Below are 288,358 nucleotides of genomic sequence, written 5' to 3' on the forward strand. Positions count from 1 at the left end.
TGTAGGTACCTATTTCTAACCCCAAAGCTCCAAACAATTCATCCAAGTCACACATTTTAAATTTCTTGCTATTACAATAGTCGAAGTACGCTATTTTACCACCAGAGTAATCCTTAAAATGCTCAGTAAATTCTCCATCATAATTTACTTTGATGGTAAAGAAAACAGAGCCAACTGAAATAAAAAATAATTCAATTACTAAACTCCAGAATGGAGTAAAATATAATAACATGCAAATGACCCACCATACATGTGACTACAGTAAATAATTTTAAAGCAACAAAAACGTAAAAGATCACTACATTCTTTAATCGAACTCATGTTTACTACAACGTAAAGGGACCACCAACAACAGCAACAACCTTCTTCAAAGTAAAGCATAACATCCATAATAGACTATGACACATAATACATGCATAAAACGAATTGTCAGAACATATATACACACATATTGTGCTAAATTTAAGTTCGAACTACTAACCTTCATCTTCAGTTACTTCACCTTCAGGTACTACACTGTAATCGGGAGATTCATCGTCCACAAATCTTACTCTTCCCCTCATTTTACGCTTTCAATTGATGCCAATTTCGATTATCAGGTAATTAGGGTTTCATACTATAGGTAATTGGGGGTAAAAATGCCGGGTAAATGAGAGTGAGATTGGATGTAACTATGTTTCAGTTGTGCAAGTACTAAAATACCCCTGTTGACTAACGTTAACAGTCAATTTTCACGGAAAATGATGAAAGGGGTGTAATGTAAAACGGGTTTCAAAACTAAGGGATGCAACTTGCAATTTCTAAAAACAAGTATATAACTTTGAATTTTGGCCAAAGTTACGGGGTGCAATCTGCAATTCACTCTTAATTATATAAAAACTATGTAATACTTGCTACTAGGCGTCCTCTTTAAAAAAAGGACGGAAATTGAGATACTTGCTGCTCAAAATCAGACCGCTCATAAATCAAAGGGGTTGCTGGAGTCTCGGTAGAGCGGATCCTTCAGAAATATTAATATCATCACATAAATCGTAAATATCTCGCATCACTTTTTTGTAAAAAACTCTACCGGTGAGAAAAAATCTTTGACCAAAGCCAAAAAGCTTTCCGCGCTCAGGAAAGCAAACCAAGATCTACAAGAGTTTAAAGAGAGAGTTGCAGGAATACATCACAATTAATGCCCTACTATGAATGAACACCTTAAAATTTTAGAGCTTTTTAGTTTTGATCACGTTATTTTATTACTTTTAATCTAAATTAACATGTATTAAACCTAAATTGGTACGAATTGTGTGAAAGCCTGATCAGCTTTCCTAGACAAATTGTGTGATAGCCCGACCATCTATCCTAAATAAATTGTGTGGAGGCTTGATCAGCCGTCCCTAGATAACATCCAATATATATCTGATTGTGGTTCCAGTAACGGAACAAATGGTTTTGTGGTCCCTGTAATGGGACATATGGTTTTGTGGTTCCTGTAATGGAACCGATGATTTGAAAATGAAAATATCATGCTAAAATTTGACTCTGGTATTTACACAACACACAACTGATGTTATTGTTTTCAGAGCATGCTAGTGATTGATATCTAGTTTACCCATGTTTTGCTTGTTTTTGCACAAGTTCTGATTTATGTTCCTATAATTGTTTATCATTAACTGTTTTATTTATTATTCATATAGTGGTACTGCTGAGCGACTGATCGCTCACTCTTGCAAAATGTTTTGTATATTCATATATTGCAGATGCCTAGGAGACCCTTCTGTTATAGGCAGGGCCAGATTCCAGTTCCTCCTGTATCGGGCTCCTCTGAGATAGTTATGTCAGACCAGGAGTATTCTGTGAGTTGTTGTAAAAAGTTAGTTGTGTCTGGTTATTTTGAATAAGTTGGGTTGTATTAATTGTGTAACCTAAATCATACTTGAACCTGAAAAATATCCTGTTAAGGGGTTGTGTTTATAATGAAATAAGAATAAGCTGGGTTGTATTATATTTGTGGGTTGTGTAAGGCATATGTCATAGCCTATTTGTTTATTCGAGGATTTAACTCAACTCAAATAAGAATGTAATAAGTAAATAGTGGATCTACCGTCAAAGAGATATCGCAAAAGTAACATCCGTCAAAAGATTCAGAAACAAGGTTCATCTACAGACTTGAGGAGTTAATTCACTGGAAGAAGTTCAAGAAATTGATCAAGCCTCGGTGATATAAATCAAGGTTGTGGATTTAATCAAGTGACAGAGATCTCGTCAGGGTATCAAAGAATTACAAGGATTTAATCTGAAGAAAGTCAAGTTTTCAAAGTCAAGACATGAAGAAACGTCACGGAAGTTAGTCACTCATGAACCAGACAGTATATCGAGTGTCAACATTGAAGTGGTGGAATTGATTCATAATTTTCAGTGATTTTCAGAAGATTTGTAGAAGAATGGTTGTTGCTCAAGATTAGTATTAATTCTCTATTAATTAATTAAGTCATATAATTTAATTAAGAAAATAAATTATATCTGCAAAGATTAATTTATTGATTAATTGAATTTATTGGTTAATTAATTCTGAATTAATATTATGCATTTTTCAGAAATGATTTTGAATTAATATTCAAGATTAAATCAGCAAGACAAATATTTGAACTAGTATGACAATCCATTCCAAGCCATTGTCAATAGTCTCACCGAAAGTTACACTGGGAGGAGGATTGTCTTGCTAGTTCATTCTGATTGTCTTGCTAATTCAATCAATAGTCTCACCGAAAGTCTTGCTAGCTGTTGGGATTGTCTTGCTAGTTCAAAGAATAGTCTCACCGAAAGTCCTACCAGCTATGGGATTGTCATTCCAGTTCATTCCATTCTGTTGATTGTATTAAAAAAGAAAGAAGCAGCAGAGATCAAAAATACACACAGAACACAAGTCAAAAACAAGAACACAGCAGAAAAGAAAAAGAAGACAATATTTCATCCTTCATCTGCATACTTTAAGATCATAATTTCTAGTTTGTAAAGTTAAATCCAATCAACTAGAAATCATTCTCTTGTTCTTGTGTAACTATCTAGCAGATCAAAATCCCTAGAACTTAATCTCAAATTGCGTTTAGCATTTGAATCTTTTTATTGCAAAAATAGAAAAAGTTCATGTCGAATTTATTCTAGATTTGTGATAATTAATTTGAGATTAATTCCTTGTAATCGATACCGTTGTTGTAACACCCTTCAAGTTTAATAATATTCTTATTTCACTTGAATTTTGTTCAACATTTTTATTCCGCATTTAATTCGATTATTCGGTACTGTTTGTATTCAACCCCCCCTTCTACAAACACATTGGGACCTAACAGTTTGTTGTTGTTCGTGACGTCAACTCCTGACCCCGGGGTTGAGGCCGTCACATGATGCATGTGGTTCAGTGCCATCATCTCGAATCCACAACTCACGGTGTACACCTAATTCTTGACAATCTTTTTTTGACTTTGTGTTGTCTTTGGTCTTCTTTGCATCACCAAGAATTGTGTAGAAAATATTATCAATGACATTCTTTTTTGTGTGCATAATGTCAACATTATAACGAAGGCTGAGTGTCTCCCAATATGGAAGCTCAAAAAATGAAGAAAAATAAGTCCGGTTATGTTTCACCCCATAATCTCTTAATTTTTTCTTATGTGACTTTCCCGAAGGGGGAAATTGTATTTGCTCACACATCACCTTTGCACGGCCCCCTGAATGTCGAGCACAAACTGATCGTCTCTCTACACTTTCAAATTTAGTACTCCTTCTTAGGGGATCATCTACCTCTAAAAAATATCGAGCAGTGCCATAAAAACTTATTTTCCCACAATATCTGAGTTGTTTACCTTTTACTTCTCCCATACAAACTGGACACGATAACTTACCTTTGGTGGCAAGTCCAGGGAAGTCAATAATAGTCCACAAAAGTGACGCCTTCATGATAAAATTTGTACGTGAGAACATGTCATATGTTTCAACCCCGGTATTCCACAACACTTTCAATTCATATAACAATGGCCTAAGATAAACATGCAAGTCTTTTGTTGGATCTGTCGGCCCAGGAATAAGAAGAGGCATGAACATATATGGAGCATGTGTACACATAGAGGGAGGAAGGTTGTACACAACAACCACCATATGTCATACCGTATACTCCTTCACGTGCTTGTCGCGAAAAGGTCAAATTCATTTGTAGAGAGCCCGAGTCTTACATTTCGAATCTCTTTTGAAAATCTTTAAAATCTCCGATCAAATTGTTTTCATTCATCTCCATCCGATGGGTGACTTAATTCACCTTTAACTACAATTCTATCATGGTGTCATTTCATACATTTTGCAGTAGTCTCGGTCATGAATAGACGCTGCAATCTCATGGTGATAGGAAAGTAACGCAAGATTTTTGGTGGAATCTTCTGTTTTTAGGATCTTTCTGCATCTAGTATCTGTCTCCATTGCATATATCACACTTTGTCTTTTCACTATGTTCCTTGTAAAATAACATACAATCATTCTCGTAAGCATCAATTTTCTCATACTGCATATGCAATCCTTTAATCATCTCTCGCATAGTGTAGTACTTTTGGGGCAATTTATGATCATCAGGCAATATTAATCCAATAAGACGAAGCAAGTCATCAAAGCCATTATTACTGCAATTATGTTTGTTTTTCCACTGAAGTAACTTCATTGAGAACTCCAATATTGTAAAATTGATATTGTTTGGATAAATTGGTTCAGAAGCAGTATTCACCATCTTGTAAAATGTTTTTGCTGTTTCGTTTGGTTCTTCCTCGAAATTCCCGCAATCCTCAAAATCATTGTCATCATGTGCATCGTACATGTCGTCGTCTCTGTATCCAGAACTCGTTCCAACCTCGACTTGTGATATATCTTTCTCCCCATGACAATCCCATGTTGTATACCACTGCATGATACCATGTCGATACAATCTCGGCACGGATATTTTATAAGACCGTTATCTTCTTCTTCGCTATGTTCTATAGCAAATTTAATGAATCTATCCACACCGGCTTTACATTCTTCCGTTAAATATTTTGCCTCATTAAACTGGTTACGACCAACACAACTACGATCGGATGCCATCTACAAATCCGCACATACATGTAATTATTAACCACTAACAATATCAACATTTTACACTATTTATCATCCTATTGGAAAAATTAGTAAACAATAATTAATATTTATCAACAAATTTAAGTTATATGTATAAAAGTTATGCAATTATATCAAAGAAAAGATACAAACACAAAAATAAATGAAAATAGATAATTATACTTAATGGATAATTGTGGCTGGTAAGAGGAAAGAGACAACAGAGTTACCAAAATGGAGTTACTAAATTCAACCGAATTTAGAAGAAAATAGGAAGCGGCTAAATACAACGGAATACGGTCGTATTTGGAGCTACTAAATTCAACTGAATTCAGAATAAAATAGGAAGCAGCTAAATACAACTGAATACAATTATACTTCATTTTCTACAATATTCGGTCGTATATAATTTTTCACCACTGGCGGTCGTATTTAGGAGTGTATATTTTGCAATAGACCGGGAAAGTTCCACCTGTTTTGACGCCGAAAATTGGAAAAATGCGAGAAGATTAAATTCGACCGAAATCTATTGTATTTAGGAGTGCCCAATAATTTAATAGACGGGAAAATTCCCTCTAATTTTTTGTCAAGTGTAAATTCAACCAACAATCGGTCGAATTTGCGAGCACGACTAAATTTAACTACCGGCGATCCAATTTATTATTAAATTCGACCGTGCTAAATACAACCGGACTTTTATACAACCGATTGCAGTCGTATTTAGCCGCATGTATTTACATAGTTGTATTTAACCTTATTTTCTTGTAGTGATTTTCGTGACAAAACGAACACAGAGTAATATGAGCTAAGTAAGCTAACCTTTTATTGTTGAAGAGAGGCTATGAATCCGACAAGACTCTCTGAATGTGGAACGATAGTGATCAATATTGAATATAGTTTTCATATCTCTAATTACAACTAGAGTATATATATAAATCTCGACAATTAATTTGTAATCTAGTAAAATTACATAATTTTAATCAAGTTGAGACGTATTTTTATTTCTTGGCGAATTGAAAATTTTAATAAGCTTGTAATCACTTATCAAGAAATTTGTGAAAATAACTACTTATTGAAAAAATAAACAAGTATACAATACAACTTTAATCTTCTGTTGGGAGTAAAAATAAAAATAATTAAATTAAAGAAACACACACATACATAATATGTATGTCTGTTAATGGATCGGGTTTGGAATGAATCGACCTAAATTTATATCCATATTCATTTATTATTTCGTATTCGAATTCAAACCAGACCGATCTGGATTTTTCTAAGGCCGATTCATATTCAGATCCGTTTAGATCACGAATTTCGGCTCGAATATTCTCTCCATTTATGTATATTTATTTTTTAACATAACTTATTACAAAAGTTTTTATAAATTGAAACATACCAAAAATTAACCATACTATTCAATTGTAAAATATTTGATTCTAAAAATGAAAAAAAAATTGATGTATCGAAGTGAAACTGTTATGTAAATTGAGATTGAGGTGATATGTAGTTCTGAAAAGTTAAAAGAATTAGAGTATAATATAAAAATGGACTGGACCGTAGAGATTAGATCGAATAAAGTAATGGACCTTGACTAAGGATAAGAATTCTAAATTAGAAATTGTAAAATTATTTTTATTATATATATATATATAATCTTATATAAATAAATGAATATATATGTGAACCGGATCAGGTGTTTAACGGATCAAATCTACCTATATCCATATTCGCTTCACTTATAATCGCATTTTTCCTATCAGATCGGATCTATATTCTGAATTCATATCCGCTAAAATGATCTAGGATCGGATTGAGTCGGATCGGATTTTCGCTCAATTCATAAGCCTACATGTACATATTTTTTAAACAACGATTTCTATGACGTGGATACATAATAAGAAATTATGTATCAAATTTTGGTTGGTTGTTGTTCAATAAATATGATGACTTCTATTTCTGAAAAATTTCAACTAATAAAAAATATCCAACTCATATAATATATTGTTAGAAGAATAATGCTAGATACACAAAAAATATTGCAAGAAATTGCAAACATAGACACTAAATTTTCGTGTCATTTCATGTCGTGTAAGTCGTATCTTGTCCAAAATTGACGGGTGTAGAGACAAGGTCCCTTTAACAAAAGTTAAGCTCAAATCTGAGTGATTTCTTCTTTGTGAAAACTATTCATGCTGTGTTCCACACCGATGATACTGTTCCTGTAAAAAAGATGAACACGGATCCCCAAGTTTAGGTGAAAATAAGAGACAGAAGATCTGACGAAGCATTTGAGCTGTCGTTTCTAAATCTTCCTTCTCAATCACTACTAGTAAATAAACTTTTGTTTTTCTACAGGGCTCCTTTGTTGTTTTGTTATCATCAAATCATGTGAGAAAAAGGTTAAAAGAAGGTCACATTTTCCCACTGTCCTCACCTCAGATAAGTAAGAGAGAGAAAATTTGAGAGAGTCAACCACCCTTTTCCTTCCTTCTTTTGTTCTTTTTTATATATATATAGCAAATTATCCCTCACTAGCTTGATTGGCATACACCATCCGTAATGTTTCATTGCAGACTTTTCGTAATGTTTTATTGAGGCAAGTGAGTACTATCGCAACAAACCATTGCGGCAGCTTTACATAATTATATATATATATATATATAATTATGTAAAGCTCAGTCTACTTCAAACATACTCCCTCCGTCACACTGAGATATTTACGTTACTATTCAGCACACATTTCGAGACTTTTATAAAGTATAGTTTTATAATGTTTTTTCAAAAAAAAAAAAATTTAAATAAAAGTTTAAACATAAAATTTTTATTCAAAAAAAATTAAAAAGAAATATTGTGAAACTATATTTTAAACGAGCATTGAAAAGCGTGCCGAAAAGTAACGTAAACAATCTAGTGAGACGGAGGGAGTATGTTATAACATATAGTAATTTATATTGACTGATTGTTATATTATTACACGATATATGTAAATTTTGATTTTCGTTGCAAATATGTAGGATATTAACATATATAATAATTTTATTATAGGATAGTTTTATTATTATAATAATTTTTTTGTTTGTTTGGTTGCTGGATATATAAGTCTCTATCAGTACTGTCTGTTCAATTATAATCGAGAATCTGTAATATTATAATAAAATTCTACTCTTTTTTCTCTTCTATTCGTACTGAAATTTTCATATTTTCGTATTATGATATATTGTAACATACGTTTAACTTAAGTCGGGATCATCCTACTGTGGAGTCCAGTAGTATATAATATGTGATGTGTGTATATATGTAAGGCTTTCAGGAGTCCACATATTTGTATATCTATATTATCTCTTCAATCTTTCTATGCTCACTTCAAAAATCAAGCCTTTTTTATTCCCCTCTTCATTTTGCTTCTCTTTCCTCCTTTTTATCTTTTTGTTTTATATTTCTTTCTACTTTTCTTGGTTCCTTTTCATGAACTCTGCCTTTTTGTTGGAAAGCATGTACAACAAGTCTCTACACTAGCTAGGGTTTCTTTTCTTGAGTAACTTTTTGAGTTTCTAATTAGAGAGGAAGTTTGAGACATTTGGATTAGTCCTTGTGTCTCCTCAGCCTCTCTCTATCTCCCTCTCCCCCAAGTTTTCTTGATTTGCTCCTTCAAATTTAACATTGTAATTACATATTTATAGTACTTGTTTTTGAAATCCATTTTGTAGGGCTCTTAAACAAGTTCAAGTTTAATTTTTAGAAAAAATTAGTTTTGTGATTAGTACATAAACTTATACTTCACTTGATTTAGCTAATAATTAGCTTTATATATATTTGATGAGTTTTGCGGGTTTTCTTGATAATAGTAATTCTAGTGGAGGGAGAATTGCAGGTGAAAATAATAATATAGGTTTTAGTAACAACATGCCCTCTGGTGCAATTTCTCAGCCAAGACTTGTTACTCAATCTTTTGTTAAGTCCATGATCAACCCTCCTGGCCTCTCTCTTGCCCTTGTATGTAATCTCTCTCTCTCTCCCCCCCCATCTCTCTCTCTCTCCCCCCATCTCTCTCTCTCTCTCTCTCTCTCTCTCTCGTTTTGACTGACAGTGTGGTTTTGGTGAAAGCAGCAAACGAGTATGGAGGGGCAAGGGGAGGTGACAAGAATGGGTGACAATAATTATGAGACAACTAATGTTGGTGGTAGGAGAAGTAGAGATGAAGAACATGAGAGTAGATCTGGTAGTGACAATATGGATGGAGGTTCAGGAGATGATCAAGATGCTGATGACGCGAAGCCACCAAGAAAAAAAAGATACCACCGACACACACCGCAACAAATTCAAGAACTTGAATCGTATGAATAAAATTAATCAAGTACTTCTTGCTTAAATTTGTAACTTTTTTCTGCTTTGTGTTTAATTTTTTTTTTTTTTGGAATTTTAGTCTTTTCAAAGAGTGTCCTCATCCAGACGAGAAGCAAAGGCTAGAGCTTAGCAGAAGGCTTTCTTTGGAGACTCGGCAAGTTAAGTTTTGGTTTCAAAATCGAAGAACTCAAATGAAGGTACGATAAATATATGATTCATATGAAGAATTTGCTGTACTTTTTGTTGCTGATTGATGTTTTTATTTGATTCAGACTCAACTCGAGCGGCATGAGAATTCATTGCTTAGGCAAGAGAATGATAAGCTGCGAGCCGAAAATATGTCGATAAGAGAGGCTATGAGAAATCCAATCTGCACAAGCTGTGGAGGTCCAGCCATGATTGGAGACATTTCTCTAGAAGAACAACATCTGCGGATGGAGAATGCGCGATTAAAAGATGAACTAGACAAAGTTTGTGCATTAACTGGGAAGTTTCTGGGACGCCCCATGTCATCTACAAGTTTGGAACTCGGTGTAGGGAATGGTTTTGGTGGTTTAAGTTCAGTTTCAACAGCTTTGCCTTTAGGCCATTCTGATTATGGTAATGGGATATCCAGTTCATTGTCTGTGATACCTCAGAGTAGATCGAATTCGGGTGCCACGGGGATCGAGAGATCGATGTACCTCGAGCTCGCGTTAGCTTCAATGGATGAGCTGGTGAAAATGGCACAGACTGATGAGCCTTTGTGGATAAGGAACTGGGAAGGTGGAAGAGAAATGCTGAATTATGATGAGTACTTGAGGATTTTTAACAGCCCTTGTAATGGTCCAAGGCCTAATGGCTTTGTTACGGAGGCTTCTCGAGAGAGCGGAATGGTCATCATCAATAGCTTAGCTCTTGTGGAGACGCTAATGGATTCGGTGAGTTTGCAAAATATTCTGGCTACGAAAGTAATCTTGTTGTATTCTGGTATATGAATGCGAGAAATGTGTGAATATACTTCTAATTTTGACATTTGATTTCATTTGAGTAGAACAAATGGGCAGAAATGTTTCCTTGTATGATTGCGAGAACTTCAACAACAGATGTTATTTCAAATGGTATGGGCGGTACTAGAAATGGTGCACTTCAATTGGTAAGAACCAAAGTTCTTAAATCTTCTCGTGACCCGTTTGGGAAACTGGATTTTATTTGAAATTCTAGATTTGAACAAATAAGTTGTTTGAGAATTTGGATTTGGATTTCATTTGAAATCCAGGACATTGAAATATCAGTATAAACATGAGAATTTGAAATGACAACTCAAACCCTGTCATTTGAAATGAAATGCAAGTTTTCAAACGCCCTCTTATTTACTTTTCTGACTTTAAAATTTACTGAAAATTATTATTTCCGTAGATGCACACGGAGCTACAAGTCCTATCACCGTTAGTTCCTGTCCGGGAAGTGCATTTTCTGAGATTCTGCAAGCAACTTGCAGAGGGAGTTTGGGCTGTAGCTGATGTCTCCGTCGACTCTATCCGAGAAAATGCCGGTGCACCTCCATTTTTCAGCTGCAGAAGGCAACCTTCAGGTTGTGTAGTGCAAGATATGCCTAATGGATACTCTAAGGTAATTACTCATACATAGAGATACCATGGGGTGTCACCAACTTTTTCCCCCTTTTTTTGATAAACTTCATCATATATAGTTTGGTATTGCCATCCCATAGACTTTAATATGTTTGTTGAAGCACCTACAACCTTAGAACTTAGTTGAAACATTTATTATAGGCTTAATAACCTTTTCGTCCTCAAAATTTGTACCAGTTTACTCATGAAACCCTGAAGTTTATACATTTCCAGGCCTCGGATATTCAAAATGTGTTTTTTTTAACCCTTGGACCGGGAAAAAAACCGGGTGAAAACCGACCGGTCTAAGGGTAAAATGTTACATTTTCAGTACCTGAGAGACAAAAATGTACGGTAATGAACTACCAGCTCTGATGAGTATATTGGTGCAAAGTTTGAGGTTTAAAAGTCCATTAAGCCTTTATTATATATTAAAACGGAGATGAAAATAACTCGTACTTAGATCATTTCATTCACTACAAGAAACAGAGTGAAAATTGACAGAACGGTCGATTTTCATTTAAAAATGGCCGGTTTTCCTACTCTCGATGTCTTATTTGCTAAATTTTCAATTCATGGTAGTACGTAAATAATTTGTCGAAAACAAGATGTCGAGTGTTTGAATCTGCCCTAATATTTAAGTTCCGCAAAGAAAATCACTAATAATCCGGAAGATTAGCAAGTAAATTAAGACTTCTTGTTGTCATTCTTGTCTACAAGAACCTTCCCAAGCATTATTTTATGACTGTAAATGCTTCATTTGGTACGGTTGATGTCAGATTAATCAACTGGGTTTTGCTTAAAACAAGCAAAAACTATGTTGATTAGCAAATCGAGGTCACTAAACTCGCTACCATACAATACAGAATAGTCCTCTATATGAATCAGAAGCATTGTCAATTTGTCATCAACAAACATTGGGTAAATAAAATATGAATATGATGTTTCTATTCCAATATTTGATGCTATCTCGAACAGTGCACAAAGGAGTATAAAAATTGTAAAAACTGTGCATTACCTTGTTGCAGACCCTTGTAGTCAAACTCTGGGACTGTCACAATTTTGTACTCACGTGAGAGTATCTTACTATCTTATCTTAATTAGGGTACAATTTACCTCGTTCCTACAAATCTTGCAAAACTTGTGCCTTGTTTGCCTATTTCTATTTTACATAGATCTAAGCTCTAGGGACATTGTAATGTCTTTCCTTGAGCCCAGTGTTATAGATTTCGGAAATTGGAACTATTCGGTTGAGGTACTTATTTACGATTTATCGGACGATTTTTAAAAAATCGGATGATTAATCGGCGATTTATCGGAAAACGGTCAAATCGGACAAATATTTTTGACCGATTTTTGAACGATTTATCGGCGATTTTTAAAAAATCGGCCGATTTATATAATAGAGCTTGGGCCTGATATCTATTTGACCATTTTTTAAAGTTCTTTTTTGTCCTCTGAGATTGTGATTATTAATAAAAAAATATTTGGTTTTTGTTTATATCGGATAATTAGGTAAATTTAAATCAATCTCGAACCACATTTTGTTACCAAATTTATGCAAAACATTATATATGTCATATATATAATTAGTCTAAGAATGTTGATTTGATTTGGTCGTCACAGATGTAGTAGTCATTTCGGAATTAGTATTATTAGTGAAAGAGATTAAGATTCAATTTCTAACGAGTACAACATTAACTTAATAATACTGCTATATAATGCTATGGCCCGTTTGTCAAACTGGATTTCATTTAAAATTCAAAATATTTAAATATTAGTATAATAATGAGAATTTGAAATGATAACTCAAATCATATAATTTGAAATGAAATATAAATTTACAAACACTTTCTTAATATGATTAGGTTATCATAAATATGTGCATTGCAGATGTTATAATAGCTACAAGTAATAAAGGCTCTTATTAGGTGATATCTACATATCACAACTCTGAATATTCTCATTTAATATCAATGGTTAACATATATCTGGTTATATATGAACTAAATGAAAATGCACACAGGTTACATGGGTAGAGCATGCAGAATATGAAGAAAATACAGTTCACCATCTCTACCGGCCTCTTATCGGCGCCGGGTTAGGCTTCGGCGCTCAACGATGGGTAGCAACCCTGCAACGCCAATGCGAATGTCTAGCCATCCTCATGTCCTCCACTGTCCCGTCTCGAGACCATACTGGTAACAATAATTCATCATATACCGCCTTAATACTGTTGATGCCAATTTTTGTCACGGACTGGACATTAACAAGTATAGTAATGTTAATGCAGCTATAACAGCTAGTGGTCGAAGAAGCATGCTAAAGCTGGCACAGAGAATGACCGATAATTTCTGCGCTGGAGTCTGCGCGTCCACCGTGCACAAGTGGAACAAGCTCTCAGCTGGAAATGTGGATGAAGATGTACGTGTGATGACACGTAAGAGTGTCGATGATCCCGGTGAGCCACCGGGGATTGTTCTGAGTGCAGCAACTTCCGTTTGGCTGCCGATATCTCCACAAAGACTGTTTGATTTTCTGAGAGATGAACGGTTGAGAAGTGAGTGGGACATTCTTTCTAATGGCGGTCCTATGCAAGAAATGGCTCATATTGCCAAAGGACAAGATCATGGCAACTGTGTTTCCCTCCTCCGTGCCAGTGTACTCCCCCTCTCCTTCATCAAATTTACTCCTTCTTCGATATTCATATTTACACATACATCTACACGAATTTTAGCATCACCATAAGCAGGGTCGGACTGAGATTAGAGGGCTCTAGCGGAAATCAGTTTATGGGACCCTAATTTACATCTATCATGAAAATTCATATATAATACTTAAATAAGGTAGAAATTTTTGTGTCTCTTGAGTGTCGCGGACCCTACGCGCAAGTCTTGCTCGTCTATAACCAGGGTCACCACTGACCATAAGGACGGAGCTCATAATTAATCTAAATTGCAGTCTCGACTGAACATCGAAATCTAAGTATCCTACATTTTCTCTCGAACCGTACTTCTAGTTAAATAATACCTCCGTCATATTGGATTGTTGACATTGTTCAAATTCCCCCTCACATAATTTGAATATCGTTAACAACTTATCGGGACAGAGAGAGTATTAGCTTAAATATGTCTTACATTCAAAAGTTATCGACAACTGTTTTCTACTTGAACTGTGTCGAAAATTTGATTTCCTTCACAACTTATACATGACGTAAAGTAATTAGTCATTCTAAAACCTTAACGCGTCGGTAATAAAGTTTCAGGATCATAATTGCATATGCATGGGCAATTGTATAGTATTGTGCTAGAGAAGGTAAACATGTAAACACATGCATGTAAAAATAGAGTGGTCTAGAAAAGAGAAAGATTTAGACTAGGACTACATCTAAGGTCCCCTACCCAAACAAACAGTAAGTGTCAAAAAGAGAGGGAAAATTGAAAAATGACAAAAATGTCACTGTATTTTACCTTGATTTACTTCAATTATTCATTTACAAAGTCAAAATCACAAGGACACAGATGCTACCTTTCTAGGTCAGACTCTGACATTACACACATTTATGCAGTTGAGTTGACTCTTTCAAAAAGCTTGTAATGGCATTTCCGTAAATATGATGACTTTGTGAAAATAATTTGGCAGGCAATGAACCCCAATCAGAGCAGCATGTTGATTTTACAAGAGACTTGCATAGACGCGGCTGGTTCGCTTGTGGTGTACGCGCCTGTTGACATACCAGCCATGCATGTTGTGATGAACGGTGGAGATTCTGCTTACGTGGCACTTCTGCCATCCGGGTTTGCTATTGTTCCGGATGGGCAGGGCTCTCGCGGTCGCGGGCCATCGGGTAATGGGGCGGTTAGTAATGGCGGGTCGGGTCATCGGACGGGCGGGTCGCTTTTAACGGTGGCGTTTCAAATATTGGTGAATAGTTTGCCTACCGCTAAGCTCACCGTTGAGTCCGTCGAAACCGTTAATAATCTTATTTCTTGCACCGTTCAAAAAATCAAAGCGGCTATTCAGTCCGAAAGTTCACTTTGATAACGTTACGTTACTACTGATGCGACTGATGCGGGAATTATGTGTACTGTGTTACGAATTTGTGTGAATTCAGGTATTGTATCGAAGAGTTAAGTGCAATGTAGTGGAGTTTTTTTGGAATTTTACTGATACGAGAGTTTTGTGCACGATGTAAAGACGTGGGAATACGAGTCAAGAACGAACCGCGGTTTGTAAATGTATCCTTGCTAATATGAGTGAAGGGGGGCTTAGGTGAAGAGCGAGTTGTGTATGTAATGATGCAGGGGTGGTGGTTCGGGTATTGACTCAAGTTAAACCCGTGAAATTTGTCACGACTGCAAAAGAAGCTAGCTGTGTATGATGTATTTAGTTCTCTTGAGTGATTGACTATGTATATTTTGAATTGTGTTGGATTTGTTTGAAGCTTAATTTCTAATCAATTAAATTTTAATTTCCATTGCACTCGTTACTTTTGTGAAGCGTGTAATTTTTTTTTGAAAAATGAAAATAATTTAATAATGAAAAGCCATACGGCATCTACATATATGATCGAAATTGAATAAACGCATAATTATATCGCTGTTGAATCCTTCCTTCTTGTATAGACAAACAAGCGATTTTTTGAAGTGATATCTACATGATTTAATCCTCCAATTGTTGTTTTGAGCAATCGGCCACAAATTATTCACCATAAAAACTTTTATCACCGAATTAACACCATGAAAATTCCGCAGATCTGTAATCTCGAACATGATGAACTGCAAACAAATCAAATAAAACCAAACTCTCACAAGGAGAGACAAACAAAACCCCAAATAAATTGAGAAATTATTGAAGATTAACAAGAGATGAACTAACAATAATAAAAAGAAAAAGAGATCGGGGCGTTCCACCGGTGAAAGCTGATGGAAGCAAGAGATGAACTAACAATAATAAAAAGAAGAAGAGATCGGGGTTTTCCACCGGTAAAAGCCGATGGAAGCCTCTCGGAGATGATAGGGAGGTTATTTCAAGATTGAGAGAATGTTAGGGTTTCGGGTTTACTTTCAAGGTTCGTAGGAGGAAAGTATTATGCTTCAACAAAATGGCGCAGGATTCTCCCCGCTAACCTATGTTTTTAACAAATTTGTTATTTTGTGAAGCATGTATTAGGAGTATAATTATTTTCTTAATAACATTATTTGATTTTTGTGAGCGAAATACTTTAATACGACTATTTTATTCACGCTAAGTTTTGAATTTTCGACATCACATAAAAAGAACGATATAGATTCGCGGGGAGCTTCGGAGTGCGGAGAAAAGTGGGGGCGGCTAGGTCTGTTAAGTATATAAGGAGGTGCATTTATTGAGTTTTGCAGTCTCTTTTGGAAGAGAGGCTCCCATTGCATTTAATGCTGCAACTCGTGAGAATTTGTTTCACAAAAATTTTGAAATTTTGAGTTATAAACTTATAATGTTGCATTTGAATCTTTTTAAAATAATAGAGTTAAATCAAAAAAATATATTTCTTGTTGGTATTATAAATTTATTGATTTCTACCTGTTATTTTTCTGTAAATTTGATTTTTCACTTGAAATATCCAGTATTAAGTAAAATGTAATGAATTGATTTCTGATTGAAAAATAAATTGTAGATTTGAAATTTTTGTTAAAAAAATATAATATGATTTTTTGAATCATGTAAAATGGAGTTAAAATGAGTGAGATATTTTTAAATTCATAACCAAACTTTGAGCATTAATATTCTACTCATATTGACTCCATTTTACATAATTTGAGAATATATTTTACATATTTTTTGCACAAAAAATTCAAATATATAACTGGTTTTCGGACTGGAAATCAATCATATAACGTTAACACGAGGATATCTAAAATGAAAAGTCATCAAATATACTGGATTATCAGCTGTATAAGCTAGAGCAGCCAATTTCGTACATAATACGATAACACGACACGAAAAATAACGTGTTGGGTTGATATTTTTGGTATATGAACCCGAAAATACACGGATGAATTTAATGTCGGTTTTGGATTTACCCTTAGGTACACGATACAAAACGAAAATACACGAAATAAATAAATATATTTATAATAATAATATAAATAAATATATCTTACAATAATATTTACATATACAGTTAAAACTCTTTAAAGTAATAGGGTCACGACTAAAAAATATATTACTTTAATGAGTTTATTATTTTATCGAAAGTAAATATACACTGTGTCTATTATGTTCAGACCGGAGAAAAGTATTATTTTAGCGAGATTATTATTTTATCGATGATTACTTCATCGAGATTTAACTGTAATTTTTACAAAAAATAGATCCAAAATAGGTTTAAATTTATATTTCACAAAACTTGAATGTACTTTAGTTTGTATGACACTAAAGACTCGAGTAGTAAAAGCAAAATATTTAGATTAAATTATATTTATTTTTAATTTATTATTAAATTTAAATTACACGAAACACGACACGAAATGTACACGAACATAAAATGAAACAAATCCTTAACGGTTCGGATTTGGGTTAAGTGTTCATGGCACAAAACACGAAAATATATGATATAAAAATACATAAAACAAATGAATCACAGATCTAGTAGTATAAGCCAACAGAAATAGATGATACAAGCGGAAAAAATTAATTTTAGGATGGTATGATAGAAAATATACCTTTATATTAAAACTGTGAACAGGTGTTAATGTACTGCAGCAGACAAAGAAATGCATGGGTATGTAATAAGTAGGTGTGAATAGAGCCGGCCAAAAGAGCGGTTTGGATCGGCCCGCTCGTTATTCGGCTCGCCGGAAATTCGTACAGTTCGCCTCGAAACGTGCCGAGTCACTATTCGGATCGAACCGTTAGTTAAAACGAACCGACCACGAGTTAATAATCTGAAAACCGGAACCGGACCGTAACCGGACCGGCCCGACCCGCTTTAACCGCCAACGACTTTGCAAGCACGAACCGGCACGGCTCGCCAAATACGTCTGAATTCGCCAAACTCGCCTGAATTCGCCTGAACTCGCCTGAATTCGCCTGAACGAACCGCTCGCATTCGCCTAACTCGGCTCGCATTCGCCTAACTCAGCTCGCATTCGTATAACTCGCCTAACTCGCCTAACTCGCCTAATTCACGAGTCGATCCCGGGTTATCACTTTATCAAACCGGCACGACTCGGCTCGGCTCGTTCACTTCTACGTGCCGTTCACGAGTTACTGGCTAATTGATTCGGCTCGCTTGAAACTCGGCACGGCCCGGACGGCCCGACCGTCTGGCCACCTCTAGGTGTGAAGCCTTGTGCATTGCTTTGTCTTTTGGAGTCCATCCATATGCATTGTCTGTATACACACAAAGTGGTCCTAATTTAGTCCCGAATATGAAACATTTCACATAATTCATTCAAAATATCAACCCCATACACACACTGACACACACACATGTATCACACACACTAATATGAATCCATTGAAATTATAGTCATTCGGGTCCATCAAAATCACCAACTTGGTTTTTTCAATCAAGCCATGGAATTTGGACTCGTGTGTCCACTTCAATCAGATGAATCTGGAATAAAATTCTTATTCCTTTCAAAATCTATCTAGAGATAAAAAAAATATGTGTGCATATGTAGTGTAGTGCGAAATAATGTTTCGTTTAGGTCAAATATTTTGGATGGTATTGACCTAGTATAATCAACGGAAGAACACGAAAAAGAACGTAGTAGGCTGAAATCCCGACCGAACTTGCGCATCACGCAAATTAAGATAAATGACCAAAAATGCTAATTTTTCTATTTTTTTTACGATTTTACTGTCCTGTGATATTTTTTTGTAAAAATATGAAATCAACCAATATCAAACAGACATGCAACTACTTAACTACTCAAATTGAGTTTTTTTATTGCATGAGCTTGCATGTACTTGCAGAAATTCGTCGAATATTGCATCTAGTTGAATCAAGTTGCAAAAAGTCGTATTTTGCCAAAAAAAATAAAAAAATTGAAAAATAGTATTTTTACAAATAAAAAAGTATTTTTCAAATATTTTTAAAAAATAATACTCCTTCCGTCCCTCCCAATTGTTATCGTTTCTAAGAGAATCGCCGAGCGCATTTTAAGATGAATAAAAAGTATGGTTTTATAATTTTTTTTAAAAAATTTCTTTTTTTGAATAAAGGTTTAAACATTCTATTTTATTCAGAAAAAGAAAATTTAAAAAAAATTTATAGAACTATATTTTATATTCATCTTAAAATGTGTGTCGGACACTCTCTCATAAATGATAACAATTGGCCGGAACTGAGGGAGTAATAATTTTGCAAAAAAAATAATTTAATCTTGGATATTTTTTTAAAAAACCGTAAAGTTTATTTATTTACAATCCCAACTGACTAAAACTTATTATATATGTAATTTTCTTTGATATGGATAAATGAGTATGGTTTATCCATGTTAGTAGTGAGAATGGTGCCAATTAAGTCCAAGAAAAGGATATGTTACCAACATAGGGCATAGGAAAAAAGGCACTTGGGGGCCTCAAGGTATTTGAATTTTTTTTTTCCTTGATATTTTTGAATTTTCTACATGTAATTAACCAAACAACTATTGTGATTGTGATCATTGGACATTAATGCAGTGATTATGATCACTAGTCAAAGTTCAAAATATGTACAGGAAGTCTTGTCAATAGTTTTTAAGAGGAGACTGACTGTTACATGTACTCGTTGGTTACTAAATGCGTAAGACCGGACTTTAGGAACTTATCATCGTAAATGACATTCGAATTTAAGCATGGATCATGACATTGGGTTCTAGGATTAGTCGAGGTGGCTGGACATGAGCCGGGAATTCATCATTATTAAAAAATAAAAGTAATTAAATGAAATTAAACATATCAAAGTTAGTAATTTTTTTTATCGTAAATAACCAGTAGCCATACTACCTTTGGTGTGCAATGGATAAACCCTACGGGTTCACGCAATAATTTACAAACCACGTGAATCAAGGTAAATCGCATTTAAGTGACAGACTCTGATTGAGGAGACATAATCATAAATTTTCCTCATGTGAAAATCGAACCTGTGACCAAGAAAAATAGTTATCCCTTCTTTAACCAACTGAGTCAACTACAAAATTCGATATATAACATACTCCCTCCATCCCAATTTATCTGTCTTATTTGACTTTTGATGGTCAAATTAACTCAACTTTGACTGTAAATAAAAAATTATTTTTTTATTATTTTGAAAAATTAAATATACATATTAAAGTAGATTAAACATACTTTCTAATGATATAATTTTTATAAATATTTTCGATAACGTACTATGTGAAATTTTTGGTAAAAATTTGGTCAATTTGATCGCAAAAAGTCAAATAAGACAGATAAATTGGGACAGGGGAAGTATAAATTTTGTCAAAATTGGAGTTCAATTTAGGTTTACATCCACTTGACCAACTTGTTAGATCAATACTAAATTTCTGGGGTTCAACAAACCCCAGCCAATTATGTAAAATTGACCCTCCATGCATGTCTAATTCAATGGACTGCTGATCTGCTAGTTACAAAAGTGAGACTTTGTCATACTGATAAAAGTATAAAAGTAATATGTTGAATTAGTGCCAGTCCTAAAGGCTGCATTACTCACAAGACATGCAAAAAGTTGATAAGTGCGAATGCTCAGCTTTTAAAATCTTTTTTAGTCCCGGCTATCATGACTGATTTTTATTCCATGATCAAACCAGAAAATCAAAAGTTAATAAATAGTACTCCCTCCGTCCCATCGAGAAGTATACATTTAATTTGGACACGGAGGTTAAAAAAAATGAAATGTTGAGAGAAAAAGTAAGAAAAGTGGGTAAAGTGGTGGAGTTAATCAATATTTAATGTATAAAGTTAGTATAGTGGAAGAAAATAGTGAATATGAGTGAGTGTAGTTAATTTTTATATTATAAAATTTTTACTATTTTTGGTAAATTTTGAAATTTAGAGAAATGAATGGGACACCCCAAAAAGGAAAGTGTAGAGAAATGAATGAGATAGAGGGAGTAAGGTTTTTTGAAAAATATCGAAGTCTAAAAATATTTTTGTAAAAAAATTATCGTTTTTTTAAAAAATTGCATACAATTTTTCAACTTTTTTGTTTGCAAAAATACGTTTTTTTGCAATTAGAATGAATTGGATGAAATTTTCGACGAGTTTCTGTAATCTCATGCTACCTCAAATACAATAAAAAAAACTCGATCCAGTAGTTGCAAATATTCTTATTTTTGGTTGATTCCGTATTTTTGTAAAAAAAAAAATCAGAAAATAGTAAAATTGCAAAAAATAGCTTAAAAAAGTTAGTATTTTTGTTAATTTTTCTAAATAATAATAATAATAAACACGGTTTTAATTTATATTTACTAAACAAGATATAATCTTGACTTGTGTGAATTGATGTTATTTTTTATTTAGTTAAACTTAAACAATTTGTTATTAATTAATTAAACAAGATATAAATTGATGTTATTTTTCATATAAACTAATAAGTTTGATTTCTAGATATCGCATATCGCTTGATTGTCTCCGTACGAAGACCGGCCATTTAATTTATTTTATAAGTTTTACAACTAGTCAGAACGGATTAACTCAAGATTCTGTAATAATTTTGGAGCATTTTTTTGTCAAGAATAATTTTGGAGTTTTTAACTAACTTATTATTTATTCATGAATTTTATTTAGATATAAGCTTTTGCTTACTCCAAATGTGATGCATGTGATTGGACCTTTACGAAGAAAGAGGCCCATATAGTGACTTGGACTGGTTATTTGTAAGCCCAACTTGTAGGTCTTGTCTTCACTTGGGCTCCTGGTGGGCTTGGACTTGAACAGAGGCCATATCACTAATTGTAATTTTTTTTTCTGGCAAAAAAAAACATTGAACAAACTAATCATGAATTGGATAATTATATATTAAAAGTCCAATTAAAGTCAAATTTATTCTAAATTTAGTAAAATAATATAATAAAATATTGATACTCATGGTTGATAGGATGTCTCTTTTTTAGTACTCGTACTTTATTGTTAATTTTGATTTTGATTGTTTGAATTTAAAATAAATATATATTTTGATAAATATGACTCATAATCTTATAAAAATATATATATTTTAAAAAAAATATCTAGTCATAGTACAAATGCATGACCTGAGACTACAGGTGATAAATATCACTTGAGCTATCATAAAGTCTAATTATCTAATTTTTTTAAGCATTCGTTTTCTCAAAATTTATCATCAATAAGTATGATTATAAATACGCTAAATGAGAACTAATTGCTTAAGGTATCAATTTATGATTTGTCGGACAATTTTTAAGAGTTGAATAATTTATTGGTGATTTATTTGCGATTAAAAATATCGGTCATATATTTTTGATCGATTTATCCAGAATTTTGAAAAATCTACCTATCTCTATAACAGAATTACTAACCTAATTATTATACAAATTTTTAATAACTAGAAAATGTATAACTATTTGTTTAAACAAGACATAGTATCATAAAAAAACAAGTCTCTGGTCTAGTTATTATACAATTTTTTTATAAACAGAACACATATAACTATTTGTTTAAACAAGTCTCTAATATTGGTAAAAAAACAAGTATGTGACACTTATTTCATGTGAAATATATTTAAACGAATTTAATTTATTTAAAAAGATTTCTATCTATATTATTATTATCATATTATAATAACCGGATTGTGATATAATTTGGTATGCCTTATTTTGATTGATTTGGTTATTCCTATTTATAACCGTCGAATCTTTTTAATCAAGTGATCAGGATCATTGAATTCCAATACTAAAAAAATATACCGTCCTCAAACTCTCATGTTCAAACCCTAATTACCCTAATTTTATTACCAAGTTTTGTTGCCGATTTTATTACCCTAATTTCCAAATCGATTCTATTTGTATTTGACAAGTAAAAATTGGAAACTGAATTTGCACCCAGAGCCTAAAACACAATGAAATCCAAACCCCAATAAATAAAACGAACCAAATAAAAAATCTCGCTAATATCATCATCTCGCTGGCGAGAGAGATAGAGAGAGAGAGATTGCTTGCTTTCTCTCTCCCCTTCTGTTATACTTCTTGTTCATCATCTGATTAAATTGAACAATTAGAGTCTCATTAATTGACAATCAACCTCAACAATAATGAATGTTATGCGCCGTATCAAAAGCATTGCTTCTGGCCGCTCCTCCGTCTCAGATCTTGTAATCTCTCTCTCTCTCTCTCTCCCGTTATCTCTCTCTCTCTCCCCCTCTCTCTCTCCCTCTCTCTCTCTCTCTCTCTCTCTCTCTCTCTCTATTTTCACTAGTTTTAATAGTTTAGATTGAATTTGAATTTATTGTAAATTATGTTTGATTGATTGTGTGTAAAGTGTAGTTGTTAATTAGTTTGGAGTGTGATCACAGTTTAGCTGAATTTAGCTGTATTTAACTTTCGAGACACGGTAGAGTTTGAATTTGATGACAATTTAGGTGGTGAGGAGAGAGTTGGTGATTGTAATTGTGGTTTTGTTGTGTTTGAAAAAAAGTTTGTATTTATGTGCGGTGTGGATATTGGTTTGTAGGATTGCGGGAATGGTGATTAGTTTTGTAGGGTTAGAAGGGGTTTCGCGCCAATGTGGTGTCAACGCGTGTTATTGTATATGTAAGTTTATGGAACCGGACAATAATGTAGGGGTTGTAAAAGTGGAAAAAATGAGAGCTTATTGGTTTTATTAGTATATGTCATGTACTCGTGTACAAATCTTACAATGATGATGCTTTCCTTGCTAACGTTGTCTTACGGTTGTCGCTATTCCCTACGTGTAATGAGGAGAAAATTGCAGTATTTTGTAGAAATTTTCACACTTGTTATGGAAAAGCCCTAGATTTTTAATATAAGCCACAGAACTACAGATTTATCCCTTACCTTATATTTGAAGAAACTGCTGCTCGGAGATTTTTTTTCCTTATTTCCCTGTCTGGAAATTAACATTCCGCATAAAGTGGCCCATAAATTACACTGCTGAGTATATCATTTAGAAACTCTGAATGATTATAGTCATTTAAACAAAAAGCTTGATTTGATTCAGCTTATCTTCGAGATAACAGAGCTGATATTTATTAATCTCATCCAACTTCATTGAATATTTGTTGATTTTTTTCTTGGAACGCTATTCTAGAGTAATGAAATATTGCAATACAACTTCCCTTACAAAGTTATAATGCTTGGTTCTTATTTATTTTTTTTTATAATTTTTTTTCTTTAGATCTTAAGTTTAAAAGATCTGAAGGGAGCACCCTATTTGCTACCCAGTATACTGTAACAAGGCAATCTATAGCCCATATGCTTATATATGTATAACAATTTTAGGGCGGAGATTCTACTGTAAAGAGGGTAAAAGCTGAGCAGGAAGGGAACTCTGCTGAATCTCAGACAAGTGAGACATTTACCACTTCAGTAGATCAACATATTGACTATGTAGCTACAGGAAGTTCAGCAAGCACATCCAATATGTATTCTATTGCTAGACCTGAGCAATCAGACCATGATCAACTTCCGAATAGGATGCGTGGAATGGAGATTACAGACAATAAATCTGACAATCATGATGAAAAGGTGAAAACTTCTTATGTTTATGTCTTAGAAGGTTTATTTATTTATTCTGGGCCCCTTCTGTTTTCTCAAGGAGAAAACTTCTTATGTTTGAAATAGTTTTGTTTATTTGATTTGTATTGCAGGATATTGAAGCCACAGTAGTTAGTGGTCATGGAACAGATACTGGTCAGACAATTGTAACTTTGATGGGAGATCCAAATGGGGAACATAAACAGGTGATTATGCGTAATGAGTTTTCCTAATTCAATGCTTATGCTGTTGCTTTCATTCTCGAGAGACCATCACTAACGTCAAAATGCTGGTTGTTCCTTTGCTTTCATGCTATTATGTTTTTTGATCAGTCATATTCTTTCATTTTAAGAATGGGATGATGTACAAGATTAACATATATTCTGCTTGTAACATTTTTCTGCTGAGGAAATTCGTGCTTATTTAACTACAGATAAACTATTTGGAAGATTGATTTAAATATTATCTGCTTGTTTCAGACCATGTCTTATATGGCGGAGCGTGTGGTTGGTACTGGTTCATTTGGTGTCGTATATCAGGTGCGTAGAATTGAAGACTTCGTTTCTTTTGAAGCCGAATAAGTGACATCGTTTGATTTGGATAATTAAGACCTGGTTAAAAAAACTTTCAATTGTCCCCATAAATTGTTTTCATGCAATCCCTCTTGTTCTTATGTTTAATTCTTTTAGGCCAAGTGCCTGGAAAATGGTGAAGCTGTTGCTATAAAGAAGGTGCTGCAGGATAGGAGATATAAGAACAGAGAACTTCAGATCATGCGCTTACTTCGACACCCAAATGTTGTTCAGCTTCTCAGCTATTTCTATTCAACTACTGAAATAGATGAAGTGTATCTAAATCTTGTGCTCGAGTATGTCCCTAAAACAGTGCACCGAATTTCAACACACTATAGCCGGCAAAACCAACGGGTGCCCGTTCTATATGTTCAATTGTACGCATACCAGGTATTACTAAGTTATGTTAAGAAGCTGATGATTTTGATGGCCGTGTACTTACAGCTTAGTATTGCTAAATTTACTATGAAATTGATTATACTCTTTTGCAGATTTGCCGTGCTCTTAACTATATGCATAATGTTGTCGGTGTATGTCATCGTGATATTAAACCACAAAATCTGTTGGTAATTTTTTCACCTCATGTTTCTATATTCCATAACCAAATTGCGTTATTGCTCATCATGTGGTGCAGAGTTTGTAAATTATGTCACATGTGTAGTGTGTTATGATGTGATTGTGACTATTATTTCTGCAGCAAATTTAGTTTCCTATTTTAAGGTTAACATTAACTGTTCAAGCCTGTGCTTAAGAAGTATGATTAACAGAGGAAGTTAAATCATTTTGTCCAGAATTGCATGAACATTCCTTTTGTTTGTTACTATGTTCAAGAATTATAGATAAAAAAGCTAGAAGTTGGTGGAAGTATAGTTATTTTGAGTTGTTTCATTTTTACTACATCCAAAGACACAAGACTTCTTGTTTACTGATTTTTTCGAATCTGATGGTAGTTTTTTGCCACAGGTCAATCCTCAGACTCATCAGCTGAAGCTGTGTGATTTTGGAAGTGCAAAGAAATTGGTAAGTTTATATGCAAAAGAGAATATAATTCTATTTTTTAGGGGCTATTGTGAATTTTTTGGTTTTATTGCAGATGCCAGGTGAACCAAATATATCATACATCTGCTCACGGTATTATAGAGCACCAGAATTGATCTTTGGGGCTACAGAATATACTACTGCAATTGATATGTGGTCTGCTGGTTGTGTTTTAGCAGAGCTTCTATTGGGTCGGGTAGGTGCACAATATTATATCATAAGTACACCTCAGTAAAATGTTAATTGAAATAGTTATCTAACCGAAAAAAATATTCGGTGCTTTAACTTTGTGCTTGATAGAGTAAACTAAGATTGTCAAATGGGGATACAATTCTAAATGTTCAATCCCTTTTTGGCCTTTGCAACACTTATTTGAGTAGGTGCTACTATTTGAGGTAGCACAAGTTCTGTAAGGCACTAAATAGATAGATAGCAAGGATTAGGGAGAAGCCAAAGTTGTTACGATTTATAAAACATGACTAGCCAATAGGGCTTATTTCTTGGTGGGTGATTTTTTAACATGTGGTGATGTTTGAAGCTATTTTAATTTGCATTCTTTTTTGCACGCCAGCCTCTTTTTCCTGGGGAAAGTGGAGCTGATCAGTTGGTTGAGATCATCAAGGTATTTATTAATTTTTTTTCACAGTTTTTTTTCCCTGCATATTAGTAATCTATCTGCATCTCTTTCTAATTGAACGTCTCCAATATACTAGATTTTAGGTACACCAACCAGAGAAGAAGTAAAATGTATGAACCCAAATTATACTGAATTCAGGTTGCCACAGATAAAAGCTCATCCATGGCATAAGGTTTGTGAATAATCTGTGAATTAATATGATCTTTAATTGTATCAAATCTTCCTGGCAGAGTTGTACATGGTTGGTGCATTATCTGTCTTTGTGCAAGTTGATACACAAAGAAGAAAACTGAACATAGCTATATAATTGTAGGTGTTTAACAAGCGATTGCCTGCTGACGCAGTTGATCTTATATCAAGAATGCTTCAGTATTCACCAAATTTACGATGTAATCCAGTAAGAACCTTTTCTTTTCTTCTTTTGTATCTATTATATGAGTTGTTTTTTATAATCAGTTCCCTGAATGTTTTCTTTTAGTATCTAATTCTTGGTCATCTTGGTGCATAAGTATATGTATGTATGTATGAGTTATCATAATCTGTTCATAATAGCCATTAGGTCTCTGGTCAAGCAATTGTGAATCGTGATTCTAACCCATAACTGTAATTCAGATGTTATTGTTTATCATTTAATTAGTGACACAGTCAAAATAGTCTTGTAGATGTTCAGTAGTAAGGAATGGAAGTCTGAACCATACGAGTGTCAAAGTTTTGAAAATGTCTAATTTCTCGATCTACTTGGACCCTGCATCCATGTTTACACTTGTGGCTTCGGTACTTCCCTCTAGAGACGAGTGCATGTAATACATGCAACATTAGTTAAAGGAGGGCCTACTTTATAGTAGACTTCTTTGAATTCTTCCAACAGATGGATCTTGTTAAAAGCAGTTTTACATTTACATCTTGAATTTCAGCTGGAGGCTTGTGCACACCCGTTCTTTGATGATTTAAGGAAAGCAGATGCATGCTTACTTAATGGCCATCCGTTGCCGCCTCTATTTGATTTCACACCTCAAGGTAAGCATTTTTCAATTGTCCTGCATTTGTCTTACAGGACTTATGCAACAAATTTTTTTTTTGCTAACTTGCAACATTGTTTTTAATTGTAAATAAAACCATGGTAAATTTTGTCAGAGTTGACAGCTGCATCTCCTGAACTATGCGAACGTCTCGTTCCCGACCATGGAAAGAAATGAAGTTGCAACCAATAATTATATCCGCAGGCATTGTAAATTTAGTTCTTCCATGTTTTATATGAGAGTGCTGCTTTGCAGCTGTAGAGGAGGCATCATTGTTTAGTCTTCCATGGATTCTTGACGATGAAATGATTGCTTCAACCCTTATAGCCGTGCGCTTATCCATATTGATGAAGAGAATGGTGCAGGTATTGGGGGTTACCTTAACTGCACATTCTTCGTCTTGAGGTTTAATATAGATGTAATTTGTACTTCTTTCTGCATGCCTCATCTGTTGTATATGAGTGTTTTTTCTTGTAATTTTTTTTTCTTTATAAGCACATAGATCACTCTTAGTTTTGTTTTAATTTTTTATTACCCTCTATTATTAGAGTGGATGCCCGAGAAAGAATGAGGATGTAATATCGATATTTACTTTTTATATATTTGCATAGATGTTTTTGTCGGAGATATTTCCATAGATGCTTAACAGAACCATACTCCACATGAATGGCTCATGTTATGTGAATGCAATTTTTGTAGTGTTTATGTGATACTAAATGGAATTTGATTATAAATTTTTGCTCTTGGCTCCCATATCTTAGTAAATAGTTTATTATGAAATACTGATGAAAGAATTAACAGTTAGTTATTTTTGTTTTAAGCATCATGTAAAGAAACTAGAATGTCACAAATCTAGTGTTTGCATGTTATGCTAATGCATCTTAAAAATGTGTGATTTTCAGATAGTTCGTTAGGCAATTGTTTTTAATCGGATAAATGAATAACTTTGAGATCATAAGATTGTATTTGTTATTTGTATTCATCTATGGAGTTCAAAAATATATTGTCTATTATATTGGGACTAGAAAATATTAGTTCATAACTTCGTTTATGGTAGTGCCTGGATATTTTTATTTTTTTTTTGTTTTTTTACAGGTAAGCGCTTTCAAATCACAGTACATGTTAACTATGAACCGCACACAATGTTAATGCAAAATATAAATAGTTAAAATTAAATAAACTCATTTTTCTGAAATTGGCATTATTAGGTAGCAACTTAACGGAAATTGTCATACTAGGCACCTACTTCTAAGTTCTAAATATAGTATATCATTCAATTTTTGAAATTTAAATGAAATAACGTTTTTGCTTAAATTTAATATCAACTATTTTTCCAAAAACATAGTGCTTTTTATTTAATTAAATTTTCTGAATCATTACAATATACCACTAGAAAATTCACAAAGATCTTGGATTTGATAAAAAAAATCTTAATAAATTGTATACTTTTTTGCTAAATACTAGTAACAAATTAATATTTTCATCAATATAAAATTGAATTGTACTTGATAATTGATTCTATTTTCAATGAAGGTGACTCAGATCACTTTTGTCTATTAAAAATAATTATGTTTTTTTGTGGCTAACATCATTTTTGTCAAGTGTAATTAGTGAATTTTACAAGTTTAATTTATCAATTTTTAGTAAAACTAAAATAATAACTAAACGAGCACGGTTGAATAGGCTCTGTTTGGGAGTGCCGTTGAAAACTGTTGTGCAGTGACAAAAAGTGCGGGTGTAAAAAGTACTATAAAAAAATAGATTAGTGTTTGATATTTTTTTTTAATTTATACATATTTTGAGATATAATATATAAAAATAATGTTTTTGAGAAGGTTTGATGGTGAAATTGACAGCTATTTTCTGCAAAAGCTGAAAACAGTTTTTTTTTCCGGTTTTTTCCAAATTTTGACAGCTTTTCAGCAAAAAACTCGCTGCTGTAGCTGTCTGCAACAGTAATATCATAAAAGGGCCTAAGTTAAATGGCTAAGAGTTTATCATCTGTCGACCCCCGGTTCTGGATTCGATCCTCGCTCACCCAAAAATTTATAAGAACGTACACTCATTTGTAAGGATATAATCAAATTTGTCAAAAAAATAATAACTAAATGTTATAATTGATTGTAATTTTTAAGTCAATGGTAAAATAGTAAAGCTAGTCTTAGAAGTAGAAATTTTGATAATGTATTTAATGTTTTTATTCTTCAACTTGGCTATAAATACATGGCTTTGGTTAATGAAAATTTGCACCAAGCATCTTAAAAATATGCCCTCTATCTCCCTCCGATTATCATTCTTTTCCTCTCAGATTTAGTAGCCCCTTCTAAAATTAAAGCTAGTATATTACAACACGTTATCAACACGAAGCCTTGCCGAAACTGAGAAGGTATAATTTTAATTTAAATATACATATATATGAGTAGACGTGGTTACACCCTCTACATATAATTCAAATATATATAATCGGAGTAGACGTGGTTACACCCTCTACTAATAATTTAAATATATATGGCCGGAGCACCGCCTATTAAAATTATTTTACGGTACCATTTAATTTTGGGTAATACCGAATTATAGTGGGAACCTTAATTTATAAATTGCATACTTATCGGATAATAATTTTTTTTTGCCCCTAACTAACTTATGCAGGATTGTCCACTTTAATTTATTATTGGTCGGAGATAACCTGCATACGTAGATGTCCGTATGACGGGTGAAAATTCATTTGTCATTTTATATATAGATTTATTTATAATATCAATGATAATAATGATATATACATTGATTATTGCGTACTTGTTAACACACCCGATTAACTAGGATTTTATGTAATATTTACATTGATGAATTAAAATTTAATAATTTTCATGTTAATTCAGATTTAGTATGACAAATATTACAAGCTTGTCGTTCGTTGCCTTGGACATTTCTGGCGATAATTATTTATCATGGGTACAAGATGTAAAGTTGCACTTGGGTTCAAAGAAATTAAGCGATATAATAAAGGCAGAAAATAAATCCACAGCCGAAGAAAACTTTACCTCTATAATTTTTCTCCGACACCACATGCATGAAGATTTAAAATCTGAGTACTTAGAAGTCGAGGATCCCTTTATTTTATGGGAAAATCTAAAGGATAAGTTCGATCACCAGAAACTAGTTTATCTACCTGCAGCTGAAAATGATTGGGCTAATTTAAGACTTCAGGATTTTAAGAGTGTCCGAGCATATAACTCTGCTTTGTTCAAAATAAGTTCCAGGCTTATTATGTGTGGTGAGAAAGTTACGGAAAAAAGAAAAATCGATAAAACACTATCAACTTTTCACCCCAACAATATCAACTTAGCAGAGATGTACATGGAGCGAAAATTTACTAAGTTCGGGGATCTTCTATCAACTCTCCTCGTTGCTAAATAGAATCATGAATTGGTGATTAAGAATCATCAATCCCGTCCAACAGGATCTGCCCCATTACCTGAAGTAAATAACATGTCATTCCAGCAATATGTACGTGGAAAAGGGTATAGAGGTGGACGGGGCCAAGGGCGGTACCGTGGACGAGGTCGGAGCCACGGACATTTTCGTCCATATAACAACTTTGGTCACCGGAAGTGGCAATCTGAATCACAGAGTAAAAGAAAGGCACCACGAGGAGGAAAAACTGAAAATATTTGCTATAGGTGCGGCATGGATGGGCACTGGACACATAATTGTCATGCCCCAGATCATCTTGTTAAGCTATACCAATCTTCACAAAAATCAAAAGAGAAAATGGTAGAAACAAATTTCGCCAACAATAACATAGATGATTTCCCGAGAATCACAACTGGAGGAATAAACATTAATGGTCCGAATGAACCTAACGAAACTCCCATATGGGAGGCTGAAGATTAGTTTCATATAATTACTATAGTAGTGTGTATTGTGTGCTTTATTTTGTTTGAACTATGTAGTGTGTTTTGTTCTTATCAAATAAATTATGTTTCTTAATTATATACAGAATGGATTCTGAAGATATATGCATTGCTGATTGTGGTACAACTCATACGATTCTACAGAACCGAAAATATTTTACCCAAATAACCAAAACCGAAACTCAAGTCGGAACGATTTCCGGCATATCTAATATAATCGAAGGTTTTGGAAAAGCTAGTTTTATCCTCCCTAATGGTACTCACATACACATTCCAAATGCATTATATTCTAGCAAGTCTACTAGAAATCTTCTTAGTTTTAAAGATATCCGACTCAATGATTTTCACATCGAAACTACCTCTGAGGCTGATAGAGAATATCTTCTTATTACTTCCGCTAATTCTACAAACAAGAAAATCTTAGAAAAGTTTCACTCACTTTTCTCAGGATTATATATGATGAAAATTAGAACTATTGAGTCACACAATGTCATTGCTTCCAAACTTATAGATCCAAAATCTTTTACACTTTGGTATGAAAGATTAGGCCATCCTGGCGTCTCTATGATGCGTCGTATTATAGAGAATTCTACTGGTCATCCTCTTAAAGATTTTAAAGTTCTTTCCAACAATGACCTTCCATGTTCAGCATGTTCTTTAGGAAAATTGATTACTCGACCATCCCCTACTAAAGTTCAGCTTGAAAACCCAACTTTTCTAGAAAGGATCCAAGAAGACATATGTGGACCTATACACCCATCATCTGGCCCATTTAGGTACTTCATGGTATTAATCGATGCCTCAACTAGATGGTCTCATGTTTGTCTTCTCTCAACTCGTAATGATGCTTTTGCAAAATTACTTGCCCAAATAATCAAATTACGAGCTCAATTCCCAGATCATTGCATTAAGTCAATTCGTTTAGATAATGCCGGCGAATTCACATATGCAACTTTTGTCGACTATTGCATGTCTGTAGGAATCTCAGTTGAACACCCAGTTCCTCATGTACATACACAAAATGGGTTAGCCGAGTCCTTTATCAAAAGACTCCAACTTATTGCAAGACCGCTGTTGTTGAAAGCAAAATTACCTACATCTATTTGGGGTCACGCAATACTTCATGCTGCTAATATTATTAGGATTAGACCAACTTCCTACAATCAACATTCTCCGCTACAACTGGTACTTGGTCAAGTTCCTAATATTTCTCACTTCAAAGTTTTCGGAAGTGCTGTATATGTACCGATTGCTCCACCACAAAGATCGAAGATGGGAGCTCAAAGAAGAGTGGGTATCTACGTTGGTTTTGATTCCACATCTATAATTAGATATCTAGAGCCTCTAACCGGAGACTTATTTACCGCAAGATATGCAGATTGTCATCTTGACGAGTCTATGTTTCCTCCCTTAGGGGGAGATAAACATTCAATAAAGTTAATCCTGACATAACATGAAATGCATCAGAATTATATTTTCTAGATCCACGTACCGGTCAATGCGAACTTGAAGTTAAAAGAATTATTCATATGCAAAATATCGCAAACCAAATGCCTGACGCATTTAACGATTCTAGAAATATAACTAAATCTCATATACCTGCAGTAAATACTCCAGCTAGAATAGATATACCAATTCAAAAATCAGATACAAAAGAATTGGTTACAGAATCAAAGCCACGCCTGAAGCGTGGTAGACCGGTCGGTGCAAAAGATGTTGCACCACGAAAAAGAAAAATAAAGAAAATTCCCCCTGAAGTGGCACATGCTCCAGAAGAAGCAAATACCCCTGAAGTGGTATTATCTCCTGAAGAGATTCCAGTCCCTGAAGATACGGGGTTAAACAATCACGAAATTTCAATAAATTATGTGTATGATATGAAATTATGGGATCGAAGTAAAGCCATAATCGATGATGTATTTGTGTATTCCGCAGCATTGGATGTAGACATAAATTTTGATCCTGAACCACAAAGTGTGGATGAATGTCGTCGAAGAAAAGATTGGCCAAAATGGAAAGACGCAATCAAAACATAATTAAATTCATTACGTAAAAGAGAAGTATTTGGACCTGTTGTCCAAACACCAATCGGTGTGAATCCTGTTGGGAATAAATGAGTATTCATAAGAAAACAAAATGAAAAGAATGAAATTATGAGATATAAAGCCCGACTTGTAGCACAGGGGTTTTCTCAAAGGCCTGGAATTGATTATCAAGAGACATACTCGCCAGTGATGGATGAAATTACTTTTCGTTTTATATTAGGTATGGCATCTAAAGAAAAATTGGAAACACGTCTTATGGACGTCGTTACTGCATAACTATATGGTTCACTTGATAGTGAAATTTTTATGAAAATCCCAGAAGGGTTAAAAATGGATGAGTTCAATAAACCTCGTCATATATACTCCATTAAACTTCAACGATCATTGTATGGGCTGAAACAATCTGGTCATATGTGGTATAACAGACTAAGTCGTTATTTACAAAAGAATGGGTATATTAGTAACCAAATTTCTCCACGTGTTTTTATCAAAAAATCACAATCTGGTTTTGTGATTATTGCTGTATATGTGGATGATTTAAATCTTGTAGGAACAACTACGGAGGTTAATAATGCTGTCATATACTTAAAAACAGAGTTTGAAATGAAAGATCTTGGAAGGACAAAATATTGTCTTGAGATACAAGTCGAGCACTTGTCAACATGAATTTTCCTCCACCAATCCACATATACAGAAAAGGTTTTGAACAGATTTTACATGGATAAATCTCATCCATTAACTACTCCAATGGTGGTTAGATCTTTAGAGCCTGATAAAGATCCATTTCGACCACGAGAAGACGATGAAGAGGTTCTTGGTCCTGAAATCCCATATCTAGGTGCAATTGGTGCACTTATGTATCTTACAAATAATACAAGGCCAGATATTGCATTTGCTGTGAATTTATTGGCTAGATTTAGCTCTACTCCGATGTACAGACATTGGAATGGGATCAAACATATATTTCGTTATCTTCGTGGAACAACAGACTTTGGATTATTCTTCCCGAAAAAATTAACATCTCAGTTGATTGGATATGCAGACGCTGGATATCTGTCAGATCCTCATTTTGGTAAATCACAAACTGGATATGTATTTACATATTGCGGTACAACCATTTCCTGGAAATCCACGAAGCAAACTACAGTGGCAACCTCAACAAATCACTCAGAACTCATTGCAATTCATGAAGCCAGTAGAGAATGTGTTTGGTTGCGATCTATCATCAAGAATATTCAGGAATCATGTGGATTACCAGACATCACTAGAAGTCCTACCATTATGTTTGAGGATAACACTGCATGCATTGATCAACTCAAGGAAGGATATATCAAAGGAGACAGGACAAAACACATTTCACCAAAATTCTTCTACACTCATGAGCTTCAAAAGAATGGTGAAATTGATGTTCAACAAATTCGGTCATGTGATAACCTTGCTGATTTATTCACGAAATCATTACCAAATTCAACATTTGGGAAGTTACGACATAACATTGGAATGCGTCGACTCAAGGATTTGTTACAACAAAATTCAGAGAATGATTAGTTTTCCAGGGGAGATTGTACTCTTTTTCCTTCGTCAAAGTTTTTATCCCACTGGGTTTTTCTTTGAACAAGGTTTTAACGAGGCAATCTATGATCCATGTTAAATGACAATCAAAGGGGAGTGTTATAATTGATTGTAATTTTTAAGTCAATGGTAAAATAGTAAAGCTAGTCTTAGGAGTAGAAATTTTGATAATGCATTTAATGTTTTTGTTCTTCAACTTGGCTATAATTAAATACATGGCCTTGGTTAATGAAAATTTGCACCAAGCATCTTAAAAATATGCTCTCTATCTCCCTCCGATTATCATTCTTTCCCTCTCAGATTTAGTAGCTCCTTCTAAAATTAAAGCTAGTATATTACGACACTAAAAAGTTTTTATACCTGTGATGTTTAGCATTGTTTGCTGAAAAGTGTTGCTGGATCATAACATATGTGTCATGTGACATCTTCTTGGTAACTTCTGAGTTCTAAATATAGTATAGTAAGTCCAAATAGTTTCAATACTAATCTTTAAAACTTGCTTCTATGATCTATCAACTTTTCACTTTCAAAATACAATACTAAATATCATTTCACATAGAAATGATGCCTGCAACTTCCACACACTCACTACCATTGCTGACCACTATGGTCACAAGCCACGGCTCCACTAACCGTCCATGGAATCTCGCAACCTTAACTCATTATCTCTGTCGTTCGAGCAGCCGACAATCTGGAGCAGTCATTGAAAATCTGGAGCAGTTGCAGACAGCTTGTTGGCCTGCAACTGTAATGTTCCTTCTCTTGTGTAAAATGGCGTTTATTGTTGCGTCGATATATGTTATGATTGCGAGTCATGTGAATGAAGATCCTGATCAAGTGCAATTCAGAGTTTGGGTTGTTGGATATGCAATAAAGTGTTGTGTGCATGGGGTTTGGATTGGCTTGGAGTGTAAGAAGAAGTGGGATCGTCTATGGATTTCGGATAGTGAGAGTTCTGAGGCGGCAAGGGAAGAAAATTTGGGTTCTGATGAAAGGGATGTTGTACTAAATATTGATCCTGTGGATGTTGTACAAAATGATCATGAGGAGGAGCAAACTAGGTAGATTTTCGTATGCATTTTCTTTTTGCTAATTCATTACACACGCACAGGTCAGTAATCGAAATATTGACCTCCCGTAAGAGATATAACCAACCCTTTGTTTTTTGTATTGCATTTCATTGATTGATTTAGTTTAATTTAGCTTGATGTCTTAAATTGGATTTCTATTTTAAAGTTTTTCTTTCATTTTTAGTTTTGATTTCAAAAATTTTAATTTGTGTTTCATGATGAAAAATAAATAAACAGGTAAATAAGAAAAATTAGGTCTAAAATTTATATTTTTTATTGAATCAAAGTAATCTAAAGAGATTCTTTTATGTAATTTTTCACAAATTTCAAGCATGTGTAAGCGTAATAGTTTAAATATTATTGAAATAGTAACGCAATGCGTTAGTATTTTGTATCTTGATCGTTCAATTGCATGTCTTGATGATGTTTTTAACTCAAGCATCATTGTAGTATGTTAATTGTAGTATGTTGCTTTGTATTAGTATATAACTTAAATATTATTGAAAAAATCGCGCAATGCGCTACTTTTGTGTATGTTGATCGTTTAGTTGAGAATCTTCATGATATTTTTAACTCATGTCATTATATTATGTCACTTTATATTAGTAGATAACTTAAATATTATTGAAAAAAATCGCACAATGCGCTTCAAATCTTGATCACCTAATATGTAACTATTTCAGCAGCGTTGCAATGCATCTGGATTTTGTAGATACAATGTTGTCTTTCATTTGGTGGATCATTGGATTTTATTGGATTTATATTGGTGGCCAGAGTTTGATTCATGATTCACTTCAACTCTACTGGTATGTTTGATATGCATCCTTTTTAAAAATTTTAATTTAAGTATTGAAGAATCCTTTTGCCTAATGCCAATACACTTTTTTCCCAGGCTATGTATAACATTCTTGCTATTTGATGCACTTATTGTTGTTATCCATATTGCTGTGGCATGTATTGTTGGACTTGCTGCTTGCTTCTCTCTACCATGTGTGCTTGCATTCCTATATTCCATGACAAATCAGGTAAAGATCTACCATATTAAATCACTTCCTTGCTAGTGTTGGTTTGTAAGGAGTACCTTTAATCAGCAAATCGATAATACAAATATCAAAAATTGTTCGAGTCACGTGAAAACCACACTCTCCTTAAAACAGATTAGCCCCTTCCGTATGGTGCTTGAAGGTGTTGTGCCTTCTGTCTCCCAGGATACAATGAACAAAGGTAGTTTTAAACATTTGAAGACTCGCCTTCTACGAACTGAAGCAACACTACTTTCTATCTCACAGAAACAAGAACCTAGAGCACTAAGAGGAATGCAAGAAAATGAACTTTTTATGATTTTTTGTGTGTGTAAAACCAAAGAGGCAAGACCTCTTTTTATAGGGGAAATGAACTTGTAACTTACAAAAATATTCAATTCTGTAACATCAAAATTAATGATCAAATTAAAATCATGACATTAATATAAGAGTTACAAAAATTCAAAATACATAAGTTACAAATCAAATAAAATAAATGCAAATAAATTTTTATTCAAGTATTTTCCAACAGGCGGAACCAGAAGGGGCGAGAGTGTGCTTGAGACCCCTAACCTCGGAAAATTAGTATAATTTTTTTTATTCAAACTTAATTACACATCAACAACTTGTGAAAAAATATAAAAAAGATGAATTCCGTAAAAGAATAAAAATTAAGCACTCTGTCAATTTTTGTCCTGGTTCCGCCACTGATTTCCCAGTCGTAGAGTAGGTTTGTTGGAGGTAAAATGCACGCAAACCTTACCATTACTTCTACAAATAAAAAGGCTATAACTATGTGAATGTTGTCTTAACCTCTTTTTTTTTTCTTCAACTTATGAATGAAACAGGAAGAAGAAATCGAAGATTGTATACAGAGATTGCCCAAATACAAGTTTCAAAAAACTGGTGTTTTTAGTGAGAGTCAAAATGAGGAGATTCAAGAATCTCCTTGCGGAAAAATGATAGAATACAACACTGATACGCCCAATGAGCATGTTCTTCCCCTCGAGGATGCTGTAAGTTCCTGCTATTTCCGAGGTCATTTATCCTTTGAATATTTTCCCCACTGCACAAAATTCATAAAATTTGAAAAAAAAATTGCTGCAACATAGCTAATAACCCTTCTTTCTCACCTAAAACTGTAAAGCTGGAAATTTCACCATCATATACCATGTTTTGATACATCACAAAACGAAAAGAAATGAACTTACAGTTTCATAATGTTGCTGTCACAGGTATGCTGCATTTGCCTCAGTGCCTATGAAGATGGAAAGGTGTTACGTCGACTCCCATGCCATCATCATTTCCATTCGGCTTGCATTGTCAGATGGTTATATCTCAACTCGACATGTCCACTATGCAAAACAACCAATATATTCAATTACAGTGACAGGGAACAAGTGTAAGAATAACTAGTATGCCATTTGTACTTACTTTTCTCTTTTGTGAGTTTTGCTTTCTCTTATCCTTTCTCTTATCCATGTTTTAGGTTTACTGCTTGAGGTACTCATGTTTTAGGTTTACTGCTTGAGGTACTCAGGGGGCGGAATCAATCGGGTGGAAACCTAGGCTCAAGCCCTGACTAAGCAAAAAAAATTAGTAGGTTTTTTTTCTTCAAATTATAGTTTTTAGTTAAAATTCAGTAGAAATTTTTTGTTAAGTCCCGATTAACATAAGAATATTGGCTACGGACTCTTTTGCAATACGGGTTCTGCAATACTGGTTTCGCCACTGGAAGTACTCGTGCAAGCCAACAACGATCGTTGATGCTAGAACTTGAATTTTGTTAATTAAAAATATGTGTGAAATTGTTAGACAAACTAAGAGTTGTAGAAAGAAGTAGCAATTTTCTCTCTATCTTTCCTAAAATGGTAAAAAAATAGAAAAATGTTCATATTCGATTTAAGTGATAAATTCAACTTGTACAAAGCCTATTTAAGTTATAGATGCACCACCAAAACCACAGAAGCCACAGCAAGCAAAGAGGGAAGTTTCCTGCATCATTCATAGTACAATGTATTCATCATCAATGAATCTGCATTATTTGTATCAGTAAGTGACACGAACTTATAAGTTACTTATAAGATATCTCAAACGAGCCATATTCAAATAGCTACTGTTAAGAATGTTGTTATCCTAAAGAGAATACCTTCTCTTTAAATCAACAAGGTCCCTTGTATTAATACCCAGGGGATGTGACGAATTTTGTACAAATCTGCACCTGGTGAGCCATCTGTTCCCTTAATCCTGTTAATGAATGTAGCAGGCATGTGATAAATGCTGAGGACTTGCAAGCCGCGGAGGTATCTCAATCCTTCAGGAATCATCTCCAACTCGTGGCATCCCCAAATGTGCAACTCGGAGAGATTTGGCATGGCACCTTGATCCACTTCCCACTTTCGCAAGTTTGGCAAGCCGAAGAGCCTTAAAATCTGAAGTCTCGGGAACCCTGTAGCTGAACATTTTATCTCTGTTTTCATCCAAACAGAGACAGCGTAGATTTGGAATTTTCTCCAGTAATGTCATCATTGGTTGTTCCTGCATCTTACAATTTTTTAACTTAAGCTTGGTGAGACGCTTAGAGAAATGAGTGTGGCTATAATCCTTTGGAAATAAGCTTATACCACCAGTATACATCTTCAAAACATCAATGTAACAACACTCTAAGAATGATGCCAGAGAACAGTCTGCTCCTCCTCGGATTGTAAGATTTAATTGGCGCATTTTCCTGGCATTAATAAAATTGATAATATTCACTGTCATAAGGTTGTCCTCAGCTAATATCCTTCCACGAAAAACCTTGAGCTTGCATAATCCAAAGAGATCATGTCCGACACATTTCTCAGTGTCGTAATTGCATAGCACTTCTAATTCATTCAACCCTTCTAAACTCAAATTTTCAACAATCTGAAAATATTTAGGAAGGTACAAGTGCTTTAACCGTTTTAGCTTCCATAAAACATTCGGGATTGTAGGATTATTCGATACTCTCAAATCAAGGGTTTCCAAATTCCTCAAGTTACCAATGGATGATGGCAACTTCTCTTCCAACTCACAATCAGGTAAACTCAAGTAAGTTAGGTATACTAGCTCAGATATCTTTCTTAAATTTTGCTTATTAATCTTGTAACCCCATATACCTAGAACTCGGAGCAATTTAAATTTCCCGAGATCAAAAAATGTATCCTGAAACCCATCCTGCAGACCTTTCATCACCAAAAGGGATCGAATACGTTGAATCACATTTTTATCATAGGCCTTCAGCATTGATTCATCACCATCCTTATAGGTACGAATGCACAATCTGCGTACTATTCTTGCTTTCGGCTTATAGTAAGGTTCCCGTTGTGGATGAATAATGTTGATGAATGTTTTCGACTTAACTTTGGACAAGCACATGTCTCTAATAAGATCATGAACACCACATGATCCGTACTTAGACCATGAAGATCCTTCAATTTTAATTGTTTCAACTTCGACAAGGCATCGATGGGCTAATTCATCCAGATAGTGTTCAGCTACATCCAATGTCATCTCGCCTTCTGCTTTATGTTCTAAGGATATCAGACCTTCTGCAATCCAAAGCATGTACAATTTCTCACTCTCAACTACTTCATCCTCCATGTAATTGGCAAAACAAAGAAAACAATGCTTCAGACGAGGAGGTAAACTATCATAACTCAACCCTAAAACTTGTCTCACTGTGTAGTATTCATCATCATTAGATCCTCCTTCACCCTTGGCCAAGTAAAAAGAAATATCTTCATTTACTTTATCCCACTCTCTCAACAAATATTTGCCTTTAAGAATTCCTCCAAGTGATGAAATAGCTAGCGGTAAACCTTTGCATCTTTGGACCATGTTCCTTCCTTTTTTTTCCATCTCAACAGCCACACTTTGATCTGCAAACACCAATTTTTTTAATCTATACGCGTATATGTAATATCAGTAACATTTAAGAACAAGGGAGTGGGTATTGCCAAGTGTTAGATATTTTAGTGTAATTGGATTAACTAGTTGACCAATGTGATTGTAATATTTCATCAAACAAGTTGGGAGAGTGCGGAGTGCATGCTTGTTTGAATTTATTATGATTTTCGGTATTGACGGGGTTGGTGTTAATGTGAAAAGACATGTCTTTTAGACACAACCGCATACCTCAAATGATGTGTCTTAGGATATGTCTTAGGACATGTCTTTTGGACATGTATGGACATAGACACCTATATAATACTTGCAACAGATTTGGTCATTAAGATAGAAAAAATAAAAGGTTGGTTGTTTAATTCACACAAAATACATCATTCTCTGTTCTTATATTCTGATTTTATCAGGTTGAAAAGTTTGGATAACCACCAAATTATTTCAATCTGAAATTGTTTGTCAAAAACTCAGAATAATCCAAATTATCCTCCATTTTTCTAGAACACCAGGGACTTAATAACCAACATATGGTTCTTATTCTCAACATTATTCTGCAACTACATTATGAAGTATCAAGCACTTAGATATAGTACTAATCACTTTTAACTACTTTATTTATCAGTTGAGTAGTCTTAAATAGAGCTGGCCAAACGAGCGGTTTGGCTCGACCCGCTCGTAATTCGGCTCGTCAAAATTCATATAATTCGGCTCGTAAACGAACGAATAGTTATTCGGCTCAAACCGTCTACTCTAACGAACCGAACACGAATAGCATGTTAGGAAATCGGAACCGGCTCGGCCCGGACCATATAATTCGTAACCGAACTAAAAAACTGGAAATAGGTGAACCGCGAATAATTCGTTCGGCCCGCGAATTATTCGTACGTCTGAATACACAGGCACGCGAATTATTCGTTCGTTCGGCACGCGTCCTCTTTTCCTTCTGTAACATACTAATTCATTTGCAAAAACTAACTTTATTTTTCAAAACTAACAAATTTGTTTTGCAAAAACTAACTTTTTAAAAATACGAGTAAAAATAAAATTTGTTTATTTTGATTAATTTATCAAAAATACGAGTAAATTGTTAAAAAGGTAAAATGTTAAAATGTGTTAAAAATAGAAAAACTTTTCCAATATAAAAAAGGTAAAATAAAAACAGAAATAAAAAAAAGTAAAATTGAAACAAAAATGCAAAGTCTCTGTACATACAAAGTAAAAACAAAATATAAAAAATTCAAACAGAAGTCTGTACAAACAAAGTAAAAACAAAATATAAAAAATTCAAACAAAAAATAAAGAGTCGTTAGCCAGATGGGTGTTATTCGCCTAATTCGTTCATTCGTTTATTCGTGGCCAATTCGCCGGACCGCCTGAGTCGTTTAATTCGCGAGCCGGTCCGGACTTCATTTTCCGTTAAATCGGTCCGGCGCGGCACGACACGTCTTTAACGGGCCGTTCACGAGCTACCTAATTCATGAACCGGACCGCCGAAAATTCGGCCCGGCACGCTCGGCCCGTTTGGCGGGCTCAGTCTTAAATGTAGTATATGTCATACTCATATTTGATCATACACTACACTAGCCAATCTACAAGTACACATTGAATAGCAAAATAAGAAAAATGAGTACTACAAAACTAACCTGGAAGGTCATTTATCCTTACTTTCTTAGAAAGTAGTAGCCAACCCTCATCTTCTGTCAAACTTGAGATTTTATACACAGAGCCTATCTCACCCACGGACACATTACGCGTTGTGAGCAAAATTTTGCTACCACTAGTTGACCCTCCAACTGGAAATGCAGACTCTAGGCTTCTCCATGAATCAACTGTCCAGATGTCATCAATAACTATTAAACAATTTTTTTCTTGTTGAACTTGGTAAAGTTCTTGGACCAGTTGTGGATCGTCCATTGCCGTGACTTCTTCTTTCCTATCAACAGGGAGAAGTTCTTTTAGAACTCCCTTAAGAACTTTTTCCCTTTCAAACTGTTGAGTGATACAGACCCAAGCAAATGCTTTGAAATGGTCTTTGATTTCGGCATGATTATAAAGTTTTTTGGCCAGGGTAGTCTTTCCCAGACCTCCCATTCCGCATATTGAAATAACTTCACAACCCTTGTCTTCCTTCTTTAAATGAGAAATTAGTTGTTTGATTTCCTTTTCCATACCGACAAAATCTTTTTCAACATCATGTGAATAGAAAATCCTTCGATTTTGATTGACTTGTGAAGTTGATGTTTCTCCTCCTTCTAGACCTGCTGTAATACCATATGATGGTAGACTTGCACTGAGATTTGTGATCTCAGCTTTTAAATCATTAATGTCTGTAGCAATGTTGTGACGGCTTAGTGCTTCTCTCAGGATGCAAGCACATCTTAGCAACTTATTCTTCAGGCCTGATTTTTGTGTCTTGGCTTCAACTTCCAGTGCATAATTTTCAATAACATCTTCAGCTTTAAAAGCAAGCTCTCTGAATTCTGCCACCCAATTTTGTACTCTTTTATCTGGATTTTGTTTCTTTTCAGCCTCTTCGAGAAAACAATCCATTCGTTTCAACTCACGTTGAATCTCCATAATTTTGTCCTTCACTTCATATAAAAGTATGGCTTCAGAGACTAACAATTCTTCAAGTCTTTTCGCAGCAAAAGAGACCACCTCCCCGGCCATTTCTACAATATTAGGAATAAATTTTCGTTAGAGAAGAAAGATAGGACAAATAGAAACAATTTCAGTAATCTGAATGTCTAATACTTTTTTGTAATCGTAGGGAACCCGAGCCGCTAGGCATAATCATAAATTCCCCACCCGTGGGATTCGAACCCGTGACCAAAAGGATAAGTATTCCCTCTTTAATCAACTAAGCCAACCCTTGTGGGCTGAATGTCTAATACTTGATCATTACCTAAACCGAATTTGCTATTACAACTTCAGAAATGTTCAGTTATGCGCAGGATCTTGTACTCGAGCTTTATTTTTAATTTTTATTGGTTATATACCAATAAACAAAATAATATGGATTAATATGTCCCGGAAACTGGAAACATTTGAATAGAAAAGCAATTATAAGACGTAAGCGCCATATAAATAAGCTTATAAAAGATGATAATTAATAGTTTGCTGTTTCTAATACTTTCACAGCACACTTGTGTTGGAATTGTGTAATTTTAACAACAAAGAACACAAGAAGGATTGTGTGAGTACCAGTTCTAGCAGTCTTTCAGAAGAAACAAAACAATGTAACCTGCCAGAAGACGAAGCCGAATGCCACTTAAATCAAATTCAAACTGTGCAGTAAAAACTTGATGACACGGGACCAACGTAAAATTAAGATTGTATTTTGGGACAGAGGGAGTAATATTTTTAATGATTCGGAAATTTTGGCACCTTTGATTGCCACCCCCCGTTGGAGATGCTATGCTATTAAAGCTCAACTATATTATTCTAGATTGCAGCTGTCAGTTTGATTCTTTAACAACCGACAGAAGCTTCAATAAATACAAGATTAGAGTATCAAAGCCAGAATATAGTGATTGCTTTATTCAATATGTTCGATTTACAAAGCATTATGTGTGGTGTGTATTTCCAGTAACTTTGACTCCACAAGAGGAATATATCTACAAGTCTGCAACTGCAACCCATTATGGGTAATGGGTATCTTACACAAAAGAGTGGCACAAGAGAGGTTCCTAATCGTAATTGGAAGAATAAATTTACTAGCAAACTTCTTCTTTATAATTGGGATATATTCCCCCGAAAGAGTGCAACTTGAGCAACTGGCTGGGTTTGCTGTATCTGGTAGGCAAACGATACATGGTCCAACTAGCCTTTGGTAACGCTTTTTATCAACAGGATCCCCTGACTCACTACACAATTTATGGTTTTGTTCGATTGGTGTTGGGGCTATTCGACAACCCAACATCCATGTTTTCGAAAGCAAATCAAGTACATACTTCATTTGAGAAAGTACAATCCCCTTACCAGATCGAGCAACCTCAATACCAAGAAAATATTTCAAGAGACCCAAATCTTTAACTTCAAACTCCATGCTGAGTCATTTTTTTAGTAGCACAATTTCTTCTGTATCATCCCCGTGATAATAATATCATCAACATAGACGACTAAAATAGTAACCCGACCCTTTGTATGCCTGTAGAAGATAGTGTGATCACCATTGCACTCCTTATATCCCATTTTAAGGAAAACATGCCGAAATTTATCAAACCATTCCCTTGGTGATTGTTTAAGCCCATACAGAGTTTTCTTCAACCTGCATACCATTCCAATCGTCTTCACAGTGCCAAAGCTGGGTGGAATCTCCAAATAGACTTCTTCTTGCAAGTCTCCATGTAAAAAAGCATTCTTAACATCTAGTTGATACAAGGGCCACCCAAAATTTGCAGCACATGAAATTAAAAATCTCACAGAGCTCATCTTAGCTACCGTTGCAAATGTTTAGTCATAGTCTATTCCATATATTTGACTATAACCTTTCGCGACCAACCTTACCTTATACCGTTCCACTTTACCTTCGGGGGTTTGCTTGACAGAAAAAATCCACTTGCATCCAACTACAGTTTTTCCTTTTGGACGACGAACAAGCTCTCAAGTTTTATTTTTTTCCAATGCACTAAGCTCCTCATGCATTGCTCCAAGCCATTTTGGATCCTGCTTTGCTTCCTGCCAATTTCTTGGTATAGACACTGATTGTAATGATGCAATAAATGTTTTATATGCAGGTGTGATGGATGTATATGATACATAATTAGATATATCATGCTCAAAGCCATACCTAACCGGAGGTTTTCCAGCGGTAGCTCTTGGCTCTCTATGAACAACAATAGGAAGAGATTCATTAATAATAGTAGATTCATTACCATTTGTTCCAGGAGACAACGCTAAAGGACTTCGAGAGGGACCATCCGAGACATTTGGGACATCATGTTTCCTGGACTGTGGTAGTTCTCTTTCTCTCGTGTCATCTTCGACTTGTGGTGTGGATTGTAATATTTCTCCTATCTCTCCATGTACTCCTGTTTTTTGTCTTCTGCTATACTCTTTCAAGTTTATATCAACAACCTTCTTTTTTCCTCCTCCTAGAACCTTCTCTCCTTCTCCTCCTAGCACATTTACTTCTTCCATTGGACATGGTATTATTCCGACAATAACTTCATTTGAATCTTGCATCATTCCATCTCCAACACTTTCAAGAGAGTTCTCCTCCTTTCTACTGATATTGCTAATAACAGGAGAATCTTTTAGCTGTGCAAAAGGTTGTGTCTTCTCTCCATAAAATGGTTCTTGCTCCCTAAATGTGACATCCATATTTACAAATACTCGCTTCTCGGATGGACACCAACATCGATAACCTTTCTGGGTACCTGAATATCCCACGAAGATACACTTTAGTGCTCGAAGATCAAGCTTGCTTACTGATGGCCGATGGTCCCGCACAAAGCAAACACATCCAAACACCTTAGAGGGAATTGCATACACATTTTCTCCCATCAACAACTCACAAGGATATTTGAAGCCTAGTACTTGTGAAGGCATCCTGTTAATAAGATAAGCTGCAGTCAACACAGCCTCGCTCCATAAAATTTTTGGAACATTTGTTGTAAATATTAGTGACCTGGCCACCTCCAATAAATGACAATTTTTTCGCTCAGCTGCACCATTTTGTGCTAGTGTATCCGGACATGTAGTTTGATGCACAATCCCTTGAGCAGATAAATATGATGCAAATTCCTTATTCAGATATTCGGTGTCGTTATCCGTCCTAAGAACACAAACTTTTGCATTAAACTGTTTAATAACATAAGCTAAAAAATTCTGGAAGCAGGCAATAACTTTAAATTTATTCTTCATTAAATAAACCCATGTAATTCGAGTATAACAATCAATAAAAGTAACAAACCACTTAAAACCGCTAATGGAAGTAACTGGACAAGGTCCCCCAACATCAGAATATATTAAATAAAAAGTTTTTACACTTCTCAATCCTGAACGGCTATAACTCATTCGTGTATGTTTTCCAAACTTACAAGCATCACAAATAACTTTATTACTACCTACTTTATTCAATAATTCAGGTCTTAATCTCCTAGGGCTTTCAAAAGGCACGTGGTCGAGACGAAAATGCTCTAACATCACTGTAGCTTTAACTTCCTCAGTAGTTGTAACGGTAAGAGCAACACCATCACTTTCCTTATTCATAAACCACAGTCCATCACGCCTGATGCCAGTCCCAAGCGTCCTCTTCGTGTCCCTCTCCTGGAAAGAACATGAATTCCGATCAAATATTACTTGACAATATAATTGATCAATGATGGAACTGACTCAAAGTAAATTAACTGAGAATGAGGGAACATGTAAAACAGATTCAAGTGCAAGGGATGGTGAGCATTTGATAGAACCAATTCCTTCTATAGGTTGCAAACTTCCGTCTTCTGTTTGGATAGTCTCTTTATGTGATGGTGGATATTTGAAATATGTATCAAACCCACTAGATGATCTTGTAACATTCTTAGATGCACCTGAATCTATTATCCAATCCAAAGAAGATGGTTTAAATGATGCCAGTGCTCGTGATGGAATACCCGAGCCAGCATGAGCATGCTACATTACCAAGAAAAGAATAAGTTGAACCTTGAGTGTTGAAACTCTCCATCCTCTGCTTATATGCCCGAAGTTCTTCCAATTCAGAATTTTTTGTTGATTCTCCAATATCACTCTTTTCTGCGACAACTAAGTTAGCTCGGCCAGCAAAACGCCCACGTCCTCGACCACGAGTACGTCCTCTGAAGGTTCCTCGGCTACTGCGATTACCTTCACCTCGTCCATTATCATGTGACAAAGGGCAATTCCAACTAATATGCCCTGTTTTCCTACAAATATAGCATTCTCTATCATTAGTGATAGGTGCCAACAGTGCAGAACAGACCAGAACTGATAAATTTCCACTCGAGGTCATCACCTTCATCCTAGACTCCTCCTGACTTAAAGCCGCTATGACTTCCTCCATACGAGGAAGAGGGGACTGATGGCAAATCATAGCTCTTCTAGTCTCAAATTCTGAATTCAAACCTTTCATGAGTTGAATCACACGCCTCCTTTCCACCCATGTATTAGCTATACTAGCACTATCAGTAATTGTCAACGGGTCATAATAGTCTAGTTCAAACCAGAATCGCTTTAACTCGGTGCTATATTCTGCAATACTTTTTTCTCCCTGCTTCATTGCATCTATTCTATCCTGAATATCCATCACAATCATCATATTCCCGGTTCCTGAAAATTGTTTAGATAAAATTTTTTAGATTTCAACAACACTTCGTATCCCTTCAACCATACCAGCAATTGTCAGATTAAGAGAACCTGTCATCTAGGCAACCATTAAAGAATTACTGGTCTTCCATGTCTTTCACGCTACACTAGTTTTATCTGTTGGCTCCTTACAAGTTTCTTCAATATAGTGTTCTAAGTCTTTAGCCTCCAATTAGGGATGACGATCGGGTCGGGTATTGCAGAATCCATATCCAAACCCGAAAATTTTATCCATACCCGAACCCGACCCGAACCCGACCCGAACCCGAAAAATACCCGAAAATGAATATCCGAACCCAATCCATCGAATTTCGGATCGGATTCGGGTATACCGAAAACCCGATTTTTTTTGAATTGGATATTCATACCCGAAACCCGAAACCCGAAACCCGAATCCGAACCCGAAATCTGAAAATTTGTATAATTATTGATATTGCATGTGCTTGAGATCGAACACGCGACTTGTAGAGAAAGAGTTTTAATGTGTCATCTTCAACCCCTACACCATATCATTAATTGTGTTATTATATATATAGCTAATATTTCAAAAATCAACTCAATTGATACCCAGTTTTTTAGATTTATTACTAAAAGATGTTTTCTTAACCTTATAAACCTTATCACTCATTTAAATGATTGAATAATTATATTTAATCAAACTTTATAGTTAGTTAATTTTTGACATAAATATAAAAATATATGTTCTAAAAATTATATAATAATATGTATAATGTATATTATTAAAATATATATACATATATTATAATGTGTAATATATAAAATTCTAATATTATATATATAATTAATATCTATAATTAATATATATATATATAATATATATATATAATAATAATTCGGGTTTTTTCGGGTTTTGGGTTCGGATCGGGTTCGGATAGAGTTTCGGATTTCGGATCGGGTTTCGGATCGGTATACTAATATCCAAATCCAAATATTTTCGGGTTTAAAAATTAAATCCATATCCATATCCAAATCCAAAAAATCGGGTTCGGTAAATCCAAAATTTCGGGTTTCGGATCGGGTATCCGTCGAATCAGATTATTTTTCCATCCCTACCTACAATATCAGCTTCACCCTTCGAGACCAACTCAAGTAATTCTTTACACCTTCAAGCTTGTGCTCTATCAGAAATAGTTCTAACCTCTGTGATTGCATACTCACAGTTCTCGCGCTGGCCTCTTGGAAAGATGTTCCCTCTTCTTTAGATGCCAACATCTTGGCCATGCCCTCCAAAATCTCCTTCAAATCGGCTGTAGTGATTGTTGTGCCCATTTTAATCACCACTTTATCACTCTAACAAAACTCGAGAGGTTGACTACTCCCGGATATCTTGCACGATAACGTCCCTACTCGAGAATTATCAAGTAAGACATTCAATATCCATGTACATAGCCAAACATCTTTCTCCCTAAATCTCTTTTTATATGCTACTGATCTTTAAAAAAAATGAAAAAGAGGTAAAAGTAAGAAACTGAGGTAGGGTTTGTTTTGTTTTATTTTTTTAATTATGGAAACAAAGTAACACCGCCAGCCACTGCCGACGGAACCACCGGTGAAATCGGCAACCGCCAAGGATAAAGGTGGGCTCTAAGTTGCATTTTACAACTAACATTGTTGCATAGCAAATTTAATTTAAGTATCAGAATTTTCTGAGCTGTCAAAGTATAGGTGCAACACGAATCATAGATAGTAACTGCATCTGACAGTCTAACCCCAGAAGCTGCACGAATCATAGCGAATCATAGATAGTAACTGCATCTGACAGTCTAAGTATCCGAATTTTCTGATTTGTCAATGTATAGGTGCAACACAAATCATAGATAGTAACTGCATCTGACAGTCTAATTGCAGAAGCTGCACGAATCATAGATAGTAACTGTATCCGACAGTTTAATCCCAGAAGTTGTAATGTAAATTGCCCGGACAAAGTGCCTGTTTATGTTGTTTTTTTGCTAATTGATTACACACGCACACACCAGAGATCGAACTCCTGATCTCCCGCAAGGGAGTACAAGAGTTCTACGGCAACACTTCGTTGGCGGTATTTCCACACGTTACTAGTTAAATATTTTGTTACAAGTTATCTGTCAGAAAGTAAATAAAATTGAGGAATTGTTAAAAAAAACCATGTATAATTGTAAAGATTCAGCAAATAAGAAGCTTCAAACGATATGATTACACACATATTATTACAAGCATTCACACAGTATTATTCGAGAGATTCTAATATCAAGATGAACATGTTACAACACGTTGAAGTAAGATGTTAATACTTGTCCTTTCGCTCTTCTCCTTTCTTGTGTTTTTAGCCTTAGCCTTAGCCTTGGAAGCGGCTTCTTTCTCTAACACTTTGCGGTTTTTAGCTTCTTCTTTCTCTCTGGTGGTCTTTTCTTGATTATCAGCTGGTTTTTTGTCCTTCCGAGCCGACAAACGCGGACCCATTTCTACAAACGATTGCACAATAGTACTTGGTTATCTGTATAAATTTGTGATGCAAATGTGAAGAGTGAAGTCCTATATATAGGACTTGGATACATAAACACACGCACACACATTATATTGCAGATTTGCAGTATCTTATATTGTATCCGTGTTACAAACGTGTTTCTGTGCCTCGACACTGACTTGTATTCAGTGTTAGTATCTCCAATCACATCCTTTACACCTTACTCCCGAGTTTTTAAAAGGATCGAAATTAAATGATCATGAATGTAAATTTTGCAGATTTTACCTCCAAACTTTTATCCAATTTTTGGGATGAAGTACTTTATCTCTCAATTACTTACTTCTTATCATTATAAGAAGGGTTAATTATCAAATAGATCACTTACTTACTACGTCCGGATGTGATGTATGTGACTCAAATGAGAAAACTTGTATAAAAAATATCAGTGGTTTGTCGAAATTCTTAAAATTATTATATATTGAGTTTCACACATTTTTTATGAATGAAATTACATTGAAATGAATGATTATGAGTTCTAGTATTTTAGATAATATTTTTAGATTTTTAAAAATTTATCTACTATTTAATTTTTATTTAAATCAACTAAAATAATCAAAAATTTAAAAATAAATAGTTGATAAAATTTTAAAAATCTAACAATATTATCTAAAATACTAGAACTCAGAACTTTTCATTTGGATATAATATCATTCATAAAAAATGTTCAAAACTCAATATATAATATTTTTAAGAATTTCGATTAAGGATGAAATGATATTTTTGATACAAAATTTATATTGAATCAGTTTTGTAAACATTAACTCACTTAATACATTTGGATGCAGTGACATATTTGATAATTAACCCATTATAAGAACTTGGAACAAGCCCTTAACATTGTTTTCTAAAAATAATATAATAATAATTCTCTAAATTATGGACGACAAAAAATGTGTTTAGCACCAATATTTTACAATTGAAAGTTAATATTTTTGTGAGGGGAAAGTCGATAGGCGGAGACCCTATAGATGAAATAAGACAAAAATGAAAATCAAAAATAAAAAAAATGGCATATTTGTGAATTGTGAGTGGAAACTCTAGGTGGAGAATAAGAATAAGAGAGATGCTCCAAGACATACACAATTCTCTAAAATTAGACTACTAAAAAAGTTACATTTCTAGATACATGTATATAATTTGGAGTTATTAACTATCAAAAAAACAAATTAAATTTCCGATTTATCAGTTTCTCTTTTTTTTTTCTTTTTTCAAATTCAATAGTCAGTGTTACAGATTTCGGAAATCGGACCTATTCGGTTGAGGCAGCGATTTGCGATTTATCGGGTGATTTTTAAAAAATTGGATAATTTATCGGCGATTTATCGGAAATTGGTCAAATCGGACAAATATTTTTTGACCGATTTTTGAGCGATTTATCGGTGATTTTTGAAAAATCGGCCGATTTCTATAACAGAGCCAGTAGTTCGAATATTTAACAACTTAAACAAAATAAAAAACCAGTTATGGTGCATCACTGAGAGAATATGAAATACTAATTAACAAAGCTTTTAACATGTTCCAAACATTTAGCATCCATCTTTTCTCTTCCATGCACCACCAAAACCACAGAAGCCACAGCAAGCAAAGAAGGAAATTTCCTGCATCATGCATAGTACAATGTATTCATCATCAGTGAATCTGCATTATTTGTATCAGTAAATGACACGAACTTATAAGTGTTCAGTAACACAGTAATACTACAATGTATTCATCATCAGTGAATCTGCATTATTTGGATAAGTAAATGACACGAACTTATAAGTGCTAAGTAACCGGTCACACTAAAAAGATATTAGAGGAAGGCCCGAACATGATTTTATACTCTTTAAGACTCCTCTCAATTGTACGATACTTTTCGCTACGATTGACAACAACAAATGCAACCATACCAATACAAATATCAATAAACAATATTTAAATTAATTAAATGGGGGTGGGAAAACTCGTACCCGAGTCCCTCCCTAAACTGCGCTCTGATTCCATGTTGAGTAATCAGTCGCACTAAAACCTTAAGGTAGTAGGGGAAGGCCCGAAAATGATCTTATACTCTTTCACAACAAGTTACTTATAAGATATGCCAAAGTAGCAATAATCATATAGCCAGTGTTGAGAATGTTGTTCTCTTAAAAGAGTATACCTTTTGCTTGGAAGGTTTTGCCAAGCCAAGCTCTTTGCGTTGTTCTTCATCTGGCTGTGAAATTACAAGTCCAGTTCCCATGTAATGCATTAATGCAGACACATTGCCAAAATTCCTAGAAACCGAAACGGATGTAGACATAAAAAGCTTCTGAGGCTCAGGTGATTTGTTTGTAAGTGCAGTGTCCAGCTCTGCAGCTCTTAGAAATCGCTCTGTAGCAGCCTCCCATGACAGTCTGTGCCTCTCTGCATCATGTAGCGGTGTTGGCTCCTCAGCTAGTGACTTGCGTGTGGCGTCTACAAATCCAATCTCGTCCTCGTACATTTGGCAATTTGGGAATCGCTTGAAAAATTCATTTGAGGGATGGTTGGCGCATACAACTAATTTGCCCATAGCCAGTGCTTCTGCTGTTGTTGTACAAACCACATCCGTCGTGCTTGGATTAAGAAAAACTTTATAGCTGTAATGCGAAGAGGATAACAGTATGAAGAGCTATTGATGAAACTCAGAAGTCAAGACTGATGCCTACACTTGTTAAATGAAAAAAAAAATGAAGACCTTATCTCTCTTGAGATTGACATTTGACAAAGCAATAACAAGTTAACGCAAATGATCAAAGTGTAATGACACCAAATTTTTATGCTGGTAGATGTATTCCGATGTCCAGCTAAGCTTGCTAGTGAGTACAGTATTATCCAATCATGACCCTAAATATTGGCTAAGAACATAAATTCCACATGACCTTCTTAGTGTCAGCACTAGGTGGTGGGCAAAAAACCGGGTGAAAACCGGCCGGTCCAAGGGTAAAAGATTACGTGTTCAATACCTGAGGGGCAAAAAGGTACGGTAATGAACTAAAGGGGGCTGATGGGTATATTGGTGCAAAGTTTGAGGTTTAAAAGGTCATTAAGCCAAACTTTTAATAGTAAAAACATAAGATGGGTGAAAATCTTACTCATGAAATACAGGATCAGCATGATCTCTCCCAGGATGTACTTGAACCTTTATATCCAGCTTTTGGAAAGCTTCCCGGACCTTATCAGAATCCTCACCACTACCATATAAATCAATTTCAAGTTCTTTGAGCTCCTTCTGATGAGAACGAAGAAGTTTAAGTAGCTCTTTGTAACCCTTGTTCCATACCATCTTCCCAATGTAGTAAGCGCCTTTCGTGAAAGCCTTGTTTCCAAGTTGTTCTTGTTGCTCTTTCTTTCTCCTGCCAATCTCAAGGAACTTTGGATTTACTCCATGAACATTGCAGATAACAGATCTTGCAAATTTTTGGGTGGCTGCAGATAAACGTATGACCTGCCATTTTCACGAGCTAAAACTAATTAGATAAGAGAACCAAGCCTCGCTTTGTTAATAAACCAATTTCAATCTTCATATTAACAACTCATTGTTAGAATATAAGATCCTGGAAAGGGTCATTCTCTAACACCTTGAGGCAATGAGGTTTTAGAGTAACTGGTTCCTTGACATGATATCAGAGTTCAGGCTAGCAGAGGACTGCCTCTTAGACCATTCTTTAATCTGAAACTCAGTTAACTATAACTTGTTTAGCTCAAAATAACCAAACTTACCTTGTGGCAGTAGATATTAACAACCCAGCTATTCATTTTTTTAACAAGGAATGCTTGTATCCATCCATTCTTTTCTCGTTTGACATACTCCACATAGTTTGTGTGAACAACTCCTACAACAAGAGAGAACTTCGCTTTCCATCCCCTTCCATGATGATACCATGTTAAGTGCTCCGGTTCCTCAAGGACAGCGATCTCTGCCTCTTCATCAGGGATGATTTCTGTAATATCTCCGACACCAAAAATGCTCCTCATCTTTCTGGAAAACTAATTAGAAAAACACAGTGTAGCTTACATAAATTAGGATCAAAAGATAACAGGTGCTTGCTCATTCAATTTCCAAGAAACAGTTGCTACTAGCTAGTATTGTGAAATACCTTTCCAGGATAAAACAATATTCGGAAAGTAGATTTAAACCCAATCCTTTCATCAAGCCACCCTCGTACATAGCTCTCCTGCTCCGAGGGCAAGTCAAATGTGATCTTATTCGGATATACGTACTCCTGATCTCTCTTAGTCAGCCAAGGAATCACCAAAGTAACATTCAATCTCTCATCTTTAGAAAGGTATGCTGCACGAAACAGAGGGTTAACAGCAGTTCCAGTCATCCATGGCAGGCTTGCAGTAGTATATATCGCGATATGCAGTTTCTTATCCATTCGATCATGTAGAAGTTTTTATTTGCTTTCGATCCACCACCTATGGATGATAATAACACCAAGAATTCATATAAACATGTCAAATTTCATTATTCAAGTCTCCTTCCGTTTAATCTTCTTTTAATTCCTCTTTAATTCTTTTACAAACACGAAATTGATCATATTTTACATTGTAAGCTCGCGCATCACCCCAACCCCCAAACACGAAGCTGGCAAGTCAGAACTAATAACTAATCCACTCTGCAACTACAGAACTGCCATTTAAACCTCACATGATCATATTTCACACTGAACTTTCCTGATGACTTTCGTATGTCGATGTTAAGTAACCAATCACACTAGAGGAAGACCCGAATATGAACTTATACTCTATAACACTCCCCCTCAATCGTACGATACTTTTTACTACGATTGACAACGATAAATGCAACCAATATCAACAAACAATATTTAAATTAAATGAATGGGGGTGGGAGGACTCGAACCCGAGTCTCATCCTAAACTGAGCTCTGATACCATTTAAAGTAACCAATCACACTAAAACCTTAATGTGATAGACCCGAACAAAATCTTATACTTTTTAATAGTCTCCTGAATTCTAATTAGCAGTAAAAGAGACTTGCTCAAAAACATATGATCCAAACTAAATCATAAGATTTCTGCACAACATTAACAGAAACATTGAATTTGCAACCAATCAGAAGTGGAGCTGTAGAACATACCTCAACTCTCCTCCTCGCGATCGATAAATTGCAAGGCTAGCTAGCTAGCAAGTAAAGAAGAGAAACTGAAGATGATGATCAGAACACATATATGTCAAAATATCACATGAAATATGCAACTACAAATGCAGAAAAATGATTTGACTAAACTAGCGGTTGGAAAGCATGCAGTATAAATTTACTTTAACTGTATTCATTTTATTCTTTTGTCTTTATTCCTTGCTTTGTACACTTATCCAACAACAATGGAAAACAAATCTAACTAAAGTACCAGAACAAATGATTGTGTTTTCAAGTCAAATGCAAACTTACACTAATACTAAAAAAATTGTAATCAGCTAAATGTTTGCTTTAATTATTTATTTCCTTTAATAATAAAATTTTTGAATGAAAGTTTGCAACTTCAGTTAACCAAATCGAGGTCATCCCGAGTTGTATCTACTGAGTGACTACAACCAGCGTTTAACCACGAGGCTCTAGCCAAACGGTGAGCAACACGATTAGCAGATCGTTTAGTAAAGCGTAAAGAAACATTATGTAGCTCCCGGCATTCTATTATATACAGAGACCAAACTCTGAATACATTCTCACAGAGCTTCTTAAGGCCTGAATTGTGACCAAACGATCGGTCTTGACATCTAAATTTGAAAATGTAAAATATCAGTTTCATGTATAAACTTTAAATGTTAAAATCAGAGGGGTTTTGGGGCCTAAAAAACAACGCAAAGCCTAGACAGAAGCTCAGAGTCACAAAGTCAGAGATTGGATACACTGGTGAAAGGGAGCGGGGTGAGCAAAATAAACCGAAAAATCGAAACCAAGCCGGAAAACCGAAAAACCAAACCGAAAAAATTGAAACCGACAATAACCGAAAAACCTGTTAGCGGACTGAACTGATATAATGGTTAGGTTACGGTTTCGGTTTCACGCGAAAAACCGGACCGAAAAACTGAAATGTTATAATATTCATTTATTTATATATTAATATTATTTATATATAAAATAGTACTAGTAAATATACATTATAAAATATTGACAGTACATGGTCTCTTAGTCAAAATAAACCACTGCCGCTTGCAACTTGCTATCTTCATGTATCCTGACTCCTGCCTATTCCTTTATTCATGTTTGTTAGGCTGAAAATTTTTGTGTTATTAATTTATTTTCTCATTTCTTAATTTCAGGATTATGAAGTTAATGAGTTTTATCTATATTATTATATTAAAAACGAAACATTAAAAGTTTGGTTGTTGGTGGTTGATCACGAGCCGTTAGATTTATTCTTAAAAATTATTATTATTTAAGAGTTATAAGGTTCGAATCCTGCCAGCTACATATTAAAATTATAAAAAAAATTAGTATTTTTTAAAAGATATAAGGTTTGAATCCTGCAAAAAATATATTAAAATTAGAATTTACAATGTATAATGATAAAAACAACCGTTAATCGCACGGATTTTATACTAGTATAATATTATTATGACAATAGATCTTTCTTATAATTATTTTGATTAGAAGTTTAGTTTTTAAAATAAAGAAAAGACCGAAACCGGCGTACGGTTAACCGAATCGAAAAAATGTTCTGTTGTTGCAGACTGTTCGGTTACGGTTAATAGGTAGAAATCAAATTGAACCGACATATACAGTTTGATAACGATTTTTTTGTAAAAACCGAGTCCAACCGATTTGTGCACACGCATAAAAGGGAGTGAGATCAGAAATCAGGATTAATTACACTAAAAACCGGACAATAAAGATAGGAAGTGTTTTAATATTAACATATTATTTAATATATTATTATGATTAGATTATTATTTTTTTTTGCTAAATATTATGATTAGATTATTTATTTATCAACAAACACTTTTCTATATCAAAAATTCTATAACTATTCTTATTATTTTTTTTTGATAAACAAAATGAAAAATTCATTAAAACATTCAACTCCAGCCGAGACAAATCCCCGAACTGTCAACTATAACCTGATTGTGAAACAAAAATCGAGCTAATTAAATAGCTGTTTTGTTTTCAGATTGTTTAACATATTGAATATTCAAATTCTTTAATCTAAAAAGTATTACAATGATATATCGAGTAATCCAACCTATATCAATTCCGAAACTAGTGATAACACAATTGACCTTCATATAAACACCATCTGCAGTCCAATGTTCGGAACTATCAATTATATTAATTGATATTAGAGCAACAAATGCCCCTAAAATATAAATATTTTTTTGTTGTGAAAGGTGAGTTTTTGCGATATCCACCAATGTCCTCGATCTGACACAAGTCTTACAGATTTCCAAAAATATCATATAAATCCTTCTCAGAGCGACTACCGAAACCGACAACAAAACACAGAAAAACATCACAACATAAAACACCAACATCCCAAAAAGATGAGCACGACTAACAACCTTGATAATAAGGTACTCGACAAAATCTCACCCGAAAAAGATTAGATATTGATTTTATTAAAAAAATGATAGATAAATAAAAGAGGAGATGGAAGAGCGAAAGGGGTTTGATCGATTGATGGATGAAAGTTGAAGAATGGAGAAGTGGTGGCTAGAACTCTAGTTTTGACGGTAGACTCTCAAAACCCTAACTATGTCGGAGAAGGATACATACTTAGATTGACTAGATAACTATTCTTATTTAAATGAACATAATTTTTCAGTTATAATAAATTATTACACTATATTCCCTTAACAAAACTTAAAAAGATAAATTTGAATTTCAAAAATCGAATCGGTCAAACATAATTAAGAAGATTACAGGAGGTTAATTGATTAAACGGGGAATATGTTTAGAACCCCAATTTAGCACAATACTAAACATGATCTAAATTATAATCCCATTTCAAACAGACACAAGAGTAACTACACCCAGCAAACATCTTACCGTTACCCATATTCGTAAATTTATTTTCACCTAAATTCATCCATTAACATTATTTCTAAACAGTAATTATTGTCTACATTATATTTTTATTTTTATTTTAATAAGGTGTGTTGTCTATCTTATGCATGGGTTTGAATTCTTTTTTCATACTTCATTTTAATTAATTTTAATTCATTTTAATATCTTATGCATGGTTTATATAATATACACTATTTATCCAACGAAAATAAAATTATACTGTCAGGCTAAAAGTTCAAAATTAAATATAACTAAATTGATTTTATTTGGTCAATTAAATAGTATCAAGTTAAAACAGAACTATCTGGAAAAAAGGGGCTGAAACAAAACTATCAATTAAGGACAATTAAGAAAAAATATGAGTAATTAAGTAAGGATAATTAAGTAATTTCAACATGTATCGACCAAAAAACTTCTAATATTTCGTATATTACAATATAATATAAATATATAGATAGATTTACATTATCCAATTGGCTTGAGTTAAGATCGAAGAAATACATTAATCAAATTGAGGATATTAGTAATTAATTTATGTGATATTTTTAATTGTGTTTTTAAAAAAAAAAATTAATGATAAGTTTTAAAAGTGCTAATTATATTCTTGTTACATAATATGCATAAGGGGGATCTCATCCAAATTTTTGGTAGTTATGGTTCACGTACTACCAAATTTGAATATGAATCATTAGATTTTTAAACAAATTGATCATAGCTGTTGAATCTAAAATAAAGAAATGTTCTATAACCAACTAGTGATAAGTACGTATTCTAAAATGAATAGAACATTTTACCCTTTCAATGATTTAAATCAAAAAATAAGTAGGTATACTCTAAACTAAATAGAATAATAATGCAAAATTTGTAAAAACATTTCTTCAAATTCTGGCTAATATTTTTTGAACAAAATTTTAAACCATCACTGAATTAAACATTTTTTCGTGAGTTCATGTGGGCTGAAAAATCGTCAAAATATGATTTATGGAACTCAAGATAGAGCGGAAATAAAATCAAACAAAATTCGGTACTTTTTTTGTTTATTTAAACCTTATTTGATTTTTTATAACTATTTAAATTTAATAAATATTTGTTAAATAAAATAAAACATTTGTGCATTACACGCTGAAATATTAAAAATTTGATAATCGGTATTATATTTAGGTTTTTCCAGTACTTGGGTTTATATGATATAATAAATTATTTTTGTATCTGTGTTATTCATGATACTTTTTTTAAAATTTAACTAGAGATAATTAGTTCGTCGGTGAAATGACTTTGAAATAAGATAAATTAATATACACTATTAATCTTGACTAAAACAAAATTATAATATTGGTCAAGGTTAAAATAAATTTAACATCAAATTAAGTATAATGAGTTGAATTTAGTTTGTGTAATGTATTTCGAGTTAAAACAAAATAATAACTATTATTGATTCGGCTAAAAAACAAAATTAAATATAATTAGTTCGATTTGGTCAGTATAATGAGTCTAATGATAAAAAAAAGTTAAGGTAAAATTTAATATGATTCGTATACTAATAATACTATATATTTCAATTAGTAATATTTTTTTTTTCAAATTCAAATACCTCTAAATAAAAATGTCAAGTTAGATTTTTATTATATATTATACATAATCTTATCCAAATTTTAGATAATTATTGCTCCTGTATTACCAATTTAATTTGAATAGTTAGATTTTTTTTAGAAATATATGTGCATATATATCACATAACTTTTTTGAATAAACTAGTTTCGCATCTTAAAAATTGCAATTTTATTTATAATTAAAATATTATATATTATTGAAAAAAAATCCGTGCTGGCTGAATTTCTAAACTACCATAATAACAAGAATATTTATTTTAGAATTTTTCTGCCGTAAAAGTTACTCCTGTCTAAGTACAGGAGTGCCCAGTCTTCTTCCACCAAGTCTTCTTCCACCCCTAGAAACCGCGTCCTATCTGCGACCCAACTCTAAAAATACACTTTTACATTATTTTAATTTTAAATTTCTTTTTAACTCAATTTTAAATTTACACCATTTTGGTGTCATACCAAAAATTACTCCAAATTTGATGTCACACTGAATTTTTAAGAATTTTTGTATATTTCCATTTTAATATTGTACTCCTTTACTAAAAACAAATTTGTTGCATTTGTATTTCACCATTTTATTACTTTTAACCTTATTTTTATATTTTAATAATAAAATAATCCTAATATCTTATAATTCAAGAATGAGAAAGTTTAGTGTTGAGTTTGAAAATTGTGTAGTACTCACTCTCTCCCTTAATACGTTTCCTATTTTGACTTTTTATACAGTAAGCGATTGACTATTAATTTACATCTAATTTATAAAAGCAAATAGAGTCATTAGTGATCTTGTTGGATTCATATTTATGAATACTTTAACACAGTGAAAATTTTATATTTAATACTACTACGAAATTAAAAATATTAACAATTAAAAGTGTGCATCGGCAAACGTGTCTAATACAAATAAGAAACATTTTTAGGAATAGAGGGAGATAGTTCTGACATGCTCTTAAATTCAATAATTCATGTTTGACTTTAATTATCGGGGACAGTAGTTGAGGAGTTCTAAGTCGCATGTCATTCATTAATGCAGCGTCTTTTTTATATTGTTTCCTTCCTTTCCAAAACAATACCACCGATTTAGGTCGGCCGAAAAATTGAATTAAAATTAAAACCGAGATAAAATTAAAAAAAATTGATGAGAATCGCCCTAAACAAATTAATCAAAAAATGGAAGGAAAAAATTAAAAATATAAATCGATTTAAATTACTAGTATATTATCTAGAGAATTAGAAAAATGACAATTATACCACATTTTAACAGTTCTGTTACTAAAATACCGCATCATGGATAAATGGTCAATAATACCCTTTTATTAAGCTAATATCATATGCTTATTATAATTTTTACGTGACCCACTGTAACAGCATCTCCAATACTACAAAATTTTAAATAATCTAGTTGACATTTAGGTGTCAAGGTGACATATTTAGATAATATGTAAAAAAATTACAGTTCAACCATGTATCCTCTTAGTAAAATTATAGACAATCATTTTAGTTAGCTATATTTGATCGACCAGAAAAACCCAGGATATAACTTTACATAATTATAATATAGATAATATCATTGGAGTGTATATCAAACTCCAATCATTTTGTATTTTACCATTAGAGATGCTCTAACCACCTGTACTAACAATTCGTTACCCACAGTAAATAACATATAGTAATTTGTGTTTGTGAAACGAGGGTATTAGATATTACTATAAATAATACTCACCGGAAAAATGCATATCACTTATTACCCTTCTTGAGAACGCGTAAAAGGCTGGTATATATGACCCATGATTGTGTTATACATGTCCAAAAAGCTATCCTTCACTCAGAGAATTACTTTATCATAATAATTATTCATTTTTACTTTACACATTGATAGCCTATATTAGTGCAGGCCTGACAACAGAAGCCCAGGGTCCAATAAGAAGAGCCCAAGAAGCACCCAGCATTAACCCTGGAGAGCCCAGGACGCGTGGCAACATCACCACCGTCCAGGTACCCCGGATCCAGAACATTCCTACGGTCCGGATTCCATAGTTTACCGGCTCATCTTGAGCGTCCACACGTCCTACAGTCCAAAAGGCACACCTACGGTCCAGATCAAAAGGTACAAACCCCCAAACCCTAGTGGGAGACCTATAAAAGGCAGAACAAAAGGAAGGCTACAGGTTACTTCATCTCTCATATACACACACATATATACACACACCATATCATAATTGTATAATTCCTTTTTGACCCTTTTCTCCTTCAAAACCCTTTCTCATTCTCACGCCGGAGGTGCCGCGGGGACGTTGCCCCCCTCCTTCTATATGTCGGAGGGTTGATGAAGGGTTTCTTCCGGTACCTCTTCCTTTCAGCAGTGCCGACATAGTTTTCAAAGAGCTCTTTCCGGCGAGTCTCCGGAGTGAAGCTGGTCAGCAGAGCCTTGAGGGTTTCTGGGGTGTCCGGAGCAAGTTCAGTAGCAATTTTCTTTGAAGCTCGATTCTCTGACCTCTCGTCTTCCTGGTCCCCGGACTTGGCAGGAGCACGATTCCTCTTCCGGGGAGCCTGTGCCCTCTCCACCTCCTTCTGCTGCACATCCTCAACCCGGGGTTCATTGATAATAATAGTGGACCTCCCCGCCCTGGTTGGTGCCGTCTTCCGGGCCGCCTCTTCGCCCTCACCAACCTTTTTCTTCCAAACATCCACACTTGTCAGGCCTTCAATCTTTCGGCACTTGGCAGCTAAGTCTTTGAGTTGTGTAGACATGTTTGAAGGGTAGGGGATGAGCTTCGGAATACCTGAGAACGAAACAGAAAGACGTCAGCCCCGAATACAAGCAAACAATAAAAAGTTAGAGCAACAAAATAAAGCTAAGACAAAAGACTTACAGCCGGCAGCATGCATATTTTCGTTGTTATTAAAGGTATCCCGGGTCCATTGCGTCCCGAGTGCCTCACAGAAGGCATAAACCATCGCGAGAGCTGCTTTCCCGAGTCGCTGGACCGGAAATTTATCTATTTTAATTTCGAGCTTATGGAGCGGCATGAACTCCAGATCCCCACCTTGAACGAAAATAAACTCCCGGTGCCACCCCTTAAGTGATGTCAGCATGCTAACAGGGAGTACCATCTTATCGGAAGGATACCCGCAATCCTCAATCCGAAACAAAAACTCATATATTGGTCGGGATGTGGATCTCTTGATTTTAAAAATGTGGTGAAAAAGTTTGAAGGTGGGAAAATAGTTTCTAGCATGGCAACAGGCTAAAAACCAACTTATCCACTTCACCGAATTCGGGGCTAGTTGGGTGAAGGGAATCCCGTACATATCTCGACACAAAGACTTTGTGAATTGGTGTAATCCGAGGCGCATGCCCGGAGATGTTCTAAAGGTATATCTACATAACCCCCCGCCGGTCTGTGGTACACCTTCTCATGTTCCTCGGGCCATCTCCACTCTTATTTGTCCTCAAGGTTAATGAAAAGCCAAAGGGCACTATCCACCTCGGCGTCTGTGTACCTATCTTGAATTTCCTTATGAACCGCCCCACACTCGTATCTGGTCCCCGGGGCGGTAAAAAACTTTCTATCCATGTCAGTCTGATTATATGGCTCTCTGCCGTCTAACCCTTCCGGGCCCCCGTACGCCTCAGACAAATCTCTATAATAAAAGCCCAAGGGCTTAGGGTTTACTCGGCATTGGACAAAATGTTGGTCTACGTCCTCCCAAGACCCATCCGGATGGGACAAGGTGCCCCCCGGGCCTAGGACTAAAGTCTGAGCCAGAACGTGCTGAGGCTGTTCAACTCGGGGAGGCATTTCTACAGAGCTACTACTGAAAGAGGAAGATGAAGGGTAGGCTGAAAACAGTTCACTTAAACCACTGGGTCGCTCGGGATACCGGATTCTAAGGTTAGCAGTATTCTTAAAATGACTACCTGGCATATACTATATATATATTTACATATAAGCGTACCACGGAGTCAATGCCAATCCCCGAACCCAAACACAAAAACAAGAAAAAATCAGAAATAGTTATACACTATTCATAAATAAAAAGCAAGATCTACGACACATGCATACACATACAACTGAGAACACATATCAAGAACATACCCCAGGATCAACAACTTTTTACACTACCAAAAAACCCACATTTTCGCATACTAAACTAGAAAAATCGATATTGCTTACACAAATCAAACACAAAATCACCACAAAGCCATACAAAGCTCACACAACTATGTAGATTCAGGGTTAAAACAACGAAACAATTGCAAAACTTAAACAAAAACTACACAGTAACGGAGTAAAACTCGAGCAAAAGCAGTGGCATGCATGGCATAAAAATGGAAGGATCAAAGAAGGAGGAACTTACAAGTGAGCAGGAGAAAAATGAGGGCTTCAAACTCGTAGAAACGATCCTTCGAAAGCTTCGATTTCTCAGTTTCTCTCTCAAGTCCTTTGTCGCGTAAAAGAAAAATGGAAGGGGAAAGGCTGGTATTTATAGAGGAAAAGTGAAGAGATGAAGGGTTTTGTGATTAAGGGAACCGTCAGGGCCACGTGGCACCCCCTGATTGGTGTCGATTTATTAACCGCAGCAGTTATTACCACTACTGCAATCATGTCACGGCACAACTTTTCAGGAGAAAAAGGGGGGGGGGGATTAAAAATTTGTAAACTCAAAAGATACATACATAAATGCACGTATCTTTGACCCCAGCTCGAATCCCAACAATCTCCTGACACTCCGAATTTTCAGCATCAGCTTTTCAGAGTCCGGTTAAATCAAATATCAGATTGCCCTTATCCACCAAATCTTATCCAAAATCCAAATTTCAAATCATATGACTAACCAAGTCAACCCCGGAGTCTAGTTCCCATTAGACCTCGGGATTAGGGGGCAACAAATCAAATTAACCCCCAAAATTTTCTAAGTACTCCAGGGAATCCCACATTGGACTCAAATCATATGGTTAACCAAGTCAACCCCAGAGTCTAGTTCCCATTAGACCCCGGGGTTAGGGGGCAACAAATCAAATTAACCCCAAAAATTTTCTAAGTACTCCAAGGAATCCCACCTTGAACTCAAATCATATGACTAACCAAGTCAACCCCGGAGTCTAATTCCCATTAGACCCCGGGGTTAGGGGCAACAAATCGAATAAATCTCCAAATTTTTTCCTAAGGCGTCGCGGCACAATAATAACTAATCTACTTCCCCATCCGGGTAAACCCGCATAAGGGAGGGGGGCAAATGATATCCTATATTAGTGCAGACCCGACAACAGAAGTCCAGGGCCCAATAAGAAGAGTCCAGGAAGCACCCAGCATTAACCTTGGAGAGCCCAGGACGCGTGGAAACATCACCACCGTTCAGGTACCCCGGATCTAGAACATTCCTACGGTCCGGACTCCATAGTACACCGGCTCATCCTGAGCGTCCACACTTCCTACAGTCCAAAAGGCACACCTACGGTCCAGATCAAAAGGTACAAACCCCTAAACCCTAGTGGGAGGCCTATAAAAGGCAGAATAAAAGGAAGGCTACAGGTTACTTCATCTCTCATATATACACACACCATATCATACTTGTATAATTCCTTTTTGACCCCTTTCTCCTTCAAAACCCTTTCTCATTCTCACGCCGGAGGTGCCGCGAGGACGCTACCCCCCTCCGGTTTTGTTTTGTAGGCTCCCACCCTACAACTACACATCTCGCCGCCGTCATTCCTGTCCAAACGGAGCTTGAGTCCGGGCCGATAAAGAGAGGACCCCGGGGTGAATTGGGATTATCACACATAATTTTTTAAATTTACTCCAAATTTTTAAATTTATCCTCTTATTTTTTTTCATCACACGCATGGTTCTAAAACTTCTCAATTTATCGGCTAATTCTCTACAAGATGGATAATCGATCTCATTTTTGAAATTTGATTAATCCTTACATATTCTTCGATATATTTCAAATGGATTTAAAATAAAATTTAAATTAAATTAAAATAACTATAAATTTTATGATATAATAAATATATATTAATTTATAAATTACTAATAAAATAAAGGTATTAAATTAAATATAATTAAAATATTAAAATGCATCCAATTTTAGTTCAACCTATTAATTAGTTCTCCGATTAATCCTAAATAGGTACTCCCTTTGTCCCTCCCATTTGTTTACACTTTCCTTTTTGGGATATAACTTCCAATTGTTTACATTTCAAAATTTTCTAGAAATAGTAAATTTTTTATAATTTTTAAAATAACTACATCAACTACTTATCTCCACTATATCCACTTTATACATATAATGTTAATCGGTCTCAGTACTTTACTAACTTTTTTAATTTTCCTCCATTATTTTATCATTTTTCTTAAATTCTGTGCCCCAACCATATGTAAACATTTGACACTAACGGAGAGAGTATTTTTGTTTCGATTACCGACTTTTATACTAACATCGAGGGCACATTATTTTTCAATTATTTTCGGCTTAATACACCTGGTCCACCCTTCCCCTAAAAAAACTTTTAAAATGCAGACCACTCATTTGTTACCCCGAAAACACTTTAATCTTCAGTTTTGTTATTGATTGAATTGGTCAAAAGCGTTGTTCATATCTTTTCTCTCTTTTTTGGTCAAAAACAAATTTGTTTTCTTGTAGATATGGTTGAGGTACTAGTTTCTTTTGCTGTAAAAAGACTCGGAGAGTTGTTAATCTCCGAAGCCAGACTTTTGTATGAAGTGAGGGACCAAATTATGGAGATCCAACGTGAGCTCGAACGGATGCACTGTTTCCTAGAAGAAGCTGATAAGAAGCAAATTCTGGATAAAAGAGTGAAAAAATGGGTGGCAGAAATAAGAGAACTTGCTTTTAGAGTACAAGATGTTATTGAGATTTTTGCTCTTGAAGTGCCAAGTCTTTCAACTAGGAAGCAAAAAATAGGCTTCAAAATGATGTTGAGAAGATGTTGTTGCATGTTGAGTGAAGCATTAAGCCGTCACAAGATTGATACTGATATTAATGGCATAAAATCTGAGCTTGCTAATCTCACAGAAAGGCTCCCAACATATGGTATTACAGAAGGTCTAGCAGAAGGAGAAACCTCAATTTCACTAGTCAACTTGAAAAGCCGGAGGAATTTTTATTCTCACGATGTCGAAAAGGATTTTGTTGGCATGCAAAAGGAAATAGGGCAACTTATCAGTCATTTGAAGAAGGAAGACAAGGGTTATGAAGTTATCTCTATTTGCGGAATGGGTGGTCTAGGTAAAACTACCCTAGCTAAAAAACTTTATAATCATGCTCAAGTGAGATCTTGTTTTAAAGCTTTTGCTTGGGTATGTATTACTCAACAATTTGAGAGGGAAAAGGTTCTCATGGGAGTTCTCAGAGAACTTGTACCTGCTGAAAGGAAGGAAGAAGTTTCAATGATGGACGATTCCAAACTGGTCAAAGAACTCTACAATCTTCAACAAGAAAAAAAATGCTTAATAGTCATTGATGATATATGGACAATTAATTCTTGGAGAAGCATCAGATCTGCATTTCCAGTTGGAAATACAAGTGGCAGCAAAATATTGCTCACAACCCGTAATGTAAAGGTGGCCAATATCGGTTCAGTTTATAAAATTGAGGGTTTGACGGAAGAGGAGGGATGGCAACTTCTAGCTAAGAAAGCGAAAATAAATTACATTCCAGGTTAGTTTACAAAAGAGCTTGGCTTTATTTAGTCATACTACATGATGCATACATATTAAGTATTAATTGAATGTGATTTGCAGAAAACAGGCAGGCCTCTGAGATGGAAAGGATAGGAAGGAACATGGTTAAAAGATGCAAAGGTTTACCGCTAGCTATTTCATCACTAGGAGGAATGCTTAAAGGCAAATTGTTGAGTGAGTGGAAGAAAGTACTCGGAGATATTTCTTTTTACTTGGACAAAGGTGAAGGTATAGCTAATGACAATGAATATAATACGGTGACACAAGTTTTAGGGTTGAGCTACGATAGTTTACCTCCTCGTTTGAGGCACTGTTTTCTTTGTTTTGCCAATCACAAGGAGGATGAAGAAATTAGGACCGAAGATCTGTACATGTTTTGGGTGGCAGAAGGTCTCATTTCAGCGGAAGATAAAGCAGAAAACGAGATGATGTTGGATGTAGCTGAACGCTATCTAGATGAATTAGCGAATAGAAGTCTTGTTCAAGTTGAAGCAAGTGAAAATGATGGAGCATCCTGGTCAAAGTACAGAACATGTCATGTTCATGATCTTATTCGAGACTTATGTTTGTCTAAAGTTAAGGAGGAAAATTTTATCAGTGTTATTTACTTGCCACATGATTATGTTGAAGATGTATCGAAAGGAAGTATAACACGCAGATTGTGTATTCGTTCCAATCATGAAAGGGATTATGAATCACTTTTTCCTAATGGTTTGAACGTGTCAATATTAGGATCCTATGATCACCATGTGATTTCACGTGTTCGATCCATTTCTATTTGGTATGATCGTAGCAAAGATACCGCTAGAGTGTTGTCGAATGCTACTTTTAGTCTCGAGAAATTCAAGCTGCTCCGAGTGTTGACAATGAGGAGATTAGTAGTTTCTACACAAAATGTAAGACAAATATCTGAGCTAGTCTACCTGAATTATCTGTCTTTAGCTGAGTGTAGGCTGGAAGAGCTGTCTTCTTCAATAGGTAACCTGCAAAATTTGGAAACACTTGATCTGAGGATGCGTGATACCATTAGAATCCCAAATGTTCTAAGTAAGTTAAAACAGTTAAAGCACTTGTACCTTCCTGAATACTTCGAAGAATATGGCATAGTTGAGAAGTTGAGATTTGAAGGGCTGAATGAATTAGAGCTGCTATACAATTACGACACAGTGCATTGTGATGAACATGATCTCATTCAATTACCCAAGCTCCAGGTTTTTCGTGGAATAATAGAAGTTAAGGACATCCTCACAAAGGATATCATTAATTTCATCAAGTCCAAGGAATTGCGCCACTCACATCTTGTTTTTCAAGGTGAAGGAGAACTCTCTTTACTATTGTTGTTGGAGTGCTGTTTCATAAATAATTTAGTGATAAGTACTCGTATCTGCTCATTTCCAGCGGAGTATGACCACACTCGATTTTCTGTGCAACTCACACAGCTACAGTTTTTGAGTTGTAAAATGGAGAAAGACCCAATGCTGTTACTGAAGAAACTTCCCAACCTGCGTACTCTCTATCTAGGTGAAGATGCATATTTGGGTGAAGAGTTGGTATGTTCTGCTACGGGGTTCCTACAACTTCAACAATTAGATCTCCAGAATTTGTCGGGCTTAAGAAGGTGGAGGGTGGATGAAGGTGTTATGCCAAATCTCTATTCGTTAAGGATTAATGGATGCCAACTGTTGGAGATGCTTCCCCGAGGATTGAGTTACCTCACTGCTCTAAAACACCTCCATATTACTTGTATGCCTACTGCATTCACAAATAGGGTTAAAGTAATAGACGGAGTAGAAGGTGAAGATTTTCACAAAGTTCGTTGCATTCCTAATGTATTAGTAATAGATTAGGAAAATAAAAGTTCTCTGCTGTTTGTTTTGCTTTACCCAAATTTGAATACATTCTTGTCTCTGTATGATTGTTACTGACTGAGTATCTGTTATAGTGATATTATACAACCCTTCAGCAACCATCTTAGTCTGCACAACGAAATTATTCAGATTCATTTTGATTTCTTGATCTTCAGGCAAATTAATGGTTTGGTCAGCGTCAGAAGAGTCGTTCTCTAACACCTGAGGTTTTAGAGTAACTGGTTCGACTCAGGTTCGATCTCTGCCACCCCCAATATTCTCACAATTTATCGTGGCACGAATGACAAATTAATGCTCCAAAGATGGGCGCCCGTGATCCATTCTTCGACCCATAAATGAGCTTTCGAGTGAGGGGGAGTGTTAGAATGATCATTCTCTAACAGCTTGAGATTTTAGAGTAACTGGTTCCTCGACAGTTCATGCATGAACACTCTGTGTTTGATGCAGCCAAAGAACTTGGCATCCCTCAGAAAAGTCCTTAGGCTGTAGGCAACTTGCAGCCAAGAACCCAACAGTAGGAACCACAAACGACATTTTAACTTCATGACTGTTTTAATTCTAGAACATTATTCTTCAAACTTCAGTGTGACATCTTCTCTATTGTAACTTAAAGATCAACCCTTCTTCTTCCCTACTACTTTTAAAATCAAAGTCACAGATAGAACTAGGGAAATTATATCAAGACTATACATAAAATGCACTACAACTAAAATCATACTCCCTCTGTTTCTTTTTAATAGTAGCTTGACTTTACTGCCCTCATTTATAAGTGTTTTGGCCGTATAGTTAAAATAATAATTTTTAAACTTTTTTTCTGAATAAAAATATATAATTTAAACTTTAATTTACAATAATAATAATAATAATAATTTTTACTATACGGTCAAGAAAATTAAGCCTCAAACTGGAAGCTAAACTTTGGAACATAAATATACCAGCATTGCTGATCCATCTCAAGTTGAGTATGAGAACACATTTTCTTTATTGCCAGGCAGAACCTGGAAGCAAATTTACAATAGCTATATTATGTAAGCTCCAACTGTCATTCAGGCATTGTCTGCAACCTTATATGAAGTGTGTTTTATTTATAAACAATAAATAAAAAATTTAGGAAAAAAAATAGGGGTGTTTTGAAAAATACCCAAGTCTAAAAACATTTTTGCAAAAATACTGTTATTTTTTAAAAAAATTTGCAAAAATACTTTTTAATTTGCAAATTAAAATACGGTTTTTTGGCAACTGGAATCAACTGCATGCAACTTTTGACGAGTTTGTGCAACTAAATGTAACCTCAAATCAATTAAAAAAACTTTATTCAACTAGTTGCATATGGTTGATTTTGGTTGATTCCGTATTTTTGCAAAAAAAAAATCAGAAGATAGTAAAATCACAAAAAAACTTAGAAAGGTTAGTATTTTTGGTAAATTCTCAAAAAAATAACAATTAGGATAATAAACATTTGTATTAAAAAAATAAGTAAATTTACGAATAATATAAAAATATACGTAAATAAAGGACCCCTACATCACACGGGTTTAAAATTAATCTCTGGTCTCTACTGTTTTATATGGGGAAGTGCAACATAATGGGAGTGGACCGTTCAAGTGTTCGGCCCAATTTTACTAGATCATCACGAAACTCTTATTATAGGATAAGAATCAAGATTTTGAATATAAAAAAGAGCAAATATTTTAATGTCATGTAATATCTAGAATTTCTCCTAACATCTAGAATTTTAAGCAAGTATATATTTTTTCTCTTGAGAAGATTGAGAGTGCTATTAATTTTGATAATGAAATTTTATGTATATTTTAGTTCTCTTACACAAAATACAGAAAATATGATATAATAAATGAAGTTAACAACTCTAAAATATTTTTTGTACACTTTTTTCAAAATAATAGGTGTATTTAAAAATTTGTTGTTATTATTTACATAATGTTAATACCGTAGATTAGAGAAAATTAATGGTATAATAATAATTCAGTATTTAAAAAAGGTTTTTGGAAAATTTTCTAAGAAATTCACCGTATATGTAAAAATACGAATGATTTAATAAAATTTTCTAAGAATTTCAGCGAATCTGTAAAATACGACTGGCTGAATTTAATTTTTGTAACAACCCACGCTTCCGGACGATTAATTCTAAACCAAAACTAAAATAAAATACAATTTACTAATACGAAAATCTATTACAAAGGTGTCTATTACAAAAGCGCAGCTAACGGAAACGGTCCAAAAGTCAATCTACTCCAAAACTAAGGTCCTCGAACTCCAATGCTATACAACTCGAATCTCGGACGAAACCTGAAATTGTAAGTAATGAGCTATACAGCCCAGCAAGAAAATAATCGATCCAACTAGTAGGCCAAGTAACACATACACATATTAAAAAAATACGATAATTAATATGATACGATATAAGAAACAAACACTTTTGATACATATTCTTATTCTTATTCGATACACATAGCACATAAACAACAATAATTCAAAATCCATAACCCATGTCACGACCACTACAACCCGGTGATAACGGTCCTAAATTTTCATAAAACTGTCACTACAATCCGGTGACTGCGGTCCTAAATTCTTATTCGATATTTTCACAAACCATGGCACAAATCAGAGATCTAAAATTATCGTCTACACACCACATATATACAACAATACGTATACTTGTAACACATAATACATTCAAAAATATCATCACTTAGCCCATATTTTGATAATCAAATATAAACGCATAACATACAATTTTGAAAACACTAGTAAGATCGATCGAAAACTTACCTTAAAATCTGACCAGATCTGAATATAGCCTTTTTGACCTACTAAACGACGTTATCTTGAAAAACACGAAACACGAAAGTTGAAGATAACGAAAAGACCTCTCTGAAAAGTCCAAAATCACTGAATTCTGACTTACTATGAATTTTCTACGAATTTTACAAGAGTGCTGATTTATGTGAATAAAACCCTACGAATTTTATTAATTAAGGTGAGGAAGACGAATAGGGTGTATTTATAACGAGACAAAACCCTATATCTTAACCTACAAGTTATCCATATTAGAATCTGATCCAAATTTTAGGCCCATTATTCTAATTCAATTTTAAATCCTAATCTTAATCAAATTTTAATACTTTTTATTCTATTATTCTATTATCAATCTAATTTTAAAAATTACGGGATATTACAATTTTGGACAAGATTTAATTTATACGCAATGATTGAATTAATTTTGGACAAAGATTTGATTTTTATCCAAATACTTATGGATTGTAAGATAATTGGCTTAGTTTATTCTAAAAGGAAAATGCTATATACCCCAAATTTTTACCCAAAAATTTCCCCAAATCCGATGTAAAAATTAATGATATAATAATAATTCAGTATTTAAAAAAGGATTTTGGAAAATTTTCTAAAAAATTCACTTTGTAAAAATACGAATGATTGAATAAAATTTTCTAAGAATTTCAGCTTATCTGTAAAGATATGACTGGTTGAATTAAATTTGGACAGGATTTAATTTATACACAATGATTGAATTAATTTTGGACAAAGATTTGATTTTATCCAAATACGTATGAAATGTAAGATAATTGGTTTAATTTAGCAAAGATATGACCGATTGAATAAATTTTTCTAAAAAAATTAACGTATATGTAAAGATACTAACGGATTAAAATAATTTTATACAAAATTTAATTTACATTCACCAAACAAGTAATTTTAGATAAAAATCTAAGTGTGTCCAAAAATACATATGACATGAAAGATAATTGGCTTGACACCTAATAAAATCTTGCCAAAAATATAAAAACGGGAATTATGGTAATAACATAGGATATTTATTTAACACATAATTTGTACTGGATGTTCATTGTTACTCAAACCGCCTGAAGACAAGACAGAGCAAGACAACCAAGTTGTAGAGGTGATCATTCAGACACGCATCTAACTGTAATCTGTTTTGTTTGTCTCATTATCATGACATACATATAAATCTCCAAAAAGACTCATCACTTGTTCACTAGTGCACTGTACTTATGACGCATGCTCATACACTATTCTTATGTTGGACTCCCTCCTCCCTAAAAACGTTTCCTATTTGTATTGTACACGTTTGCCGATGCACAATTTTGATTGTTAATATCTTTAATTTTGTATTAGTATTAAATATTAAAATTTCATTGTATTAAAGTACTCATAAATACGAATTCAACAAGATCACTCATAACTATATTTGATCTTATAGACTAGTCGTAAATTAGTAGTCAATCGCTTCCGATGAACAGGAAACGGGAAACGTTTAACGGGACGGAGGGAGTATATGTTTATAGTTTTATGTGTTTGTAATTTTTTTTTGGATAATTATTTTATGTGTTATAAATTATTGAATGGTCTTATGATATGCAGGATATCTCAGACTTGATAGCAACTTGAAAAAATTAATGGAAAATATAGTATACATGTGTTGTTCTTGCAAGTTGTTGAATACTTTCTTTGATTGAGACTAGAACATGACCCTCTTATCAACCTTTTATGTTTGGAAGCTTGTTTTTTGGGAAAACATTGATTTTGTTTGTCAAAAATTGATGCTTTTTTTTGGTGTGGTCGTGTGGACTTATTTGATTTTAGTTGATTTCGGGTGTTTCGGAATTAGGAAAACTTAATTTTGGGATTTAAGGGTACTTCGGTGTGTATTTCAATTGTTTTATATGGCTTAATACTAAAATATAGAGTGATCCCAAGGAAGATCTCGGCCAATTTTGGGGTGACAATGTCTGGCACGAGGGATATATAATCCGTAAGCACCCAAGCCAAAATCTATTTTTGGATTGTAAAATTTTTTTTATTAGTACATCATCAATTGGTGAATCACACTTGTGACTTTTGTAACTTAAGTTAGTGCATCACTTGCACTAGTTGAGTGACTAACTCAGATGAATGTTAATCAAGTAACATATGGTGACATGAACAGCATCATATTTATGAACTGATTTTGTCTTTATCATCTGCTGATATGTTTATTATGGTTTTAGCTAAATGTTGTTATTGACAAACTAGAAAAGATTGAAATTCACTCATTATTATGAGTTTCATATACTGTGAAAGAGAGTTTTCTGCTGCAGTAATATTGTATAGAACTGTTTTAATTCTGTAACTTTGCTCTGTTTTTAAATGAAAAATAAGGACTCTGGTTATTCGATTGCATTTTCGTTTCTCTCGTAATTTTTTATTCGATTGCATTTTCGTTTTCCTCGTAATTTTTTATGCTAAGTGTCTCTTACATTTTTCGCAGCAAAAATTTGGAGTTTGTTTCTATTTCCGTATTTCATGGTCTGATGCATCTACTTCTCATAATTCCTGACTATTACTAGTTGTTCCTCATACATTTTTATTTGAATCCCAAATTCAGTTTCTTTTCTCGAGAATTCTTTAGTTGTCACAAGTCAACATATATATTTCAGATTTTAACTTGAGTCGATGTGCAATGTATCTTGTATATCTCATTAACTTGTCGACATACAATCTATTATAGGCTGAATGAGTCGTAACGAATCCATTGAGTTCTCCAAATGGAGCAGAGAACAAAATAAGATGTTTGAGTATGGTATAGCAACTTATCCCGAGAATTCAGAAGATCGATGGGAGAAAATTGCTGCTGACATTCCTGGGAAATCTGTAGAAGATGTCAAGAGACACTATGACCTCCTAGTTAATGATATTGAAAGAATTGAGTATGGCTGCGTGCCACTGCCGTGTTACAGTTCCACTTTAGATGTCGTAACAGTCATAGTGGATGATGAAGAAAATAGTAAGAAAGCTGACAACATTAACCAATTCAGTGCTGATAGTGGGAAAGCTTCACGGACAGAGCAGGAGCGCCGCAAAGGGACTCCGTGGACAGCGGATGAGCACAGGTAAGTTCTATTACAACTTTGTATATTTTTAGTTCTTAAAGTGTACTCTTTCTTTGGAAACAATTAGAAGTTGAGATTTTATAATTATCGGTACATTTTAAATTTCTTTAGACTTGTTGGTCATGTTCAACCATATGTTTAAAAATCTGGAATAAGTTGTCAAAAGAACACATGGGAATTGCATTTTACCTGCTTGCTGTTATACGAGAGGTAGATAGATAGATTGCGAGAGGGAAGTGCTCTGATGGCTTGTATATCTCTCAATTTTATTTCCCATGATCCCATCATTCTTGGAAACTCAGATGGTCAGGTGCTATTTATCGCACTAGAACATGCTCTTATGAATGTTTCGGGATTGTCATATTGAGTTAGTACAAACTAGTAATCAATCTTTACAGAGAAAAATCATCCGAGTAGAGAGAGGTGAGCAAGTAGGGCATCTCGGGAATTATGCTTGATTCATTCTAGTCTTTGCTAGAACTGAGAACCCCCTGCCAAAGGGCAAGTCTTGTTATGTTATTTATATGCATGTGGTATGAAAGTACTGGTATATAATGTATTTGTCTTTCTTTTTTTCTTGCAATTTATAACTTTTTTATTGAGAACCATATTGGATTGCTATTATAGGTGTATATCGCTTTTTCACACAGTTGGGTTGTTTCTGATCATTTGTTTAACTGTTCTGTTACTAATGAAATCTTTTCTTTTTGTGACAAACCAGGAATTTTCTTCTTGGTCTGGAGAAATATGGTAAAGGTGATTGGCGAAGTATATCAAGGAACTTTGTGGTGACAAGAACACCTACACAAGTTGCCAGCCATGCACAAAAGTACTTCATTCGATTAAACTCCGTAAACAAAGGCAGGAGGAGAACAAGCATTCATGATATTACTAATGTCAAAATCAGCGACGAATCAGTTTTCAAAGGGCCAATCACCAGTCACGCAAATGGTTCACCTGGAGGAGATCGGGATGGTAGGACAACCATCGGGCAACCAGTAGGAGGACATCTTATCTCAGCAGTTGAAACACCGGTGAATCTTCCCCAACCATCACATATGGAATTTGTTTCAAGAGCCTCGGTTCCTGGACAAATTATTCCGCGTCCCTCAGTTAACATCGGTTTCACGGGATATCCAATGCCTCATAATCATAGGTAAAGAGAAAAGAAGTAGAAAAAAGGGTAGGGGAAATATAGCTCATGCTCATTTGCTGGTAGAATGCAACTTTGCAGTAAGTTTCAGAGATGTTCTTTTTAGATTTTTAATGTCATTTCTTTTTTAAGTACAACTTTGCAGCATTGAAGTATACTTATTGTCTTCTGGGGTTTGCAATAAATTGGATTTTTGGTATTTAGCTCTATTTGTACTTTGGCACATATTTAAATTCATTTAGCTATATATTTATTTACTTTGTGCCTGTATTTAGTACTGAGAAATGTGAGTTTACCCATGAAAGCTAGAAATGTTTGTGGACTTTTTTCGTTTTTACGCAATGTTGAACTGCAAAGTATTGTTCTTTTTACGCGTTATAGAAGCGCAGGGAGTTTTAGGTCTTGGAAAAGAAAATGTAGAATTTTTGAGTCCAGGGAATGTGTCGTTTGATGCTGTAAGGTTCTTGATGAGAAATCTGAGTGGAATGTTGTTTCTGTAATGACTGATTACTTTTCTCGGTGTAATCGGCATAAAGAGGTTACTTGTTTGTTTATAAGGATGCTTGAACTGGATGTTAGGCCCAATGAGTTTACATTTGGCATTGTAGTGCCTTCGTCCACGATGTTGAAAGACCTAAATTTGGGTAAGCAATTTCATGGTTTTGCTACCGAGGCAGGGCTTGCTTCAAATTTGTTTGTGGGTAGTGTATTGTTGAGTCTCTATGCTAAGTTGAGTGCGATTGAGGAAGCTCAGAGGGTGTTTGAAGATACTCGTAATCCGAATGTGGTTTCTTACACAACTTTAATGTGCGGGTACCTTGAGAAACGTAGGTTTGATGATGCTCTTAGTATTTTTAGGGTGATGCCGGAGAGAAATGCTGTGTCCTGGAATGCTATGATTAGTGGGTATAGTCAAAAGGGGTATAATGAAGAGACTGTTAATCATTTTATTGAGATGTTCAGGGAAGGTTTGATGCCTAATCAATGTACATTTCCATGTGCTATTGTTGCAGCTGCTAATATAGCTTCAATCAGAATGGGAAGAAGTTTTCATGCTTGTGCCATCAAGTACTTAGGTAGCTTTGATGTGTTTGTTTCCAATTCACTAATTAGCTTCTATGCCAAATGTGGAAGCATGGATGACAGTTTATTGGTTTTTAATAATCTTCCACAAAAAAATGTTGTTTCTTGGAATCTATGTTACCCGAACTCTTCATTTTACCTTCAAGTACCCGTGTCGGAAACTCGACACTCGGACATGGACACTCGGATTTGGACACTTATTTTAGACTAAAAACATGTATATTTTTCAACATATTGCAAAGTCCGATAATTGGACACGTATCCATGTCGGACACTTCTAGCCGAGTCCGAGTAACATAGCTTGGAATGCTTTATTAAGTGGTTTTGCACAAAATGGAAGAGGAGAGGAAGCTCTGCATTTCTACAATAAAATATTAAAATGCTTTCATCGAGTATTAAACCTGATGGTGTTACTCTTCTTGGGATCTTATTTGCTTGCAACCTTGCTGGACTTGTCGATGAGGGTTATTTATGCTTCAATCAGGCAAGACTTCAGGACCCTGTCATGCTAAAGCCAGAACATTATTCTTGTATGGTTGATTTGCTTTCTCGGTCTGGACCCTTTGTTGAAGCTGAGAAGTTCATTCAAGATTTGCCTTCTGATCCTGGAATTGGACTCTGGAAAGCATTGCTAGGAGGCTGACAGATCCACTCAAATATGGAGTTGGGGAAGTTTGCAGCCCAAAAGATACTGGACTTGGAGCCTGAAGATGTGTCATCATATGTTTTGCTGTCAAATGCACATTCTGCTGCTGAAAGATGGCAAAACGTGTCAATGGTGAGAAACAAGACGATCGAGAAAGGATTACAGAGGGTTCCTACCAAGAGTTTAAAACTAATTACAATATATAGGAGTACAAGTTCTCGATTTATGTCTATCATTTTCATTTCTTTAGGGGCTTATGGATACAATTTTAAACTTTAAGGTTTAAAACATACGTTTTAAACTTGTCTGAGACTGGTTAATTACTGAAATAGCCTCGCTGTTATGTAACGTTATCTGACCAGTCTCGGCCAAAGGGTAAAAAAGCACATTTCGGATACCCGAGGGCTGAAAAAATACGCTTTCAAACTTCAGGGCTTTATGGGTACACTGGTGCAAACGTTGAGGCTGAAAAGGTCATATTAAGCCTATATAAATTCAGATACAGGATTCATTAATTAGTATAAGACATTTTTACCAGGTCAAATTTATAATAATTTTTCTTTTAAACAAATTTATCCTAATAATATGTGAGAAACTGAGAATCAATTTTCATTACATGCTGCATTTATCAGAAAAAAGCTCTGCAACATCCTGTATTGAAGATTCAGATTCAATTCTAAATCATTCACACACATGCACACACAATAGAACCTTCAAAACACACACACAAGTCACAACATATTAGAGGTTAGAGAGATGAGCGGCAAGAGGGTATTAATAATTGGAGGAACAGGGTATGTAGGTCAGCATCTTTTAGAAGGATTATCAAATACAGCCTTTGAGAAAGGCATTGATCTTGCTTTTACCCATCACAGCAATCTTCCTCCTGAGCCATTGATTAAAGCCATTCATTCCCATTGTCTTGCTTTCCCTGTTGATTTACGCAACGGAGATGGTTTCGATGCCATTTCCCTATCATTTGGCCAGGTGATCTTCTTTCAATTTCGTGTTTTATAGGAGTACTATATTTTGCTTATTGTTTGCATGCATGCTTGTTTTTCCAATATTGCACTGTTTCTCGTTTTTTATTTGCATGTTGCGCTTGTGCATAGCTGCTGTGTGTGTTTTGTTATCGTTAAATACTCGAGCATTACAAGGTTGAGGATAGACCTGGTTTTGTTGGTAGGCTTACCTCTAAGTATCAGAACTTTTTTTGGTTAAGGTCAATTACATGAAATTTAAATATTCACGCACATATTTGCCTCCACCGAGACTTGAACCCTAAACATTTGGTGATTAGGGACTAGTTGTATCCGCTGCTGAACCTAGCTACACCGCCCCCACCCCCACCCCCATTCCAACCCAAATACCATAAGGCCTAACCCTGCGAGCCAGATATAGTGGGTATGTTTGCTTTGGGTTCGTGTACTTTTGTGTTTTTTTACATTCTGTTTGTTTTTCATGGATGTTCATAATTACCACTCAATCTTCGATATTATCAACTGATACTAGTTTTTCTTATAATTATTGGCAATATGTACAATAGTTTATCTATCTATGGAGTGCATAAATTGAAGATTCATTTTAATGTTTTTTGGTATGTGGGGTAATTTGTTTCTATGTTTGTTGGTTTAAAATTTCAGCCTGATGTGGTGGTCAATCTTGCTGCACTCTCTGTACCTCGTGCCTGCGAGATGGATCCTGTTACTGCTATGTGTGTCAATGTGCCATCTGCACTTATTGAATGGTTATTAACTTTCGACGATGACAGTACTCTTCTGATTCATTTTTCCACTGATCATGGTACAAAGAAGAGAACAATTTTTTTTATCCCCTAGTTCTGTTCTATACTCGAGGAAAGCTAATCTCTAAAGATTATTATTTTGCAAATTGTATATAACATAAAAGTAATAATGTTAGGAGTGTGATTGAAAGTTGCAGACTTATAGGCTATAGCTCATTAGGTTATAATCATTTTAGCTTAAATCCTTCACAATTCTATCATACCATATATCTTCTAGTTTGCTAAATTTTAAAAATTGCATATTAAAAAAGTATCACAAGTTTAACAGGCTAAATTTCTGTTGGCCATAGTGGAACTGTTGCACTTGTCATCTTCATTAGTAAGAGACTGAAGCTTTTTTACTGTAGTTTATGAAAGTTATAAAAGTTATAGCTCTCGTATTTGCTATATCGAGACTGAAGCTGCTTTACTGCAGTTTATGAAGGGGTAAAATCCTTCTACAAGGAAGAGGATGAGACTGCTCCAGTGAATGTATATGGGAGGTCCAAAGCTGAATCAGAGCATTTCATATCTGCAAACTGGGCCAACTTTGCAATTCTGAGAAGCAGTATCATATATGGGCCACAGACTGCTGCACCTGTTCGTAAGTCGCTTCCGGTTCAGGTGCTTTAGCTTAAAAGACATACCTTCTCTTTTATGTTATTCAGTGAAATGTTAGGAATATTTTAATATATTGTTTCGAGTATACTAAATTTCCATATGAACATGAAACTGAGCAGTACATTGAATGTATGAAACTGACTTTTAAAAGGCAAATGTATTCTAGATTATGGATGCATAATTGCATATCACTTAAAAATCTTATTGTTGAATACCTGATGAATGCAGTGGCTTGATAGTCTTCTTGCCAAAGGACGACAAGTTGAATTTTGTCGTGATGAATTTCGTTGCCCTATCTATATCAACGATGTAGTGACCATCATACAAACTTTGACTTGCAGATGGATGTCAGGTTTGGCATTGTGCATTTTACATGTTCTACCTGCTGTTTTCATATATCTATGCACAATTAATCAGTATGTGGAGCACTGGAGCTGTTATGATAAGTTATAGTTACCACTTGGATCCATGGTGTTGATATGAAAACACATCACTTCTGTGCCATCCTTCAGATCACTTCACAAGAGCCTGAAGCCTAATTCTTCATAATCAGAGATTGAATCGGCCATGCAGTTCATCATATTCTAATCTGTTGTATCACATGATTACTGGATAACTTGCATTGAATTTTAGTCACAATTCACTATAACATCACTGATTTACCTTCGTGCATATAATTCAATTGGTCCATTTTCCATTGTTTCATTCTTTCATTGTCTTTATGTTTGTTATGACACTATGTTTGTGTTATGTCCAGGATGTAATGAAATGCAACTGGTTCTGAATGTCGGGGGGCCAGACAGACTATCACGGCTCCAAATGGCAGAGACCGTGGCAGCTGTTAGAGGTTATAAAAGCTCATTACTCAAACCAATATCGGCTTCATTAGTAAGTCTACCCTAAAAACTGAACCCTGAATCAAAAGTTACTTTCTCAGTCATTGTATCATTGTTTACACTTCTGGTTAATCAGTTGTGCAAGTTGTGCCCTTGCCAGAAAGCACACAACATTCAATCAATCACACTCGCCTAATTGGATATCGATTTTCTCTGCTCCCTACACATCTGATATTTAGGTCTTTACTTTTCAGATTGATCGCGGTGTCAAGTCCCCTGCTGACATATCAATGGACATCAGCAAACTAATTCAAATGCTAGGCTTTTCTCCTATGAAATTTGAAGAAGGCGTCAGATTAACGTTCAGAAATGAAACTAACACCAGTTCTTAAATTTTAAAGCTCCAGATCTTGTAAATTTCATGCTAAATCACCTGTATAACAGTAATAGCCCTCACACTTTTGTTTTGTGAATTAAATTAGAAGAAACGTAGAATCAGCACACATCGAGACGATGGTTCATGCTTGGCAATTCGCAGTTTGAACCTAAAAGATACTTTACAATGTTGTAATGGTAATGTAAATACCAACTGAAATAAATATGAAGATTACTCTAAATCTGGGGACTCGGCATAAACATCTGCAGGCAAATACATGTTTCATCTCATGCAAATCATAAATATATATCGAAAGCAAAACAAAGTGAAGCTCAGTCCTTAGAGTCATTTTATTCTCATTCTATTACCATCAAAACATGTTACAGTATATACACAAACATGTGGGCACCAAAGTGGATGGGGAGCTTCATGCACTGAGCAGACCACACAGCATGAAATGAAGCTGATGTAGAGCTCATGTTACTTTAATAAGAACTGAATGTCACCGGCTAATGTGAAATCCATATATTCATAATGTACAGTTAGCTCCAAAGTTAAGTATCGTCAAACCATCGTATATGCTAGAATTTCCGCCGATTATGCCAAAATATGTTAACAAATGGCGGATTATGCCAAAATAACTCAATAACCCACTGTATATTACAAAACCGCCGTCTATTCCAAAACTAGGTATCATCGTTTAACTAACCGTCGTACTGTACAAAATAATCTAACAATCCGCCGATTATGCCAAAATATGTTAACAAATGGCGGATTATGCCAAAATAACTCAATAACCCACTGTATATTACAAAACCGCCGTCTATTCCAAAACTAGGTATCATCGTTTAACTAACCGTCGTAATGTACAAAATAATCTAACAATTCGCCGATTATGCCAAAATATATCAACAACTCGCTGACTACATCAAAATAACTCAACAACCCGCCATATATTCCAAAACTAGGTATCACTCTTTAGCAAATTGTTGTATAGTACAAAATAATCCAACAACCCGTAGATTATGCCAAAATAACTCAACAACCCGCCGACTATGCCAAAATAACAAAACAACCCGCCGTCTATCTCCATTTAACAAACCGGCAATTGTGACAAAATATATCAACAACCCGCCGAGTGTGCCAAAGTAACAAACTGACGACTGTGCCAAAATATATCAACAACCCGCCGACTGTGCCAAAATATATCAACAACTCGTCGATTGTGCCAAAATAATCTAACAAACCGCCGTATATTTAACAAATCGCCGTATAGTACAAAATAATCCAACAACCCGCCGATTATGCCAAAATAACTCAACAATCCGCCAACTATACCAAAATAACTCAACAACCCGTCATCTATCTCTGTTTAGCAAACCGGCGACTGTGCCAAAATATATCAACAACCCGCCGACTGTGCCAAAATAACAAACGGACGATTGTGTCAAAATATATCAACAACCCGCCGACTATGCCAAAATATATCAACAACCCACCGACTGTGCCAAATTAACAAACTGACGACTGTGTCAAAATATATCAACAACCCGTCGACCGTGCCAAAATAATCTAACAAATCGTCGTATATTCTCAAATCGCCGTCTATTCTAAAATTGGGCACCATCATTCAACAAATCGTCATCTATTCCAAAACGACAACTATTCCAAAATTAGCATCATCGTTTAACAAACCGTCGTTTAACAAACCGTCGTATATTCCCAAACGTCGTTCATATCCAAATCAGTTATCGCCGTTTATGCCAAAATTAAAAAATTCCGTAACGTTGTAAACTATCGATGATAAACAACCACCATCAATAAAAATATATACATCAATCCACAGATTAAAAACTAATCCCGAAAAAAACACCTAAAACAGCAAATCACAAACATCCAATCTGGTATAGAGAGACACAATCTTGAACAAAGTCCACTTCAACTCTTTTGTCAGTAAAGCCAAAAGAATATAACAGATCTGCAAGTTTCACTTTCATAGCTGCCCAAAAATCTACTATAAATACCACTTCACACCCCTTAATACACGCAAGATATACAGATCTCCCAAGAACTCAACTTTCTCTTTGATTATCTTTTGTAAGCCACTCTTCTTGTAATGGGTTTTTATTTAATGCTCTTATATGTGATTATATTGATGATTTAAGTTAAATTGAATTGAATTGACCCTTTTGAGTGTGTGTCTATATATGATGTAAATTGCAGGTAATTGTGTGTATATTGTGTGTATATGCAGAATTTTTGCTGTTTCTTGAAGATGCTATCAAGAACTATTTGAAAGTTTTGATCTTTGCATACTATTGATGTATATTATGTTGTAATTGTGTGTGTATTGTGTTTATATACAGAATTTTTGTTGCTTGTTGCAAGTACTATCAAGAACTGTTAAAAAGATTTGAGCTTTGCATACTAATGATGTGTTTTATGTTGTAATTGTGTTAAACAAAATATTTTAATTGATTTCGAGTTTCGATATGTGTTCTTTTGGATAATTGTGATTAAGTTCTTGATTTTCGTTGGATACTAACAATGGGGTTTTTTTGGTGGATAGAACTTTTAGTTGCATACAATGGCTGCAATGAAGACTGGTATTATTGCTCTTTTTGATGTTGATGGTACTCTTACTGCTCCAAGGAAGGTATGCCATAGTTCCGATAGTGTCAGTTTTGTTAGTCTATTTGGATATTCTACGATAAAGAGTAGCCATTTTGATTGTTTTGGGCCTTTGGCATCGTTGTTATTCACTAAGGCTTTTCTGTTGAATGTTAGGCGGTCACCCTGAAAATGTTACAATTCATGAAGGAACTCGGAAAGGTACGAAACGTTTTCCACATCGAGTCATTTGCAGAATGATTTTGAATGATCCCTTTTTGGTTTTCAAGGTTTAACTTATTTTTGCTTAGTAATATGGTTTCATCTTTACATCACATTCTGCTGGCAGGTTGTGAAAATCGGTGTTGTGGGAGGCTCAGACCTCGTGAAAATATCTGAACAGCTGGGACAAACAGGTCATTTACAACCTGAAATTAGTTTTGTTGTCTTGAGCAGTTTTGGTATTTATGCACAAGTATTCTTTACCCTGGGGTGTTTTCATCTTCATTGTCTTATGAGTTATGAATGCACTACTAGTTTCCACATTGTAGTTGCAACAAAGAAATATATTCTATCCTAATATGTGAAACATACTTGGCTATGCAGTGATCACTGATTACAACTACGTGTTTGCTGAAAATGGCCTTGTGGCTTATAAAGATGGCAAGCTTATCGGTACCCAGGTACTGCATTGATCCCTCCATCCCAAGGTGATTGATCATTTTATGTGATGCATTATGATGAACACATCTCAATTTTGTGTGCAGAGTCTGAAGACTTTTATTGGGGAAGATAATCTGAAGGTAATATGTTGGCTTGTCTTTGTGGTCCTGGCGTATTTTCTTATAACGTACATATAAAGAGATTTTGTATTTTTGGGTGTCTTTGTACTGTTACAATTATATACTCCTATAATTTTGTGTTAGAAAGGTTGAAAATCAGGTTATAATTGCTTTATAAACATTTTAGATGTACAGAATTGAATTCATCTGTTTAATGGGAAAGTTTATGTGCATGGTTGTCTAGTTAATAACTTAATATATTGTTGGCAGACATTATAATTGAATTCAAAATTTTGATATATTGTCAATAATTGATTGTGCAGGCAATCATTAATTTTATACTTCACTACATTGCTGACTTGGACATTCCTATTAAACGGTTAGCTGATAAAATTTTGAATTATCTATAATATATGTTTTATCTTCTTCTACAAGTTGAGCTTATGGTGAACTTTATAATTTTTAAATTTATTGATTATTTCTAGGGGCACATTTATTGAATTCCGAAGCGGAATGATAAATGTTTCACCCATTGGCCGCAACTGCAGCCAAGAAGAAAGAGATGAATTCGAACAATATGATAAGGTATGGATTAGCTCCTTCCCAAAGTGGCTGAATTTCAACATTCATCGTATCAATAATTTAGAAATAAATTTACATTTTAGATCCACAACATACGCTCGAAATTGGTAACACTGCTGCGTGAGAAATTTGCTCATCTGAACCTCACGTATTCAATCGGGGGTCAGATCAGCTTTGATGTGAGTTATCCTCATCTTTTTTATTTTGATGATTCTTGAGTTAAATAGGAAAGCTGTGCTAACGCTTTCATTCAAAAATCAGGTGTTTCCTCAAGGCTGGGACAAAACGTATTGTTTACAGTACCTTGACGATTTCACTGAAATTCACTTCTTCGGGGACAAGACTTATAAGGTAGCACTCTTGTTTTAACAGTTCATGATTTCAAGTAAACTCTACCTACAGAGTTCCTTATCCTCATTTATCCTCTTGTTCATTATCTATCATCATACAGTACTTGTTTGTTTTTGTAAATGTTTTTATATCCTTATAAGGGGAATAAAGTGTGATTAAGAGCATTGATTATTTTTCTTGAACAGGGTGGCAATGACCATGAAATTTTCGAATCTGAGCGAACACATGGTCATACAGGTCAGCTCGCTTTTCAGCAGATATATACATTATTTATGCAAAATTAAACACACACACCAGTAGCAGAAAAGGTTACAACTAACAGGATGAAACATTCGGGGACTGCAATAGCATTTCTCGTCTATATAATATCACAAAGTTATAATCGTGCTTTTCAATCCATTTTCAGTTACAAACCCCGAGGATACGATGCAGCAGTGCACCAGTCTCTTCTTGGACAACTGATCAAGAATGAAGTTCTAGACGTTATCGAATGATTCTTATTTTTCATTGTAACTTTTCTTGATCAGTTGTACTATATAATGTTTTTTTATACAAATAAAAATTTTGAAATTTTTTGTTTAATAACATTTTATATGGTTACAGTATGTTATATGTTTTTTAAAGTCACTAGAAATTATTATCCGTTCCCTAAAAATATTCGTTGTGTTCCTTTGTAACTTGTAAGCCTATTGACCTCTTTAAGTATTCAAACTTATTCTGGGCAAGGTCAATTGCATGAGCCTATTGACCTCTTTAAGTATTCAAACTTATTCTGGGCAAGGTCAATTGCATGAAATTAAATATTCACACACACATTTGCCTCCACCGAGACTCGAACCCTTGACATTTGGTGATTAGGGACTAGGGATGTCCACTGCTGAAACATGTTTTCTACTGGGTAAGATGTTTTTACATTCTGTTTCTTTAAATAGGTGTTCATAATTTGTTTTTAAAGGTGTTCATAATTACTACTCAATCTTCCGTTTTATTAACTGTAGTTTGTTACTAATTTTTCTTATGATGATTCGTAATTTGTACATCAGTTTATCTTTGTATGGAGTGCATAAGTTGAGATTTATTTTAATTGTTTTTGGTATGTGGGGTAATTTGTTTCTGTGTTTGTCAGTCTAAAATTTCATCCTGATGTGGTGGTCAATCTTGCTGCACTCTCTGGTCCTCGTGCCTGCGAGATGGATCCTGTTACTGCTATGTGTGTTAACGTGCCATCTGCACTTATCGAATGGTTATTAACTTTTGACGATGACGGTACTCTTCTGATTCATCTTTCCATTGATCATGGTACAGAGAAGAGAACAAATGTTTTTTTATCACCTAGTTACTCGAGGAAAGTTAATCTCTAAAGATTATTAATTTGCAAAATGTAAATAACATAAAATTAACAATGTTAGTACTTAGTAGTGTTGTTGGAAGTTGAAGACTTGAAGCTCATTAGATTATAATTATTTTAGCACAAGTCCTTCACAATTTTGCCATGTCTCCGAGTTCGCTAATATTCAAATTGTATCTGTTTCAATGTTAACCTATATGAGGGACTTTGTCATATTTTCCGAGTATCACGAGACTAGCACGCTAAATATAGTGAACTTGAGAATTAGAAATGACAGTTATACCTTAATTTATAGCTTTCTAATTTCTCTTGGCTATAATGGTACTGTTTTGCACTTGCCATCTTCTGTACAATGCTTATAAAAGTTACAGCCCTTGTAGTTGCTATATCGAGACTGAAGCTGCTTTACTGCAGTTTATGAAGGGGTAAAATCCTTCTACAAGGAAGAGGATGAGACTGCTTCAGTAAATGTATATGGGAGGTCCAAAGCTGAATCAGAGCATTTCATATCTGCAAACTGGGGCAACTTTGCAATCTGAGAAGCAGTATTATATATGGGCCACAGACTGCTGCACCTGTTCGTAAGTCGCTTCCGGTTCAGGTGCATTAGCATAAAAGACATACCTTCTCTTTTATATTTTTCGGTGAAATTATAGAAATATGTATTTATATTTTGTTTCAAGTATTACTTAAATGGTCATGGAAAGCAGGAGCTAAAATTTATGTAAAATAACGATGCTAATTTAAACAGTCCTTTAAGTAGAATATTACTTCGATTATTTTTTCTTATTTTCTCTGTAACTAAATTTCAGTATGAACATGATGATACAGCAGTTTAAATGAATTTTAGAAGTTGCCATCTTATTAGGTTTATCTTTATTTTTACTGCATCTTGGGTTTTTGCAAGGCTTATTTGCTCTTTTCTTCTCTCTATTCTTCCCCTTTCACTTCCTTGGACTGTTTCATGGTCAATTAATATACTTATCAGCTCAGCAGACATTTTATCCAAACACCTCCTATTTCAGTATCTTTATCAAGGTAAAAAATCTTTAAAACATACTTTGTAGTCCAAGAGCAAGTCCAACAGTCTCTTAATAGATTCCTTATAAATATTATAAAATATTAACTTTTAGTGATTTAAGACATAATTTTGAATTTCAACTCCAACAATGTTTCTTATCTTCAATCCTTATTATTATAATAATAATAAATTTGAATGAGATATGAAAGGAAGAGAGAGAAAATAACTAAAAAGAAGATAGAGAAATCAATTTTTTATTGATAAAAATGATATAAGGGATGACTTGTGATTCCTTAAAGATAAGGTATGAGAGCATCTCCAGCAGCTTCTTAGTTCATTCCCTAAATTTAATATAAAATATTGGATTTTAGTAATTTAAGATATCAATAGCTATTCTTAACTCCAACAATATTCCCTATATTCATTCCTTATATAATATTTAATCATTAAAAAGTAACATTATTACATAAAGTAAGGAAAGAGAAAGTGTTTTTTCAAATATATATTATAAAATAAAAGTTAGAAGATGAGAGAAATTAGCTAAAGATAAGGAATGGGAAGAAGATCTTAGTGGATCTTAGTGATTTAAAGAATCACTAGGATACTATTGGAGTGGTTTTTTTCTCCATTTTCCTTATATTTGACTTTAAAACTCCAAGTAGCTAAGCTGTTGGAGTTGCTCGGAGAGAATTGTCTTAGTGATATAAGGAACCACTAAGATACTGTTGGAGTGCAATTTTATGTCATCTTCCTTATATTTGGACTTAAAAGCATGTTTAAGGGAGCGGACTTGTTGTTTGGTGAGATGGAATATGAGGACTACACTAATTGGAAATAACGTTTGAAACTAGATACTGAGCAGTACAGAGAAGTCTGATTCATCTACATTGAACATATGAAACTTTGGCTCTTAAAAGGCAAATGGATTCTAGATTATGTTTGCATATCATTTGAAAATCTTATTGTTGAATACCTGATGAATGCAGTGGCTTGATAGTCTTCTTGCCGAAGGAGTACAAGTTGAATTTTGTCGTGATGAATTTCGTTGCCCTATCTATATCAAAGATGTAGTGACCATCATACAAACTTTGGCTTGCAGATGGATTTCAGATATATTCAACTAATTTTTTTACAAATTGTTAATATTTCATAAATATTAGTATATTATGGCTGATTTAATATTTCAGTTTTCTGTCGTCCCAGATCCTGGGTTCGATCCTGGCTCACCCCGAGAATTGTTGAGAACAGATACTCATTTGTAAGGCTATAAGCCAAAATTAGTCAAAAAAAAAATTCAGTTTTCTTTTCCAAAATTCAACAAAATCTCTTAAGTTTAGGTGATATTACAATGAGTCTAATTTACATTGTGACTCCAACAAAATCTATGGATTTTTAAAATCCTTCGATTACCTCCACATTTTAAAAGATTATTTAAAATTTTAATTGAATATTCACAATTTTTTTAAAATCAGAATTAAATATCATCAAACTTTGAAGGACTGTTTTAATTATTTATTGAATACACTAAGATTCTAATGAATATTTTTAAAACTGAAACTGATATTGTCAAACTTTTTAAATTCAAAAAATCCTATAAAATCTAGAGTGAAAACTATCAAATGATCCTCGAAAAATTTAATAATAGCATGTTACAATCAAAGGGAATTTACCAAAAATACCACATTTTAAGAAAATATTTGTAAAAATACGGACGCGAGTTGTATATATACACCCCCAAAGGAATAACAAGAAAACTATCAAATGATCCTCGAAAAATTTAATAATAGCATGTTACAATGAAAGGGAATTTACCAAAAATACCACATTTTAAGAAAATATTTGCAAAAATACGGACGCGAGTTGTATATATACACCCAAAAGGAATAACAAGAAAACTATCAAATGATCCTCGAAAAATTTAATAATAGCATGTTACAATGAAAGGGAATTTACCGAAAATACCACATTTTAAGAAAATATTTGCAAAAATACGGACACGGGGTGCATATGAAGTTGAAATGGTTGCATATGTGATTGCATACGAGGTTGTTCCATATTTTTACAAATATTTTCTGCAACTTGGGTATTTATGCAAATATCCCAAATCGAAACTTATACAAAATGGTCGATAAATCCAGAAAAATCTATCATCCAGAAAGAATCTGTAACGGGTGAAATGAGAAATCAAAAAAAAACTTTTTTTTTTAATTTTTTTCACACCAAATTATTATCACTCCCCTATATATACAAATTATACGTGTGTCAAGAGAGATTGTCACAAGAGCCAAAATATAGAAAATGAAAGGCTTAAGAATTCAATACACTGCAATAATATTAGTGTTTGTAATAGTAATAATGCGTGTAAGCAATGTTACACTTGCTGAAGACAGCGAATGTTGTATTGAATGTCGTCTAATATGTTGCCAAGGAGGTGTGCCTCCCAGTGCAGCCTGCTTTAATGTCTGCGTTTCAAAGTGCCCTGATGCTAATACGTGCAAGGGTTGCAGCGCATCCATGAATCTGATCGGTACGTAGATAACGTCGTTTTGTTCGAAATTATCGAAGTTGAACAACGACGAAACCAGGATTTTAAAAGATTCGATACTTAATTTATAATTGTGATGGATTGGATCTTAAATTAAAATAGTTATATTTTTAAAGATAAATAAGTTTTAAGATTAATTTGTAAATTTTTATGTGTGGCCGGAGTTTCGATCTTCGTTAACTCAGCATGCGTATCAATGTTGATATATTTGTTCATTTTCCAGGTAAGCGGATAGTAAAAGCTAAAAAGGGGAAAATTGAAGAGCAACATGGAGAGCCTAAGTTTAAATACAGTAAAACCTCTGTAAATTAATACTCGATTAATTAATAATCTTTCTAAATTAATAATTTTGTCCGGTCCCGACTTGGGCCAGTTCAAAAAATGATCAATTTCGATAAGATAATAAGATAATAATTTTATTGAAAACCCTGTATAAAAATATGGTCCCAATAAAACTATAAATTAATAATTCCCTTATATTCATAAAAATATAGCTATTACATCTTTGTAAAATATGATTCAATTGTAGTTTGCTTTTTCATATAATTTAAATCAACATGAAGCTCATCTCTAATCTTCCTTAATGCATCTAAAAGCTCGGGTGTGGTGCTTTCATGTTGCATCAAAAAATTATTAAGCATTTTTGATGTCTTGAGTGCTTCTTTACGTGTAACCGGCTCCAACGGTGTTGTATCGTCTTCAAGATCATCTTCAACACTATTTTCAAGGATGGTGTTTGCAATCTCTTCTATACTCTGGACCTCGGAACATGATTCATTTTATTTAAATTTATGTGAATAAAAATTTAATCAAAAGTTAATTTTGTTTGCTACCGAAAATTCTCTATAAATTAATAATTATTAATTTATCGATTAATTAATACCTCTCTAAATTAATAGAATTCTCCGGTACCAACTATATTAATTTATAGAGGTTTTACTGTAACTTTTATGTTTTGTTACATATTCTTGTGAAACTTATATGGCTTTTATTTTGTATTAAGGTTGCATAATCGTGTAATAAGAAATTTTAATTCTTTTGAGTTATATCATTGATTCACTGCAATATTACAATTTTTTTCTGTCTAATGAAATATTGTTATATTTTCTTGAATATCTTGTTTGTAATATACAGTTAAATCTCGATAAATGAATATTTTTAGGACCGAAATATTTTATTCATTTATCGAGATAAAAAATATACTGTCTTTATTATGTTGGGATCGAAATAAAGTATCCATTTAACGAGATTATTCGTTTATTGAATATTCATTTATCGAGGTTCTACTGTAAAATAACCAATTATCTGAATAATATCTGGTCCCAATTTTTTGTAATAAGATATGATATTTTCGGATAAGCGTTTGGAATTTGTTATTTTGTAACAATTAAGTTTATAAGCTTTAGGAATATGTTCCGACAAATCTTGATTTTTTTAATATTTAAAATTGCATTGTCTTTTAAAGAAATATATGTTTTAAAACTTTTTGAAATGAACGAGAATAGAACATAACCCAGAACAACAAACTTTAAGCCATCTCATTTGATAATTGTTAGTTAGCAATATACACAATATTTTCTTTGTTAATTAGTACTTTTTTAAGTTTTTTTTTGTAATTTTACTATTTAATTAATTTTTTACAAAAATACGGAATTAACCAAAATCAAGTAAATATTCAACTAGTTAAATGAAGTTTTTTGGATTATATTTAAGGTTGTGTGTAGTTGTAGAAACTCGTCAAAGATTGCATCAAATTAATTTCAGTTGTCAAAAATCATTTTTTGCAAAAAAATTGAAAAACAAGATTTTTGCAATTTTTTTAAAATAATAACAGTATTTTTTTTAAAATATTTTTAGATTTGGGAATTTTCAAAAAAACTCAGTTTTTTATTTTAGGTATATTCAGTGTTGTTAGAGAAATTTTGTAACAACACGTAATCGTAGGGTTTTGGAATAATAAATTTGTGTATGAATGATGTTGTTTTTAAAAATTAGAATTTATAAAAGAAACAGGGGCCTGGACTTGCGAGTTATTGGATTATTTTGTCAAGATGCATGCATAACAATTTATAATGGATCAATCCTACGTAGTTCTTGAAATTTGAATTTATCTCTCCAAGACATTAGGGATAATTTTTGTTGATATGGTTAATTGTCGATTTTATTTTATTTAATCTTGACGTTATGACACTTTCCTTATTTCGAGGATATCGTTTTGAGATATTTTTTTATTGATTAATTATTTTAGTTTTTACTTATTTTAGGGGAGGATAAAATGAATATTAAATTATAATAATTAATCAAAATTAACAATTAATAAATATTATAAATTTAGCTGTGCCAAAATGTGACATAGCATTCAGTAAAATTAATTTGGTGGAGTAAAAAACAGAGAATATCATGAGATTAAAGTCTGATGTTATATTAGAATTACGACCTTATGCAAACTTCTTGTTATACATAAATAATCAAGAAAAGTGATAAATTTTTTGTTACGTGTAAATAACATAAAAATATATATTTGTGTTTAAACACGTGTCATAAGTGAAGTTTGAAAAAGAAGAATATAATAAACAAAAATTATTAATGTTACTGCCAAACTCCTACTATTCAACCACCTTACTAACTACTGTAGTAGTGTGAATTTTTGACGAGAATAAATATTAGTTTAGCGTAATTTAATAAAATAAGTTAATAATATTTAAATATCTTCTCGAGACATGTAACTAAATAAAAATCTATTTTTTTTATTATCCTAATTTATTGCACTCCATTATATATAAACAACTAAACAAGACATCATCCTACCAAGTAAACTATTAACATCTAAATTAGAGTTGGAGAAAAAAAATATATAATATTTTATTTTATTCAGAAATAATGGAAGGAAAAAATTTGAAAATCCCAGCTTTATTACTATTCCCTCTATTTTATAATATATGATATTTGATTTTCTGGCACACATGTTTAGAAGGTTTGATTATATAGTTAAAATATTTTTTTTCATTTTTTTTTGTGAATAAAAATTTTGATCTCATATTTTTATTTAAAAAAAGAATTTCTTAAAAATAATAATTTCAGCCCTTTTATGCGAGATAAATAGAAAGTGGGCTCACTAGAAAAGTAAACAATTTGTGGTGTGACCATGGTACAATGAAAAAGTGAAATTTGAATAAAATATGTTTGAGCATAATTTTTTTTATTTAGGTATATTTAGTAAAAGACAAATATAAAAATCAAAAACATATTTTTTTGTTAAATTTATGACTATGGTACAACGGAAAAACGACGTTGCTAAATTTTTGTTACGTGTATACAAAGTAGAAAATTTATATTCGTGTTTAATCAGTAATTATGGAGTATATACTAACTTTTAACAAGTTCAATGATATATAAAACCCATTTGCTCTGCTATAATAGTCCGTTTATTCAAATTAAAATTATCTGTATCTATAAATCTGAGTTAAAAAAAGCTATCAATACTAAGGTCCTATTTTGGTATTGTCGTTGCAGACAGCTACATCAATTTTTTGCTGAAAAACTGTAAGAAAGGTGTTTGGTAAATTCTAAAAGCTATTGTCCGAAAAAGCGCTTTTGGTCTACATTAGCAAAAGCATATCCTCATGCTTTTGGAAAAAGTTGTTTTCAGTTTTTGCAAGAAATAGCTATCAGTTTCATCATCAAACCTTCTCAAAAATATTATTTTTATATATTATATCTCAAACTATGCATAAATTAAAAAAAATACCAAACAGTCATCTATTTTTCCTGACAACAATTTTTCCGCCAGCACTTTTTCTCACAGTACATCAGTTTTTAAAAACATTCCCAAACGAAGCCTAAAAAATTTTAGATTAGAATTTCGTCCCTGGTCATAAGTGAATCTTGAAAAAATGGAATGTAATAAACAAAAATTATTAATGTTACTACCAAACTACTACTGTTCAACCACCTTACTGTCTAACTACTATTTTAAGGCAGTAGTAGTGCGAATGTTTTGAAAAGAAAAAAATATTATTTTAGCAGTAATTTAATCAAATAAGTTAATAATAATTAAATACCTTCTCGAGACATGTAATTAAATAAAATTCTATTTTTTTATTATCCTCATTTATTGCACTCCGCTGTATATAAACAACTACCAAGTAAACTATTAAGATCTAAATTAGAGTTGGAGAAAAATATATATAATATTTTATTTTATTCAGAAATAATGGAAGGAAAAAGTTTGAAAATCCAAGCAATAATAGTGTTAGTCTTAATAATGTTGGGAGGAAATGTATTAGTTTCAGGTGATAATTGTGTGGCGAATTGTTATCAAATTTGTCGAGATGGTTCTCCTATCGGATACAACTTTTTCTGCCTTTTGAATTGTTTAAAAAATTGCCCGGGGACAGAGTCCGAGATCTCTGATATTGTTAATGGTACGTTCTCGTCTCGTAACTTACTTAATCTCAGTTTTCGATACTGGATTGTATGGTAAATAATATGTAATATTTATATTATTATTGAATTATTAGTGATCAAATAATTATTTGTGTTGCAGGTGTGAAGAAATTGAGTGTTGACAACGGAAAGAACTGAATGATGGAGGAGTTGCTGAAAATTCTTATTAATAAATTTTGAATTTGATTGTATGAATGATATGGGCAACTCCCCCAAATATTGGTAATAAGTTAATTAATTTTTATTTTGTCCCCGAGGACAATTCAATTCTTTAAGACAACGGAAAGAACTGAATCATGGAGGAGTTGCTGAGAATTATATTATTTATCAATTTTAATTTTGATTGTATGAATGATATGGGCAACGCCCCCAAATATTGGTAATAAGTTAATTCATTTTTATTTTGTCCCCAAGTATAATTTTTTAATTTTATTTTATGGGTCGGACGAGCCGTAATTAAACTAAAAGAAATGGTGTCTCGAGTCTGCTTTGATTTGCTTAATTTTCGATAAATTGGGCTAATTTAGCTAGAAATAAAATCTTTTTGAGAAAAAAAATTCAATCCATAAAACCTGAATCATGTGACTTAATATTCATAACTATCAGTTAAATCAACTGAATCAGCGGATGTCAGAGGAACAAAACCCCGCAAAAATATGAATATTTTTTTGTTGCAAAAGGCGTGTTCTTACGATATTTACCTACCGTCCCAGATTCGACGCGAGTCTTAGAGATCTCCTTAAATAACATATAATTTTTTCTCAAAAAAATTATCGAAATCCGTAACATGACACACCAAAATATCAAAATATGAAACAATAATATTTTAAAAAGATGGCCACGAGTAACAAATTACTCAATAAAATCTCCTACAAAAAGAATTAGATCTCGGTTCTATTGAACAAACTTATAAATAAAAGAGAAAAGAATTTGAAGAACTGAATGGGAGGAAATGTTGAACTAAGCTTGTCGCCTAAATGCGGTCTATTTTTATTCACGTGATTTGCAGACTATTACGTGAGCTCATAGAATTTACCCAGTACGCACCCGAATGATAGCGGCTGCGGTTTAACTACCATAAAAAAATAAAGGCTAGAACACTAATAAATTCTCAAAACACTAGTAGTTGTTTGTTTATGTCAATGCGAAGAAAACTAAGTTATGGGCCACAAAAGGTAGAAAGTCTAGAATAAGGAAAAAACTAAAATATGGGCTACAAAAAGTAAAAAGCACCATCACCAGTTACATTCATGTCTAGTTTGACCGGTAAATAAGGCCCATTTTTTACCAAACGGCCCAAAGAAAGTCCAACAGGCCTTTAGCTTATTTAAGTGTACCTCTGTGAGTAACCCACTGTATTGGACCATTTCTTATTATTATGAGAGGCCCAATATTAAAAATGACAAGAGGAAGAAATAAATGTATCTTCTTAAATTAAAACAAATAAATCAAATAAATAAGATAATAAAAATAGAGCAACGCTAGAAATTTCATTTTTTTCATATACATGATAATTCTCTTAGTAATACTAATAATATAGGATTCGCGTGCATATTTACGACTTTACGCATCTCAAATTAAAATTACAGTATGTTATGTCAAATTATTTGATAAAAAATCAGATTAATATATTTAAATTAAGAAAATATTATTTGCAGAAACAATTTTTTAATTTCAGAGAAAGTAAAAGGTGAAAAGACAAAATTATCCCTCTTGGGTGTCTAGTAAATGATTTTGAAAAAATTAATGTAAGAGTAATTTAGTTATTTCATATATATTTTTCCTAAAAATTAAAAAAATAATCTAAAACTAACCTTTATAAAGTGATTTCTTATGCAAAATAATTTCATTTAGATCCTGAAAAGAAGGTAAGTGATTTGGAAATAAATTATTTTTATCCCATTTTTATCGAATTTGCATTCATTTTTATTTAACTAGGGAGCAGAGTTATTAAGGGAAATAAAACTAGTTTACTTTACGATCATGTTGGATGATAATGAATTTATAAACTAACCAATTATATTTGGCCCATTTTTAAAAAAAGATTGATCCGAATAATCACATTAAATATAACCACTTCGAATGCCACACTTTTTATTTGTTCAAGGACCAACTGCGAACACAAATGAATTTAACACAGAAAAAATGGAATTTCAACGCTTTTATATTTGTGTTTAAACACGTGTCATAAGTGAAATTTGGAAAAAAGGAATACTCCCTCTGTCCCTCTCATTTGTTTACACTTTCCTTTTTGGGATACCCCATCCAATTATTTACATTTCAAAACTTTCCAAAAATAGTAAAGTTTTTATAATTTTTAAATTAACTACATCCACTATTTTCCTCCACTATAACCACTTTATACACATAATATTAATCGGTCCACTGCTTTACTCATTTTTCCAACTTTTCTCCACTACTTTATCATTTTTCTTAAACTCCGCGTCACTGTTCATCCCCTTACTCTCTAACTACTTAGTGCGAACGTTTTGAAAAGAATAAATATTACTTTAGCAGTAATTTAATCAAATAAGTTAATAATAATTAAATACCTTATCGAGACATGTAATTAAATAAAATTCTATTTTTTGATTATCCTCATTTATTGCACTCCATTATATATAAACAACTAAACAAGGCATCGATCATCACTCACTCGCATCATCCTAATAACTACCAAATTAATATTAAATATTTTATTTTATTCAGAAATAATGGAAGGAAAAAGTTTGAAAATCCAAGCAATAATAATGTTGGTCTTAGTAATGTTGGGAGGAAATGTGTTAGTTTCAGGTGATAATTGTGTGGCGAATTGTTATCAATTTTGTCGAAATGGTTCTCCTATCGGATACAACATTTTATGCCTTCTTAATTGTTTAAAAGGTTGCCCGGGGACAGAGTCCGAGATCTCTGATATTATTAATGGTACGTTCTCGTCTCGTAACTTACATAATCTCAGTTTTCGATACTAGACTGTATGGTAAATAATATGTAATTTTTATATTATTATTGAATTATTAGTGATCAAATAATTATTTGTGTTGCAGGTGTGAAGAAATTGAGTCTTCACAAGGGAAAGAACTGAATGATGGAGGAGTTGCTGAAAATTCTTATTAATAAATTTTGAATTTGATTGTATGAATGATATGGGCAACTCCCCCAAATATTGGTAATAAGTTAATTAATTTTTATTTTGTCCCCGAGGACAATTCAATTCCTTAAGACAACGTGTTGGTGCGGCGGTTGAGATCTTGTACTTTCTTGCGGCAGATCAGGAGTTCAACTGTCGGGCGTGTGCATCTGTAAGCAATTAGTAAAAAAAATGTACAATTTCTAAATTTCTTTTATGAGTCGGATGAATCATTATTAAACTCAATGAAATGGTGTCTCGAGTTTACTTCGATTTGCTTAATTTTCGATAAATTGGGCTAATTTAGCCAGAAATAAAACATTTCCTATACAAAATTCAATTATAATACCTGAATCATGGGATGGGAGCTCACGAAATCTGCATTAACTTAATTTATTTTTATATAAAATAAAATAAATTTTTTACTGTATATCAATTTAAATAATTAACGTCACAAATTCGTGGGCTTAGTAGTAGTGTTACCTTATTTTTGGGCCTCTTCATGTGTTAAATGAATTGGGCTCATTAAAAAGTGAATAATCTGCTCCAAGACCCGTTTGGGATATTTTAAAAGAATACTTTATATTTTAAAGTGGAAAAATGTCATTTAAGTTATAAGAATATTGTTATTTATAAATTATTTAAATGTTTAGATAATTTTAAATATAAATTCATGATGTGTTTTAAGAGGCAACAAAAGTTATTTGGGTGTCAGGATTTTTTTGAGATACAACAGAAAATTTTATTAAAATATTGGATCACTGTAACAAAAAATAAGCTAAACAAATTACTGTTTTGTTTTCGTATCTCTTAATACATAAAATATCAAAAAAAGTTAATATATGAAGTATAGCAATTTAACTTATACAAGTTATGAAACTAATAATATGATAATTGGCCTTCACGCATCTGTAACCTAATTTTCAGAAATATCAGTTAAATTAATTGGAGAAACAAAAAATATTAAAATATGAACAATTTTTTGTTATGAAAGGCGTTCCGATCAAAATTACTGTATCTTATGTCAATCATTGGATAAAAATTTGGATTATATATTTGAGATAGGAAAATATCATTTTCGACCACAATTTTATTTTTCAAGAACATGTAACCGGTGAAAATATAAAATTAGCCCTTTTGAATGCACAATAAATAATTATTAAAAATATAAATACAAAGATATTTTGATCTCTTGATTTTTTTTATCCGAAAACTAAAAAATGTTATGAAAAGTGCCAAAAATAGCTTATTTCAAAATTATTAATTAATCTTAGTGTTATAAATTTTGGAAATCGGAATTATTCGGTTAAAGTACCTATTTACGATTTATCGGGTGATTTTTAAAAAATCGAATAATTTATCGGCGATTTATCGGAAACAAGTCAAATCAGACAACTATTTTTAACCGTTTTTTGAGCGATTTCGGCAATTTTTGAAAAATTGACAGATTTTTAATTTTTTTATAAGAGATTTTGATCTATACATTCAACCCAATTCAAAGCCAAACCTCAGTAGCAGACTTGAAATGGCGCACCGCGAAATAGACGATCAAAACTCTAGAACATTCTTCGTGGCCGTACACGTCGGCGCTGGCTATCACGCGCCGTCGAGTGAGAAGCCTCTTCGCCTCGCCATGAAACGCGCTTGTCTCGCTGCTGCTTCTGTTCTTCAAAAGGTCTCTTAAATTAAACTTAATAATTTATTATAATTAATTAATTAATTAATTAATTAGGTTTTGTTTAATTTAATGATTTGATATAATTGAATGTTTAATTAGGAGAGTAATGGATGTTTTGATGCTGTTGTTGCTGCTATTCAAACACTTGAGGTAATTTCGATATATAAACATGTATGTATATGTGTTTTTTTCGTGTTTTATGATTTGTATGTGTAGCTGTGTAAGTATAGCTGATTGATGAGTGGTTCTGTTAGGTGTTTGTTTATTTTTGCGATTATCGAAGTGTTTTGATGATGATTGTTTGAATTTGATTCTGGAGAGTGTTTGTTGTAAATATCGGAAAGTTGAGGTGAATGATGATTGTGTTGATGATTCGGTTGGTGTTTGTTTAGTTTTGTGAATGATTGAAGTGATTTGAAGTTCGATGTGGATTGTTTGAATTTGATTGTAGAATGTGTTTGTTGTGAATGTCGGGAAATTGAGGTGAATGATGAGTGTGATTGATGATTCTGTTAGTGTTTGTTTAGTTTTGTTGCTGGATGGAAGTGATTTGAGTTTCGGTGAGGATTATTTGAATTAAATTTTTAAAAATGTTTGTTGTAAATGTCAGAAAATTGAGGTGAATGATGATTGTGTTTATTGTGATAGGATAATGTTTTTTTTTGCTTCGGGAGCCGTAATGTGATTTTAACTTTTATAACTAATTGAAGGCTTATTTAGAAATAAATAAATGAAGGGAGAGGTATGTGTGATGATGACGTATGAGTGCTAGTAGGTTGATGAAGGACTCGATTGGACTGATGTGCTTTTTATGTATACTGATTTCTGTCAGAATGCTCTATCAGCGCTGTCTTAGATCGAAAACATATGATTAGGAAGACTTTGAAGAGTGGAAAATTGCATGCGCAATTCTCAGTTTGTTCCCCTTGGTTGTTCATGCCATAAATCTTTAAATTAATTTAAAGATTAATAATTTGTTCAAGAGAAGACATATGAGTAATGTCCGTGATAACTCAATGTCAGGATGATCCAAGTACGAATGCAGGGCGAGGTTCAAATTTGACTGAAGATGGTCACGTAGAATGTGATGCTAGCATCATGGATGGTAATTCAGGAGCATTTGGGGCTGTTGGATCCGTTCCAGGTACTTGCAAGTTCGATTTTTGCAAGATTTTTCTTATGTTTGTTAAATAAGTTCTATGGAGTTGATGCTTATCAGGTGTTCGTAATCCAATTCAGATTGCTGCACTGTTGGCAAAGGAACAAATGTCAGGTTCTTCATTGCTGGGTCGAATTCCTCCCATGTATGTTTTTTTTGCTTAATCATGTTTGGTTATTTTCATGTTCACTGTGAATCTATAGGCATCAAAATAAGACTATTAATCATTTTCTTACACAAATTAGACTGCTTCTACACAGAAATTTGGATCTCAGTGGTTTATGATTTCAGAGGAATGTAATGAAAATATATTGTGGCTTCTTACAGGCTAAATAATTATTTAGCTTCCATTGCTTTGTCTATCATGTTATTTTGTAATGAGAAGATCTTTACATGCTAATTTTGCAATAGTATTAGATAGAACTAGTTCTTAGTGCTTCAATCTTCTGTGCTGACAGCATGCCTATTGTTTCTAGGTTCTTAGTTGGTGAAGGTGCCCGAAAATGGGCACAATCTAGGGGCATTGATTTTCAAGATGCTTTGGAAGAATCTGACAAGGTAACATGTCCTCTTGTTTTACTTATTGAACAATAATTGCTATTGTTTGAATATTTCCATGTGTTCGCTTTCATGTATTGCAATACTTTTCTAGTTTTCTTGCTGATTTCACTATGTATATCGATATGCTTATATTTTTCACATTGTGCATGCAAACAGTATTTGGTGACAGAAAGAGCATTAACACAGTGGAAGAAGTACAAGGAAATGCTTCATAATGCTAAAGCTGCTGCAAATGTATCTGTTTTAAGGCCACATTGTAATCATCAATCGATCAGTTCACAATCAGGTATTTTTATTGTAACCATAAAAACTCCAAAGGATTAAATCCACCTTCTTAAAAGTGGCAATTTATACATACTCGTTTGCCAAAGATTGGTATTGCTGTCCTGAAGAGCTACCGAAAGCGTGAAATAAGCCACAAGCTATAGCTCTGGGCATGGATCTAGTTATTTTTTCATTGTAATAGAAAATTATGAATTCAGATAGATATCAAGTATCAACGTGTCTATTAGCATATTTCGCTCTTTAGTCTTTGCCTTTTGTCTCTAACTTTGTAGCTATATTGGGATATATTAATTAATTGAGAACTATATCGGTACTTGATTTGAGTCATTTTTGTCTTTTAATTGCATTCATTTATGTATTATGCTGTGCTGATATCTAAATTACCTTTTTATGCCCCTTGTTAACAGACTGATTGTGTTGCAGGTTCACAAGCAGTGGATAAAGTATATAATTGCTCAAAACTAACTCAGGTATGTGGGCAGTCTTATGAGCAAAGTGCACTGGATGAGGACTCCATCATGGATACGGTTGGGGTGATTTGTGTTGATTCCGAAGGAAACATTGCATCTGGAGCCTCAAGTGGTGGTGTTGCGCTGAAGGTGATATATTTGCCATTTAAGATTTGGATTCTTTATATACGGACCACATTGTCTGTCATGCATCTTTTCTCTTTTAACCTGTGTTTAATGATGTGACTGTCCTAATGTTGAAGCTGGCACCATAAATTATTGCTTAAATATAGAGTGCTTTATTCGTGAAACAGAGGCAGCCTTATCTTTGTTTATTTGTTACCCTAAACACTTTCTTTTTTATGATAGAAAAGCTTTTTCCTCTTTCATTATACGTGTCTGTAAATTATGATTACTGTAATAATTGTAAGAGTCCCAGATGTATATCGCCTTAAACACCCATGGTATACATATTCCATGTACGTGGTACCCATTTATTGATGCCAGATGTATTTGATTCATAGTTGAAACCCTAAACTTCTTTCTTCATCGTCATATATTCATGTTTATTGCATTTAATTGTTATAGGTTAGCGGACGCGTGGGAGTAGCAGCAGCATATGGATCTGGTAGCTGGGCATCTTCAAAGGGTCCATTCGGTTCACCTTGCATAGTTGGTAGTTGTGTTAGTGGTGCTGGAGAATATCTTATGAAAGGATTTGCTGCTCGTGAATGCTGCATATCATCAGCACTGTAAGATCTACCATTCCAAACTAAATGAATAAAACAAATTATTTTGATTGTCAAGAAGCATTTTGCTGATCATTTGTAATTTAAGGACAAGAGGCTTGTAATTGTAGTGTATATGTATTCATTAAAAGTGTAAAATCACTATATAATATACTGTTTTGAGGATCCTATATAATGGTTTGCTGAAGTGCACATCGTTGTTTAAAGAACTTAAAAATGTAGCATTTATAAGTGTCATACTGCTCACCTGGTTGTTGCAATGGCTATTATATGTATTAGCTCACAAACAGGTCCGATCTCTGCATGCACAAAAGTTTTAAACTCTGTTGATGAAGATAGCAGTAGATACAATACAGACCAGAGTTCAGGTGTTCTATTAGTGCAAGCAGACACACATATAATGGTGAGGGGAGTCAATATTACTCTTTGATTTCACAAATTTTATGCTCAAAAAATGAATAGTCAAATAATATAAAATTTTGGTTAGGCTCCTGGTAGTTCATCAGTGCTGAAAGCTGTTGAGATTGCTGCTGTATACACTTCCTTGTCTTTTGGAATAGGTTATTTTGGAGGCTCGATGGAGCGCCCCAAGGTATTCAAAATTCTATAGTTAAACTTTCGAGTGTATAGAGTTCAGTTAGTCGACTAACTCTTGTGCTGCTCTTGATTGTCTTTTGAATACTATGCTGTCTTAGCTAGTTCAGCGACCACCTAGTCACACTCTAGTCAGAATTTCATATTAATTTTCTGAATCTTTTACAGGCTTCAATTCTTAGGAGTGCAAAACAGCAAAATGGGTGCAGGTTAAATCAGTTTGCTGCACGTATTAATCTAACGGATGAAAACCCGTTGTAGATGTACTTCCAAGTAGCTATTCTGACAGGACAGGAGAGCTGGATAATCCAGTTATCCAAACCCTTCCGCACTTCATAGAAATGCTGTAGCCCGGTGGAGCTGTTTGTTTTATGAAGAATTTTACCATTATACACAAGTTAAATCCCCCTTGACCCTTGTGAAGTAAAAAATTGGAGTGTTCGATATTTTTGAAGTGAATTAGCAGGACTATGAAGCAGAGTTTTGCAAGTTAATGTGATTCGTACATTTATTTTACCTTGTGAGATCATGTTACAGTTTTAATGTGGTCAAATATGACCATAATCAGTACTAATCGGATATTAGAACTACCATTAATCTTTGCTTAATTTGATATAACCACGACTGCGAGGTTCATGATCTTAATTCTTTTTTTTAATTTGGTTTTATACTTTTTCTTAAATATTTTATATCCTTAAGAATAATCTTTTATTATTTTTTTTACATCCCCTTGGAGAGGTAATGGCCGAAGTTCACATTTTTTAAAACTGGTGACCTAAATATTAAGGCCTCGTTTGGTTAAATGTAACCTAGCACAGTAACTCACACGTAATTTTTTGATTTAGCCAAGTAATTCAAAGTTCCATGGTAATTCTAATTCCTACAAAAAACAGTAACTAACTGCTACCATATATCAATTACCAAAACTTTTATTTTATAAAATAAATAAAAATTTGTATATTCAGATTAAGTGTTAAAATAAATTAATTTCAATTTAAAATTTATTCATCTTATCATATTTTATATATGTAAGTATAAATTTAAATTATTTTTAGTTTTAATTTAACATTATATATTATTTTATATTAATAATTTCATCATATATCTTTGTTTGTCTTTAAATCATTATATATATCGTATCTTATTTTAAGTTTAGTTGCTACATAAAAATTCATATTCTTTTATTTTACTATTATTATTTATAATTAAATTGATTTGTCATTTAATAAGTAAATTAGTTTTATTATTATAAATAAATAATAATCAATAATATAGCTTTAGACAGTAAGTCAGATTAAAAAGAATAAAGTAACCATAAATCGGGTATTTACAACCAAACACAGGTTTTTACTTTTTCACGGTAACTAGTACACTGTAATTAGGTTCCATTGAATTTCAAGTTACCGCGTAACTATAAAACCCGTGAAACAAACGAGGCCTAAGTTTGAGATTTGCAGTGAAAAATTATAGCTAGATACGCTTTTCTCGAGTGAGGATGAAATACGTAATGCATGTATCCAATCTAATTTTAATTATTTGAGGTTTAAACACGCTTTTCTCGTTCGGCATATGAGATTTATCGATTATTTTCATTTAAAATTCTTTTTTTTTACAAAGCGTTTAAGCAAACACAAAACAAATATTCTCTCCGTGTCAAAAAAATTACATTTTGAATTTTTACGCATTTCAGCATTTTCGGAAGATATATTTATAACTTATAAGTAAAAATTTTAATTTTTTTATTTTGTATAAAAATATAAAGATAGTATTTTTAATGAAAACAAAAAAAAATTAAAAAAAGATTAATTCTAAGTATTTTTACCGTGCATCTTAAACTGCGTGAAAACAAAGAGGATAATTTTTTTACCACACTACATTACTTCAGTTATAGTGTTGGAACTTGGAGTTGGACTTGCCCAGTCAATTTAGTTGGACTTCACACGGAGAGAGAGAGAGAGAGTGAGCGTCACAGAGAGAGAGACCGAGAGAGAGAGAGAGTGAGCGTCACACAGAGAGAGAGAGAGGGGGAGAGAGGGAGAGAGGGAGAGAGGGAGAGAGAGGGAGGGAGAGAGAGAGAGAGAGAGAGCGAGAGTAGGTATGATTTCTTTGTTTCGGGTGCATTTTAATCTCGACCCACTTCTATAAACAGGTAATCTTTAACTCTCTATCTTTATAATTGTGTTTATTCATTCTTTCATAATTGATTTATTGAAATGATTGCTTTTGCGAAGTTGGATTTTTTTTTTTGTATTTTAATTTCTCCTGTTTTAGATGTCTTTGTGATTTTGCTCTGTTTTTCGGTAATCTGTTGTGGTTTAGCATTATGGTAATACGGTCCCTTTCCATTGATATTAGTAATTGTGCATTAGTCGAAATGTGGTAATTGATTGATTAATATAAGTATTGGTTTTCGATTAGCTGGAAGTTGGTTTATGGCATAGTGATTTTTAGAAGACTTTAGTGAATCGACAATCCTAGTTATGTTGGTCTTTGGTATGTTCAGGATGCCTGTAAAGGTGTTATTTAGGTCGCATTTAGAATGGAGCTCGTGCACTGGTGGATATGTGGAAGTCTTTGTTCTTTTAGCACAACCTAAGAATGTAGTGAAAGAGGCATGCTTTTTGCTCAAAATCTCTTGCTTGAACGTATAATTTACTTAACAAACTACACTTTTACATTTAAATAATTTTTCTTGGCTTCATCTTTGCCAAATTTTATGTATTTTTGTAGTGTGCTGTTATTTTTTATCATTTTAATATGATGTCGTCTCTCTGTGCGTGATGACCCTATTTCTACCAAATATCATATTATTTGGAATCAAAGAAAACACAAATCATATAATGAAAACAACTTTTTTTTAACGGTTGTTGATGATGTTGGAGGCAGCTTTAGTCAGATTACCTTCACACTATCCATTCATTTTAGTTCTAGTCTTGTGTGTTTTTGATGTAGTATGTTGGTGATTCTTGATGGTCTTGTTCTTGTTTTCCAAGTTGCTCTGCGTATCCCCAGCATAGAGATGATTTGACCTTTTGCTGCTTGAACATATCTTTTTATTTTCTCTGATTCCCGGTTCTGCCTTTGTTGTTATCACTTTAGTGAGTTTGAACCTGCACAACTACAAGAACCTGATACAAGGTATGATCTTGTTAATCCGATGTGCAAATAGAAATAAATTGTGTGAGACCTTTTAGATTCCCCTTCTTTCCATTGATTTTATACTACCATCACAAGATTTTTTGATTTTGGTCTGTAGAACACTGCTAGGATTTCTGCCATAATACATCTGTAGCTCTATATTATTAATTTAACTATGATTTTATTATAGTACAAGGTGGAAACTTGAGTTGCAGTACACGGCAAACTGTCAAGTGTTACCAACGTATTAGGCCAAGTGGAGGGCTAAACAAACTAAGAAACGAAGTAAGTTCATCATTTTTCGATTTACTACCATTGCATTTAAGAAATCTGACTTAAAATATGTATCTTTGTCAATCTTACTCTCCCCTAATTGTGCGAAGCAAACAGTTTTCTGATGTTTCTTAACATACTGAATGACTGATAATTTAAAATTAATATAATGATTCAATCATTTCACGTATATTATATGCCACCCTCTTACCCAAGTTGTATCATAATTCATTCTGGAGGGAAAGTAGGTTTTTTGTCATCTCATTGCTTTGCTATATATATTAAACTGTCCGGAGTGGGATTTGAAGCCACACCCTCATTAGAGTATCAAAACTTTGATTGGGTGTCTTACACCACTCGGTCATCCAGACTCTTTTGAATTGTTAATAAGCAATAGGTTGCTTCAAAGTAATGTCTTGATAATAATCAATGACAAAAGAAAAAATTTGAAACATGTAGTGGGAGTAATATTATGTATTGTCAAGCAAACTAACAAACTCAATTAGATTATTCTTCTTAACCTTCTTTGACCTTATAGGTGCACAAAGGATAGGTGTTACTTATTTTTCATATTGCTCAATGTGTTTATTTGGTGAAAAGTACCTATGTTTCAGTATGTAATAAAAAGCTTGATCCAATTATAACTCATGAAATTTGTTTAGAAATATTAAACGATTTTTTTTATATATATATGTATTGCCGGGGTTATAATCCTGCCAATAAAACGGTTGGTAGTACGTATCAAAAAAGAAATGTCAGGAGTGGGATTCGAACCCACGCCCCAGAGGACCAGAACCTAAACCTGGCGCCTTAGACCACTCGGCCATCCTGACTGTTTTTAATAAATTGTATTTTTTGATTATAAATTTTTAACCATTCTATTTAGAAAGAGATAAATTAACTTCAAAAAACTTGGACTCATGTGAAATTTATTTTTAGGCTTCAACTTGGCAGTCTGGATATGATATATATTGTGTGATACCTTTTCAATTCTCCTTGTTTCCTCTGATATAATACTACCACCACAAACCTTTTTGTTTTCCAGTACTGCTAGAATTTGTGCCTTGATACATCTGTAGGTATGCAGTATTAGTTTGAGTATAATTGTGTTACTGTACAGGTGAAAAATTCAGCCGCTGGAAGCGAGAAATTGTTGGTTGGTTATCTACGTATTGGTCAAAAGTGTTAGACAAACATAGAAGAGAAGTAAGTTTTTTTTCATGCAGTTTACTACCATTTCATTTAAGATTTCTGACCCAAGGTGTATCATGTCACAGTGTTTGTTCTCCCTAATTCAGACTATCGTAAGTGTTAAAATCCATGTGACCCAAGGTTGTAATCATAACTTCCAAGTCATTAAAAATGATAAATCACGAGAAAAGGGAATTTAAAAATACATGTAGTGAGAATAATTTTTGTCTTGTCGAGTAGAATAACAAACGCAATTAAGCTATTGAAATAGATGGCTCCTTATGAAGTTCGACTAACAGCTCATGTTACTAAATTTACAGTCCTCTCAAGACACAAGCATGCAAATGCTACATAACTACAGAATTAAAAAGTCTTTACTATCAACAAGTTTTTACTATCGTGTGTCTGTTTGTGTATATGTCTGATATGGGTCACCGACCAATGAGCCTCTTCCGTTTTGATACTCCCCTTCTCTTCTCAACCTTCTTTGACCCTAGAGTTGCACAAGGTATAGGTTTCTAAAATAACTCTTGTTTTTCATATTCCTCCAAGTAATTTATTTGGTGAAAAATACCTATGTTTCGGTATATGCTAGAAAGCTTGATCCCATTATACAACTCATGGAATTTTACAGAAATATTTTTTTTAAAGTAAGTATTTATACATGTATTGCGATGTTTACCTTCTAACTTATATTACATAATCTAATATTTAATAGTAGTTTTAGGGTCAGAAACAGTTAGGAAAAATGTAAATGTCAGAAGTGGGATTCAAACCCACGCCCTCATAAGAGGACAGGAACCTGAGTCCTGCGCCTTGGACCACTCGGCCATCCGGATTACTGTTAGCAAGTTCAAAATTTTTGGTATAAAATTGAATTTATAAAAGTGACAGATGGCAAAAAAAATTAAATCTAGAAACTGTTAATGTGAGTAATATTAACTGTCCGAAGTGGGATTTGAAGCCACATCCTTGTTAGAGGATGAGAAATTATAATTGGGTTCCTCAAGACACTCGGAAATTCAGACTATTGTCATTTTTTAACGAATGTTAGGTTTTCTTTTGACAGATTAACAAATGTTATGTTGTATTTGTAACTTCATACTTCATAGTCACAAAAATGATAAATGACAAACTCGATTAAGTTTTTGAAATGGATGCCTCCTTACTTGTTACTTCTCATGTTTAATATACAGCTTCTGCGACTAAAATTTACAGTCTTCCAAGATACATAGATGCTACATATATGTATGTATAATATATATATATGAGTCACAAACAATTAGGAAAGAATGAATGTGAGAAGTGGGATTCGAACCCACGCCCTCATTTTTATGAGGAGAGGAACTTGAGTCCCGGGCCTTGGACCCCTCGGCCATCTTGACTATTGTTATCAAGTTTAAAAGTTTTGTTATAAATTTTAGTTTATTAGAATGCCAAAAACTTAAAACTAAAAACTATTAACGTTAGTATTATCAACTGTCCAAAGTGTTACCTACGTATTGGGCCAGGGTAACATTGGGGAACAAGTTATTTAAATAGTTGGCAATAAAGAAGATTAATGACTATACATACATAGTAAGATTAAATTAACACACTATATGTTTCAGGTTTAAACAACAAACCTTAACTAATAAGTTAACAGTAGTATTGGAGTCGGAAGCAATTAGAAAAAATGAATGTCAGAAGTGGGATTCGAACCCACGCCCTCTTATATGAGGACAGGAACCTTAGTCCTGCGCCTTGACCACTCGGCCATCCTGACTGTTATTATCAGGTTTAAATTTTTTGGTATAAATTTTAATTTATAAAAACGACAGATTAAAGAATATTAAAGACTATACCGGCATAAATTTACCTTCTAACTAATATTACCCAAGATAAGTTAGTTTTTAACAGTAGTGCTGGAGTCGGAAGCAATTAGAAAAAACTAATGTCAGAAGTGGGATTCGAACCCACGCCCTCTTTATATGAGGACAGGAACCTGAGTCCTGCGCCGTGACCACTCGGCCATCCTGACTGTTATTATCAAGTTTAAATTTTTTTGTATAAATTTTAATTTATAAAAACGACAGATTAAAGAATATTAAAGACTATACCGGCATAAATTTACCTTCTAACTAATTTTACCCAAGATAAGTTAGTTTTTAACAGTAGTGTTGGAGTCGGAAGCAATTAGAAAAAATTAATGTCAGAAGTGGGATTCGAAACCACGCCCTCTTTATATGAGGACAGAACCTTAGTCCTGCGCCTTGACCACTCGGCCATCCTGACTGTTATTATCAAGTTTAATATTTTTGATATAAATTTCAATTTGTAAAATGACATATTAAAGAATATTAGAGACTATACGTACATAGTAAGATTAAATTAACACACTATTAAGTTTCAGGTTAAATAACAAAACTTAATAATAAGTTATTAAAGTACTAAGTACCTCCGTACTTTTCAAATCAAATTATTCATTACTAAACAGTCCTACATAAATTAACCTTCTAACTAATGTTACACAAAATAAGTTAATTTTTAACACTAGTATTGGAGTCAGAAGCAATTAGAAAAACTAAATGTCAGAAGTGGGATTCGAACCCAAGCCATCTTATACGAGGACAGGAAACTTAGTCCTGAGTCTTGACCACTCAGCCATCCTGTCTATTGATATATAAGTATAAAAGTTTTTTGGTATAAATTTTAATTTATAAAAAGGACAGATGAAGAAAAATAAAGTTGGGAACTGTTTTAGTGGGTAATATTAACTTTTGTGTGAGTTATTAATCAACCTCGATATATCTGATGTGTGTGCATCTGTATCACTCTTCTTTGTCTCTATGGGTGGACGAGGTTAGGTTTCTAAAATTACTTTTACATTTGTTTCATTATATGCGAAAAAGCTTTATCCAATTATATAACTCATGGATTTTATAGATATTAGTTTAAAATTTTAAGAAATGTGTGTATATTAATGTACTACACGGGTTATTATCCTGTCAATAAAACTGTTTTTATACGTACAAAAAGAAAAGTCTGGAGTAGGATTCAAACCCACGCCCCGTGGGACCAAAACCTTACCCTGGCGCCTTAGACCACTCAGCTCTCCAGTCTGTTGTTACTAATGTCTAACTTTTGAATTTTAATTTTTCACTTTTCTATTTATTGAAAAATGAATTGACTTCACAAAACTTGGAATTTATACGTATACATGGCAATTTTTTCAAATTTATGTGATTTATATTCTGTGATACCTTTTTTATTTCCTCTGATATATTACCACCCCAGACATTTTTGGTTTTCTGGATACTGCTAGAATTTTTGTCTTGAGACTCCGATCGATTGATTACCTAGGTATTGCTGCATTCAGGTATAGGTGCAGTCGTTTTACGTTTTTAAGTGCCACTCTGGTACCAGAGTTGGATCATTATTCATTTTTGGTTTGATGGCACATCGTTGTTAGAAGACCAAAAGCGTTTATCCATCCTGTCGCTGATAAAGTGTAGTGATGGGAACAAGTTATTTTAAAAAATTATCGTAAAATAATATAATAATACGTACAGAGAGTAAAGTTTCAAGTTCAACAATAGTCCTTAAATATAATATATTACAATAAGTACCGCTTTACTAAAAAAATTTAGACAAATTTACCTTCTAACAAATATTACAGAAGTTTTTATAGTTTTTAAAAGAAGTATTGTAGTCGGAACTCGGAAGCAATTTGGAAAAAATAATTGTCATGAGTGGGATTCAAACCCACGCCCTCATATGAGGACAGGATCGTTGGATACTGCGCCATTGACCACTCGGCCATCCTGACTATTGCTTATGTAGTCCAATTTTTTTGGTATACATTTTAATTTATTAAAAAAATTAGATTGAAATAGAAAAAATATATAAAACTATAAACTATTAGAGTGAGTAATATCAACTTTTTTTTTTTTTTGCTAAATTGAGTAATATCAACTTTTGTGTGATATAGTAACCTTCATAAAATAAATACCCGTTTTTGGTCTTTACAATTCAATCTGTAAGGTAAGAATTATTACTCGAGATGTTATGAACTATGGAAAAACCTGTGAGAAGTTGAATTGAAGCCACATTGTATTATTATAATTTTTTTATTTAGCAAAATAGAAAAAGAAAAACTGTCAGAAGTCGTATCCCAACAGAGGCCCTCATATTAATAACAATAAGACTACTCTTAATTAAATATATGTAAGTTTTCACTGCAAGAAAAGTGATTTATTGAGGTTGTTAAGCCTCACAGACAAAATAGTCATCAGATACAACCAACTTTAACGTAGGTTTGGTACTTATTGTTTGTTCTTGTTTTAGACAAAACCATCTGTCAATCAAACCAAGCGTTTTATGTTACACTGTAGGATTTACTGATCTTATGTTCTGTCCCTTGCAGCTACTAGAGGGGTTGCAAAGCTCGTTGTCCATCTCATAAGGATGCCGCGGGTAAAAACAGGAAATATGATTTACCATGCTTAAGCTGTAGGAACTGTCAGATGTACTTCCTGGTGCTTGAGCTTTAAAAACTAGGTTATAGATTTTCATATATGCCTAGTTTCTCACTTGGTTATGCTGTTTTCCGGATTCTTCTCCGGAATTGAGGAATCAACACATGAAGTTAAATTTGTATCATTGTTATTTGTTTATATGTTTCAAATCTGCATTGTTTTTTTACGTTCTTTATCTTTCTCTGTTTTCTCTTCTCTTCTCTTCTTTCATACTTTTATCTTGCATAAAGGTCAATTGCAGAATATAAGACACACAATGTGTCTACAATCTCAATCCTCAATCGTTGAAGCACATTTTGTCTTGAAAGTCGACCAGCAAAAATATATATTCAGCTTAACCATATTCACTTTATTTTAAAATTATGTGTTAAACGATCAGTAAACAAATCATCTAATTGTTTTTAGTATGTTATTTGTTTTATCACCCGGTTGTATCGACGGTTGGGGGTTTGTCCCGATTGTACTATATTCAAATTAATGAATGTTATTTGCATTTGTCAAAAAAATATATATTATTTTTTTAGTTATAATGTATGTACGTAAGTAATATCCAAAACCGAGATTTTTTAAGTTGAAGATTAGTGTTCCAAAAGTTTAATCAGTCCTCTATTTTGAATTTTTCTGATTAGTTTATGTGGGAATTGGTTCTCTCAACTATTTGCGTTAAAAAAAATTGTTGATATTTTATAAAATAACAAATTAAAAAATAGACAAATTTGTGGAATTTACTGAAAGTAATGGAAAAACATTATTTTACTTTGAGAATTATAGCACTTGGATTAGATGTTCAGCTAGGGCCAATTTTAAGGGGGTGTATTTAAAATATTCGTTTTATACGCATACATCGTATTATTATTAAAATATCGTTGATTATGCTACCTGGAACTTTTATACTTTCTCAGTCCTTAAATACATGTTCATTTTAACTTTTGATCGGACAACTTGATCAAATTTTGACCGAAATTTACATAGACTATACAATTGAGAAAAATAATAAAAAAAATATATCACTGCAAAGTACATTTAGTCAATTTTAAAATGTAATTTTTGGATTTTAAAAGAAGTTGATCGATAATTTTTAATGAAGAGTCAAAAATTGATAAATTTGACTTCAAGAGATGTAATATGGACATGTAATTGCCAACAAAGTGTTGGTGCAGTTGTACCCCTTGCAGTGACTTCGATCCATGATGTGTGCGGTGTTATCAATTAGCAAAAAATAAAAAAAAAATGGACACGTAATTAGAGATCGGGGAGTAATCACTAATCAGTAATGAAAAAACTGGAACTACTTTCACAAGAATCCTAACATGACAGATTAGTACATAAGCAAATTGGAACTACTTTCACAAGAATCCTAACATGACAGATTAGTACATAAGCTTAACATCCTTCTAAATAGCTAGTGTAATCAGCCCCAGAATTGTGCAGACAAGGCAATCATCTTGCTGCAATACAAGTCTAAACTAATCTCTAAATTCAATATAGAACGCTCCCTTGCAATCCTGCAGTAAAAATCTTACTAGTATGTTTCTTTTACGAGAATGAGAACAAATCAAACGGCTCTGTGGCCTTCGATTTATTGAACCAGAAAGACCATCCTTCTCGATATCACCACTTTGTTTACCATCAGTAGTAACAGAAGCGTAAATAGGTATAATCAGGGACACTATGTAAATCACAGAAGCAATGGCAACAATTGAACAAAGAGCGCGTGTGGCTCTCCTTGCTTCAGCACTTGCACGAGAATGCAGGCCTATTCAAATTTGGACTACATTAACAACCGAGAGTGTTAGCAATGTAATCCTTCAGAGTCGTATTAGGATTTATAAGAATCTTCTGAAAATGAAGTATCCTTCATATGCAGTTGCGTAAACATATAGAAGACAGCCAATTCTAGGGTTTTTTTAAGACGAAAGATGGCCAAAGACAATATTTTGAAAGATTTAACTAATGAAAGAAGTTCAAGCAAATGCAAGGCCCTGTGTAATTTGGGTTAGAATTGAAAAAAAAAACTCCCAAGAATATAAGACGAAAAGGCCAGAGAAAATTTGGGATCACAGAGAAGGATAAAGCTAGAAATGTCTGAACTCTCAGTGGCAGCAACAAAAAGGATGGAAGAAGTACCTTGATCAATAGCTGAGCCTTAGCTGCCTTCCACTTTACAATCATCTTCTAGACAAGTCCGGCTTCTAAGCTAAGCTAAGCTGCCGCCCGTGACTTGAGAAATCAATGCAACATCCTTCCATGTATTTTAGCTTCAGTGTACTTTTATCATCTCTGAAAGTCCATTAACTCACCGTCCTTGATCAAAGTCGACGATTTAAGCATATGACCATGGCCAAAATCAAACAACTAATATATTGACCTTTTTCCACTATAAAGAGCTTTAAATTTAAACTGAGAGCTAACTTCTTAGACCAGATAACATTAGATAACAATGAATCTCTAGCATAGTAGCATGATTGTGTTCTATCAGTTATGTCCAACTGAATCATACAACTAATAATCTAAGAATTATCAATCTATTGTTAAGTAAAGTTCACAGGTAGAATAGCACCATAATCGCATCAGAGCTTGCTTCATGCTTTTTATAAGACAGTAGGATTTGTTCATTTTCACGAGATGACCTTTACTCTAATTTCACATAAAATCTCCACACCTTTTACTCTAATTTCACATTATTTCTCTTAAATTACATTTAATTAAGCTGCATCCAACAAATTAATTTTTGCAACAATTGTAACAACTATATGATCAACAGACATAACAAAACCTATCAAACTATTTACATATGGTTTGAGAATGGAGCTTAAGAAATGAGAAGAAAGTGGGTCAAATTGTAAGACCTATCAATATTTAATGAGAAGAAAGAACTTGCACAAAATCCATTACAAGTGTAAAATTAAGCAGATATAGCTTACACAAAAGCATTACTTTACTGGAAGTTATCTAAACCCAATCTTTTGTCCGTAATTTCTTAGCAATGAAAGAATCCCCTAGATACAGCTGACAATTAGTAGAATCTGTATCAATATCTCCAGGAGCCAAAGGGTGGAACGTCACTGACTTGCCAAACACATCAAGCCAATCTAGTGCTGCTAACCAGTGTTTCTTAGAACGGATAAAAGGATTCGCCCTTAGCATGCTAATAACCTCGCGAAAGCCAGGAGGATAACGATTAATGCCATCAAAAGACAGGCGAGACTTACAGTCATAAGGCTTCAGACATAGCCACCTGATATTCACAGAAGCAATTTCATTCTCATCTTTAGATTCCCTACTAAGATCCCACCCATAGCAACAGGGTAAGTTTTTGAGAGGTGTGTCAAGGAAGGTCAGCAAGTCGAGGTGATGGGGGTCTAGGTTAGTGACAGCAAGAATGGGAATGTCCGGATATGATGCCCTAAGTGTCCTGAGAAATAAATACGACAATATGTCCCAAGTAACACTAACAACAAGATATTTAGACTTATCATTTAAGGAGATCAGATCCTTTAAAATCTTGTCACTGGTAGCTAAAAGAATGAAAGAGGCATTTGTCTGGACAGAGGCAGCAAACCGAATACTAGAAACAGGTATATAATTGTTGTCGGAATCAAGCAACTGACATTGACCATGAATGCTTAGTCCTGACAACTGAATGGATTTTGGCCTTTTGAAGATCGAGTCAGGGTTGCCTATGTTACTGATATATGCTTCCTCTCTCAATCTTACACTTTTACAAATTGACAACCAGTCGAATTCCAATTTATGCAATTTTGGGGATTCTTTTTCTGTGGATGGGAGGTAACACAGGTAGGTAGACCACTCTTTGTACCCCAAATTTAACAAAGATTGTAGAGTCTCGTTGTAATCCATAAAAAGTCCATCTGGCGACAACACACTTCCACACTCACGATGACCAAGTTCGACGTTTGTTACTTCCTGGAAAAGCCTATCCACGACGACTTTGATAGTATCCGAAGATTTGAACCCATACAGAACGACTGGTTCAACCGGTGGCCAGGAACTTATAGATACACGTACCTGCAGAAACCAAAAAACCCACAAATCAGAATTCAAAAAAAAAATTAGGACTTACAAAAAACCCTTAAATCAGAATTCAACCACTTACTAACAAACAGCATTATAACGATTCCCGCCCCAAATCCCTAATTCAAATTTTAAACCCTAAAATTGAGCAATAGTGTATAATACAGAGAGAGGAAGGGAGGGAGAGAGATAATGAGTGTTAAATATACAGGGAGAGAGTGAGAGATAGAGAGGTGTGTGTGTGAGAGAGAGGGGGGGAGAAGGGAAGAGGGGGAGAGAGAGACCCCAGGAGGGAGGGAGAGAGAGAGAGAGAGAGAGAGAGGGAGGGAGGGAGGGGGAGGGAGGGAAAGAGAGAGGGAGAGAGACCTTAATCGATTGATCATCCATGACCTTCGATCCATCATCCATGCCTTCGTCCCAGCAGCAGCTTCCTTACAAACCCTACTGATTCCGCTCTTTATCCTTTCGAATAAGACTTCTGAGTTTTTTTAGTTTTAAATTGTAAGTTGGCGGGTGAAGCGGCAAAATAACAATTTTTAATATCGAAATGGTGAAAATAATAATTTTCGGGAGCCTAGAGGAAAATGTCGTATGAAATATGTATCCAGTATCGGGGTATTAGCTGATACGCATGCAAAGCTTGGATAACAAGTAACAACCGATACATAACTTGTGATGATTGTGATCGACACTACTATAAAAGTAAATTCAAAAGTAATCGAATTTTTGATTTTTTCCTATCGCCGTTAAAATCTGAGTAATGCTGTTATAGTTTTTCAGTGACGTGATAAATATTTTAAGAGTATTTTTAAAATTTTAGAGAATTAAATGCAATTTTGAAGGTGATTTCGATATCCAAATTCGAAACTTCTGTAACCAAAATGCTCATTTTTCAATCATCTTTCCATCTACACCATCAAAATTCAGTTTGGGAAACTTTCAATTTTTGAATGAAATTAGAGTTTTAATTCGATTAATTTTTCAGTGATGTTGACGATATTGATGAATAGAGTATTGAAAATCATATGATTATTTTTAGTATGTTATTTGTTTTATGTTGTATCGACTGTACTATATTCAAATTAATGAAAGTTATTAGCATTTGTAAAAAAATATATATTATTTTAACATTACTTTTTTGGTTATAATGTAAGTACGTAAATCTTAAGTTGAAGATTAGTGTTCCAAAAGTTTAATCAGTCCTCTATTTTGAATTTTTCTGATTAGTTTATGTGGGAATTGGGATCTGTCAACTATTTGCGTTAAAAAAATTGTTGATATTTTATGATTTAAGAAAATAACAAATTAAGAAAATAGATAAATGTGTGGAATTTACTGAAAGTAATGGAAAAAAATTATTTTACTTCGAGAATTATAGCACTTAGATCAGATGTTGAGCTAGGGCCAATTTTAAGGGGGTGTATTTAAAATATTCGTTTTATACACATATATCGTATTATTATTATTAAAATATTGTTGATCTTAAATACATGTCCATTTTAACTTTTGATCGGTCAACTAGATCAAATTTTGACCGAAATTTACTTATACTATATAATTGAAAAAAAATAAAAAAAAATATATCATTGCAAAGTACATTTAATCAATTTTAAAATGTAATTTTTGGATTTTAAAAGAAGTTGATCAATAATTTTTAATGAAGAGTCAAAAATTAATCAATTTGACTTCAAAAGAAGTAAAATGCACATGTAATTAGGGAGGGAAAGAATAATCACTAATCACTAATGAAAAAATTGGAACAAATCAGGGGATGGTTTTATACGTGTACTATCTTTAATATTTCTTTAACAATATTTTAATGAGAAGTAATATTTCTTTAGTGTCAAATTGTACTAATTTGACAATTAGGGGGATGATTTTAAACGTGTACGATTAATTTTATTCCTTCAGTAGAACCTCCCGTCTTTAGTAGGACGTATTATTACAATGTGCATCCCGTATTTTTAATATTATAACAGATTATACCTCGATTTTAACTTCAACTCGTTTCAAAAAATATATAAATTTGTATGATAATATTACATAATATTTTTTACTTAAAAATAATTAAAATATAAATATTCTGTTAAAATATAAATATTCTCTATTAAATCTGAATTGAAATCACATACTTAGTGCGCACCCGAAGGGTAGCGGCTGCGGGTTACCTACGATAAAAAAAATCACAAATAAATCTTTTATCCAAATTTTTTAATTTAAATACTATGCAGATAATTTTAAATTATATATATTTTTAAATAATAATATCAAAAGATATCTATTTTATCAAATATATGTGCTTAGGTTTTGATATCACTTTTTGACACAATCTTTATAATTTATAATTTCTTATTTTTATTTTAATATTTTTATAATAAATCTCTATTAAAACTATAAGTTGCCTTATAAAACTATAAGTTGCCTTATTTTTCAAATTTTTAGTGTTACTAAATACTTCTTTGATTCATGTTCTTATGTTTATTTTAAAATAAATTAGCTACAAAATATGTACCAAATTAAAATTTTATAAAATGCATGCAATGTTACTGGACATTCTTTTTCTCGGAAGCCACTGAACTACACTACACAAACCAAAATTTTCTATTTTATTCTGTTTGCTTTGGATTTCATAATATAATAATCTACTAAAAACCATCGAATTTTATGTTTATGTCTGAGCTCAAGATTTCGTTAATTTTATAGCATTTGGTTTTGATTTGGATCGTTTTTATAACATTAATTTTGGGTTTCTGTTTATTTAAAAAAATCACACTAGACCCCAGCATGTTTGTCTGTTATATGTTTTGTTTTTTAATTTAATTTTATAATATATAATTTATGGATTTCAAAAGTTATGAAAATTTAAAATAAAGTATAAATTATAAAACTATATAGGGTACGTATCGTCAAAATATTAAAACCATGGGATGCATATCGTCATTATATAAACTTTTGAAAAAAGATTCCGACTTTACCCCGACAATAATGGTTATTTTGGACAAAAATTATTAAAAGGGTGCAATATGAAGTGAAATTTAAAATCAAGGGATACATTTGGCCAAAATTAAAAGTTTAAGATCAAACCGAAAAAGTGAATATTTATAAGGGGTGCAAAGTGTCATTTACTCTAACTTATTCTAGCACTCAAGTGAAGCAAACACACAACCCCATAAGAACAATTATACGTACGGAACAAAGTAAAATACCAGACGAAATTTCGAAATTCAGAAATTGGGATCAGAACATGGAGTACATAGAACTTGGCAATATTCTAACAACAAATAACACTTTGATAGTGTAATAATCACACACTCGGCGAGCAACTTATTGTTGTAGAAACCAAAAGAACCCACAAAATGAAAAATTAACAAAGATAAAAAGGGAGTACTAAATATAGGGTGGAGATCAAACTAGTGTTGGAAATTGTGAAAAATAGTTCCACCTTAAATTGTAAATTTAAGACCCGATTATGAGTTCTTTTGTTTAAGTAACTGCAATACTCGATACAACCAAAAATTTGCCATATTGTCACCAACCAGCAACCATAACTATTACCACTGTACCCGAAAATCAATTTCTCTTTAGATACAAACATGAACCAATGCTTTTTGCAGGACATAAATTGACCCAGTCCCTCTGAAACAATATAGAATTATCAAGTCCAACAGCAGGAACTACTCTAAGGCGGTGTTAGGCGACCGTGAAATCATTCCAGTCATACATGTACTTCACAGTGATAAAAAGGAAATGCACACGAAGTAAAAAATACAAATATAAATCAACAATTTATAACAAACTCTGACTATCTGGTCAGAATTTAGCATAGGGAATCAAAGCACTAGCACGTAATCCACTATAGATTGCACATAATCCATTATAAGTCTAAAATTAAGCAATATAGCTTATCAAAATAATTACACATAATATGATTCAAAATTAGTCCAAAATGTAGCTACACAAAAGCATTTATTACCTGACACAATTTCAGACCCAAGCTTTTTTAGATAATTTCCTAGAAATGAAATCACCCCCTAAATTAAACGACACACACTTACCATACAGGTCAAGCCAATCCAGTGCTGCTAACCAATCTTCCTTTCTACGGAGATAGGGATTCACCCTGAGCATGCGAATGACCTCATCAAAACCAGGAAGACACGCACGGGCATTATTATCAAAGTGGAGACCCTCAAAGTCACCCGGACAAAGGCCAAGCCATTTGATGTTCACAAAATTAAAATCAGTTTCATCGTCCTCATCAAAGTCCTCATTATAGTCCTCGTTAAAGTACTCATCAAAGTCCTCATCAAAGTCCCCGCTGAGATCCCACCCGTAGCAGGTAAGTACGTTGTCGGGAGGAGTGTCTAGGAATGTCATCAGGTCGAGGTGGTGGGGATCAAGGTCAGTGACAGCTACAATCGAAAATTTCGGATATAAAGTCCTAAGTGCCCTGAGAAAAAAGTAAGACTGTAGGTCCCAACAAACATGAAGAATAAGATATTGAGAATTGGTATTTAAGGATACCAGATGCCTAAAAATCTCAGGGGTAGGAGCCAAAAGAATGACATGGGCAGTGGTCTTGATAGAGAAAGCAAACTTAAAACTAGAAAAAGGTATATTTTCTTTTTTGGAGTTAAACAACTCACATGGGCCATTAATCCCTAGGCCCCGCGAATCAATCAATGGGAGCGGCTCATGAAAGGTTTTTGGCCTCTTTACAATTGAGACTCGGTTGGGCTTCTCATCTCCGTCTTTGTTTTCATGACAAAACCTTGGAATGTACTTGCCCTTGAGAGGTTCCTCATCATCGTTGCCTTTGAGACACAACTTTTGCATGGAATTGCCCTCGTGCGGTTCCTCAATGAATCGTGCACTCTCTGTAAGCCTCAACAAGTGTAAGTGCTCCCTTATCTTTGGTGTGCCTTCTATACCTGGATCTCTGAGGTAATGCATGGTGATATTTTTTGAGCCGCAGGACTCCGATAATGATACTAGAGTTTGATCCTCCCCAAAAACTCTTCCATCTGATGAAACCATTGCTCTAGTGGCAGGATGAAGCGGAAGAAAGTCAGTTTCAATTGGTTTGTTGAAGACCAAATCATTGACCTTATTTTTGACTATGCCAACAGTGTCGGAAGATTTAAACCCATCCAGAAAGAATGGCTCAGGTTTACCCAGGCAACATACAACAACACATACCTGCAGGAAACCAAAAGCAGTGATTACAGGGGTTACGAGATGAAAGAAATTATAAATTCAGAAACAATAAACGAAGGCAACAGGAAACCAAAAAACCCACAAAAGCAAAAAGGAAGAAGCGCTTATGTTGATTAAAGGTATACATTTCTAAAGAAATAACCAAAAAAGAGTATTAAAACAATTAAATTCATACACCAACTCTTGTCAAAAAAATCATACACCAACTAGTCGATATATATATATAAATATATGCATAGGTTATCAAAGATTATAAACAAAAAATGAAAAAAAAAAACAAGAAACTCCTTAAAATATATTATCGGGTTTCAATGAGTAAAATTCATACACCAAATTTTAAGTATAAAAACAAACCTATAATTCTAACTAATCATGTTTGAGAGGATCAGAAACTATAGGGAGCCTTCATTGATGATAGATCATCCATGGAGTCTACCGACAGCTATAAGCAAATTTGAAGTTATAAGCTCTAAACAATTGTGGCTTATTAACAAACAGCATTATAATGATCCCCGCCCCAAAATCCCTTTCAAATTTTAAAACCTGAAATTGAGCAATAGTGTATAAGGGGGGGCGAGAGAGAGAGAGAGAGAGGAAGGGGAGAGAGGAAGAGGGGGAGAGAGATAGATAGAGATAGAGATAAAGAGAGAGACCCCAAATCCCTAATTCAAATTTTAAACCCTAAAATTGAGCAATAGTGTACAAGCATAAGGAGGAGGGAGAGAGAGAGAGAGAGAGAGAGAGAGAGAGAGAGAGAGAGGGAATGAGAGAGAGAGAGGGAGGGAGGGAGCGAGAGAGAGAGAGAGAGAGAGAGAGAGACCTTAATTGATTGATCATCCATGGCCTTCGATCGATCATCCATTGTCCCCTTCGTCCCAGACTCCCAGCAGCAGCGTCCTTACAAACCCTACTGCATGTTAAATTTTTCTGTTGTTTAGGATTGCAAATCACTTGCAAATATCTAGGAAAGGATTCAGTTGTTAATCATATGCAAATCAAATTTAAAACATCTGTTAAGTTCAATTCGTGTACTTGTACTCGAAAGCAACACTATTTTCATAAGTAATCAACATCTTCTTCACTAAATAATTACTAATATTGTATATTGGTGCAGCACCTGTCTACTGTAGATATCAAAGAAGAGGTAATAAGTTCTGTATAGGTATTGTTTCTGCTATGATTTTTTGCCCAAACCAGTAAATAAAGTCGCGCTTTGTGGTGGTGATATTTAATTTTTCTATAAATTCGGATATTAATTAATATTATAATTTTAAAAAAAAAATTGAACCATCCTCCAGTCAAGTATATTACTGACCAGAAATTATTTAGTTCGAATATCCTTGTCTAGGATATAATCGAAAGGCTATTTCATATAAATATGAATATGCTTTCTAATTCGAATAGTACGCCACCTAACCTCTCACATATCATCCTTGTTAAATGATAATATATTTTTTCTTTATACATCCAAACTACTCTTCTTTGATTATACATAAATTTTAACTCGTGTATGGTATTTGTAAGTTACTAATTTTAATCTATTTACTCGTTTTCAGATTTTTAGAAATAAGATCTTTTTTATCTCATGAATTTTTTTATGAATTATGATATAAGTTAATATTACAATTTAGATAAAATTATTTTGAACCGCCTTCTTGTCAAACATAATACTGATCAGAAATTGTCACCTTTGAATTTATAATCTTATTTACTTCGATTATCCTTGTTTAGTATAAAATCGAAAACCTAATTTCTCAAAAATATGAATGTATTCCATAGTTTTAATAGAATGTCACCTAACCTCTCTCATCTCATCCTCCTTAACTAATAATACATTTTTATTTATAAATCCAAACTACCATATTTTGATTTATAAATATATTTGTAGACTTATAATTTATTAAAAATGAGTTAAACCCCTTTTGTTATAAATAATGATAATTTTTCTTTGAAAATTCGAACTCTTCTTCTTTATAAATTAGGGTACATGTGATTTTTACTTGAATTATACATGAACTTTTAAAAAAAATGATCCAAGACTTGTACATGAATTTCAGACTCGTGCATGATATTTGTAAGCTACTAACTCTCATTTATTATAGCACATTTAGCTTCACCGATCAAGATCTTCCATGTCTAATAAATTTTTATAAATTCGGATTAAATTAATATTACAATTCAGATAAAAGCCCCCAATATCCACTATTAGGTTAACACTGCCTGAAATACTCACGAACCAGAAGTAACACCCTAAATGACCACCACTTACGCCATCAACATAGGCACATCATTCAAATGCGCCTCAGTGGGGGCTCTAGTAAGGGACACCGGGGACATGTGTCCCCCATAAAATCAAATTTTTACGTTTTTTCATTATTATTTTTTTAAAAATATGAAAGTGCCCCCTCAAAATTCGAAAATATAAAGGGGTATTCTCAAAATTTTCCCGATGTCCCCCTAAACTAAAATTTCTGGATCCGTCTCTGGCCTCATTTATGGGAGTATCAATGGAGAGTGACTAGTATGCACAAGGGTAGGTGTATGGAGAAAATGTTATATTGCTCAAATATCTTATCTTGTACTCCCTTCGTCTCTTAATACATTTCCTATTTTCCTTTTTGGGTCATTCAAAATATTTTTCCTATTTTCATTTTAAGTCACAAAATTATCTTTAAAATTGTGCCAAAATATCCATATCTCAAATTGCCATCAAATTGTCAACAAATATTTTAAATCAAAATATCATCATATTATCCTAATATCAACAATAAAAACATCCCTCTTTTTACTCGTACCCGACTCCCTCTTCACCCATGAACCCTAATTTCCCAACCCCTCCCTATTAGCTCTTGGATTAAACACAACTTTCAATTCTCTCTTCACCCACAAACCATAATTCCTCCGCCCCAATTCTTTCTTCGATTAAACATTTGATTAAACTGAGTAATATAAATACGTACTATGGATTTTAGGATTCCGACAATGAGGCGATGGGTTCCTATCGATGTTCCGATCCTGACCATTTTTTATTTTTTTGCTAAGCTCCATATGCATCTGATAATTGTTGTGACATTCTACTTAGTGGCAACATCTTTAATTGCACATTGATAAGGTTTTCCAGAATTTTTCTTTGACCGGTGGCTTAGCAAGAATATAAGAATTTCTGAACCTGCATATGTACTAATTAGCTTCGGTTTTGTCTTGTTAACAGGTGGTTCATTTAAATCAAGTTGATGTTGCATGTGTGAATGCTCTGGTGGTGGTGGTTCATTAAGATCAAAATAAAAAATTCCATCACCATTCATGTGTTAACCAAAGGAGTAGATTTTATAATTAGAGGAACAAATTTTAAAAATTTGTTTTGTATCAACGGACTACTATAATGACTACTGTAATGAAGATTAATTTTGTATTTGTATGTGAGAAATGTAATGTTACTCCCAATTCATGTGTGTGTAATGTTGTGTTTTGATTGTTTGTTGTCAACTTGTCATTTGAAAAAGCAAAATGGGGGAAAGTTTAGGACACCCAAAGATTATGTAATTTTCTTAAAACTTATGATTTTAACCAAAGAGAAAATGTTTTAAGGGACATATGAAGAAATATTTATTTCTCACAAACAAGAATGCGCTGTCGACAACGGTGTAACAATTGGGCATTTCGGGAACCTATCCAGAAAGTAGGTATTTTGGATAGGCCGGTCACTAAAAATAGGCATTTTAGGTAATTTTCCTCTTTTATTTAATTGTTTTCAGGTACAAAATCTTGCATTTAGTTAAATAAAAATTTAATAAGACCAGATAATTCATTTACGTAACAATTGACACCGCTTCAAGATTTAATTTCGTTTTATACAATGAACTTAAAATTAATTTTTATTGAATTCATAAATTCAATTATATGCTACTTAAATTTAATTTTTTTTTATTAAAATCTTAGTTTGGATTGTAACCTAAATATAGGTCCCTTAATTTGTAATTTGTGGTAATCATATGTTCTTTTACAATTTTTTTTAATTAAGTTTCAGAATCTTTTATCAATTTCCAGTCACCCGGGTCGAACAAACTGTGACCATATTACTTTGCCAAAAAAAATCGTGACCTTAGAGCATCTCCAACCCATACCCACCTCTTAGCTATATCCTACGTGGATAATAAATTTTAGCTAATGGTCTTGATTTTGGCTTCTCCAAAGGCACAACCTGTTAGCTAAATTTTTAGATAACGTTAAAATGATCCTCCAAATTTGTTGATTGAGAAGTTATTATCTATAATTGCCACATCGGCTCTGCCCAATTAAAAAAGTTAAAGTAATATTCTCTTTATAGATCTAATGGTGTAAAATTATCAACATGATCTTGAAATTTTAAAACTAATACTTTATTATTATTTTTAAAGAATAACTAACCATTATAGATAATAGCATTGAAACAAAATACCTTTTTCATTGTCTAAATTAACGTTGTTGGAAATGCTCTTTAGAGCAAGTGCACCGCGCTGCCCAACTCGCCAGGTGGAAGAGAGAGACAAGCTGGGCAACTACACGTGCGCTGGAGAGGAAAGAAAAACTTGGGCAGGCCCAAGTTAGAGACTCCACCCACTCTGCCAATTTTCAGCAGGTTTTTGTTATTTTATTAATTTTTTACAAATCATGTACTTCAACCAACGGTTATGTTACAATTCTGAAAAAAAACAGTGAACGTTATATATTAAATGTTCAGATTTTCTCCTATAAATATAAAATTTTCACACATAAAATTTTCACACTTCTCATTTTATTTTCCTAAAATATTATTTTTAATCCCCATCAATATCTATCTTCAAATCCTCAAAACACAAACCCGAATTCTCAATCTTCGAACACCCAATTTCTGTATCCTTTTCCGAATCCTTATTTTCTATTTGCCCAAAATACAAATATCGATAATTCTCAATTTTCCAACTCACAAAATCCGTGTTATAATCCTCAAATGCTAAATTCTCAATTTCCGTTTCCTAATCCTTTTACCCCTATGCTCAAAATTCATAATTTTCATACGGTTCAAAATTTTCACATCCAAATTTAGGAAATCAACAAACCACTACCAATAATCAAAATTCTCCATACTCATAAAATTCTTTTTTTGATACTACGAATATTATTTATCTAAATGATGATGTCAATGAATTGGATGACCCACGAGGAGGTGCAACCCAGTGGACTTGGACTGAAGATAAACTCTTAATTAGCGCATGGTTGAATGTGTCGATTGATCCCTTGATTGGGGCGGATAAAAAAGGTGAAGCATTTTGGGATCGAATTCATAATTATTGTGAAGAAAATAATTTTGGTCTTATCAAAAGAGGGGTAATAGCTATCAAAAAAAAGGTGGCAATGAATAAATGAAAGGGCTCAGCGATATGGAGCGTGTTATGAGGAAGCTGTCCGAAAAATGGGGAGTGGTACAAATTTGGAGAACATAATTGCGGCAGCTCATGATTTTCATAAAAATAAATACAATAAGAAGTCTAATTTTGAAAAGCATTGGAATGATCTAAAGAGACATCCTAAGTGGAGACAGCCTAAAGAGACAAGCATTGGAACAAATGGTGGAAATGCAAAGAGAACTAAATTAAGTGATTCTGGGAACTACTCATCATCAATGAATAAAACACCAACAAATGAGAATGTTGTTGAATCACCGGTTTGTCCTAAGGGTACAAAAGCAGCTAAGAGGAAGGGGAAAGGAAAGGCAGAGTTTAATGATCTTAAGAAAAAAGAGTATGAAGAAATAAAAGCTAGTACATGCAGGAGATTAGATCTAATGGCAGAGTTCAATGAGCTTAAGAAAAAAGAGGAGGCTAGAAAAGAGAATAAATCAGATATGCAACTTCTTATGCTTGATACTAGTATAATGAATGAGGCTCAACGAGAGATTTATGCCAAAATGATTGAGGAAGTCAAATCAAGACGCGGTTGGAACTAGCCGTTGGAAACTAGTTGCTTGTTTATTTTTATTTGGAATTAGTTGTTGGAAGCTAGTTGTTTATTTGATTCTGTTTGGAATAAGTTCTTGGAAGCTAGTTTTTGTTTGTTTCTATTTGGAAGTAGCCGTTGGAACTTAGTTATTATTTATATTTAGTTAGAACTAACCGTTGCCTTTTATTCCTTTTATCTCCTATATAACATGTTTGTTTTTTGTGATAGTCTGTAAGACTGTAACTCATTTTCTTCATTCACAATACAATCAAAATATATACTATGGATGAGAGCTCTGATGTGTCTAAAGAATTTATTGAAGAGTTTTTCTTTGATAATTCACTGGAGGATCGTCGCCTCGAGCTATTCAATCAAATCTATGGAGAAGGCTCGTCAACCATGACTAAACGAGTGATATGCAGAGACCGTGAAGCGGGTCATGAACGTTTAGAGTGAGATTATTTTGCTCAAAATCCAATATACCCTCTAGAACATTCCGACGACGGTTTCGAATGGGAAGACACGTATTCCTTCGAATTGTGGATGCTCTTTCAAATTTTGATCCATATTTTCAGCAGAGGGTTGATGCATGTGGAAGAAAGGGCCTATCACATTTACAAAAATGCACGGTGGCCATACGTTTGTTGGCATATGGAATTGGAGCAGATGTAGTTGATGATTATGTGCGCATTGGTACGTCAACTGTAATTGAATGCTTGAAAAAATTTGTCACCAATGTTATTTTAATTTTTGAGAGTGAATATTTGCGAAAGCCAAACTCAAATGATGTACAACGTCTCCTAAAAATGGGAGAGGCTCGCGGTTTTCCCGAAATGATGGGTAGTATCGATTGCATGCATTGGCAGTGGAAAAATTGCCCCTAAAGCATGAAAAGTGATGTTCATGAGTGGTCATAAAGGAGTTCCAACAATATTGCTTGAGGCTGTTGCCTCATCGGACCTCTGGATATGGCATGCATTTTTCGGAGTTGCTGGTTCTAATAACGACATAAATGTGATAGACCGGTCACCGATATTTGATGATGTACTAGAAGGTCGTGTTCCTGAGGTAAATTACAATATTAATGGTAACAACTATAACATGGGGTATTATCTAACCAATGAAATCTATCATGAATGGGCTACGTTCGTGAAAACAATTCCACGCCCACAGGGTGAGAAGAGAAAATTGTTCTCCAAATATCAGGAAGGTCAACGAAAAGAAGTAAAAAGGGCATTTGGCGTGTTACAATCTCGATTTGCAATTGTACGCGGTCCAACATGATTTTGGGATAAAGAAGATCTCGCTAAGATAATGAGAGCGTGTATTATACTACATAATATGACCGTTGAGGATGAGAGAGACACATACGCCACTCCCTTTGGCCCTTTACCATCTTACGATGATGCAACAGATGGCTTACCACCTCCAAACATAGGCGAAGAACCTTTAGCCTCTTATGAAATGTATATTAGAAGGACTATCCAACTTCGTGACAGGCAGAAATATCGTCAACTACAATCTGATCTGGTTGAGTATATCACAATGTTCCATAATAGTGGTTAATTTGTTTCAGATGTAATATTTTAAATTGTCATGTTCTTGTAATATTTTCTTTTTAATTAAGTAATGTATATTAATAAAAAGTAATTTTTATTTTCAATCTTATTTTCATTTTTTTAATCTTTTCATTTCTTATTAAATTATCTCATTATTAATTAAATCAAGATTAAATAAATAAATATATATATTAATTATATATATATATATATCTTAATTATATTACAAATTAAAAATTATATAAAACTGATTAGATAATAATTAATTAATAATTAATTAAATTTTATCATTTAAATTAATATATATATATATATATCTTAATTATTTACAAATTAAAAATTATATAAAACTTATTAAATAATAATTAAATAGGACCTATAAAAAGTTGCTTAACTTACCAAGCCCATGTTTTGCTTGACTTCAGAAAGGAGAAAATGGCAGTGGACTTGGGCTTGTCCACTGCACTTGCTCTTAGTACTTCAGTAGTTGTTGTACACTTACCATCTAGATTTTTGCACGGGGACAGAGAGAGTAGTCGAGAGAGAGAGAGCGAGAGAGATATAGAGAGAGAGTGAAGAGGGAGGAGAGAGAGAGGGTGGAGAGAGAGGAAGAGAGAGGGTGGAGAGAGAGGAAGAGAGAGGGTGGAGAGAGAGGAAGAGAGATGGAGAGTGAAGAGGGCGGGGGAGAGAGAGAGAGAGTCTCGATACAATGAATCTGCCTGTGAATTATCATCTTGTTTTGTAAAATCTCTCCACACTAGAACCCAAAAAAAACCATTTTTATTAGTATTGAAGATTTAATTGTGGTTTTTCATCTGAGCTAATTATAAACTGGATTTAATCATGGGTGTTGTTGGTTTAATTTCTTTGTTTCGGCTTTAGGGTTGATTATAATCCCTTATGATCACCAGCCCATTTTTAAACCGGTAATCTTTATTCTTTGTCTTTATAATTCTGGTTCTTAATTTTTATTTCAAGCTCAATTTGATCTACTGAAATGATATCTTTTGCCAAGTTTTGATTTTTAGATGCCTTGGTTTATAATCTTGATTTTTTTATTGATTTTAGCAATATTACATTAGTAAAATGACAAAAATGTTTGATTAGAACACTGTACTGAATGTAATCTATCTACGTGTTGTTGATTTGGGTATCCATTTGCTTATTGGTGTAGCTTAACCGCGACGTTCTTATAAAGATGAAATTTTGCTTGTGTTTAGAATTGAGCTCTGCACGTACGGTGGATATGTCGAAGTCTGAGTTCTTTAAGTACAGCCTAAAAATGTAGTGGAAGAGACCTGGCGCATGCGTTTTGGTCGAAAGGTCTGTTGCTTGTACTTGTAATTTACTCAATAATTTTCAATATTCGCATTTAAAGAATTATTCGTGGCTACATCTTAGCTAAATTTTATGTTTTCTTGTAGTGTGTTGTTATTCTTATTAGATTATATGACGTCCTTCCTCTGTGCGTGATGTCTCTTTTTCTACAAAATTACACATTCTTTGGATAAAAGAGAACACAATTCATATTAGAAGAACGGTTTTTTTTTTCTGTTTGTTGATGATGTTGAATGCGCTTTAGGCACATCACCTTCACATTATACATCAATTGTAATTCTAGTTTATTGTTCTTATTGATGCAGTATGTTGGTGGATTTCTTGATAGTTGTTCTTGTGTTCAAAGTTGTTTTGCATATCCACAACCCTGGGCTGCGCGGGGTGTTTAGCTCTGATTCCAGGTTCTGCCTTTGTTCTCTTTGCCTCTAGCTCTGTAAGTATTCCCGCCTGTCACATTATCCATTAATTTTAGTCTTAGTCATGTTAGTTTTGATGTAGTATGTTGGTGGAATTCTTGATGGTCTTGTTCTTGTTTTCAAAGTTGCTCTGGTTTGACTTTTTGCCGCTTAAACAAATCTTTTTATTTGCTCTGATTCCAGGTTCTGCCTTTGTTGTTATCGCTTTAGTGAGTTTCAACCTGCACAATTGCAAGAACCTGATACAAGGTACGAACTTGTTAATCCGATGTGTAAATATAGATAAATTGCGTGATACCTTTTAGATTCCCCTTGTTTCCATTGATTTTATATTACCATCACAAGCTTTTTTGGTCTTTGGAACACTTTCTAATATTTCTGCCACAATATATCTGTAGCTCTCTGTTATTAATTTGACTATGATTGTGTTAGAGTACGACATGGAAAATTGGGTTGCTGTACGCCACAAATTGTCAATTGTTACCTACGTATTAAGCCAAGTGGAGGGCTAAATAAACTAAGAAGCAAAGTAAGTTCAGCATTTTTTTTCTTCCGATTTGCTACCATTGTTGAAGATATCTGACTTAACATATATCTGTGATGGTCTTACTCCCCTTTATTGTGGGAAGCTAAATTGTTTTCTGAGGTTTCTTAACAGGCTGAATGACTGATAGATTAAATTATGTAATAATGCAGTAGTTTCACGTATTTTAAATGCCAATCTCGTAACTGAGTTTTTATAATTATTCATTGTGGAAGGTAAGTTGGTTATTTGACCCTCATTACTTATGCTATAAATTTACTGTTTGGAGTGGGATATGAAGCCACACCCTCGTTAAAGGACCAAAACTTTAATCGGGTGCCTTGCACCACTCGTCATCCAGACTCTTGTGAATTGTTAGTAAGTAATAGGTTGTATGTGAAACTTCAAAGTAATGTCCTAATAATAATAATAAATGATAAAAGAGAAATTTGAAAATACATGTAGTGGGAGTTTTAGGTATTTTCAAGTGAAATAACAAACTCAATTAATTTATTCGTCTTAACCTTCTTTGACCCTATAGGTGCACAAGGTCTAGGTTTCTAAGATAACATTTATTTTTCATATTGTTCAATGTGTTTATTTTGTGAAAATTACCTATGTTTTAGCATATATCAAAAATCTTGATCCAAATTATAACTCATGGAGTTTTTTAGAAACATTAAATGAAATTGTTTAAAAACATGTATGTGTGTGTATAAATAAAAAATATGTGTGTGTGTGTATATATGTATCCATATATTGCAGGGGTTATAAAAACCATCCAATAAAACGGTTGGTAGTTCATATCAAAAAAGAAATGTCAGGAGTGGGATTCGAACCCACTCCCCGGAGGACCAGAACCTTACCCTGGCACCTTAGACTACTCAGCCATCCTGACTTTTGTTTAAGTATAATTTTTAAATATATTTTTTTCAATTTTTTGTTTAAAATGGATATATTAACTTCAAAAAACTTAAACTCGTGTGAAATCTATTTTTAGGTGTGATTTTGGCGATCTGGTGTTCAGATATGTATTATATATTCCTTCAAAAAAGATATATATGATAAATTGTGTGATGCCTTTTCGGTTCTTGTTGTTTCCCATGATATAATACCACCATCAGAAAATTAAGTAATTTATTCTTTTTATTTAAATAAATTGGCAAAAAAGAATATTAAAGATTTTATGTACAGATTAATATTAAATTAACAATTTAACATACTATTAAGATTCAGCTTAAATAACAAACCTTATTAATAAGCTGGAATAAGACCTCCTTACTATTCAAAATTAAGCAATCTGGAAGAATAAATGTCAGAAGTGGGATTCGAACCCACGCCATCATATGAGGACAGAAACCTGAGTCCTGCACCTTGGACCACTCGGCCATCCTGACTGTTGTTAACAAGTTTAAAATTTCTAGTATAAATTTGAATGTATAGAAATGACAAATGACGAAAAACTATATCTAGAAACTCTTAACGTGAGTAATATCCAACTGTCCGAAGTGGGATTTGAAGCCACACCCTTGTTAGAGGATGAAAATTATAATTGGTCTGTGTATGATACTCAGTAATTCAGACTATTGTCAGTTGTTAACAAATGTTAGATTTAGTTTACAACTTCATAGTCATAAAAAACGATGAATGACAAACTTAATTAAGATTTAAAATAGATGCCTCCTTACTTGTAAAGTTTTATTTAAAGCTTGTGTCACTAAATTTACTGTCCTCCAAGACACATAATGCATGCATGTACAGATTCTACATTCAGTATCGTGGGTGTGTGTCTGTCTGATATGGGTTGCCAACAATTGAGCCTCTTACTTTTTGACTCTCCCCTTTCCTTCTCAACCTTCGTTATCCCTATAGGTGCACAAGGTTAGGTTTCTAGAATAAATTTATTTTTCATATTGCTCAATGTGTTTATTTGGTGAAAAAAAATCTATGTTTACAGAGTAATATTAAATTATCATAAAAGGAATATTAAAGACTATATTTACAGAGTGATATTAAATTAACAGATTATTAAGTTTCAAGTTCAGCAACAAACCTTAATATCAAATTATTACAATTCGTACCTCCTTGCTTTTCAAAATTTACGGGTACTAAACAGTCGGACATAAATTTACCTTCAAACTACTATTATACATGATAATCTTAAATATAATATTATTGGAGTCGGAAGCAATTAGTACAAATAAATGTCAGAAGTGGGATTCGAACCCACACCCTCATTTACATGAGGAGAGGAACTTGAGTCCCGCGCCTTGGACCACTCGGCCATTCTGACTATTGTTAACAAGTTAATTTTTTTTGGTACAAATTTTAGTTTATAAGGATGACAAAATTTTAAAACTAAAAACTGTTAACGCTAGTATTATAAACTGTCCGAAGTAGGATTTGAAGCTGCACCTGATAGTCCATATAGCTCCTGGGAGGGTTACTCCTAGGCTCCTAACTCCACATAGCTCCTGGGAGGACTACTCCTAGGCTCCTAACTCCATACAGCTCCTGGAAGGACTAGTCCTAGACTCCTAACTCCATACAGCTCCTGGGAGGACTAGTCCTGGCCTCCCAACTCAGTCTAGTCTTAACACTACAGTCCTGACTAGTCCAGTCCCGCGACCCCAACCTTGAGTAATCCCAGCACGTGAGACGCTGGCCAAAGCACATGATGGGAGTAACTGTCACGCATCAATCATGGGGATAATCAAGGCACGTGTCAGAGGATCCTCAAAACATTCCTCGGCCAGTCCCGCACTGACACATGTAAAGTATCCACTCCCGCCAGGTGTCCTCCGCTCCCAGAACCAATGGCTACGATTCAAAGGTACCAACCCTAAAACCCTATCCTTGGGCTATAAATAGCCCAAGAAGGTGAGGTTTTGGGGGTAATCACTCTCTCACACTCATATACACACACAGCCACCGTACATTCATATTCATCCTCATCTTCCCAAAAAGCTAGTTCTTACTCTCACGCCAGAGGCGCCGCGGGACTCTAAGCCCCCTTCCGGTGTTGTTTTGTAGGAACCCAACCACAGCTACACCTCTACAGCGGCGAAGGGTCCAGGACGGCGTCGAAGGAGCAGCCCCGCCACCAGGAGTTATCATTTGGCGCTAGAAGGAGGGGCTCTCCATCCTTGGGTCTCGGTGCCCCTGGATTCACCTTCATCAACAAACTCTTCAAAGAGTCCATTTATTCAAACTTGTAAGAACTCAAGCAACCAACCCTTTCCGTAAGCATGAATGTTGTTTATGTCGATCACGTTTGTATGCGCTCGTTACTTTAGGCCACGTTTGTGTGAGCCCGTTTTGTTGATTAAGCCACGTTCGTGTGAGCTATCGTTAGTTTTAATCGTTATTGTTCTAGTTTGAATATAACATTTGCGTTGTACTTCATCGTTGAATAGTCCCATAAAATCGTTTGAACTGCTCCCAGGAAGCTATTTGTTAGTATTTGTTGTTATTTTGGGTAGTTTCTGCAAATTTCATAAAGCAACCTTAGACCGGTATTCTCTGTGCCGTATTGTTGTTATTTGTTGTTGGTATTGTTGAGAAATGGCAAGACCAGGAAAGAATACCTCTGGGAGGCCATCTGCTAGTGCTGAGGTCCAGGAGCCGGACCACTCCCAGGCTCTTGACCCAGGAGCCGAGAGAGAAACATTCCAGGAGCAACCACTACACACTCCCGTAATGGAGAGAATTGTAAACACAAGGGATGCCAGGACCCTCATAGAGCTCAATCAGTACAAGTACACAAATGTCCCGGTAGCCGAAGAGCACATGGCTAACCTCACGAGTGATGAACTAGCAGAAGCAATTAGACTATACAGACAGGAGCAGACCCGCCTCCAAGAAGAGGCAGAACTAGAGGAGGAGCCGGAGGAATCCGGGGACTCCCAGCAATCAAAGAGGTCTGTGTTCGACCGCATTGGAGCCAAGGGGAAGAAAAGCAAAAAAGATCAAGGCAAAAAAGAAGCAGAAGCTGCTAAACAGAGAAAGTTGGAAGAAGTCCGGGAGCAAATCAGGAAAGAAGAAGAAGCAAAGCTCGAGCTAAAGATCCAAAAGAGAATGCAATTAGAAGAAGAGAAGCTGTTGACCAAGTCTAGGAGCAAAAGAACTCGGAGAGACCCTACTCCGGAGCTGATTTCTGATGATGAAGAAGAAGAGAAGCAGAAGGACCTAAAAGACATGATCTATGAATTGCAGAGGAAGATGGACAGAGAATCAGGAGTGGAGATTGGAGAAACACTCACTCCTTTCAGCCACTCCTTAGAAGCTATCCCCGGCAGCGGAACTTGAAGCATTACAACTTTGACTCCTTTGATGGTCTAGGAGACCCGGAGGAGCACTTGAACTACTTTGAGCAGATAGCGCAGATATACTACTACAATGACTTGACGAAATCAAGGTTCTTTACTTCAACCCTTAAGGGAGGGGCCCAGAGATGGTTCAGCAGAATCCCCTCCCGCAGCATCCACTCCTGGAAGGAATTTCGAGCCTCTTTCCTTAGGAGATTTCGGGCGAACAAAACGCACGAAATGCACATGTGTCACCTGGAAACGATCCGGCAGCACGACAATGAGTCCCTCTCTGCATACATGCGCCGGTTCCAGGAAGCAATCAATAAAGTTTCAAATCTGGATGAGAGGGAAGCTTTAAGCATCTTTAGAAGAAACCTGGACCCAGAGCACAACGAAAGGTATATTGTGGAGCTGATCAATAAGGAGCCGCAAAGTCTGGCAGCAGCTTATTCCATGGCTGCCAGATTCATTAAGGAAACAGATGTGCTCCAGGCAATGAGAATGACCCGAAATGGAGGGTCTAGGAGTAAAAACACTGATAACCGACCGAAAGGGGGTTACCATCAGGACAAGAAATTCAAGCAAAGCAACCAAAGCCAAGAAAGACAAGCAAACCCGGTTTTCCAAAGACTTGGTCCTAAGCAGGAGTCGAACAGCGACCCAGGACCCGTGAAGCAATCTCGGGAGCCGAAGCAGGAGCCGGACTGGACTCCTCTCAACACGACCCGGGAGGAAATCTTGAAAGAAGTCAAAGACAAGCCTTTCTATTATCCTCCGAAGCCAATGCAAACTCCTCCGGAGAGCAGGCCCTACAATAGGCAGTGTGATTATCACGAGACCCATGGCCACAAGACCGAGAATTGCTTATCACTCAAGTACTTCATTGAAGACCAAGTGAAAAAGGGAAATATGAACAAGTACTTAGTTCGGGACAACAGCAGAGGGGAAGCGCAGAAGAAAGGAAAGAATGTAGTCAATGTGGTCCTAGGCGGATCCTACTCCCCACCCCGGAACCCGGACTTCGGAGAAGAAGTACTTTCAATCCAATCACTCCCAGACCTGGTGATATCCTTCAGCAGCAAGGACTATGAAGGAGTCAACCCTCATCACAATGCAACTTTGGTTATCACTCTAGACATTTTCGATAATGAAGTAAGAAGAATGCTCATAGACAATGGCTCTTCAGTAAATATCATCTTCAAGCACACAGTGGATAGAATGCAGTTAGGGAACGTCCGCTCAAATGAATGTCGAGAAGACCCACTCTATGGTTTCGGCCACAACTTAGTCCCGATCCAAGGAACTTTGTATCTGCCAGTCATCTTTGGATCTGCTCCTAACCAAGTGACTCATGTCATCAAGTTTTATGTGATCAACGCTCCTTCCTCATACAACGGAATTATTGGCAGATCAACTCTAACCATGATGCAAGCAATAACTTCAATCTCCCATCTCAAGATTAAGTTCCCAACCCCGACGGGAGTCGGGGAGATTAAAGGAGATTACGGAGTTGCTGAAAATGCTACAACCAGGGGTTAGTTATGGCAGAAACCCATCAAGATAACAAGAGGAAGGCTACGGTCCTTCGCAAGCAACAAAGCACGAAGAAGCACCGACCCCGGACAAGGGAAGAAGCAAGCAAAACAAGTCCAGAAGAACTGGCAAGCAACCAAGTCATGGTAGTGGACAAGACAAATCGAGTCCTAGACCAACCTCGTCCTACCATGCAAGCAACCGAAGAACCTGAAAAAGCAAACAACTATCTAAAGATGAACTCTGAAGCCCGGATTCATCAAATGATCTCAAACAAAGAACAAGCAAAAATTGAAGCAGCAGTCGAAACAGAAGAAGTCGAAGTAGATGAAACCAATTCAAGCAAAAAAGTGAGGATTGGGTCAGGACTCGAGGAGTCCTTCAAGGAGAGATTAGTATCCCTGCTCCGGGGGTATAAAGATGTTTTTGCCTGGAGTCCAAGGGACATGCCAGGACTACATGAGTCCATAGCAATGCACAGCTTGGATGTCAACCCCAACAGAAAACCAGTAAAACAAAAGAGAAGAAACTTTGCTCCGGAGAGGCAGAGAGCCATTGACGAAGAAGTAGAAAAGCTACTCAAAGCAGGAATCATCAAAGAAATCAAATATCCGGAGTGGCTAGCTAATGTGGTCATGGTTAAGAAGTCCAACGGCAAATGGAGAATGTGTGTGGACTACACTGACCTAAATGATGCATGCCCGAAGGACCCGTATCCTCTTCCAAACATTGATCAACTGATAGATGCCACCTCAGGACATGTAATGCTAAGTTTCATGGATGCTTTCTCCGGATACAACCAGATAAAGATGAACCCGAAGGACATCCCTAAGACAGCATTCATAACTCACAGAGCAGTATACGCTTATGTGATGCTACCCTTCGGGCTTACTAGCGCAGGATCCACTTACCAAAGAGCCATGAACAAGATATTCAAGTCCCAGATTGGGAGAAACTTGGAATGCTATGTCGATGACATGATTTCTAAATCAACAACTATACCAGGGCACGTGGAAGATCTGAAAGAGTGCTTTGAAAATCTGAGGAAGAACCAACTCAAGCTAAACCCGGAGAAATGCACCTTCGGAGTAGGAGCAGGAAAGTTCCTAGGATTCATGATCAGCAACAGAGGTATAGAAGCCAATCCGGAGAAAATAAAAGCAATCCAGGAGATGAGAGCTCCCAGGACCCAAAAAGATGTGCAGAAACTAGCAGGATCACTAGCAGCACTCAGGAGATTTGTCTCAAGACTAGCAGAGAGGTGCTTACCTTTCTTTGATTTACTCAAAGGAGTAACCAACAAGAAAGAGGTAAACTGGAGCCCAGAGTGCCAGAAAGCATTCGAGGAAATCAAATCCTACCTCTCTCACCCACCAGTCCTAACTAAAGCTGAGCCAGAAGAGCCTCTCTACTTATACTTGTCAGCAGGAGCACAAGCCGTAGGAGCTGCCCTAATCAGGGAAGAGAATGGAACACAGCAACCAGTCTACTATGTAAGCCAGGTCTTAAAAGATGCAGAAACAAGATACCCAAGATTGGAAAAGTTTGCCTTTGCTTTGGTTACAACATCAAGGAAACTCAGACACTACTTCCAAGGGAGGGAGATCAGAGTAGTGACAAATCAACCACTAAGGAAAATACTCCACAAGCCAGATATCTCGGGAAGACTCGTTAATTGGGCTGTGGAATTGAGCCAGTTCAACCTAAGCTTCATTCCCAGGACTGCAATCAAAGCTCAAGCTCTTGCAGATCTCATAATCGAATGCAACTTCCCGGAAGAAGACCAAGAGACAATGGACACGGATCAGGAGCCAAAAAAGGAAATTAGTCTGGGAGCCTGGACCTTAAAGGTAGATGGTTCTTCAACAACCGAGAGGTAAGGAGCCGGACTCATACTCAGGAGCCCAGAAGGATTTAAGATTCAGACAACTATATCATTCAGCTTCCCAGCAACAAACAATCAAGCAGAATATGAGGCGTTGATCGCAGGACTAAAGCTCTCCCGGACTCTAAGGGTCCAGAACTTAAAAATCTACAGCGACTCCCAGATAGTGGTCAAGCAAACAAACGGAGAATACATAGCGAAGGACCCTATTCTGGCGAAGTACCAAGCGCTGGTTCAGAGCTACTTAGCCTCAATCCCAAACCACCAAGTCCTCCAGATATGCCGAGAAGAAAATGAAGAAGCGGATATCCTATCCAAATTAGTCCGGAATTCATCAGATCTGGACTGCTCAGTCTACTTCGAAGAACTCCACAGACCATCCATTGACTCCGGAGAGGTCTTGGAAATAGAAAGCACCCAAAATTGGATGACTCCATTCATAAACTACTTGGACAAAGGGGAGCTCCCATAAGATAAAGGAAAAGCTCAAAGATTGAAAGCAAAAGCAGCCAAGTTCTTCCTCGAAGAAGGAGTACTCTACCGCAGGACCTTCTCATCTCCAATCCTGAAGTGCATCGGCCCAGAAGAAGCAAAGTACTGCTTGACAGAAGTACATGAAGGAATATGCGGTGACCACATGTCTGCCAAAGCCCTAGCTCATAAGATCGTAAGACAAGGTTACTACTGGCCAACAATTCATCAGGATGCAATAGAATTCGTCAAGAAGTGCAAGGAGTGCCAGCTCTTCAGCAATGTGTCCCGGATAAGCCCAGTCCTACCATCCTCAGTCCTGTCACCTATCCCCTTCGCTGTTTGGGGTATTGATATCATGGGACCCTTCCCTCGAGCAAAAGGAGACCTCAGGTACCTACTACTCACTATTGATTACATGACAAAATGGATTGAAGCAAAAGCAATGAGGACAATCAATCAGCAAGACTGCATAAAGTTTATGGACAACATTTTGATGAGATTCGGGATACCACGAGTCCTAGTATCAGACAATGGGCCCCAATTCATCGGATCAGAGTTCGAGTCTTACCTCCAAGAGCGCGGGATCAAGCACAAAAAATCATCAGTGGCATATCCCCAAGGAAATGGCCAAGTAGAAGTAACCAACAGAATCCTACTCCGAGGTATCGAGAAAAGACTCAAAGAAAGCAAAAGCAAGTGGCCAGAAGAACTACAAAGCGTACTTTGGTCCTACAGGACAAGCCCAAGGACAAGCACGGGAGAAACTCCATTCAAACTAGCTTATGGAACAGAAGTAATGCTGCCCATTGAAGTGGGCTCTCCTTCCCACAGAGCAATACACTTCGAAGAAGAAGCAAATGAAGAAGGACTCAAAACAAACATGGAACTAATTGATGAGGTCCGGGACCAAGCTGTGGAAAGAATGGAGAAATACAAGGAGAAAACAAGAGAGCATTTCAGTAAGAAGTCAAGAGTCAAAAACTTCCAAGTTGGAGACCTAGTCCTTAGAGACACTGAAGCATCAGACCCCACAAACACCGGAAAGTTAATGCCCAAATGGTAAGGACCATACAAGATCAAAGAAGTCCTCAGGCCAGGAACATACAAGCTCCTGAACATGGATGCCTCAGAAGTCCCAAACACTTGGCATGGACTAAGGCTAAGGAAATTCTATCAGTAGTAAAGCAAACAAAGCAACCAAAACACTTGTAGACAATATTGGCAACCAACCAAAATGTTTCTCATTCTATATTGTATGAATGATCAATGAAAAGCTTTCTCTTTAACTTGCATATTTTTAGAAATCCACCACTAGTCCGGATGAGCCATTAGTCAGGACTAGAGCAACCAAATTTTACTTAGAATTAATTTTCTAACTAAAAGCAACCACTAGTCCGGACAAGCCATTAGTCAGGACTAGAGCATCCAACTTTTACTTAGAATTAATTTTCTAACTAAAAACATCCACTAGTCCGGACAACCTATCAGTCAGGACTAGAGCAACCAACTTTTACTTAGAATTAATTTTCTAACTAAAAGCAACCACTAGTCCGGACAAGCCATTAGTCAGGACTAGAGCATCCAACTTTTACTTAGAATTAATTTTCTAAAAACATCCACTAGTCCGGACAACCTATCAGTCAGGACTAGAGCATCCAACTTTTACTTAGAATCAATTTTCTAACTAAAAACATCCACTAGTCCGGACAACCTATCAGTCAGGACTAGAGCAACCAACTTTTACTTAGAATTAATTTTCTAACTAAAAGCAACCACTAGTCCGGACAAGCCATTAGTCAGGACTAGAGCATCCAACTTTTACTTAGAATTAATTTTCTAACTAAAAGCATCCACTAGTCCGGACAACCTATCAGTCAGGACTAGAGCAACCAACTTTTACTTAGAATTAATTTTCTAACTAAAAGCAACCACTAGTCCGGACAAGCCATTAGTCAGGACTAGAGCATCCAACTTTTACTTAGAATTAATTTTCTAACTAAAAACATCCACTAGTCCGGACAACCTATCAGTCAGGACTAGAGCATCCAACTTTTACTTAGAATCAATTTTCTAACTAAAAACATCCACTAGTCCGGACAACCTATCAGTCAGGACTAGAGCAACCAACTTTTACTTAGAATTAATTTTCTAACTAAAAGCAACCACTAGTCCGGACAAGCCATTAGTCAGGACTAGAGCATCCAACTTTTACTCAGAATTAATTTTCTAACTAAAAGCATCCACTAGTCCGGACAACCTATCAGTCAGGACTAGAGCAACCAATTTTTACTTAGAATTAATTTTCTAACTAAAAGCAACCACTAGTCTGGACAAGCCATTAGTCAGGACTAGAGCATCCAACTTTTACTTAGAATTAATTTTCTAACTAAAAGCATCCACTAGTCCGGACAACCTATCAGTCAGGACTAGAGCAATCAACTTTTACTTAGAATTAATTTTCTAACTAAAAGCAACCACTAGTCCGGACAAGCCATTAGTCAGGACTAGAGCATCCAACTTTTACTTAGAATTAATTTTCTAACTAAAAGCAGCCACTAGTCCGGACAAAAGGATTAGTCAGAACTAACCAGCAAAATTATACTTGGAAAAATATTCTAAGGCAAAAACAAACTACAGAAACAGACTAAAACAACAGCAAGGAAAGCATTCATTACAAATTCACCGGCCTCAAACGAGCCCGGAGCAAAGTACAAAAAAATATTACAAGAACCAAATATTATCAAGTCTTGAATCAGTAGCAATTTTACAAATCAAATATAGATCAGGACTCCGGAGCATTAGGAGGCAGGAAACTGGGACAAGGGCCATCGAACGGCTCCGGTTCACCTAGTCCAAGCTCAATATCTTCCTTGGCTTTGATAAACTCAGAGACGAAACTATCCCAATCAGCCTCCGGATTCGTCTTGATATGCTTTTCAGCAATCAACCAGCACCGAGCTATCTCCGGAGCACCAGCATTGGCAAGGGCTCTATCGTACTTCTCGGACCTTTTAAATTCAGCAACAACTTCAGACTCCGGACGCACAGCGGACATCTGCTTTCCGAGCTCAGCTAACTCTGACTTTAATTCGGAAGCCTCCTTTTCAGCATTTTCCGCCCGGATTGTTACCTCATTCAGGTGCTTATTCAGTCCGGAGAGGGAATTGTCTTTCACAATTATCTGGTCCCGGAGCTGACTAATCTCCGAGTCCTTGCAATGGTACTCCGGGAGATTTTAAGTTCATTGTAGGCCAGAGAAGCTGATCCGGCCATATACCCGCCAAGCTGCAAAAAATGGAAAAACTTAGAATTATATTCTAAGGCAAACCAAGGCAAAAAACAAGAACGGAAAGAAAATACTTGACCCCAGAGCCGGGAACACTCCTTCATTGTGGCATCAAATCCGGACTCATTCATCTTACTCCACTGAGGTTGAGTCGGAATCCCAGCCATGAAGCGAGCCACCTTCTCCTCCAGCCCCAGACCATCTTCATCCGGACTATCCACATCAACTGCTTTCCCTTTGCCAGCCCCGGACCCAGAGCCAGCTTCATAGTTTTCAGCCCTAGGAGTTTTTGACCCAAGAGTCCGGAGCCTCTTCCTCCTCCGCCCAGAATCAGCACCCGGAACCTCCCCAATAGGACCTAGGTCCTCAAGATTGTCAAACTCATTACCCATATCCAACTCAACATTATGCTCCGGAGTGGATTGGTTCACATGAACTTCAGGCTCCGGGTTGGGGATGGCATTGCTCTGCGATCCCTCCTCGGCCGAGGCGTTCGATCCGGAGCCACCAACAGCATTCTTCTTTGGCAACTTGAAAGCCTTGCCCAAACCTTTCAGAGCATCACTGTAAGCGGAGGACGACATGTCCGGATTATAATGTGGTAAACCTGCAGGAAACAAACAAAAAACACAAGTCAAAAACAAGAAGCAAACAAGAAGGGGAGCAGATAAGAAACATTTAAAAGGTCCGGACAAGAAAGAAAACTACTTACAGCCCAGCCTATGCAGAGTTCTATGATTCATAAAGGTGTCTCGGGTCATCTGGAAACCCAGACATTCACAAAATGCAAAAATTAACCGGAGAGCGTCACCCCGGAGCACATCCCTGCGGAAGCGAGTCCCGACTCCTTCCGAAGCTATATGGGGTAAATAGTGCAAGTCCAAACCCCGGAGCATGATCAACTCCCCATTCCAAAACTTCAGCGAAGATTGCTGAATAACGGGCCTATAAGAGCCACCGTATCCACACTCCGGAGCCCGGAACCGAAGCTCGTATAACGGAAACTGGCTAGACCGGACTAAATGAAAGATGTGATGCCACAGCTTGAACGTGGGCTGAACTTTAAATTGATTACAAGTGGCAATGAACCAAGTCATCCACTTTATTCCATTAGGCGTTATCTGCATTGGAGAGATCTTGTACACATATTTGCACAAATGTTTTAGAAACAAATGCCAGTGCGGATTCCATCCAGACCGGAGATCCTCCAACCACACGGGAACGAAGCCATCAGCCGGCCTATGATGAGCCCTCTCGTCCGGAGTCGGCCACCTCCACTCAATCCGCCGATCCAACTGAAAAGCAGCCCGGACCGCCGAATCCTGGGCTTCATTATCTAGCCCAGAATACTCATCCTTCAACTCATAGTGCTCCTTAGCCACTATGCTGTTAGCAAACTTCCTATCAAAAGCTTCCCTATCATAGGGCCCCGGGCCAACATTCTCCTGCCTAGCATATCCGGACCTAATGCTCCTAAAATAAAAACTATTTTCTATCTCCTCACTCTTAGTAACAAAATAACCAAGATTCTCCACCCACAAACCCTCCGGACTACAGGGTACCTTCCGTGAAGATATTTTAGCAACTGTAAGCTTCGTTATTGCCTCAGAATCCGAAGTGGAAGCCCTCTTCCCCATCTCAACCCGTTCAGAATCAGCAGAAGACTCAGAATCCGAACTAGATGGCCCCGGATAACAAGTTATGAAGGCCTTGGCAAGAGCTTTAGTCCGGACCATAAACCTAAAAACAAATTACAAAGGTTAGTCTAAAACTCCTACAGTTTATTTATCTTTGAAGCTACATGGTCCGGACTACCCTATGATTCAATTTTATTACAAGTCAAAATCAGTCAGTCCGGAGACCCAACCAAAATATAAAACTAAACGTCCTCTCCAGACTGGAAACCCCCGAACCCAAACAAACAACCCTAGCCTGTTATATAAACAACCCAAAAACAACAACCCATTACAAACGCAAAACCTAGCTTATTAGTCCGGACTAAGTACCCAAATCCGGACTCTAACAGAAAACCCTAATTCCAGAAACACTATCATTACAGGATCAAACACCAAAATATAGACAAAAACATATATATACACACACATATATACAGATATACAAGACAATCAAAACAAGAACTAAACACAACATCATACAAAAACTATAGCAGAAACACAAAACCCAATCGAACAGCAAACTAAAATTGAGAAAAGAAGAGTAAGAAACTTACAAATGAAGAGATTACGGAGAAATTGGGGAAGACCGGACAATGGCGGCGCACCAGCAAGAAATCCCGACGGAAAAAATTCAGAGAAAAGAGAGAAAATTGAGAAGAGAAGATGAAGAAAAGTAAAAACTAAAGAAAGAGGGCAGCCCCTCTTTTTATAGAGGCAGTGAAAAATCCGACATCCACGCCACGTGGCACGATCCCAGCCACCCATCATAAGCAGTAATTATTAAAGAGTAATTATTACAGCACGTCTCTCCATATCCTTACAGCTGTAATAATTCAAATAATTGGGGGGAAAAATCCCAAAACCGTTTCAACTTCCAAGTCCGGAATCCTCTCACTCAACGCACTCCGGACTAGGGGGCAAGAAAAGATCAACTCCTGCTAAGGAAAACCACCTTAGTCCTGATTCGCTGAACTCAACGCACTCCGGACTGGGGGCAAGAAAAACTCAATTCCTGCCAAAGACAACCACCTTAGTCCTGATTCGCTGAACTCAACGCACTCCGGACTGGGGGCAAGAAAAACTCAACTCCTGCCAAAGAAACCACCTTAGTCCTGATTCGCTGAACTCAACGCACTCCGGACTGGGGGCAAGAAAAACTCAATTCCTGCCAAAGACAACCACCTTAGTCCTGATTCGCTGAACTCAACGCACTCCGGACTGGGGGCAAGAAAAACTCAACTCCTGCCAAAGACAACCACCTTAGTCCTGATTCGCTGAACACAACGAACTCCGGACTTGGGGGCAAGAAAAGCTTAAATCCTGCTAAAGACAACCACATTAGTCCTGATTCGCCGAACTCAGCGAACTCCGGACTGGGGGCAAGAAAAGCTCAACTCCTGCTAAGGAAAACCACCTTAGTCCTGATTCGCTGAACTCAAAGCACTCCGGACTGGGGGCAAGAAAAGCTCAACTCCTGCCAAAGACAACCACATTAGTCCTGATTCGCCGAACTCAACGCACTCCGGACTGGGGGCAAGAAAAACTCAACTCCTGCCAAAGACAACCACCTTAGTCCTGATTCGCTGAACTCAACGAACTCCGGACTTGGGGGCAAGAAAAGCTTAAATCCTGCTACAACCACATTAGTCCTGATTCGCCGAACTCAACGCACTCCGGACTGGGGGCAAGAAAAACTCAACTCCTGCTAAAGACAACCACCTTAGTCCTGATTCGCTGAACTCAACGAACTCCGGACTTGGGGGCAAGAAAAGCTTAACTCCTGATAAAGACAACCACCTTAGTCCTGATTCGCTGAATTCAACGAACTCCGGACTGGGGGGCAAGAAAAGCTCAAGTTCTTTTAACAAAACAATCAAAAACTCATGTTCTACAAACATACCCAAATTCACTCCCCCATCCAGAAAATCTGCATAAGGGAGTGGGGGGCACATGATAGTCCATATAGCTCCTGGGAGGGCTACTCCTAGGCTCCTAACTCCACATAGCTCCTGGGAGGACTACTCCTAGGCTCCTAACTCCATACAGCTCCTGGAAGGACTAGTCCTAGACTCCTAACTCCATACAGCTCCTGGGAGGACTAGTCCTGGCCTCCCAACTCAGTCTAGTCCTAACACTACAGTCCTGACTAGTCCAGTCCCGCGACCCCAACCTTGAGTAATCCCAGCACGTGAGACGCTGGCCAAAGCACATGATGGGAGTAACTGTCACGCATCAATCATGGGGATAATCAAGGCACGTGTCAGAGGATCCTCAAAACATTCCTCGGCCAGTCCCGCACTGACACATGTAAAGTATCCACTCCCGCCAGGTGTCCTCCGCTCCCAGAACCAATGGCTACGATTCAAAGGTACCAACCCTAAAACCCTATCCTTGGGCTATAAATAGCCCAAGAAGGTGAGGTTTTGGGGGTAATCACTCTCTCACACTCATATACACACACAGCCACCGTACATTCATATTCATCCTCATCTTCCCAAAAAGCTAGTTCTTACTCTCACGCCGGAGGCGCCGCGGGACTCCAACCCCCCTTCCGGTGTTGTTTTGTAGGAACCCAACCACAGCTACACCTCTACAGCGGCGAAGGGTCCAGGACGGCGTCGAAGGAGCAGCCCCGCCACCAGGAGTTATCAGCACCCTTGTCAGAGGACGTAGATTAATTATAATTGGGTGTCTTAAAAGTTAAAACACTTGGTGATTCTGACTATTGTCAGTTAACAAATTTTAAGTTATAATAATTATACTTGGTTATTAAAATGATAAATGACAAACTTAGATAAGTTTTTAAAATAGATGCTGCCTTCTTTATAAAGTTAAATTTACAACTTATGTGACTAAATTTACAGTCCTCGAAGACACATAATGCATTCATGCATAGATGTTACATACACACATACAAAATTAAAAAGTCCTCGCTTTCCTGGGTGTGTGCATCAGGCTGATGTGGGCTGCCAACCAATGAGCGTCTTACTTGTTGACTCTCCCCTTCCTTCTCAACCTTCGTTGTGCCTATTTGTGCCAAGGTAGAGGTTTCTAAACTACATTTATTTACGTATTGCTCGATATATTTATTTGTTGAAAACTAGACATGTTTCGTATGTGCTAAATTGCTTGATCCAAATATAATTCATGGAATATAATAGAATCATTATTTTTTTATAATGTTTATTTATCCATGTATTGTATAGGTTATAATCCTGCCAATAAAACTGGAGTTAGCCCCGAAGGACCATCACCATGGACCGCTCGGCCATCCCGACAGTTTTTTACCAAGGTATAATATAAATGTATAGAGATTTTGTTTAATTTTCAGGACAATATTAACTTTAAAAACGTTGAAATCCGGTCACTTAGTAATTAGGTGTGATCTTGGCAGTCCGATCTTCAGATTATATACAATATTGATACCTTTAGACTCTCCTTATTTTCCTTGTTTCCTCTGAAATCATACTTCCGTAACCAGCTACTTTGGCTTTCAGGATACTCTCAGAATTTCTTCCATGATACATTTGTAACTCTGTATTATCAATTTGTTTATAGTAGTGTTATAGTACAAGGTGATCAAAACAAGTACCTCCTTACTTTCAAAATCCAATAATTACTAAATAGAAGAAGTGGGATTCGAACCCACGCCCTCATTGTACGAGGACAGGAACCTTAGTCCTGCGCCTTGGACCACTCGGCCATCCTGACTGTTTTTACTAATATCTAACTTTTTGAATATTTATTTTTATTTTTCCATATATATATAAATGAATCGACTTCACAAAATTTGAAATTTATGTGTGTAAACTTGTCAATTTTTTTAAATTTATGTGATATATATTCTGTTATTCCTTTTTGATTTTTTCTGTTTCCTCGGATATTATACTACCACCCCAAATATTTTTGGTTTTTCCGATACTCCCAGTTTCTGTCTTAATACATCTGTAGTGTTTCAAATTTTGTTTGACTATAATTGTGTTGTAAAAATGCAAAATTTAGCCGCCGTACACATTGATTGGTTACCTACGTATTGGTGCATTCAGGTGTCGATGCAGTCGTTTCACGTCTTCTAAATGCCACTCTGGTACCAGAGTTGGATCATTATTCATTCTGGAAGAATAATAGGTAATATGACATCTCATTACTTTTCTATAAATTATGTCCGAGTGTCCTCTTAGATTATATAAGCTGTACTAGGAAGAAAATTGTCTAAATTGGTTTTTGAGCGATAATATCAATTTCTGTGATATAGTAAAAAATTAAAGCTGTAAATTTAAAACTTAAACACAAAGTTATTTTATATGTTAATTTGTGTTTTTGCTCTATTGCTCAGACATTATGAACTATGAAGATAAATATGTCGGCAAGTGGGTTTTGAAGGCACACCATTGTTAGAACACCTTCATTACGTATAAAACTAGAAACTATTAGTGCAAGTAATATCAACTTTCCTGTGATATAATAACATTCATAAAACAAATACCCTTTCTTTGTCTTTACAGTTCAACTTGTAAGGTAAGTTAACTAACATAATTATTTAAAAAAATAAATTTTAAGTGAAACCTGTGAAAAGTGGGACCTTAACTTAGCAAGTGAGTTTTGAAGGCACACCATTGTGATAAATTATTGGAAAAGAATATTAAAGTTCAATAACAGACCTTAATTATAACTTGTTACAATAAGTACCTCCTCACTGGACAAGTGGACATAAATTGACCTTCCAACTAATATTATAAATTATACAAGTTATTATAATTTTTAACAGTAGTATTGTAGTTGGAAGCAATTTAAAAAAATAAATGTCACGACAAGGATTCGAACCCACGCTCTCATTGGAGGACAGGATCTTAGTCCTGTGCCATCGACCACTCGACCATCCTGACAAGTCCTTATGTAGTCCAATTTTTTGGGTATAAATTTTGATTTATAAAAAAAACATGTTTAAATAGAAAAAAATATAAAACTAGAAACTATTAGCTTGAGTAATATCAACTTTTGTGTGATATAATAACATTCATAAAAGAAATACCCTTTCTTTGTCTTCACAGTTCAACTTGTATGGTAAGACTAACAAACATAATACATTCGTCAAAAAACAAAAAAAAAATACAAGTTATTATATTCCTTCCAACTAGTATTGTACAAGTTTTTATAACTTTTTTAACAGTAGTATTGTAGTTGGAAGCAATTAGGAAAAAAATAAACGAGTGGTATTCGAACCCACGCCCTCATCCGAGGACAGGATCTTAGTCCTGCGCCATCAACCACTCGGCCATCCTGACAATTACTTATGTAGTCCAATTTTTTGGTATAAATTTTGATTTATAAAAAAGCATGTATAAATAGAAAAGAAAATGTTAAACTAGAAACTATTAGCTTGAGTAATATTTTTGTGTGATATAATAGTATTCATGAAAGAAATACTCTTTCTTTGTCTTCACAGTTTAACTTTTTTTTTTCTTCCAACTAATATTATACAAGTTATTATGATTTTTTTTAACAGTAGTATTGTAGTCGGAAGCAGCAATTAGGAAAAAATAAATGTCACGAGTGGGATTCGAACCCACACCCTCATCAGAGGACAGGATCTTCATCCTGCGCCATCAACCACTCGGCCATCCTGACAATTGCTTATATAGTCCAATTTTTTGGTATAAATTTTATTATATAAAAAAAATGTTTAAATAGAAACTATTAGTTTGAGTAATATCAACTTTTGTGTGATATAATAACAATCATAAAATAAATACCCTTTCTTAATTCAACAGTAAAGTGACACTTGACAAACAGAATTATTTTAAACATTAATTTGTACGTATCCTAACAGAGTCCCTCATATTAATAAGCCCTGCGCCTTGGACTGCTGGGCCTGCATAAGTACTCTTAATAAAATAAAAGTTTTCACTGCAAGAAAAATGATTTATTGAGGTTGTTAAGCCTCACAACCCAGTCAGATACATCCAACTTTAATGTAAGTTTGCTACTTGTTTGTTTTTTAGACAAAACCATGTGTCAATCATAGTCTAAAAAACCATGTGTCAATCATAGTGATATTCCGTCATGAAACCAAACCGTTTTATGTTGCACCGCAGGATTTACTGATCGTTTGTCCCTTGCAGCTACTAGAGGGGTTGCAGCCGCAGGGCTCGTTGTCCATCTTAAAAGGAAGCCTTTGGTAAAAATAGGAGATGCTTTCCCATGCTTAAGCTGTAGGAACTGTCAGATGTGCTTCCCTTGAGCTTTAGAAACTAGGTTGTGATGTTCATATATTTCCAGTTACTCACTTGATCATGCTGTTTCCGGATTCTTCTCCCGAATTGAGGAATCAACACGAGAAGTTGAATTTACATCATCATTATTTGTTTAATGTTTCAAATCTGCATTGCTTTCCCCCTTCTTTTTCTTTCGGTCTGTTTTCGCTTCTCTTCTTTCATATTTTTTTTATCGTAGTAACCCGCAGCCGCGCACTGGGTAAACCCTACGAGTTCACGCAATAGCCTACAAACCACGTGCACCAAGATAAACTGCATTTAGGCGACAGTGACTCATGAGGTATAATCATAAATTCTCTTTCCGGGGATTCTTTCATACTTTTCTCTTGCATAAAGGTCAATTGCAGAATGTAAAATACACATAATATTTCTGACAATCGTCTTGAAAATCGGCCAGCAAAATAATGTTGGACCAAGAATATTTTTTTCAGTTAGACATTAGTATTGCAAAAGTTTAATCAATTTGTATTAGTTTGATTAGCTCTGTATATTTTCTAACTTTTAAGGTATATATATGTTTTTTATATTCTTACAACCCAACTTCAAATTTTAATTATTTTAGTACAACTCAAAAGATGGAGCATTCGGCAAAGATATTATACTGATATTATATTTCGATTTCAATATCATAGTATAATTAGAAAAAGGGAATTTATCAAAAATATTACTTTTTGTAAAATTATTTGCAATTTTACTAAGTTCTGAAAAGATTTACAAAAATACTATTTTTTTCTGAAAATATTTACAAAAATACGAAGTTGCATAATAGGTTGCGATTTAGTGTAAATTGTGTAACGGTTGCATTTTATGTTGCATCTTAATTTGCAAATATGGTTGCAATTACATTCTACGGAACGTACTTTTGCAATTTTTTTTACAAAATTTTTGCAAAAATACTATCGCTTTTTAAAAATATTTGCAAAAATACATGCAACCACGTTTGCAGCTTGAAATTATAAAAAAAATTGCAAAAGTACGTTCCGTAGAATGTAATTGCAACCATATTTGCAAACTAAGATGCAACATAAAATGCAACCTAAAACAGTTGCACAATTTACACTAAATTGCAACCTATTATGCAATTTCGTATTTTTGTAAATATTTTCAGAAAAAAAATAGTATTTTTGCAAATCTTTTAAGAAGTTAGTAAAATTGCAAATAATTTTACAAAAAGTAATATTTTTGGTAAATTCCGTTTTTTTAATTATACTATGATTTTGAAATCGAAATATAATATCTTTGCCGAATGCTCCATCTTTTGAGTTGTACTAAAATAATTAAAAATTGAAGTTGGGTTGTAAGAATATAAAAAACATATATATACCATCAAAGTAAGAATTTATATAGAGTTAATCAAACTAATACAAATTGATTAAACTTTTGGAATACTAGTGTCAACTGAAAAAAAAGAATCTTGGTCCAACATTATTTTGCTGGCCGATTTTCAAGACGATTGTAGAGAAATATTATGTGTATCTTACATTCTGCAATTGACCTTTATGCAAGAGAAAAGTATGAAAGAATCCCCGGGAAGAGAATTTATGATTATATCTCATGAGCCAGAACTTGTCGCTTAAATGCGGTTTATCTTCGTTCACGTGGTAATAGCCTGAGCTTGTAGGGTTTACCCAGTACGCATCCGAAGGGTAACGGCTGCGGGTTAGTTACGATAAAAAAAATATGAAAGATGAGAAGAGAAAAAAAGACTGAAAGAAAAAGAAGGGGGAAAGCAATGCAGATTTGAAACATTAAACAAATAATGATGATGTAAATTCAACTTCTTGTGTTGATTCCTCAATTTTGGATAAGAATCCAGAAAACAGCATAATCAAATGAGTTATTGAACATGTATGAACATCACAACCTAGTTTCTAAAGCTCAAGCACCAGGAAGCACATCTGACAGTTCCTAAAGCTTAAGCATGGGAAATCATCTCCTATTTTTACCAAAGGCTTCCTTTTGAGATGGACAACGAGCCCTGCGGCTGCAACCCCTCTAGTAGCTGCAAGGGATAAACGATCAGTAAATCCTGCGGTGCAACATAAAACGGTTTGGTTTCATGACGGAATATCACTATGATTGACACATGGTTTTGTCTAAAAAACAAACAAGTAGCAAACTTACATTACACCGACTTGAGAGTTATGTTTGCTTGGTTTTGCAAAGCACCAAATCTGCCCAATGGGCATAGCAAGTGTTCAACACCAACACCACCAAACCAGTTCCCATCAAGATACAAGCTCTCCAGACTCTTGTTTTTGAATAGTCCAGCTGCAAAAGACTGAAAGAAAAAGAAGGGGGAAAACAATGCAGATTTGAAACATTAAACAAATAATGATGATGTAAATTCAACTTCTTGTGTTGATTCCTCAATTTTGGATAAGAATCCAAAAAACAGCATAATCAAATGAGAATGAGATATACCGGATACATTTGGTTTGGTTTCATCGAGATTTGAGCGATCAATCTCCGAATGTTGTGTTTGTGTCATTACAGATGAATAAGAAGATGAGAGGCTTGAAGGTTTAAAGAAGAAGAAGAGCAGAGAAATTTCGAATATAAGACAGAAAAGCAGGCCCTTGATAAATTTGTTTTCATTTAATAACTAAATTCAATAACATATTAAGTGATTACGCCATAAGAAACCACCAGCCTACAGTTTTATTTAATGGTCAAAGTATTGACAAATTAATAAAAAAGATTTAATGATTTAAAAAGTTTAGATCAATTTGTCAAATGTCATAACTTGCAGTCATCAAACTGAGTTGAACAAAGAGTATAATCATTCATATTACAGATCCAACTGAATTGTGTTCTATGTAATAGAAGCAACTCAAACAAGTAGTTGCATTGACAAAAGAAGTATAAATTTGAAAATACATTTGTTTACTTGACTACTAAACGAGATCATAGCTATTATCTTCAACGAATCCAGTACAGTAATTGCAGACTGAAAATTTACATGATACACATGCAAGAATCGGCCCCCTCAGCCGCGGATTTCCATAAACACCGCACATTCCACACGTATAAATCCGTTCAGCCATGTAAATTTTAAGGCTGTGTTGATGCAGATCAGGATCTTGATCAAGGCAACCAGCATGGAATCAAGTATCACATTTGCGACAATGATAAAACCATATGTTTGGATTTATATCCTGAGAGCAAAATTCGCAATTGAAATCGTGTGGATGACCTTTTACCGGTGGATACATCAAACAAAGTTGGTGTTCATCCCATCTGTGCATTATTCTCCCTGGTTTTCGTACACACCTTGCATCAATTTTATAATCACATATTTTACATCTAAAGCTTCTTGTACTACACCATTTACACCCAGCACAATACAGGAATGTATGCTCACTGTATTCAAGTTTGTGCTTATGAGCATCATGCTTGATTTGAGTAGGCATTGCAGTGCACACAAGATCAATGTAAATTTTACATGAATCACAACGGTAGAACATTCCGTTGCATGTGTTCTTGCAGAATTCACAATTGAAGAAAATATTTGGCTTCCTGATATCATCACATCTGACGAGCTTGTGTTGTGGATGTGATGCGTGTTGAAACTCCCTTGGTAACTCCGCAGCACAAATTGTGTGGAGAAAGAAGTTGCAATCGAGACATCCGTAGAACGAATCAGGTGGTGATTGAATAGGCTGCACGCATCCATCACATATCATACGGTCACTACTTTCGATTTCAACAACATCTTTACTATAAAAATCATCAAAGAGGATGAGTGAATGGCCATTGCGGCAATGGCTGATTTTTTCTGCTTTTCCTGATTTCTTGTCTGTTGAAGAACTGAAATTCTCTGCAAATTTTTGGATCAACTGGTACAGCACTAATGGTTTGTTGTCAGATACCGGGAAATGTACCAAATTAGGGTCATCAACATCTCCCACATCTCCATTTATGTTCCCATCTTCGCCTGATCTAAGTCGAATTTCAAAGTAAAATAAGAACCAAAGCAAACTAAAACTGTAAAAAAAACTGAATATAAGATAGGTGCAGATGCACAGCTCTTGTGTATCCAAAACAAGCAAGTTTTACACAAGTATGAAAAGTCCTCGCTACCTTCGTCATGATTTCAGAGGCAGTAAGGTTAACGTGTGACTATGTGATGCATGATTAAGATCACGCTCCGATGACGAACATTTCAAGCAAATATTAATAGAGCAACTCTGGCATCGGTACAAATAATGTTCCAAAATCCATTTACGACAAGAATGACAAGTTCTGTAGGATGAATAATATTGGAGGGTTAGCATGTGTTTTGAGTCAAGATTGTGTTGGATATATGGAGGTAAACTTAAACATTTTTCGTGGAGAAAATAATTAAAACATGAAGAATCTTGGCTAGCGTTGGATCTAGAAATGGCGCCGCAACGATACATATGGGTGTTTACTATGATTGGATCATTGCAAACATAGCATCTTACATTTGCGGGAGAGTTTATAAAGGAGTGTGTTCACTTATCACCTCATCATTGCATCAGCTGTCACACAATTAAGTTATTTTTCCTATCTAAGTATTATTGAATAATAGTTATTTGAGGAGATTGTATTGCTGTCACCAATGATTGGTCTAGTGGTACCAAGTTGGTTAGATAGGAATATTCCCTTTATAGCTAGCTGTTAAAATGGGATGTGTATGCCCCATTTCCAACAACTTGGTATTGAGACACTTTCTATTTTTTTCCTGATCTCTGCATTCATCTGGTGTGTGTGAGTGTTGTTTCTTATAAGTCATTATGATATCAGAGCTTCACATACAACATTAGTTGAATCGTTTTTTGAGAGTTATTTGTGGAATATACAAGTTCATATTTAATGGCGATTGAAGGCAGGTATACATTTGCTGATATGCAGAATCCCTTGTTCCTTCATCCCTCAGATGGTCCTTTGTCTATAAGCATTCCGAAACTCCAAGGATCTGGTGATTATCGTTCTTGGAAGAGATCGTTCGAGATCCAGCTCTCTTCTAAGCGTAAACTTGGCTTTGTCAACGGAACAGTTGCTCAAAGCACAACGAGTGAAGCTGAAGCTACACAATGGGATACTTGTAATAATCTGGTAATTTCCTGGCTTCATAACAATCTATCTGAAAATATTAAGCAGTCTGTGTTATTTGTCAACTCTGCTCATGATATTTGGTGTTAGTTAGAAAGGCGTTTTTCTATAACTAACGGATATAGAAAATACAAGTTAACTAAGGACTTGTTTTCCTTGAAACAAAGTAACTTGTCTATTTCTGAGTATTATACTGCCTTGAGTAGCCTATGGGAGGAAATTGAATCCATGAATAGCTTGCCCACACTTACTACTATCACCCCTGAGATTGCTAATTTTTTAGCTGCTATTAATACCATGAAAGAGGAAGCAAAATTGTTTCAATTTCTAAATGGTCTTGACGATAAGTACGGGGCTCAACGTAGTCAATTGTTGATGATGACTCCCCTTCCAACTGTTGAAATGGCATGTTCATCTATTCAACAAGAGGAGGCCCAAAGGGATGTTTTACGTAACACTGATAATTATGTTGTTGAAGCTTCTGCTATGTATAGCAGTAGATCTGGGGAAAGATTTGTTGATAAAGGAGTGTGCACGGTGTGTGGAGCAAAGGGTCATTCTGGAGAAAGATGTTGGACTATTGTGGGCTACCCCAAGTGGCACCACAAGCACAAAAAATTACCTGCTAAAGGGACATCAAAACCTAATGCTCATAGAACCAACTCTGCACGGATGAGTAACAATTCTCAGAGCTCGTTTGGGAGAGATGATGTTCACATCACTTCACAATAATTAGAGCAGCTATTAAAATTGCTACCTGGCAAACATAGTGAATCTGGAAGAGGGTCGGAAACTGATGAAGAATTGGAGTGTGGATTTTCTGGCATGGTGTCAAGTTGTATGCTGGCAAAAGGGCGTGGAGATTGGATCATGGATTCTGGAGCAAGTGACCATATGACAGCTGATCTGAGTCAACTGAACAATGTCAAGCCAGCACCACCTCATTACACAATCAACTTACCTACAGGAGCAGCCACAGTCATTTCACATGTTGGTGATTTACAGTTGTCAAATGGCTTGAAGTTGTTGAATGTCCTGTATGTTCCTCAGTTTCAACACAATCTTATGTCTATACACAAGCTGGCTAAGGATAACAACTGTGAAGTACTATTTCATCATGCCACATGTACTATCCAAGATGCTATCACAAAGAAGCCTCGAGCCCTTGGACAGGTCAGAGATGGTTTGTATTATCTGGTGACCGTGCCTACATCCCACAACAGTTGCGACTCCAGCCATGTAATTTCTTATTGCCTTGTTGCTGATTCAACTAAAACCAAAGGTTACAATCTCTGGCATCAGAGATTGGGGCATGCTTCAGTGTCTACTCTGCAAAGGATAAATCACATTAAACCCCTCACTGTTGGTGCTACTGAGTTATGTGTAACTTGTCTTCTGTCAAAATTCACAAAATTGCCCTATCATGTTAGTAGTTCTCATGCTAGCAATGTGTTTGATCTGATACACATAGACACTTGGGGTCCCTATAAAGTCTGTACTAGGTCCAAATATAAGTATTTTTTGACTATAGTAGATGATCATAGCAGAATGACTTGGTTGTTTCTTATGATACTTAAGTCTGACTTTCTGCAAATATTTGAGAAGTTCTGTATTCATGTCTGTAACCAATTCAGCAAGGCTGTTAAGATTTTAAGAACAGATAATGCACCAGAATTTGCTGACAGCAAGTGCAGGCAATTCTATGACACAAAGGGCATTGTTCATCAAACCTCATGTGTTCACAGGCCTCAACAGAATGCCCGAGTGGAGAGAAGGCATAGGCAAATATTGGAAATTGCAAGAGCCTTAAGATTTCAAGCAGGGCTTGAGCTCTCTTATTGGGGAGATTGTGTCATGACAGCAACTCATATCATGAATAGACTACCTTTCTCTGCAATTAATTTCAAAACACCATATGAAGTGATGTTTGACAAAGAAACGCCATATGATCATCTCAAAGTGTTTGGATGTTTGGCCTTTGTTGCAAATGAGTTAGCTGCTTTTGATAAATTTGCTGCAAAAGGTGTGCCATGTATGTTTTCGGGTTATCCCCCATCACAGAAAGGCTATAAATTTTTAAACTTGCTGAATAAACAAGAATTTACTTCAAGAGATGCGGTCTTCCATGAAGAAATATTTCCTCTGAACAACAGCTCCTCCAAACCTTATATGTAGCCTTTGCCAGTGCATTTACCACACACATCAGCCTCGACTATTGATTTAGATGATTTTATTGATCATGATATGGACTCTCGTGATAATATCTCTGATTTTACACAGACTGATGCTGATGAAACCTCACACTTACTTAGACGAAGCTCCAGGACTAAGAAATCACCAGTATGGTTGGCCAGCTATGCTCATCTTGCTTCTACTTCTTTGATTGACTCTGTGACTTCACATGCAGTCTCTCTTACCTTCAACTGCTTTCAAGCTTCTCTAGCTAACACTAAATATCCACTCAACTTCAGTCAAGCTGTCCTGCATAAGCACTGGATTTCTGCTATGAATATCGAATTAGATGCACTTGAAAGGAACAACACTTGGGAGATAATTGAACTTCCTCCAGGAAAAAAGGCAATTGGTTCAAAATGGTTGTATAAAACTAAATACAAACCAGATGGTTCGGTTGACAGGTATAAGTCCAGACTTGTTATTCTTGGTTGCAGACAAATCTATGGTGAGGATTTTACTGAAACATTTGCACCTGTGTGTAAAATGACAACAGTTAGGGCCATGTTGGCCATTGCTGCTATACATAATTGGATGACGGTGCAGATGGATGTCACTAATGCATTCCTGCATGGTGACCTCCATGAAGAAATATACATGAAATTCCCACTGGGTTACACAGGACTTGGTAGCAGAATCACACCTACGTCTGTAGCATGTGCTTCTGGTAATTTGGTCTGCAAACTCAAGAAGTCGTTATACGGTCTCAGACAAGCACCTCGGTTATGGTTTCACAAGTTGCCTGTCACTCTAAAATTGCTTGATTATGTCCAGTCCAAAGCTGATTACAGCTTGTTTACTCTTCAGGATACATCGAACATCACACTGATACTGGTGTACGTAGATGATCTTCTCATATGTGGTAACAATCAGACAATCATAGATCAACTAAAGGTGATGTTGGCTCAGTCTTTTCACATGAAGGATCTTGGTCCGGTAAGCTACTTTCTGGGTCTTGAAATAGAAAGATCTCATGCTGGCTTCTTTGTATCTCAGAAAAAGTATGTCTCAGATCTTCTTGCCAAGTTTCACATGATGAAATCGTCTCATTTGAAGTTGCCCCTTGATTCTCATGTCAAGTTACTATCAGATTCTGGTGATGTGTTTCCAAACCCACAGAGTTATCAAAGGTTGCTAGGGAAATTAATTTACCTTACCGTGACAAGGCCAGACATCAAATTTGATGTTCATACCCTCACTCAATTCATGCAAAAACCAACTACGACTCATATGCAAGCAACAAAGAGAGTGTTGAGGTATCTTGTTGGAACTACTAGTCAAGGCATACTTCTTGCTTCGAATTCTGCAGCCCAAATAACCGCATTCTATGATAGTGATTGGGGGAGTTGTCCTAACTCCAGAAGATCTACAACTGGATATTGCTTGTTGTTTGGAACATCGCCTGTTTCTTGGAAATCAAAGAAGCAGTCTGTGGTCGCCCGTTCAATTGCAGAGGCCGAATATCATTTAATGGCTATGACCTGTTGTGAAATCACTTGGTGACAAGTCTCTTAGATGATATGGGTCTGACTAACCTCCCCTACAGTTCTCAATTGCGACAACAAGGCTGCTTTATCCATTACTGCGAATCCCGTCTTGCACGAGAGGACAAAATATATCGAGGTGTACTGTCATTATATTCGTGATAAAATCAATGATGGCTCTGTCACCATTCAAACGTCCCTTCATATGCTCAGCTTACAGACATACTCACTAAGTCCCTTCCTGTCTAGCAACATCGCAAACTCCTTTCAAAACTGGGATCTACTTCATCTGCAGTACAGCTTGAGGGGGACTAAATGAGTGTGTTCACTGTGTCACCTCATCATTGCATCAGCTGTGACACAATTAAGTTATTTTTCCTATCTAAGTATTATTGAATAATAGCTATTTGAGGAGATTGTATTGTTGTCACCAATGATTGGTCTAGTGGTCCCAAGTTGGTTAGATAGGAATATTCCCTTTGTAGCTAGCTGTTAAAATGGGATGTGTATGCCCCATTTCCAACAACTTGGTATTGAGACATTTTCCATTTTTCTCCTGATAAGCATTACCTGCATTATCATTCTCTCTGCATTCATCTGGTGTGTGTGAGTGTTGTTTCTTATAAGTCATTAGTTTAAAATGAAGAGGATCAGGGGATGCTTATGGCTAAAGTGTTTACTTCTTCCATTTCAACCAGGGAAAGAAAAAGAGAGAGTTTAAATGCAAGTTTTTATGTATGGGGGAGGCAGCGTTGTTTATTTGCTTGTTACTAACATTTATATACATTCATTTTACCAGCTAATGTGGAATATAACAGGAGTGTGCCCAAGACGAGTGTCTCTCCTGAAAAGTTAGAACATTTGTATAACCAATAACTCAAATTTGGTATCCATATTTAGGTTCAGATAATTTATACTTAGCTTCGTGATACAGGTTTTGCGGTATGTTATTGTCTGGCTACTTTTACATTTTCCTTGTGAAGATCATACTTATTCTTAACTTGAACAATAGTTTATTCTTTTCTCTTTTATTTTCTTTTGTTCGTGTTCTTTTGTGTATTCGTGTTCTTTTACTTTATGCTTTCTGTAAGACTGTCTATGAGGTCTGAAGCGTAATGATCATACGTCTGTAATATTTGTATGCATATATCTCCGAGTATCCTCTGTTGATTGTTTGTGACCCTTGTTATCAGTTGTATTATTTAGTAAGCTTCTTAGATTTGGTTTTGTTATATAATGACAAGAACTGTTTAAATTTACATGATACACATGTAAGAATTGGCCCCCTTTCATTTGGTCATCTATAATCCTGGTTGTGAATACTGCAACTTCCACACTTGAAGCTCAGTCCACTTGGAGAGATTTTAAGGTTGTGTTGATGCAGCTCGTCATCTTTAACAATACCCCCAAACTTGATATTTGGAAATTTATACCGATCAAGGCAACCAGCATGGAATGCAGTATCGCATTTGCGACAATGATAAAACCATATGTTTGGATTTATATCCTCAGAGCATAGTTCACAATAAAAATCGTTTGGATGACCTTTTAGTGGAGGATAAAGTTGATGTTCATCCCATTAATGCATAATTCTGCACTGTTTTCGTACATCTCCTGTATCAATTTTATAGTTACAAGTATAACACTACGCCATAGATTGTGTACCACAACTTTCAACAAGTGTTGATAAAGGCCAAACAATCGTTGCTATAGGTGTCAAAAAGCTATTGCAATGTTATTGGAGAGTGCAATTTTACCCGTTGGGAAAGCACTCTGTTGCAACTTCGGCACACCCTATTACAATGCCTGATTATCTGTTACTGCGGGTTGCAAATAGGTGTTAGACCAGTGTTGCAACAGGTGTTTGACAACCAGTAGAATATTGTGGGCCCCACTGGTGGGTCCCAATGATAATACTTTTATAATAAAAAATTGACAGGAACTATTTGATTTATTTTCATATTTCCCAAAAATAATAAACTTGTTTTCTCAATTTCATCAATATCAAACAACTATTACATCAATAACAGATAAAACAAACACTCATCTAACCTAAAATACTCGTTAAACACTTTATTACGAGTACAAATGTGAGTACTACATTTAAAAATCATAAATATCCCACTATGAAGTGATGCATCAGTCTTGTACTTGCAATCTGCTATTTTTTACGTAAGAATCTTAACGAAAGTGCTACATCTACTTGCGGATAAAAAATTTAGATCAAATTTTACAAAGTTAATATGATTATATTTATTAATAAATTCATATAGAATTAACAGTGATCCAATCAATCAGTATGTAAAGCTACTTTGTGGATCTGATCTCGCCTTCTCTGCCATTTTCTATCCAAGCTACAATATCGAGTGATAACTCTGTTTCTTCACGGGTCTTCTCCTTTCTCACGTGAGCTAGGGCCCAGCTTCCGTAGCGGTTGGAGCACTACAAGAAAAACGGGTAAATACAACCGGTTAAAATCAGTTGTATTTAGTTAAATACGACCGAAAACGGTCGTATTTAACTAATTACGACCGGTTTTTGGACCGGTCGCATTCGGTCGAGTCATATTTAGTAACCGGTCGAATTTAGTATACGGAGCGGCTAAATTCGACCGCTTAAATTCGACCAAAAGCGGTCGAATTTGTTTTTCACCAAAAATTTAAAAATCCCGCCCAAAAATTTGAATTTTTTGAAAAAATTTGAAAAGTCCGCCTAAAATATAAATTCAACTGTATATGGTTCAAAATATTATTTCTAAACTCGACCGAATGCGGTCAAATTAACGAGCACCAGTTTTTTTAAAAAAATACTCGCCGGAAAATTCTCAGATTCCGGTGAGTTTAAAAAAATCCATTTTCCGATCAAAATGACAAATATTCCGGTCAAACTCGGAAATATAAAACTCGATATTGAAAATCAAATCAGTTCATAATTTAGCAAATCGATCAATCCGCAAAGCCAATCTAATCAATTTATAACATAACAATACATTACAAAACTAATTTAAGCTGTTTTACAATCGGAGCAATCGGAGTGCGTCCGCGTATTGTATGCAATCTAAGAACTAACGAAGCCACTACCGATGGTGTTGGTGGCGTGTTGCGAGTGGTTTTCTCCGACGCCGGCCAATTCTCGTTCTTCGACGACGACATCTCCACCACTTACAAAAACATAATTCAATCACAATTCACAAGAATCCACACACAAATCAATCAAATCGCGGAGAAAAACCGGTGAACAAAGCGTAAAGGCGGCACCTTTAATCGTTTTCCGGTGGGGAGAGATGATGAGGAAGGAGAGGAGAGCGGGTGCTTCGATGATGACAAGCGGCGTCGTGTTTCGACCATTTTTGTTTGATGAGAAACACGCGGATGTGTGTGTTAAAATATAGATATAGAAATGTGTATATGTATAGATGAGAGAGAGAGAGAGAGTAAGAAGGGGGAAACAGGGGCGGGGAGGGGCGGGGAGGGGCGGGGAGGGGTGATGGACTGATGGGTGGGGGGGGGGTTTAAGTTAGAAAATATTATTTTTTAGTTTTTGTATAAAATATAATACCAACCGTTGGATTATTTTTAGTGCTTAAATTTGACACGTTCGATCTAAATCACTTGGATCGCTGACTTGGCCGGGCTAAATACGACCGCAGTGAGTTGAATTTAGGAGTGTCAATTTATAAAATCAGTTCATATATTACGTATTTTCTGTTATGAAAATTAAAATCCGGATAATTTATGTAAAAAATATTGTTATTTCCTAAACTTTTTTTTTGAAATATTATAATATTATGATTTATTTTTACAACTCATTATTTTAATAAAAAGAAATGAAATCATGATTTTGATCGATTTTAAAAAAATTTTAAAAAAAATCGAAACATCGATATTAGACTAACACTTATAAGAAGTATTGGTCAAACTAATAGTTGACTGTTAAAATATCAAACCAATATATTTATTTTTTTCTAAAAATTTCATCGTATCATTAAAATATATAGATCTTGACATCCTTACGGTTGGATCATTCAAAAACATTTTGTAAAAAATCGAAACATTGGTATGAGACTAAATACTAGTAAGAAGTACTGGTCAAACTACTAGTTGACTGTTAAAATACCAAACCAAATACATTTATTTTTTTCTAAATATTTTATCATATCATTAAAATATATAAATCTTGGCATCTTTACGGTTGGATCAATCATAAACATTTTGAAAAAAATCGAAACAACCATACGAGACTAAACACTAATAATAAGTACTGGTCAAACTACTAGTTGACTTTTAAAATAACAAACCAAATACATTTATTTTTTTCTAAAATTTTTGTCACAATACTAAAATATATAGATCTTGACATCCTTATGGTTGGGTCATTCATAAACATTTTGTAAAAAATCGAAACATCGGTATGAGACTAAACATTAGTAAGAAGTATTGGTCAAACTACTAGTTGATTGTTAAAATAGCAAACCAAATACATTTATTTTTTTATAAAATTTTTATCATATCACTAAAATATATAGATCTTGACATCCTTATGGTTGGATCATTCATAAAAATTTTGTAAAAAATCGAAACATCGGTATGAGACTAAACACTAGTAAGAAGTATTGGTAAAACTACTAGTTGAGTGTTAAAATATCAAACCAATATATTTATTTTTTTTCTAAAAATTTTATCGTATCATTAAAATATATAGATCTTGACATCCTTACGGTTGGATCATTCATAAACATTTTGTAAAAAATCGAAACATCGGTATGAGACTAAATACTAGTAAGAAGTACTGGTCAAACTACTAGTTGACTGTTAAAATACCAAACCAAATACATTTATTTTTTTAAAAAATTTTTATCATATCATTAAAATATATAAATCTTGACATCTTTACGGTTGGATCAATCATAAACATTTTGAAAAAAATCGAAACAACCGTACCAGACTAAACACTAGTAAGAAGTACTGGTCAAACTACTAGTTGACTTTTAAAATAGCAAACCAAATACATTTATTTTTTTCTAAAATTTTTGTCACATCACTAAAATATATAGATCTTGACATCCTTATGGTTGGGTCATTCATAAACATTTTGTAAAAAATCGAAACATCGGTATGAGACTAAATATTAGTAAGAAGTATTGGTCAAACTACTAGTTGATTGTTAAAATAGCAAACCAAATACATTTATTTTTTTCTAAAATTTTTGTCATATCACTAAAATATATAGATCTTGACATCCTTATGGTTGGATTATTCATAAAAATTTTGTAAAAAATCGAAACATCGGTATGAGACTAAACACTAGTAAGAAGTATTGGTCAAACTACTAGTTGACTGTTAAAATAGCAAACCAAATACATTTATTTTTTCTAGAATTTTTGTCATATCACTAAAATATATAGATCTTGACATACTTATGGTTGGATCATTCATAAACATTTTGTAAAAAATCGAAACATCGGTATGAGACTAAACACTAGTAAAAAGTACTGGTCAAACTACTAGATGACTGTTAAAATAACAAACCAAATACATTTAGTTTTTTCTAAAATTTTTATCATATCATTAAAATATATAAATCTTGACATCCTTACGGTTGGATCAATCATAAACATTTTGAAAAAAATCGAAACAACCGTACAAGACTAAACACTAATAAGAAGTACTGGTCAAACTACTAGTTGACTGTTAAAATAACAAACTAAATACATTAATTTTTTTCTAAAAATTTTATCATATTATTAAAATATATAAATCTTGACATCCTTATGGTTGGATCAATCATAAACATATTTAAAAAAATCGAAACAACCGTACAAGACTAAACACTAGTAAGAAGTACTGATCAAACTACTAGTTGACTGTTAAAATAGCAAACCAAATATATTTATTTTTTTCTAAAATTTTTATCATATTACTAAAATATATAGATCTTGACATCCTTACGGTTGGATCATTCATAAACATTTTGCAAAAAATCGAAACATCGGTACACGACTAAATACTAGTAAGAATGCCTGATCAAACTACTAGTTGAGTGTTAAAATAGCAAACCGAATACGTTAATTTTTTTCTAAATTTTTTATCATATAACTAAAATATATATATAAATCTTAATATTTGTTTCGTGAACAGCTCAGTTCACAAATAACTTGTACAAAGTTAATAAGTTACTTAATTAATTAATTTTAAAAAATAAAATTCTGAAAATAATTAATATTACCGAATGCATTCATAATAGATAAATACAATTAATTTCTACTAAAATTGCAATTTTTAAAAAAGCGGAAAATTTCCCCCACTTTTACAAACAATGTTTTATAAGTGCCGGAAATTTCCCATCATTTCAAAATATCAAATTCGACGGAAAACGGTTGAATTTAGGAGTGTCCAAAAATTGGCTGGCGGGAAAATTTCCCTCATTTTTTTTGGAAAGGCTAAATTCGACCGAATGCGGTTGAATTTAGGAGTATTGCTAAATTCAACCGTACACCCATTTTTTTGGTAAGGCTAAATTCGACCGAATGCGGTTGAATTTAGGAGTATGGCTAAATTCAACTGCATACGGTCACATTTGTTGCTAAATTCGACCGCATAAATACGACCGTAATTAAATACGACCGCATGCGGTTGAATTTAGCCGCACCCCTTAAATTCAACCGAAAGGGGTTGAATTTGACCCCGGTTGTATTTAATCGGTTATATTTAGCCTTATTTTCTTGTAGTGGAGTGAGGTTAACCTGCTAGGTAGGGGCCTGATAAGTCCATATTATTGCATATTATTAATAACTATTTTATGTCCGTTTTCGTAATTTTATTAATAAATAAATTGTTTTACTTTGTTTTGTAGGAAAATAAATAAAATCAGAATTTGAGTTGGAAAAGGAGCAAATAAGGAAGGAGGTGGACTATTCTAGAAGGCAAGGAAATTGGAAGATAAATAGAATCGTTATTGGAGAAGAAGAAGAATTTACTTTAAGAATCCTACTTGTATTCCAAGAACCCAACCCTCATGTTTTCCCTATATATATGGATCTCCCCTCTTGTATTTTACACATTCAACATTCCAACACCCAAGACATTCAATTAGTTATTTGTTTTGTTCATCTTTTTATCATGTGTAGCTAAATTTGTTCCTTAGGATGAAGAACAAGTTAATTTAATTGCCGGAATAGAGATAATTTGGTTCAACGGTTTGGTTCAACGATAATTCCCTAATTTTGATTATTACAAAAATAGAAAAATAGTGTTATATATCTAATAAACTACTAAATTATTAAACTGCTACTAAATATAGTATACTTATTCTACTAAAATACAAATACAACTTATCATATTATTAAAATATATAAATAATAGTGTTACATATCTGCTAAATTACTAAATTGTTAAACTACTAGAAATAGTCTATTTATTCTACTAAATTACGACCACATGTTATTCTATTATTTTTATTATAAATTTATAATCATTATACATTTATATAAATATTTTAAAAATATAATATAACTTAATAAATAAAAATTTAAAATATTAATGGAATCCCGTGCATCGCACGGGATTTATGCTAGTATGCTTAATGTATAAGAGATACCGTTACATGTGAATGGTCCATAATTTTAGTCCAACCACATGGGCTCATGGACTTAATTCATCTAATTTCGGTTGAGCTTGCTTCATAAATTTTTTAATTTTCCTAGTTACATGCATGCTTTTTGCCATAAAATTATTCTTGTACATATGATGTATAGCAAGGGGTACCAGGAAGGTTAAAAATAGGTAATTGGACTTAATTTTTCATATTTGAGTATACATTTGTATATCATGTACTTTTTTTTAACTAATATGACTTATATGTTTTACAATTAAATATTTGTTATTATAAATCTTGGAAGCGAGGAAAAATCGAACTCAGAATCTGTCACCACATGGATAAACCCTTAAGCGGAGAGCATATCATGTACTTTAAAGATAATGGTTTGTTAGGGGAATCATATACTCTTAGCCAGCGTTGCTAATATGACAAAGAAACTACAGCTGTTTGTATGAAAGGGTATTCTCTGAACAGCCTATTCAACAAAATCTCTAGCTTTGCATCTATTAATGTAAAATAAACAAAAAAACTTGACTAAATTTAGATGATATACTAAGTTAACAGATTTTATATAGCTCTGAAATTCTGGAAGCATCTCTCTTTAGTCTTTACTGTCATCTAGCAGTCATGTACTCCCTCATTCCCGACCATTTCTATACAAATGGTTTGGGCACGGAGGACGAGAAACTCATTAAAATAATATTAGTTTTGGTAAGGTAGTGGGATGATAGAGAAAAAAAATTGTAATTTAATGAGAAAAAATATAAAGTTGGGTAAAGTGGTGGGACCAAACAATATTTAATGAATAAAATGAGTGTTGTGGGAGAAAGTAGTGGATATGGTTGATTTTTATATTATTAAATTCTTACTATTTTTGGTTTTGAAATGTATAAAATTGAATGGGACATAAAAAAAAGTGTATATAAATGAATGAGACAGAGGAAATATCAAATAAAAGAGTTTCAAGCTTTTAATTTTAATCAGTTTCGTGCTTAACAAAAATACTTAACCTAAGTGGTTAAGGGTTTATCATCTTTCGTCTCAGGTCGTCTCGAGAATTTCTTATAACGGATATTCAATTATAAGATATGTTATAAGCTATATTAATTTTAAAAAAAACTTTTTGGGAGGCTAAATTAGTCAAGCACATATTGATTATATCAGGTCAATATATAACACTGCGGATCCGCTAACCAACGTGCTAACAAGAAAAATAGTTGAGAAATCATCGAAGGGAATGAGACTAAAGCCCATAACAAAAGTCGATACAAAGGAAACCCAACCTTGTTGACCGGAGATCCCAAGATCTTGGTTCCATGGGACAACCTAATTGTAAAGACTTAGTGAGATCATTGTGGGGGTTTTACTCCCAGGTCCATTTCCTATGATGAAAACAATGATAAAATATGGAAAAAAGCTAAGTTATGGTTTTAATAATCCTTATGGGTCGATACGCCGAACAAATAATACATCGGTATTATCTAAGAAATCACCTATGTGAGTGAAGTGGGGTCGCTTCAAGAAGGAATTGTGGGGGCTAAATCCTGGTAAAACTCACAGAATCAGGCTAAAACTCAAGACCAAAATGAGTTTAGTAGTGAGAACCGAACAAATATAGGAAAGACTCCGGTGGGGAATATATCATCATTTCACAATATAGAACGACAGTTCAAGGTCAATGTGACTACTGAAATTCTAGAAATGTAAATATGTTTTTCCAAGGGAAGGTTCAAGGGGTAACGCCTACCTATCCTATACTGGTTTCTTCTGTGTGCTCTATCTCTACGTCAAAATATCTTTTTATAATGTCAATTTTATTCATGTGGGGGATTGTTGGAGTAATATGAATAAAATTATATTATATGTCTATATTTTATTTGTAACTCCTAAGTTAATGTTGTGTTAATGTGGAGGTTACATTATTAATGAGTCTCAAAAGTTAAAAAGGTTTTAGATTTATATATACGTATTTAGGGTCATGGGAATTGGAAGAAGAAAATGAGTAACTTCTTAAAACTATCTATATATTCTATATATTTTTTATATCTTCTTAGGAAGTTTGTGGATCATTTTACCGGGATAGAGCAATAGGTGAATTTGCAAGTGCTTCAAATTACCCCTGTTTGTTGTATCCTGAGAGACGGAAGCCGATTGAACTTCAAGCACGATATGGAAGGGGCTTATCTGTCTTAAGGACATCGTGGTTTTCACGCGCCTCGAACTTTTTATGGTATTTTAAATTCAAGTAATCTTAATTTCAGGTAACACTTTTACTATACTTACAACAAAAAGTAGTGCAAAAGGGGAGAAAAAGTGTTGTAAAAACTTAGAGAAAAAAGGGACACCTACATTTTGCAGAGAACTTGTGCTGCTATATTTCTTGTTTACTTTTTCCCTTTTAAAACTAAAGGTAAACTAACCATTATATAGGCTTTACAAACATATTAAAACTAACTACTACCCAAACTAACCACTACTAATTAATGGATAAATTACATGTCCATAATTTACTCCACTACCCCACTACTAAATAATTCTAAAATAATATTTTTCTCTAATAATTAATCTATTGCTAAATATCTAAAATATCTAATAATTACATAAACAAATAATTAATAACTAAATTTAAGATTATTCCAACAAAAAGTGGTTAGCTTTGGAGTTTTTAGGGGCTGTTTGGTTATTTTTTTCCGGTGAATGGGCGGAAGTATCTCCGTTTAGTTCATGAATTATATACAGTATTTGTATGTATTTTAGTGGGAGCAGAACATTGTTTTTAGTTACTTGAATTAAGTGACATGTATGTAATTTAGGGTTGTGCAGTACTATTTGGCGCATTGTATTTTAGAAGTACCCAATCAGAATATATGTTTGGGTTCTGGAAAGACAGAAGGTATAAGCCTGAAGCTGGGTCAGAATGGAAGAAGTGAGCCTGATACTGATATACTAAAGGACATGACTATGACAGTGCCCAAGAGTTGTCGAGTCTTCCTCTGTGGGCAAGACTATGCCGGTGAGCTTCTGATACCTATGACTTAATTTATACTAGCATAAATCCCGTGCGATGCACGGGTTTCGATTATTATTTTAAATTTTTATTTATTAAGTTATATTATATTTTTAAAATACATATGACTTTTTTGATTGAAATACATATGTCATATATTGACTTGGGAGTAAAGTTTCAAATAAAGAAAATGAAACTTGCATGTGTGTGTACGGCGATAGCCCCGTAAATCAAAATATGCCACCTGAACGTATGTGGACGCCAGTTCAGTCACTTCCTACATCTTCCCATCCCATAGGTACAATTTCTTTACCAGAGAATTTCAATACATCTCAGAATGGCGACTGTCATGAACCTCAGCATAACCACAAACGCAACCCTTTTTCACAATTCATATGTTAAACACAAATCAACTTCTAAACTTGTGCATCATAGACGACTCTACTCATCATCAAACCGGCCTTTTTCTCAATCCAAAAAAATTATGCCTTCTTCTTCTTCTTCTTCTTCTTCTTCTTCTTCTTCTCTTTCGGTCCCTATCAGTACTAAAACAGTTTCCGACCCATCACTCACACCTTCCACATTCGATTTCAAGTCTTATATGCTGGAAAAGGCCATTTCTGTTAACAATGCCTTAGACACTGCTGTTTCACTCGGAGACCCTATCAAAATTCAAGAGTCAATGCGTTACTCTCTCCTTGCAGGTGGCAAACGTATCCGTCCCATATTAAGTATTGCCGCCTGTGAGCTTTTGGGAGGACATGAGTCTACTGCCATGCCCTCCGCATGTGCAGTGGAGATGATCCACACTATGTCACTCATGCACGATGATCTCCCTTGTATGGACAACGATGATCTCCGACGTGGCAAGCCTACTAACCACAAAGTTTACGGTGAAAACGTTGCTGTTCTGGCTGGAGACGCTATGTTAGCCCTCGCTTTTCACCTTGTTGCTACTAAGACGAAAGGAGTTTCTTCTGCTCAAGTTGTCCGAATATTAGTTGAGCTAGCCAAGGCAAGTGGAGCTCAAGGACTAATTGCAGGGCAGATTGTAGATGTATGTTCCGAAGGTGATTCTAATCTAGGATTAAAAGATTTGGAGTTTATTCATCGTAACAAAACCGCAGCGTTACTGGAAGTTTCGGTTGTAATGGGGGCAATTTTAGGAGGTGGAAATGAAGAGCAAGTTGAGAAATTGAGAAAATACGCGAGGTGTATTGGATTGTTGTTTCAAGTGGTGGATGATATTCTTGATGTTACAAAGTCTTCCAAACAATTAGGGAAAACGGCAGGCAAAGATTTGGTAGCGGATAAGACAACATATCCTAAACTCATTGGGATTCACAAATCAAAACAGTTTGCTCATAAGTTGAACAAGGAAGCTATTGATCAGGTTGTTGGATTTGATTCTGATAAGGCTGCACCTTTGATTGCTATGGCTAATTATATTGCATTTAGAGAAAATTGAATTGGATCTGTTGCTTGCAAGTCTAAATATGTACTACTGTTTTCTATTTTCAAGTCCACTGTGGGTTTAAAAAGTTTGATGAAATAAGAGAGAAGCATTTCATAATTTCTATAGCTATGAACTAAGCGAAATTGTTCAAGACAGAAGCCTGCTAGCAAGCTCTCGATCGATCGTAATGAGTTTAGTGTTGGAAACGTGATACTAACTAGAAACGACAAGGTCACATTGCTCTCCACAGGAATTAAAAAATAAACAAACACCAATTATTTTTTCATAGGACAAGGCTTCCACATCAAAATATCAATATTTAATAATTATTATAAAAATTTATTAAATTTTTTTATTAAAATATATAATAAATAAAATTGTATGATTATTGCAATTTTCACTTTTAAATTATATGTAGCTTTCATTAATTCAAATCTTATTATAATAACAAACCCAACGTTATTATGTATCTATTGTTCAAAAAGACATAACTAATATTTTACATTAACGATTGATGGATAATTTAACAAAAAATTAAATCAACAACACTAAGTAGTTGCATATTAAGTTTCTTATTATTAGCTGAATTTGTGTTTTTATATAGTTTGTGATTGCATAATTTTTTCTAATAAAATATTCATTATGTATGTATAAATTTGCATTTGGTGCTAAAATAGCATTATGTAGGTATGAATCTAGAATTTACAATGTATATACGATTTTGTTTATATAAAAACAATATAAATATGTGGTACATAAGAATCAAAAAACGGGTAAAGTATTACATATAGAATTATAAGTCATATATGAATAAAAAAGAATAAAAATGGTATATTTAGAGTTATAGTAAGATTTAAAAAATGGTGAAACCAAAAGTTCGTAAAACCGAAAAGAGGTGAAACCAAAATATCCCTTAAAAATGATTTCCTTATTAATTAATAATAACACTGTTTAAAGGATTCCATTTTATTATTTTACTAAAAAAATAAAAAAGAATTCTACAAAAAATAGAAATATCATAATTATAATATGATTCCAATCTATATTTTTTTAAAAACAACATAGAACTCTACATGAAAAAAAACTATAGGGTTGAAACCAAAATACGGCGTAACCGTACTAAGATGAAACCAAGTACCCTATCAAGAAATAGTTTGGAGTTCTTCGAAAATAGAATTGTAATCATATTACGGTTTGAACAATTTTATTATTTTCAAGTGGTGAAACCAAAATATAATTTTTTATAATATTCATACCATTTTATTGAAATGGAATTCTACCAACAAATTGAAAAATAAAAAAATTTCAATTTAAACAGATTGCCTATTTACTTGGTCGTGGTTTATATTTCTCAGAACCTATTTATTTGAGTCAATATATGAACTTATTTATTTTAAAAATATAATAAAAAAAATAGGATTCAAACCTATAAAAATAATAAAAAAATTATGGCTTATAAAAAATTAAAAATGAGTAAAAATAATGCATATACAATTATAAGTCATATAGGGATAAAAATAATATATTTGAAGTTATAAAATGTGAAACCAAAAGGTGGTGGAACTATTTTGTAAATATGTTTCGTTTATTAATAAAGAAAAACAGGTAAAAATAATACATATAGAATTATAAGTCATATAAGAATCAAAAAGGATAAAAATATTACACTTAGAGTTATACCATGAATCATAAAAACAAAAAAAGTAAAAGGTGATAGAACCAAAAAATAAGTGAAAAACAAGTACCACTTAAAAAATTTATTAATAAAGAAAAACGGGTAAAAATAATATATATATATATATATATATATATAGAATTATAAGTCATATAGGAATCGAAAAATATAATAATAATAAAATTAGAGTTAGAGTTATAACATGAATCATGAAAATTGAAACCAAAAGGTAGTGGTACCAAAAAATAAGTGAAACCAAATAGCACTTGAAAGGAGGTTTCGCTTATTAATAAAGGTTATTAATGTAGCTTTCATGAATTCAAATCTTATTATAACAACAAACTCAACGTTATTATGTATTTATTTGTTCAAAAAGACATAACTAATATTTTACATTAAAACTTTAGTCGCGACACGATTGATGGATAATTTAACAAAAAATTAAATAAACAGCACTAAGTAATTGCATATTAAATTTCTTATTATTAGCTGAATTTGTGTTTTTATATAGTTTGTGATTGCATAATTTTTTTTAATAAAATATTCATTATGTATGTATAAATTTGCATTTGGTGTTAAAATAGCATTATGTAGGTATGAATCTAGAAATTACAATGTATATACGATTTTGTTTATATAAAAACAATATAAATATGTGGTACATAAGAATCAAAAAACGGGTAAAGTATTACATATAGAATTATAAGTCATATATGAATAAAAAAGAATAAAAAAGAATAAAAATGGTATATTTAGAGCTATAGTAAGATTTAAAAAAAGGTGAAACCAAAAGTTCGTAAAACCGAAAAGAGGTGAAACCAAAGTATCCCTTAAAAAATGATTTCCTTATTAATTAATAATAACACTGTTTAAAGGATTCCATTTTATTATTTTAATAAAAAATAAAAAAGAATTCTACAAAAAATAGAAATATCGTAATTATAATATGATTCCAATCTATATTTTTTTTAAACAACATCAGACTCTACATGAAAGAAAACTATAGGGTTGAAACCAAAATACGGCGTAATCATACTAAGATGAAACCAGGTATCCTATCAAGAAATAGTTGGAGTTCTATGAAAATAGAATTGTAATCATATTACGGTTTGAACAATTTTATTATTTTCAAGTGGTGAAACCAAAATACAATTTTTTATAATATTCATACAATTTTATTAAAATGGAATTCTACCAACAAATTGAAAAATTAAAAAAATTCAATTTAAACACAAGGCCTATTTACTTGGTCGTGGTTTATATTTCTCGGAACCTATTTAGTTGAGCCAATTTATGAACTTATTTATTTTAAAATATAATTAAAAATAGGATTCAAACCTATAAAAATAATAAAAAAATTATGGCTTATAAAAAATTAAAAATGAGTAAAAATAATACATATACAATCATAAGTCATATAGGAATAAAAAAGGATAAAAATAATATATTTGAAGTTATAAAATGTGAAACCAAAAGGTGGTGGAACTAAAAAATAAGTGAATATGTTTCGTTTATTAATAAAGAAAAACGGGTAAAAATAATACATATACAATTATAAGTCATATAAGAATCAAAAAGGATAAAAATATTACACTTAGAGTTACACCATGAATCATAAAAATAAAAAAATAAAAGGTGATAGAACCAAAAAATAAGTAAAAACAAAGTACCACTTAAAAAAATTATTAATAAAGAAAAACGGGTAAAAATAATATATATATATATAGAATTATAAGTCATATAGGAATCGAAAAATATAATAATAATAAAATTAGAGTTAGAGTTATAACATGAATCATGAAAAGTTAAACCAAAAGGTGGTGGTACCAAAAAATAAGTGAAACCAAGTAGCACTTGAAAGGAGGTTTCGCTTATTAATAAAGATTATTAATTGCAACATATTATGCAACTTCGTATTTTTGTAAATATTTTCAGAAAAAAATAGTATTTTTGCAAATCTTTTAAGAAGTTAGTAAAATTGCAAATAATTTTACAAAAAGTAATATTTTTTATAAATTCCCTTTTTTAATTATACTATGATATTGAAATCGAAATATAATATCAATATAATATTTTTGCCGAATGCTCCATCTTTTGAGTTGTACTAAAATAATTAAAATTTGAAGTTGGGTTGTAAGAATATAAAAAAACATATATATACCATCAAAGTAAGAATTTATATAGAGTTAATCAAACTAATACAAATTGATTAAACTTTTGGAATACTAGTGTCAATTGAAAAAAAAAATTCTTTGTCCAACATTATTTTGCTGGCCGATTTTCAAGACGATTGTAGAAAAATATTATATGTATCTTACATTCTGCAATTGAACTTTATGCAAGAGAAAATTATAAAAGAATCCCCGTAAAGGGAATTTATGATTATATCTCCAGAACTTGTCGCTTAAATGCGGTTTATCTTGGTTCACGTGGTTTGCAGGCTATTGCGTGAACTCGTAGGGTTTATCCAGTACGCACCCGAAAGGTAGCGGCTACGGGTTAGTTACGATAAAAAAAAATGAAAGAAGAGAAGAGAAAACAGACTGTAAGAAAAAGAAGGGGGAAAGTAATGTAGATTTGAAACATTAAACAAATAATGATGATGTAAATTCAACTTCTCGTGTTGATTCCTCAATTTTGGATAAGAATCCAGAAAACAGCATAATCAAATGAGTTATTGAACATATATGAACATCACAACCTAGTTTCTAAAGCTCAAGTACCAGGAAGCACATCTGACAGTTCCTAAAGCTTAAGCATGGGAAATCATCTCCCATTTTTACCAAAGGCTTCCTTTTGAGATGGACAACGAGCCCTGCGGCTGCAACCCCACTAGTAGCTGCAAGGGATAAACGATCAGTAAATCCTGCGGTGCAATATAAAACGGTTTGGTTTCATGACGGAATATCACTATGATTGACACATGGTTTTGTCTAAAAAACAAACAAGTAGCAAACTTACATTAAAGTTGGTTGTATCTGACTGGGTTGTGAGGCTTAACAACCTCAATAAATCATTTTTCTTGCAGTGAAAACTTTTATTTTATTAAGAGTACTTATGCAGGCCCAGCAGTCCAAGGCGCAGGGCTTATTAATATGAGGGCCTCTGTTGGGATACAACGACGATTGTTACTTAACAATTGTTGTTAATACTTGCAAATTAATTTTTAAAATAACTCTGTCAAGTTGAACGGTAAAGACAAAGAAAGGGCATTTATTTTATGAATGTTATTATATCAGACAAAAGTTGATATTACTCAAACTAATAGTTTGTAGTTTTATATATACTAGCATAAATCCGTTCCTTTAATATTTTAAATTTTTATTTATCAAGTTATATTATATTTTTAAAATATTTATATAAATATATAATGATTATAATTTTATAATAAAAATAATAGAATAACATGTGGTCGTAATTTAGTAGAATAAATAGACTATTTCTAGTAGTTTAACAATTTAGTAGTTTAGCAGATATGTAACACTATTATTTCATTGTTCAAAAATTATCTGCTTGCCTGGTAAAAAGACACCATTAAATACCAGAATAAACTACTGATACGATATAATGTGGAATAAATAATAGAAAAGTGGATAGATAGGAAAACTTGATTCTCAAGGTCATGAAGATGCAATATTTTACAATCAGAGAACAGGAGGAAAAGTCTGCAACAAGTACATCAATAAATCTTGAAAAAAGAATGTATAACTACACCTATTCTCAAGGCCTTGACCAAATCGATTCCCACGTGTGGTGTAGGATAATTACATTAATATAAAAACAAGTAAAACTGTAAGAGACTAGAAGAAGTCCTGAGAACTCACAGAGGTAAAGAAGACAGTAGGAAACACAATTTACAGTAATAAAACTAGTCAATAGTTAATATGTACCGGAATCAAAGAATACATTCCATTGAAAAACAAAAACTAAAGAAGGAATTAAATTGATATTTATAGGAACAAACCGTTTTAGTAATCTAAAGGATCACAATACTTTGGAAAAAGAATTGGACAGGTAATTACAATAATAGTTTCATCTCTAAAATATGTAATATCCCGTAATTTTTTTTAGAATTCGATTAATAAAAGAATAATAGAATAAAAAAGATTAAAATTAGATAAGGACTAGGATTTAAAATTGAATTAGACTAAAGGGCCTAAAATTTGGATCCAATTCTAATATGGATAACTTGTAGTTAAGATATAGGGTTTTGTATCGTTATAAATACACCATATTCGTATTCCTTGTTTTTATCATTAAAATTCGTAGGACTTTCTCAGCAAAAATCAGCTGTCTTGTAAAATTCGTAGAAAATTCATCGTAAGTCAGAATTCAGTGATTCTGGACTTTTCAGAAAGGTCTTTTCGTTATCTTCAGCTTTCGTGTTTCGTGTTTTTCAAGAAAATATCGTTTAGAGGGTCAAAAAGAGTAAATTCAGATCTGGTCAGGCTTTGAAGTAAGTACCTTTTGACTTACTTTTAAATTTCCGAAAAGATATTTCAGTTCTGTTTTTAATTTCATATAAGATATAAAAACTTTGATTTCGAAATTATAAGATATAAGTATTTGTGAATTTTAGAACCCAGTCTCTACGTTTTCGAACCGTTCGTAATTTACGCTATAGTTCCGGAACTAGCCTTAGATACCCTTAGTAGGCGCACAAGTGTGCAACTTTAGATACCTATTAAGGGCGCGTAATTATTGAACTTTAGATGCCGACCACTGGCAAAGTGTGGTATAAAGAATAAGAATAAGAATTAGATGCCGGCTACTGGCAAAGTGTGGCCGTAGATCAAGACTGTGGTATTTATAAGAATTATCGTTTCGTTCTGTTTTATTCTGCTCAGATCTGTTATAAAATCTGTACTGTTATAAATTCTGCTCTGTTCTGTTTTAAATTCTGAATTTTAAAATATAAAACTTTGGGTTGGATTTATTTTAGAAAATGTTTTACAAAATTATTATTGTTTTAAGAAAAATCGTTTTATCAAAACACCCATTGTTTTTCTGTTTAAAAGTTAGTCAATTTGTACTTGCTGAGCTGTGTAGCTCACCCCTTTTAACATTTCAGGTTCGGAATTTGGAGCATATTAAGATTAAGGAATGAGAACTATGTGGAGATCTGTGCTGCTTCGTTTTGTGCTATTTGAATTAGAATAAAGATTTTGTTTTTAGAGAATAAATTTAATTATCTGTTAGACAATTATTATCGGATTTGTGGAGCTGCGTCTCTATTTTTATGATTTTGATTATTGAGTTTGACCGCTGCTTTGAATTTCGTGATCTATTAGAATTATCGAGTAATAATATATTTTATTTTTAGTTTTCGATTTAGAATTTAATAGTCCGGAAGTGCGGGTTGTTACAGTTGGTATCAGAGCAGGCTGTTCTTCGGTGTGTGTTAGTTATGGGACTAGTACATTCCCTAGGATTCGATCTTGTGGACCATAGTTTAAGTTTGTCCTATAGGAGATTAGCGAGAGTAGACGTATAGGTTTGTTATGAATTTGGGGACCAAATTCTTTTTAAGGAGGGTAGTATGTAATATCCCGTAATTTTTTTTAGAATTCGATTAATAAAAGAATAATAGAATAAAAAAGATTAAAATTAGATAAGGACTAGGATTTAAAATTGAATTAGACTAAAGGGCCTAAAATTTGGATCCAATTCTAATATGGATAACTTGTAGTTAAGATATAGGGTTTTGTATCGTTATAAATACACCATATTCGTATTCCTTGTTTTTATCATTAAAATTCGTAGGACTTTCTCAGCAAAAATCAGCTGTCTTGTAAAATTCGTAGAAAATTCATCGTAAGTCAGAATTCAGTGATTCTGGACTTTTCAGAAAGGTCTTTTCGTTATCTTCAGCTTTCGTGTTTCGTGTTTTTCAAGAAAATATCGTTTAGAGGGTCAAAAAGAGTAAATTCAGATCTGGTCAGGCTTTGAAGTAAGTACCTTTTGACTTACTTTTAAATTTCCGAAAAGATATTTCAGTTCTGTTTTTAATTTCATATAAGATATAAAAACTTTGATTTCGAAATTATAAGATATAAGTATTTGTGAATTTTAGAACCCAGTCTCTACGTTTTCGAACCGTTCGTAATTTACGCTATAGTTCCGGAACTAGCCTTAGATACCCTTAGTAGGCGCACAAGTGTGCAACTTTAGATACCTATTAAGGGCGCGTAATTATTGAACTTTAGATGCCGACCACTGGCAAAGTGTGGTATAAAGAATAAGAATAAGAATTAGATGCCGGCTACTGGCAAAGTGTGGCCGTAGATCAAGACTGTGGTATTTATAAGAATTATCGTTTCGTTCTGTTTTATTCTGCTCAGATCTGTTATAAAATCTGTACTGTTATAAATTCTGCTCTGTTCTGTTTTAAATTCTGAATTTTAAAATATAAAACTTTGGGTTGGATTTATTTTAGAAAATGTTTTACAAAATTATTATTGTTTTAAGAAAAATCGTTTTATCAAAACACCCATTGTTTTTCTGTTTAAAAGTTAGTCAATTTGTACTTGCTGAGCTGTGTAGCTCACCCCTTTTAACATTTCAGGTTCGGAATTTGGAGCATATTAAGATTAAGGAATGAGAACTATGTGGAGATCTGTGCTGCTTCGTTTTGTGCTATTTGAATTAGAATAAAGATTTTGTTTTTAGAGAATAAATTTAATTATCTGTTAGACAATTATTATCGGATTTGTGGAGCTGCGTCTCTATTTTTATGATTTTGATTATTGAGTTTGACCGCTGCTTTGAATTTCGTGATCTATTAGAATTATCGAGTAATAATATATTTTATTTTTAGTTTTCGATTTAGAATTTAATAGTCCGGAAGTGCGGGTTGTTACAAAATATAACAATAAAAAATTTATAGAATTTAAGGTGATCTACTTTTATAATAAATGTACTCAATTGGTATGATTCTATAAGCTCGGCTATATCACCGGGTATGTCTTCCAACTGGCCACTATCATGAGAAGTCGGACAATCATTTGACAATCATAAGAAAGCAAGCTCCATTAGTACTCAGATTAAAAGTGAAAAGTTCCTAATTCAGTCGGCACATTGATCTCCTAAAGCATAACAGATTCTAACTTCGATATATCTCTACAATAAACCCACAAAGCAGGCATATGATACTATATATGTTCGTATATGGGTTTAAGTACAGACCTTCAACACACCTCTTGCGTATACGCTTCACATGACGAAGATTTTCTAGCAGAGAAATCTTATTCAACTTCCTAAGAACATTCAATTTGTTTCACATGTTAAGTTATAACAATCCAAATTTAAAAAGAATAAGCACACTTTCCAAGTAAATGTTGTTGGAAAATATGGGTATAAGTCCCATATTGGTAAGTCATATTTTTGAGCATTATGACTAAAAGATGTGTGAGATATGATGATATTCTCTTAATAATGGAAATTATTATTTTCCATTAGAATTTGGCTCAAATATTATGGCATAAATTAATTTGATTTTGTTTCAGATTAATTGATATGGTGTATGTCTTGATATATTCAATCTGATTCTGTTTCAGATTATTTATGGAATAGAGTAGCTTGCAAGTATTACACCGATTCCATAATTAATGATATTTAATTATGGAAAAGAGTAGCGCACAAGTCTATCTACACCTATATAAACACCTCTAAGGCGTTAGGGTTAGACACACCAAAAACATATTCGTCTCTAAACACAAATCTCTCTCTCTCGGTGATAGTTTCGTGCCCGTTCAAGCTCGCTGAAGGTGCTCGTTATCCGTAACGCCGCCGCTACCTCGTTTTATCCTGGGAGGCTATCGACTCGCACATACGGTGAGAGGCGAAATAGCTTTAAGGAGACAGTTTCAACTGGACTCGAGGATCTCTCTTCTGTTTATATCTTTTCTTCCTCCGTTTGATTTCGTTTACTCACACACACACTTGTTTGATTATTTGTATTAATCGCAGATTGTTTTCACAATCTTAAAGCTATTTATTTTATATACATCTGTGACTGATACATCTGTATCTGCTTGTTTTGTTGAGTAACAGATCGATGGAGAACCAAACTGTGAACGATTCGATGAACATGACGGCTGATCCCAACGCACAGATCACTGGATCTGATGGGGTTCACCAGCAGCCGATTAACCCTAACGCACGGATCGTACGATCTGATGGGGGTCAAACGCCTGTTGGACATGTGCCTTCGGGACATGTGCCTTCGGGACATGTGCCTGTGGGACACACTGTCATTGGACAGTTTAGTGTTCCTCTTGGACAGATATCGGTAGGATTCACTCCTCCGATCATACATGCGGTGCCTACTGGTGTGCATACACCTGTAGTACAGACGCACGTACCATCTGTTCCACCCGTGGTGCCTGCTGCACCTGTTATGCCAACTGTGCCTGCTGCACATGCTGAAAAACCTGAGAAGTTCAACGGAACGAACTTCAAACGTTGGCAACAAAAGATGCACTTTTATCTGACCACGTTGCATATGGATCGCTTCCTTAAGGAAGAACCACCGTTGCTCACTGCTGAGAGTAACATGCAGACTGTGTATGCTGCTGATGCTTGGAAGCACTCCGACTACATCTGTCGGAACTATGTGTTAAATTGTTTGTCTGACTCGTTGTATAACGTATACAGCGCAAAACCAACATCTAAGGTCTTATGGGAGTCACTTGACCATAAGTATAAAACCGAGGACGCTGGGGCAAAGAAGTGGATTGTTGGCCGCTTTCTTGATTATAAGATGGCAGACTCTAAGACTGTGGTCAGTCAGGTGCAGGAACTGCAGGTGATCATTCATGACATTCATGCTGAGGGAATGGTCATAAGTGAGTCTTTCCAAGTTGCTGCTGTTATTGAAAAGCTTCCACCTGGATGGAAAGATTTCAAGAACTACCTTAAGCACAAGCGAAAGGAGATGTCTATGGAGGATCTTATTGTTAGACTTCGTATTGAAGAAGACAACAGAGGGTCCGAGAAGAAAGTTAACGTTGCCACTGAGAAGGCAAACATGGTGGAGCATGCTCAAAGCTCCAAGCCCAAGAAGGCTAATTCTGGTAAAGGGGCAAAGCTGGCACCCAAGGGAGGGATTTCGAAGTCGAAATTTCAAGGGAAGTGCTACAACTGTGATAAAGTTGGTCATAGGTCTTCTGACTGCAAGAAGCCCAAGAAGCCCAACAAGAAGAAAGAAGCAAACATGGTAGAGAATATCTCCAAGGAGATGGGTGACATAGACCTCTGTGCTACGGTCTCTGAAGTGAACCTGGTCGGTTCTAATCCACGTGAATGGTGGATTGATACTGGTGCTACTAGGCATGTTTGCTCAGACAAGGCGGTTTTCTCTAGCCTCAAAGCTTCCGATGCTGGTGAGAAACTCTACATGGGGAATTCAGCAACTTCTACCATTGAGGGTGAAGGCACGGTGATCCTGAAGATGACCTCTGGGAAGAATCTGACTTTGAAGAATGTACTTTATGTGCCTGATATTCGCAAGAACCTTGTGTCTGGTTCTCTGTTGAATAAGCATGGCTTTCGCATTGTAATAGAGTCAGATAAAGTTATTTTGTCTAAGAGTGGTATGTTTGTAGGCAAGGGTTATTTAACTGATGGGCTTTTTAAGCTCAATGTAATGTCCGTTAAGGACGATAATGAAATGAAGAATTCTTCTGCTTACTTGCTTGAGTCTCCTAATTTATGGCATGCTAGATTAGGACATGTAAATTATGACACTTTACGACGTTTAAGTGCAAAAGAATACATACCTAAACTTACTATCGATCCAAAACATAAGTGTGAGACTTGTGTTGAGGCAAAATTAACGAGATCATCATTTAAACGTGTGGAAAGGAACACCAAAGTGCTAGACCTAATACATAGCGACATATGTGATTTAAAATTCGCTCCAACAAGAGGAGGAAACAAGTATTTTATTACATTCATTGATGATTGTACAAAATACTGCTATGTATATTTGTTGAAAAGCAAAGACGAAGCTATAGATAAATTTAAAATCTATAAGGAAGAAGTTGAGACACAACAAACTGAGAAAATCAAAACGATACGAAGTGATCGTGGAGGTGAATATGTTGAACCGTTTGGGGAATTCTGTTCACAACATGGTATAATCCATGAGGTCACTGCACCATACTCCCCTCAGTCAAATGGTGTGGCTGAAAGGAAGAATCGCACTCTGAAAGAGATGATGAATGCGATGTTGTTAAGCTCTGGGCTCCCACAATCGATGTGGGGAGAAGCCATCTTAAGCGCAAATAATATTTTAAATATTACGATGCGCAAGAATAAGGATGTAAGTCCTTATGAAATGTGGAAGAAAAAGAAACCAAGTTACCAACACCTGAAAGTGTGGGGGTGCGTTGCAAAGGTACTGATCCCTACACCGAAGAAGGTGAAGATAGGTCCTAAGACTGTGAATTGTGTCTTCATCGGATATCCTCCACACAGCACTGCATATCGGTTTCTTGTTCATGAATCCAAGATTCCTGATATTCAAAAGAATACCATTATGGAATCAAGAAATGTCTCATTTTTTGAGACGATGTTTCCCTGTAATCCAGGAAACCAACAACCTACGACGTCTAAACGATCTCATGAGTCTGTAGATGACGATAATGAGAGTGACGAAAGTGAAGACGAAAATGTGGGGGTAGTGAGAAGGAGCAAAAGACAACGAACGGAGAAATCCTATGGGTCTGATTTTATGACCTATTTGCTCGAAGAAGGTGACCCAAAAACTTATAAGGAGGCGGTTACCTCACCTGATGGACCTATGTGGAAAGAGGCCATCAAGAATGAAGTTGATTCAATTATGCAAAATCATACTTGGGAATTAGTGGACTTGCCAACTGGTTGCAAACCATTAGGTAGCAAGTGGGTTTTCAAGAAGAAGTTGAAAACTGATGGCACTATTGATAAGTATAAGGCCAGACTTGTAATTAAAGGATACAAGCAACAAAAAGGCCTTGATTACTTTGATACATATTCTCCTGTAACGAGAATAACGTCCATAAGGATGATGTTTGCTATTGCTGCAATGCGTAATCTAACTGTACATCAAATGGATGTGAAAACAGCTTTCCTAAATGGAGACATAGATGAAGAAATCTATATGGAACAACCTGAAGGGTTTGTTGTCCCAGGACAAGAAAGGAAAGTGTGTAGATTGGTGAAATCATTGTATGGTTTGAAACAAGCGCCTATGAAATGGCATGAAAAATTTGATGAGGTCGTGCTGGCCAATGGTTTCAAAATCAATGAATGTGATAGCTGTGCCTATTACAAGGATAACGAGAACAGCTATGTCAAGGAGAATGACAATGGCTATGTCATGATGACACTATATGTAGATGATCTACTTATTGCTGGAAGCAATGATAAAGTTATCAAATCTACAAAGGACATGTTGAAATCAAGGTTCGACATGAAAGATATGGGACTAGCAAATGTAATTCTGGGAATTCAAATTTCTAGAACATCAGAGGGTCTCGCATTAAGTCAACCACATTATGTTGACAAGATCCTTGAGAAGTTTCTTAAGGATGACTTTGAGAAAGCTAGGACACCTGTAGATATGACTTTGCACCTATCCAAGAACAAAGGTGTAGCTGTTTCCCAATTGGAATACTCGAGGATAATTGGTAGTCTGATGTACCTCATGAGTTGTACAAGACCAGACATTGCATACTCAATTAGCAAGTTGAGGAGGTTTACGAGTAATCCGGGAGCTGATCACTGGAAAGCGATTATAAGGGTACTAAGGTACTTGAGGGGAACTCGAGACTATGGACTGCACTATGGCAGATACCCAGCAGTATTAGAAGGATATACTGACGCAAATTGGATATCTAGCAAGAAAGCACTTAAGTCTACGAGTGGCTATGTGTTTACATTAGCTGGAGCGGCAATATCATGGAAATCCTCAAAACAAACGGTGATAACTCATTCCACGATGGAAGCTGAGTTTGTGGCACTAGATAAATGCGCCGAAGAGGCTGAATATCTACGTCAGTTTCTGGAGGATATTCCAAGATGGCCAAAGCCTGTAACTGCAATAGGGATTCACTGTGATAGTCAATCCGCTATTGGCAGAGCACAGAGCACGATGTATAATGGAAAGTCTCGTCATATACGACGACGACACAGTTCCATTAGACAATTGATCTCAACCGGAATTATCACTATTGACTATATACCGTCAAAGGATAATATCGCGGATCCACTAACCAAAGGGTTATCAAGAGAAGTGGTTGAGAAATCATCGAGAGGGATGGGCCTTAAGCCTATTGCTTAACGGCATCATGGTGGACACCCAACCATTGCTGACTGGAGATCCCAAGAACTTGGTTCAATGGGACAACTAAATCATGATGACCAAATCACTGTGGGGGTAACCCCTGGCCTGTTCCTATGATGAGGAAACAGTGAGACCCGTAAGGTACGAGGTTAAGCTTTGAGCCTTTAATGATCTTTGATGAATACGTGGAGCTCAGGAGTGAACGCATGGAATTCAGTTGAGTAAACGCGGGTTACTCTATAAGATAAAGATCACCTATGTGGGAGAGAAGTGGGGCCGCTTCAAAGGAGAATTGCGAGGCACAATTCTTTAGAAACTTCTGCAGAACCAGGACGATGTTCCATGGCCAAAATGGACATATTCATGAGAGCTGAACGAGTCAGAAACGATATAGTGATAAGTATATCATCGTTTACATAAACGGTCGAACAGTTCAAGGACAAGCACGTCTACTGTCTACCAGTAAAGTCGGTATGCTTACTCGAGCGAAGGTTCAAGGAGCATTCTCTACCTATCGTATGCTATATCTGATCGAAGAAACTATCACCAAGTCAAACTCCGTGTCTGTCTGTCTGTCTGTCTGGTGTGTGCTACTAAGATTACCAATCTCACCCATGTGGGGGATTGTTGGAAAATATGGGTATAAGTCCCATATTGGTAAGTCATATTTTTGAGCATTATGACTAAAAGATGTGTGAGATATGATGATATTCTCTTAATAATGGAAATTATTATTTTCCATTAGAATTTGGCTCAAATATTATGGCATAAATTAATTTGATTTTGTTTCAGATTAATTGATATGGTGTATGTCTTGATATATTCAATCTGATTCTGTTTCAGATTATTTATGGAATAGAGTAGCTTGCAAGTATTACACCGATTCCATAATTAATGATATTTAATTATGGAAAAGAGTAGCGCACAAGTCTATCTACACCTATATAAACACCTCTAAGGCGTTAGGGTTAGACACACCAAAAACATATTCGTCTCTAAACACAAATCTCTCTCTCTCGGTGATAGTTTCGTGCCCGTTCAAGCTCGCTGAAGGTGCTCGTTATCCGTAACGCCGCCGCTACCTCGTTTTATCCTGGGAGGCTATCGACTCGCACATACGGTGAGAGGCGAAATAGCTTTAAGGAGACAGTTTCAACTGGACTCGAGGATCTCTCTTCTGTTTATATCTTTTCTTCCTCCGTTTGATTTCGTTTACTCACACACACTTGTTTGATTATTTGTATTAATCGCAGATTGTTTTCACAAATGTAACTATTACTTGAGTAATAATAAGCGATTTCATTTGTCATCCTTTAAAAGTTCATTTTAAATAATATACATTAAAATTAGACTTAGTAATAATTTCTGTTATTTTTTTTTAATGCAGGTGAAGTATTATCTCATTTTCAATGGTTCACATTCAAAACAGACTTTAGTACTTACTAATAGCATGAGAGAAATCATCCTATTTATCTTAAAAGTGGTAATAGTTGAAAAATTGATCTTTGAAATGTTACTATATTTGTGATATGATTAGAGCAAGTAAACAAAAACAATAAGGACCAAAATTACCTTATAAGCGTGTTAGCATGTTTGGGATTAATTACTGAAGCATAGACATTAACTGTAGCAATACAAATAAAAAGGCATTATGACAATAAATTGGACAGTTAAGTTAATACACAGAAGATTAATTACTATATTTTTTCAATTGGAGTGTTTACTTTTTTTTCTTTTCTTTTTTAATTTTTGCCAAGGACGAGACGAGTATTAAATTTCTTTGTTGTATATACTACACGACTAACTTCTAGTTCCAACCTAAAATCATGATTAGGAAATTGGCCCATGGCCTGTTAATTACCCGTAAATCGTTTGATTTTTTTCGATAAATTATAAATCGTAATATTAAATTTTTATTTTAAATTGTAGTATTATTCCTGCTTATATATTTAAAAAATATATCTGTTCTTACATTAGTTTTTAGGTTAATATCTAACAAGTATATTTAGTGCTCGATATACTAAATAAATATTTTCAAATCCTATTTTGTATGTTATATTATTATACATTTCAAATATATCATTTATATTGTTTTTTCAATTTTTTGCTATATAAAATGTGTGATTACAATGTTTCAAATAACTATTTTACTATTAATATTAAGAATTTAAAAGATTTATTTGTTCCTAAATTTTAATCATTTCAAAAAAGATGATTCTAATTTATTAACTTACCTCTAAGAACGGAGTGTCGAGTTCGTCAAAACAAAAGAATATAGAATATGACTTTTGTAATTCTAGACATGAAATATGCGAATGTATACACTTTCATTCTCTAGCTATTCTTAAAACTCTTTATTCTTCTGTTTTTTGTAAGAGTGAGCAGCACTTCATTAATTCTTAGTAGCTATGTCTCTACGGAAAGCTAAAGTAAAGTATTATGTATCTGTTCCTCTTCTGGGCTGTGTTTTGGATACTTTCTTTCTTCTCCTCTCTGCTCCTGATGATAATTTGGATTTCGATGACGAAACTTCCACCTCACAAGATGTTAACACTGGGACTTCTAAATATGATGCCACTAATTTGGTTGCAGCACAAAGGCATTTTCAGCAGCTTCAACACATTAAAATACCATGATCACCATATGTAAAACATACCAATGCTGGCACAGATACATATCTGATATACTGATCTACGACCACAGATCAATGGTTGCACTAGCCTTGTATTTGTATGCATTTTGATCGTATGGAGTTAGATATGCACTTTGATTTTTGATGCAATGCCGAGTACGGAAACTGATCCCTGTACAGATTGCTAAACTTATGCTATAAATAAAAGATTATATTCTAACTGAGCAGTCATACTTTGTTTCTGACTACCAGCTTCTGCTCATTTGAATGTAACACATAAAATGACCTGATATTATATTTTTCAAGCTATTGAAATTATTAATTGAATTACAAATGTAAAATCTTCATCTTGACTATTTTATTCTTTCCTAAGACCCTTCTCATCTGGTAAATTAACGATTTCACTTTCAAATGCAACTTGTAAGGCGTCCATCAAAAAAGAACAAAAAAAATACGTTCAGATGATTGCTTAACTAGACTAATATATCAACAACACAAACATTAAGAAAAGAATCAAATAGATGAATCTTGGTCACTAGAATCCTTGTTAACAAGTTGAGAACTTCTACTATGCATGGTAGACTTGGCAGCTTTAAGCTCCATTTTCTTTCTCTTCAAAATCTCCACCCTCTCCCTATAAGTCCTGTGCTCACAATAAAAAAGGGAAATTAAAACAATGAGAAAATACTGAATATGGATATTGGGCAAATAGTATACCTATAACAAAAGACTATTACAATCAGAGCATTGAACACTTACCGTTGTTCGACAGACTCGGCTACTTCTATCGTGTCAGCTGCATCATACTGCAAAGAACAATTTAAAACAAGTTTAGCCATCTTATGAGCTCAATTAGTCTTTATGATGTAAAACTCAGTAAGGATGATAGTTATAATTAGTCCTTGAAATTCGTAGGCTCAACAGAATTAGTTAAAGTGCAACTGTTCACGAATGAGACAGTCTCTTTTGTCTTAGCAAATGAGACAGGCTGAATCTAAATGAGACAGATACTATATATTCAGCAAAATGTAAATTGCAGAAATATAAACATGCAATGCTGGAAATATGTTAATGCAAGAACACCAAATCTTTTCACTTGGTTCGGCCCCTATACCTAGTCTATGGCCTACATCCAAGTCCCCATGTCAACTAGCATAGAGAATGTATTATATCCATTTAAATAAAATACTTACAAACTTTCCTTGATTACAATCTTGGCCCTGAATGAAAGAACCCTTTCCCTAGCACACAGCTACTTGGCCTTGATCTTGTAATCAATATTCCCACAACCCGGGACAAGTGATACAATACACCTTTCTTTCAAAGACAAAGATAATAATGTGAAAGATTACAACTCGACTATAAACTCTTAATTAACTGGATAATCAACGAATGTAATTAAGAGGATGTTTTTCTCAGAAAGATATAAGATGGAAAGTGGAGAGAGTTGTGTGTTTCTCAAAAACATCAAGTCGGTTTATATAGAAAACATGTAACGGATATAATGTATTTCAAACTCTTTTAAAGATAATAAAAGATAAGGTTAGGTTTGAAATATTTGAATGTGTAAAACAAGTAATCCGTTAGTTTGTTTCTTGAAAGAGATAAACCTGAGAGAGATAAGGAATTTGAAATATGTAAGGTTTATCTAAGATAGAGTTTGTTTTGAAAAGATAAGTCAAAGGTTATCCAGTTAACTAAGTTAACATTTAAACAAAACTCTAATACTTATCTAACTAACTAACAATCTGATTTGTTGTAGACTTCTTCAATGCATCATCAGAAATCACGGATTAACAGTCCTGACCTCCTCTTCTTCCAAGCAGTTGTCAACTTGCTGCAAGTCTTCTTGAATCAACTTTTCAAATTCCTTGTACTCATCCCTGATCATGATTTTGTCAGAAAATAGTGTTTAGAGAAGAGATTTATATAATTATAAAAACAAGGGATGTCTGCATGTGTGTGTGAGAGAGAGAGGTATGGTTAATTTTTCATCTGCTTCATCATTGATTAAAAAAATCTTATCATGAATTATTATTATGCATTACATTAATTTTCTGAATATAAGACGCGTGTAAACCATCCATCCCGTAACCCAGGAACAAAATATCTTTAATTTATCCAACCAAATTTAGAAATTAATTTAAAGTAAGACTGGAACTATACTCTATGTCTTCTACTACATTTAGGGAAGGACTGTCCCTTTTAAAAATACCTTATACAATCTCTAACCTATTACCTACTTTTTTTTATTAATATATAATTTAATTTTAAGCATCACCCTGGACCTGGAGTCTGGACTTGCTGAGCATCTGTTAGGTAATATCATGTATGTAGCTTAAGGCTTGTACTACATTCTCCGTTCCAACAGAAGAATTGTACTCATTTTGAATATAGAGAAAAACTTCTACGTATTGTAGTTCTAAATCCACGACGTGCAAGAAATTTTATACGAAGTTCCATTCACATCCAGCAGATTTATGAATAGAAGTTTGATCAAGTATCGACCATTTGCTAAAGCATGGAGACCTTTACCTTGAACAAATTTTAAGATAAGTACAACAGAACACCTTAGCCTAGGTTCTTCAGGCTTCTGCAGATGTAAAATATTTATTAAAGTCTTTCATGGTCAATCCATTTCCGAGTTCCGACAAAAAATTGTTTTAAATAGAAGGGAGGAGGTCTGAGTGTACGAGACACGGTAATAAGTAATTTAGTTTGAAGCACTTGTCCTCACAACAAAGGTGATTATAAACAGAATGTTAACAGTTACTTCTTCAGAGCTTACATAACAAATGGTTTATAAGAGCTTTAAGATCAATCCAAGAACTAACTTGATATCTAGCTTTACAGGTGTAATACCACGTGCACGTAGATCAGCATCTTTGTTGTCAAAGAAACCTTTAGGAAGGGATCCTTTAACCTGCCGATTTTCTGATACACTGAGTTTTGTATTTGCATTCTCCCTCTGGGGCTGCACAGAATTACCTCTTGACACTGTAGACTCCATCTGTTCAGTTCCTAGATTAAATACAATCACACAAGTCATAAATTAGATCAGTAGAAGTACAATACATACTAAAAATTTAGGTGATGGATGTACTATAGGATCTACAAAGAACTACAGAATCTTAGGTATATGGAGAATTGACAATTCAAACCTACCACAACATTAGATGCACATTGTAAACCAAAAAAATAAAAACAGTGGGACAGACCATTGTTGTCACGGTGCTCGACTAGTCGAATAGTCGGTTTGAGGAAGTCGACTGGAGCGGTCAACTTGCGAATTGTCAACTAATCGGTCGACTTCTCCACTAGTCGGTGGCTTAGGTGACTTATCGACTAGCCGGTTCACTATTGCAAAATCCAATCAAAATTTAAAATGAAAAAGAATCAAAAAATATTAAAAACCTATTCTCTGTCATCAAAAATCAACATGCTAATCTCAGCATGTGTATTTTTGTATGTATTGATTGATTAAAACTGAATATAAATGCAGGACAATCAGTCTATATATATGTATAGTCGGCGTATCTTTGTGTGTACATGGAATGAGAAAAATAATTATTATATCTAATTTGATATGCATATAAGTATGGAAACGTTAGACCTTTATTGTGGGAAACCGCATATATAAGATATATATTACTATATATTTTTTAATTAATTAATTATTATTTTGTCGACTAATCAGCGACTAGTGACTAGTCGACAAAGCTGGACCATTTCCAAGATTTTATATTCTAACATTCTCTCCAAATTAGTTATAAAATATAAGGAGTGTATCCTAGACGGGCTCCGTTGATCAAAAGGAACTAAAATTAAAGAGAAGAAGAAGGTAGTTCAAGGATTCTAAGGGAGCAGATAATCCGATTTACCATTCCGTAATTTCCTATCTCAACATGTTTACATTTTTGTTTTATGTTTTCATTTCCCCTATCATTGGTTTTTTCTGAAGTCCTCGATGTAGTTTAGTTTGAGTTATGATCATGAAACAGTTACAAAATCTTTAATTTTATATTATGCTAGAAGAAGTTATTCTCTGAACTAATTATAGTCTCTGTTAATGAGACTTTCTATGTCTCATCTTTTGGTGTAGCATATGGTGTTATCAATATGTAATATTCTGAATAAATCTAATGCGAGCTTTCTAAGCCACAGCGGACAATTTATCTTGTGTATCTTTATTTTTCTGTGCATAGAAGTTGGTGTTCTCGTACAATCAAAATGAATGGAAAAATAAGATTTAGGTATTAATTCAGAAAAAAATCACCCACTAAATTAAATATTCATGAATATATGGAGAAGATCTAAGCAATGGAATGAGAAATGGAAGCAGTCAAGAAGCTTTTGTGTAATAATTATGAAGATAACAAATACCAACTCCAATGCAGAATCAACCCCCAGCTAATGTTTTGTTTGGATTGCAAACATTTGAGTTAGTACTACTAATGTTTAGGAAATTATGCTACAATGCTGTGTTCTTGTTCGAAATTGTGTAGCCTGTGGCTTAATACTTTATAGTTTTCCAGGGAAACACAATACATGGTTCAGCTGTTGTCATAACTCTGGCTTCAGATCAACGTTAAGGAGTTCAAACTCCTATATTGTGATTTGTCATTTATTTATTAATTTATTTTAGATTAATTAATATTTAAATAAGGGATAACCAAACCAACCAAAATGAGGCATACCAAATTATACCCCATTCCGGTAATATAAACAACAGAAAAACCCCACCCCCGACTTCATTTCTTCTCGATGGTTCTTTTACTTAACGGAGTTATCTAAGGGTGCAGAAGAACTCTCTAAAATGATTGAAGCTAATGCCACATTGAAGCTACTCACAGTATTTGACTCAAACTCAATCACAGCAACCCCACTCATTTCTGCAGTTCTAGCAAGGAACAGATCCATGGAAGTTCACATTTGGACTGGTGAACAAGGAGAAAAAATCTCCAAGGTGGTTGAATTTGTACATGCCAGCAGCACTTTATGGATATACCGCCTTGGCATCTCTGGTGCTTGTAGGGTTGCTTGTGCTTTGGGTTGGAATTCATCGGTAAAATCTCTTGATATGACTGGGGTCAGACTGAAATCTCGGTGGGCTAGGGAGTTCCGCTGGGTTCTGGAACAAAAACGCAGCCTCAAAGAGGTAAATTTATCAAGAACTTGTTTAAAAGACAAGGGAATTGTGTATGTTGCAGCTGGACTATTCAAAAACAAGAGTCTGGAGAGCTTGTATCTTGATGGGAACTGGTTTGGTGGTGTTGGTGTTGAACACTTGCTATGCCCATTGGGCAGATTTGGTGCTTTGCAAAACCAAGCAAACATAACTCTCAAGTCGGTGTAATGTAAGTTTGCTACTTGTTTGTTTTTTAGACAAAACCATGTGTCAATCATAGTGATATTCCGTCATGAAACCAAACCGTTTTATGTTGCACCGCAGGATTTACTGATCGTTTATCCCTTGCAGCTACTAGAGGGGTTGCAGCCGCAGGGCTCGTTGTCCATCTCAAAAGGAAGCCTTTGGTAAAAATAGGAGATGATTTCCCATGCTTAAGCTTTAGGAACTGTCAGATGTGCTTCCTGGTGCTTGAGCTTTAGAAACTAGGTTGTGATGTTCATATATGTTCAATAACTCATTTGATTATGCTGTTTTCTGGATTCTTATCCAAAATTGAGGAATCAACACGAGAAGTTGAATTTACATCATCATTATTTGTTTAATGTTTCAAATCTACATTACTTTCCCCCTTCTTTTTCTTACAGTCTGTTTTCTCTTCTCTTCTTTCATTTTTTTTTATCGTAACTAACCCGCAGCCGGGGGAGCTCACGCAATAGCCTGCAAACCACGTGAACCAAGATAAACCGCATTTAAGCGACAAGTTCTGGCTTAAATTACAAGTTGAAGGTTTTGCATTTACGTAACAAAATAGTAAGCCAAGCCGACACAATCTTTTATGCTTTCCAGCACACTACCGAAGTACAAAACAGAATAGATGTTCTTTTTGCTCGAAATCAGTTCTACATCTCTGTACAATCTGTGACAACATGCAAAAAATGCTGTACAATATCAATGTACATATTCATCTATTCTTCCTTTCATTCATCGCTCTGTTTTTGGTAGTTAAGATGGTTATATTGCTAGAGTTCCTTCAGCCAACTCTTCCTCATCCGAAAGATCTAATGGCAACGATTTAGATTTAGTCTTCATCCGAGAATAACCATAGCCAAGAGAGCTTCCACTTGCTTCACACAACTACACGAATATGACAATAGTAGTCTGTTAGAACTTAGAAACCTATAATAATATAGAATATCTCGAGCACGTATTTAAGAGAGTTATCTGCACGACTAAGAAAGGAGCACCAAACTAAAATCTACTACAAATTGTCTATAATCAGTTATACATAAATTCGAAGGAAAACCAAGATTATGTACCTCGGTAAGCTCAGAGAGATGGCGGGACCTAAACTCATTAATCGTTGCTGTTATCTCGGACGTTGGAAGTTTAGCCTTTAGAAGAAGAGAAGATGGGTTAAGCTTTAGTAATCATACCATAAATAATCTATTGAGATTGTTACTCGATCATATTAAGATAAAGAAACTATGAAACGAAACTACAAGATTGCTAAGGATTTGTAGTTTTCAAATGTATTGCCTATAATCTCCCAGGAAAAAGAAAAGAATTAAAGATTACGACTACAATAAGATTTATAGGACTTTAAAATTAAAGGTGACATAGGATGGGCTGCATGGGGTTTTGAGGGACCGGAGGGGGGTGGGGAGAGAGGACATGATAATACTTACTTGCGCAAGAACAGCAGCTGCTAATTGTAGGCTTGGTTCTAAAGTCTCTGGGACGACCTGCACAGATTTAAATGAATCTTTAAGATATGGAATATAAGTACTTTTTCCAACTACAATAAGACTTTGCATATATACATATGTGCAGGCAGCAGAAATGAAAGTCCAGACTTTTTGTGGCGTGGGGGGAATAAAGGTTGAGTTTGGAGATTACTTGGGTCTTGAGGCATAGTTTTTAGCTTAAGCTGTAACAGGTACCAGTGGTAAATTTTTGGGGCTAAAAATGTTTGCAGTACATTCTCCAGCCCAGAGAAATCACGATATTTCCAGGAACTTGGTGCATTTTCTGTCCGTAACTCAGTATTTTGAATCTAGTTTCGTCTTTAAATTTTTTTTTGATGCTTGTCCTTTCAGAACTTAATTTAGTGATGCTAATTAGACAATTCTAAATTAACGTATTCAACATAATCCATTTATATTACAACTGACTTAAGTTAAATGCCTCCTGTTCCTACTAGTTGGGGGCAGGTTCAAGAAAATCACCTTTTTAAGGATTTATTCCAAAGGAAAGAAGAAAACTATAAAGATTATATATTCCAAAAAATAGTAATTTGCAAAACTAATCCAATGAAAAAAAGTATAGTGTAAAAGAGATAGCAGAAAGATACCGCTGTTGCACCAGCTTTTTCCAGTTTAATCCCGTGATCAACATCATGAGCACGGACAAAGGTCTTGACATTGGGAAAGTACTTGTTCAGAGCCCAGACAGTTCTATAATTTGCACCTGGAGTATCCATAGTTACTGCTGCAGCACAAGCTCTTTCAGCTCCAACTTTATGCAGAACCTGTCAACCAGGTAGACACCAAGCATATTAGCATGTCCCCAAAGAAGAAGAAAAACACAGCTAATTTCTCTTGACCATACCTCTCTACTACCAGCATCACCGAAGTACACGGGAAGGTCAAGGGCACGCCCAGCTGATACTCGATCACTGAAGAAAAGCACAATTTTATATATATATTGAAGTTGCATTCATAGAACTATTGATACAGTGAACCTAAATCTCTTATAGTTCAGCTAAATATTTGCAGAGTCTGTACTTCAGGTGCAAGATTTTTACTAATTTGTTATTCTACTTTGGATAAAGGAGGGTCCAGATTTTAGGAACCCGATTTTACAGATTATCAGTCTACTTTGAGTAAAGGATATACAGGATAAAAGCTCATACCTCTTGACATCCAGAGCAACAAATGGAATTAGTCTTTCAGATAGAAGCTGAGCAATGATCTAACCAAATAAAATACTGAATCAGATGAGATTCGTAAAGCTCCTCAATCTCTCATATTAAACAGTTAATAGACTTAGTTTTAAGATTGTGGAGATACCTGGCCAACACGTCCAAATCCACATAATATAATATGATCTTGTAAATCATCCGTCTGAAAACCACAGTCCACATAATCAATTTGTTTTGCATATAAAACTAAGTTCCAAAGAGCAAGATCAAATGGCCGTAAAAAAAACGAGAATATAATTTTTTTAGATAATATTGCAGAATTGAAGGGCTGAGCACCTAAAAGATGGATAAATCAGGAAAAATGTAAAAGTATGATGCTCTATGCCGCATGAATTGATGCTATTAAGTGTGTAAAAAGGAAGAAGAGAAAATCAATAATATCACATGCCACTATTGCCAGAGACTCATATTATATATACGCTAAATACCAAGAGCCCAGACTTGAGATAACTACTTCGAAATTCGCGATTATCAAGAGAACAAACAAATTTTTTTTTATCAAGGCCCAAGCATTATGGTAAAAACTCAATTAGCATCACCTAAATTTTGTTTTTTTGGAAATTAAATACATATCATCACGTGGATTCTGCACTGAATAGGTATGTATACATAACCTCACTGGCGCATGTTTGATTATGTTTGATACATGAAGAAAGTATAAACAGTTATTAAATAACAAAAGCATGTTTCCGACAGAAAAATTGTCTATTCAAGCACATGAAGTTTAGAGATTAGCTATATGTTACCTCACTCTCAACAGGTAATAAACTTCGCACATCATGCTGCTCAAAACGAGAAGCTATAAATTGGCCTCCAGCAGCTAACCATGGCGTGAGCGCCATTGAGATTCCAACGACCAGAAACAGAAGAGATGACAATTCAGAAGACATTATACCCTATTAGCACAAAAGAAAGCAAAACTTAGTTGTCTTGGTACCGCCAATATTATACGATGTCTAGAATATTCATCTATTCCTTTTAATTATTTTGTTATCAAATCTTAAACCAATGGGTCGAGTGCTTAGGAAAATCATTTATTTTATGTGAATGCTAATGAAGACTTGGTTGTCACATAGTAGTTAAAATGACTTTCAAACTAGACCACCATCAATAGTACAATTACTAAAATTGACAATTACATGCTCAAGTAACTAGTGTAGTATATTCTACACATTGTTCCTAACTTGAAATCTACATGATTTCTGAGTTTTAAAGATCCGTTTTGGATAAAATTTTAACAAGGAAAGAGCTTCTCCTTTTTGTAGGTGTTTATGCAATAGCATCTTTTCTATATCATTCTCCTAAGAGGTAAAATGTCCTTGTAAACAATTTTCTAGTGGCTAACTTTGACCCTAAATTCTTAATCGGAATAGTTTTATAGCATCTCCTTCAGCACGTTACTGCACTAGATACAGAGAAGAGTCGGCAAAGAAATTTCTTTCAGTCATACAATATGCTCCTAAATTAGACAAGTATCAATGCAGTGGAGAAAACATGTAGAACACACATGCGCGATTGGCTGTGAGAAGTCATGAAAAAATCACTCTTTTTAAAAAGAATATGGACCTAGAAACTTATCTGTACTGGACTGTGCATCTGTGAGCCAATCTTGGATCCTGTGCCTAGCAAACACTAGACATGTATATAACTATCTTTAATGTATGCTCCTGGAATATACAATCTGAAAAACAGAGACGCTAACCAGGGACATCAATTACAAAACAGGCTAATCCAAATGAAACACATCCTTCCCAAAATAAATATCCAGGCCCTCCCTTGATTTGCTGAAGTGTGGTCATGCAATTATTCTTCATTTATGCATCTCATAATTTGAAGCACATTTTTCATTTCTTAGAAAATAATATTGAAGCTTGAAAAAGGGAAAGGATATTACAACCAAGTTTGAGAACTGAAAGAATTTTGCAAGTCGTAAAGACAAACCTGATTGACAGCTTCACCAAATGCTACAAATGCGAATTCTCCACCTGGAGCAAGTAGAAGACCAACTCTAATTGCAGATATAATTGAAATGCCAAAAAGCTTCCCAATAATAGCAACCAATAACGTCTTTCCGCCAATTAATAATCCTAATGTTCCCATGATAACTGGGAAGTTTGAAAGAAGAAGTTTAGGATCAATGGACATTCCCACCTGAAAGCCAAAAGGTAGCTCTGTAATTGCAACAGTATACAAAATATTCTTTCTGGTCAATATAAATCATTTAAATATATCATTTTAGTTATCAACATATGCAATGAACTGCACAAATTCAATAACCAAATAGCTGGGAGAATTCATTTAATCAACTGCAAGCATTATAACCCGCCAATTTTAGCGAGATAAAAGTAATTATAATCAAATGTGATTTTGATGATCATGTATCTACAATTAATACTGAGAATGAATGGTGATGTAGTAGCTCACTGTCATGAAGAAGAGACCCAACAAAAGGCCACGATATGGAGCAATATCTGACTCCACCTGTAAAGAAAACTCAGTCTCAGCAAGGAGCAAACCAGCCAAAAATGCTCCCAATGCCATTGAAAGGCCTGCCTGTATACATTTAACAAATGTGTGTACTAATTAGTAGTTGACAGAGACTATAAAGGATTCTATTAGTATAATCCGCATCCAGTGGTGGACCCAGGATAAGTATAAATAAAATTATAGGTTATAATTATAGCCTTCCTCTTGTTTTTTCTTTCTAAAGAACCAGTAGTTACATCCCAATTACATATATTTTTTGTAACATACAGAAAACCTTAAATATTAATTTATTCGATAATTTTAATGGGTACTTAACCCTACTTGATCCACCAAACTTGCAGGTATAGTTGAATGCTAAAAAAGTTCTAAAACAAATTCTGAAATGTGTGTACCCTCGCAGTGAGCAGACTTGTACCAAGAATGACAAGAAGCGTATTGGCAGAGAATATCTCTGCATTTTGATTCTCTGCAATTTGCTTGTATATTGGGCGAAGCAGCTGCATGTTAAAACAAAGGCATGAGTATCCACAACTACCAGAATATGTAAAACAATTCCTTCAAGTGTCAAAAGCTGTCATCTGTTCCATACCACTAGTTCTAATAAGGCTAGCTAAGAGCAGAAGTACAAGGGCTCAAGCCTTACACCAATGCTTCAGTGTGAAAGCAATCCATAAAACATTTATTTTCATGGAGACAATAACTGAGGAGCTGAAAATTCAGACGAGACAAAACAAAATTTAATTTGAATCGAGAAAATTATTTAACTCACCAAGCGTCCTCCAGCGATAATTGCACTAATAGCAATAACAGCCTTGAGGCCTGCCAATCCAAGAGCTTCTGAAATTGCTTGGAACCCAACCTAAAAAGTGAAAAATTATACACAACAGTGGAAAAGGTAGCTGCTGCTGCAGCAGCAGCAGCAGCAGCGTCGCTGCCATTGCTGACCAAACAGGTGCCATCTATTGATCCCTTAGTGTTAACAATATGGCAGAAGACATTTCAATTTCTTGGAAGATATACAAGGCAATGATGAATCAAATTATAATCCGGATCAATAAAGTTCACATTTACCCCTCCTTTGGATGAATTTGGAGAAATAAGAGGTATGAGTATCAGCAGAACCACGACAGCTAAATCCTGAAAATGCCAAAAATTACCAGGAAAAAATTTAAAACTGCAGCATATCCTTAGCTGAAAAGTAAAAAAATAATTGCATCACATAACTTATGGCATATAGAGAATCTTAGAGAACCAATAAAGCATGGATGTATAATAACTAAAAATATCAATAGCATCCCCCATAATGATATCTGGACCCATGACTAAATGTACATGATCATTAAAAGTATATTCTGTACACCGAAGGATATAGAGCTCGAAAATTGTTGTAGGGATTATCGGAATACCTGGAAAAGTAATACAGAAAATGAAGCTCGTCCATGACGTGATGTGCTCTCCCCTCTTTCCTGGAGTACCTGTTCCAAAATTACAAATATATAGTTCAATCTAGGATCACTGACATGGCATAGTAGTGTGGAAAACTTATTTAAATAACTAATCCAGTGAGAAATAAATCAAATCACAAGCATACTCATTTATCTATATCTATTAGACTATTACAACTGAAATTTTTAAATCTGGCATTTGTTGTACGAGCCACTGCTCTATATTGTGTTATTATGGTCGCCTTATGTAACCTCTCAAAGAATTAAAGAAACATTAAGTTTACAGTTATATCAGGTTTTCTATAAAACTAATTGGCACCCAAAATGAACCTTCCCTTGTTGTAACTTAATTTGATGCATTTATGATTTTTGACACATATTTGAGCATAAACATGTCCATTATCTATAATGATATGACTGTTCGAGATTAAAGTTTCCTACAGGAGAAATCTCATGCTTGATAACAATAGTCAGTTTCTCAGCTTAGAGGAAGTACCAAAAAGGTGTACACACAAGTTTTTTGACTTCAGAAATATTTGGATTACAGTAATATTCCTTCGGGCACCAGTATTTTCATAAAGCTACTCCTAAGAAGTTGGGCCCAAAGTGGAACTATTTGTGCAATTAATATCCAAGTATAGCTAGCCAAATCTATACTCACCTGAAGGACAACAGCGGTAGAAGATAATGCCAAGCCATTACCAATGACAAGGGCAGCAGGAACTGCCTGTCCAGCAACAATATGAGCAATCATTCCAACCACCACTGCTGTTACCAATACCTGTTTTAAGCATTGTAAACTTGATTTCAAAAACTGAAAAATTTATACTAGAAAAGGTTATTATATCCACACACAAAAAAATGTAAAAAATTTAATGATTTTATTCACCTGACCCGAGCCTAACCCAAAAACATATTTCTTCATGGAACTTAATCTTTCAACAGAAAGCTGCAATGATAGGCAATTACTAGTTTAAATCCATTTTAAATAATTTAATTTCGGAAACATCTTAGGACAACTTATATTTTAAAAATTGTCACCTCAAGGCCAATATTAAACATCAAAAAAACGACACCAAATTCAGCTATAGCCTTCGTTCCATGTACATTGCGAATAATAGAACAACCATAAGGTCCAATCAAGATACCGGCAGTCAGATAGCCAAGAACAGGACTGCCTAAATTTGGAAATAAATAAAGATACTACATGAGCAAAAAAACAGATTATTTTTACACATTAAGAAAGTAACTGAAGGCCCAAAACTGCCAGCATAAGATAGCAAAGTGGTAAGAACAGGGTTAAGCATCATGATTAGCATCCTAGGAAGTAAAACGGAAATATTATTTTGGAAAATAAAAAGAACCTGCACACACTATTATGATCAGTTCGATTGCATTCGCAAACATAACACATGTAGCATGAAGGAATTTATCAGCACTTAAGACGTACAAGCCAAAAGAAGGGCCAGATAAACTGGCAGCTAGTGAATTGAAGAAGATTCAATACCTCCCGGAATTTTCTGGAATAAAGGGACAAATATAACACTTGCAAGAAGTAACCACAATATGTCAAAGAGAGAAGCTTCTTCCTCATTTATCTGATGAGTACATATGGGACATAAAAAATATCTGATAAGAAAAAATTATATTTTCTTTAGCATGGATAGTAGCTGAATGTACTCTTGATGCATACCTCTTGATGAGGAAGCTTATCCATTAATAATTTTAATTTCTTTGGTAATTTCCTTAGCTGTTGAATTACAGGCTTTGAATTTGATGAAACTTCATCGATACTAGCAGTAATGATATCCGGCTGTTGGAAAATCTGATTAACTTTCTCAGTGCTGGTAGCATAAAAAGCAACCCTGTGACATATATCAGCACTTTGGTCAAAGGATACCAAACCTTGTATATTAAAGTGCAAACTACAAGTATTTGTTACATTTACATAGCAAGTACGGAAAGATTCTCTAGAAAGAAGAAACAATAGCCACAGTCAATAATTGATCATGATGCATACCCTGATCCAGCAAGCAACAACCCAACTACCAGCTTTGGCAATTGCTTTTTACCAGACTCAATAAGCCCATAAAAAACTGAAGCTGGTGTGAACTCAGTCCCATCACCAGCAAAAGAGAAGAATGATGCAGCGAAGAAACGAGAAGACTTATTCAATAATGCTTTTGGAGTACTAAATGGAGAGCTATCTCGGTTCGAATCCATGTGTGACTCTGATTTCTTATCTTGAATCACATTATTTGACTTCTCTGCTTCTTCTTCAATCTCCTTTTGTGATGTACTCAACTTTCCATTCTCAAAGACACCATCTTCAGTCTCTCCGGATTCCTCAAGTCTTTGTTCCTCGACATCTAACTGGCTATCTGACGAGACATCACCAGTTAAAGAAGTATCCTGCGATACTTTTTTGTCTCTATCAACATTGCTATCGCCTGAATTTTCGCGGCTCTTCTTATCGTCGTCAACAAGTGCACCCTCACTCACTTGAGATGATTCATTCTGCAGAACATTACTTTTTGAAAAAGTGACAGGGGAAGCGGAGAGGGTTTTCTCTGCTCTCTGTAGAACAATCTCTGCATCATTCACCTGTTTTGCAGCCTCTAGTTCAAAAGCAACAGCTTTCTCAGCCAGAATCATTATATTAGATACGTCTTCCTCTGCTTCTGAAGCATCCCTTTCAGCTTTTTCTGCAATTAAAACTAGCCTGCCTACTTCCTTTTGAAGCTCTTGTTTTTTGCTCTGCAACTGCCTTAGCTTCATCTCACAATTTGCTAAGGTAGCCCGACACTCTGTGATATCTTCCTGGGCAGACAAGAACGTTTGTTCCTCTTCTGTTAATTTAGTTGATTTATCTCCTACAATATTATATTCTGCACCTTTCGTAGATTTATCCTTATAAGAAGTCTTTCTTTTAGAAATTTCTAAGGATTCCTCTGCCACCTGGAGTCTCGCTACTGCTAAAGAAAGGGACATTGTTGCAGTCTGAACAACTTCTTTTGCTCTACCCTCTTTATTTACAATCTCCTGGATAGCAGCCAGTGTATACTTAACATCCTTCCATGCATTATCTGCTTCATCTTTCAATGCTATTGCAGCTTCTGATATCCTCTCTGCTTTTTCCTCAAACATTGTACTGTTTAGCTGTGCAATCTCCAGTTCTTTACGCGCCTTTTGTAACAATCCTCTCAAATCTTCTAAACTTGGGATTTCTGTTCCTTCACCCTTTTCAACTTCCTCTACTACGTCATCACCTGAACTGTCATCAACCTCGTCCGCTGGACTCCCCACATTAGCACTCTCACCATAATCTACTCTTCGACCATTACCATTTCCATCAATAAACGCAATTGAATCCTCTCCCTGACAGCAGGTTTTAACCACTCCCTTCGATGTCTTGCTGCCATAATTAATACTAAATCCCAAACTCCACGGCAACTTGTGACAATCTAGAGAACTAACAACTTCACTTCTACTACAGAAATTCAATTTCTTCAACTTTCCAGAACGGCCTCCCAAAACCAGCCTCTTATTGCCAATTAATTTACATTTAAAACTCGACCTCAAATTCAAACTCTCTAAAAGGCTATAGCTAGTACCTTCACCGCCACAAATCACACTCAGCTGCTGAAAACTACAGGTACAGTCCATTCTTCCAATATTATCACCAAATCTTCTTCTTAATACGTCTCAACCGACCTTTACAGAACACCTAGTGAATCAAAACAATATCGTCCAATTTTTAACCTCAAATTATAGAAAAATCACTTAGTCATTTTATCTAAAAATTACACAAATTTAAACAATACAATTCAAAATTTTAAACTCTGCCAATACGAAATACTACTCAAACAACAGTTATTTCACGAAAATTCAACAGAAATCGAACACCGAGCTAGTGAATCGAAACAATATCATAAAATATCAAAACTCAACCAAAATGTTACTTGTCCTAGCAACATAATACGAATTTCAAAACTCAATCAATGCAAATAAATGTATCGAATCGAAACATTATAATCAAAGTAATTAAATAAACAACCAAAATAAATACTCAATTATTAGATTTCCAGCTAGACTAAACCTAAATAATAGCTATTTCAGCTGAAATTCAAGCATATTAATACGACGTATAGTGTTAAGATTAAATGAACTAACCAATTATGATTAGCGCTAACAAACTTGCAGACCGTAGCTTCCAAAAGCTACACATCTCTCTCTCCCTCTCTCTCTCCCCTCTCACTTCTTCTCTCTCTCTCACTCCTTCTCTCTCTCTCTCACTCCTTCTCTCTCTCTCTCTCCCCTCTCGCTCCTCTCACTCTCTCTCTCTCCCTCTCTCTCTCCCACTCTCTCTCTCTCTCCCGTATGTGTGTGAGGGAGAGATATTTCAAATTTGTGTGATATTTGAGATGACAGTTAAGAAGAATATCTCTGGTTCCCTTCTGCTTTGCTTCCCTCCACATTTTTATTTTAACCAAAATGTAAGGGGATTGTGTTTGCGTACACGCGCAGTCTAGTATTTTAGAACGGATTTTAGTTTGACAGAGATTCATAATATGCATTAATTTTTTAACCCTCTAGTTTTATTATTTCGACCCGGACAATTATTTAACCCGTTAGTTTTATTATTTCGACCCGGACTCATAGCCGTGCCTAAGATTTAGAGGGCCTGTGCAAAATTTTAAAAGAGTACCTTAATAATTTAAATTTTTTTAAAAAAATACATAAAATAATAAAAACATTTAAATTATAAAAGTAATATAATAATTAAAGTGCATAAATTAACTGTATTACATAATGAAAATTAACAAAATTGTAAAATAATAAAACAAGTAAATATATGATATAAATTATCATAAAACCATCATTCTAGGTTCTAGTTTTTTTTTGAAGCACCATTACTATTAATAATTTAATAGTTAACATTTCTCGCAAACTATTAAATTTTAGAAATTGGAAATTTATCTAAAATTAAAAACTTTTATATGTAAATTTAAATTTATATGTACAGCTGTTTAAATTTGTATAAATCACTTCTTTTATTTATTTTATATTTAAAACATAATCATTACTTGAATGATCGAGTAAGGGAGAAAAAAGTTAGTTAGTATACATAGTTAAATTACTAATTTTAATGAAATTATTGAAATTGGTACTTTAAGTGGGGAGTTTATCTTGTTAGAAGTCTAAGGAGGGCCTGATAACAATTTTTGATATAAATATTTATTTCTATTAATATAATTTTTTATATTATTATTTCCAGAATTTATTTGACTTATTCAAGAAAGCAATCAAAAATATGTACGTGTATAATACTACATCTCAAACGTTTTTCTTTTCATTTACATTTGTTAACATTAAAAATTATAATTCTAAATTTTTTACTATTTTTTTACTAATCTTTTTACTATTTTTTTTATTTTAACTATATAACTATATATACACCTACATAAAAAAATGTGCCCCAGAATAATTGAGGGCCCTGTTCCGTCGAACATTTGGCATACCCTTAGGCACGACTCTGCCCGGACTCATAGTACATATTAATTTTATTTTAGTTCAATACGGTCATAATTATACCCACCAACGGTTAGTCGGTTACTATATTAATTTCAATAATATAATACTAGAGCGGACAAATCGGGTTGTGTCGTGTAATTTCGTGTACGTAAACATGAAACTCATATCCGAACCGAAATGATTTCGTGTACCCATATGTGAAACCCATATCAGATTCGAATCGTGTCGTGCACTTTTCGTGTATATTAAATAAAAAATTAATATAATATATATACATATAATATATTAAAAAAAACTATTTTAATGTATAATTTAATGAAATATGGAGAGTGTATATATATATATATATTTACATAGTATTCTATAAAAACTTGTAAATATTTATATTATATTTATATTATATACATAAATATATGCATGTGTTATATATATTAATTTATAAATATATTTATCTCGTGTAATTTCGTATACTTAAATTGAAACTAATATCCCACACTAAATCTATCGTGTAATTCCGTGTTCGTCTACATTCGTGTTTCGTGTACCAAAAATTAAAAACCATATCCGTATTTTTTGTGTCGTTTCGTCTCCCGTTCACGTGTCGTGTACCAAATTGTCTGCTCTATATAATACATTGATTTACCTTTTTTTTAGTCCATACCACAATTATATATTAATTTTATTTTGGTCCTCTGAATCTGTGACTAATAATTGCCTAATAATTGGTTTATTAATTATAATAAAATAGTGTAAATATAAAAATAGTAATAGGATATTGCGGTATAACAAAGCAATCGCGTGGGTTAGAGCATCTCCAACCAAATTAGATTAGCCAAATTATCATTATCTATAATTTTGTTGAACATGCAAGCACTTGTACTTTATAATGGTATTAGCTATAATGATTAGTTATATTTAAAAATATTATTTTTACCTATTTTTTAGATACTCAAATACATATTTTAAATGATAAAATAAATTTATTTAATAATTAATCTAATAAAAGTGTAAATAAAATATAAATGTAATGAAAAATGTTGAATATAATTGTAATTTAATAAATATTAAAACTCAAAATATGTAACACATTTAAATATGAAAAAATATAATGAATAAAATCTATTATATATTATAAAATGTATAGTTCTATTATATTTTATCATATTAGATTTATTACTATTTTTATAAATATGCAATTGTATGTTAAAATAATTAATAAATTTGGTTAATAAGAAAATAATATTTTTATACTTAATATTATATAAGCTAAAAATATTACATATAAAATAAGAATTTATATATATATATATTAAATTTAATATAAACATAAATATGTATGCATATTTAAATATGTGTGGATGTGATCTGAATATTTTAGCTAATGACTACAGGATCAACAAATTTAGAAACAAATATAGAAGATGTGATAGATGATATCTATAATTATTGTTGCTATGACATTCTTTTTACATAATATGTATATTAGGGTGACCCCGGACATTTTACAGGTGAACACGGTTGGAGTTGCTCTTATATCCTAAATGTCAATGGTAAAATCGTAAAAAAAAATAAAAATATAGTATTTTTATAATTTATTTATTATTTAGGGTTATTGGCCGCAAGTTTTTTCACTTTTAGGGTTGGTGTGCAGTTATATATACTGCTCACACGAATAGAAGAATCCAACAATCTTGTTTTTATTACTATGGCAGATCAGCAGAAAGCAAACAAGGCGCTGCCTGACGACATAATATGTACAAACATATTGACAAGACTACCTGTAAAACCTCTAATACGATTCCGATGCGTTTGCAAGTCATGGAATTCTTTAATTTGCGAGACCGAATTTATAAAAAATCATCTCTATTGCACCTCTCGAAACCCTAATGACGACAGTATCATATTTACCAAAAACGTCTATGGAAAGGAGTACTTCTCTAGCAAGATCATAGCTCAATTCGGTTATTTAGCTGTACTAAATTCATCTGATTTCTCGGAAACCAGTATGATGCATGTCCCTTACTCTGAATATGGAAGTGCTGATCAGCTAGACATGGTTGGTTCAGTAAATGGTTTAGTCTGCCTTGTTCATCGATCGTATTCCTAATCGGTTTATAATTATATGCAATCCTGCTTTAAGACTAGCGATGAAGATCAAATCACCAGCTACAATAGCTCAGGTGTCATTTTTTGTGTCATTTTTTGGATTCTGTTGGGATGCCATGGAAAACGATTTTACTCGTCTTATATGAATTATTACTCGTCTTATCTCAATTATTACTCGTCCTTAAGCCTGTACGTTTACTCATGCAACTCGGGCTCCTAGAGTTCACCGCGTGATTCCACACTTCCTTATATGCTGTGGCCTGATAACAAGGTGCCATCTGCAATTGTAATGGGAGTGCCGTATTGGACGCGTTCCACGTATTCTTGTGGAGCGCAACGTCTGATTAAGTTTGGGTTTGCGAGTAAAGATTTCAGTGTGTTGCCTGAACTCTATGTTTCTGAGTATCATCGTGTCGTTATCGTCAATTTGAAGGATTGTCTCTCTGCATTGGTGTATGGGGGTATTTCTTATGATAGTAAGAAATCGGTTGACGTGCATTGTTTTGATGAGAGACGTGGTTGTTGGACAAACTTAGTATTTTAGGTTAAGTTGTGAATCATTTTGGGACTCTATATGAGTGAGACACATTATGTGTTAGTGGTGTGTATTTATGGGAACGTATTCTTCTCTTCGAGGGGATTCCAACGCATAATTACACGCTCAAAATAAATGAGTAAAAGGTGAATGAGAACTGATGTTCCAAAGTTTTACATTTTAATATGAAAAGTGGTTTTGTACCACATCGAGAGTAGCACAAACCTATTCCTTAGTTTTTCTTATAAATATCATGTACCACATCGAAAAGAAAAAAAAGTTCTTTCAAGCCTCTCTTTATAAATAGAGTCTTAGGGCATCGGTTTTATTAAGTCAAGGGAATAAGAGTCCTCTTATTCATTCTCGGTCTCTTCAGTCTTAAATTTTCCAATACTCCGGTGGTAGTTCTCGGGCTTAGTTCAAGTTCGCTGAGAGTATATTCGATCTATCGATTATACTGGTATCTCGTTTTATCTTGGGAGGCTATCGACTCGCACATACGGTGAGAGGCGAAATAGCTTTAAGGAGACAGTTTCAACTGGACTCGAGGATTTCAATTTGGTTATATTCTTCCTTTCTCTGTTTGATTTCGTTTACTCACGCACACACTTATTTGATTTATATGTATTAATCGCAGATTGTATTCACAATCTTAAAGCTATTTATTTTATATACATCTGTGACTGATACATCTGTATCTGCTTGTTTTGTTGAGTAACAGATCGATGGAGAACCAAACTGTGAACGATTCGATGAACATGACGGCTGATCCCAACGCACAGATCACTGGATCTGATGGGGTTCACCAGCAGCCGATTAACCCTAACGCACGGATCGTACGATCTGATGGGGGTCAAACGCCTGTTGGACATGTGCCTTCGGGACATGTGCCTGTGGGGCACACTGTCATTGGACAGTTTAGTGTTCCTCTTGGACAGATATCGGCAGGATTCACTCCTCCGATCATACCTGCGGTGCCTACTGGTGTGCATACACCTGTAGTACAGACGCACGTACCATCTGTTCCACCTGTGGTGCCTGCTGCACCTGTTATGCCAACTGTGCCTGCTGCACATGCTGAAAAACCTAAGAAGTTCAACGGAACGAACTTCAAACGTTGGCAACAAAAGATGCACTTTTATCTGACCACGTTGCATATGGATCGCTTCCTTAAGGAAGAACCACCGTTGCTCACTGCTGAGAGTAACATGCAGACTGTGTATGCTGCTAATGCTTGGAAGCACTCCGACTACATCTGTCGGAACTATGTGTTAAATTGTTTGTCTGACTCATTGTATAACGTATACAGCGCGAAGCCAACAGCTAAGGTCTTATGGGAGTCACTTGACCATAAGTATAAAACCGAGGACGCTGGGGCAAAAAAGTGGATTTTTGGCCGCTTTCTTGATTATAAGATGGCAGACTCTAAGACTGTGGTCAGTCAGGTGCAGGAACTGCAGGTGATCATTCATGACATTCATGCTGAGGGAATGGTCATAAATGAGTCTTTCCAAGTTGCTGCTGTTATTAAAAAGCTTCCACCTGGATGGAAAGATTTTAAGAACTACCTTAAGCACAAGCGAAAGGAGATGTCTATGGAGGATCTTATTGTTAGACTTCGTATTGAAGAAGACAACAGAGGGTCCGAGAAGAAAGTTAATGTTGCCACTGAGAAGGCAAACATGGTGGAGCACGCTCAAAGCTCCAAGCCCAAGAAGACTAATTCTAGTAAAGGGGCAAAGCTGGCACCCAAAGGAGGGATTTCGAAGTCGAAATTTCAGGGGAAGTGCTACAACTGTGATAAAGTTGGTCATAGGTCTTCTGACTGCAAGAAGCCCAAGAAGCCCAACAAGAAGAAAGAAGCAAACATGGTAGAGAATATCTCCAAGGATATGGGTGATATAGACCTCTGTGCTACGGTCTCTGAAGTGAACCTGGTCGGTTCTAATCCACGTGAATGGTGGATTGATACTGGTGCTACTAGGCATGTTTGCTCAGACAAGGCGATTTTCTCTAGCCTCAAAGCTTCTGATGCTGGTGAGAAGCTCTACATGGGGAATTCAGCAACTTCTACCATTAAGGGTGAAGGCACGGTGATCCTGAAGATGACATCTGGGAAGAATCTGACTTTGAACAATGTACTTTATGTGCCTGATATTCGCAAGAACCTTGTGTCTGGTTCTCTGTTGAGTAAGCATGGCTTTCGCATTGTAATAGAGTCAGATAAAGTAATTTTGTCTAAGAGTGGTATATTTGTAGGCAAGGGTTATTTAACCGATGGGCTTTTTAAGCTCAATGTAATGTCCGTTAAGGACGATAATGAAATGAAGAATTCTTCTGCTTACTTGCTTGAGTCTCCTAATTTATGGCATGCTAGATTAGGACATGTAAATTATGACACTTTACGACGTTTAAGTGCAAAAGAATACATACCTAAACTTACTATCGATTCAAAACATAAGTGTGAGACTTGTGTTGAGGCAAAATTAACGAGATCATCATTTAAACGTGTGGAAAGGAACACCAAAGTACTAGACCTAATACATAGCGACGTATGTGATTTAAAATTCGTTCCAACAAGAGGAGGAAACAAGTATTTTATTACATTCATTGATGATTGTACAAAATACTGCTATGTATATTTGTTGAAAAGCAAAGACGAAGCTATAGATAAATTTAAAATCTATAAGGAAGAAGTTGAGACACAACAGACTGAGAAAATCAAAACGATACGAAGTGATCGTGGAGGTGAATATGTTGAACCATTTGGAGAATTCTGTTCACAACATGGTATAATCCATGAGGTCACTGCACCATACTCCCCTCAGTCAAATGGTGTGGCTGAAAGGAAGAATCGCACTCTGAAAGAAATGATGAATGCGATGTTGTTAAGCTCTGGGCTTCCACAATCGATGTGGGTAGAAGCCATCTTAAGCGCAAATAATATTTTAAATATTACGATGCGCAAGAATAAGGATGTAAGTCCTTATGAAATGTGAAAGAAAAAGAAACCAAGTTACCAACACCTGAAAGTGTGGGGGTGCCTTGCAAAGGTACTGATCCCTACACCGAAGAAGGTGAAGATAGGTCCTAAGACTGTGGATTGTATTTTCATCGGATATCCTCCACATAGTACTGCATATCGGTTTCTTGTTCATGAATCCAAGATTCCTGATATTCAAAAGAATACCATTATGAAATCAAGGAATGCCTCATTCTTTGAGACGATGTTTCCCTGTAATCCAGGAAACCAACAACCTACGACGTCTAAACGATCTCATGAGTCTGTAGATGACGATAATGAGAGTGACGAAAGTGAAGACGAAAATGTGGGGGTAGTGAGAAGGAGCAAAAGACAACGAACGGAGAAATCCTATGGGTCTGATTTTATGACATATTTGCTCGAAGAAGGTGACCCAAAAACCTATAAGGAGGCGGTTACCTCACCTGATGGACCTATGTGGAAAGAGGCCCTCAAGAATGAAGTTGATTCAATTATGCAGAATCATACTTGGGAACTAGTGGACTTGCCAACTGGTTGCAAACCATTAGGTAGCAAGTGGGTTTTCAAGAAGAAGTTGAAAACTGATGGCACTATTGATAAGTATAAGGCCAGACTTGTGATTAAAGGATACAAGCAACAAAAAGGCCTTGATTATTTTGATACATATTCTCCTGTAACGAGAATGACGTCCATAAGGATGATGTTTGCTATTGCTGCAATGCGTAATCTAATTGTACATCAAATGGATGTGAAAACAGCCTTCCTAAATGGGGACATAGATGAGGAAATCTATATGGAACAACCCGAAGGGTTTGTTGTCCCAGGACAAGAAAGGAAAGTTTGTAGATTGGTGAAATCGTTGTATGGTTTGAAGCAAGCGCCTATGAAATGGCATGAAAAATTTGACGAGGTCGTGCTGGCTAATGGCTTCAAAATCAATGAATGTGATAGCTGTGCCTATTACAAGGATAACGAGAGTGGCTATGTCATGATGACGCTATATGTAGATGATCTACTTATTGCCGGAAGCAATGATAAAGTGATCAAATCTACCAAGGACATGTTGAAATCAAGATTCGACATGAAAGACATGGGACTAGCAAATGTAATTCTGGGAATTCAAATTTCTAGAACATCAGAGGGTCTCGCATTAAGTCAACCACATTATATTGACAAGATCCTTGAGAAGTTTCTTAAGGATGACTTTGAGAAAGCTAGGACACCTGTGGATATGACTTTGCACCTATCCAAGAACAAAGGTGTAGTTGTTTCCCAATTGGAATACTTGAGGATAATTGGTAGTCTGATGTACCTCATGAGCTGTACAAGACCAGACATTGCATACTCAATTAGCAAGTTGAGTAGGTTTATGAGTAATCCGGGAGCTGATCATTGGAAAGCGATCATAAGGGTACTAAGGTACTTGAGGGGAACTCGTGACTATGGACTGCACTATGGCAGATACCCAGCAGTATTAGAAGGATATACTGACGCAAATTGGATATCTAGCAAGAAAGCACTTAAGTCTACGAGCGGCTATGTGTTTACATTAGCTGGAGCGGCAATATCATGGAAATCCTCAAAACAAACGGTGATTACTCATTCCACGATGGAAGCTGAGTTTGTGGCACTAGATAAATGCGCCGAAGAGGCTGAATATCTACGTCAGTTTCTGGAGGATATTCCAAGATGGCCAAAGCCTGTAACTGCAATAGGGATTCATTGTGATAGTCAATCCGCTATTGGCAGAGCGCAGAGCACGATGTATAATGGAAAGTCTCGTCATATACGACGACGACACGGTTCTATTAGACAATTGATCTCAACCGGAATTATCACTATTGACTATATACCGTCAAAAGATAATATCGCGGATCCACTAACCAAAGGGTTATCAAAAGAAGTGGTTGAGAAATCATCGAGAGGGATGGGCCTTAAGCCTATTGCTTAACGGCATCATGGTGGACACCCAACCATTACTGACTGGAGATCCCAAGAACTTGGTTCAATGGGACAACTAAATCATGATGACCAAATCACTGTGGGGGTAACCCCTGGCATGTTCCTATGATGAGGAAACAGTGAGACCCGTAAGGTACGAGGTTAAGCTTTGAGCTTTTAATGATCTTTGATGAATACATGGAGTTCAGGAGTGAACGCATGGAATTCAGTTGAGTAAACGCGGGTTACTCTATAAGATAAAGATCACCTATGTGGGAGAGAAGTGGGGTCGCTTCAAAGGAGAATTGCAAGGCACAATTCTTTAAAAACTCCTGCAGAACCAGGACGATGTTCCATGGCCAAAATGGACATAATCATGAGAACTGAATGAGTCAGGAAAGATATAGTGATGAGTATGTCCTCGTTTACACAAACGGTCGAACAGTTCAAGGACATCGCGTCATACTGTCTACCAGTAAAGTCGATATACTTATTCGAGCGAAGGTTTAAAGAGCATTCTCTACCTATCGTATGCTATATCTGACCGCCGGAACTATCACCAAGTCAAGCTCCGCATCTATCTGTCTATGTGGTGCGTGCTACTGGACCATCAATCTCATTTGTGGGGGATTGTTGGACAAACTTAGTATTTTAGACTAAGTTGTGAATCATTTTGAGACTCTATATGAGTGAGACACATTATGTGTTAGTGGTGTGTATTTATTGGAACGTATTCTTCTCTTCGAGGGGATTCCAACGCATATTTACACGCTCAAAATGAGTAAAAGGTGAATGAGAACTGATGTTCCAAAGTTTTACCTTTTAATATGAAAAGTGGTTTTGTACCACATCGAGAGTAGCACAAACCTATTCCTTAGTTTTTCTTATAAATACCATGTACCACATCGAAAAGAAAAACAAGTCCTTTCAAGCCTCTCTTTATAAATAGAGTCTTAGGGCATCAGTTTTATTAAGTCAAGGGAATAAGAGTCCTCTCTTTCATTCTCGGTCTCTTCAGTCTTAAATTTTCCAATACTCCGGTGGTAGTTATCGGGCTTAGTTCAAGTTCGCTGAGAGTATATTCGATCTATCGATTATACTGGTATCTCGTTTTATCCTGGGAGGCTATCGACTCGCACATACGGTGAAAGGCGAAATAGCTTTAAGGAGACAGTTTCAACTGGACTCGAGGATTTCCATTTGGTTATATTCTTCCTTTCTCTGTTTGATTTTGTTTACTCACGCACACACTTATTTGATTTACATGTATTAATCGCAGATTGTATTCACAGTGGTTTCTGGAGTAGGATGTATACTGTCGGGGCCGATAACCGGTGATGTGTTGAATTATGGTGTTTCGAGGGGGATGAACAATGATGGCTTACTGAACAGTGGTGGCATACTGATGATCACCGACAAGCCAATATATGATGAAAATTTATTGAGTTGTTTTTAGTATGGTGGTGAGATTGTGTTCTCTGCAGAGGGGCAATTTAGATGCTACAATCACGAGATAAGCAAAGTCACGGATCTTGAAAACCTGAAGGGTCGTATTGAAAGTTGCTTTAGTTATAAAGCAAGCCTTATTTCTCTTCAAGGAATGAAGGCTCAACATCAGGTAGATCCGACATTGTGGAAGTAACAATGGTTATAAAACTCTATTTGTTTTTGTTTTCAGTTCATCTTAATGTACAAGATTAAAGGTTTGTTTAGTTTCTAACTAGCTAGGCTAGTGTTGCGGTCCGAATCAGGAATCAAGTTATAGTGGTATCATATCTGATATCATGTATTTGGTTGAGTGCTGAAATTAATTTTTTGGGAATTTACTAAATATATCAATTTGGAAATTTATTTGCAACTCTACTACCTTACTTAAAATCTTGCAAATATACTATCTTTTTAAACATAAAAACAATTAAATTGCAAAAATATCATCCCTCTGCCCTCTTTATCATCCTCATCCTCCACCCCCACCCCCGAATCCCCCTCCTCCGCCACTTCCACCCCCAATCCACCGCCTCTACCACCATCTTCGCCGCCTCCACCCCCGAATCCACCACCTACACCCCAATCCGCCACCTCCGACGTCCGCCACGTCATGCTCCACCCTACTTCCGGCACTCTCTCCGGTCTTAATTCTGGTGGAATTCTCGTCGAAATCTCAGAAAATGCCGGTGCCAAAGGTTGCTTCTCAATCGACGCTCCGATCTCCAGCTGTGACCGTGGATCCCCGCACTAATAATTAACTTCCAGATAGATACAAGAATAAATACATAAACAGAAAAACACTAGATAAACTAATGATCCAGCTTAATTTAGGTGCATCCCTGTAGTAATTGATTCACTTGGACTTGAATGGAATTGCTCTAATCACGACTACGTGGTACAATGCTGCTAGTGTTGCTCCGATGAATGGTCCTATCATGATCCACTGTCACCGTAATAACATAATTAATCTATTAGATTAACTAATACTAAGCTTACAAAACATAGTTCCGTTTTTAGTTGATTTTTAGGTTGTTTTTAGTTGATTTCATGGTTGTTTTTGTGATATTGGTATCGCTCATTTGCAACCATATAAGCATCCTATTTTACAACTAAATATAATTTTCAACAGATTTTTTCAAATTTGCATTTGTGTTTGCATATATTGTTACTAGCATTTGCAGATATGGTTGCAAATGCAACCTCCGTATTTTTGCAAATATTTTTTGAAAGATAGTATTTTTATAATTTGTTTTAAAAACTGACAGTATTTTTACAAAAAGTTTGTAAAACATGAATTAAAATATTTTAAGTCAATAATTTTAATTTTATTAAATATATTTATTTAATTATTATTTAATATTTTTGGTTCATAGATTTATATTTATATTAAATTTTTATATTTATATTAAATATTTATATTTAATTTTTTTTTGAAGTCAATATTTATATTTAATTGGTTAAAAAGAAATTAAAATAGTAGAATTGAACTTGATACTGCCCTCCCACCTCCCCACTTAGGTACGGTTTGAGGAATGGATATAAAATTATTTTTTTCTAAACCAAAAGTCAGATATGAGGTTAGAATTGCCAAAACTCATGCCAGATTACCGAATTTGGCGAATCAAACGGCCCTACATAAGTTTCCAACTCTGAGGTCGGAAATATATGAATCTTTCTGACGCACGAGAAAAATAGATGAAATATATGAATGTTTAAACTTACACAAACTCTGAGGTTGCCATAAGCTTGAAAACTTACAAACAAAATTCTGAAATATTTAGAATTCATCTAATATCTCAATGAGCTAGAGAGGGAGAAATCTGTTGCAAAAAAAGAAACTGGATATTGTTACAAAGGAACAAAACACCTGTTTTTTTGACATCAAATGGTGAAGCTTGTTGATCTTCTATTTCCTATTCTTCTGGTTGATCTTCCTTGGTTTCTACATCTTCCTTGGTTTCTGCCTCCTCAGTTTCGACTTCTGGTTCTGGTTCATCTGCCTTCTTTTCTGCCTCTGCCTCCTCGGATTCGACTTGCACTACACCGCTTTTAATCTTGGCAGACTGAAGAACATGTGAAAGAGTTCCCTTCTCCATGAAGAGTTGAGAAAAATGGTTCTTGCAGTAGAGAATACCGTCTAAAGAAGCATACGACGAGTGTGTAAGAGGGCACCCTCCATGAGCACACTTGAAACATGATTTGTGGATTGCTTGTTCCTCCATGGTCATCTGTTTGACAAATGTGACCAATTTCAGCCTCCATTTTTCAATATCAAAACTTGTGCATGTTACAAAGATCTCATGTGCACTAGTTACCGGACTTTCTGTCACACAGTACCTCCAAGTTCATGTCAAACTTAGGTTTTTGGATTTCGCAAATGTACTATGTTAGCAAGCAAGACTATCAGGGCCGGCCTGAGATTCGAGGGGACCTAGTCGAAATCAGTTTATGGGGCCCTAATATACATATATCATTGAAAATCATATATATTTACTTAAAGACGTTAGAAATTTTTGGGGCCCTTATGTGTCGGGGCGCTAGGCGCAAGTTTTGCTCGCCTATAACCAGAGCCACCCCTGAAGACTATGTATGTAGGACATGGTGTATCATATTGCCACAAACCTTCTCTAAAGGATACACAGTTTTGTTGCAGACTGAGCATTTGTCTTGAGTTCCAAATAGAGCTGCGAGCTTGCTTGAAGACGTTGTCTGCATTTTAGTACCAGAACGAAATCACCAACACAAAATTTTAAAGAATTTGAATTAAATTGGGAGAAATTAATCAAATGGTGAGCTTACCAAAGAGTTTTCTCTTGACCTTGCTGTTCAAATGATCAGAACAAAAATAATCAGCAAAATATTTGAACTTAAAATACTGAATACCAGATAAGGATTTCATAAATTTCCTCATAGAATTGTCTTACATGGTTGGAAGTTCTTGCGAAAGTTTCCAGATTCCTTGAATAGTTGGTCGAAATGAGTTTTGCAGTAAAGGGTGCCATCCATGGAAGAGTAGTTGCTCATCTGCAAAAGTACCTTATGCAGATTAAGAACATGAAAACTGAACAAGAAACAATATTGTTGAAACAACGCGCGCTTGTTTGTCTGTATGAACAGGCAATCATACCACAAGAGTTCCTTTGCAGTGGCTACATTTGAAGCAGGACTTGTGATATGTAATGCCATCAGCAGTTAATAAATCCATGAAGTAGACAGTCTTGCCACAAGCGTCGCATTTGTCCAGAGTTCCTGTAAACGCCATATTAAATCTCCTTTTCCCTGTCGAATCTGAAAATATTAGTTCCCAATAAAAAAAAGGAGAGTTTAAATGGGTTTGAAACTCTAAATGATTTTCTTCCTCTGTGATTGAGATTGCCAACAAAATAAAAGAATCTCTTTCTTCTATATTAGCACAATTATATTTTCGGAATATTGCAGGATTTACTGACACGTGAATGGTGAACCAGAGAGTTTTAAGGATATAATGTAATGGATGAAATGAAATTGGTGTAGAGGGAAAAAAGGCTCATGTTCTGACTCATTCTACCAAGGATGAAAGTGTTGGAAAAACTGAGAGAAAAAAAAAGAAGACACCTACATTTTTGAAGAGAACTTGTACTACTATATTTCTTGTTTTTCTTTTCTTCCTGTAAAACTCAAGGTAAACTAGCCATTATATAGGCTTTACAAACATATTAAAACTAACTACTACTAAAACTAACCACTACTAATTAATGGGTAAATTACATGTCCATAATTTACTCCATAACTCCACTAGCCCACTACTAAACAATTCTAAAATAATATTTTTCTCTAATAATTAATCTATTGCTAAATATCAAATAATTAAATAAACAAATAATTAATAACTAAATTTAAGATTATTCCAACATTCACCCCCATAATCTTAAATTTACGAAGCACTTTCTCTTCGCCTGTGATGCACTTCTCATCACCATCAATTTTGATGCACTATCTCATCAAAAACACTTTGGAGCACTTTCTCTCCAAAAACACTTTGGAGCACTTTCTCTCCACAACTCTAAAGGAGTGGTTCTCCGTCGATCAATTGTGCCATCCTTTCTTCATCATTCTGAAATCTACAATTCTTTGCCAGATGCCCATATTTTTTGCATTTGTAGCATTGTGGCTTTCCTTTGTACCAGCAGTCTTTTTCTTCATGTCCCATCTTATGACAATGGTTGCATTGAACTTTGTTACCTGTGCCTTTTGAGGATGAACCTTTAGCTAATAGCAGTCCCTCATTTTTTCCTCCAATTTCTTCCTCCCTCATTGATCTCTTGCTTTTCTTTTCTTTTCCACCTATCATTTCATCTTGATACTTCACTAAATATATATGGAGAAATTTTTAATGTCATTTGAAATCACACATAAATACTTAATATATATATATAAATGTATGTATTTTTATAAAAGTCTCACAAGCCCTAGAACATATAGCTCTGATGCCATGTTGGAAAAACTGAGAGAAAAAAAAAGAAGACACCTACATTTTTGAAGAGAACTTGTACTACTATATTTCTTGTTTTTCTTTTCTTCCTGTAAAACTCAAGGTAAACTAGCCATTATATAGGCTTTACAAACATACTAAAACTAACTACTACTAAAACTAACCACTACTAATTAATGGGTAAATTACATGTCCATAATTTACTCCATAACTCCACTAGCCCACTACTAAACAATTCTAAAATAATATTTTTCTCTAATAATTAATCTATTGCTAAATATCAAATAATTAAATAAACAAATAATTAATAACTAAATTTAAGATTATTCCAACAGAAAGGCGCAAAAGAAGCTATTAGAAAATAAATAATGGGTTAAATCTCAAAATAGTCACTAAACTGAAGGACATATATCAAAAAACACACTCAAGTTACCGGCATCTCGTTAACACCACTATAGTTGAGAGTAATGATAATTCCGTTAGTCAAATCGTTGACTTAACGGAAAATGGTCTAACGTTAAGAACAATTACAGCTTGGCAAGACACCTGTAATGATGTAAAATACTAAGGTGGTCCTAATTATATTAACAGCTGAATTAATATATATACGTACACATATCTGAATACACAAATAAATGCAGGGGCTCCTCCAATTTTCTCAAAAAAAGATGAAAGTCTGAGATGAATTATGTTTTTCTCTTTCCGAAATTCCTCTTGCAAACCTTGGCCTTCTGGTGCTTATTCAAGAAAGTTTATCATCTAACCAAAGGACATCAATATGAAGGGAATGGTGGATCGCAGAATGACTGCCTAATATAGATTTCAGTTATAAAATTCCTACAAGCATAAGCCTGCTGCATAAACGACTACGAAAACTCTGATACTGTGAAATCAAACACATCCTGATCATAACGAGGAGACTGGCGGATTAGTAAATTTAACATAACTTCAAATGTAAGATAAATTTCAAGCTAAATAATCATCCTCAAAACTCAATTAGTACTGATATACGAAAGTAGACCAGGACTTCAGTTAGTTAACTAACTGCAATGCCTATCAGTGTCTTGTGCCTGAAATTTGAAGAGTGTGCCCAGCTGTCCAGAGTGTTGCATCTGAGAAGAAACACGTCGATTTGTAGAATGGTCAGGCATCAAAGGAGGCAATGGTGGCAACGATGAACGATAGTATGATTGCCTTGAAACACGGATTTCCATCTGAGAATTTCTGTAAGCATAATCCTGCTGCATTGACAAGCACTGGGACACTGACACATTAAGCACATTGTGATCATAAACAAAAGGTCTCGGCAGCTAGCAGTCCTCATTGCAGGATTCATCAGAAAAGAAGAAGACGACGACACATTGACCTCTGTTCGTGCTACTATTGGACTAACAACATCTGGCTTCATCATAGCAATCGGCTGATCTTCTATCGTGTTCATCGCCATCTTCATCTTACCATCAATTCTAGCCTGATTCCTATAATTGCCCTTATCTTCAAGTGAGATCATCCCCATCTTCACTTGATTCCTAACCATTTCCAGATAATTATCATCACCATTAGGATTAGTATTAATCACCCTCTTAATCCTCTTGCTCTTCATCAAATCTCTCAGTCTCTTCACATTACTAATCTTAATCTCCAAATCATTAGCCAAATCTCTCAACTCACGTTCCTTCATACTCTCCAACATCGAATTCCATGTCATTAACTTAGAACCTTCACAACTTTCCTTCTTCAGACCTGCCAACATTCTCTCTGCTTCTCTCTTCTTCTCAACATAACAACTCGAACCTTCACAATTTTCGACATTCTTCAGACCTGCCAGCTTACTCTCTGCTTTTCTCTTCTCTTCAACATAATGACTCGAAAGATCGTAAAATATCTTCCCCTGTCCTCTGCACTTGCTTCTTTATACTTCTTAATCAATTTTTGAACTGTAACACCTGAATCAGACGAAGATGACCACGCAAGATCAACCGGCTCGCCATTATTCCTGATATCTTTCGGAGCCTTGATGATCACACAAGCATCAACTCCCCAAACTGTTGATAATTCATGAGTCTTGTTCACGAGCCCGCTCCTTCGTTTCATGAAACTTAGAGCGCGATCCTTCTGCTTTTCGATAAATTCTACTCTTCTCGTACCTCGATTCATCTTCTCTGCACTTCAAGCTGCATGCAATCAGTAAATATTAATCCACAACTTATGAAAAATTAAGGAATATGTCTATATATGTTTATCAACGACAATGCATATATAAAGAAAAAAGTAGTTACGTAAATTTGATGTCGTATGTTACATATCAACGACAATGCATGTACAAAGAAAACAGTAGTTACATAAATTTCGTATTATGCCTTAGAACCGATGACCTTTTGATCCAGCGATATCAACCAACAAAGAAATTTGGGATGCTCTAAGCTTCTATGGAGAATAACTACTGTGAATCTAATTTGTACAGGGTTGATGAGGTTATAACATGTTTATATAGACTTTAGTAATCGACTTTAGTCGTTGTACACATTTCTTGAATTTAATTTATAATTTACTCATTATCGTAAAATATTTTTAGTCTAAGTAATTTTATATATAAGCAATATAATAACGTAATTTATTAATGTTATTCATTCACCATACTATTTGATAATATTGTCATCTAAATTAAACAAATATAATTATAATCGGAGTCCGGTCTGTAACAACGATTTATCAATCGGGGACGAGTTTTGTAACAAATGATATTTAAGCTTTTGAATCAACTATCTAAAAAATGTCAAAACTAGGCCATTTAGTCGACAACTCAATTAAGCCAATAAAAATATTACGTCATATCATAAATTTCGATGATCAATTGTGCTAGGCAGAAAAGGAATATGAGTAATTTGACTTAAATTCGGCTTCGTCTCATTAATAATGAATATAATTCGATTTTGTATGTGTAATATGAGTGAATTTGAATCCTACTTTATAATATAAATAAATGTCAAGTAGAATCTGTTGACAAAAAAAATGTCCTAGTAGAATCTTACAATTAGAATACTTGAATATATATTGTTTAAAAATATTCGATTTGAATTCGTAACTTATGTTTATAATATATGTTACAATTAAAACACATATATTAAATAAATATTTTATAAAATAATCACATTCAAGTTTTATAACTACTTATTTGACTATTCTTTATTTTTTAGTACTATACTCCATGAATTCGATTTTGAATATATGAAAACAAGTAATTCGATTTTCAATCGATTTGAATTGAACCAAATCAAATATAAATATTTAAGTTCGCACCGGAGTCCAAGATAGGCAAAATATAAAATTATTAATTCAAATCTGGACCGGATACAAACAAGTATATATATAATTTAACTTGTTTTTCTCTCTACATGCTATGGTCTTAAAACATCCATAACACTATTCTGAGAATGTTTGCTGGTTATCTTTATCTATCAAATCAATTTTGTAGTTTGTATTTTTGTTAGTCATTCTACTTGAGTTTCCACATTGGCCGAACCCCAAACAAGAATGTTTGTGGTGCATGTTAAATCTCGTCACCTGGCCTAATGTCGACAGGAGACACAAATATCTGCCTTACATTTCTTACTATTTGATTTTATATAATACAAAAACAGCAAATAATTTTCTTTTATAGGCCATCCCAGAGAATTTCTGGGTTTCTATAACTACATTTCTAAGTTTTTGCAAAAATAACCAAAATCAGAAAAGAGGCCTTTTTTTGGGTCAAATAGCTCTCAATGTCACTTTCTGAATAATTGCAAAACGGAGTTTCGGGTGAAATTTTTATTATTAATGAAAAACGCGATTTCGTGTTCCGTTTTGTTTTTTCTTTTCGAAAAAGAAATTGAAAACGCAACTTCAGTTCGTGTTTATGTGGGCAAAACGCAATCTCAGAATGAGTTTTTCATATTAACTCATTTTGAATCTGCGTTTTGAATTTTTTTTTTTTTGCATCCTGTGAAAAACTCGGTTAGAAAATGGGTTTTTACGAAAAACTCGGTTTGAAACGCCGTTTTGATATCCATAAACTCAAGACGAGACTGCGTTTTTTACCAAAACAATTTCTGAATTTGCGTTTTCATCAAAAACGCCGTTTGAAACCACGTTTTTACACAAAAACACGAAACGAAACTACATTTTTCTTTTATTTAAAAAAATAAAAAAAAATTGTTATAGAAAAACTCAACATGAAACTGTATTTTTCGTCTATTTTGAAAAACTCCACCCGAAACCCCGTTTTGAAGTGACATTTGAGCCAACAATTCAAAAAATGACATTAAGGGCAATTTAACTCAAGAAAGTGACATTTGGGGCCAACACCCCCAAAATCAAGCAAGATATACAACTAATTGAATCGATTTTTTTTATTACATAAGCTTGCATGTAGTTGTAAAAACTCGTCGGCCCATTTGCAAAAAATTGTATACTTTTGCAAATAAAAAAATATTTTTACAATTTTTTTAAAAATGACTGTATTTTGTAAATTTATTTTTAGATTTAGGTATTTTTCAAAAAAGTCCTAATTTTTAAAACAAAATCACGGTTACCAATGTAATATAGTTTCAAATTATTTCCTCCAATATTGATTTGTCGGTGAATACTTAGCAATTTTTTGATAAAAAAAATGTATTGTGCGTATATATAAGCCCACATATATAAGCTCACGAATTAGTATACAAGTATAAGAATAAAAATGTGCCACTTGTATATGAGAAAGTTTTTGGGTAGGTAATATTACTCAATTTTTTTATGCGTGAGCTATAAATTTTTATGGTATCAGATATTAATATTCTCAATTAATTTTTTTTAAAAAAAATGGTAAAACAAAATGTCATAATGTACTTAAAATTTAAATCTAACATTAAAATCAGTGTAAGTATTTAGGGTCCGTCAGAATTTTCTAACGTTTGTTTAGACCCTGGATTATATTTTGCAAAAAATAATTTTTTATGAGTTTGTTCGATTTCAAGATTTTTCACCTTGATTTTTTGGAAAATAAAATATTTTCTATATTACTAGTGAAGTATTTGAAAGTTTGAAAATTGAAATCATGATGCATGTTTGGAAAATATTAAAATAAGTAATTTATAATTTAAATTAAATATATGACTTACACGTGGTAAATAGATGAATACTTATAAGGTATATCGGTGTTTGAATAATTTTATTTATAAGTCAGATTTTTTTTACTTAAATGAAATAAAATAAATAATTTTTGAATATAATTATCTTAACTCATGAATTTTAAATTAAACTAACATTTTAAAACATATTTTTTTAAAATAAATTTAATAAAAAAACAAAAATAACAAAATAAGATAAGAAAAAGTACATCTATACTATATATTATAATAATAGACGAAATATTAAAAGTTTGATAATCGGTCGATCGGTACTTGCTCAAATTACTTAATTACACTCACTTAATTATTCAAATTCTAACTATCTATCTATACTTCTATATTAAACACCAAACATCAAGTTTAGTTATTGGTGTTGTTAGTCATTAATCACTCAATCCACAAACTCATATCAAATCAATAATAATCGTTAAATTTATTCTTAAAAATTAGTATTATTAAATAGGTATAAGGCTCGAATTCTGGCAGTAACATATTAAAATTATAAAAAAAAATATTCTTTAAGAGTTATAAGGTTTGAATCATGACAACAACATATTAAAATTAAAATTTACAAATATATAATGAAACAACCATACATACTACCATTTTATCGGATTATAAATTGAACTAAAAAGTTGGGTAATTCTTGCGTGCTTGTAAGTCTGCGAAACAGGCCAAATATACAACATGGTCCCACCTGCATAGATTAACAGGTCGGCAATCGCCTGTCAATGATATTTTCTACTTCAGTATAGAATTCTCCGACCTCTGATATAAATGTGTCAGTAAAACTGTGTCTATAGTCTTGCAGACCCAAAATTTTCTTTGAAAATTTCCCGGTTTAACAACTTTGCTCCTACACTTTGAAAAAAAATGGCAACTGACCAGCCCCAGAAAGTTGAAACAGAGTTGCCGGCTGTACCAGCTCCGGTGCCAGAAAAAGTTGAGTCACTTGTTAAGCTTGAGGAAGAGAAGTCTGTGCTTCCTCCAGTTGATGACAACAAAGCTCTTGCTGTTGTTGAAAGTAATCTCTCTCTCTCCCTCCCTCTCCCTCCCTCTCTCTCTCCCTATCCCTTCCTCAGCTCTCTCTCCCTCCCTCTCTCTCTCCCTATCCCTTCCTCAGCTCGCTCTCTCTCTCTCTCCCTCCCTCCCTCCCTGTCTCTCTCTCCCTATGCCTCCCTCCCTCCCCCCCCTCTCTCTCCCTCTCCCCCCTCTCTCTGCATTTGTGAATATATATAGCTTCTAACTGGCTTGATCTACGTGGAATTAGTTTGATTACGTTACTTGAGAAGTGAAACTGTGTTTTTATTTCACATATCACAATTTTAGTTTCAGTTCCAGAGTTATATAGTTAGATCTGCGTTCTTGGTAATATTTTTTAAGGACGACAATATTTGAAAGTCGGACGATTTTTAGAACACTGCTTATACTAGTTATGTTTTCACTCGTCATTATAAGGTACACACAAGGCCAATTTACATCTTACAATTGAAGTTTTAATTTGATTAGGCAATTTGTATCAGAGCAGTTTTCAAACCAACATTGACCTTTCCGCAAAGTTAGCCTAATAATGTTTTACAAAGACGGACATTCGGACAATCATTTTATGGTTTTTAATAGTTACTCCCTCCGTCCCTAAAAACATTTTTTATTTATGTTGGACACGTTTGTCAATGCACACTTTTGATTGTTAATATTTTTAATTTCGTATTAGTATTAAATATAAAAACTTCATTATATTAAAATATTCATAAATACGAATTCAACAAAATCACTCATTACTATATTTAATCTTATAGATTAGACGTAAATTAATAGTCAATCGCTTATCATGAATAGTGTAAGAAATCAAAATAGGAAACGTATAACGGGACGGAGGGAGTAACAAATTACTTGGACATATTACATTCAAGGTTTTTTTCCATGAGAGCCCTATTCTAGTCGAGCTTCGTCTGTCAAATGCAGCAGAGATAAAATCTAAGTTTTATTTTATTGAATTTGTCAGAGACTCCGGATTCTGAAGAAAAGAAAACTTTCGGAGGATCCCATGACCGAGGTGCGTCTGAAAATTAGTTTATTCCCTTTTACCTAGGTTTGATGAGATGATATGCAAAAACTGGACATGAATGTCAGATAAGTTAACATTTTCTTAAAGAGAGTATAACTAAGAACTGTTTTTGTCTTTGAAGATATCGAGTCACTGAACATACGATTATAATTTTACTTCAGATGTTGCTCTTGCGGAAGTGGAAAAGGAAAAAAGATTGTCTTTTATAAAGGCTTGGGAGGAAAGTGAAAAATCTTAGGTTGAGAACAAGTAAGTGATCTCGTCCTTTATAAAATTTTGAGGTTGATCGCGATATCATGTAATAACTGTTACTTCGCTGACATTCTGTAATTGATGAATATGTTACTATACAAACCAATTGAACAGGAACCAAAAGCAACTGGCTGCTGTCAATTCATGGGAGAACACACAGAAAGCAAAAATTGAAGCTAAATTGAAAAAGATTGAGGTAATTAATGACACCTTATCTATCTTGTCGCGGTTATATCTCTGGTGCCAACATGTTTAGGTCTGAGCAGGAAGACATGGAGAAAAAGAAAGCGGTGTATGCAGAACAAATGAATAACAAGACAGTTATGGTGCACAAGGCAGCAGAGGAAAAACGAGCCATGGTTGAAGCCAAACGCGGAGAAGAATTGTTAAAAGCAGAAGAGATGGCTGCAAAACATCGTGCTACTGGTTTTGTTCCAAAGAAAGTTCTTGGTTGCTTCGGAGGTTAAGCATTTTCTCATTGTTTCAGACTAGTTCTCACATTTTTTGCTTTGCTTTTGAAAATTTTTATTTATGTGATTACAAGGGAACTAGGCTTCCTGTAACTTGTAAGAATATCTGTCATTTAGTGATATATTGTGATTTCTGCAACATACATGAATCTTTTGGGTATCTGTGTTCTGACCAAGATTTTTACCAGTATTTCAACTGTGCCTGAACTTAATAGGTAAATTAAACATCATCAAAGAAATTTCAAATTTGCATTAGGAAAGCATTGCAAAACTTGTTATCAGATCAACAATACAATGTCTAGAACCTGCAGCATACATGAATCACAGAATCAGAATGTCTTGAAATTCATAGGCTCAATCGAATTAGTTAAAGTGCAACTGTTCACGAATGAGACAGTCTCTTTTGTCTTAGCAAATGAGACAAACTGTATCTAAATGAGACAGACACTATATATTCAGCAGAATGTAAATTGCAGAAATATAAACATGCAATGCTGGAAATATGTTAATGCAAGAACACCAAATCTTTTCACTTGGTTCGGCCCCTATACCTAGTCTATGGTCTACATCCAAGTCCCCATGCCAACTAGCATAGCGAAATGTATTATATCCACTTAAATAAAGTACTCACAAACTTTCCTTGATTACAATCTTGGCCCTGAATGAAAGAACCATTTCCCTAGCACACAGCTACTTAGCACAGAGCTACTTGGCCTTGATCTTGTAATCAATATTCCCACAACTCGGGACAAGTGATACAATACAACTTTCTTTCAAATACAAAGATAATAATGTGTAAGATTACAACTCGACTATAAACTCTTAATTAACTGGATAATCAATGAATATAATTAAGAGGATGTTTTTCTCAAAAAGATATAAGATGGAAAGTGCAGAGAGTTGTGTGTTTCTGAAAAACATCAAGTCGGTTTATATAGAAAACATGTAACGGATATAATGTATTTCAAACTCTTTTGAATATAATAAAAGATAAGATTAGGTTTGAAATATTTGAATGTGTAAAACAAGTAATCGGTTAGTTTTGTCTCTTGAAAGAGATAAATCTGAGAAAGATAAGGAATTTAAAATAGATTAGGTTTATCTAATATAGAGTTTGTTTTGAAAAGATAAGTCAAAGGTTATCCAGTTAACTAAGTTAACATTTAAACAAAACTCTAATACTTATCTAACTAACTAACTAACAATCTGATTTGCTGTAGACTTCTTCAATGCATCATCAGGAATCATGGATTAACATTCTCCCCCTTTTATGATGATGCCAAGGGTAATGAAGTGCTATGCTCCCCCTATCAAAAACACTTTAATCTCCTGTTGCAATATGTTAGATAATAACAGTGTATATATGCAACAATCAATTGATAATCATGAGAATATGCAAATGAAATATATGACTTATCAAATGAGACAAGTAAACAAATGAGACAGCAAATAAGATTAAAAACCAAGCACCCAACAGTACTTAAAGTTATAAAACCTTAAACAATTAATCCAGCACATAAACCAGTGCTATCCAAACAAAATCATCCAATCGTCCAGATAAATAAACCAAGAAGCAATCGTCTTAAACAAACAAACACATTAAAACATTAAAATTCTCCCCCTCAACATTATAAAAGGCGGGTAAAGAAACTAGTCAGAATCATCAACGTCGACAGGAGCAGAATCTCGAGTCTTTCTCTTTCCCTTGTGGTAAACTGGAGGAGCACCATACTCAGAGAAAAGCTTGTCCAACTTGCCTTCATCTGGAGCTTTCCCATCTCTCTTGCGGAGCCATTCTAAGATATATGAGCGATATTCAGAACGAGTCATCCCAAAAGCTTCAGGTGGAGGAACTGCAGGCAGGGGCAAAGGAGAAGTAATCTCGGCCAGAGTCATATCACCAAGCCAGCCCTTTTTCTGGTGCCATGGCATACTTCGAGTAGAAACCTGCTGAGATATGTACTTGGTTTCTGTACCAAGTTGATAGAAGAGCTTGACAAATTCTTCCTCCCAAGCCTTGGCAGTAACCATTCACTCATGAAGCGCACCAAACTCAAAATCTATAGCCCTACTCACCTTCTTATCATGGACATGTAAAATCTCCAACTTAGCATTTATTGATTCAAGAGAAGCAGTAACAGACTTATTAAACATCTCATAGGAGGCACGCATCATACTGACTTGTGAAGTCAGGGATGCCAAAGACTCGATAGAAGCAAACTGAGTTTTTAGAGACTCCAAGAGATTGTTGTTTTCAGAAACTTTTGACAACAATGATTTCAATAAAACAGAGTCCTCTTGATCAGGATCAGACATATAGTGAGGAGAATCAGGAAACGAACCAAACGACTTATGACCCTCACCAAAAATAAGAACACCAGACTCAATAATCTCAATATTATTAGCAGACAAGACAGACAGATCAAACATAGTGGACACTGGCTCAGTGTTATCATCATCAGAAACAATAGAAAAATTTCTAAAGATCTTTGTCAACAAAGCAGGAAAGGACAAGTTCATAAACTCATGAGACGCACACTGACTCATGTATTTGATAATCAACGAAGCAATATCACAAGGAGTTTTAGTCATGAAAACCGAAATTAAAATAACATTTTAATAAGTTACACGGTCACGACCACTCTTTCGAGGCAAAAGATTTGTATGAAACAATTTAAAAAGCAATAAAGCAAGTGGAGTAAGATCATGTACCATGGGCTTAAGAGAGGTACCGATAAAGTTCTCACCAAGAATCACTTTCAGTTGTTCTTCATACTGTAATCCTGGAAACTCCATGAAAGCTGCATGCGTGGTATACGGACAGACACCGGAGCACGAGATACCACAAACTCGAGACAACAGATTAGCATTGAACACAATCGGAACACCTTGAACCTCAGAATAAACCATATCCTCCTTCATCATTGAGAAATTATAATAAAATTCCCGGACTAAAGAAGGGTAAATAACATCCGGTGGGGATAAAAGAGGTTCACAACCGAGAGCGGAGAATAAATCAACAACACCCACTCGCTGAAGCAGAGCAAGATCACAAATACGTTATTTAAGAATGAGTTTTGACACGATTTTAGGTTGAGAAGATTTTTCGGGTGACATTGGAGTAAAGGTATCGGGATTAGTTCTTTGGCGTTTAAGAGAAGAAGATGATGGGTTAGGGGTTTTAGCGGGTTTAGATTTGGATCGAGTATGAGGGGTCGACATTGTTGAAGAAGAAGAGAAACGTTTGGAAAGAGGAAAAGAAAAAGAAGTTGAGATTAAATAGAACAAGAGAAGAATATGAAGAGTTAGAAGTGAGACAGAAGTAGAAAAGTAGAATGTATCTCGAAAAACGAGGAGACGCACAGAGATTGAGAAGAAACAGATGGAGTAGTCAAATCAAAGTGAAAGACTTGAAGGAAAATGCATGCAACTCGGTTTAGTTCCAAAGTTCAAGAGTCCCATCAAATAATTACATATAAAATATATAATTAAGACTGAAATACGCAAACTAGTTAAACCAAACACGACAATTAATTCATAAAAAATCATCAATAAATTCCATAGATAAATCAGGATTAAATTAATCAAATAATTAAACACTCGATTATACAATTTCAGTCACAAAGATGAATTATGCAAATAATTGACACAAATAAGCTAAATAGTATGCATGCAGGGATGTAAAAATGAATTAATGAGAGATAGTGCACATACCAAATTCACGTCTCATAAGACAAAAACGATCTTCGCCTAAAGGTTTGGTGAAAATATCTGCTCTTTGCTTATCAGTTGAGATATAAATTAACTCAATATTACCTTTTGAGACATTATCTCGCAGAAAATGGTGACGAACATCAATATGTTTAGTACGAGAATGCATAACAGGGTTTTTAGAAATATTAATAGCAGAGGTATTATCACAATAAATTGGAATATTTGTATAAGAAATACCAAAATCCTACAATGTTTGTTGCATCCACAAAATTTGAGCACAGCAACTACCAGCTGCAATGTATTCTCCTTCAGCAGTAGAAAGAGCTACAGATGTTTGCTTTTTACTGTGCCATGTAACCAAACAATCACCTAAATATTCACACGCACCACTTGTACTTTTTCTATCAACCTGTGACCCTGCATAGTCAGCATCTGAAAAACCAATTAAGTTAAAAGAAGTAGAACTAGGATAAAATATTCCAAGATCTCTAGTTCCCTTAAGATACTTAAAAATCCGTTTAACTGCATTCAGATGAGATTCTTTCGGTTGAGATTGAAAACGAGCACAGAGACAAACACTATACATAATATCAGGACGAGAAACAGTTAAATATAATAACGAGCCGATCATACCTCGATATTTAGTAATATCTACAGGTGTACCTTGTTCATCTTTAGTGAGCTTGACAGTTGTACTCATCGGAGTAGCTTTAGCATAGATATTTTCTAATGCAAATCTCTTAAGCAAATCATTCACATACTTACTTTGATGTATGAAAATGCCTGCAGCAGATTGGTTAATTTGCAAGCCTAGAAAATATTGCAATTCACCCATTAAGCTCATATCAAATTCTTGATGCATGTAGTTAGAAAACCACTTACACAAAGATTCATCAGTTGATCCAAACACAATATCATCTACATAAACCTGTACTAATAGAAAATGATGGCGTTTATGAAAAATAAAAAGAGTTGGATCGAGTGTACCACGAGTGAAACCATTCTTTAGCAAAAACTGACTGAGACGCTCATATCAACATCCAGGGGACTGTCTCAATCCATAAACAGACTTTTTGAGCTTGTAGACATAGTGTGGATATTTTTCATGAATGAAACCTGGAGGCTGCTTCAAATAAACTTCTTCCTTAAGATGACCATTTAAAAATGCACTTTTAACGTCCATTTGGTAAAGCTTGAATCCCTTGTGAGCTGCAAATGCCATTAGAATCCGAATAGCTTCGAGACGAGCTACAGGGGCATATGTCTCGTCGAAATCAATTCCTTCCTGTTGGTTGTATCCCTGAGCCACCAAACGAGCTTTATTCCGAATAATGTTACCATCTTCATCCTTCTTGTTCTTGAAAACCCAACGAGTACCGATGACTTTTGCATTAGGAGGAGAGACAAGTTCCCAGACTTGACAACGTTCGAACTGGTTCAATTCTTCTTGCATGGCAACCGACCAACATTCATTTGCAACAGCTTCTTGAGCATTTTTCGGTTCAAATTCAGCAACAAAGGCACATAATGCACATAAGTTATGAAGCCTGCTTCGCGTAGAAATCCATTGATCTAAATCAGTAAGAAGATTATCTGGTGGATGATTCTTCACAGTCCTAGAAGATTTAGGAAGTTGAATATTACTCATCTCTTCCTCATTAGAATTGTCTGCCTGGAAATGAATAGGAGTTGTCTCATTCAAAAGAGACTGCCTCATTTCCGCTTGTGAAGATTTATCCGGAGGAGTAACATAATTCATATTTGAAACACTATCGGGAGTCTTTGGAGAGCCAGAAGATTCATCTGAAGCTTGAGTAGATCCCAAAGAATTATTAGAAGACTGAGATGGACCTGGAGAGTCTTGACTGCTTGATTTGTCACAATGAGACTGACTCTTTTCAGAATGAGACTGTCTCATTTGGGAATGAGACGATAGATCCGCGGCATCTTCTTCAATTTGAGATATCTTCAAGGCAGATTCATTAAATGCAATGTTGATAGATTCTTCAACTTTGAGCTTGATAGAATTATAAACTTTATAAGCCTTGCTTGTAGTGGAATATCCCAAGAAAATTCCTTCCGTAGACTTAGCATCAAATTTTCCTCTAGTGTTCTGTGTATCTAAGATAAAACATATTGAACCAAATACTCAAAAATAACTGATGTTAGGCATTTTATTCTTAAGTAATTCATAAGGAGTTTTAAGCAAAATAGGACGAATAAGCACTCTATTTAACACATAACAGGAAGTGTTTACCGCTTCTGCCCAGAATTTACGTGGCAGATTACTTTCATGAAGAAGAGTATGAGCAGTTTCCTATAGAGTTCTGTTTTTGCGTTCAACAACTCCGTTTTGTTGAGGTGTACGTGGGGCAGAGAATTCATGAGTAATGCCTCTAGATTTGCAGAAAGTTACGAAATCTTTCTCGAATTCTCCTTCATGATCACTACGAATAGTCTTGAGCTTTAAAGAATACTTAATCTCAAGGTTAGTAATAAGATCTTTGAATTCACTAAAAGCTTCATCTTTAGTACGCAAGAATAACACCCAAGTAAAACGAGAGTAATCATCTACTATAACGAAAGCATAATTCTTACCTCCCAAACTTACATATCTTTCTGGACCAAAAAGATCTAGATGTAACAACTGCAAAGGAACAGAAGTTGATACTTTATTCTTAGCCGTAAAGGAAGTTTTCACCTATTTTCCAAGCTTACAAGCTGAACATGGCTCTGACTTCTTGTATTTCAGCTTTGGTAAACCTCGAACTAACTCATGTGATGATATCTTTCGAAGTAGATCCATATGAACATGACCAAGACGCCTATGCCACAGATTCTGTTGTTCTTGAATGGTAGCTAGGCAGATTTCTTCTTGCTGCTCATCAAAATCTAACACAAAGATGTTTCCCTTTCTTTTGGCTACTAAAGCAAACTCGTTAGCTTTATTACCAATATAGCAAACATCTTTATCAAACTTAACACTATGACCAGCATCAGTTAACTGACTTATGCTAATAAGATTATATTTAAGACCATCAACTAAACGAACATTGTTAATAGCAAACTTGTCATTACATATGGTACCTTTACCTACGATACGTACAGTATTGGAATCTCCAAGAGTAACTAAGCCTCCCTCTTTAGCGATTAATGAGAGAAACTTTGATATATCTCCAGTCATGTGACGAGAGCAACCGCTATCAATAATCCACTTGTTTCGAGGAACATGGACTTTAAAGCATACCTGCAAAAGATCTTTTATCTCTTAGGTACCCACGTGACTTTGGGTCCTTGAATGTTAGTATCATAAATCTTATACAAATGCATGTCAGATTTCTTAATACACATTTGAATAATATTAACAGATTTATGCACAGATTTAGATCTAGTTGTTGAGTTAGTATCGTGGCCCTTAATACCACATAACCGAGATGCAGAATTAGTGTGACCAGATTTGCCACAGTCTTGACATTTTTCATAAGGCATCTTGTATTTCATAGGAGTTCTTTTGTAGCCACTTTGAAAAACTTTCTTCTTGTTGGTTGATCCATACCCCAAACCTTCTTTGTCAAGAGAAGATTTATGTTGGGCAAGTAAAGCATTCAAGGTTCCTTCTCCATGAAAACATTTGGCTAGATCAGTTTCAAGCTGGGCAACCTTTTGCTCGAGTTCAGGAACTATAGAATCAGAAGATGCATTTGATTCGACAGAAAAAGTTTCCTTCTTTAATGCATCAAGACGTGCATCTTTCATCTCGATCTCATTCTTGAGGTAGTTGACTTCTTCTTTCAGCTTAGGGACCTTCTCAGATAGGAGCTTGTTTTCTTCTACTAAGGATTCATCTTTGATGGAATCATCAACCTCATTGAGAACCTCACTCAATGCTTGTTTAAGATAAGCATTCTTTTCTCTTAACTTTCTATTTTGAGCCTGCAAGGTTAGTACATCCTGAGATATATATGAATTTTTATTAATTTGAACAGTATTACCTCATCATTGTCACTAGAGTCAGATTCAAGTCCAGCAAAGCATAGTTGAGCTAATTCATCGTCTGAGTCAATTTCCACTTCAGAATCATCATCACTCCATGTGAGTAAAGCTTTCTTTTTGGCTTTGAGTTTGTAGCAATCTTTCTTGAAGTGACCTTTCTTTCCACACTCAAAGCATGCATCCTTGTTTTGATTCGTTTTAACCTCCTTGCTCGGATTAGATTTGAAGTCTTTCTTTGGAAACTGTGACTTCATAGGTCATTTGGAGGCATTCTGTTTGGCAAGAAATTTATGAAACTTCTTTGTTAGAAGAGCAATCTCTTCATCAGAATCATCAGGAGACTCGTCTGCATCTGCATTAAGTGCAAGAGTTTTCTTACGAGGAGCTTCATCTTCTTCACCATATCTGCGTAGCTGATTTTCAAATTCTTCCAATTCACTGAACAGTGTTAGAGTATCCATAGTCGAAAGTAGTGTTGAATCCTGCAGAATGGTAACCTTTGGAGCAAACTTCTTTGGCATTGCTCTGAGGATTTTCCTATTGATCTCAGATTGAGGAATGATCCTTTCCAGAAGTGAGATAGAGTTCATCAATGTCAGAAACCTCCCTTGAGCATCTCGCACGCTTTCATCCCTTTTCAACCTGAAACCTTCATAGTCACTCATGAGCATACTTAATTTTACTTCACGTACCTTGACGTGCCTTCGTGGCTGACTTTGATCGTATCCCAGATCTGCTTGGCAGTAGTACATGCTGGTAATTTTCTTAATTTTGTAGCTACCATGCCATTTAGAAGTGAGTTCATAGCTTTAGCATTGGAGTTCATTGCATTCACTTCTTCAGGAGAAAGATCCTTGAGAGATTTCGGCTTCCCTTCTTTCATGGGAATTGTAAAACCATTTTCTACAGCATCCCATTTGAATGCATCACATTGGAGAAAGATCTTCATCCGAAACTTCCAGTCATTGTAGTTGTTAGGAATGTATGTGCATTAGTTTGATGATATGTTTAACAAAATACTTAAGTAGAAATTTAGTGTCTGTAGCCTCAACGGATAAGACCACTTTGGCTATCCGTTGATGGTGTAGCTTTACTTAGAAATAAGTCTAGTGTTGTAGCATATTTCAGTCTCTGTATTTAAAATGTAAATCTTGGAAGTTGAGAGAAACTATGAGTTATGTTGACTACTAGATGATATGCAGATAGGAAGGCCAATTGTAAATACTTCATGCCTTGTAATTTTGTATAAGTGAAGTGGTATCAACGGATGACTTAAAGACCTTCAACGGATGAGAAGCTAAGCTTCAACGGATGTCTCTAAAGCTTCAACGGATAAAGTCATCAACGGATAACATCCTTCAACGGATGAGTGCATCAACGGATGAAAGCTTCAACGGATAACATCCTTCAACGGATGAGTGCATCAACGGATGAAAGCTTTAACGGATGTTCTGATGATTAGCCGTTGATAAGGGGTAGTTGTACCTACAAACAGAGGCACATGGGTTGATAGAGACAACTGAGATGTGGTAGCCGAATTTCAGGAACAACAGAAAAAGCAGCCGTTCTTCTCTAGTACAAAGATGCAATAGTCAACAAAGTACTGGAGTGAACAGGAAAAGAAGCAAGTGAAGATCTTATTTTATTACTGTATTTTATATTGTTCTTCACTTGTACACTTGGTAATATATAAACCAAGTAGAAGCTAGTAATTAGATGAGAGATTTTCCAGAGCTGTTTAGAAAAATATTGAGAGAAAATTCATCTAGTTTGTACTAGGATGCAGCTGTGATCAACATTGTTTAATCACAGATTTTCTAAAATACCATCTCTGGTGGAACAACAAATCCACCAGAAAAGTTTTTAAGGTCTGTTGTGTTCTTTACATTTGTGCTTGAATATATATCTGTCTGTATTAGCTTAAAGCAATTCACACACTTGTTCTTCTTGAACACACAACTTTCATAAACTGCTCAAAACTTGAAAAAGTTTTGAGATTTACATTCAACCCCCCTTCTGTAAATCTCATTGTTAGTCCACTAGGAATAACAATTGGTATCAGAGCAGGCTCTTGACATACAAAGAGTTTAAAGATCTTGGAATCTAACAAAGATGAGTAAGAAGGATATTGGAGTAAAGATCCCAGTTCTTGACAAAGACAGTTATCACCATTGGAAGGTGAAAATGCACCTTCATCTACTCTCCCAAGATGAAGGTTATGTAAACTGCATTGAGAATGGTCCTCACATTCCCCACAAAGTAGCAACAGTTGCTACAGCCACAGTTGCTGTTGGTCAATCCATTCCAAAACCTAGAGCAGAATGGACAATGGAAGACACAGAAGAAGTCCACAAGGATAAGAAGGCTATGAACATTTTGTTTAATGGTCTTAACATGGATATGTTTGATAATGTGATAAATTGCACAACTGCCAAAGAGGTTTGGGACACAGTTCAACTACTGTGTGAAGGTACAGAACAAGTGAAAGAAAACAAAATGCAGCTTCTCATTCAACAGTATGAATACTTTCATTTTGAAGAAAATGAATCTTTAAATGAAACATTCAATAGGTTCCAAAAGCTGTTGAATGGACTGAAGCTGTATGGAAGAGTGTACCAGGTGAAGGATTCAAATCTTAAATTTTTAAGATCCTTGCCAAAGGAATGGAAACCCATGACTGTCTCCTTAAGAAACTCTCAAGATTATAAGGACTTCACTCTTGAAAGATTGTATGGAATCTTGAATACTTATGAACTAGAGTTGGAACAGGATGAGGTATTGGAGAAGGGGAGAAAGAAAGGAAGTTCAGTTGCATTGGTAGCTGAAGATGAGAGGAAATGCAGACAAGAAACTGCGAGATCTACATCAAACTCCAAAGATAGTATAAAAAATCAGGAATCAAGCAAGGGGAAAGAGCAAGTTGCTGAAAATGAAGACAACTCCATCCAAGATGACTCAGATGGTATTGATGAGCATCTTGCATTTCTGTCCAGAAGATTTGCAAAGATGAAATTCAAGAAAAACACTAGAGCCACTAAACCTCACAAAAACACTGTGGACAAATCCAAGTTCAAGTGTTTCAATTGTGGTATAAGTGGACACTTTGCAGGTGAGTGCAGAAAGCCAACTTCTGAAAAGAAGAAATTTGAACAAGTAGATTACAAAAAGAAATATTTTGATCTACTCAAGCAAAAGGAGAGGGCTTTCATTACTCAAGAAAGGGACTGGGCAGCTAATGGAGATGAAGAGGATGAAGATGTGGAGTATGTCAACTTTGGTCTCATGGCTGATTCTGAAGAAAATGAAGTTAGTTCATCAAGCAATCAGGTAATCACTACTGACTTAACACAGCTTACTAAAGAAGAGTGCAATGATGCTTTTAATGACATGTCTACCGAATTGTATCATTTGTGTGTGTCTCTTAAATCTCTTGCTAAAGAAAATAGTAGGATTAGAGAGAACAATCTGTTTTTAAGTAATAGAAATGCTTTGTTAGAAGATAAGATGATTGACCTAGAGAAAACAAAGTTGCATTGTATATCTGTTGAAAATGAACTAGCTGAATCTGTTAAGAAAGTAGAAATACTTTCCAATCAATTAGAGAAAGAGCAAGAGGTGATTAAAGCCTGGAAGACATCTAGGGATGTAAGTGCTCAAATTGCTAAGGTCCAAGGAATTGAATCATTCTGTGAAACTGCCTGGGATAAAAATAAAAAGAAACTGGAATTAATTGATGGGCTGTCAACGGATGTGGAATCAACGGATGATGAAAGTTATCCGTTGAAGGAAGAAAAGGAGCATCCGTTGAAGGTTCCTCAATCAAAACAGGCAGATGTTTCTAAAAGAGAGAATCTAAAGAAACTCAACAAAAAGTTTGGTTCAACTTCAAAGAACTTTGTCAAAGAAGAAGCAAGCACATCCAAAGATGTCAGTAAGGTGAATGTAGGGCACATGACCTTAGAACAGTTAAATAATAGGCTCAAGATGGTTGAGGATAAAAAGGAATCTAAAAGAAAATCCAACAGAAATGGGAAGGTAGGAGTTAATAAACACAACAATTACACACCTGATAGGTATGCTCCTAGAAAAAGCTGTGTGCATTGTAGTAGTGTTAATCATCTATCTGCTAGTTGTAAATCCATTAAGAAGACTCCCATAAATGTACCCTCTTCTATGCCTAATATGTCTGCATCACCTCTGCATGTTATGCATGTTATGTCTCAACAAAATCCTTATGCACATTTTGTAAACATGCCATATTTTAACAATCCTTATCTTGCTGCATTTAGTATGCCTCAAATGCCATACAATATGCCCATATGGAATAACATGTTTGCACAATCAATGCCTAATAATTTTACAAATGTGCTAAATGATTCTGTGACTAACCCTACACCTCAACCAACTACATCTAAGACCAAGGTTGACTCAAACTTACCTAAGTCTAAAGATGCAGGAGGAATGAAGTCTAGGAGAAAGGCTAACAAGAATGGACCCAAGGAAACTTGGGTACCAAAATCAAATTGATTGATTTTATGGTGTGCAGGGAAATGGAAGAAATCTATGGTACTTGGACAGTGGTTGTTCAAGACACATGACAGGAGATTTCTCCCTGCTCACAGAGTTCAAGGAGAGAGCTGGCCCTAGCATAACCTTTGGAGATGACAGCAAAGGGTTTACTATGGGATATGGCTTGATTTCAACAAGGAATGTCATCATTAATGAAGTTGCATTAGTTGATGGTCTCAAGCACAATTTACTGAGCATCAGTCAACTATGTGATAGAGGGAATACAGTTTCCTTCAATTCTGAAGCCTGTGTTGTCACTAGTAAGAAAGACAACAAAGTGGTTCTAACTGGAGTTAGAAAAGGAAATGTGTACATAGCTGACTTCAACTCTACAGATGCAGAATCCATTACTTGTCTCTTCAGCAAAGCAAGCACAGTTGAAAGTTGGCTATGGCACAAGAAGCTATCTCACTTGAATTTCAAGATAATGAATGATCTAGTCAAAAAGGACTTAGTTAGAGGAATCCCTCTAGTTGAATTCTCAAGGGATGGTTTGTGTGATGCTTGTCAGAAAGGCAAACAAAGGAAAGCATCATTCAAAAAGAAGCTTGAAACAACAATTGATGAACCATTACAGCTGCTACATATGGATTTGTTTGGACCAGTCAATGTATTGTCTATTGCAAGAAAAAGATATTGCTTAGTGATTGTAGATGATTTCTCAAAATTCTCATGGGTCTATTTTCTTGGATCAAAGGATGAAGCAAGTGAAATCATTATCAATCACATCAGGCAAGTCAACAATCATCTTGACTTGAAGGTTAGAAATATCAGGAGTGACAATGGAACTGAATTCAAGAATTTGACATTAAGGCTGTTCTGTGAAGAAAATGGAATCATGCATGAGTTCTCAGCTCCAAGAACACCTCAGCAAAATGGGGTTGTTGAAAGAAAGAACAGATCTTTAATTGAAGCTGCCAGAACAATGCTTGAAGAATCAAAGTTACCAACATATTTCTGGGCTGAAGCTGTTAATTGTGCCTGCTTCACTCAGAATATTTCTTTGATCAATCAAGCTAAAGGCATGACTCCTTATCAGTTGTTCAAGAGAAGAAAACCAACTCTAAACTTTCTTCATGTCTTTGGATGTAAATGCTTTATACTGAGGAATCAATCTGACCATAAAGGGAAGTTTGATGCAAAGGCTGATGAAGGGATATTTGTTGGTTACTCAGCTAGAAAATCTTATAGGGTCTACAATCTAAGAACCAACATTGTTATGGAATCTGTGCATGTTGTGTTTGATGATAAAAAGATTGATGGACTAACAGATGAGGGACATAATGAGAGACTCAAATTTGACAACATTGAGATATATTGTGATGATAGTGAAGAGGAGACTGATGGAGATGACACTTCAAAAGGGATTCAAAACATGCCCTTGGATAATGCACAAAATACTGCATCCGTTGATAGAGGCAATGCAGTATCCGTTGAAAGACATAGTGCATCATCCGTTGAAGTACAAAATGAAGCATCCGTTGATCATAGTTCATCAACGGATAATCGATTTACATCATCAGTTGATAGAACTCCAAGTTCCCTGCAAAGGACCAACAACTCAGGGGGAGTTTCAACTAGTCAACACTCTGTCTCACATCATAACAATACTGAGGCCACCTCATCTAGAGCACATCTTCCACCACAAAGGAAATGGACCAAGAATCATCCCTTTGAACTGATCATTGGTGATGCATCATCTAAAGTGCAAACAAGAAAAGCCACTCAAGATGAATGTCTGTATAGTAGTTTTCAGTCTCAGGAGGAACCTAAGAAAGTGGAAGAAGCTCTATTGGATCCAGATTGGATATTAGCTATGCAGGAAGAGCTGAACCAATTTGAGAGAAACCAAGTATGGAAGCTGGTACCCAAACCAAAGAACAAGAGTCCTATTGACACAAAGTGGGTATTCAGAAACAAGATGGATGAAAATGGCATTATCATAAGGAATAAAGCCAGACTGGTTGCTAAAGGCTATTCTCAGCAAGAGGGAATAGATTTTGATGAAACATATGCTCCTGTTGCAAGACTTGAAGCCATCAGAATATTTCTAGCCCATGCAGCCCATGCCAATTTCAAAGTCTATCAAATGGATGTCAAGAGTGCATTTCTAAATGGGAAATTAGAGGAAGAAGTCTATGTAAGTCAACCTCCAGGATTTGAAGATCCAAATTTTCCAGACTATGTGTATTATCTGTTGAAAGCACTCTATGGACTGAAGCAAGCACCTAGAGCCTGGTATGAAACCTTATCAAAATTTCTTTTGGAGAATCACTTCACTAGAGGTACTGTTGATAAAACTCTCTTCTTTAGGGATGTTAATGGCTCTAGTATACTTGTTCAAATTTATGTAGATGACATAATATTTGGCTCTATAGATGATAAACTTTGCAAAAAAATTGCTAAGCTAATGCAAAGTAATTATGAAATGAGCCTAATGGGAGAACTAACCTATTTTCTTGGTTTACAAGTTAAACAAGTTAGTGATGGAATTTTCATTAGTCAAACTAAATATATTTATGATCTTTTAAAGAAGTTTGACTTAATGGAATGTTCATCTGTAAAAACTCCCATGGCCACTGCCACCAAACTTGAATTAAATAAGACTGAAAGGTCTGTGGATATTACAAGTTATAGAGGCATGGTTGGTTCACTTTTATATTTAACTGCTAGCAGACCAGATATAATGTTTGCTACATGTCTATGTGCTAGATTCCAAGCTGATCCTAGGGAGTCTCACTTAATTGCTATCAAAAGGATTTTCAGATATCTCAAGGGTACACCAAATTTAGGTATTTGGTATCCTAGAGAATCTGGCTTTGATCTAATTGGTTATTCAGATGCAGACTATGCAGGTTGCAAAATAGATAGGAAAAGTACAACAGGCTCCTGCCAATTCCTGGGAAACAAGCTTGTATCATGGTTCAGCAAAAAGCAAAATTCAGTCTCTACTTCTACAGCTGAGGCTGAATACATTGCTGCTGGAAGTTGCTGTTCTCAAGTGTTATGGATGAGGAACCAACTCCTTGACTATGGACTTCATGTTGATAGAATTCCTATCTTTTGTGACAACACAAGTGCCATAGCCATAACAGAGAATCCTGTGCAGAACTCAAGGACCAAGCACATTGATATCAAGTACCACTTCATTAGGGAGCATGTCATGAATGGTACAGTGGAACTACATTTTGTTCCAAGTGAACAACAAATTGCTGACATATTTACCAAGCCACTTGATGAATCAACATTCACAAGATTGGTAAGTGAGCTAGGTATGCTTAATTACTCTTAAAATTCATGTCTTTATTGCAATTTGAATTGAAGCCTGAAATATATTAGTTGCTAAGAACAAATTTGACTTTTAACATAGTTTATTCCATCAACGGATGTTCCCTATCCGTTGAAAGTCAAAATTGCTCTATCAACGGATAATCATTATCCGTTGAAAGACAAATACATTTCTGGAATTTTTATCCGTCAACGGATAAAACTGAAGTACCTTTCAACGGATGACAATTTGCCTTATCCGTTGAAATGTCACATCAATCTATTCAGGTGTTTAACAGCCGTTGATTCTATTCTCTTAACCGTTGATACTCATACATACATCTGTATGTATTGGTTTTAAAGGTAGTTTTTAGAATACTTACAGTTTATTCTTAAAACGGTTGAAATTCACTAACACATATTTATTGATAAATCTTTATTTTATATTTTTGTTTATTAGTTTGAGAAAGCATATAAGTCCTTCTGATTGTTCATTTTTACTTTACGCTTTCTTAAAATTTCAAGCATTTACCATTTTCTCTCTGCAAAAACTTCAAGTTATTCTCTGCAATTTCTACTCACAACAATGGCACCAGTCGTGAAGATTATGTCTCAATCTGGGTTCATCTATGAAAAGAACAATTTCATAGCTTTGGTAGAAAATAATGAAGCCCACTCAGACTATCACAAAATGATGGACTTCATCAAAAACTGTAAACTTAGCTATGCAATGCTGGAAGCCCCAACAATTTTCTGTGAAGTAGTTGAGGAGATTTGGACAACTGCTGAGTTCAACTCCATGGATATGACTATCTCCTTCACTCTCAAAGGTAAAACTCACTGTATTAACTGTGATGATTTACAAGCATGTTTTAAATTGCCTGAGAACAATGCCATGACACCACACACTGATAGTGATGTATCCAGCATGTTAGATTCCATAGGTTATTCTCTTAACTCTGCTAATTTAGGGAGTATTAGAAGAAAAGGCCTTAGGAAAGAATGGAGTTTCCTTGGGGATGCCTTTATAAAGGTTTTCTCTGGGAAAATTAGTAATTTTGATGCCATAACTTCATCTCTGGTTAATATGCTCTATATGCTTGTTTCTGATAGGTATTTTAACTTTAGCAACTATGTGATGCTAGAATTAGGTACTAGATTAGGTAACAAAGCTAATAGACCTAATAACATCTATTATGCTAGATTCTTTATGTTATTGGCTAACCATGTTGCTGAAGGTTTAGTCATAATCAATGAGAATAATAAACTCAAGTGCTGGGCACAAGAGAAAAGAGTTCTTGCAGACTTGATGAGAATGGATCTTAACAGCAGTGTGTCATTGGTATATTTACCAATCATGAATGCACCTCAGGTAGGTGAGGTAATTGCTTCTACAACTCCTACTTCTTCCAACCCCTCTATTTCTTTATCTTCTAGTGTGGCCATGAAATCTGTGATGCCCCAACAGATTTCTACCAAGGTCACCAAAACTAAACTTTCAAAATCAAAGACAAAGAAATCCACCTCTGTTGTTTCTCAAAAGACAACAGTTGTAACACCAACTATTAACCCTGAGGTGAGTGAACAGGGTATGAGTGGTGAGGGGAGGGGTGAACATCAAAGAAACCCCCAGGATAAGGAAGGAAAGTCGAGTGCTTCCCAAGCTAGCCAAGCCACAGTTTCTCAAAAAGCTGTGGTGGTTGAAAAGGTATCTAGCACATCCCTAGTAGCATCCTCCCAAAAGGATGTTACTATTGAAAATAGTTCCAAACCAGGAACACAGAACAAACGAGGGAGGGACACTAAAGCCAAACACTCACCAACAAAAGCCTTTATTAGAAGAAAGAAGGCTAGAACCCAATCTTCTACACAGGGTGCACACACTGCACAGATACATCCATCTGTATCTATGCCTTCTCAAACTCAGTTTGATGTGACTCCAATAAATGTGGAGTCACAGCCCCATTCTCTCACAATAATCACACATCAATCACCAAACACTTCATCACCATCTCTGGATGTGGATATGTTATTCCCATCAATTCCTGATTCTCCCTCTTTACAACTCAGGGAGAAGCCCCACTCAAATACAGGTGATCATCATCTCTTGGATGATTTGTTGGATCACCCGCAAATTCTTTCAGATATAATTGAAGGATCTGTGTCACCACATCTCAAATCAATCTACACAGATTCAACAGTTATATCACTTTCAATTTCAACTTCTTTTCCTTCTTCAACGGATATCACTCATCCGTTGACAAGTGGTTGTTCTTCAACGGATAAGCTTAACAGCAGTTATCCGTTGATAACATCAGTTTCACCTTCAACGGATAGTCCACATCCGTTGACAGTCTCTACACAAATAACTGAATTAATCCCAAGTGTAGAAGACATGAATACTGTGCAATCACTCTTAGGATTGAGGGAAGGGAGTGACAATTTGAGTGAGAGGCTGGGTTGCTCCCAGGCAAAAGGAGAGATTGAGAGCTCAAAAATGCATGCTATTTCTTCCAGCATGGCAAAAGTAAGTGAGTGGAGTACCACCTTAGTAGGTGAAGGTGAGGGAGTGAGTTGTGTGAGCCAGGGGGAGCCCCTGATGCAAGAACATAGAGAAAAAGAGAGAAAAGCAGGTACAGTAGATACAAGGGTGGAACCAGCCATTGCTAATGAGTCAATGATTGTGGATGATGCTGAAAAGGAAAGACAATTTCAGCAACATTACAAAGCTGTAATTGATAACATTTCCTTGGATGCTGACACTTTTACTCATCCTGTGACAGCCTATCAACTGTTGGCTGCTCAGGGCAATGAGAAAGCAGAAAGGTCACTACATCTAGTGCACACAACAGAATCTCTTCAAAGGGATAAAGCTGCCATTAACAAAATGCCTTCTACAGCTGGTGAGCCATCTGAGGAATTTGGAGCAAATTCTGATGATGATGACTCTATTTCTTTTGATGGAAGCATGAACTTAGGGGGAGATGAAGGCCCTAGTTCAATTCCAAATCTACCTGAATGGGCCTTGACTAAGGAGTACAGACCAGGGGAATTCAATGTCTCTTTAGTCAAACAAATCAACACTATTCAACAGGCCATTCAGAATACTTCACATGCAAGTATCAAGGCTATCCTTCAAGCTCACCTGGACTCACTGCATCTCATGAAGCTGCAGCAAGTGAAGCAGAATCTGAGTATGGATGATCTCAGGAAGGATATTGCTGACTTGAAAACCTATACTTCAGAAAAATTGGATTCAGTCATGCCCTATGGTACATTGCAGGACTTGGTTTTGAGATTGAAGAAAGAATCTGTTACTGAAAAACAGTTGGCCAAGTTAGAAGACAGAGTTCAAGTTATTGAAAATTCTGTGGCCACCATTCTTCACAATCAACAATCTCAAACCAGTCTCCTAATGCAGCTGGCAAAAGCACAAGGCTTGACCCCTCTCCTTGATGATAACAAAAAGGGGGAGAGTAAAAGGGAAGGGGAAGGAGAGCCATCTACAAAAGTCAACATATCTAAAGTGCTAGTTCCTGCCATCACTACTTCTCCAATCATTCAAATCAAGGGCAAGCCTGATGGAATTGATTTGATTCAGCTAGCAGCAGCTGAAATTCAAGTGAAAGAGCAAAGGAGGAGAATTGATGAAAGGTTGCAACTGTTGTTTGGTTCTACACAAGACAAATCAACATCTGTGAAATACAGCACAAAAATTGAACCAATCAACATGGAGCTCATGCCAGTAGGGAGTCATAAGGATGGAGAAGCTTCTTCCAAAGAACTACAAGCTATAATTCTCAAGCCCAATGAAAGATCCAATAAGGACTCAACAAAGAATCCTTTAAAAGAAGTGGACTTTCCTCCTCCAAAAGCTGATGAGAACAAGATTTTAGGCAGAAGTATTGCTTATCTCAAAAAGACCATGGATGAGGCTGTAAGGAGAAATAGAGCTATTATCATTAGAGAGGGAAAGAGCATATGTGTGATGCAAGGACATCCCAAATTCTCAATAGCCAAGAAGGAAGAAGACAAGCAATTAAAGGCTGACAAAAGAGCACAAGCAAAGCTTGAACAACAGCTAAAGTCAAGTCTAGTTGAAAAAGAAAAAGGGATTGAAGTCAGGGGTGAAGACAAGACTACAAATCTAGATGAGGTTTTAGGGAGTATATTTGGTGAGAGTGTGGAAGAAAGAGAGGAATGGCAGAAGGGAAACAGAAGAAAGGCCAAGGCACATAGAAGGAGTGGAGATAACACTGAAGTAACCAAATCTATATCTAAACCACTACCTTCCATACCTGAACCCCTTGTTGCTGATCCCACAATAAACATCCATGGTGAACCAATCATTCCAAAAGAGGAACCTATTGATTGGGACACTATCAAATTGCCTACCTTTCTAACCACTCTTCCACTACCAAAGAAACAGAAAAGAAAACCAAAATCTACATCTCCCATAACCTCTAAGAAATTCACTCAAAAACAAAAACCTAAGCCTAAGTCACCCATTTCTAAAGATGATTATGTTCACATCTGTGACATAAAAGAAATTTCAGACATTGAACTCTATCTGGATGAGCTGGAGGATGTAAGGGGAATAGCTGCCTACAGACAGTTACCAGAGAGATTAGTGTTCAGATATAAAGGAGCTGGGGAAAGAACATGGCCTCTCCACAGGATTCTGGATGAAGGCTACTCTACCTTGATTAGAGTCTATTCAGCTATACAAAAGGATTCTGGCTTTACCAGAACTGCCAAGACTGAAATTCTCAACAAGATAGCCAATATAAGGAAAACTTGGAGGGAGCCCAATGCTTTACCCAGGACTTTACTCATTCAAGAAAGGGAAATGAAAATTCTCAAATCACCTCATTGGTTGATGGAATTTAGAGATGATAAAGGAGTCAGAAGATTTTTCAGACTTGAAGACCAACTCAAGATTGCCAGCAATGAAACTCTCAAAGAAATGCAATCTAAGTTGGATATCAGTGTTGAAGATGAAGCTGAATTCTTCAGACAACTCCAACTCCAAATTGAGAAAAATGACAAAAGGCTAGGAAAGAAAACCAGGGAACAAAGAAGAAAAAGATGATTTGCTCAGACTAAAGGAGTGTCCTTGGAAACACTGTAAATCTTCAATTATCTCCTAGTACATACACTTTTGCAGCATTTTTAAATTTCTACTTAGTTTCAATTCATATATCTGTTAAGTGTTTTGTTATCATCAAGTTAACCCTGAATTTATGCCTACAATTCTTATAGACATAAATAGGGGGAGATTGTTAGGAATGTATGTGCATTAGTTTGATGATATGTTTAACAAAATACTTAAGTAGAAATTTAGTGTCTGTAGCCTCAACGGATAAGACCACTTTGGCTATCCGTTGATGGTGTAGCTTTACTTAGAAATAAGTCTAGTGTTGTAGCATATTTCAGTCTCTGTATTTAAAATGTAAATCTTGGAAGTTGAGAGAAACTATGAGTCATGTTGACTACTAGATGATATGCAGATAGGAAGGCCAATTGTAAATACTTCATGCCTTGTAATTTTGTATAAGTGAAGTGGTATCAACGGATGACTTAAAGACCTTCAACGGATGAGAAGCTAAGCTTCAACGGATGTCTCTAAAGCTTCAACGGATAAAGTCATCAACGGATAACATCCTTCAACGGATGAGTGCATCAACGGATGAAAGCTTCAACGGATAACATCCTTCAACGGATGAGTGCATCAACGGATGAAAGCTTCAACGGATGTTCTGATGATTAGCCGTTGATAAGGGGTAGTTGTACCTACAAACAGAGGCACATGGGTTGATAGAGACAACTGAGATGTGGTAGCCGAATTTCAGGAACAACAGAAAAAGCAGCCGTTCTTCTCTAGTACAAAGATGCAATAGTCAACAAAGTACTGGAGTGAACAGGAAAAGAAGCAAGTGAAGATCTTATTTTATTACTGTATTTTATATTGTTCTTCACTTGTACACTTGGTAATATATAAACCAAGTAGAAGCTAGTAATTAGATGAGAGATTTTCCAGAGCTGTTTAGAAAAATATTGAGAGAAAATTCATCTAGTTTGTACTAGGATGCAGCTGTGATCAACATTGTTTAATCACAGATTTTCTAAAATACCATCTCTGGTGGAACAACAAATCCACCAGAAAAGTTTTTAAGGTCTGTTGTGTTCTTTACATTTGTGCTTGAATATATATCTGTCTGTATTAGCTTAAAGCAATTCACACACTTGTTCTTCTTGAACACACAACTTTCATAAACTGCTCAAAACTTGAAAAAGTTTTGAGATTTACATTCAACCCCCCTTCTGTAAATCTCATTGTTAGTCCACTAGGAATAACAGTAGTTTTCAGCACCATGAAGCAGTGGTGGATAATTGTTTGAATACCTATCTGGTTGAGCCATGGATCGCTAGCAAAATAAACACTAAAAAGAGAATTAAATGCACCTGCTCTGATACCAAATGAAATTCGTAGGCTCAATCGAATTAGTTAAAGTGCAACTGTTCACGAATGAGACAGTCTCTTTTGTCTTAGCAAATGAGACAAACTGTATCTAAATGCGACAGACACTATATATTCAGCAGAATATAAATTGCAGAAATATAAACATGCAATGCTGAAAATATGTTAATGCAAGAACACCAAATATTTTCACTTGGTTCGGCCTCTATACCTAGTCTATGACCTACATCAAAGTCCTCATGCCAACTAGCATAGAGAATGTATTATATCCACTTAAATAAAATACTTACAAACTTTCCTTGATTACAATCTTGGCCCTGAATGAAAGAACCCTTTCCCTAGCACACAACTACTTGGCCTTGATCTTGTAATCAATATTCCCACAACTCGGGACAAGTGATACAATACACCTTTCTTTCAAATACAAAGATAATAATGTGTAAGATTACAACTCAACTATAAACTCTTAATTAACTGGATAATCAATGAATACAATTAAGAGGATGTTTTTCTCAGAAAGATATAAGATGGAAAGTGCAGAGAGTTGTGTGTTTCTGAAAAATATCAAGTCGGTTTATATAGAAAACATGTAACAGATATAATGTATTTCAAACTCTTTTGAATATAATAAAAGATAAGATTAGGTTTAAAATATTTGAATGTGTAAAACAAGTAATCCGTTAGTTTTGTCTCTTGAAAGAGATAAACCTGAGAAAGATAAGGAATTTGAAATAGATTAGGTTTATCTAATATAGAGTTTGTTTTGAAAAGATAAGTCAAAGGTTATCGAGTTAACTAAGTTAACATTTAAACAAAACTCTAATACTTATCTAACTAACTAACAATCTGATTTGCTGTAGACTTCTTCAATGCATCATCAGAAATCACAGATTAACATGTCTTTCGACTAAAATTAAGGAAAACATGTCGCGATGTGGCCTTCACTTAGAAGATGAAAATTTCTAAGAGTAAGGTGTTTAGTGTACTGCAATTTGGCATTAAAGTATCTCCAGATCACTCAACCATCTTCTGCCTTCTCATCTGCATAGGAACCGTCACTGATAGGTCCTAGATCAGGCCTGTTTTCCGAAGTATAGAAATCACCTGGGACGCGAAAAAAGCTCAAGGCCACGTAGCTACTTTTGATATAAACCTCTGCCCCATGGTCAGTAAGCTCACTAAGCTTGCTGCCATAAGTTACAAAACAAACCACTTCTTTGTTGTCAGAGTCCTGCAATGCAACAATGTACCCGGTGCAACATAATTGACAAACATAGGTAAAACGAGAAGATCTCAACGCTTAAGTATGGTTGCATTACTTCTTCAGTGCGGGAGAGGGTGCTTAAGTATGGTTGCATTACTTCTTCAGTGTGAGAGAGGGTCTAAACCCCTCCCCCGCCCCCTCTCCCGCATTGACATGACTCATGACAATAGGACCGTCGATAAAACCAAAACCTAATTCACCAACAAGAGTTGCTTGTCGAAAGAATGGTTGATCTTGATCAGCATGAGTAAGGGTCCAATTACGTGTTTCTAGATTGAACGATGACATTGCATCAGAAGTCGCAAAATAGATATGTGTTCTTTCTCCGAAACGATATGAGAAACTTTATTAAAATCGAAATCTTTGTTTACATCATATGGTCTAGGCAAAACTTCCCAAGTCTCATCAACAGGACAAAACACTTCAAAAGGAATGTGTGTACAGGTCGGACTTGACAGAACACAAAATTTGTTATTCGCAACCAAAGAAATCGTAGAATACTTATAGTAATGCATAGAAATTTTAGTTTTAAGGCCGTGCTTGTTTAATGGTATTGAGTTTATATAATTTTTTGTTGCATATACATTATGAATAGATTTAATTCATCAATTAATTGATTAAATTGATAGAGTCAATTACGGTTCATAATGAACTTTTTTTACTCAATTTTTAAGTGGTCATATATTTCAATCAATTTATGAGTTACTATTTAATGAACTTAAAAAAAATCAGGAGGGAAAAATGGAAGAAAGAGATGGACAAAACCTTAAAAAATAGGTTAATTTTGGTGAATAGTAATTGAAGTCTTCCATCAAAAATCAAAGTATAGCTTGATAAATGGATGGAACATCACAAATTGATTGACTTTACTCCTGATGCATAAAGATTATGTTAAACTCCTGAGTAGGGGTGAACGCGGGTCGGTTTGGGCGGTTTAGAGGTAATATATCGAACCAGCCCAATTAATTCGGTTTTTAAAAAATGAACCCGTTAACCGAAAAAATTATTTTCAACCCAACTCAACCCTTTATATATTGGGTCGGGTTGGTTTGGGATAAAACTCGAATAAAACTATTTAAATATTTTTAAGAGTCAAAATTACAAATAATTTTAATCAAAAGTTGAAGCGTACCCCATAATTTAACAGAAAATAAAAATTATTGGATATTATATGTATTGTGTACTCTTTTAGTTTAAAATCAATAACTTACGGCGTGTTACCCGTAAAATAATTATTTTATTTCAAATATATTATATATTACAATAAATACATAAATTAAAATTTCTAATAACAATACTATAATAAAAAAATCGGGTTGGGTTGTGTTAATAAGGGTTTAAATTTTTTGAACCTTGACCCAACCCATTATATTCGGGTTGACAAAAAATTAAACCAATTAAAATTCGGGTTTTGGATAGTTCGGCTCCGTCGGCCGAAATAAAGGGCGGGTTGGGTCGGTTTTACGATTTGATCGGTTTTTTGTTCACCCCTACTCCTGAGTCAAAGTTTTAACCTTCCCGGTGTCTTAGAGCAACTACAAGAGATTGAATATTTTCTCATCGTAAAATGTTTAAGGAACGAGTCTAAATATGCTCCAATAAAATCTTAATTAGTCATTATTTTATGAAGATCCATCTTGCCTTACTTATAAATAACTAATATTCTCCTTATTCTAAGCATGTACTAATTTTTATTTAATAAAATAATATTAAAGCATTTTTTTTATAAATACAATATAAAGTAAGGATTCAATAGAAGAATTGTCAAAGTTCAAAGTACTTATTAATATTCTAAATTAGTAATATCCAATATTTTATATTAAATATAAGGAATGGGATAGTATTTTATTGAAATTAGTCTTCAAAAATGAAACGCAGTCATAAACTTGATAAATATGATATAAATTAAGTTTAGTGTTATTACTAGATTAGTACCAAGACATATGCTCGATTATATCATGATTATTTCTATTAGATATTTTTTATTTTAGTAAAAAATAGATTTATTTTTAGTGCCAACGATTAAGAATTGTTTTCCCTTACTTGCTGCATCAAAAACCAAATCACAAGCTTCTGATAAAAAACGAGCGGTGGAACATAATTTACTGGGTGGTAGAGTCGCGGAAACGCTTGTTTCTTCCATATTTTGGACCTTAGCTCCCTGGAACAATAGGCTACTGCTGAAACACGGAAGAATTGAAATATTAGATAGTAAAGACTATCACTTGATACATAAATTTATAATCTCTTCTATATATAATAGGAGAACAATGGTACAATTTCATGAGATAAAAAAGTTTCATTGAAAAGACATGAGATTAAAAAGTTTCATTAAAAATACTAAATTACCCGTGTTTTTAATATTTATATAAAAGATGTGGTTTGTGGAAATCGAATTCAAGTTATTTCATTCAACTATACAACATTTTACCAATACACCATATTGTCACATGTGCTTTTTATCATATACATAATATGTAAGTGTGCTAAATGAATATTTTATTTAAATTTAAAAATACTTATTTGAATTTCTACAAAAAAAAGATAGTTAGTTGAATATTTGTACATTTAATTTTAAAGAATTGAATTCCAAATATAAAATTAGGCATCGTACATAAATGGATTATTATCTTACTTATTAATCATTTTTTAGTTTGAAAATATATCTCATATATTTTTAACATGTTTTTTTATTATAAAAAGTAATTAAAATGTACATATATAATTTTTAAAAAAATATTGAAAATAGAATCGCTTATATATAAATAATCTATATTGGTATTACATATTTAGATAAGTTCGAATTATAATGAGTCAATGCATTTTAGAACTTGACATATTATTCAAAAAATATTCAAAATTTGACTACATGACCCGGCCGAAAAACATCGTCACATTCTATGTTTAGTAAATTTAAATTACAAGTTCGGCGAGAATATCTTACCGATAATGTGAATTTTTTTAATATCTTATGTTAATATAAATTAATTTGTTTGAGGTTTTTATAGAATCAAGTCAATTGATTATTTATATTAAAATTACTAAGTCCACTGGTAACCCATTATTATTTTTGGGATTTGTCCCAATTTTAAGAATATTTGAAATTTGAAATGAGATTTCACTAGATTTATTAAAACTACGATGATATATTAAATCGATTTATTTTTCATTTTTCACTTTAAAAAAACTAACTTTTTAAAAAGAATTCTCTTAGATCAACAATATTCATTGATCAAGATAATATTGTACAAATATTTTGAATTATTCAAACAAAAGTTATATATATACTATATTGTAACATTTGATTCAATGCATTTTATATTATTTAAGAAAAAAACATATATTGTTCAATAATTTGAAGGAATTAATCAGTTCAGTTGATATTTATAAAACTTTATCGAACTGAATTTTTTTTATTTTAGAAGAATAGTATAAAATATTTACCAAATTATTATATGAAGAAATATTAGAGTCGTAATGAAAAAACTTAAAAACGGTTTAAATAACGATACAAATACAATTTTTCTTTCGAATTCTTGAAAAAAATCATGAATATCAATAATAAGTCTTAAAAATATATAATTCATTTTTATGTTACAGCCATGATTAATACCCAGTCGCGTAAAAAATAGATATGGATTGTTTGTCAGTGATAATGTGAATACCATATATAAATTATAGCAATTTATTTATTACATAATTTTAATTTTTGAATATTTATAAATGCATGTTATTTAAGTAATCAATTATCTCACTCGATGTTAATAATGATTATACATGTACATAAATCAGATATTTAACATATAAATAATTGAAACCATCATAATTTACTAAAAGATGTAACATACAATAATTTACACGCTAACACACCCATACATATAACTTAATCTTATTTTGTTAACAGTAGTTTAAATAAAAAACTGACCCTTTATCTACATTTCTTCAAAATTTGACTTAATAGCCTACATATTGTTGAAGTTGTTCTACAAACATTATAATTAGATGATGCATAAAAAAATTCTAGAAAATGACCCATGTCTCGCACGAGTTATTATGTTAGTTAAGTTTTAACGGGAAACAAGTGAATTGGTAGTTGTAGGTTATTTAATTTAAAATAGAAATGTCATTTGGCACATATTAATATATATAAGGGACTTTAGCGTCAAATAAAGTTGAAAGTTGTTACAAATATGAAAAATAAAAAGAAAAAAAAGAGAGTATCGGTGGGATGCAATAGGAAAATAATAAATAAGTTGTTAATGTGCATGTCAACTAAGCAAAAAAATAATATATTAATAATAAAAATAAATTTAGGTTAATTAAGAAAATATTTTATTTTTAAGAAAAGAGTGATACTTATCGATTTATAATTTGTTTAATATAGTGCAGATAGATAAATACTCAATATTATTAGTGCCACCTAATCAACAATTATCAAACAACCCCTTATTTTCTATGTTCTATTTAAAATCATTTTAATCTCAACAAAATTTCCGAAGACATCTTCGTGATCTTGTCATTTTTATATTGAACTGTGAATTATTTGGTACATTCAAAATATTGATAATAAGTACAAAATATATATTATTAATCAATAAATAGTTAAATACTGCGTGGAGGAGAAAAAGACAGAAAATAATTTTTAAATAATTTTTTTAAAAGGTGGGGCATCTCTGACCACATAAATAGGCCAAAGTCTGACTTCGTTATATCACCTTGGACCCCACTATACCAAATAAACAAACGTAGCGTGCAATATTGTTATTTCAAAGTATCCTCGCAATAAAAATATGATTAATTAATGCTATATAATTCAAAATAAATTTAGTTGTTTTTTTATCATAGAAAACTCGTAACCGCTATCTTTCATCTTTCAGGTATGTACTAAGTAAATTTTACGTGCAAAAAATACTTGAATTAAAATAAATTGCACTTATGTGACGAACTCTGATTCAATAGGTATAATCATAAATTATATTCTTGTGAGATTCGAACATCTGACCAAGAGGATAATTATTAATTACACCTTCTCTCCCAAGTATTTCTTTACACTTTCCTTTTTGGATTTCTCATCCAATTTTTTACATTTCAAAACTTACCAAAAATAGTAAATGGGCCCATAAGAGTTGGCTCAGCTGGTTAAAGAGGGGATAACTATCTTCTTGGTCACAAGTTCGAATCCCACGGGAGGAGAATTTATAATTATGGCTCCTGAGTCGGAGCATGTTGCTTAAATGCGGTTTATTTTAGTTCACGTGATTTGCAGGCTATTGAGTGAGTTCGTAGGTTTACCCAGTGCGCACCTGAAAGGTAGCGGCTGCGGGTTACTTACGAAAAAAATACGAAAAAAAAAGAAAGTAAATGGGTCCCACCACTTTCCCACTTTTTTCCTTTTCATACTACTTCTGCTATATTATCTTCTTTTTATACATTAAAAATCAATAGTCACACTACTTCACTCACTTTTCTTTCTTTTTTTTACTACTTTACATATTTCCTAACCTCTGTGCCCAAACCAAATATAAATAATTGGTCGGAACGGAGGGAGTATTTTTTTTAATCAACCGAGTCACCCTTATCGGTAAATTTAGTTGTTTTTAAATAATAATAGGCATGTTTCGATCGAAATTGATGCACTATAGCTTATTTTATTTTATTTTTTTATCATGAAATTTTCATTTTTTATAAGAAAATAATTAATAATATTTTGATCAATTTTTGTTATAAAGGCCCAAACAATTATTTTTCATGAGTGAAATTTTATTAAATAAGATTTTTATGTGTGGGCCCATTGTGGTTATTATGAAACGAGCCGATCCAAATTTGTTTGTGTTTTAATAAAAAAAATCCAAATTTGTCATATAAGTCATTAATGTGCATCCGTATTAATGATATCCAAAACGGTTTCAGAAATGAATCGAGAAATATTTACAAGATATTTTTATAAAACACATTAATATCTTTTCTCAAATCAAATTTTTGAAACCTCCTTTTAATTAAAATTAAAAACGTTTTTCATTAATAAAATGAAACCTAAACACAACATACCCACAAATTTCATGTCCAAAACATATACAGTGTTTGTTAAGACCAAACTGACCCAAGCGTAGACTTGGACTAATCAATGTTCTTTCTTGTTAAACTCCTAAACATTAAACATACATACAAAACAAATGTGTGTATTTATATGACTAGCTCATTTCCACCACGTCTCTCTCTCTCTCTCTCTCTCTCTCTCTCTCTCTTTCCTGTCTCTATCTCTGTACCGTCCCTGCATTTTCATTCATCTTTACCATACACTTTCTGAACTCTCTGAAACATTTATTAAATTGAATTCTTTGACTTACCCTTTTCATATCTTTGTAAATCTTGGTGACCCTTTTGAAATCTATCTTTGATACTCAACAACATGATCTAATTTACCCAGTCTTCTTGGTGCAACACTTGAGTCAAGAGGTGATTTTTTTTCAATTTTTTTGATGTATGATTTTTATTTTTATTAATAGTTTATAAAATTATTGATTATTTGTGTGTATGTGTGTAATTTGAGATTGAGCATATGTTTTGTTATTATATGATTTTTTATTGAGGAATGTTAGAAACCAAGATTCTCTCTTTTGGGTTGTCTCAAAGCATGTTCTTTTTGGATTTTGTTTGTTGGGTCAAAATCTAAATTTAGTAAAAAGCAAATTTTTATTTATTTATTATCACCAGTTGAAGATATTCAAGATTTTTTATAGACTTTATGTGGTGGTGGTGGACTGGTGGCCTCAGCAGTCAGCAGCAAATTGATAATTTTTTTTGGTAATTTATGTTCTTGTTGTGGTTTTATAATTTAGAATTGCATAATTTAGAAGCTGAAAAATGTGCAATTTTTGTTTTTGATCCTTTCTCTGTTGTCTAATTGACCATTTTGATGCTGTTTACTTTTTTGCTTTCCCTTATAAAGCTTTATCTTTGTGTTGAATTACTCGAAAATCTTGAATATTCTGTATGTACTTGCACTCTAGCTAGTTCTTATTCTTTCTATGAGATATTCTTCTCCACTACTGTTTTATCTTTGTTTGTGATGTGTTACTTCATAAAGGTGATTCCTTTAAAGGGCATGTGTTGAATTTTTATTAAATTTACTTTGAGCTTTAAATTTAGCATCTGCTGTAGAGATATTTTCAACTTTCGAAATGCTAGTTTTATGATACTAGTTTTGATGTGGGGTTTTAAATCGTAATTACATTGAGTACTCTTTGCTAAATTGTGGTGCCTAATGCCTGAGCGTCAATCAGCCTGTCATTGATAATCGACTCGATTTGAAATACTGTCATATATACATACGTTAGTATAGTGCAACAAGTCGGAGGTCTTACTCTACAACATTAGGATTCCGGTTACCAGTTTTGGCCAATCTTCCTTTTTTTTGTTTTGTTTTGTGTAAGCAACATGTGATACTGGTGTTTTTTTTGTTTATATTGTCGCATACTACAGAAACTGGTTCTACTTTTATTTGTTCAGATTTGAATCTAAACATGTGAGATACATGTGGAAGAAGTAACGTTTTTCTGGTACTGTTTTTGCTAGTGTTCTATGCATGTTAATTTCTTTCTGGAACCTCGGTCTTTAATAGCTTCACCATGTTCTGTCATCACTAGAATTCCAGTTGCTTTGTTTTCAGGTTTTGGTTGTAATCGGAGGTTCTGTCTAGTGATCGCAGTTCATTCATTGGCATTAATCATTATTTTTCAAACAAAACTCCATGAGCAATCTCAAACTAGGAGTGGAGGTTGTTGGTGCCCACAACCTTATGCCCAAAGATGGCCAAGGCTCATCCAGTGCCTTTGTGGAGCTCCAGTTTGATCATCAGACATTTCGGACCACTATCAAAGAGAAGGATCTTGACCCTGTTTGGAATGAGTCTTTCTACTTCAACATCTCTAATCCAGAAAATATACCAAATCTCACTCTTGAGGCCCATGTCTACAACAATAATAAAGCTAATAATTCCAAATCTTCCTTAGGCAAGGTTTGCATAACCGGGACATCATTTGTCCCCTACTCGGATGCTGTTGTTTTGCATTACCCTCTTGAAAAGCGAAGCATTTTCTCCCGTGTAAAAGGTGAGCTTGGTCTAAAGTTATTTCTCACTGATGATCCCAACATAAAGTCTTCTAATCCCCTTCCAATGGAGAGCTCTTCACAGAGAAATTCTTTATCGGCCCAAGCTCAAGCAACTGTACAACAGAATCAGAATTTCAATCAGAATCGATCCTCAAAGGTTAAAGATGAACCAGTACGCACATTCCACAATCTGGCAACCCCAAAGCAGCAACAGCAACAGCAACAACAGCCATATTATCCTAGCGCTTCTATGCAACAACAGCAACCATTACGATATGGTGTTGATGAGATGAGATCTGAACCTCGAGCGTCCAACCTTGTTCGCATGTACTCAGGTTCTCCTACACAACCAATGGAATATGCACTGAAAGAGACTAGTCCTTTCCTTGGAGGGGGTAGAATCGTTGGAGGTCGAGTGATACGTGCAGACAAACCAGCTAGTACTTATGATCTTGTTGAGCCAATGCAGTTCCTTTTTGTGCGAGTTGTCAAAGCTCGTGACCTCCCTACGATGGATGTTACTGGTAGTCTTGATCCTTACGTTGAAGTACGAGTTGGAAACTATAAAGGAGTCACTCAACACTTCTCAAAAACACATAACCCGGAATGGAATACAGTCTTCTCTTTCTCACGGGAGAGGGTGCAAACATCTGTGTTGGAAGTCGTAGTTAAAGATAAGGATTTGTTGAAAGATGATTTTGTTGGCATCGTTCGCTATGATATAACTGATGTTCCTACCCGAGTCCCTCCAGACAGTCCATTGGCACCAGAATGGTATCGTTTGGAAGACAAGAAAGGACAGAAAACCAAAGGAGAACTGATGCTTGCGGTCTGGATTGGAACACAGGCTGATGAGGCTTTTCCTGATGCTTGGCATTCCGATGCAGCTATTCCTGTTGATAGCTCAATGCCATCCACCCACATCCGCTCTAAAGTGTACCACTCCCCAAGACTATGGTATGTTCGTGTTAATGTGATTGAGGTTCAAGACCTGGTTTTGTCTGACAAGACTCGTTTTCCAGATGTATATGTTAAAGTACAGATAGGTAGCCAGGTTCTGAAAACAAAGCCGATTCAGGCACGATCTGTGAATGCAATGTGGAACGAGGATATGATGTTTGTTGCTGCTGAACCCTTTGAAGATCATCTTTTTCTATCCGTCGAAGAACGTGGTGGTCAGAACAAAGATGAAATTTTTGGAAGGGTTCTTATACCTTTGAACTCTGTTGAAAAGCGTGCCGATGATAGGATGATCCACTCCCGATGGTTTAATCTCCAAAAGGCAAGCATCACTGATGTTGAAGAGAAAAAAAAAGAAAAATTTGCTACTAGACTCAACCTTAGAGTTTGCCTTGATGGAGGGTATCATGTACTTGACGAGTCCACTCACTACAGCAGTGATCTCCGACCAACAGCAAAACAATTATGGAAGCCATCCATAGGTGTCTTGGAACTTGGCATTTTAAATGCTGATGGTCTCCACCCAATGAAGACGAGAGAGGGAAGGGGCACATCAGATACATATTGTGTAGCCAAATATGGCCACAAATGGATTCGGACCCGAACAATCAATGACACTTTGAGTCCCAAGTATAATGAGCAATACACATGGGAGGTTTTCGATCCAGCAACTGTTCTGACTGTAGGTGTTTTTGATAACAGCCAGCTTTTTGAGAATGGTTCCAGTGGAAACAGAGATATGAAAATCGGTAAGGTGCGTATTCGACTTTCTACTCTTGAAACTGGCCGTGTTTATACTCATTCATACCCGTTGCTAGTCCTTCATCCCTCTGGTGTAAAGAAGATGGGGGAACTGCATCTAGCAATCCGGTTTTCAAGCACATCAATGGCCAATATGATGTATATGTATTCACGACCCCTTTTGCCAAAAATGCATTATGTCAGGCCATTAACTGTGATGCAGCAAGACATGCTTCGACACCAAGCTGTCAACATTGTGGCGGCTAGGCTCAGCCGTGCTGAACCACCACTTAGGAAGGAAATAGTTGAGTACATGACTGATGCAGATTCACATCTTTGGAGCATGAGGCGAAGCAAGGCAAACTTTTTCCGCTTGATGTCAGTTTTTAATGGATTATTTGCTGTTGGAAAATGGTTTGGGGAGGTTTCCATGTGGAGGAATCCTGTCACTACAGTGCTAGTGCATGCTCTGTTTCTGATGCTTGTGTGCTTTCCGGAACTAATTCTTCCAACTGTGTTTCTATACATGTTTCTTATAGGACTGTGGAACTATCGGTTTCGGGCAAGATATCCCCCTCACATGAACACAAGAATCTCTTATGCTGATTCAGTTCAGCAGGATGAACTTGATGAAGAATTTGACACATTTCCTACATCTCGTAGCTCCGAGCTAGTTCGGATGAGGTACGACCGATTAAGGAGTGTGGCTGGGCGGATTCAGAGTGTTGTTGGCGACATAGCTAGCCAAGGGGAACGAGTGCAAGCGCTTCTCAGCTGGAGGGATCCGCGAGCTACTACCATATTTATAACATTCTGTCTAGTAACTGCCATTGTGTTGTATGTAACCCCTTTTCAGGTACTAACTGTGTTGACTGGATTTTATGTCATGAGGCATCCTAGGTTTCGTCATAAGTTGCCATCTGCACCACTCAATTTCTTCCGTAGGTTGCCTGCTAGGACCGATAGCATGCTGTGATTCTTCAGTTGATTTCCTGCTAGATTTTGTCTAAATTGCCAGTATTAGGTATGTTTGAAACTGGTTGTATATTTTTGTTGAATGTTTTATATTTTTAAGTTATGAACATGTCTTTGGCAAACCAAATGTTGGGTTCTAATTTTATATGCTGTTTCTTGAATGTTGATAAATTTCGCTTAAGAGTTGGGCAGGTCTTTTCATTGATAAATTTCGTGTTCTGCTGAATCTTGATTAGAACAGCATTTTCATTCCAGTTGACTCTTCATTAAAACAACATCATTTAAAGACAGCAGCTTTCACTTTGTCAGCTGTTGGATTTCCTCTGGAGCTACCAATGATAATCATGATCATCTATATATCATAAAACATTGTATGCATAATACATTTATATGTAACATCTAAGAGCCCGAGCTCTTTGTTGTGACTGCGGACTTGTGAGTCTAGTTTTCCCAAGCTCCTTGTTGTAACTGCGCTCTTTGTTGTAACTGCGGACTTGTGAGTCTAGTTTTCCCAAGCTCTTTGTTGTGACTGCGGACTTGTGTGATCGAGTTCATATACTAGAAAAACAGTACTTATCATGAAAGCAACATATACATGTAGTTTATCAATCAACACATCATTCCAGCTTTGTTCATCAAGATTCCTAATGCTACCACTTCCAATGCTCATGCTCTGTATGAATAGCTAAATCCTACTAGCTAAAGTTAAAGGGCTAGTAATTTGTACAGAAAATAACAATTTCGAGTTACAATCGAGGAGTGTTTTCTTGTCTTGTTGTTGGATATGAACAGCTCTAGTGACTCCTGAAGTAGGGGTTTAATTAGTATTGCAGTCAATAATACTAAAGACAAATATATGATTCATCAAGTACTATGATTCTGATATGATTAAACAAGTGCTGACTGAATACATTTTTCCTGTCATTTTCCATGAATTCTTGTTTAGTAAGCCCAAGCTAAGTTGAATCTTGGACTGAAGTGGTGAACAAACTGAGGCACACATAAAGAGTTCCATGGCCAACATGACTCTATATAAATAGTTGCACAGACATAAGACATAATCAGCCCCAAATCATAGATAAGTTTGAAGTAAGATGATGAAGAATCGAGATTCTTTATCAGGGTTGTCGACCCTCATTCTCTTCTCTGCAATTGCTCTGGTGGCAACAATTCAAACACTTGAGGCTGAGGCATGCAGTCCCAGTGGCAAGATTAGGGGTATAAAACCTCCACACGGGCAGTGCAACACCGAGAATGATTCAGACTGCTGCGTGAAAGGGAAGTTATACAATAAGTACAAATGCTCCCCTTCGGTGTCAAGTCACACGAAGGCAACCTTGACACTTAACAGTTTCCAGAAGGGTGGTGATGGCGGTGGTCCATCAGAGTGTGACGGTAAGTACCACTCTGATCATACCCCGGTGGTGGCACTGTCAACAGGGTGGTTTAATAACAGGAAGAGATGCAAGAATTTTATTGCCATTCACGGTAATGGCAAGAGTGTGAAAGCTATGGTGGTTGATGAGTGTGATTCCACAATGGGGTGTGATTCGGAGCATGATTATCAGCCACCTTGCAAGAACAATATCGTAGATGCCTCGAAAGCTGTCTGGAAAGCTCTGGGAGTGCATGAAAGTGACTGGGGAGAAATGGACATAACTTGGTCTGATGCTTGATATAATGGTCTCTGCTAATTGGTGTCCTGAATTGCTGATCATGTGTGCAACGTCTTCGTGGTAGATTTGAAACGCTATAAAATAAAACTTGTATTGGCTGTTGATTGCAGATTTGCAACCAATGGACATAGCTAAGAGTGATGGGGGATTAAACTTCTGATCTCCCAAAAATCTCATAAACATTCTGCTCGTTTTTGTGTAATGTTTCCAGTAAATTTTGTTTGAATCTACTACTGCATTTATCTGTACTTTGCCCAAAGATATATCAGAAAACATAAGAACTTCACTTGCATGAAGGGCTGCCGTGAGATTCAATGACCCTAGTCGAAATCACTTTATGAGGCCTAATATACATATTTCATGGATCAGAGGCGGATACAGGTTAAGGCCCTTGGGATCACGTACCCCCACTTTTATTAATTTTTTTTTATGTAGGACTCACAAATCAAACAACATCAGCATACAAAAACTTAACCTAGTATCCCTAGTTTCTAATTTTAAGTTTGTAAGTTGAACCCATGAAGTACCGGCAAATTTAACTTTTTAAACCAAATATGTGTTGTTTGTAAATATTTCAAAATTTTAAAAATATTACATTTAATTTTTAATTACTTTAAAAATTATAACCAGATGTTTGTATCCGCCACTGATAGAAATTCATATATATTTACTTAAAAAGTTACAAATTTTTGGGATTTTTATGTGTCGAGGGCCCTAGGCGCAAGTCTTGCTCGCCTATAGTGAGGGTCACCCCTGGTTGCATACATTATACATTATATCCTACATTCCTGCATATTACAAACTATACATTCTGAAACATCGAAAATCTAATTTTTGATAACAAAAATACGAAAATATCACATACAAAAAAGACCAAGAATGCAATAGATTGATGACTACATAAATTCTTCAAAGGTTTCCAGCACATTCAGAGTTAGCCTAGGTTCGCGCCCCTCAATCCTTCTTGTTTGTGTTCCAGAAAGCATCCGGTTGCAAAGAAGGATGAAGATGACGACGTAATGCTGGAATATGTATGTCTACCAGTTGAATGAAGAGCACGTCTGTAAGATAGGAGATGGAGCCACACAAGTCCAATTTCAAATATCTTCTTTAAAACATATTTGCTGATGCGGTTTTCACTGTGGCAAGAGAATCCTAATAACATCTTCTTGAAAACCGATGTAGACATAGATCGTCTGTTCACAAATCTTATGAAATCATCAACAGCATCTTGTATCTGAATAGCACACTCTCGTATTACTGACAATCCTGCATTGACTTTTGAATCACATTTATATTTCTCCTCGAATTCTTTTAACGTGCCTTGCACGCCCTCAAGAACACGTTGGCCTGCTCTCAGCTCGTCCCTCGCTCCATCTAAAGCTTGACAGTTGTATAAGAGCTCTAATCTTTTTGCAGCGTAATAGACCGTTAATGGAACTGTCATGTCGAGTGTTCGAGTTCTGAACCTTGTTAAAAAAGAAAGATACCTAGCACTTTTCAGGTACATTGCATCAATGTAGGTATTTATAGCGTGATCAAATAGTTACTGATATCAAATCTTGATTAGGATCGGTAGAATGTGTTCGATTTCGATTAGAAGTTGTAGAATAAAATGTTCTGTTTTCCCTTTCAAATCCTGAACACATTGTGTTTCTTTACACCTGCAGATTCATGAAAAATAGATTCACTGAAAGAAAATCTAGACCCTGTTTGGGAAATCTGGAAATAAATAACTTAAATGAAATCTGAAAATAAATAACTTAAATGAAATCTGAAAATAAATAACTTACGACTTAAAATGAATAAGTGAATTATAAGCCATAATTTTTTTCCACTTAAATGAACTAAAATAAATAATTATTAAATATAATTATCTAAATTCTTGAATTTTAAGTTAGATTAACATTTAAAAATATATATTTAAAAACTAAAATCAATAAAATCAGCGAAAAAACAAAATAAGTTGAAAAAAAGTACGTCGTTACAAACATTCAACTTAGCTGGATCGACAAACACTCGCTGATATGGGCTTATTAGTCATAAATGGCTTATAAGTTGACTGCCAAAGAGGCCCCTAATAAAGAGTAACTTTGTACTCCCTCCGTCCCAAAATATAAGTCTCTTTGACTTTTTACGCGTATTTTAAGGTGTATAAAAGTCATAACTCCGCATACTTTTTTCTAATTTTTCTTTTCTTAAATTAAAATTTAATATGTATACTTTTATCCGGAAAAAGAAAATTTGAAAAATAATTTGTGGAACTATCCTTTTTATTCATCTTAGAATACGCGTAAAAAATCAAAGGAACTTGTATTTTGGGACGGAAGTAGTAATAAGTGTACATTGATAAAGTATGCAAAGACATGAAAATATGAGTTTTATTATACTAATTCAACTTATTCTCGGTTACAATATAAAGGAGACTTATATAGCAAACAACTAAACACTTCATTCGTCTAAGATGGTACAAAAAGCTAAATACTAAAACGAAAAACAAAACTTAGCAAAATAAAACAAACCGAAAAACAAAAACAGAGGAACTATTCAGATTGTTGTTAAGTTGCTGTAATGTCCTCAAGTACTACATTGTACAATCCTTTTAAGCTCTTTAAGTCTGTCTTGAAGAAACAGATACTTCATGCTCATATCCCAGATTCTATCAAAAACATATTCGATTCGCATTCTCCGTCCGTCTACAATGCAAGAAACCTCTAATAACATCCTCCTGACACCTGATTTCCGCCTCATCATGAGTTGCAGATCAATAACCTCTTGTATTTGAAAAGCAAACTCTCGTATTCTCGACAGCAATCGATTCACTTCTGCATCATGATTGTAGTTCTCCTCGGCTTCTTTTAACGTACATTGCATTCTGTTCATCTCAAGTTTGGCTGATATCCATTGGTCCATCACTGCATCTAAAGCTTTGGAGCCATGTAACAACTGTAGTCTTGTTGCAGCATCATGGACTGCTGAGCTTGTTAATGCAACTGCCATGTTTATAATTTTGAAACGAAAATTAAACGTAAGTGTTTGCTTGTAGGGTTTGATTGACAATGTTCATGAGCATCAATGGATGTTGTATTTATAGAGACAAATAATTGAAATTCAATTTTGATGAGGAACTGAAAATTGTGTTAGATAGAAATTAAATTTTGATTAGGAATTGTAGAATGTGTTGATAGAATTAATCAAATTTACGTATTGGGCCCTTTCAGGGTTATGAAAAAGCTGGGCTTACATAATTTACTGTAAGGATAGGGCTGATCATTGAATTTGAACAAGATTGGCCCAAATGTTGTGAAATAAAGTTTGAAAGTTGTGAAATGGGACATAGCTTGAGCCCGATTCGTTAAAGACTCGAACTCGATCTTAGAACACAAAAATGTGTTTGTTAATTATACAAGCTCGAGCCGAGCTTTTTTCACGTCCGACTTGAATTCGGTTCGGTTTGGATCGAGTTCGGTTGAAAAAAATTCGAAAAAAATAATATTTTATATATTGAATTATTATGAAAATTATTTAGATTTTTTACAAATATTTCTCAATTATTGAGCCATATGGAAGTCAAGATATATATTTTAGTGATCTGAAAAAAGTTTCAGATATAAATAAATTTATTTATTTGATAGTTTAATAATTAACAAGTGATTTGACTACTACTTGTAACTTCCCATATTAATATTTTTGATTTTTTTAAAAAACTATGAATTATCGAGTACGAATGTCACGATCTATATATATTAGTGATATGATAAAAAAATTAGAAAAAAATTAATGTACTTATTTTCTATTTTAACAGTCAACCAGTAATTTGACCAGTACTTAATAATTCTTATTAGTATTCAATCTCATATTAATGTTTTAATTTTTCTTAATATTTATGAATGATTCAACCGTACGGACGTCAAGATCTATATATTTCAGTTATATGATAACATTTTCAGGAAAAAAAATTATTTTGTTTGTTCTTTTAACAATCAACCAATGGTTTAAATAGTAATGCACCCAGGGTATGTGCATCTGCAGTCTCACATTCAGTTTTCTCCGAGTCGTGGTTGTTTGCAGCAGATACTATTGTGCCACCAGCCTTCAGGCGCTCAATGTGCACCGCCTTAATTACAAACCTTATTGGAAGTCTTTGATTTTGAACAGCATGCATAAGAAGCTGAGGGGAAAGAATTTTGCAGTCAATGTAATTGCATATTCTCGTTTTCTGTTCATCTGTCACGTTCCCAGAATGTTCCTACACAGCAAAATTGTACACAACTGTAACAAAGGAAAAGATTACATGTAACACCCCAGTCCCACGTCGAGGAGATTTGAGACTTCTGTTCAGTTTATAAGACAAAGTACTACTACTATGTGGGCTAGTAGTTACCCAAGTTGGCTGCATTTGGAATAGTAGACTTCGGCTTAATTTTTCAGTTAAGTAATTTTCCGTAAATCAAATGATTTTGTATAAGATAAATGTATACCTCGAAATAAAAATCGATGATTTGGTATAGCAAGTCCTGACCAGCAGTCCCAGTTAACTTCTTGTACAAGGATTCTGCAATTAACTCAAAATCTTTGTAGCTCACTGTTTTAATGTCTTGGAGATAATTTACGATACTTTCTCCCTCGTCTACTTTTGAGGCCAATGCTTCAATACATTTGCTCACCAGATTAGCTGTTGTTTCTGCCTCAGGCATCTGAGAAAGACAGGATTGTAAAATCATAACCACAAATTTTCTGTTCACATCAATGGCTTTTTTGAAATAGTCTTCCGTCTTCTGGCACAGATTATCGCCTTTTGCTCCATCTTCTCCAGTCGACATCTCCAGCAACTCGGCTGCAATTCTGAGAGCAGCAACATTGATAGGAGTGATGACAATGGATCCTCCATAACAGTAACCTACTATGAATTCAAACGTTTGGGCTGTTATGTTCAACGGAGGTGAGATGGTAATTCGAGATGATTCTAATTCAAAGAGGCGCTTCAGGTAATTGCTCTTCGATCCCATACGTTCCTGCAGATGAGTTCAATCATAAAAACAAAGAAACGTAGCAGAATTTGTCACTAAAATTATACTCCCTCCGTCCCAATTCACCTGTCCAGTTTGACTTTTGCACTTAATATAAGGTGCATTCACTACATAGTTCCGTTATGCTGTCAATGCACCTTAAATTACACATAAAAGTCAAGCTAGACAGATAAATTGGGACCGAACAAAGAAACGTAGCAGAATTTGTCAGTAAAATTATACTCCATCCGTCCCAATTTACCTGTCCAGTTTGACTTTTGCACGTAATATAAGGTGCATTCATTACATAGTTCCGTTATGCTGCACCTTAAATTACGCATAAAAGTCAAACTGATCAGATAAATTGGGACGGAGGGAGTATAAGACAAGCGCGGGATCTTGTGCATGAGAGTATCACTATCACCTGCTGCTGTCTGTGAACTTAACAATGGATGGTTAGATTCTAACATGAACATGTACAACTAACACAGAACCATCAATATGGCATAGTATAAAATATATGTACCTTGTCTGCGAAGAAACAAGAACCTTGAACCAATATTTCAGCATTGGATGATGTTTTAGGCTCCATTGACTTAGACTTTGATGATAAAACTGAGCTCGATCGATCGGTTATTATATACTGGGAGTGAAGCCTAGGGTTTGTACTGTTTCCATAATTCTTTCTTATTTTCATATTTCACTGCCTTTCATGATTAATACGTTCAACTTATCAAATTTTTATAGTCAAATGGTGAAAAGTTAAAAAAAAGTGCTATTTTCTTGCTCTTTACGAGTGTCACTAACCGGTTCTATAACTAATGACGAAAATCGAGTTTATTCAAAAAATAATATTTTCGTGTCGTTGATCCGAATTTTTATTAATTATCTAATATTCAGTTTTCTCAAATTTTAAAAATCTGAATAAATAAATACTAATTGTAAAAATATTTTTTATCTTCATATTTTAAGTGATTTCTCGAAAAAACTCCTAAAATTCTAAAACATCTATAAATAGAGATGTTGAAAAATACGAAAACCGAAATTTGATTTGATCCGAAAGAAAACATGAAAAGCACGATCCGGCAAAAAACACTGCCCTGTCCAGCTCGGCACACGAGACTTAAACGGGCCTCATTTTTTCTTGAAATTCGGCCCGACCAAAACGAGAAAAATCTAGATAAAAGTTCGTTTCGGCCTGGATAAAAGGCCAGGCTTTTCAAAATGTCTGGATAAAAAATTGATTTTTTTATATAAAATTTAAAAATATACATTTAATAAAATTTTAAAAACTATATGCACTATTAGAAGCCGAACAAGTTATATTTGTTTGATTGTCGATTTCTTGCAGTAAATAACAATTGTCAAACTCTAAAGTTAATAAATGAGAACACTTAAATAAAATATAAAATAACATTATTTATTTTGGTTTCTAAACTGTTTCAAGATATTTTGAGTGTCTAAACTACTCACATCGATCAAAGTATATAATATAAAATATAGTATCGATATATAAATAAAAAAGTTAGGATATAAACCCGTTTCGGCCCAGTTTGTGAGCCTAAAACCGACATCATGTTTTAGAATAAGACCGGTTCAATTTTCAAAAAAGTCCGGCCCAACGTGTTTCTTCAAATTCGGGCTTTTTAAATCCCATCTAAAACCCAGTCCGAACTTGGGAATCTCCGATAAAACTACTACGTGCAGTTTCAATTTACGAATGGGTGTGGGCTTCTGTGAATCATGATATGAAAAATAGACCGCCGAAAACATTTACTATACAATAGAACATTCAACAATGAACTCGAGCTATAGAACAATAAATTGGATTTCTGAGATGGAAAGGTCATTAAAATACTTCTTGTAGCATTTTATTTTTTCCTAGATAACATCTTCTCGATTAATTTATTTGTTTATTGAGTATGTATGTGTTTTATTTAGAATATTTATTTGAAATATAGTTACGATCCTAACGATTAAGTTTAAATCAAAACATTCTTAAAAAACATTTTTCTGGCAAAAAAAACGTTTAAAATAATTAGGTAAAAAAAACATCAGTTTTGTTGATCATCGCGAAAACAATATATAAAAGATGTTAAATAACAATACATAATCAAGCACAGTTGAATAACTAAAGTGATTAAAAGTTTATTATATGTCGTCCCAGAATTCGCGCACCCCGAGAATTTATGAGAACGTATACTCATTTATAAGGCTGTAAATTATATTTGTTAAAAAAAAACAATATATAATCAAACAGATAAAATTATGGATAAATATATCAGATTGAACTAAATTTATATCCAAACTATTTATTATTTTGATCGTCCTAATCGGATCGCATTTTTGGATCAGATATTTTCATGTCAATCCCTGTTCATTTAAATTAGTAAATATATATCATATGTCTCCTTATCCTTTTTTTTTAATAAAATGTACTTGCATATGTTAATTCTTATCCAAATCAAGGTACATGAAATAAAGTCAGGAGCAGCACCAATCCGCTCCTTAGAACCTGACATGAAATATACTGCTTGAGTTAATTTATGAACTACAGTTCGCAAATCAACTCACAAAAACAATAAACACTTCCTCAGAGTGCTTAAGACTCTCGCTGCAAGCTTCCACTATAGTATCAAAATTAGATCGACCTCTATTTTTGTGAAAAGCGTCCACCAGTAGCATGGCATCTGAAATTAGTACAGATATTACTTGGTGTAGTGTTACTTTTATTTTATTTAATTGTTATTACGACGAATATACATTATATTTATATAATTATTTTGAAATTTCAACTCTTTCTAAATTGTTTATCTATGTATATAGACGTGCGTCAACTCATTATATAAAATTGAAAACGTAACTTCAAAACATGGTTTTGGAAAAACTCAACTTGGTCTTCCGTCTTCCTTTTTTGTAAGATTAAAAACGGCACTTCAATTGTTGTTTGATAAAGTAACGCTAGTTCACTTGGTACTTTGCATCTTTTTTTTTTAATTTTTTTAACCTAAAATACTATATAATTTTATATTTTCAAGCTTAAAACGCTATTTTAAGAGGTGTTTAGTTTATATTTTATTCATATTTATAAACATTTTAATATTTTAAAACCGTAAATTAAGAATCGGTGAACCGTTACTGATGATAACTGAGTGTATAATTTTCCTCTTATTGCTTCTTTTTTCAACCTAAACTCCATCTTTATTTTTTTCCGATATGTAAAAAAATCATTAAAATCTACAATCTAGTAGCGGTAAAACAATATTATTGTGCTTTTTCGAAGGTCAGAACAATCTCAAGCAAATACATAAAGACGATAATCTCAAAAACATAAAACATCTACAATATAATAGGGGTTAAAAAAATTATATAGATAAAAACTCGATGAAATAATAATCAATAAAGTAATAATCTCGCTAAAATAATATTTTTCTCCGGTCCCAACATAATAGACATAATGTATCTTTACTTTTGATAGAGTAATAAACTCGTTAAAGTAATATTTTTCTTGTTTCCAACCCCCGACCCTGTTAGTTTAAAGAGGTTTAACTTGAGTGCTTTTTCGAAGATCAGGCTGATCTCAAGCAATCCAGCCCCTGCGCAAGACCAAGAGCGAAATTCGCATCTTTTATAGCATCAATATTCTTCAAAACATACTCAATCCGATCTTCGCCTTCATCTTCATCATCACTGTAAGAACACACGAATAACATCCTCTCGAAACCAGATCTACGCCTGGCCATAAACTCTATGAGATCTTCATCAATAGCAGCTCTGACATTGCACGCATACCCTTCAATAACTTTCAATAACTGACAACAATCTTTTCACTCTTGGATCATGACTCTTAGCTTCTCCTAACGTGCTTTGCATGCCCTGGAGCTCACGTTGGCCTGCTTCGAGTTCCGTCCTCGCAGCTCCATCTAGAGCTTCATTGGCGGATTTTAACAAGTCCTGTAATTGTTTTGCAGCGCGAGAGACAGCTAAAGCAGCCGACATGTTTTTGTTTCTAGGGTTTGCAGGTTTTTGACGTTCATGCATGTGTGTTTGTTTGTATTTATAGAGATAAATTTAGTTGTTGTTTGATTTTTATTTTTTGCTAAATATCCGGTTTTCGATTTCGATTTCGATTTCGATTAGGAACTGTAAATTGTTTTGATGGATGGAAATAAATTTTGATTTGAAATTGAAGAATGTTTCGATAGATACGTTGGATTGGTCAAATTGACATGAGTAATAATTAACATTACCTCCATATCAAAATTATTTGTCCAGTTGATTTTTACGCATATTTTAATTTAAACTTTTTATTATAAATGTAACATTTTTATAAAAAGTTAATATAATTATACGGTCGATATACATTAAATTATATGAAAAGTCAAAGTGAAGAAAAGTAAAAAGGAACATTAATGAATTTATGAAATTAATGTATTTTAAATTACGTGAAAAAATAGATTAAACAAGGTAAATTGGGACCGAGAGAGCAAGTATATTTACTTTTATTAGTTACAAAACGAACATTTTCTAATTGAAGTCAAATATCAATTCAGACTATGGGCTTAAATCGTTGCTAGCAGGCTCTAAGTTACGAGGCTTAATCGCAAATCGGGTAACCGGATCGATTCGGATTAGATGAATTTCGGATCGGTTTCATTTTCAGATTATGATATAATTGGAGGTCAATCGAATGTGATTGGGTTCGGGTCTAATTCGGATTAAAAGAGAATGAAATTCAGATAAAGATCGGACAAAATTTGGTGGATTAAATTCGGTTCGGATATCTTCGGATCATAAATTATTTATTTTTTCATTTTGTGAGACATAAAAAAAATATCTTTTTATTAAATGTAGTACTTTTAATATAATATAAGTTTCTTTTATATTAATTTATGATTAAATAATTATAATATCAAAATAAAATATATTTAAGTATAAATTTTGCTTATTTGGGATATATTTTGTTCGGATAATATATGATTCGATTTTGTTCAGTTCGAATTTACAATCGGATCAAGTATTTTATATCATTTTCGGTTAAATTTTCGGTTCACACAATTTTCGGATCGGATCTCGGATTCATAGATTTTGGTTCGATTTTTCGAATCCAGACCCATTTTATCAGGTTTACAAGTACCCTTCAACTAGGTTTTTAAAATATTGGGCTTATATTATTAAGTTATTGGGCTTAGACCATAAACGCTCCCAATTACAACTTACAAGTACCCTTTATGTTGTATATCAAGTTATTGGACTTTAGGTTGGCCTGCTATCAGATTTGTCTTACAATTTTGGAGTGAAAGTGTTGCTTTCGCTCGTGTTAAAAACTTGGAAGCATTATTTTATTTACCCTTCACTTACTTTTATTTTTTTTTTTAATTCGGGAGCAAGCGGTAATACACGCGATTAAGATTTCGATTACCGTCAATACGGCTCATTAACCATGAACCAAGCGTACTTTTAATATATGTTCTAATAAATCTCGGAAATTAGCGAGAATCAAACTCATAATTCGAAACGGGAAGCGATAAGAAGATAACAAAGTCTTGTACTCTTGTGATTGAAATTGCATGGTATGTAAAATGTGCAAAATAATTATAACTCTACTCAACTACATTGATGTAATGTCTTTCATTATTTATTGTGATTTGTATGTTCTACCTTTCAAAAACAAGACAATTTGACTTAGACAAGCCCATAATTTATACTAGTAAGCTAGTAGTTAGTGATTGTGAGTTCTACCTTCCAACACACATAATACTGACTCTGACAACTACATAAACAATCATCATTCTATTTTGTGTTTTTCTGCAGAACAATTCAATGACATCAATTTACATTCTCATCACAGTAATTAACAGGAAACTTAACTTGAATTCATCCTTTTGCAGAACTTGTAAATTTCTCATATGATATAGAAGAGACTTGTTCTTTCATTGCTGTTACAATTTCTGCTGCAGAAAGCCTAATGCTGGGAGATCTTCGCAAGCACATAGCCGAAACAGAAGTCATAACCCTAGCCTCTTCCAAGTCGAATGTGTGATCGTTTTTGATCCGTGGATCGATCATTTCTTCGATCTTTGCTGCATCTCTCAACATTGGATCAGCAATTGATGTCAGGTTTTGTCTGGTTTCAGCACAAAACGCTTCCTTTCCTGTAATAAGCTCCAGAAGGATGATCCCGAAACTGTAAACATCCTGTTTCTTGGAAGCAAGTCCTGTTTTTAGGTAGTGGGGATCGACGTAGCCTTGAGAACCAACAATCATCCGATGATGTTTCATCGATGATGGGGGTGGTAGTACTAACGATGAAAACCCCATCTTGGCAGAGCCAAAGTCGCAGAGTTTACAATTATAATCCTTGTCAAGAAGAACATTTGAGGCCTTGATATCACCATGGACTATCTGCAAGCTACACTTATCATGCAAATATTCGATTGCTAAAGCAAGCTGATAAGCTATAACCATCCGTTTCCTCCACGAAAGAGTTTTATTCTCTCGAGAACATCTCAGATTCTCATCAAGCGTTCCATTACACATGTAATCAAACACCAACACACCTTCATCGCGTTCATCACAATAGCCCTTGAGCTCAACGATATTCGGATGAGAAACACTAAGCAAGATCTTCAGTTCTTGCTTGAAAACTTGATTGAGACGCTCACTGCTGCACTGAATCTTGACAGCTCCCAGCGACGAATCAGAAAACTTAGCGAGATAAACAGAGCTAAAACCGCCATATCCAATCATCCGAGACCTGCAACATTTCATCGTAACCGCTTCAATCTCGTCCCAACTAAACCTCCTCATAGAAACCTCCACTGATTTACTGCAACTATCATTTTTAGTACCACTAGAAACCACAATAACACCATCATGAACGCGTTTACGACTAATCTTGAACTTCAAGTACTTGAGGAAAGCCATGATGACAAAATAAGCGAAAAATCAAATCGTCGAAAATGAGGTAAATGGAACTAATGAAGTGCTGATGAATGAAAATCACTTTGTTGTGATGATATTTATGCAGTATGAGCCAAAAAGAGAGGTGGAAGCAACCAAGAAGATGGAATTTTGTAGCTCAGAACTTAAAAATGTACAATACCAACACCACCTGCAGACAAATAGTTCTAATATTGGTTCTTTTAATATGTTCCTCGTGTGATTTTAAGTTGCAGGCTGCCCTGACTGCCCGTGTCCATGTCAGCAAGCCACGTATTACCAACAATATTCATCAAAATAATTTCAAATACGACTGTTCTTCTGTCGCAATCTCATAATAATCGATATATATTACTCCCTCCATCTCATCTCATATTATTTGTCTTGTTTTGACTATTATGGAGTAAAACTGATTACACTTTGACCGACAATTAAGACAAATTTATATGATATCTTAAAATATTAAAAAATATATTTATATTTTCTAATAATACAAGTTTTGAATCATATTTAATTATAAACAAAGTGTAATTTACGGTCAAAATATAAAAAAGTTGACTATGTACTAGTCAAAACAACATACATAATAATATAAGATAGAGGGAGTAAAAATTTACAAATTTGTGCCTTTGGTCAATGAAATATATATGATAAAATATACTCCCTCCGTCTTTTTCTTGTCCATCAATCAATATTTACATTTTATTCGATCAACTCAAATATATTAATAGTTGTCATTATATAGTTACTGAATTACTATATTTACCTTATTTTTTGTTACTATTCACATATTTTTTACCATAATTATTAAAATGGACAATTTTTTTGAGACAAGCAATAACGGAAACCGCGGACAAGAAAATCGGGACGGAGGGAGTATCTTATTTATTTGAAAAGGAAAGTTGTTCTTAAATTCACAATTTTTCACGATATAATCGTATTTTGATGATTCGATCGTGTAATTGTTAAGACTATGACTAAATATTATTTTTATATTATTATTTTTGTTCAATTTTAAGGTGTAAAGTGATGTTTTATTATATAAATATGTTTTTTTGTCTATGGTATACTATAAAGCAATTGATTTAAGTCATCGTATTGCATATAATTTTCCATATAATTTTATGTATCATTTTTTATATTGTAATTTAACAAAGATCGTTTTACCGAACGGAACCCAGATTTATATACAGTTAATTTTTTTAAAATTTAATAGGCTTCGAAAATCATACAAAATAAAATTTTAGCAAATATATTATCTTATCGAAAAATGCCCAAAATATATCACTTTTCACATTCAACTGCCCAAAATACTCAGATGCGCGCGAACCGCCCAAAATACCCACAAAATACGCATTTCAGGGATGCGTAGTTAATCTTTCAAATTTTAATAAAGAGTACGCATGTTCCACATGCGTATTCACTAAAATACAAAAAGTGAATCTGCATGTGCCACATGCGTAGTCTTTATAAAAAATTGAAATAATAAATACGCATCTCTCACATGCGTATTCAATAGGTATTTTGGGCATACAGTCCCGCCAATTGGTATTTTGGGCGTACAGTCCCGTCAATTGGCATTTTGGACATTTTTCCCCAAATTGTGGTTATTTTGGTTTTTCACCCTATTTTATCTATTCAGAATAAAAATAAACTGTTTATATTATATTGTATAGTAATATATTGAGATCGAAATAATATATTATTTTAACAAATATATATTTTTAAAATGCTAGACCCCATAAATGAATCAAATCTATTAAGATTAAGAACCGACTACTTAGAAGCGGACCGGCACCGAAACATACGCTACATGCATCCAACACCGACAGACAAAATAGTGGTAGGAGCTTTTCTAACACACATTTGTTTTTTTTTATTTTCAAATCCACAATTGTTTTAAATACGTTCTCGTGCGGTTTTGTTTAGACAACTTTAGATCTTTGCCCATTTTGTTTGACTCTCATATATCACCTACTATAGTATGCACCCAAATTAACATACTCATTGTATCTGTTAAAATATATACGTTTGATTTAGATACGGAGGTCAAGAAAAAAAGAAAATATTATAAGAAAAAGTAAAAAAAATGGGTAATGTGGTGATACCGATCAATATTTAATATATAGAGTCAGAGCATCTCAAATGGGGTTGGCTAAAATGATATAAAATACTGATTATCTAAATTTTACTGAACATGTAAGTGATTGTACTTCAACGGGATTGGCTATAATGATTGGGTATATTTTTAAAAATGGTATGTTAATATTAATTCAAGTTATTATAAATAGAATATTTAATTTCAATATGGTAATAGATGATGTGGAGTTATGTTACACGTCCTAGTGGTTCAGCTAATATGACGAGTTTAGCTAAAATTTTAACTAAGGGGAATGTCCCATTGGAGAGCAATTTATTTTTACATAATCTCTATAATTATATATATAGTATGCCACCTAGATTTTTAGCTAAGGGCTTTTGACCATTGGAGATGCTCTTAGTAGTGAAAAAAATAGTGGATGCAGATGGGTATAGTTAATTTTTATATTATAAATTTTTTACTATTTTTAGTAAGTGGTGAAATGTGTGAAATTGAATAGAACGTCTTAAAAAAGGAAGTGTATAGAAATAAATGGGACAGAGAAAATATCACCTATAGAAAATTAGTTCTCAAAATAGTTATAAAATGACATATGTCAGATTTTTACCGATTAAATGTAAATAAATCCCCTACCTTCACAATAATATTATTAATTAAATTATTTCATACTGACACGTCATTCATATCACGTCATTTTATAATAATTTTTTGTAATTTTTTTTATGAATATAACATTTACTCAAATTATTTGTACATTATATGGGGGAGCCAATGCAAATTTACCATTTCAAGATTCTATATTCGATAAATTTATTAGGCGATAATAATAATAATAATATTGATATATTATTCTAATACTTGTCAGAAAAAATTAAAGTACGCGTAAACTGGTCCGAAAACTAAAAATACGAAGGAATTGAATTAGGATACAACCCATCACCTAACAAATGTATAACCAGGACGGTGGTACTCATTAAAGGTGAGAGAGGTCCCATGTAGATTTAATTCAGACCATGAAATCCAATTGAAACCAAATTTTAATAATTGAGAAATAGACTTTGGTCACTTTCCTATGCGCACCGTACGATTATAATAATATATCATCATATATAATAATATATAAAATAAAATCATATCGCAATGTTTTTCCGGCACTTTGTTGATTGCTAAGTTGGTAGAGGTGCATGGATACTAGCCAATGGAAATTAAATTTTTAGAATCATCTTTTGTCATTTTCCTAGGAAGCTACTTGGATGTTTTAAAACCATTATTTTAGTGCTTTTCTTGAGTATACAACCAGATTAGCATATGGTTACTTTATATTTAACTCCTATCCCAATTACTTAGTTTTTGTTTGATTTTTTGCGGTTAAACTGAACTGATTTCGATTAAAATTTTGTATAATAAAAAATAGTCATAAAAATTATATTATTAAAAAATATATTTAATCTATAATAATATGTATTTTCAAAAATGAACTGATTTCGATTAAAATTTTGTATAATTAAAAAATAATCATAAAAAATATATTATTAAAAAGTATATTTAATCTAGAGAAAGTTGCATTTTGCGCCTCTTATATTAGGCCAAAACTCAATTTTGTATACCTATTTTCATAAATTGCAGTTTGTACCCATACTTTAAAATCCGTTTCAACATACACCTTTTTTGCCTAATTTTTTAGCCCAAAGTGCGGTCTCCGACAATATATCTCATCTTTTTTATTCAATAATAGATTACATATTTTGTTGAAAACAATAATTTGGGCAAAAAAATGACAAAATTTGGCAAAAAGTGTGCAAATTGAAGCAGATTTCAAAGTAGGGGATGCAAATTGCAATTTATAAAAATAAGTATACAAAATTGATTTTTGGCCAAATATAAGGGTGCAAAATGCAATTCTCTCTTTAATCTATAATAATATGTATTTTCAAAAACAATGAAAGAAAAATTCTTAATTTATACTCCATCCCTCCCAGAAAGGCTGACACTCTTCTTTTTACAAGACGCATAGTTAAGGTATTTAGAATTAATATGTTTCAAAAAAAATTGTATTGTATAAAAGTATGAACTTTATATTTTTATACAAAATAAAAAAATAAAAGATATTACTTATAAGTACCTGGTCCGAAAATATTGAAATGCGAGTAAAAGTCAAAGATTCAATATTTTTGGGACGGAGGGAATAATAAATTTGACCAATTAAATTAAATAAGATAAATAAATTGAGATGGAACGAGTGTTTAGTGAATGAGAGCGGGGGTTATTAAAAAAATCATAAAAAACAATATTTTGGTGGTTTGTGCTTTTATTGAGCAACAAGTATACAACAAGCTTTAATATGGTTTTGCTTACTAATCCTCTTCATGAATGGTGGATTACAGGATTAGTAGTGGATTAGTAATAATCATGTCTGGTTCTTTTTTTGATTTGACAAAAAAGTTCTTTTTCGATTTTATTATTTTAACCGCTCAGTCTTTGGCAAGAAAGTACAGCTAACCTAAAGTTTGAAAATTAACAGTGTTTTATAGTAAACAATGGTTCCCATTCAAGAAAGTTGTTCATGACCTCAAAATTTTCAAAAAAAAAAGTGTCTTAATTTTAACTTCAAATTATTATCATCAATTTGGATGATTTTACTACCTCCGTCCCAATTTATCTGTCAAGTTTGATTTTTTGTGGTCAAATTGACCAAATTTTGACAGAAATTTTCATATAGTATATAATTGAAAAAAATTATAAAAATTATATCATTAGAAAGTACACATAATCTACTTTAATACGTATTCTTCGACTTTTCAAAATAATGAAAGATTGATGTTTAATTTATGGTCAAAGTTGAGTCAATTTGACCACAAAAAATCAAACAGAACATATAAATTGAGACGGAGGGAGTATTAAAGACGACTTTTAGATTTCATCTGGGGTTGTTTTGGGTTAACAGGGTTAATGGTTCTTCCTGTTCTGTTCAGGTACGTTTCAGGTACGTACAAATCGCGATGCCAGAAATGGAACGGTAGAGGATGCAATAGCAAGTTCGAACTTTAAGCTATATAGTTACTTTCAATACGTTTAAGCAAGCAATCAGAAAATGGAATTGCAAGTTCCTGTTCAAGCAATGGTCACTACTGATATGGCGTTAGGGAAAGCAATGTAAGAAATTGAACATCGAGAAAATCTACATACTTGATCTTTCCAGGTACAATGTACATTGATTCTAATAATGTATAGTACAATCAATACGAAAAGCTTTTAGCAAAATCTTCAATATGTAAATCAGTTCAAAAACTCACTGGGCTTGCTTACCGAAGTGAAAGACTCAATTATATGATCCCTTTCCGAGAACTACTAGATTCTAGAACCTCCTGATATCTTTAGGTGGCTTATAGTTGAGGGGATGAGTTTCCGGGGTGGCATTTTCGTCTTCTTTCCACATTTTGATGGTCTTGTCAGCTTCACAGGTAACAAGCCTTGAACCAGTTACGTCAAAAGCAGTAGCGTATATTCCAGCCTCACTGTCCAGTGAACCTGAGGACGTTTACATAACACGCTTAAAACAGTTACCACAAGAAAAATATTAATACGACAATCGTCGGATTTATTTACCTGGCTGAACAATAGTTTGCTTCTGTTGGAAATTATGGCCACTCTTCCAGTCCCAGAACCACATACTCCCATTATCACCTAAAAATAATAAAACAATAAAGACAAAAAAGATAAACTTGTCAGAAAACTGAAAGAGCACAAAATTGATCCAACAGCTTTTGCTAAGGTTAGTCCCACATATATAAGACAAAATAATACAAGTTTAAAGCGAGAAATATTATTGAGAGTTCTCACCTCCTGTAACCATCACACCATCTTCATTGACTGCCATGGCATTTATAATAGTCTTCTGCTGTGAGCTGCCAAAAAGAAAAGGGAGTTTTACAAATTTGAACAGTTCAAAGCATCAAGAAATATAGAGACATCCTGTCTATTTTTATATAGTTCATTGCATGTTGCATCCTTTCTGAATCACAGATACTGCCCATGGGTATACATAGTTGGTAGTCGTCCACCTTAATCCAGTAAATTTTAAAGTTCGATGCGCGAACTTTGCATTCCATGAAAGTTTTCCCATTCAATTCAAAGTTTGGGGAATAAAACTACGACCCCTTAAAAACTCCATTGTAACATTGTTGATTCAACAATAAACTCTGTCTGTTAGTCGTTAGATGAATTTTGAGTTCTAACAGAACTTTAGTGAAGTTCCTAGGATTTAATGAATATATATTTCTTACGGGTTAGAGCTTTAATTTAGACTTTGTTCAAGTTTCATGGAATTTAATAGAGTTTTATTCAAGTTTCAAATGTTTATTTGACCTTTAGTTTAGATTTAAAGATTTTTATCAGAGTTCTAAAAAAATTTAAATGATATGAATTTTTAGTTTCAACATACAGCTAACCATGTTAACTTTAACAGCAAACTTCGGGTGAAAAAGCTGGCTGCTGGAAGAGGCAACATGAAATTTACTCATTTCTATACATATTTTTTTTTAATTTTTAATGAAAAATAATTCAGTTATGTCTTTCTATCAGTTAAAGAGAAGCAATGCTGAAGCTGAAGTAAAAAGTAAAGAGTGTACAGAAAACTCACAGCATGTTGTGCAGAAACTCTCCTTTTGGAAGATTAAATTTTTTGATGTTGTCAGCTGATGCGGATGCAAAGCAGTCCCTGCAAGAAGGATATAAGACCAGATTAAAACCCTACAGATACTAAGCCACCATGGGAAGATTAACTGTTAAATCAACAGAAAGGACAGAAAAGAATATCTAGTTAACACATACTCGATAGGATGCTGAGCCATTGCACGTACAGACTTCTTATGGTGTGTGAGAGTTGCCATTGTTTTGCCTGCCATACAAGAGTATTTGAGAACAATGCGCAATAAGGAACAACTACTAATATTGTATAGAAAAGTATCTTCACTATTCTTTACCATATCGGAGATCCCAAAACTTTATGGTTGAGTCGTGGGAGCCAGTTACAACTTGTGGATCCTGAAAGCAGCAGTAAAATATGAGATTTAGCTTCAACAATAATAATTCACATACCAGCATGTAGATGTTAACTTTCATTAACAGAAACACTATAATTCTATAAATGTGATCAGTAGGAAGCATGGACTCGGATACGGCGACATGGGACACGGGTACGGGGACAAGGGGATTCGCCAATCGTTGAAGAGACTTGGATACGGGACTCGGCAAATAAAATAATAATAATATATATTTGAATATATCTATATTCATGATAAGATTTGTATATGTGAAATACTTCACATCTTCATTCATAAATCATAAGTTAATAACAAGTAATGAAAGATTAATTCTTCAAAATAAGTAGAAAACTAATTAAAACTCAGTCAACATTATGTTCATCTTGTTTAAAAAGAACAGACTCCATATCTGGTTCGTCAAGAGAAAGGTTTGAAACTGTTAGAACACTGGGTTTTTCTAGTTGGGTAGAGTCTGAGGCATGTCGCCCCCGCGTCGGTGGCGAGTCCAACGCAGTTTTCGTGAGCTGCTGACTCGCCACGTGGCGAGTCTGATACACACTCAGGAGAGTCAAGGCCGAGTCGGAGAGTCCGACTCACATACGGCAGCCAAAATGAAGAGTCCGTGCACTGATCAGTTAAGTTGTAAATTGTAATGATATTGCTAAATTATTCTAAATGACTCAATAATACAAGTCATATTTTGTCTTTTTACGTTTTTATCATATATTACATTCTTCAGATATAGTCTAATAATTTGCGTTTAAAATAAGTTTCGTTTAAAATAAGTTTCAACAGGCTATTGATGATTACTATTTATAATTTTAGTTAAATGTTTAATCTAATTTTATAGAAAGAATTCAATCACAATACTCCCATTTTAACATGCTCTCATGACACTGCACAATAGTGAGCTCTAACTACAAACTTAATGCGAGGTACACTAGTTCCCATTATTTAAAGCATACCAGGGGACGGGTAAAAACTGAACAAACTGTGTTATCATGCCCAGAGAGTGCATGAATTTGCATCTTGCTGCGTATATCCCATACCTGCAATTTTGTTAATTTAGGATGTAAAAAACTTATGTCTCGAATTTTAAGCTCCGAGTATAATTGGTAGGAAAATAAAAGGTGTGATATCTAATCATTACCCGACAAACAGAATCACGACCCCCTGTAAGCAGAATGTCAATATTGGGATGAAGAGCCAAGCAATAAACGCCACTCAGATGACCATGGTAAGACCTGATAACCTTCAAAAGAAGGAAAATATCAATATCCAAGTATATTAAAAAAAAACTGGCATAAATAAGCTATTTATCAAACCTTATTTTGTTCAAGATCCCAGCATTTAACTTGTTTATCATCACCAGCAGAGAACATATATGTGTGTCTCTTACTAACGGCGAGGCCTACAAGAAAGAGAGAAAATTAAAATCTTAGCAAAAGGTTAGAAAAAAAGTATTTAGCATGTATATAAGGTCGGAACCAAACCTCGTATTTGTTCAATGTGTCCTGTTAGAGTGAGCTTTAAATTTCCGGTTACTACGTCCCATATCTTCAGAAAATAAGAAAATTAAAATTTTCAGTAGTTGGCTCAACAGATATTGCAAGTGACAATATACATCACATCAGCGTTTTGGCTCAAAAATGGAAACAAGCAATTACTGCTATTAATCTGTATCTAGCAATACATGCAAAAAATACACATTATGACTCAAGTGCTGCTTGCATAACAATGTAAAAATCCACAAAGGTCAAAAAACGTAACATTATTAGCTGCATTACCATGTCATGCTAATTTTCCTTCTAGGTTTTAAAATTAAAACTATAACTTCATTTCTGTTTGATTAGTTAAATATAGAGCCCGTGTTAATAAATATATATATTATGAATTATTAGAATATTTTTTATTAAGAAAATATGTTATATAAAAAATACGTAAATATTATTATTTTTTTAATAATAGAATTCCCCGAATCCCCGCGGGGGTCCCCGTTCCCTGTTTGAGGCACAAATCGAGAGGGAAAAAAATCCTCGTTCGGTGTTCGGTGCTGGTTCAGGGATTGAGTTGGAATTTGGGGATCACGGGGCAGGGATAGCACTCCCCGGCCCCGGCCCTGAAGTGACCCGATGCCCATCCGGTGTGGCTTGTCTAGAAACCATTAATGGAAGTAATTAGTTTTAAAAAACACCTACCAACAGATTTTTTTCTGAGGATTAAGCAATTACTTTATGGCTTTAAGCTAAACCGGAAAGGGGCATAATTGAATATAACTTAAGTTAAATAGACTTTACACAAACTTCCAAATCTATTAACTTGTGACTAACTATATTACAAAGACCAATTAAAAGGTCTTCTTCACACTACTTTAGTGTTGTATTTTGAACAAGCAATGACATGAACAAAACACTGTTATCTCTATCAAATGCAGCTGTAGAAGAAAATATCATTTATAAGAGTTAAAGATAAAAAATCAAAGCTTATTACCTTAATTGTACGATCAGCAGATCCTGTACAGAACCACTCATTACTTGGATCAAAAGCAACAGATCTCACCCATCCCAAATGGCCACTTATAACCTGTATATGTCATTAATTATATTTATTATATGACATAACACTAGAATATTTTAGATATTGACACTACCCATAACCCCAATCTCACATACAAATTTCCCTCCCTCCCTCCCTAGTCCTTACTATCCAAAATCACGAATTCCTCACCCTGTAGTTTTTCCATGGAGCACGCCACACGGGACGCGGCCATCTGCTTGGTATTCTTTCCATGAGAGCAGCAGTTGAGAGGTTTCTGCAATGCAGTTGTAGAAAGAGTTAAGATACAACCTCTATGTTTCAGAAATGCGTATAAAATAATTAACCGGTACTTCAGCAAGAATATATAATAAATAAAAATTAATACTGGTACACATTAGTAGAAGACAAAATAATTTTGCTAAACTTTTAAATAGTAACCATGAACAAAACCTGTCAGATGAGCCAGCAATAATTGTTGTGCTTTTGCCAGAAAAACTAGCATCCCCGCTGCCAAACCTAACACATACACAGGACATGCTTGATTTAGTTCCCAAAGCATATTTGGAGTATAGGTGCACAAACCAAATAGGTGATGATGTCACAGTCTGTTTTGTTTTTTTATATAATTATTTATTAACTAAATATATCAATGGCGATTGGTGAAGAATCAATTAGATAATTTGCAAGATTAGTAAAATACAAGTACTTAAATGCAACTGGATGGATGAAAGACATACGGGCCCTTTGGTTGACTAGAAGGAACAACCGCCAATTCATTTTGAGCTCCTTTTTGTGGGTCTACAGAACTTTCAGGACCTGAACATTTAACAGACAATTAGACAAACCTCAGTTCAATACCATGTAACTCCACAAAATACAGAATTAGCATCGACACTCGTACATGAGTATACATGTTGTAATTTATGCACTGCGGGATTATCAAAGCAGCAAATTCATTGGGAAATTAATAAGCCGACCAAAAAGTCCAGTTTGTTTACATAGAAGCAGTATAAGCCCGTCCTGTAGGGTTACTAAAGCTAATTTCTCAAGTCTCGTGACAAATTATTCCACAAAATTTGCTTTAACACGACTATCTTAACAAAAAAGTATGCATACCAGTAAGGGCAAGAGTAGTAGAAGCCTGCGGAACTTGCTGTACAGCTGGTTTAACCTGAGACGGCTTAGCTATCGTACTTCCAATACTTCCATACTCAGCATTCAACTTCAATATCAAAAAATTTAAATTCAAAATCGCAAATCACAATTCCCATTACAAACAAAATTTAATAAAATCCCCCAACATACATTATCTCACACATTCTGAACACTAACCTTATAGCTCAACCTTATCTTCTTGCTGCAAAAAAACACACAAACCCTAATTCAGATTTTTATTCAAGAACTACCAAGAAACAATACATACACACATAAAAAGATATAAAAATCAAAACCCATTACTAATTA

At 34.5% G+C, this 288,358-nt stretch overlaps 23 protein-coding genes, 4 long non-coding RNA genes, 6 other non-coding genes and 3 pseudogenes across 50 annotated transcripts in view; 21 read left to right on the top strand and 15 right to left on the bottom strand.

Moving 5' to 3' along the window:
• The first annotated feature begins 8,449 nt into the window (after positions 1–8,449).
• Positions 8,450–15,549, top strand: LOC141664361 (homeobox-leucine zipper protein ANTHOCYANINLESS 2). The gene is made up of 9 exons (XM_074470295.1): positions 8,450–9,111; positions 9,226–9,452; positions 9,542–9,659; positions 9,735–10,382; positions 10,496–10,597; positions 10,861–11,073; positions 13,099–13,273; positions 13,366–13,733; positions 14,715–15,549. Exons 1-9 carry the CDS (start codon positions 8,935–8,937, stop codon positions 15,111–15,113), a joined length of 2,427 nt encoding a protein of 808 aa, XP_074326396.1. The 5' UTR covers positions 8,450–8,934; the 3' UTR covers positions 15,114–15,549.
• Positions 15,550–23,116: 7,567 nt separating this feature from the next.
• Positions 23,117–28,660, top strand: LOC141666776 (shaggy-related protein kinase eta-like). Its single transcript, XM_074472957.1, has 13 exons — positions 23,117–23,367; positions 24,515–24,760; positions 24,883–24,975; positions 25,249–25,308; positions 25,459–25,731; positions 25,833–25,907; positions 26,305–26,361; positions 26,435–26,575; positions 26,951–27,001; positions 27,093–27,188; positions 27,330–27,413; positions 27,931–28,033; positions 28,151–28,660. Exons 1-13 carry the CDS (start codon positions 23,308–23,310, stop codon positions 28,210–28,212), a joined length of 1,401 nt encoding a protein of 466 aa, XP_074329058.1. The 5' UTR covers positions 23,117–23,307; the 3' UTR covers positions 28,213–28,660.
• Positions 28,661–36,099: 7,439 nt separating this feature from the next.
• Positions 36,100–39,276, top strand: LOC141667997 (E3 ubiquitin-protein ligase At1g12760-like). 2 transcript variants are annotated; one of them, XM_074474661.1, is made up of 6 exons: positions 36,100–36,627; positions 37,320–37,442; positions 37,529–37,661; positions 38,507–38,674; positions 38,894–39,060; positions 39,148–39,276. In XM_074474661.1, the coding sequence occupies exons 1-6, from the start codon at positions 36,128–36,130 to the stop codon at positions 39,158–39,160; spliced, it is 1,104 nt and encodes a 367-aa protein (XP_074330762.1). In that variant the 5' UTR covers positions 36,100–36,127; the 3' UTR covers positions 39,161–39,276. The 2 variants fall into 2 exon arrangements, with proteins under 2 accessions (XP_074330762.1, XP_074330763.1); XM_074474662.1 differs by having other exon boundaries at positions 37,323–37,442.
• LOC141667996 (putative disease resistance protein At1g50180) lies at positions 38,591–45,006 on the bottom strand. 3 transcript variants are annotated; one of them, XM_074474659.1, is made up of 6 exons: positions 44,787–45,006; positions 43,226–44,254; positions 39,808–41,560; positions 39,093–39,653; positions 38,870–39,013; positions 38,591–38,724 (listed from the first exon to the last, which is right to left on the bottom strand). In XM_074474659.1, exons 2-3 carry the CDS (start codon positions 44,250–44,252, stop codon positions 39,975–39,977), a joined length of 2,613 nt encoding a protein of 870 aa, XP_074330760.1. In that variant the 5' UTR covers positions 44,253–44,254; positions 44,787–45,006; the 3' UTR covers positions 38,591–38,724; positions 38,870–39,013; positions 39,093–39,653; positions 39,808–39,974. The 3 variants fall into 3 exon arrangements, with proteins under 3 accessions (XP_074330760.1, XP_074330761.1, XP_074330759.1); XM_074474660.1 differs by having other exon boundaries at positions 39,093–39,693; XM_074474658.1 differs by having other exon boundaries at positions 39,093–41,560.
• A 7,855-nt stretch (positions 45,007–52,861) lies between these two features.
• Positions 52,862–56,797, bottom strand: LOC141668834 (digalactosyldiacylglycerol synthase 2, chloroplastic-like). The gene is made up of 6 exons (XM_074475860.1): positions 56,534–56,797; positions 55,530–55,851; positions 55,153–55,419; positions 54,525–54,877; positions 53,570–54,029; positions 52,862–53,030 (listed from the first exon to the last, which is right to left on the bottom strand). The coding sequence occupies exons 2-6, from the start codon at positions 55,809–55,811 to the stop codon at positions 52,959–52,961; spliced, it is 1,434 nt and encodes a 477-aa protein (XP_074331961.1). The 5' UTR covers positions 55,812–55,851; positions 56,534–56,797; the 3' UTR covers positions 52,862–52,958.
• A 10,826-nt stretch (positions 56,798–67,623) lies between these two features.
• On the top strand, positions 67,624–70,676 carry LOC141668375 (putative disease resistance protein At1g50180). Of its 2 annotated transcripts, XM_074475244.1 has the most exons (3): positions 67,624–68,745; positions 68,829–70,079; positions 70,167–70,676. In XM_074475244.1, the coding sequence occupies exons 1-3, from the start codon at positions 67,710–67,712 to the stop codon at positions 70,613–70,615; spliced, it is 2,736 nt and encodes a 911-aa protein (XP_074331345.1). In that variant the 5' UTR covers positions 67,624–67,709; the 3' UTR covers positions 70,616–70,676. The 2 variants fall into 2 exon arrangements, with proteins under 2 accessions (XP_074331345.1, XP_074331344.1); XM_074475243.1 differs by having other exon boundaries at positions 68,829–70,676.
• Positions 70,677–76,031: 5,355 nt separating this feature from the next.
• LOC141668398 (transcription factor SRM1-like) lies at positions 76,032–77,887 on the top strand. Its single transcript, XM_074475275.1, has 2 exons — positions 76,032–76,566; positions 77,288–77,887. The coding sequence occupies exons 1-2, from the start codon at positions 76,190–76,192 to the stop codon at positions 77,724–77,726; spliced, it is 816 nt and encodes a 271-aa protein (XP_074331376.1). The 5' UTR covers positions 76,032–76,189; the 3' UTR covers positions 77,727–77,887.
• A 173-nt stretch (positions 77,888–78,060) lies between these two features.
• Positions 78,061–79,727, top strand: LOC141664461 (pentatricopeptide repeat-containing protein At5g42450, mitochondrial-like; annotated as a pseudogene).
• A 209-nt stretch (positions 79,728–79,936) lies between these two features.
• On the top strand, positions 79,937–83,305 carry LOC141668267 (uncharacterized). Its single transcript, XM_074475066.1, has 6 exons — positions 79,937–80,435; positions 81,092–81,251; positions 81,668–81,855; positions 82,081–82,204; positions 82,610–82,740; positions 82,943–83,305. Exons 1-6 carry the CDS (start codon positions 80,205–80,207, stop codon positions 83,078–83,080), a joined length of 972 nt encoding a protein of 323 aa, XP_074331167.1. The 5' UTR covers positions 79,937–80,204; the 3' UTR covers positions 83,081–83,305.
• A 1,607-nt stretch (positions 83,306–84,912) lies between these two features.
• On the top strand, positions 84,913–87,959 carry LOC141668157 (phosphomannomutase). Of its 2 annotated transcripts, XM_074474869.1 has the most exons (12): positions 84,917–85,161; positions 85,634–85,720; positions 85,852–85,896; positions 86,024–86,090; positions 86,281–86,357; positions 86,442–86,477; positions 86,780–86,835; positions 86,942–87,041; positions 87,122–87,217; positions 87,300–87,389; positions 87,575–87,626; positions 87,796–87,959. In XM_074474869.1, exons 2-12 carry the CDS (start codon positions 85,652–85,654, stop codon positions 87,849–87,851), a joined length of 744 nt encoding a protein of 247 aa, XP_074330970.1. In that variant the 5' UTR covers positions 84,917–85,161; positions 85,634–85,651; the 3' UTR covers positions 87,852–87,959. The 2 variants fall into 2 exon arrangements, with proteins under 2 accessions (XP_074330971.1, XP_074330970.1); XM_074474870.1 differs by lacking the exon at positions 87,122–87,217 and having other exon boundaries at positions 84,913–85,161.
• Positions 87,960–88,114: 155 nt separating this feature from the next.
• LOC141668158 (uncharacterized) lies at positions 88,115–91,039 on the top strand (annotated as a pseudogene).
• Positions 91,040–96,503: 5,464 nt separating this feature from the next.
• LOC141664387 (uncharacterized) lies at positions 96,504–97,150 on the top strand. The gene is made up of 2 exons (XR_012552003.1): positions 96,504–96,727; positions 96,850–97,150. It is a non-coding gene; the product is annotated as an uncharacterized LOC141664387 (long non-coding RNA).
• A 2,282-nt stretch (positions 97,151–99,432) lies between these two features.
• Positions 99,433–100,087, top strand: LOC141664297 (uncharacterized). Its single transcript, XR_012551949.1, has 2 exons — positions 99,433–99,674; positions 99,797–100,087. It is a non-coding gene; the product is annotated as an uncharacterized LOC141664297 (long non-coding RNA).
• Positions 100,088–101,386: 1,299 nt separating this feature from the next.
• LOC141668732 (putative threonine aspartase) lies at positions 101,387–105,947 on the top strand. 2 transcript variants are annotated; one of them, XM_074475728.1, is made up of 11 exons: positions 101,387–101,554; positions 101,657–101,707; positions 102,581–102,701; positions 102,777–102,861; positions 103,193–103,274; positions 103,434–103,563; positions 103,986–104,161; positions 104,600–104,763; positions 105,040–105,163; positions 105,248–105,352; positions 105,523–105,947. In XM_074475728.1, exons 1-11 carry the CDS (start codon positions 101,405–101,407, stop codon positions 105,613–105,615), a joined length of 1,281 nt encoding a protein of 426 aa, XP_074331829.1. In that variant the 5' UTR covers positions 101,387–101,404; the 3' UTR covers positions 105,616–105,947. The 2 variants fall into 2 exon arrangements, 1 of the variants encoding a protein (XP_074331829.1); XR_012553170.1 differs by lacking the exon at positions 105,523–105,947 and having other exon boundaries at positions 105,011–105,163.
• Positions 105,948–107,271: 1,324 nt separating this feature from the next.
• Positions 107,272–114,646, top strand: LOC141664345 (uncharacterized). Its single transcript, XR_012551977.1, has 5 exons — positions 107,272–107,503; positions 108,454–108,492; positions 108,683–108,777; positions 109,886–109,971; positions 114,362–114,646. It is a non-coding gene; the product is annotated as an uncharacterized LOC141664345 (long non-coding RNA).
• TRNAL-UAG (transfer RNA leucine (anticodon UAG)) lies at positions 109,519–109,598 on the bottom strand. Its single transcript has one exon. It is a non-coding gene; the product is annotated as a tRNA-Leu (tRNA).
• TRNAL-CAG (transfer RNA leucine (anticodon CAG)) lies at positions 110,712–110,795 on the bottom strand. Its single transcript has one exon. It is a non-coding gene; the product is annotated as a tRNA-Leu (tRNA).
• Positions 111,637–111,721, bottom strand: TRNAL-AAG (transfer RNA leucine (anticodon AAG)). Its single transcript has one exon. It is a non-coding gene; the product is annotated as a tRNA-Leu (tRNA).
• Positions 111,891–111,976, bottom strand: TRNAL-CAG (transfer RNA leucine (anticodon CAG)). The gene has a single exon. It is a non-coding gene; the product is annotated as a tRNA-Leu (tRNA).
• Positions 114,647–117,366: 2,720 nt separating the features above from the next.
• On the bottom strand, positions 117,367–118,960 carry LOC141663599 (uncharacterized). Its single transcript, XM_074469381.1, has 2 exons — positions 118,875–118,960; positions 117,367–118,502 (listed from the first exon to the last, which is right to left on the bottom strand). The coding sequence occupies exons 1-2, from the start codon at positions 118,914–118,916 to the stop codon at positions 117,426–117,428; spliced, it is 1,119 nt and encodes a 372-aa protein (XP_074325482.1). The 5' UTR covers positions 118,917–118,960; the 3' UTR covers positions 117,367–117,425.
• Positions 118,961–122,375: 3,415 nt separating this feature from the next.
• LOC141667398 (uncharacterized) lies at positions 122,376–124,894 on the bottom strand. 2 transcript variants are annotated; one of them, XM_074473883.1, is made up of 3 exons: positions 124,843–124,894; positions 124,546–124,635; positions 122,376–123,707 (listed from the first exon to the last, which is right to left on the bottom strand). In XM_074473883.1, the coding sequence occupies exons 2-3, from the start codon at positions 124,585–124,587 to the stop codon at positions 122,493–122,495; spliced, it is 1,257 nt and encodes a 418-aa protein (XP_074329984.1). In that variant the 5' UTR covers positions 124,588–124,635; positions 124,843–124,894; the 3' UTR covers positions 122,376–122,492. The 2 variants fall into 2 exon arrangements, with proteins under 2 accessions (XP_074329984.1, XP_074329983.1); XM_074473882.1 differs by lacking the exon at positions 124,843–124,894 and having other exon boundaries at positions 124,546–124,825.
• Positions 124,895–129,156: 4,262 nt separating this feature from the next.
• Positions 129,157–129,690, top strand: LOC141664463 (uncharacterized). Its single transcript, XM_074470415.1, has one exon. The coding sequence runs from the start codon at positions 129,157–129,159 to the stop codon at positions 129,688–129,690; it is 534 nt and encodes a 177-aa protein (XP_074326516.1).
• Positions 129,691–129,965: 275 nt separating this feature from the next.
• LOC141664464 (uncharacterized) lies at positions 129,966–130,967 on the top strand. The gene is given in 3 exon segments (XM_074470416.1): positions 129,966–130,164; positions 130,167–130,523; positions 130,579–130,967. Coding segments are annotated over 3 exon segments (945 nt in total).
• A 690-nt stretch (positions 130,968–131,657) lies between these two features.
• LOC141664344 (uncharacterized) lies at positions 131,658–156,261 on the top strand. 9 transcript variants are annotated; one of them, XR_012551971.1, is made up of 11 exons: positions 131,658–132,168; positions 132,463–132,565; positions 132,886–133,013; positions 133,180–133,245; positions 133,429–133,525; positions 135,920–136,352; positions 136,553–136,733; positions 149,639–149,724; positions 149,890–149,975; positions 150,730–150,811; positions 152,806–153,077. It is a non-coding gene; the product is annotated as an uncharacterized LOC141664344 (long non-coding RNA). The 9 variants fall into 9 exon arrangements; XR_012551975.1 differs by lacking the exon at positions 149,639–149,724; XR_012551972.1 differs by lacking the exon at positions 135,920–136,352.
• Positions 134,833–134,916, bottom strand: TRNAL-CAG (transfer RNA leucine (anticodon CAG)). The gene has a single exon. It is a non-coding gene; the product is annotated as a tRNA-Leu (tRNA).
• On the bottom strand, positions 135,725–135,812 carry TRNAL-CAA (transfer RNA leucine (anticodon CAA)). The gene has a single exon. It is a non-coding gene; the product is annotated as a tRNA-Leu (tRNA).
• A 1,536-nt stretch (positions 156,262–157,797) lies between the features above and the next one.
• On the top strand, positions 157,798–158,769 carry LOC141664465 (uncharacterized). The gene is made up of 2 exons (XM_074470417.1): positions 157,798–158,040; positions 158,128–158,769. Exons 1-2 carry the CDS (start codon positions 157,798–157,800, stop codon positions 158,767–158,769), a joined length of 885 nt encoding a protein of 294 aa, XP_074326518.1.
• Positions 158,770–172,602: 13,833 nt separating this feature from the next.
• On the top strand, positions 172,603–173,929 carry LOC141668233 (geranylgeranyl pyrophosphate synthase, chloroplastic-like). The gene has a single exon (XM_074475014.1). It carries the CDS (start codon positions 172,694–172,696, stop codon positions 173,822–173,824), a length of 1,131 nt encoding a protein of 376 aa, XP_074331115.1. The 5' UTR covers positions 172,603–172,693; the 3' UTR covers positions 173,825–173,929.
• A 22,397-nt stretch (positions 173,930–196,326) lies between these two features.
• Positions 196,327–206,976, bottom strand: LOC141664181 (K(+) efflux antiporter 1, chloroplastic-like). Of its 2 annotated transcripts, XM_074470080.1 has the most exons (21): positions 206,664–206,969; positions 204,511–206,217; positions 204,184–204,355; positions 203,998–204,088; positions 203,532–203,668; positions 203,380–203,439; positions 203,152–203,271; positions 202,452–202,520; positions 202,117–202,182; positions 201,815–201,904; positions 201,438–201,542; positions 200,983–201,111; positions 200,500–200,709; positions 199,305–199,454; positions 198,647–198,700; positions 198,490–198,548; positions 198,186–198,252; positions 197,929–198,105; positions 197,264–197,320; positions 196,895–196,969; positions 196,327–196,712 (listed from the first exon to the last, which is right to left on the bottom strand). In XM_074470080.1, the coding sequence occupies exons 2-21, from the start codon at positions 206,154–206,156 to the stop codon at positions 196,590–196,592; spliced, it is 3,657 nt and encodes a 1,218-aa protein (XP_074326181.1). In that variant the 5' UTR covers positions 206,157–206,217; positions 206,664–206,969; the 3' UTR covers positions 196,327–196,589. The 2 variants fall into 2 exon arrangements, with proteins under 2 accessions (XP_074326181.1, XP_074326182.1); XM_074470081.1 differs by lacking the exons at positions 196,327–196,712; positions 196,895–196,969; positions 197,264–197,320; ... (3 more) ...; positions 198,647–198,700; positions 199,305–199,454 and adding an exon at positions 199,461–200,190 and having other exon boundaries at positions 206,664–206,976.
• An 11,802-nt stretch (positions 206,977–218,778) lies between these two features.
• LOC141667667 (LIM domain-containing protein PLIM2b-like) lies at positions 218,779–220,471 on the bottom strand. The gene is made up of 5 exons (XM_074474234.1): positions 220,227–220,471; positions 220,024–220,123; positions 219,899–219,921; positions 219,722–219,808; positions 218,779–219,327 (listed from the first exon to the last, which is right to left on the bottom strand). The coding sequence occupies exons 1-5, from the start codon at positions 220,359–220,361 to the stop codon at positions 219,013–219,015; spliced, it is 660 nt and encodes a 219-aa protein (XP_074330335.1). The 5' UTR covers positions 220,362–220,471; the 3' UTR covers positions 218,779–219,012.
• Positions 220,472–227,378: 6,907 nt separating this feature from the next.
• On the top strand, positions 227,379–229,651 carry LOC141663655 (remorin-like; annotated as a pseudogene).
• A 29,333-nt stretch (positions 229,652–258,984) lies between these two features.
• Positions 258,985–263,767, top strand: LOC141666794 (multiple C2 domain and transmembrane region protein 7-like). Of its 2 annotated transcripts, none has more exons than XM_074472991.1 (2): positions 258,985–259,254; positions 260,453–263,767. In XM_074472991.1, exon 2 carries the CDS (start codon positions 260,549–260,551, stop codon positions 263,585–263,587), a length of 3,039 nt encoding a protein of 1,012 aa, XP_074329092.1. In that variant the 5' UTR covers positions 258,985–259,254; positions 260,453–260,548; the 3' UTR covers positions 263,588–263,767. The 2 variants fall into 2 exon arrangements, with proteins under 2 accessions (XP_074329092.1, XP_074329091.1); XM_074472990.1 differs by having other exon boundaries at positions 260,468–263,767.
• A 152-nt stretch (positions 263,768–263,919) lies between these two features.
• LOC141666795 (kiwellin-1-like) lies at positions 263,920–265,571 on the top strand. Its single transcript, XM_074472992.1, has one exon. The coding sequence runs from the start codon at positions 264,681–264,683 to the stop codon at positions 265,260–265,262; it is 582 nt and encodes a 193-aa protein (XP_074329093.1). The 5' UTR covers positions 263,920–264,680; the 3' UTR covers positions 265,263–265,571.
• Positions 265,572–269,238: 3,667 nt separating this feature from the next.
• Positions 269,239–270,863, bottom strand: LOC141664466 (BTB/POZ domain-containing protein At3g49900-like). The gene is made up of 3 exons (XM_074470418.1): positions 270,798–270,863; positions 269,744–270,277; positions 269,239–269,511 (listed from the first exon to the last, which is right to left on the bottom strand). Exons 1-3 carry the CDS (start codon positions 270,861–270,863, stop codon positions 269,239–269,241), a joined length of 873 nt encoding a protein of 290 aa, XP_074326519.1.
• Positions 270,864–275,880: 5,017 nt separating this feature from the next.
• Positions 275,881–277,400, bottom strand: LOC141664021 (salt tolerance receptor-like cytoplasmic kinase 1). The gene has a single exon (XM_074469883.1). It carries the CDS (start codon positions 277,196–277,198, stop codon positions 276,149–276,151), a length of 1,050 nt encoding a protein of 349 aa, XP_074325984.1. The 5' UTR covers positions 277,199–277,400; the 3' UTR covers positions 275,881–276,148.
• Positions 277,401–282,468: 5,068 nt separating this feature from the next.
• LOC141667961 (protein pleiotropic regulatory locus 1) overlaps positions 282,469–288,358 on the bottom strand; it is a 6,336-nt gene continuing 446 nt past the window's right edge. Inside the window, exons 2-17 of the mRNA XM_074474614.1 lie at positions 288,227–288,251; positions 288,011–288,116; positions 287,632–287,710; positions 287,345–287,410; positions 287,084–287,168; positions 286,847–286,939; positions 285,850–285,913; positions 285,682–285,767; positions 285,507–285,608; positions 285,322–285,405; positions 284,297–284,357; positions 284,145–284,211; positions 283,954–284,031; positions 283,155–283,219; positions 282,921–282,998; positions 282,469–282,842 (exon numbers count right to left, since the gene is read on the bottom strand). Coding sequence (XP_074330715.1) covers positions 282,670–282,842; positions 282,921–282,998; positions 283,155–283,219; positions 283,954–284,031; positions 284,145–284,211; positions 284,297–284,357; positions 285,322–285,405; positions 285,507–285,608; positions 285,682–285,767; positions 285,850–285,913; positions 286,847–286,939; positions 287,084–287,168; positions 287,345–287,410; positions 287,632–287,710; positions 288,011–288,116; positions 288,227–288,251 — 1,312 coding nt within the window. The 3' untranslated portion in view covers positions 282,469–282,669. The remainder of the gene's footprint in view (positions 282,843–282,920; positions 282,999–283,154; positions 283,220–283,953; positions 284,032–284,144; positions 284,212–284,296; positions 284,358–285,321; positions 285,406–285,506; positions 285,609–285,681; positions 285,768–285,849; positions 285,914–286,846; positions 286,940–287,083; positions 287,169–287,344; positions 287,411–287,631; positions 287,711–288,010; positions 288,117–288,226; positions 288,252–288,358) is intronic.

Source organism: Apium graveolens, chromosome 6 (genome assembly GCF_009905375.1).
Source record: "Apium graveolens cultivar Ventura chromosome 6, ASM990537v1, whole genome shotgun sequence".
NCBI lineage: Eukaryota > Viridiplantae > Streptophyta > Magnoliopsida > Apiales > Apiaceae > Apium > Apium graveolens.

Coding starts and splice junctions, on each gene's coding strand:
- LOC141668732 (XM_074475728.1), top strand. CDS start 101,405: ATGGCGCACCGCGAAATAGACGATCAAAACTCTAGAACATTCTTCGTG. Junction 103,564..103,985: donor ATCGATCAGTTCACAATCAG/GTATTTTTATTG, acceptor ATTGTGTTGCAG/GTTCACAAGCAGTGGATAAA. Junction 105,353..105,522: donor GCTCGATGGAGCGCCCCAAG/GTATTCAAAATT, acceptor AATCTTTTACAG/GCTTCAATTCTTAGGAGTGC.
- LOC141668267 (XM_074475066.1), top strand. CDS start 80,205: ATGAGCGGCAAGAGGGTATTAATAATTGGAGGAACAGGGTATGTAGGT. Junction 81,252..81,667: donor TCATTTTTCCACTGATCATG/GTACAAAGAAGA, acceptor GCTTTACTGCAG/TTTATGAAGGGGTAAAATCC. Junction 81,856..82,080: donor GTAAGTCGCTTCCGGTTCAG/GTGCTTTAGCTT, acceptor TGATGAATGCAG/TGGCTTGATAGTCTTCTTGC.
- LOC141667667 (XM_074474234.1), bottom strand. CDS start 220,361: ATGGCGTTTACAGGAACTCTGGACAAATGCGACGCTTGTGGCAAGACT. Junction 219,922..220,023: donor TCGCAAGAACTTCCAACCAT/GTAAGACAATTC, acceptor TCATTTGAACAG/CAAGGTCAAGAGAAAACTCT. Junction 219,328..219,721: donor CTGTGTATCCTTTAGAGAAG/GTTTGTGGCAAT, acceptor TTTGTCAAACAG/ATGACCATGGAGGAACAAGC.
- LOC141664361 (XM_074470295.1), top strand. CDS start 8,935: ATGAGTTTTGCGGGTTTTCTTGATAATAGTAATTCTAGTGGAGGGAGA. Junction 9,660..9,734: donor ATCGAAGAACTCAAATGAAG/GTACGATAAATA, acceptor TATTTGATTCAG/ACTCAACTCGAGCGGCATGA. Junction 10,383..10,495: donor TGGAGACGCTAATGGATTCG/GTGAGTTTGCAA, acceptor TCATTTGAGTAG/AACAAATGGGCAGAAATGTT.
- LOC141667398 (XM_074473883.1), bottom strand. CDS start 124,587: ATGGATGATCGATCGAAGGCCATGGATGATCAATCAATTAAG. Junction 123,708..124,545: donor TGGATGATCAATCAATTAAG/GTCTCTCTCTCT, acceptor GGTTTCCTGCAG/GTATGTGTTGTTGTATGTTG.
- LOC141668398 (XM_074475275.1), top strand. CDS start 76,190: ATGAGTCGTAACGAATCCATTGAGTTCTCCAAATGGAGCAGAGAACAA. Junction 76,567..77,287: donor TGGACAGCGGATGAGCACAG/GTAAGTTCTATT, acceptor GTGACAAACCAG/GAATTTTCTTCTTGGTCTGG.
- LOC141664021 (XM_074469883.1), bottom strand. CDS start 277,198: ATGGCTTTCCTCAAGTACTTGAAGTTCAAGATTAGTCGTAAACGCGTT.
- LOC141664463 (XM_074470415.1), top strand. CDS start 129,157: ATGGGGAGTGGTACAAATTTGGAGAACATAATTGCGGCAGCTCATGAT.
- LOC141666776 (XM_074472957.1), top strand. CDS start 23,308: ATGAATGTTATGCGCCGTATCAAAAGCATTGCTTCTGGCCGCTCCTCC. Junction 25,732..25,832: donor TTCAATTGTACGCATACCAG/GTATTACTAAGT, acceptor ACTCTTTTGCAG/ATTTGCCGTGCTCTTAACTA. Junction 26,362..26,434: donor TTGGAAGTGCAAAGAAATTG/GTAAGTTTATAT, acceptor GTTTTATTGCAG/ATGCCAGGTGAACCAAATAT.
- LOC141666794 (XM_074472991.1), top strand. CDS start 260,549: ATGAGCAATCTCAAACTAGGAGTGGAGGTTGTTGGTGCCCACAACCTT.
- LOC141668834 (XM_074475860.1), bottom strand. CDS start 55,811: ATGGATAAGAAACTGCATATCGCGATATATACTACTGCAAGCCTGCCA. Junction 54,030..54,524: donor GCTGATCCTGTATTTCATGA/GTAAGATTTTCA, acceptor TTCGCATTACAG/CTATAAAGTTTTTCTTAATC. Junction 53,031..53,569: donor CAAAACCTTCCAAGCAAAAG/GTATACTCTTTT, acceptor TGCATGATGCAG/GAAATTTCCTTCTTTGCTTG.
- LOC141667997 (XM_074474661.1), top strand. CDS start 36,128: ATGATGCCTGCAACTTCCACACACTCACTACCATTGCTGACCACTATG. Junction 36,628..37,319: donor CATGAGGAGGAGCAAACTAG/GTAGATTTTCGT, acceptor TAACTATTTCAG/CAGCGTTGCAATGCATCTGG. Junction 37,662..38,506: donor TATATTCCATGACAAATCAG/GTAAAGATCTAC, acceptor TGAATGAAACAG/GAAGAAGAAATCGAAGATTG.
- LOC141664466 (XM_074470418.1), bottom strand. CDS start 270,863: ATGGAGCCTAAAACATCATCCAATGCTGAAATATTGGTTCAAGGTTCT. Junction 270,278..270,797: donor CTTGTTTCTTCGCAGACAAG/GTACATATATTT, acceptor ACTCATCTGCAG/GAACGTATGGGATCGAAGAG. Junction 269,512..269,743: donor TCATCGATTTTTATTTCGAG/GTATACATTTAT, acceptor TTTGCTGTGTAG/GAACATTCTGGGAACGTGAC.
- LOC141664465 (XM_074470417.1), top strand. CDS start 157,798: ATGGCGATTGAAGGCAGGTATACATTTGCTGATATGCAGAATCCCTTG. Junction 158,041..158,127: donor GGGATACTTGTAATAATCTG/GTAATTTCCTGG, acceptor ATTTGGTGTTAG/TTAGAAAGGCGTTTTTCTAT.
- LOC141668157 (XM_074474869.1), top strand. CDS start 85,652: ATGGCTGCAATGAAGACTGGTATTATTGCTCTTTTTGATGTTGATGGT. Junction 86,358..86,441: donor GCAAGCTTATCGGTACCCAG/GTACTGCATTGA, acceptor TTTTGTGTGCAG/AGTCTGAAGACTTTTATTGG. Junction 87,042..87,121: donor AATTCGAACAATATGATAAG/GTATGGATTAGC, acceptor TTTACATTTTAG/ATCCACAACATACGCTCGAA.
- LOC141668375 (XM_074475243.1), top strand. CDS start 67,710: ATGGTTGAGGTACTAGTTTCTTTTGCTGTAAAAAGACTCGGAGAGTTG. Junction 68,746..68,828: donor GAAAATAAATTACATTCCAG/GTTAGTTTACAA, acceptor TGTGATTTGCAG/AAAACAGGCAGGCCTCTGAG.
- LOC141663599 (XM_074469381.1), bottom strand. CDS start 118,916: ATGGATGATGGATCGAAGGTCATGGATGATCAATCGATTAAG. Junction 118,503..118,874: donor TGGATGATCAATCGATTAAG/GTCTCTCTCCCT, acceptor TGGTTTCTGCAG/GTACGTGTATCTATAAGTTC.
- LOC141668233 (XM_074475014.1), top strand. CDS start 172,694: ATGGCGACTGTCATGAACCTCAGCATAACCACAAACGCAACCCTTTTT.
- LOC141666795 (XM_074472992.1), top strand. CDS start 264,681: ATGATGAAGAATCGAGATTCTTTATCAGGGTTGTCGACCCTCATTCTC.
- LOC141667996 (XM_074474659.1), bottom strand. CDS start 44,252: ATGGCCGGGGAGGTGGTCTCTTTTGCTGCGAAAAGACTTGAAGAATTG. Junction 41,561..43,225: donor AAGGATAAATGACCTTCCAG/GTTAGTTTTGTA, acceptor TGGTGTTTGCAG/ATCAAAGTGTGGCTGTTGAG.
- LOC141664181 (XM_074470080.1), bottom strand. CDS start 206,156: ATGGACTGTACCTGTAGTTTTCAGCAGCTGAGTGTGATTTGTGGCGGT. Junction 200,710..200,982: donor TGGGTCTCTTCTTCATGACA/GTGAGCTACTAC, acceptor TTTGGCTTTCAG/GTGGGAATGTCCATTGATCC. Junction 196,970..197,263: donor CAGCTGCTGTTCTTGCGCAA/GTAAGTATTATC, acceptor CTTCTTCTAAAG/GCTAAACTTCCAACGTCCGA.